The 276,142-nt window shown below is 42.2% G+C and overlaps 2 protein-coding genes across 2 annotated transcripts; one reads left to right on the top strand and one right to left on the bottom strand.

Moving 5' to 3' along the window:
- Positions 1–38,687: 38,687 nt before the first annotated feature.
- Positions 38,688–42,904, bottom strand: LOC135188510 (uncharacterized). The gene is made up of 2 exons (XM_064167965.1): positions 42,088–42,904; positions 38,688–38,810 (listed from the first exon to the last, which is right to left on the bottom strand). The coding sequence occupies exons 1-2, from the start codon at positions 42,902–42,904 to the stop codon at positions 38,695–38,697; spliced, it is 933 nt and encodes a 310-aa protein (XP_064024035.1). The 3' UTR covers positions 38,688–38,694.
- LHFPL6 (LHFPL tetraspan subfamily member 6) lies at positions 42,705–201,664 on the top strand. The gene is made up of 4 exons (XM_064173535.1): positions 42,705–42,792; positions 45,112–45,668; positions 186,217–186,315; positions 200,985–201,664. Exons 2-4 carry the CDS (start codon positions 45,284–45,286, stop codon positions 201,101–201,103), a joined length of 603 nt encoding a protein of 200 aa, XP_064029605.1. The 5' UTR covers positions 42,705–42,792; positions 45,112–45,283; the 3' UTR covers positions 201,104–201,664.
- The last annotated feature ends 74,478 nt before the right edge of the window (positions 201,665–276,142 follow it).

Genomic DNA, 276,142 nt, shown 5'->3' with positions numbered 1-276,142 from the left:
GACCCAGGGCCGTGGTGGGATGCGTGTCCTCTGCCACAGCAGGGGAGGGCTTCACTCCCCAGGACAGCCTGAACAGAGTCCTGCAGCACTACAGCTTTGGTGATAACGGGTCAAACGCATGCAGAGGCCAGTCTGTCCACCCTGCTTTGGTGCTGGATCCATGTCATGTCCCATGTTAAGGCTGAGGCGTGATGAAGAGATTTCTGTGGGCTTTGCCAAAGGACAAAAAGCAGGTACACAGGTGAAAGATGCCGTGGAGAGCATAGAATCACAGAATTGTTTTGGTTGGGAGAGAAATTTAAGATCAACTGTTAACCCAACACTGCTAGGTCACCACTATAGATGACTGTATTTTATATAGGCAAGGGTCCCATCAGGGCATTATCTCAGAAAATAACAGCACCTTGCATATGCAATTCAAAATGTGATTCCATTTGTCTGATGGTGTGTGGTATACAAAAGCAAAGTCTCAAGTGATATCATATCCCCTCAGGGAGTTGATAACTTCACATTGCTTCCCTGTGTGCTCTTCTTGAAAAGAGCCGCAAGTGAATTGAGTAGCCTTTGCTTTTATGTCCACAGTAGAGCACTGAACTTCTAGATTTGTGAATTAATTTCTTCATTTATATTAACTTGAGTCATTTATCTCAAGGGAAAAAAAAAACCAAACCTATATAAACAGTCCCAGTCCTGAAATTTTAGCATGAAGATGAAAATGATAGGATATTTTTTATTAAAGTTTTAAGTTATTAAAGTCTTTGCTCATTCACATGGATCCTCTGCATGAAAGGCCAGCTTTTCTGAACAGCCTGTGTAGTGCCTTGTTTCTGCTCTTGGATAGTTAGCAAGCAGGTTTTCAAGTATTTTCAGATACCTTGTTTCCTTTCTTAGTTTCCTTTCCTTTCAGTGTCGTTACCTCCTCCTAACCACCCTTCAGTTTTGACTAAGCTTCCAGGAGCCAGGATCTCCCTTCTCCATTTCAGAAGAGATAAAACATGCAATCATCATAGGTGTAAACAATTAGTATTTAACCATGTCACAAAAATCCTATTCTTAGAAAGATCCGCTCCCAACTATAAATTAAATATCATTAGCAGTTTTCAAATGCTGTAACCTACAGATGAATCAACAGAGTGAAGGCACACCTTGAAGTCAGAAAGATTTGAATGTCTGAACCACAAGTGTTGGATGAGTCAATAGCATTGTCATGTCTTGTCCAGCATGTTATATGACAGACAAGCAAGGAGCAACAAAGACTTTTCCCTATAAGTTGGCACATGCGATTTCCAGTTCTGCTTTCATATGCTGCTTAATGGGTGTGCACTTTTTTCAGGAATGTGTTTCATGAGCAGGAGGTGTCTAGCTAATGTAACACATTGAGCTGGCAGAAACCAATAAGATTTTGAAACTCTGTGCATTTATCTGTGAGTGTGTTATCCCAGGAAAATGAGAGGAAATAATAGAGCATGCATTTTTTAAAGTCACATAACTGAAAGAAATACTTGTAGGAGGGCATTAGGACTTATCTTCTGTTCTTTTTAGGCATATTAGATGAAGCCACATGCCCAAAAATCTATTTTTCTGATATGGATAGTATTTGCAGGTTATACTTTTCCTCAGAAGATTATTTTTTTAAGCAGAGATGCAAAGTCTAAACCACCTAAAACTCATCTGCGGTCCCATGGCTTTTGTATGTCACAAAGGTGAGTTTGACTTGACATTCTTACCAATTTGTCCACCAGCAAACACTGTCCTGCTAAGTCAACTAGATGTAAAATGTGGAATAAAATGATTTGGAGTTTGTGAGATGTAACTTCCAGAAGAGACTTTGATTCCAGATATGAGTTTCATTTTTACTGTATATAGTTGTAAATATATGTGTATATTGTATATATATGCTTGTAAATTGTGCCACGCTATAAATACTGCTTCATTCCTTAACTTCCAGCCAGCTGAGTTAGTCTGGTGTATTCATGGGGTGGTGGGAAATTCCCAAATTGCCACAGAAAGAAGGGAAGAAGGAAAGAAGGAAGGGAAGGAAGGGAAGGAGGGAAGGATGGAGAAAAGGACTAATGCAGAGCTTGCCTCAGTGTGAGGCACAGAGGGTATAAGAACAGGAAGAGTTATGAAGTGAGATCAGGGAGAGGAAAGGTCATATAACAAATGCCCATAATTAGTTTTGTTTTCTTACAATGTAATAGATACAAAGAATCTGACAATACTACTGTTATGTACAGTTTATAAGCTCTTATGCTTTCAGATGGAGTGAAGAAGAGCATCTGCAGGATGTAATTTACTGCTTAGCTCTGCCAACCCTGTGAGAGTGATGTTAGCCCTTTATGCTGCAGCCCCTGTAGAAGATAAGGTGAATTAAACTTGACTCAACCAGGCTCTGCACTACACACAACACACCCTAAAAGAAATCCATCACTGCCTTCAGTTCTTCACTAGTTGTCTGACATCAAATTATTCATCATCCTTCTTTAGCATTTTGACATTTTATGTTATGGCTAGAGAATCCATCTGATATGCAGAAACACAGGAAAATGTTTTGTTTCTTTAAGTTGATTAGAATTGGATATTTTTATGGTTTGTTTTCCAAAAGGTTAACATTGTAGATACTTTTCACCAGATCAAATCATCCCATTTCTTGAGCTAACAATTCAAAAGCTCCAACAGTTTTGACTCCATTCTTCAAATTAAGATATGACTCTGTGTGTGATTTGGCCAAAGGTCACCCTGACAGCAACCTGCAGTCATGTAGTGAAACCTGTCTGTGTCTCCGATGAAGCTCCAGAAGAATGTACAGCTCTGGTGTTTTCAGTTAGCTCATGATATCTCACCTGAGGATTTATTGTCATGCTTCACAGCCAGCAGCAGTGACTATGATACATGTGGTGCTGAATCAGCCACCTGGTTGACAAGCTGTGAAACTCCTGTTTGATGTAATTTGTTGAAAAGATAACAGTAGCAGTACAGCAAGCACTAATGCATACCAAACCCATGAAATCTTCATGTTCATCTCCTGTTAAAAAAAACTAGGCATTGATTTCAGGGGAAGTACCGTGTCAGCAAAACTAACAGGGTTCTCTAAGGAAATGGTAATCTAAATTATGTGGCCACATTTTCAGCAAGTTCAATAACATTGATCATGGCACTACCACTTATATTGGTGAAGGTCCAAATTTCATCTAGAAAAAAAAAAAAAAAGAAAGAAACAAATTACTTACATGGTGGAGCCAAGGGAGCTAATACCTGCTTTTGGCTGACTAGCTGCATCACCTTAGTGACACTGTGCCTTTGTGGTTGAGGTATAAAGTTTATCTTCCTCTGCACTGCTCATTAGTACAGATCTGTAATACAGGAAACTGTTGTTATCTTTACAATAGCAATGAAGAGGAATATTCTTATTAAAAAAAAAAAAAAAAGTTGAAGCAGGGCATGAGTAACACATGATTTGATGCCAGTGGTGTATGCTAGACCTGCTATCCTTTGTCTTCGAGCAATGAGTGCCTGTGTCCTGTTGGCAAAAGTTTCTGGAATGTGTTGTGGTTTACAGATTAATTAAAAGTCATCCAAGCAATTGAACAAAGATCATAACTATTTCCGATCAGACAAAGACACAGTAGCCTTCTCTATACCCTGGTTTCAGCTGGGGTCACTCTCTAGCAAATTAAATCTAGAGAGTGATACCTAAAGTATTGGACAGTGCCCTTGCATCCACTTGTCAATACAAGGCCATCAATGAGACCATGACATGGCCATGGCATGAGAAGCCAAAGGCAAATCTAATAAATCATGTGAACAGTTGCATTGGAGAAAATGCCTTTTGAGTAAGTTGTTATAGAGGGGTTTGAGTCTGAATTTGGGGTGAGATATGAGGCCGATTTGAAGGTGACTGAATAATTTATTAATATATACAAAGAGAATTTTCCCCCAAACTTATATACCCACACAGATTCTTTGTATATGCTTGGTGAAACTGTTTTACAGAATGTCTGTTTACAGCCAAATTAAGCAACTCGGTAGAGGTTTTAGAAATGTTCTGATCAGAGAGTCTTGCGGCATAAACAGCCACTGGTAAAGTTAATAAAATTCCTTAGCAACTTGAATCAAGAGAGTTCAAATACTCACTAATTGGAAGTCTCAGTATCTGTCCCAAAATACATATAGCGAAAGCCACGTGGTTGATTTCACATGGAGCTGATAATTCAAATCGAATTGGGGCACACGGAGGAGGTTCCATGGGCATTGTGTTCCCCGCCCCCCCACACTTTAGAAATCACCCACACTAGACTCAGCCAGCTCTGGAAATATGAATGAAGGTTATATTTACAGCTAGCACAATATACAAGCAGATACTTACAGTATATACAAATATATATGGAAATATACAAGGTAAAAGGTAATACAGAAACACAACTCCCCTCCTAGAAACCTGAGTCCCCAGGAGGGGCTCTCAACCACCCCTTCACCTTCCCCCTACCCCTCGCAACCTTACCCCAATCCCAAGGAAGAACAGAGGTTCGGCCAGAGGTTAGGAATCAAAGTGGGTTAGCCCAAAATGGAGGGTGAGGTTAGCAAGATGCAGCTCAGCCAGCAGCCCCAGCAAGAGTGTGTAGTGGAGGGGATTTCTCTGTTCCTCCTCTGTTGGGGGAGGCGAGAAATTAATTTGAGGTGGTTTTGATTTTTTAAAAAATTATTTATTAAAATTAATATTTACAAATTTGTACCACCCCCAACCACTATGAAATCAAGGTTCTTATGCAAAGTTATGAAAATAGCTTGGGATATATTTACAGGGATTGATTATTAAGTGGAAATATCAAATTATTGACAATTATGGACAGAGAGAAGGAATTTCTTAGGCTTAATGCCTCTTCACAACTCTAGTGTCTGCCCAGCAAGGGCTGAAACTGTGTGCTCTCTTCAGATAGAGATAACTTATATTACAAAAGAATTAAAGCTTGCTTAGGTGTTGCTCTTATGTATTAATCATGAATCACCCTCCCGGGATTCTGTCTCCACGTATGCCCAGTATCTGGGGCTTTGCAGCTGGAGTCTGTCCTGGCTTGCAGGGAATTAGAAGGTTTTCCCAGTCTCTGGGGTAACAGTATTTCTCTAACCTTCTCTCCTGGGGTGAAGTAGTCTCTGCCTTGGAGCTGTTACTTCTTCTGGATGCCGTGTCCAGGGATGATCAGCCAGCAGGAATTCCAGGTGCAGGAGAAGGATTTGTCCGTGTAGCTTCTGACACGGTCTCACAGCTAGCAGGCTGTGTTTGCAGGTTTGCAGACAGTCTGAGAGTCTGCTGGGCTCTGGGTCTTTCCAGAGTTACAGAATAACTGGCAAGTAGTATTTATGCCGGGCAAGCAGAGTCTATGCCGTGCTGCATGGAGACGAGCTCCGTAGATGAATCAAGATAGCTCTAGGCTTATATATGGTGTGCAGGCATGAATGTGCTCTGCTTCTCAAAGGATTCGCAGGTAGCTTGACTGCGCCTTGAGATCAATGCATGAGGTCTGAGCCTCTGTAATGCTTGCAAGTGAGTAAGGCCTGATCCTGTGTCTAGGCCATGCAAGCTGGTCAGCAGGGTGCTGCTGTGGATCAGAGCTGAGTCTAAATGCTCTAAGCTTCTGAATGGTTTGAACCTCTGGACAGTCTGACCACGTGGTGCTGCTGTGAACTCCTATTTATAGCCTCTGGGATGAGATTCGTGGCTCGTTGGACATCTAAAATGACCAATCAGGTTGGCCGTAAGCCAAACCTTACCCCAATAGGCAGTAGAGACATGCCTGGACCTCCCAATAGGAGATTACCTGGGCAGACCCCAGGGGCACATGGGCTGGGCGTGTGTGTGTTACACAATTTGTCTTCTGCCTCGTGAGTCCTGGCAGAAGAACATGTCCGGGCATGTAGAGGCATGGGTAAGCCTCAGTTTTGGGGCTGCTGCCCCTCCACCACAGAGTGATGCCAAGTGTGTTTATCTAATGTTTTTATTTCTTGTTCCTATACTTCTCAGCAAGACTGTGAGGGAAGTAGACATCACCATTGTTTTCTTTTTACAGCCTGTAATCTAGTTCTTCTCACCAAAACATTCTAGCCTGCTTCAAACTAGCACAATCCCCCCCTGCCTACTTCACTCAGAGTATTGCTGAGAACTATCTGATCTAATCTAAAACAATATTTACACTAATGAATATTCCAAGTTCAGTTCACACTTCATTCCGGCTATCTCAGATGTAGGTGATTCAAAAGCTCAGAACAGTTTGTCTCCTCACAGATGAGACAACAACAGGGACTCCCAGGTGACACTGGGTTCGTGCTCACACATTGTAGATTCTCTCATAGATTCTTTCACTGGATGCTGATGGTACCTACAACAGAAAACTCCCAACAGCTTCTATTATACACTCTGAATTTAAACTCTTTCAGCTAAAGTTAGATTTCTCTGTGGAATATGCTGGATTTCACCATTCTCCTGATCATTACCCAGTAGGTATGACCAGGACCTTCAGCAGACACCACCCCTCGGACAGGTTTCCCTTTGCCTGAAGGAGAAAGTACCCAAAAAGTTTTCCCTAACAGATCCTTTTCATGTACAACAGGAACTTTATCACCGTCTACTGTTTGGACCAAGTCTGACTGTGCAGGTCCTGCTCTGTTTACTGAACCTCTGCTATTTACCAACCAAGTAGCTTGTGCTACATGTTTGCCCCAGTTTTTCAGAGTTCCATCACCCATGGCTTTTAGGGTGGGTTTCAGCAAACCGTTCTAGCACTCAATCTTTCCTGAAGCTGGAGCATAGTAGGGTATGTGGTAGATCCACTGAATACCATGCTCTTTGGTCCAGTTTTTCACAAGATTGTTCTTGAAATGAGTACCATTGTCTGATTCAATTATCTCTGGAGTTCCATGTCTCCACATGATTTGTCTCTCCAAGCCAAGAATGGTGTTACGTGCAGTAGCATGTGGAACTGGATAGGTTTCCAGCCATCTGGTGCTGGCCTCTACCATCGTTAGCACATACTGCTTGCCAGAACGAGATCGAGGTAAACTGATGTAGTCAATCTGCCAGGCTTCACCATACTTGTACTTTGACCATCTCTCACCATACCATAAGGGCTTGAATCACTTAGCCTGCTTAAAAGCAGCACAAATGTCACAGTCATGGATGACTTGGGTGATAGCGTCCATGGACAAGTCAATTGACCTATCGCGTGCCCATCGGTATGTTGCATCTCTGCCTTGATGTCCAGATGAATCATGGGCCCACCAAGCTAAGAACAGTTCACCTCGATGTTTCCAATCACGGTCAACATCAGAGTTTGCATCAACTTGAGAAATCTTAGCAGCTTGGTCTGCCTGCTGGTTTGTCTTGGGTTCAAATGCAAGTTCCCAGAGACTCTTATAAATTTGGTAGACCCAATGACAATTTATAGAATTTATAGAGTTTATAGAGTGCCCTCCCCTCCTCCCCCTCCTTTCCCCAAAAGACAGGGAGAGAGATAAAAGGTAGGGACACCCCAATAAATCAATCTCACTCGATTTGGAAGTTAAAAAGGAAAAGTTTAACAATAACTTAGAAAAAGGGATTGGAGGTAGGGGAGTTTACAAAGGATAAGGAAGGGAAAACAGCAAAATACAAAACAGGGATGGATACAACCCGAGTAGTGTGATGGTGTCTCTGCCTCGTGGCTGGTATGCAGTATCAGTGTGTGTGTGTGATCATGAACGCAGGTAAAGGAGAAACGAGCAAGAGAGCGAGGAGCAGGAAGTGCTCCTCTTTTATACCGCAGGAAGTGGGGGGAGTGGGCTAACCATCACCTGGAGTGTGGCCCACCCCTGAGGAGGGGCCAAGACCCCTAGGGTCAGGTTCAGGGTCACTCCCCCAGGAGTGTTAACCCTATACATTCCACCCCTTGGTTAGACCACTTCCACCTTCCTAAGAACAGTCTTCTTCTCCAAAGATGGGAAAAAGTTGTCCATGGGTTAAGAGTTCTTAAAGTCCTTCTTGGTCCCCGGCTGTATCTCAAGGCGATGTGCTCCTCTGGTCCGGTGCAGGTTGCTGAGATGTGAGCAGGGCAGGAACGGAAGAAAAGTCAGTGAAGCAGGAACAGTTCTTGTTGGAACTCAGGAAAAGAGTCTTTTCCCTCTGTGAAGAAAACATCAGGAACAGTCTCTTCATGTCTGGCATCAGGGGAACAGGTGTGGATGAGATGGCTGTAGACATCCTCTGGAGGGAAATCAGGAACAGTCTCTCACTGCAGGGCATCAGTGACGAATCAGATGCAGGGTTCTGGTTGGACGCCGTGGTGTGATGTGATGTTGTAGGACTCTGGATAGCTGCTGCTGTGATGTAGGTTCTGTTGGACGCCGTGTAGTGGTGAGGGTATAACTACAAAAACAACTTGTAACCCCTTATGAACTATAATACAAGTATTGCACAACTATGATACAAGTATTGCACAACTATGATACAACTATTATACAAGATAACCTGAAAGTATCTGGAACACATGGAATCAACTCCGAGATTTCAAAACCTTTTCAGCTAAAGAGAGGTTTCTCTGAGGGACACACTCGATAACACCAGTTTCCATCATCACCCAGTATGTGTGACCAGGACCCTCTGCAGATACCACCCCTTTGATAGGTTTTCCCCCACCAGAGGCAGGAGCAACCCACACAGTCTTTCCCAGTAGATTCCTTTCACAGACTACAGGAACTCCATCTCCCTCAACTATGGGCAGTAGGGCAGACTGAGCAGGACCAGCTCTGTTAACTGATCCCCTGCTATTCACCAGCCAAGTGGCTTCTGCAAGGTGCTTCTCCCAGTTTCTGAGAGTTCCACCTCCCATAGCCTTCAGGGTGGTTTTCAGCAGACCATTGTGTCGCTCAATCTTTCCTGCAGCCTGTGGGTAGTATGGGATGTGGTAAACCCATTCTATCCCATGCTCTTTTGCCCAGTTGCTTACAAGGTGGTTCTTGAAATGGGTCCCATTGTCTGACTCAATTCTCTCTGGGGTACCGTGTCTCCACAGGATGTGGCTCTGCAGGCCCAGAATGGTGTTACGGGCAGTAGCATGAGGTACTGGGTAGGTTTCCAGCCACCCCGTGCTTCCCTCCACCATGGTTAACACATACTGCTTGCCACTACGAGACCGAGGCAGAGTGATGTAATCAATCTGCCAGGCCTCCCCATATCTGTACTTTGACCACCGTCCCCCGTACCACAAAGACTTCATGCGCTTAGCTTGCTTTATGGTGGCACAGATGTCACATTCATGGATAACCTGAGTTATGGCCTCCATGGATATGTCCACGGATCTGTCTCGGGCCCATTGGTATGTGGCATCTCTTCCTTGGTGACCAGAAGAGTCATGTGCCCACCGAGCTAAGAACAGTTCACCTTTGTGCTTCCAGTCCAGGTCAATCTGGCAGATGTGGGCAGCCTGGTCAGCTTGGTGGTTATGCTGCTGTTCTTCAGTGGCTCTACTCTTTGGGATGTGAGCACTGATGTGTCGGATTTTAACTGGCAGTTTGTCCAGGCGTGCAGAAATGTCTTGCCAGAGATCAGCAGCCCAAATAGGCTTCCCTTTTCTCTGCCAATCATTTCTCTTCCACTCCTTCAGCCACCCCCATAAGGCATTTGCTACCATCCATGAGTCGGTGTAGATGTATAGCATTGGCCACTGCTCTCGTTCTGCAATGTCCAGGGCCAGCTGGATGGCTTTCACCTCAGCATACTGGCTGGATTCGCCTTCTCCATCTCTTGCATCTGCAACCCTGCGTGTGGGGTTCCAGACGGCAGCCTTCCATCTTCGCTTGCTGCCTACCAGGCGGCAGGATCCATCTGTGAAGAGAGCATATGCCTTTTCCTCCTCAGGGAGGTCACTGTATGGGGGGGCTTCCTCGGCACGGGTCACTGCCTTCTCTTCTGCTGGCTTTCCAAAGTCAGTGCCCTCTGGCCAGTTGGTGATGACCTCTACAATGCTTGGACGCTCGAGAGTCCCCATCCTAGCCCTCTGAGTTATCAGAGCCATCCACTTACTCCAAGTGGCATCTGTGGCATGGTGCGGAGTCGAACCCTTCCCTTTAAACATCCAAGTCAGGACTGGAAGCCTTGGAGCTAAAAGGAGTGGTGACTCCGTCCCAATCACCTCAGAGGCAGCTCTGACTCCCTCATAGGCAGCTAGGATTTCTTTCTCTGTGGGGGTATACTTGGTCTCTGAGCCTTTGTACGCCTTGCTCCAGAACCCGAGTGGGCGGCCTCTTGTCTCATCAGGAGCTTTCTGCCATAGGCTCCAGCTAGGACCATTCTCACCGGCTGCTGTATAGAGAATGTTCTTAATCTCTGGGCCGGTTCGAACTGGTCCCAAGGCCATGGCATGGACCACCTCTCGTTTGATCTGGTCAAATGCCACCTGCTGCTCAGGTCCCCACCCAAAGTTATTTCTCTTTCTTGTAACGTCAAAGAGGGGTTTCACAATTTGACTGTACCCGGGAATGTGCATCTTCCAAAAGCCCACAAACCCCAGGAAGGATTGTGTCTCCTTCCGGTTAGTGGGTTCCACCATAGTGGCCACTTTATTCACCACATCCATAGGGATGTGGCGTCGGCCATCCTGCCATCGAACTCCCAGGAACTGGATCTCTCTGGCAGGCCCTTTCACTTTGCTTCTCTTAATGGCAAAACCTGCATCCAACAGGATATTAATGATCTTCTCACCCTTCTGGAAGACCTCCTCTGCTGTCTCACCCCATACAACGATGTCATCGATGTACTGCAGATGTTCAGGAGCTCCACCCTTCTCCAGTGCAGTCTGGATGATGCCATGGCAGATTGTAGGGCTGTGCTTCCACCCTTGAGGCAGTCTGTTCCAGTGGTACTGGACTCCTCTCCAGGTGAAGGCAAACTGCGGCCTACATTCTTCTGCAATGGGGATGGAGAAGAAAGCATTAGCAATGTCAATTGTGGCATACCATTTGGCCTCCTTTGTTTCCAGTTCATACTGCAGCTCCAACATATCAGGCACGGCTGCGCTGATTGGAGGAGTCACTTCATTCAGGCCTCGGAAATCCACCGTGAGTCTCCACTCCCCTGTCTCCTTTCGCACTGGCCATATCGGGCTGTTGAAGGGCGAGTGGCTCTTGCTGATGACAAGCTGCTGCTCCAGGCGGCGAATCAGCTGCTGTATGGGTAGCAGGGAGTCTCTGTTGGTGCGGTATTGCCTGCGATGAACTACACGAGAAGCAATAGGTAACTTGACATCTTCCACCTTGTGGGTACCAACCACGGAAGGGTCATCTGACAAGCCAGGCATGATAGACAGCTGCTCTTTGTCTGCAGTCTCTACAGCTGCTATGCCAAATGCCCACTTGTTCCCCTTCGGATCTTTAAAGTACCCTTCCCGGAGAAAGTCGATCCCCAGGATGCAAGGTGCATCAGGACCAGTTACTATGGAGTGCTTCTCCCACACATTCCCGGTGAGGCTTATCTCAGCCTGCAGCACAGTCAACTCCTGAGACCCCCCTGTGACTCCTGCAATTGTAACAGTTTCTGTCCCCCTGTGGCTGGAGGGGATCAGAGTGCATTGGGCACCGGTGTCTACCAACGCTCTGTACTTCTCGGCTTCAGAAGTGCCAGGCCATTTCACAAACACGTCCCAATATACTCTGTTATCCCTGGCCTCCGCCTGGCTGGAGACAGGGCACCTCTAATTCTGAGCAGTGTGACTGCATGAGGCACATGGACCTGAGTTACTGGCTTCACCACCCCTTGAGCGAGAGCGCTGCCTGCGGGACACTGGGGCAACCCCTCTTCTGGAGGAGTTATTCCCTGTGTTTGTCCCCTGCAGTTCCCTTACCCTGGCCCATAGAACTGAGGTGGGCTGGCCATGCCATCTATCCATGTTTTCCCCATGGTCACACAGTGCTCTCCAGAGTGACCCCCTGTGTGTACCCTGTCTGCTCTGGGCTGGTCTCCTGCGGGGAGGAGGAGGAGGAGCACGGCGTGTGTTCCTTACAGCTGAGACTTGCACCCATTCTGAAGGTGAAGAGCAGTCCTCCTCTGCCTTCTGCATTTCAGAGAAAGAGGCTTTTAGCTCGTTCATTTCTTGGGTGAGGGTCTCTACAGTGGCAATTAAGGTTTTCCTCGACAAACTGTCTTCAAACTGTCTTAGGTCATTCACAAACTCCCTGATTGTGGGAAGGTTGTTGGGGTCTCTGCCCAGCAGCAGTGCTCCCAATGTGGGGGCATATGTGGAAGGGGCACACTGAGTCAGTTTCTTTAAGAGGGCTGGCTTCATGCGGACATCATCAGGGTCCGAGGGCCTCTGGTCGGCTCCATAAATTATCTCTTGAACCGCCATTTGCCTCAGGTATGAGATCCCCTGTTCCATATCTGTCCATCTAAGGGGATGGAAAATCATGTCATCCTTAGTCGGGTACCTGTACCTCACAGCTATCAGAAGCCTGGCCCAAAGTGAGTGGGTACCATCGAGCCTTCCCAGCTCCTTATCCACACCTCCATCCCTCGACAAGGATCCCAGCTGCTTTGCCTCCCTCTGATCTAGGTCCACGGTTTCTGCTCCTGCATCCCAGCATTTCAAAAGCCAGGCTAAAAGGGACTGTCCGTTTGCCCTTGCGTACTCCTGCCTTATGTGCCTGATTTCCTTTCTGGGCGTGGAGCTGATAAGGATCACTCCATTATCAGGTCCATTTCCAGCTGGTTGCTGTTGCTGGGGGGTGCTGGTTCCCGAAGAGGTCCCTTGCCCTGGATCGGTATCTGCGGGAGGGTTTTGATTTGATCTTGCTGGCCGCGTCGTAATTGGCGCCAGGTGAAGGGGGCTGAGCTGAGGGGGCAGGGTCCGGGGGGCTGCCCTGGGCGGGACCGGAGGCGGAGTTCGGGGCGGAGCCGCGCTAGGGGCGGTGCCTGCGCTCGGGGCGGCCGGAACGGCCTGACCTGTCGCCCAACCCCCGCAGCTGCAGCTCAGGCAGTGAGGGCCACCCCTCCCCCTAAGCACCCTAATGGCGGCGCCCACCCGATATTTCCACGTGTCTAAGTTCACCGCTATCTTATTAATTCCCAAACCCAAATTTACACACAGTGAAATAACAGCTATCCAGTACCATTTCTCGCCCAAAATATCTGGAGCTTCTGTGCTCCAATGCATATACTCAGATTGATTCCATGTTCCAGAAACATTTCTAAACACAGTGATATTACTAACAGAATTCAGGAAATAGGCATAGACTCGGGCAGGCAAATGCTTAGAATATTCCCAGAGCATATCAATGACAATCCAGAAGACATGGTAACTTATAAACTTTAACAGCCAGCCCCACAACAGCCATGCAAAAGCATTAATGATTAAGACTTTCAGAATATCCATTTTTTAACTTCCAAATCTTCTCTGAAAGAATTCTTTCTACCTAGCCCCACGTTGAGACGCCAAATAAATTGTCTTGGGTTCAAATGCAAGTTCCCAGAGACTCTTATAAATTTGGTAGACCCAATGACAATTTATAGAATTTATAGAGTTTATAGAGTGCCCTCCCCTCCTCCCCCTCCTTTCCCCAAAAGACAGGGAGAGAGATAAAAGGTAGGGACACCCCAATAAATCAATCTCACTCGATTTGGAAGTTAAAAAGGAAAAGTTTAACAATAACTTAGAAAAAGGGATTGGAGGTAGGGGAGTTTACAAAGGATAAGGAAGGGAAAACAGCAAAATACAAAACAGGGATGGATACAACCCGAGTAGTGTGATGGTGTCTCTGCCTCGTGGCTGGTATGCAGTATCAGTGTGTGTGTGTGATCATGAACGCAGGTAAAGGAGAAACGAGCAAGAGAGCGAGGAGCAGGAAGTGCTCCTCTTTTATACCGCAGGAAGTGGGGGGAGTGGGCTAACCATCACCTGGAGTGTGGCCCACCCCTGAGGAGGGGCCAAGACCCCTAGGGTCAGGTTCAGGGTCACTCCCCCAGGAGTGTTAACCCTATACATGGTTGTGTTGGTGTTCCTCAGTAGCTCTGTTCTTAGGCATGTGTGCGTCTACGTGCCGCACCTTCACTGGAATTCTCTCCAGCCGTGCATCAAAGTCCTGCCATAGATCAGCACACCAAATAGGCTTTCCTTTCCTCTGCCAACCATTCTTTTTCCAGTCCTTTAGCCAACCTCATAGAGCATTGGCTACCATCCATGAATAGGTGTAGAGGTAAAGGATAGGCCAATTCTTATGTTCATCCACATCAAGAGCAAATTGAACAGCTTTTACCTCAGCAAACTGACTGGATTCTCCTTCTCCATCTCTCGCTTCTGTAACTCTCCTGGTAGGACTCCAGACTGCTGACTTCCATCTTCACTTGTTCCCAACAAGACAACAGGAGCCATCTGTGAACAAAGCATAGTTCTTTTCCTGATCAGAATCATAGAATCAACCAGGTTGGAAGAGATCTCCAAGATCATCCAGTCCAATGTATCCCCCAGCCCTAGCCACTCAACTGGACCATGGCACTAAGTGCCTCATCCAGTCTTTTCTTGAACACCTCCAGGGACGGTGCCTCCACCACCTCCCTGGGCAGCCCATTCCAATGGGAAATCACTCTCTCTGTGAAGAACTTCCTCCTAACATCCAGCCTATACCTACCCCAGCACAAGCTGAGACTGTGCCCCCTTGTTCTATTGCTGGTTGCCTGGGAGAAGAGGCCACCCCCCACCTGGCTACAATGCCCCTTCAGGTAGTTGTAGACAGCCCTGAGCCTCCTCTTCTCCAGGCTAAACAGTCCCAGCTCCCTCAACCTCTCCTCATAGGGTTTGTGTTCCAGGCCCTTCACCAGCTTCATTACCCTTCTCTGGACATGTTCCAGCACCTCAACATCTCTCTTGAATTGAGGGGCCCAGAACTGGACACAGTACTTAAGGTGTGGCCCAACCAGTGTTGAGTACAGGGGAAGAATAACCTCCCTTGTCCTACTGGCCACACTGTTTCTGATCCAGGCCAGGATGCCATTGGCTCTCTTGGCCACCTGGCCACACTGCTGCCTCATCTTCAGCCTACTATCTATCAGTAACCCCAGGACCCTTTCCTCCTGGCTGCTCTCCAGCCACTCTGTCCCCAACCCGTAGCGTTGCTTGGGGTTGTTGTGGCCAAAGTGCAGAACCCTGCACTTGGCCTTGTTAAATCTCATCCCGCTGGCCTCTGCCCACCTATCTAGCCTGTCTAGGTGCCTCTGCAGGGCTCTCCTATCTTCCAATAGATCAACACCTGCTCCTAGCTTGGAGTCATCTGCAAACTTACTGATGCTGGATTTAATCTCTTTGTCCAGGACTGGGCCCAGCACTGATCCTTGGGGAACACCACTAGTGACTGGCTGCCAACTGGATGTGGCACCATTCACCACCACTCTCTGGGGTCTGCTATCCAGCCAGTTCTTGATCCAGCACAGAGTGAATCTGTCCAAACCATGTGCTGCCAGCTTGGCTAGGAGCGTCTTGTACTCAACAAGATGACAGGAACCATCTGTGAACAATGCCTAGTTCTTTTCCTGATCAGAGAGATCACCATAGGGAGGAGTTTCTTCAGCACGGGTTATTTTCTCCTCTGGAGGTTTGTTACAGTCTGTGCCTTCTGGCCAGTTGGTGATCACCTCCACCAGACCACACCGATCAAGATTACCCATTCGTGCTCCTTGGGTTATCAAAGCCATCCATTTAGATCAGGTTGCATCTGTGGCATGATGCGGTGATGAACCTTTGCCTTTGAACATCCAGTTTAGAGCTGTCAATCTAGGAGCTAAAAGCAACTGTGACTCAGTTCAAATCACTTCATAAGCTGCTTTCACTCCTTCATAGGCTGCTACTATCTCTGTTGGGGTGTAATTGGCCTCTTAACCTCTGTGGCTACATCCCCAGAAACCAAGTGGATGACCACGTGTGTCATTTGTAGCTCTCTGCCAAAGACTTCAAGTTGGATCATTGTCACTGGCAGCCGTGTACAGAATGTTCTTAATGTCTGGACCAGATCACACAGGTCCCAAGCCCACTGCATGGACTACTTCTCGCTTGATCTGATCAAAGGCTGCTTGTTGTTCAAGTCCCCACTCAAAATTGTTTCTCTTACAAGTCATATCATGCAGAGGTTTGACAATTATACTGAATCCAGGAATGTGTAGTCTCTAAAATCCCACTGCACCCAAGAAAGATAGAGTGTCCTTCTTATTGGTGGGAACTGCCATGGTGGAGACTTTGTTGATCACATCCTGATAAACATCGACCATCCTGCCACCACTGGATTTCTTTGGCAGGTCCTTTGACCTTGTCTCTCTTAATGGCAAAACCTGCTTGCAACAGAATGTCAATGATTTTGTTACCTTTCTCGAAGACTTCCTCAGCAGTTTGGCCCCACACAATGATGTCATCAATGAATTCTATGTGCTCTGGAGCTTTACCTTTCTCCAGTGCATTGTGGATGACCACGTGACACATTGTTGAGCTGTGTTTCCACCCATGAGGCAAATGCTTGAACTGGTACTGGATTCCTCTCCAGGTGAATGCAAACTGATGTGAATAAAATTCTGAACAAGGATCTGCCTGACTTTTAGGTAAGATATGAGGGCTGTAGATAAACAGAAGTACTACTTCCATTTCCTGTAATATTACTGGGAAATACCTCTGTAACATTACTGGTAAAAGACTCAGTGGCATTAAACCCAATATAGCCAAGGATGAAATCCCCTCAACTCCAAAAAATGGATGTGAGTTTACCTTTGATGTTCTTAAAAATTATATTAAACAACAAATAACCAATATGGGCTTTGATCCAATTAGAAATAAGAAAACAGAAAAAAGGCCACAAAGTAGCCCCCACGAAGTAAAATAGATTCTTCATTAGATTCATTCTGATTCTCAGAGTTGATTAACAATCACTCACAATTAATTTGCCCTATGTTGGAATGCCAAATTAAAAGGTGTGATGGTTAGGGTGTTCCCCACACCCCACACTTTAGAAGTCACCCAGACTAGACTCAGCCAGCTCTGGAAATATGAATGAAGCTATTTATTTACAGCTAGCACAATATATACAAGCACATATTTAGAGTATATACAAATATATACAGAAATATACAAGGTAAAAGGTAATACAGAAACACAACAGCCCTCCCAGAAACCTGAGTCCTCAGGAGGGGCTCCCAACCGCCCCTTCACCTTCCCCCTACTCCTCTCAACCTTACCCCAGTCCCAAGGAAGAATGGAGGTTAGGAAGCAAAGTGGGTTAGTCCAAAATGGAGGGTGAGGTTAGAGAGATGCAGCTCAGCCAGCAGCCCCAGCGAGAGTGATGCCGAGTGTGTTTATCTAATGTTTTTATTTCTTGTTCCTATACTTCTCAGCAAGACTGTGAGGGACGCAGACATCACCATTGTTTTCTTTTTACAGCCTGTAATCTAGTTCTTCTCACCAAAACATTCTAGCCTGCTTCAAACTAGCACAGGCACGACTGGGCTGATACAGCAGGCTGGAGTGATGGCCAGTCAGGAAAGCCTCGTTCGATCATCCACTGTATCAGTGCGAAGTGTCCTGGAACAAAGGATCACATAAAGCGAACACAGGTAGTGGCCCCAGGCAACAGGCAGGCAGGGAGAGGTGAGCAGAGAGAGTGGCAAGAGCACTTTGTTTACCTGGATTGCCCTCTTTATCAGATGTGGGCCGAGATTGATGGTCCTTTGGCCACAGTATTGTCCAATAGGCTTCTGGCAGTCAGCCAAAACACACCAAATTAAGAAGGCTCCACAGGTCTAGTACCCCCAAATATGGGGATAGCATGGGCCTTACACCTGGTGGGCCATACACGAAGCGTGTGGGCTTACACAACCACCTACACAATGCGTTATACAACCTGGACCCTGGGCAGGCCAGACTTTGTGGCACCAGGCTTATTGTGCCCCTTTTGTCTGTTTAATGTGTCTACCTCTGGTTTGGGCAGGAAAACATGTTTGGGCAGAAAAACATGTCCAGGCAAGGCAAGGCATATGTAAGCTTATTTGGGCCTACATGGCCCTCCAATACATAAGTACATCAGCATCACAAGTTTTAACGCAGGCCATGACTGCTGCAAACTTGACTGAGTTCCCTTTTTTGACAGCTCCTTCAGCTGCTGTATTTTAATCCAGACCTGTGGGTCAGATATCCATTTCAGTTCAATCCTGTAGTTTTTATATTCTTCGACTTCTCTGATGTGTCTCCTGTGAATGCACTGTTCATTGCAATCCCTAAATGGAAATCCAGACCATTGCTTTAAGCTCCCATGGATAGAGATGGAACATGACTATTGTTTACTGGAATGCCTGCATAGTTCAAGCAATTCTTGTTATCTCCAGAACCCAACTGCTATGACTGCTTTATGTTTAGAGATGAAGTTCCAGAAGATGTGATAAATGCAGCACATATTGCTGACATTAAGTGTTAAAATTGAGCCACCAAAAACTTAGAGATAAGTTTAAGGAGTTTTTTTTTGGCAAGCAGGGAGCAGCGCTGGGCGCAGGGGAGTTTATCTCCACAGCTGCACACTGTACACACACGGTTGCAGGGTTTTTATTTCCTGCTCAGATACATATTCATAAAGCAGTGTAATACATATCTTATCATTTCCCGAAACGGTTGCAGTTTTTCCTGGAACTTTTGCACATGCGTGTTAATCCTCCTGGGGGTCTCTCTGGTGGTCGTGAGGCTGAAGTAACGAGTCTTCCTCAGGTGTCCTTATGACTCAGCTCTTTGAGTCTTCCTGTTCACGCGCTTTTTAGTTTCTTATCTACCATGCTCATAGTGATTTTCTGTTATCATTCGTCCCTGGCTTGGCTTCAGTTAGCCCTGGCACACCCCTGTTTTCTTCATTTCCCCCATTGACAGGTTGCTATCTCTTCACAGCACTTCTTGTTATCACTCATAGGTTCCAACGTCTCCAGCTTCGTTAGTTCTGACACAGCCCTGTTCCACAGTGTTTTGTGTTATCGCTCGTAGCTTTCAACATCTCCACCTTAGTTAGCTCCGACACACCCTGCTTTGCCATTCTCATATTGTCATATTTTTATTTTCTCGTATTTTTATATTCTATTCTGCCCTGTCTTATATTGACATGGGTACTTTATTTCACAGTCCCCCATTTCCTTTTTGATCATTTTTACCCATGTCAATGTTTCCATTCTTCCAAGTACTCTTTCCACTTGACTTTGACTCCCTTCTTTCTTTTTCCTGAGAACATACATCTTTACGCCTGACCCCCTTCTATCTCCATGAGGTATTGTCACCTGCATTTCTTGTACTGTTGACTGGATCAAGCGAATAAAGCAAGGGATCATGCATGGCAAGAATATCAATCCTCCAAATACACATAACAGAATAAACCCCACTCGTTTCCACCAAGCTCCCCCAAATAAGTTATTCCACCAGTCATCTTTTAAAAGAGAGTTCCATTTTTGAATCGGTACATGTGCTATCCATTTGATTTCTTCTGCTAATTTAGTAATCTCTTTCCCATTGTCATCTATTTCTAAGCAACATTTTGTCATGTTAAATTTTCCACAGAATCCTCCCTCCTCAGCTAATAGGTAATCTATGGCTACTCGATGTTGATATACAGCTGCTCTTGTTTGGGAGAGTTGTCTAGTCACTAATTTCAGAGCTTCTGTGGTTTGATTGGAAGTTATTTCTGCTACAGCTTGTAACCTAATTATTCAGTTTAACATATAGATAGGTGTTTTATAGCCATAGGTCCCATCGTGAGCCCATGTGGCTGGTCCATAATAGTCAATAATTCTTTCTGTGGGCCATTCATCATCTTTCCAGGTCTGTTATCTACCAATTTTAATTCTCTTTTCATCCTACCCAGTATCTCATATATTGGAATCCCCAATACCTGTCCCCCCCCCTGGCTTTTGGTAACAGAAAGAAGGCTGGTTGTATTCCAATAGTACAACCCCCCCTCCATTTTCTTGGCAATTCTGTATAGGCCCTTTTTCCACAAATCCAGAATAACCCATCTGGTGCTTGCCATGCAAAATCACTTCTTTGGGGGTTTTCCCAAAAATCTTTTAATCCATCTATCTCCATAAAAGGGCTACTGTTATTTTGCAAATGATAACACACAGTTTCATTAGTGCAATTCTTGCTCCAATATCCTTCAGGGCTATGTGGCCACCAATGTGAGGCAGAACTGCCATTAGTAGTTAACAGGTTCCTACAACCCAATTCTCCTACCCTTTTTTGGAATTCCTCTCCTTTCTGCTTAATACAGTAATGTCCAATTACCTCATTGTTTAAAATCCACCCCTCGGGTCGTATTATTCGCGTGACCTCGGTCCGGTTCCACTCGAGCAACTGGGCTGGGGTTAACGATTCTCCTTTCCATGGCCATTGCTCCGTCATTTGGGTACCCCCGCAGATCCAGCACGAGGTTACATTTAATTCTTTTGCTATTTCTTCCATTAAATTTATAAACAGATTAGCCCTGCCAGAATGGTCCTTGACCTCTCCTAAAATTTTCTTTACACTTTCATAGAGCCTATTTTGACCTGTTCTAGGGTTCGGTAGTTTCTTCAAAGTTTTAGTCCTATTTCTAGCTAATTCTTCTTTGTAGTGATCCTAGACTCCTCCTCCATCACTAAGACCCCACATTCCTTCCTTAGTAAAGCATAGTATTTTCTCCCCCCTGGGACAACTCTGACCATTACGTATGCCTCCTATTGCTAGGTTATGGCCTACCCAAAAGCTGCGTCCTCCTATAGTGCAAGTTTCTAATTGTTGCTTGTTATAACAAGCTGCATTAATATGGGTGTGGGAGGTAAAGGCTACAAGAGTTTGTCTTCCATGTTTCACCATTTGGTGACATTTTAAGCAGGGATCTGTAGTCCCGAACTTGAGGAGGCCAAGCATTAGTCCAACCATTCCCCATAATTTTACTCCTCTGTCTCCTCCGTCTACTCAGTTGCTTCGAGCAATAGGGTATATCATCTTCTTGACAGCAAGGGTATTCTTCAGGGGATTTAGAGGCTCTCCTCTCCTTGTGTCTTCTTCACTCTTAGTTTGCACAATACCTCCACACTCTTGCTCTTCTATCTGTAATTCTTCACTACCCTAGGTATCTAGATGATATTATTCTTATCTCTTCAAATTGTCCAGTGTGCTATCAGTTAATTCCTCTTTTTAATTTTACTTAAACTCCAGTACCCTTGTGGGAGGCAGTTATGCCTACAGTGGTGCCACCAATTTTCATTACAACCTACACATATATAGAGATCTTACATGTTTGGCATACATTAAAAAAAAAAACCAAACTAATTGCACCCCTTTTTCTGTACGTGGGATCAGCGAGTTGGGGATGTCTTTTTCCTCAGGAGGTTTGTGTCCACCTTTTCTCAGCCATCCAGATGATGATTTCTGTGATAGGTGAAACAAGAAATGGCTTCCCCAACATGGAGTTAAAGAAATTTTCAGCTTATTTTAAAGTTTCTCCTCTGCTCTTAAATTTCTCTAACTGCTTTTTATCCTTACAAACTCCTTCCTTCCTTCAGGAGTTTATCTTTAGGTTCCCATCAGTGTCTTACACACAATCTATACCATATATAGCACCATTCAAGCTCGTGTTCACTATGCTTACATAGTTTTTGTTCTATTTTAGATAAAAATCTGGTTTTAGGTTTTCTCCCCTCCTTAACCATCTTTGTGGATTTTGATAAACATCTTCAAGATCTTCCACACCCATGAATCCTTAATATTTTCCTCAGGAGAGGTTGAAGTTTTCTTGGCAGTCTTTCATAACTTATTCGGTCTTCCTCTTTAATTTAATGGTTGTCTCCCCCGGTGTCAAAGTTACCTGCCACCCATAACTAGATTTACTCTTTTTGACCCGGGAGATATGGGTCCATCCCTTTTCTGCAGTCCTTACTGCTGTGTCAGTGGTTAGCAAGACTTCAAATGGTCCTTCCTATTGTGTGACTAGTGGTTCAGTTTTCCAAGTTTTTATCAGCACCTTTTCTCCTGGTTTAATGTCGTGCACTGGGAAACCTAAGGGTGGTGTTTGATTTAAAACACCAATATCTCTGAGCTCCTTTATTCTTTCTGCCAAGGCTTTGACATATTTAGAGATATTGAAGTCTCCAACTAGATTTTCATTCATAGGCATCCCCTGAGTATATGGCATTCCAAACATCATCTCATATGCTGACAATCTCGTCTCACTTTGGGGTTGTGTTCGTACATTTAGTAATGCTAAGGGAAGGCACTTGACCCAAGAAAGCTGAGTTTCTATCATCAATTTGGTCAACTGCTGTTTCAGAGTTTGATTCATTCTTTCAACTTTGCCTGAACTCTGAGGATGCCAAGGTGTATGGTATTCCCACCGGATCCCCAGCGCATCACTTAGAAGTCTAATTACTCTGGAAGTAAAATGTGAACCTTGGTCTGAATCTATTACTTGTATTACTCCATATCTGGGAATCACTTGTTCCAGCAGGAACTTTGCTACCACTGCTGCAGTTGCCTGTGCTGATGGGAAGGCTTCTACCCATCCTGTCAGCTGGTCTACTATGACCAATAGATATTTGATTCTTCCTACCTTTGGTAATTCAGTAAAATCAACTTGAACCTTCTCAAAGGGTCGATAAGCGATCGTCCTTCCCCCTCTTGCCACCTGCCTAGAATGATTATGATTGATTTTCCTGCAGATTAGGCACCTGTCTGTGACTTGTCTTGCTATTTCAAAAATCCCCCCACACCCATATCATTTAAGTATGTGGTCTCCCAAGGCCTTTGCACCCCAATGTGTTTTTTCATGAATTCTCTCTAAAATCTGCCAGGCTAAGGCCTTTGGAATCACTTCTCGTCCATCTGGTATTTTCCATCTTCCTCCTTCTAAAGTACCAATAGTTTCTATCTTCTTTAACTCTTCTTTAGTAAATTTTAATTCTTCCGTGTTTCCTATCTCTGTTTCCAGTAGACTGATCATAGTGTGTGATTCTTCTAAGGAGGCCTGTTTTGCTGCCTCATCAGCCAAATTATTTCCTCAAATTTGGTAACTAGTTCCTTTTTGGTGTCCCTTAACATGGACCACAGCAATCTCTAAGGGTTTCCTTAAGGCTTTCAACACCCTCGTTACCAGTTCTTGATGGATTAGCCCTTTTCCTTGTGTGTTAACTAGTCCCCTTTCTTCCCAGATTTTTCCAAATGTATGTACTACTCCAAAGGCATATTTGGAGTCTGTGTATATTGTTCCCACTTTTCCTTCTAGAAGTTCCAATGCTCTACATAAAGCATATAATTCACAAGCCCTGAGCTGACCACCCAGGGCTCAGGGGTCCTGATTCCTTAATCTCTAAATTTATTCCCACAATTGCATACCCTGACTTTCATTGTCCTTCTATCACTCTTGAAGATCCATCTATAAATAATTTCTCCCCTTCTCTGAGCTCATAATCCTTTAAATCAGACCTCACCTTCACCTCCAGTTCTATCACTTTAAGACAATCATGCTCTAACTTTGAGCTGGGTTCCCTGAACAAAAACTGAGCTGGGTTTTGGGCCCCCGTAACTCCTAATTCTAATTGAGGGGAATCTCTGAGTATTGCCTCATATTTAAGCATCCTGCTATCTGTTAACCACTTTCCCACTTTTTGTTGTAGAATTCCCCTTACATTATGTGGGGTAAATACCTTGAGAGGAGAATTAAAAGTTATCTTTCTAGCCTCTTCTACTAATAAAGCTGTGGCCACTATGGATTGTACACAAGCAGGCCATCCTCTGCTGACAGGGTCTAATAATTTGGAACAGTATGCTACAGGTTTCTTCATTCCAGCCCAGTCCTGGACCAACACTCCATATGCTGTTTGTTCACTTACATTTACAAATAGGAGGAAAGGTTTCTCCAAATCTGGTAAACTAAGCACTGGTGCCTGGATTAGCAAAGCCTTAATTTTCTCAAGCCTTTGTTCATCTTCTTTCTTCCAAGTTACTTTTTCTCCCAGTAGCTTTTCATAGAGAAATTTAACTTTCTCCGAGTATCCTTCAATCCATTGGCTGCAATAACCCAACAAGCCAAGTAGTTGTCTTACTTCCTTCTTGGATCGAGGAGGTTTAAGACCCAGGATCCCTGCCACTCTTTCTGAGTCTAACCTCTTTTCTCCTTTTGTCAGCCAGTGTCCCAAGTATTTCACTTCCTGTTCTGCATACTGGAGTTTTCTTTTAGATACTTTGAGTCCATTTTGGGCCAAGAAGTTCAACAGTTTAAATGTGTTTTCTTTTCCTATTGATTCATATTTTCCAGCGAGCAACAAGTCACCCACATATTGCAATAATTTTACCTCTGGATGTAAATCTACCTTTTCTAATATCTTTTCCAGAGCTTGTCCAAATAAGTTAGGTGACTCTGTGAACCCTTGGGGTAGCATAGTCCACCTCAGCTGCTGCTTCCTCCCAGTCTCTGGATCCTCCCATTCAAAAGCAAAATAATCTCGGGATGCTTCGTCTAATGGGCAGGCCCAAAATGCATCCTTCAAATCTATAACAGTATACCACTGGTATTCCGGAGATAAGCGGCTCACCAGGGTATATGGATTAGGGACTACAGGGAACTTTGTCTGTGTTCTCTGGTTCACTGCTCTCAGATCCTGTACAAACCTGTGTGTTCCATCTGGCTTCTTCACAGGTAAAATGAGGGTATTATGGGGAGACATACAGGGTTCCAGTAAGCCGTGTTTCAGGAGCCGGTCTATCACTGGCTTTAATCCCTTCCTGCCTTCTAAAGATATGGGATACTGCTTCACACTAATCGGGTTTTGGAGGTCTGATAACTCCACCCGGATAGGCTCCATATCTATTTGACCTGCCTCCTCTTCTTTATGCCATACTAGTGGGTTTATCATTTCCTCGTCCTCCCTCGTGAGCACATAAATCTTAATGTCTCATTCTCCTTTCTTGGTTTTTATTTCTAACCCTAGTTTTGACAGTAAGTCCCTTCCCAAAAGGTTATATTCTATTTCAGGCAACCATAGCAGGTCATTCAATTCTATTATTTTATCAGTTTCAATTACTACATTTTCTAATATGGGAACCTTAAAGGGTTCCCCTTTTGCCCCTGTTACTGTTAAAGTTTTCTTTCCTTTCTCTATTCCCTTAGGAATGCTTTTTACAGTTGTTCTTTCTGCTCCAGTGTCAATTAAAAATTCCACTTCTTCTCTCTGGGAACCTACTAATAATTTTATCAAGGACACTCGATGTTCTGGGGTCTCCAGGAGGTAGAGCCCCTGACGCTCCTATTCCTGGAACATCTCCTCGTCCTGTTTCTTTTTTCTGCAATTCCTTTGGATGTGTCCCTTCTTGTTGCAGTAGTAGCACACAGGAGGTTCCTGCTTTCCTGTGTCTGTCCCGCCATCTTGTTGATGGCTTCTTAGGGGTTTCTCTTGTGTCCTTACACCTTTTTCTTGTTGGCTTTCTCTCATAGCAGCTACAAAAATTTTTGCCTTTGCCTTTTGTTTTTCTTCATCTCTTCTCACGTATACATTCTGTGCTTCTCTCAAAAGATCTTCCAGACCCCTATCTTGCCAATTTTCTAGTTTCTCTAATTTTCTGCTAATATCCCCCCAGGATTTGGCCACAAATTGTGTTCTTAAAAGGGCCACTCCAGCAGGTGAATTTGTATCTATGCCAGAGTACATCTGTAAACTTTTTCTCAATCTTTCTAGCCACTCTGTAGGAGATTCCTCTTTGCCTTGTTGTTCACTAAAGGCTTTATTTATATTCTGCCCCCTAGGTACCGCCTCTTTTATTCCCTGGATTAATAAAGTTCGTAAGTCTCTCATATTCTGCCGCCCCTGTACCTGCTGATGGTCCCAATGTGGATCAACATTTGGCCATTTTTGATCACCTGGGGGGCCTGCCTGGTTTTGTCTTTCCCATATTCTCATACCTGCTTGCCTAATCATTCCTCTCTCCTCTGTAGTAAAGAGGATCCCTAAGATTGACCGTATCTCTTCCCAGGTATAAGTATGGGGTCCTAAAAACTGATCTAACCTTTCAGCCACCCCCAGGGGATCCTCCAGGAGATTCCCCATTTCTCTTTTAAATCCTATGACATCCGAGGAGTTCAATGGAACTGCTACAAAGCCTATTCCCCCTTGGTTCCCTCCTAGGGGTACTTCTCGTAGGGGATACATCCCTGCTTCGATTTCTTCTTGAATCCGTCTTCGGGTCTGGTTTGCTATTGGCTGATCTTCTCCCAATCCTGGGGGTATCTGTGGCATCGGCGGTGCACTGGGGTTTGGTAACTGTTGTTGGTTGTGTTGCGGTCTGTATGGTGGGGGCTGATTGTCTAATGGGTCCCACTCTTTTTTCTTTTGTTTCTCTTCTCCTTTCCCCTGTTCTTTCAAGGCATAAACTTCTGTTGTTTCTTCTTTATTTTCTAGTAACCATAGGGCTGCATAATCACTTTCCTCCTGATTGAAAGGTTTCTTAGAGTTTACATGTATCATTAGAGCTTGACAAATCCAGTCCTCAGAGGAACCGAAGATTGGCCAGTATATGTTTGGCCTTAGGGGTTCTTTTGGCCACACTTCCATACAATAGTAGACTAACTTCTCCTTTGTTTTATCTTTTTGGGACCCTTTGTTATTCCAGTTTACAATCTTTGTCCCTAACAGACTCTCTGGGGGAATGTCTGGTAATCTCTTCCTTGAACTTTTGGGTCCCTTCCTATCCTCCCGCCCCTTGGAAGCAGTTTGTCCCATGGCTGTCCAATCGCGTTTGCACTCACTTCGGTGTTTCACTGGCCAAGCCTCTTGCGAGGAATTGGAACTGCAGTATTGAAAAACCTCCGCACTCGCTTCGGAACTGCGTTCCGTCTCACTCACGCACTTTCAGACAGCTGAATCCCACCCAACCGAACAGAATACGCCTTATACTCACACTCCAAGGCTTCGTTTGGATCTACGTGCAGAATTACAGGTCTTGATGTGTCTTCTTGCCGGTGAATTCGCAATGTGGTAAAATGTGGGAAGCTTTCTCCAGCAACGAGGTATGGAATGTAAACATCATGCCCTATGATGGGAAGTGTCCTTGGAGCCTTACAGGCTCCCAGGGGCCTGGGCTGAGAACCATGAGCAACCCACGCACAGCTGTCAGGGGGTGGAAACTGCTGGCCCCTGGGGCGGACACAGCCCCAGGGGAGCTGACCCCGGCCAGCCCCCCTGGGTGGGAGCCTCAGGGTGTTTACCGCAAGCTAACCTATCTCTGCCTTACACATAACTTGGGGCCAATCTGTACTGTCCACTTCTGCCAGCCCCAGGCTGGTTGTACACACCCCCTCTGGGGGCTATATAAGCCATTGTATTGCCTTAATAAATCGTACTGATGCACAGATGCCTAGAAGCTGCTGTCTCAAGTCGTCAGTACCCCGATCTCACCTCTCGCCAGCCTCTGTACCCCGACAGTAAAAATTTTTTTTTTCTTCCCTTGCTTGCCTTCCCGGGTCTAAAATATCACTGTCAGTTCACAGCCTAAGTGCGGTAGGAGGGTCCACCAAAAGTGGCAGCGGTGCACCTTTCCGTCCTAGGTACTTAGTCTGTGGAGTTCTGGTGATCCCGGACGAGCCCTCAAATTGTTAAAATTGAGCCACCAAAAACTTAGAGATAAGTTTAAGGAGTTTTATTTTGGCAAGCAGGGAGCAGCGCTGGGCACAGGGGAGTTTATCTCCACAGCTGCACACTGTACACACGTGGTTGCAGGGTTTTTATTTCCCACTCAGATACATATTCATAAAGCAGTGTATTACATATCATTTCCCGAAACGGTTGCAGTTTTTCCTGGAACTTTTGCACATGCGTGTTAATCCTCCTGGGGGATCTCTCTGGTGGTTGTGAGGCTGAAGTAACGAGTCTTCTTTGCTATTCTCATATTGTCATATTTTTATTTTCTCATATTTTTATATTCTATTCTGCCCTGTCTCATATTGACATGGGTACTATTTTTCACATTCAGGATTGATACAGGGTTCAGACAGGGAACTGCATCCTGGGCTGCATCAAGAGAAGTGTGGCCAGCAGGGTAAGGGAGGTGATTCTCCCCTTTTACTCTGCTCTTGTCAGACTCCACCTGGAGTACTATGTGCAGTTCTGGAGTCCTCAACACAAGAAGGACATCGAACTGTTGGAGTCCAGAGGACAGCCACGAAGATAATCAGAGTGCTAGAGCACCTCTGCTATGAGGAAAGGCTGCAAGAGCTGGGGGTCTTCAGCCTGGAGAAGAGAAGGCTTCAAGGAGACCTTATAGTAGCCTTCCAGTATCTGATGGCGGCCTACAGGAAGGCTGGGAGGAACTATTTACAAGGTCTTGTAATGACAGGATGAGGAGTAATGCATTTAAACTGGAAGAGGGGAGATTCAAAATAGATGTTAGGAAAGGGTTCTTTATGGTGAAGGTAGTGAGACACTGAAACAGGTTGCCCAGGAAGGTTGTGGATGTTCCCTCCCTGGAGATGTTCAAGGCCAGGTTGGATGAGGCCTTGAGTGACCTGTCCTAGTAGGAGGTGTCCCTGCCTATGGTGGGGGGTTGGAACTGGATGATCTTTGAGGTCCTGTCCAACCTAAACCATTCTATGATTCTATGATTCAAAGATAGTATTACTGCACTTGACTGGTCAAAAGATGCACAAATATAGATATAGTAATAAGAACTATAATGAAGTGCATGTTTGCAGCCTTTTCCATTTAATTTTCTGTGTTGTGTTGACTGGCTGATCTATTTTTTGAAGTCTATTTGTCTTTTCTGAAGCTCTTTTTTAAATTCCTCTTTTAAAACTGTTGCCTTCTCTCTATTTGGGAACGTCCAGGCAAGTGGCTTTTGCCTATTATGGTAAGGTTTGGCTGAGTGCCAACCTGATTGGTCATTTTAGTGGCCAAGGAGCCATTAATCTCAGCCCACATTCAATAAATAGGGCTACACAGGTAAACAACATGCTCAGACGCCCATGCTGGGACTCCATTGCATAGCTCAGACCCCGATGGCTCAGACCCTCATGCTCTGACCCACTTGCAGTGCAAACTCTCCCTGCATAGTTCAGACTCCCTGCAATTGATTGCCTGCCTGCGTACCTTACTTGCAGAGAGCTCACTTAAGCCTACCTATATATATATATATATATATATATATATATATATATATATATATGGAGCTCATATTCTCCTAGCCAGCTGTGCACATCTGCATACCACGGTGTTATCAGGACCAGATCCTGTATTGCCTGCCTTTACCTATGGAGCTCAGACTCCCAGCAGCGATGCACACTTTGCATGCCCGCTGCCTATCAGTGCCTAGTAAGCAATGTTGATGCTGAGATAACCAGGAAGCAGACTCTGAATTGTCTGCACACGCTATCAGCCTGCTAGCTGTGTGAGAACTGTGCTAGAGACTGCACGATATTCTCCGCCTGCACCTGAGGTCCTGCCTGCTAATAATCCCTGGAATGGCATCCAGAAGAAGCCAGCAGCACAAAGACAGAGATTGCATCTGTCACCAGAAGAGCCAGGTCAGAGACCACCACTTCCCCAGAAGCTGGGAAGAATCTTCTTTCCCCTCAAGCTGGGAGGATTCCAGCCTCAAAGTCCACAGGCAAAGCTCCCTTGAAGTTTGGACACTAGGCATAGGCTGTGGTGTAGCCCCAGAGGGTGACTATTGATTAATCATAATTGTGAGTAATTGTTTTGATGCCTCTGTAATAATCCATTGCCTCTGCCATAGAGCAGAACAAGTTTCCAGCCCGCTCTGCTGGGCAAATAGCATATAGACCCCAAATGGTATTTGCCACAGGGAAAACTCCTCTCTCTGTTTATAGTTTGAATGTTTGCTAGTTAATTAATAAATCACTGTACATATTTTATCCTAAATGTTTTCATAACCATGTAAGAATCCTTTTAATATTAATATATGATGGTTGGGGGTGGTGTGCTAGTTTGAAGCAGGCTAGAATGTTTTGGTGAAAAGAACTAGATAATTGGCTGAAAAGGGAAAACAATGGTTGTGTCTCCTTCCCTCATCAGTCTGGCTGAGAGCTCTGGGAACAAGAAGTAAACATTAGATAACATTCTTCATTTTGTCTCTCTCTTTGCTTTTGCCTTCAGACCAAGCCACATCTCCTTAACCTCACTGCCACTAACCTTCCTTCTTAACCTCTTGGCTGCACCTCTATTCTTTCTCAGGATTTGGGGTAAGGTTGAGAGGGGCAGGGGGAGGTGCTGGGGTGGTTTGAGAACCCCTCCTGGGGACTCAGGTTTCTGGGAGGGGAGTTGTGCATCTGTATTACTTATCCTTTGTATATTTCTGTATATAAATGCATATATTGTAAATATCTGCTTGTATATTGTGCTGCTGTAAATAAATAGCTTCATTTATATTCCTGGAGCCCGTCTGAGTTAGCTGGGGCAAATTCAAAAGTGTGGGGGGGCGGGTAACAGTCTTAACCACCGCAGGTGGCAAGAGTTCAGAATATATATTTTTATATAACATTATCTCGCCAAAATTAATTTCTCCACTCCGCCAAAACCGGTGTAGGTGGCAGAATACCCCTCCACGACACTCCCCCAACCCATGCAGTAGGGAAGTGCAGCTGACTTCTCTCAGCTCCAACTAATTTCATTACCATAGTTACTATGTGAAGTACAGTCCTTGTTAATAACAGCTATACTGGATCTGGTAGCTGTTCTGTGCAGATGGCAGATTTCTCACAATGCTAATCCAGAAAATCCTGTACAAATGTTTGCACTGGCACAGTAGGAATGAGAGTATATGGCCAGGGACAGCTAGAGTATAGGACTTCCCTTTTAAATGGCAGCTGACAGTTTTTAAAGGCAAAAGTGAATGTGGAACAATGCGGTCAAAAGGAACTTAAGAGGAGACGGTGTGACATAAGGGCAAAACTAGAGTGGCTTCACCACAAAAACCATCATCATGTGAAACTGCAGCTAAGGAATGCTGCTAGTACAACTCACACAAAAATACTGATAATTGTGGCAACTTTCATAGCAGCATTACAACATCAACCTAATTTTATGGGTATAAATATCATAAATATTTTTCCCCAGTGCCCATAACAATTCTTTTGGGGTGACTTTAATCGAATTTTATTGCTAAAGGAGGAAAAATAGAAGTTTCTGAAATGGCAGAAGTCACACTCTCTGACATCTGCAAATTCTCAGCAACTCCAAGGTGGAGCTACCTGGTGTATTTGGATTTGATTCTCTCTGTAAAGTTGTGCTAGTTTGAAGCTAGCTAGAATGTTTTGGTGAGAAGAACTAGATTACAGTCTGTGAAAGGAAAACAATGGTGATGGCTACTTCCCTCATAGTCCTGCTGAGATGTATAGGAACAAGAAATAAAAACATAGATAACCACTCTCACTTGGGCTGCTGGCTGAGCTGCATCTCTCTAACCTCACCCTCCATTTTGGGCTAACCCACTTTGTTTCCTAACCTCTGGCTGAACCTCTATTCTTCCTTGGGACTGGGGTAAGGTTGAGAGGGGTAGGGGGAAGGTGAAGGGGGTGGTTGAGAGCCCCTCCTGGGGACTCAGGTTTCTGGGAGGGGAGTTGTGTTTCTGTATTACCTTTTACCTTGTGTATTTCTGTATATATTTGTATATACTGTACATATCTGCTTGTATATTGTGCTAGCTGTAAATATAAGCTTCATTCATATTTCCAGAGCCAGGTAGGTCTAGTCTGGCTGAATTTTAAAGTTGGGGTGGAGGGGCAGGTGAACACCCAAACCATCACAAAAGTCGACTCAGAAGTGTTCTATGGTCTTGCCTCATCCATTCATCTCTGTGTGTTAGTTCATGCAACCCTTCCAAAGCCTTGGCCAGATGCCATCACCCTCAGAGATACTGGAGAGCTGCAGTGGATAAAAATAACTTACTACGTAATGGCTGACACTGGTCACAGTCACTGCAGATATGTCGCAAGCAATTTCTCTGCAAAGATCTGTTTACCTCCAGAAGAAATGTTTAAGCCTCCAGTTTGTAGCTAAAATTATCTACCATCCTTTGCTAGTGGTCATTTCTGCCTTATTACAGGACTGCCATTCCCATAACTGAGACAGTGGAAGACAAGAATTATGTGCCCAAGGGAAAACAAAGATCATAGGAAGCAAATTTGTTTCTAAACTTTGGTGTCTCTGGTGCATATTTCTTGCATTCTCAAATAGTGAGGCTGTAACAAGTCTGAGCAGCTCTGCCAAGAATGGGCAGAGCACTAGTGACCTAGCCCGTGCTGGGCCCCACTAGGTGGCTGCTGGGCAGCGGGCAGCAGTACAGTGATGGGCTAGGTGCTTTGGAAAGTAGAGAAACCTTTTCACCCTGTGTAACATGACTGTCAAGACAGCTGGAGAGTACTGATGTTGCTATGTGACTACAGGGAATTGTTGTGCATTTCGCTACTCAGATGAGTGTTTTGCCAACACAGGAGTTCTGTATTAGCATCTACTGCAGATGAGTAGGTTGGTTTGTCTGGTATATAGCACAGCATTAACAGCTTTGTGAAGCACCTGCATTCCCTGTCAGGAGCTCAAGGAGCATTTCCAGCAACCTTCAATTACAGTATTAATTACAAGAGACTATCAAGTTACCCATAATAGGCCCCAAGCTTCATTTTGCATGCAAACTAGCAAGGACTTTCTTGTCCATGCAGGTACAGCACTCTTTAGAATATCATCAGCCTGTTTATGCATCACCCATCACTGTCAACTTCCCTTAAACAACGACACCTTAAAAAACAGTCTTGTGCGCAGAGCACGTGCCTTTCAAAAAGCGAAAGTCATGGTGACTGAACTGCCAGTCTGGAGGTTTTGAAATGATATTGTAATGTTGATTTTGATGATTAGTGGCTTTCTAATTCTGTCCCATGCATAGCCTTTTATGTGATAAAGACTAGAGTCCTAATAATTAGGCACAGTAACTCTTTAAAGAAAAGCATCAGGTGCCTTAAGCAGATAGCAGATTGCAGCACTAAATGTCAGGAATTAGCAGTAATATTTGTGTCTCTCTGCAGAAAGCTTATGTCAAGAAATGCTCAGGCTGACATGGAGCTGGGGTTTACTCTCACTGGTTCAAAAGATTATTTTGCTGATTTACTAATGGTGTGTTTGCTGATCAGCTGCAGATATAAGGAACACTGAATATTAAGTGGCCTGAATATCTTCAACTTCAATACCTGAAGACAAAATTAAATATTTGTGGTGAGATACATCTCATCTGTCTTCTGCCATCTAAAAGTCAGAGATGAAGACCATAGCTGACTACCCTATTAGAGGAATGAAAGAAAGGCACTGTCAGAGGCAATTCACCCTAAAATTCCTACTTTGTCCTCTCCACCAGCTGCATAGAAAACTTGCATGATGGACTGACCATTCACTAGATGCTTTTTACAGTCTTTTGTACCCCTATTGGTCTCACTGTGGCTTTTGACTTCTTTGCAGATAATACTAAGTATGCCACAAATAAATAAATAAAATGCCTTGTTTTCACAATAAAATGAGCCACTTGGTGCCTGTAGACATGTGTCATATCATCCAGACGCACATCATTTTGGGATGACATATCAGGGATTTGCCAGTTACAAAGGCAGAACTGCCCAAGGGGTGGTTTATTTTTTGCACCTGAAATAGAAGAACCTTTGGATTTCCATTCATAAATCAATGGCAGAATCTATTTCATACCTGTTTCTTCTGTTTCCTCTTCTCCTGTGTCTCCTTTCTTCTTTTTTTTGTTGTCTTCTCTCAATTTCTCCATGCAAATCCATCTCTCAGAAATTTGTGTTTCACTGTATCAATCATGCCTATATTGAGATGCATTTCTCACCTTCTCAGATACCAATATTAATTGGGTTTTCTTTTAACATAGTGGGATTTGAACACAATTTCTACTATCAGTCGTGGAGATATTATGCCAGCACACCACCACTGAGATATTGGGTTGTATCTGATTCACTGAAATGAAAAGTTGTTTTATGAGAGACTTGAGTGGGAGCATGAATTTATGTGTTGGGCTCCATCCTCCAAAGTATTGGGCACTGGCCTGAAGATGTGTTTAAGTGTTTGGTAATTCATGGACAGAGTTTCTGTGGTGTACAAGGTTTAGCCAAAGTTTCTTTCTTTTGTTCAGTCACTTAAGTTAACAGAAGTACTCAGGGATAAGGAATGCATTATCGGTTGAAATCAACTGCAGAAACAATATGGTTGTGAAGAGGAAAGACAAATCTCACTGTGCCGATAAGAGAGGAAGGATGCATTGCCTTCTTGAATTTGGAAGAAAAGAATGAGAATTAATTCCCTCAACATCACAGCCTCAGCTCCGTTCTGCCTCATTTTCCTCCAGATTGTTAAAGGACCAAGCAATGGGCAGTTATTTAATATGCAGAACCACCACAGAGTCCTCTGTTCTTAAACATGAAAGTGGTTTAGCAAATACCTGGCTTCTGCAAGAACAGCTTATGGTGTATATTCGAGTGAAGTATTATTTTTTAAAAGAGTCAAGTCCTTGGTTTAATGGGCAATTTCCCTTGAAAATGGTAAACTGCAAATTAAATGGCAAAAAGCAATTAATTATTGAAATGATAATATCCTTGTAAAGGTTAAGAGGTAATATAAATTAATTTCCTGTGAGCATATTAATGGAATTACTGTCTTTCCCCTTATAAGTGGCAACTGTAACGACCTTGCTAATTAGCTTTTTCATCAGGAAAAGGAATATTGAAATATTTAGTTATATTGCAGAAGCACAATCTATTACTCAGTTTTTTTGCTACAGCATAATATAGAAAGAACCCTTTCACATGCAGCCAAAAGCTCTTCCCACAACATGGCAGATTCTGATGAAAACAGGAAATAGTGCATTTGAATGACATAGAAAGAACTGTTTATTATTTGAAAGGGTAGCACAAGCCAAAACCAAAGATTAACACTGACAGACCGACCAAGATACACCTCTGTTCAGCTTGCTGCAGCTGTTCAGCTTCCTTGTGAGCACAGGACATGGTCAGAACATGATTCAGTCCTCTGTGGCTGAATGGATGCCTATCACTTGCCATGCACAGTTTAGGGCATGTATTCTGGGTCCTACAGTCCACTCTGAGTCTCAGAAACTTGCTGTGTGGTAATTTTAATACCTGTAGGTGTAGGTATTTATGTAGAATGCACAAATACATACCCATGTAGGTATGTGAATGCCATATATATACTGAATTTCATATTAACAAGCATTTTACAGAGCCTTAAAATAATGAGCTTGCATCTTCCCCCACTGAGAACATGTTTTGCACAGTGACGTACGAAAAATTGGGTACTATTTGGGTTTCAAATGACAAGATTTGTCATTGCAATTTTCTGTGAATCAATCTGTATGGTATATCAGAGTTTCCAGCTTCATAGAGTGTCTTAGATCTGTACAAACTTCAGGGTATGATGGGGAGGAAATGAGTTACCACTTGTAAAATGAATTGGCCTTTGTCCCCAGCAAGAAGATATTCAGCTTTCCTTTCTAAAACCCACAGAAATCATTAGCCTCATCCTTGGGAATGTGATCTAATATGGTGACCTAGATGCAAATGATTGCTGTAGCTCAGGGGAAGGAGCAGCTCAGCTCCAATTTTGTGGCAAAAGCCTTGAGGGGAGAAACAGGCTGATGCCCTGCATCCTTTTCACAGATACACACAGTTTATGCAAACTAAAGTCTCTGTTGCATGATACCCAAACACAACTCATAAACCTCAAGACAGTGGCACAGGATGGTTAAGATCCACACAAATTTTCTGGAGAACAGAAACGAGTTCATCTCTCCGATCCTACTTTTCACTCTCAAGCCCTTCTGCATCGGCAGTCTGCATTATACGCCCTTCTCCATCTGCAGCCCTAATCAAACGCTTCGGAAAGGGAGCAAGGACTAAATCCGTACCCTTTCCTCGGCCCCTGGAGGTGTGAAATCTGCCTATGCTTGCAAGCCACGTTGTCTCTGTCTCTGCTTCCCGGCCGTCCAGCGAGTGTCACTGTCGAGCAGCGCAGAGCTCCAGCAAACCAGGGGCCGCAGCCACTGGGACAACCAGAGGACCAACTGGGACAACCAGAGGACCAACTTCCGGCACCGTTTCGAAAATGTCACTCTCAGCTGAAAGATGATCCTTAACTGGGGTTTTAAATTAAGAGGAAAAAGCTTCTTACAGTTACACGTGTAATTAATCTCATTTCTCCAAACATGCACACCACAAAGTGGAAGTGGACACCATGGAAAGTTATGCTGTTTGTACATTTCCCTCATCTTTCTTCGACAGCACCTAGGGAAGACAGATATGTTTCCCTGATAAATAAGACACTACGATTAAATTATTTTTATTGGGTCTATATGCACGGAAAACAGGCTAAGTGTTCCTTATTGGAAAATAACTTGTTCATCATCCATTTGTTATTTTTGAAGTCTACTTGTGAATATTGGAAATACAGGATTGAAATCATCCACGTTTTTTCTGAATTTGTTCAGGACTTAAGCCAGTTGGCCTGTTGAACGAGGACGGGTCTGGGACCTGTCATCCTGGAGCTCTGTCACCTTAGCAGCGATTGTGAGGACAGAGCAGGCATTCCTTCCTTCAACTATGGGGCTAGTGCACAGTCACCAGGCTTGTCAGCAACAGGACACAAAAGAGATAATCAGCAGCTTGATTTGCTGTAGCTGCTATTTTAGACCTGCAAAACAAGCCACCTGGTGGCTTTTGTATAACAGCCGAGTAATTGTCATGGAAGAGACCAAAGCCTTTTAGCAGGCCCCTGTTGTGAACACGACAGTGACTCACATTGAAGGCAAAAAACATCGCAAAATCCAAAACAGTATTCCTATCTGATGTTCCAGCAGACGTAGGGTCCTGAGAAGATTCCTCCTTCAGAGGGGCAGAGACATAACATCAGCTCTGTTTTGAATCAGGGACCTTGGTTCTCATAGTTAGCTGATCATCTGTTGGGGGCTGACCCCTGGGTGGTCCTGTAGGTTGTTTATGGTAAAGATTATCCAATTGTGTAAGTTGATTATAACTTTGTACCAGTCTGTAAAATTAACATAAAAATCGCCTGAAATGGATGAGCACACCCCTTTTGAACATTATAAAATAGTGTACTTGCCTTAATTGAGCACCTCTCTACATCCTCTCACCTTCTACTCACTCCTAAACCCTGCATCTCGATCTTAACCCTGGTCTCCTTCTGAATGATACCATGCCTGCACAAACATTGCAGCGATAAAAGCTACAAGCCGGCGTGGCACGAAACGGGACAGCGCCTGACCCCCGTCAGCTTCGCAAGCCGGCACCCGACTCAATCAGACCCGCAGAAGCTTAAACATCGCACCGCAATTCGTAAATGCTTTAAAACTCCTCAGAACTGCATTTGGACAGTGAGTAAATGATAAACTTTTTATTTAAAGACTGAATAATTTCTCAGGACTCAGAACTTTCTTAAAATCGTGGACTCTCTTTATTTCAGCCATTCTGCATTTTTAATTCTCAACCGTGAACAAAGAACTCACAAGGGATAACTATAAACAAGTTTGGGAAGGGGATTTTTAGTATCTTTAGTAATAAATTGCTTTAAACCTTTATAAATTGGCCTCGCATGTTATTCCCTGAACTTCCCTAAACTCAGTACCACGACAGTAATAACTTCAAAAATACGAAACCATGAAAGGAGGGTTTAAGGCAAATAATTAAGGATGCCTCCCCTTGTTTGTTTTACATTGACATATTGGTGCTGGTCTCCTCTCACAGGTAAATAGTGATATAACAAGAGGAAGTGGCCTCAAGCTGTGACTGGGTAGGTTTAGACTGGATATTAGGATTTTTTTTTTTCACAGAAAGCATGGTCAGGCAATAGAACAGGCTGCCTAGGGAGGTAGTTGAGTCACTGATGCTGGATGTATTTAAGAGTCATACAGTGGTTTAGGTTGGAAGGGACCTCAAAGATCATCCAGTTCCAACCCCCCACCATAGGCAGGGACACCTCTCTCTAGGACAGGTCACTCAAGGCCTCATCCAACCTGGCCTTTCACACCTCCAGGGAGGGGACATCCACAACCTCCCTGGGCAACCTGCTTCAGTGTCTCACTACCTTCACCATAAAGAACCCTTTCCTAACATCTAGTTTGAATCTCCCCTTTTCCAATTTAAATCCATTACCCCTCATCCTGTCATTACAAGACCTTGTAAATAGTTCCTCCCAGCCTTCCTGTAGGCTGCCTTCAGATACTGGAAGGCTACCATAAGGTCTCCTTGAAGCCTTCTCTTCTCCAGGCTGAAGACCCCCAGCTCTTGCAGCCTGTCCTCATAGCAGAGGTGCTCTAGCCCTCTGATCATCTTTCATTTGGATATGGTGCTTGGTGATATGGTTTAGGGTGAACGTTGTTGAGTAGGGTTATCAACTGGACTTGGTGATCTTGAGGGTCTTTTCTAGTTGGAATGTTTCTGTGATTCTGTGATTATCTGTGCATCCAGAGATGTTGTTAGCAACAACAGCATTATATATGGCAAGACAACCATCCTTCAGAAATGTGTTCACTTCAGGAATTGTCAGTATGTATGTATCAGTATGTATCACCATGAGAATCACCATAAAAATAAGTAAAAAATAAGTACTATTCATTTAACAGTAGTGGAATGGAAGTGGAGAAAGACTCTTCTATTTAGAGCTAAGTTTTTAGGCCGGGATTCAGGTTTAGATGTGTCAGCCCAACATCTCAGAAGTCTGATTCCACCTGCAGTAGAAAACATGAAATGTGTTTGATTTGGAAGAAACACCATATGGATATAATAGGCTGTTAGCTTCCTCTGAGAAATTTGCAGGTGTTGTACTATTGGGGTCATCTTTTTCTGTCTGTTTAGCTGATATTTTCCCCCAGCTGCTGTGCATTAGACATAATTTCAGGCAAATATATTCATTATGAGATGATTTCCCTAACAGTACTTGTCTGTTTGGTTTTTAGTGACCACATTTGAATAACTGAGCTGACTTTCTGTTGTTCCCAGTGCATAGCCTCGTGACTATTGTTGTGCCTACACCTTTCTTTTTAATTTAAAATCAAGTACAGACATGACCTGAAGATCCAGTTTTGTGAGATGCTCGGAACCAAGTTGGTGCAATCACTCTCCTGTGGACCACAAAAGAGAAAGCGGGATGGTGTCCTGCAGATAAAAATGTCTTGCTTCCTGTTGAAGACTGAAGAATGAGATGCAAGTTGGCTAGCTGCTTTGTTTTCCTCAGGGTTTGGGAATGTATGTACTTCTCTTTGGCATTTTGTATGGCAGTGGATTGTCTTACAGGATATGTAGCAATGAGTCTGTGGCTGAGCCTGTGATGTTTATATTAGCTGGGATTGATTTTGGTGCAGTGACAGGATTTTCTCTATTCTCCTGTGCTGATTAGCTTCATTGAGTCTGTAGGGCCCCAGCTGTAACAGCGGCTTAGTCAATGGATTGGAGAGAAGAGAAATGGTAAAATCTATAAGCACATTTCCCTGTCTCACTGCTGGGGTAGTTTTCGGACAGCATATTTGTGGGTGTTTGATTCAGTTTAACTTCCAGTGGTTCCAACAGTGGGGAATCTGCAGCTCAGGTTCCCTTGACCAACTGAGAAGCTTTCTTAGAAGCAGATTCTCTTAAATTTTGAAATATCAGGACCAATTTTAAAACCAGTTGCTATTTCAGTATAGACAGGACTCTGGGGACTAGGACTTTTGTTATCACTCTGCTCTGTGGAGGTCTCTGCTTTGTTGTTACAAGAAAGACTGCAGATCCTGAAGCACCATGTAATAACTCCCTTTTTCTTTTAGATAAGTCAGATGTGAGTTAAAATATTTTGGCTTTCCTGGTAAAATTAATTCTAAGCATGATGTTCCCTAAAAGGGGTAGCAAATGTTGATACAGTTTGAGCATGTTGAGATGTAAACATTAGAGGAAAAAATGGAATAAGAATCTGGATGTTAACTTAATGCAATGTGTTTAATTTGTTTCTAATCAAAATAGAACTCCTTCTCTGACAGAAAATAAATTGCAAAATAAAGCTTATTACTCTACAAGTGAATATGTCATGTAGCCAGCTTGCAGGGGCATTCAGAGACAGTTGGCAAGATAAGATGCTTCAGGAGGGATGCAGAATTCAGTGTATAGTTTCCACAAGGGAATGCAGAATGGCAGCAGCTCAGGGCATGAATATAAAGGCCATATAAGGCTAACAAAAGAACTGCTGTAGAGATGCCATTAGCAAAGGACTTAGGGACCTCGGCATATACCGTGGAAGAGATAAATTGCATAAATAAATGCATACGTGTTTGCTTCTCAGGTTTACAAAGATTGTTTTAACTGAGAAACTGTTTACATGCGAAACAGAAGGTTTTCCACAGTCATTTTAATGCCAAGTAAATTCTACCTTTGTTTAATCCCAATGCACGCCAATTTAGACACATTTATCATAGTTTCATTATAACAGAGACTGCTGGCAAAGGAAAGAATGTCAGACCAGATCTTTTAAACAATTGTGGATTTAGTAACAGTACTTGATCATTCTCTTTTTTTACACTTAGAATGCAGTTCAAATGTTACAGTGTTAGCTTAATATCCTTGTCACTCCAAGCATTGGTGAAATGAATATCAGGAGGTAAAACACCTGACTGAGCCAAGTGAAGGCATGAGAGTGCTAAATGAAGAGCATCCACACTAACCAAGAAGTGTGTAACTTCTTGCAGAAGTGGAGATCTGAAAGCTGGTGCGTTCTTGGAGGCAGAGGCTTGGCATCAGGCAGAAAGCTGATCCGAGGGCAGGATGCTAGAATGGTACACTGCAGAGAAGGTTTTCAGCCTTGAGAAAGTTAAATCAACTCCCTTTCTGTTTACCACCCTCCATGGGCACATCCACCACTTTTGTGTTTTGGTGTGGATCAAGGGCATGCTTTTGGAGCAAATCTCCTGATGATCCTTGTCACATTTTCGTTTACCCAGTAATGTTGAGTACACAAAGTGGATGCGAAAGACATTAAAACAGAAAACACTTCATGTGATGCATTCTGAGTGCTCACAGGGACCCAGGCTGGAATGAATCCGAAGAAAAACACATGGAAAAGCGTGAATATTGTTCTGGTCCTCAGCATCAACTGCTCAAATGAGATTCATTCACGTTACAGGCTAATATAGTTGGATACTATGTGGAGGTAGCCTAGAAGTAGTCATGGGAGGCATGGCTGATTTGGGCAATATGCCTTCATTGCCTTTCTTGTGAAACACATTACTACATAAATGTTAGCACTCAGCCTATATTTAACCTGCTTCTTTGATTTGAAGTCCTTTTCCTTAAATACACTTGAAATGTTTGGATGGAAAACTCGATCTTGCTAGATACTTTCCAATCCATTTTTTTATCCCTTGAGAAATACCTTTTCAGTGGTGTTCTAATTTGAAGACTTTGCATTATGAGGGGAAAATGGAAAGCCTTATTTTTAAAATCCAATACAGCTGCTCTGTAATTTAATTTTGGACATGACTGTTGTTACTATTAAATGGTGTAAACACAGACTGAGTGCAATAAACCTCACTTCCATTTAACATTAATAATATTAATGAACAGTACTTAAATCACATGCCGTGTTCCAGGAGTGTAAAAGAAACACTACCAAAGAGATTGTACATGTCTGGTGCTGACATAACTTAAACTTGGCATAAAATTGTCTTGTGTCTGAAGGAATTTATTCAAGCTGTAGGGCGGAGGGGAAGAAGCAAAAGAGGAAATCTCTTTTTCTCTCAGAGGCTCTGCATGCACCACCCTTCTTTGCCCCCAGAAGGCAGCCCCTCCCCAAAACTTTCCCACTTAATACATTCTGGGAAAGGACTGGAGCTCCTGTCTCTCCGCTTGATCTAACCCAGCCAGGATGAGCCGCTTAGTACTCTGGTCACATTTACTCTCTCTGTAGACCAGCTCCCGAACTGTTGCTGTCAAAATGCTGGATCAGCAGCTCGCATGAAGGCACACATACACACTTCTTACCACACGCACACCATCGGGAGATTAGCCCTTTTTTTCCCATGTAAGGGCTGCAGCCTTCCCCCTTTCCTTCCAATACGCCTTCCCTGACGGCTTTTTCATCTCTTGTCCTTTTCTCCCCTTCATCCCCGGCTGTACCGCTCAAGGCACCCGGAGCTACCGATGGAGCCGGAGCGAGTGGAACAGAGCTGGCATCCACCTCTTCAGCCCTCTGCAACCAGTACCCACACCCCAGCACCAGGAGGGCTCTGGGAAACGGGACCCACGCTCCGCCCCAACCCCTAGAAGCCAGGACTCCCGCTGCGTCCCGAGAGGACTTGGGGAGTCCCTCCCCTTCCCCCGTCAGCTCCTCTCCCCCCGCGCCGCCGCCGCCGCCCGGCCCCTCGTTTCTGGCCCCGTACACGGCCCCACAACTGAGTCGTCCACGGGGGGTCCCGCCCGGGGCGGCGGCCGAGTAAAGTGGAGGAGAGGTGGTGGAGTGTATTTTGCCTCCCGAGGAATCATACCCGAGAGGAAAGTGCGGAGGAAGGAGGAAAGGACGGGCCGGGCTGGGGAGGGTCCGGGTGTCAGTCCCGCCCGCCTCGGAGCGCCCGCGTTGCCTACGCGCTGGGACCGCGGGAGAGTCACTTGGGGCGACCGCCAGCCGCCGATCCTGCACCCATGTGTTCCCGGCAACTGCAGCGGGCAACCCTCGCGTACGGCGTACCAGTAAGTAGCTCTTCGCCGCCTCCCCGGCACCTTGTCCAGCTCTATCTTGGCAGCCCTGGCCCTCCCGCTGCTCCCAGATCCCAGCCCTCCCGCATTCCCTGCGCGGCTGCATCCCCTGCCCCTCCGGGTTACCCTGCACCCGCTTACTCTCCTGGACCTCTGCCCTTCCTCACTCCTTGTACGGGACTCCAGATCCCCGACCCACTCCTTTCCCAAGCCCCTACCCACCCTATACGGCCACATCCCCTTCATCCGCGGACCGTCTTCCTCTCCCGTATCGCACCGACATTCTGCCCAACCCATCGTTTACCCATTCCACAGGACTCTCCAGATTACCTTCTCCTTCTGGATCCCCACCCTTGCCATCCCTTTGCTTTCCCACATCCTACCCCTCCCGGGCCTCCGTCCTTCCTGGAGCTCCCTGGCACCCTAAACCGCTCTCCCTTCTCGGCCTCCACCCTGTTTTCCTGGCTGTCTATACTCCAGTTCTCTCGGATCCCCTGCTCTTCTAGCACCTCTGCCTTGCCAGCCCTTCCCCGCCTGCATCTTCCTTTCTTTTCCTTCCTCTCCCAGCCTGTTTCTCCCGGACCCCCTGTCCTCCCAGCCTCTGCCCCTCCTGTATGCCTTGCCCTCCCCGGTCCTCCCCGCACCCTCCCGGCCCCGCGGACGTGGTGTATCTCGCTCCGCAATCTTCCCCTCGCGTCCCCCCGACGAGTTTTCATTCCCTGCCGCCGCCTTCCCTCCGGGGCAGCCGGATCTCTCCGCCGCCCCCTCCTACCCCCGGAGGGAGAGGAGTGGGGTTTCGGGCCCGGAGGGGTCATCCCGCCTCCCCGGAGAGCGCCTGGGCTGTGGGGCTGGCAGTCTCCGGGGAAGCGAAACTACTGCGCGACCGGAGTTGGCGGGTTCCTACTCCTGGAAGTCTTCATGTCGTCCCCTTTTTCTAGCCGTACCTTTGTCCCCGATTCAAGTATGATCTCCCGCAAGTACCGTGACCCACTTTTGCCTTAGACATTTGTTGTCATGCCAAGACACAGACAGACTCTTCTCCAGAATATGCCTCTGGCAGGATGGAGGCACCCTAAGCCCCGAGTTTTTGTCCTCAGAGATATGGTCTCTTGCAGGTTGAAAGGGCATTTCTGTGGATGGGCTGGGAACAGATAGGTGTATGCTTCTTGAGTAGCCTCTTTTAGAACTATAGGAAAGACTTAACATTTTAAAAGTAAGCAAAACTTTTGTGTGGTGCACATGCTTAATTTCACTTGCAGACTCTACATTCCCTCCTTGTGTTAAAGTAGTATTAATTTTATTGGCTGTACATGAATTAAATTCACTGATTGGCATCTAATCATGCTTAGGAAAAAAAATCCCTGTAAATAGCTATTGGAATTTGGCAGCAACTGTCAGAAATGATGATAAATTTACAAATGCAGAGTAATGATCCAGCATTGATTTAACAAGAACTACCCCTTAATCTCTGTGAAGTGTCATGTATTTTTTTATGACAGTCAAACACACTGGGTCACACTAGTACTGAACTCAGAGGCTAGGAGCTGTCCAAGAGGGGTGCAAGAGGGGTTAAGGGTCCTGGATTTGGGCTGGGAAGAGCCAAAAAGAGAAGAGCTGAGCCGAATGCAAGAAGGAATATTAAGAGAGATCCCTGTGTTTTGGTCATTATACTGCTTGAGGTTGCATGAGGGTGACTCTAAAAGGTGTGACTATATCTTCACCTGCCAGGAACCCACCTGAGGTTGGTGTTCCTGGCACTTCTGGACCATTTGTACAGAGCTACCAATAAGGGAGGGGTGAAAAAAAAGTCATCTTCTTACACTTCTCTTGGGGATGAGTTAATATGGTTTACCTCTGCCACAAGGGTCTGATCTTGAAAAGCCTTATGCAGTTTTCCCTGAAGCTGTGGGGCCATGTAAAATGTGAAGTACACTCCCTGCAGCATCACAGGAGGAAGGCCTGACTAACTAAGGATAAATGAGACCCTACTTTTTTTCTCTATTGGTATGAGAAAGACCAATAAAAGTATTGGATAAATATAAGTAGGCAAGTTCACAGGGAGCCCCTGAAGGTGGCTGCAGAGCATTCCTGTATGTGCACAGCAGGCTGTGCCAGCCAGTTGCCTCCCACCACCATACCACTATCCCCAGCAGCCAGCATCAGTGACAGTGATTCTAGTGGCTGCTTGCAAGGATGAGACAGAGAAGTGAGATGTCTTAATTAGAAGTCCTGTAGGAAGGACCCTGGCAGATAAACATTTTTTCTAACATTATTTCTGAAATTACATTTTTTTTCCTTTTTTTTGTGGATTAGGAATCTTCGACTTCATGATGGGTGGTAACATCCCTGCAGCTGTTAGGATCCAGTCTTCTCCCAGTGTGAGAATTTGTCAAGGCTGAGAGACTCCGGATTATCTATAAACCTCTAAAATACACATCTGCCTTTCTGTTACCCTCTTAAGAGGGGTCTTGGAGCAGATACAAAGATGGCCTCCAGCCTCACCTGTGCTGGTATCATCTGGGCTTTCCTGTCCTTCCTCTGTGCTGCTGCCTCCTGTGTAGGCTTCTTCATGCCCTACTGGCTCTTGGGATCTCAGCTGGAGAAGTCAGTTTCCTTTGGCACTTTTCGGAGATGTTCCTACCCAGTGCGGGATGAGAGCCGTCAGACGACCGTGATGGTGGAACAGTGTGGCCGCTATGCCTCATTTCAGGCCATCCCAAGTGCTGAGTGGAGGATCTGCACGGTGGTGACGGGCCTGGGCTGTGGGCTGCTTCTTTTGGTGGCCCTGACTGCCCTCATGGGCTGCTGTGTGTCTGAGCTCATCTCCAGGACTGTGGGCAGGGTGGCAGGAGGCATCCAGTTCTTGGGGGGTAAGTGCCTGTGTGTGGAGGGAATGGAAGTGTCCAGGCTGTTGGTTTACATGGGTGGAGACTCCACATGTGCTTGGGATGGGGAGGGAGTGAGTCAAACTTCCTGCTAGTGTGAAAGTCCACTTGGTTTCCTCAATGATCGCACTGATTGCCTGCATGTCTGATTGTGGCTCAAAGACGCAGCCATGTGTTGTCACTTGTGCTTAAGTGCCTGTTTTGTTGTTCTGCAACCTTTGGAAGTTGCATGGTAAATCAGCTTCTGTGGACCAGCGTCTTCTCAGTGCTTCTGTGGGCTGTAGTTTCCAGCAGATTTGAGCCTGGATGGAGATATCTGGAGAAATGTGGGGCCTGCAGAGCCCTGTGGAGCATTGCAGGAAAAAACTGTCTTCTTTCTCTTTCCTACTCCCACCACTGGCACAGCTTCCTCCACTTCTGCTCTCTGCAGCTATGTAGATCTGGTAAGAAGTCTTTGGCCCATGTTTGAAGTGGGGATTGTTTATCCCTGGTGGAGGTGGCCCACCATCACCAAGGGGAAGCATGCTGGGCCATCTGACCTGTGCTGCCTGCCTGTGGTACCACAGATTTGTCCATGGACTAGACAGCATGTAGGAAAATTTCTTCTTCTTTTTTTTTTTTGGCTTGCAATTGTATAGAGCATTTGTAACTGTAGAATATTTGAAGGGTATGAGACAATAAACAGGATCCCCAAGTATGCTTTTTATAGGGCAGATTTCCCAGTAAATCATCACTCTCTTCTCAGGGGTGACACATGACTCAGTGGCACTCACTTTTGCCTGGTGCAAGCGTTCCACCACCCACATGTGCCTGCCCCTGGAGGGCATGTATTTCCCTGATCTTGGGTGCTGGGGCAGCTCAGGCACCAGTGTTTTTGATGCCCTGTAGTGTCTTGCCCCATCCAGGCACCCTGGCTCATGGATTGGAGGAGCAGACTGAATGAAACTCCTACCTCTCTCTTCTACAAACAGAAAACTAGCCTTCAAAGGCAGTCGGGATATATTGTAAATCTGCAGCACTAAGGAAGCACAAGACAAAAACTTCACTGCTGTCCTGCTCAGGATGGAGAACTGAGGCAAAGAATGTGGCCTTTGCCAAGCCTCCAGCCAGGTGATGCCAGCATAGCTCTCTCCCAGCTGTGGGGAGCCCTGGTTACTTTTTGAGTAGTTTCTGCACTTTAGCGCAAACTGATTGCATCACTTCACCCTTCCCTCAGCTTTATGACCCACAGACATTCCTTTGTTTAATCTGGATGACAATTTGAATGTGCAGCAGCTGCTGGAGAGTTAATTCTGTTGGGAGCTGTGGCTTCTTGAAGCCTGCTCCATTATGCAATTCCAGTCAGGCAGTGAGAGGGTGGAGGGATTTTCAGTTCTGTGACACTCTGCAAGCTTGCTCAGTCTGACTATATTCAGTCCATCTCAGGCTGCTTTGTCTCCTCTGGTTTTAATTTGTGTTTGGCCCCTTTCTTGTGGCTGTACTGTCCTGACTGCTCACAGAGTGGGGCCAGATGAGCTTGTGTCTGTTTACAGCCACCCCACAAACATGCCAGCTCCAGCAGGGTGGATGGCTGGCCAGGGGATGTAGAAGGAACCCCATGCCCCCATGACACTGATATGGGCTGAAGGTGTCCCTTCTTTTTCAATGTGGAATGGTGACTCCTGTGCAAGGAGGTGAGAAATCAGTTCAGACCACACTGTGGCCACCTCTGGAGCTTAACCCAGCTGACTGGGCAGCATGTCATCCTGTCTGAGTGTGAACAGGTAGTGCATGTCCTTGCTAGGTGACAATTCAAAGAAATGTGAACTTGTGATAGGAAACAAAAATTGCCAACAACTTTGCTTACAGTTCAGAAATTAGTTACACAGCGTGTCTAATTTTCCACTCTACTGGCTTTTATGGTTGCCTCTAATCTCACTTAGCACTGCTGGAGGTGTGTAAGAAATGAACGAAGTGAGAATCCATCATTTCTGCTTAAAACCCCATTTTGGGGACATGAGAGAGAGGTCAGATGGTGAAAGGCAATAATTTGGATGAACTAAAGTGACATACTAGGCTAAAGATCAAATCCTTACATCCTTGAGCGGGTCCTTAGCTGCTATGAATTAGTATAGCTTCATTGTTTAAATGACATGACTATATTTATTCAGATGTCTAACTTAGGTACTATGATTATTAGGTTATGTAAAGATAGCCACAAGCTGTTAATTTAATTTACTAACCAGGAATGCCAGTTCTTTGTTCCCTGTGCTGCAATTGTAGATCCAGTTATATACCACACGGTGTGTTTTGAATATGTCTCAGTGGCAGTACAGTGATTGTTATTTAAATTTGCCTTCACTTGGAGATCTAACCACATAAAACCCTCACAGATACTTTTTTTGACTGAGGAAAATAACTTTCTCTTTATATGAAGAAAAAAACCCTGGTGAAATAAGCAGCCCACTGAGTGATGCTAGTAATTCATCCTCTGTGCTAAGGAAAAGAGATGGCTCAGTGGTTTCACTTTCTTTTCATCTGAGTCACCTGAGCCAATACCCTCTTGTGGATTCTGCTCCAGTGCAGGAGGATGAGTGTTGGAATAAACCATATTCCTCATGGAGTTAGAAACCAGTATAAAGACACACTCAGCTTAGCCAGTTTGTGGCTTTGGTAGTGTTCCATTAGTCTAGAATTCAAGTAGTTCGCTTAATGTGATTTCAAGATGTGGATTTGAAGAGCTAAGCAATAGAGTCATCCCCCAAAAGTGGGTGAGATGTACAAGCCCCTGAAGCTGTGGTGAGTCGAAGTACTAAGGCTGCTAAAATTAACCTACTGCAACACTGGAAGCATTTTTACTGTTGTGATGAGGTGGCAGAGAGGGTTGTTTACCAGAGGTGGTAATAAACAGCTTTATCCTTTTCTTCTGGCAATGCAAAGGAGGAGTAACTCCAAGTAGGTCAGTGGAATAACACCTGTATAAAAGTAGTGCAGCTTGCACTAGCTAAATGGTGCCAAGCTTTTACTGCTGGGATTTCCCCAAGTTCTATGTGGCAACTAATAGGAGTGAATTATTCATGAGTGCTTATACCATAATCTGCTGTTCTCATAAAAAGTGAATGGCAGAACCTGCAAGAAACTGCAGATCCATGCAGAGTTGAAAGGGTTCTGCCTATATTTGTGGATCATACATACTTAGGCTGTATTTGCTATTTCAGATGATCCTGGCTGCAGAGCATACATCTGTTTTGAGATGACAGGGATAATACATGCTGCTTCTGTTCCTAGTAGGAGGACCATGTCATAGACTTTTCCTTCCATTTGCAATTATGGGAACCACTTCCTTTCCCATGTACAATCATGTGGCAGGATCAAAGCCATTAAAGCAATCAGTTACAAGAAAAACAACACTATTTTTAGCTTTTTCTAAGGCACTTTGGTGGTGAGTGACAAGAAGTAGCCAACACTCTAAGGCCAACCTTTTATGCAGTGGCTGTCAGTGGTCTGCAGTCCATGGCTGTTGAACTGCTGCTATGTGTCTTAGAACATGCTTCATGAACCTTTCTGCTTGATTGCTTTGAACAACTGACAAACGAGGTGAAAGTTATGCTGTCTGTAACCTCTTGAGGGCACAGTTATGTAGATGGACACAGTCTTCACTTATAACAGTAAGTGCAGTGTTTCCAGATGGTTTCCTTTTTGAGGGTGTAGAAGACTTAGGAATATGTAATGTAGCTAGAACAGATTGCAAGGATTTATCTTTGACCATAACTATTGAGGACATTGACAGCTGAAAGTGAAGCTTAACAAATCTATGGCAAATTGGAGCCTGTATTATTGATCTTCTTTTCATTGTGCCATGGCAAGTCAATTCCACTTAAATGGGGAGACTAGAAATTTGCAGGTAGGTAACTCAGATATGACATACTAATTTGGTGAGTAGTTTCACTCTCTGAATGCAGAGCAATTAATTTAAGAACACAGGAATAATTTTAAGAACATAATGAACTTAAGAGTTACCCAGTTTTATGAGAGGCAGTGGATCAAAAGACACAAGTATTGCAAAGATGGTCAATTTAAAGAGCGTTATGTTGGCAAGCTGAAGCTTTTCATTAAAATGGACAGCATGCAGGAATTACAGATGAAATCTGTGTTATCTCAAAACTGCCTTTGACTCCATAGGACAGCTAAACCAAGATCAGAGGGGTATGAATCCAAGAGAAAGAAGTATGAAAGAGCCTGCTAATGTAGACATCTCTCAGAACCTGACATTTTGTCCCTGTTTCTGAGTGACATGTGAGAGGTGAGCCCTTTCCATGATAACAGAGTAACTGTGTAGTTTCTACTGTCATCTATAGTAAAAATTGCTCATTGATTGTACTCAAATGAAGCACAAGTTTTGCTACTCTTTTCAGTAAATAAGGGACGTTTTCAGTAGCACCTTTTCTTATTTTTCTGTCTTGTTTCCCTTATGTCTCATGGGAATGCTGAAACTCCTAAAACTACGGTTCTTTAATCCCTGGTTAGAAAATCTGGAGAACTCTTGAAGCAGAAGTTGATGAGAGGATTATTTGGTCATTTGAGAAAAAGGGGACTCAGATCCTAACAAGTTCTGTTTTAGTCTCAGTTAAAAAAGTAAAAGGAGGCTCTTGGAGAAAAATATTTACTGAACCTAAGTCATATTTGAAGAAATGTAGCTGGTAGTCAAAGACAACCTGTGGGTCAAGGAGAAAGAAAACAGTTTAAATTCTGAGACTGACTGATATAAAGGGACTTTGGTGAGAGTAGCTCCAATTGACTACAGGGACTAGAAACTCCTACAAAAGGTTGATGTGGAGCTGGAGGAAAAGAACTGCAGACATTGACTAGTAACCTTTATTTTGTCTGACAGCTGAAGTGAAACACTCTGCTTTCTGCCTGGAAGACTAAGGTCAGGATTATTTTCTGCCCATAGGGAGAAAATGTAACTGAGAAGAGCCTTTCTGGGGACAGGGAAGATCTGAGATGATCAAGAGACTTCCAGGAAGCAAATGGTTACCCCAGACTCTTTTGCTGTTCCCCCATGCCTGTCATCCATTTGCCCATCTATTCATATTTTTCCCAACTCCTTCTGAAACTTATACCTGAAAAAAACCCAGACATACAAACATTCATGATGTTTTACTTCTTTAAACTTCCTTAACCTAAAAATATTTTTCAAAAGGTTAGTATTTTGGAAGAGACTGGGGAGAAGCGTGAGCTTCTGTCCAACACCAATCTGTCTTCACCACCTACAAGTTAGCTGCTCTGAGCTGTGTTGCCACATCTTTCTTTCTCTTTCTTCATGTTAGATGGAAAGCGTCAGTGACTTCGTTGTGCTCATATGACACATGATGGGGCAATTTTCATTCTTGACATAGGCAGGCTGCAGAGTATCAATTTAGTGTGTGCATGCACATGTAGACACCACAAGAGGGACATATGAAAGGAGCAAATGCCTCACCCGAGGTAACAAAAGAAGAGCAAACAGGGAACAGCGTGCTATTAAATGTTTCTAGTGAGTGTCCTAGGTTTGCAAATTCAGCAAAACCAAGGTCAGCAGGACTACTGATGTGCTGTAGCATGGGTCATAGGACAGCCTTCATAAAATTTTGGTTTGAAAAAAAAAAATGTATCTGTGAGGAAAAAACCTTCTAGTCTGTATTGAATTTGATAAAAGCAGGATCTTCATATTTTTTTTCCAGTGGTGAATTACCCTGACTGCTTTTCTTCCAGATAATTAATGCAAATATTAAAAGGTAGCACCAAGAATAGATAATTGCAAAATTCTATTTTCTTAAGGATCATTATATTATTATTTAAGATACAATGGTTAGTCTGCTTTTCATCCATTTAATCCATGCTCTGTTGTGATTTCTTTATCAGAACAACCTCTATAGAAAGTGCTTCATAACTGCTGTGTTTCACGGCAGTTACCTCTCTGGTTTTTGATAGACATCCACTAAAAGATTAAGTATCATATATAGTTTTGCAGCTTCATCTCTTTTCAGATTCACTTTGATTTGGTAAACTGCATCCTGTGACCGCTAGTGCTATGTTCAGTATTTGCTTCCAAAGGCTACAAGATCAGTTCTCCTGTTGTAGAGCAGAGAGTCAAATTCTTAGATTTGGAACAAGAGACTTTAAACAGTGGTGTTACCTTCATAGAATTTGTAGCATATGTTTTATTGAAGATTAGCCATGTCTCTGTGCTGTATTCAGACAGGAATTAAAATATAAGACAAATCAGGACTGAATCTGAACTGATGCAATATATGTTCTTGGTCATTCCCAGTTTATGAACAACATTGTTTAGCTTCCTGCTCTAGCCTATATTGCTTAAATTGCATGGGCCGCTGAATCTGAGTGGAAGGGAATGAAAGTTAGCAGGTGCTTATCTGCAATAACTAAAGAAGAGGTGCAGACTTAGATTCTGTATATTTTTAAGAGAGGATCCCATTTCCCATTGTTGCCTTCTCCTTGTTCAGAAGTTTGTGCTGTGTCCTTGCTAAAGGCTGCTGACCCAGCATATCTAACAACAGTACAGCTTTTGGTGAGATTTTTTCCTAAGGAGTCGTGCAGAAGAAGATTTGAATTAGCACAGATTTCCCATTTAAGCTAACACCAACCACTTTAACAAAGCAGGTTCAAAAGGAATAATTGGTAATGAGTGACTAATTGGTCATAAAGTGCAGAACTGGTATCTCTGAGTAGGCCATCTCTGCCAGCAAAGTCATGAGCAGCGCAGAGCAAGCAGGGAGATGTAATACTGTTGAAATAGTGGAGATGCAACTGGAAGAAGACAAATGATGTGGAGAGTAGCCTTCACATTTAGCAGCCTTTGTTATTTTCTTTCTGACTCCAGCCACTTCAGACATATCAACCCTTAGTGCTTCAGTATCTTACTGAAAAAAACAGCAAGGCCCTTATGGGCTGCAAATTTTTGCATGTCCTTTGAAGTCAGTGATGGTTAGTACAAATGACATCTGGATTTCTATCCTAGAATTGAGATGATTTGATTGTGACACTAGCCTCAAAAGGGTGTTGTTCTGGGACTGTTTCTTCTTGAAGAGCTACCCCAGTGAATTAGCTTGTTTATACAGTATTGCAATTTGCTATTCATTTTGGTGGGGCTTTTTGTTTGGTTTTGTTTGTCTGTTTGGGTTTTTTTGTTTGTTATATTTCAAGTCTGTTTTCTCCTAACACAAATTTTGGCTAAATACAAGGGGTGGGGAGGAAATATGCAGAGTTTCAGCCTGAAGCAAGTTCTGCAAGTTAGATTTTAGGTGCTTTAGAAGCACAGTTACAATGGAAATGCTGATGTAGTAAGAGAAAAAAAATATTGCTGCAAAAATACAGGGAAGAATCTCTTTATTTCTCTTTCTTTTCCTGTTGATGTTGAATATAAAAGTGATGTTTTGAATATTGTTGCAGCTGTGTTGGGTTTAAGCAGAATTTTGCATTGAGAGCAGAAGTTTTGATCTAGAGAAGACCCAGAGTGCTGTTTTATTTTATCTGTAGAAGGAAGTTCAGACTTCTTTCTTATTTTCCCCTTCTTTATTATAAAGGAACAATGATACTCAGCACTTCCTTGACACTTTTAGTTTCAGAAGGCTTTGCTTCCATAACCTAATGAAACTTCAGAAAATGTGAGGCAAGGGAGCAAATAATGTATTTTGCTGGTGCAGAGTCAAAGTAAATACAGAGTTACTTCACTTCATATCCTTTGCATTTGTGTTGAATAGAGCAGAATCTGGTGTGGAATTAACAATTTTGTTTCTGCATTGGAGTGCCTGGCTTGTTTTGCTCCATGAGATGTTTGAGTATCACTGAGAACTTCATTTAGGCATCAATACCCTTCGATATTTTCCAATGCAGATGAGGAGAGGATTATTTTTAGTGATGTGTTTTCCCGAATTTTTACTGGTTTAGTATTAAATGTCTATGTAATGTGCCTTTGTTGTTGTTATTGTGTTTGTTTTTTAATTTTTCTCAGGAAACTAAGTTTACTAAGCATTCTACTTGGAATTGTTCACAGTACTCAAATTTTCTATTCTTTGCTCACGTTTTTACTTTTTAAGGTCTTTGACCATATAAAGTACAGTAGGACAGCTTTCAATCTCCTTCCTCATTTCAGCGAAGTCAGGTATAGAACTTGAGGGCAACTAATGTATACTTTCCTTACAGTGAGCGGTTAGAAAGGAGAATGGGGTGATTAAAAAAACAACAAAGTGATGTATTTGTGCAACCAAAACTTCACCCACAGCTGCATGCCTTGTGTAGCCATCATGTTGGCTTGCTCCCTGTTTGCAAATTTTCCTTGACTCTGTGGAATACCTTTGTTGACTTCAGTGATGCTAAGGTTTTTATGTTGCCAAAATGCAATGTCCTTAAGTCACAGAGGACCAAGAAAGACATCCTCTCTTTGGTTTTGAAATGACTCTGCCACCACAAGTCAGAGAGGCAACGTTGCATTTGACAAATCCCTTCTAGTAGCTGTCCTGTATCTTTTCAGGCATGAAAAATTGTGCATGGTCAATGCACCCTGACAATGCTGGTGATAAGGCTGATTCACTAGGCTTGATTAGATCTCATTTACCTTGTTTATTCCACTGTCAGTCCCCTGATGTCACAGGTACATCTGAGAACAGAGACAGACTTTTCTTCCTTCCTGTCTGTTTTTTGCCTTAGAGCCTGACCTGCTGCAATCAACAGCAGTTTTCCTCCTTGGGGCCTAGGGGAGGGCAGAATGTGGAGCTCAGCTCCGTTGCTCCTCATTGTGACTAGGGGGATTTGGAAGAGGTTGGTGCTGTGTAGCCATGCAGAGACCTTCACAAGATGCCAGACCCTACCTAGTTTATCACTACAGAATATTAATAGCAGCAGGACAAAACGCTTTCTTTAGAAGTTGCCATGCCATGAGCTGAGTTTGTGTTTTTCTTCATAATCCTCATGAACTTGTCTTTGATGGAGTCCATTCTGAATTGATTTGCAGGTACAATTCTTTACTGGGCTAAGACACTTTTCAGTAAACTTGGCAGTAGTTTGTGGGAATATAAAGAAAATGTTAATGAAGAAAAGCCTAAGTAATTATCTATTAGCAATCATTGTTATTTTTATCTTGTAACATGATCCAAAAGGCTCTAGAGAGAATGTAGCAGAAAACGCAGAGCTCTGATAAACACTGTATCAATTATGTAGCACTGTTAAACTGACCCTTTTCAATCTGACAGTTCAGTTGTCTTGTATTATCTCTCAGTAAAGATGCTTTTGTAGTATGAAATGGTATTGTTGATTTGAAAAGAATGGCTTTCTAATAAATGCAAAGTGATATGGAGATTGTCCCTTGTATGAAGAAAAGATTTGAGATAAACTCATTAATTGATCAATCTGGAATAACAAAAGCTGCTTCTGAAATACAGCCCCCTGTGCAAGACTATGAAACCCACTGGCATAGTTAGAGTGTAAGAAATAGCCTTAGGGCTTCTGAGTAGTGTGACTTCTTCACAAAGTCAGCCTTTTGTCTGCATCTGCAGCTAAGTGAAAGCCTATTTATGCGCACACACACACACACACACACACACACACATACATATATATAAATCAGAATAAACATGATATTCAAAACACCACAAGCAATTAAGGTCAGGCACAATACATCTGAATGCCAGTTACTGGGAAGGCTTACTAGAACATGCTAAAACAAAAACAAAACAAAACTGGGATAGTGTGATGGTGAGTATGCGTGTGAGGAAATTTCTTTGTACTTTCAAACTTGTCTCTGACTCAGCTCAGGCGCTGCTGCATGGTTACAGCCTTTAAATGCTACCTGGAGATTATTACATCTGCCTGGCAAATTTCTACAAGCATCCCCAGTTTGCAGTGTTGCTTCTGTTATGGTTGTTGTTATGGTGTAGAGAAGTCGAGAAACTTGTTATGTTGGGGAAAGAAACAGAGACAGTTGCTTCTCTAAAGAGATACTAACTGAAACAGTCGGACTAGCAAATTGACGGTGCTTTGAGTATACTGATACAGAACTGATGCTGACTAATTTCTTGTGCACTTTGTAGAGGAGTAAATAAAAGGAAATCTCTAAATGTTGGCTTAGTAGCAAATGACAAATGTATTACTTTTATTTGTGAGTAGTTTCCTTTTCAGTAACCTGCATCTTCTAGAGGCCAGAGTTATGGTAGGCAATGCCAGCCAAGGAGAGGGTGGTGCTGTGTGGGGAAGGAAGCAGGGGGAGAGGGACAGGAGAGAGCTGCAATGGGAGAAGACTTTCGCCTTCTTGATAAAGCTACATTTTCCATACCTACAGACAAAAGTATCTTCTGCTGCTACTGATCTTCAGAAGATATTTCAGATATTGTACAGGCTACGCACAGGGAAACACAAGACTTCTGTGTTGTAGCATGTTTTAGATTTCAATGAATTCTGTTAATTTTCAAGTCTTTTTTTTCTGGCACAGCAGTAGGACCATGATGAATGGCACTAAATACTGACATAAATCTCTTAACAGCCAAGACAAACCCCCAAACCATTACGGGTGCATTCTGCAGAATCAAGAGGCTGTTAGAAAAGTCAGGACATTTTTAACAGAAGTTATTTAAAACAAAACAAAACAAAAACAAAAACAAACAACAACAACATCAAAAACAACTAACAAAACCAAAACAAAGAACCTGATGGCTGGCTTTGGAGAGCTTTGTTCAGTACTGGAAATCTCCTTTTTAACTAGAAACTTTTTCTCTGGAAAATACTCCAGGGCTGTGGGCAGACCAGTGAGAGCAGAATGTGTCCATTTGGGACAGAGTGCAAGTTTGAGCAGACTGCAATGAGAAAACTCATCAGGGATGAAAAGGTGCAGGCCCTGAGCCTCTGTGTGGCCTGGTGCCAAGGCCACAATGTTCCATTCCCATCTATGCTCTAAACTACTGCTAACTCCCCAAGCCACTGAAATAACTAATGTAGCTGAAGCTATATCCAACAAGGATGGGCTGCACATCTTATTTCTCAGTTGCTCTTAACCAGAGGGATTACTCTCATAGATGAAGTGAGATCAGGCTTTTCTTAATGTTATTTCAGAATATCACTCCTATAATAATTAAGAAGAAAAAAAAATTTTTTTAAACTGTCTGAAATGATGCTTTAGAAACTGTGCTTCTTGTAAGCACTGGGCTATCTGTTGAATGGAATCCACTGCTTCCTTATTCTCCTACATTAGCGTTATCTTCTATTTCCTATTCTCCTCCATTGGCTTTAGTTAATTCCCCAGGCTATGAAAGGGGACACCATGGCTACAGATAGTTTATACTAAGCCATTCACAACTCTGTTTAGCTTGTTCCTCTTTTCCATGACAATCTGCAATAAAAACTGTGTCAGGAAAGAGCTCAGTGACCTACAAAGGCTGGGACAAGCCATGCACTGGAGATGGCAAATTACATTTCAGGCCACTAAGCCAGAGATCCGGTGCTAAGAACACAGGAAGCTGGGAGAACAAATACTGTAACTTTTCATCTCATGCATAAGAATTGCAGTCTATTTTGATCTAGTGATAGAGAAAAGTCATTCTGCTTATCTCATCTAACATAGTGGCTAGTCTGATTACAAGCTTCCCTGCTTGGCATCTTTTTAAATTCAATTTGGCTGCCTGTGCCCTTGGCACACAGAGGGTTTCATTAAATTTCACAGCAGTTAGTTTTCATTCCCTCTGACACCTTTTTATCAACATTTGTCTCTAGTGTAATTTCAAGCAATTGTGCTCTTTTTTTGTGAAGTGTATGAACCATAATAATTTGGTGGAGAAGGTGAGGGAAGAAGATTCAGGCTCTGTTGCAAATCTGTGTAGAAAGTTTAATATGTGGGAAGCCAGGTCATCTTGCAGGTGTGTTTTACATGTGATGATAACAAAAAGGAGCTGCATCTTTTCCTTCTCTGGTGGTATCATTGAGGACCATCAAAAGTGCAGTTAAAGAGCTTGCTGTAAGCAGAAAATTTTATTCCCTTCAACCTAATCACAGGTCTGTTTTAAAAACAGAGCTACTGGACTGCTGCTGGATTGACAAGTCAAGGTTGTGAGACAGGTGTTCTGCAACTTGATCTGCTTAGCAAGTCTGTGTGAGTTTTTCTTTCAAAATCAGATGAGAAAGCTGGTTTGTTGGGAAAGTGTGTGTGTGTGAGTGCAGGGATCCAGAGAAGAAGCATGGTTCTTTCCCTTTTAGTATCTAATATTCAGTTTTTGTTAGGTGGAATGTGGGAATGTGAGCACCCCAGCATGGACCTAGCATCTCTTGTTCACATCATTGCTACCTCCTCTGCAGTACAAAGCAGCATTTTCTCAGGCCTGTGTCTAAGGCAGATGCTGAGCATATTCGTGCAAGTGTTAAGTGGGTTTTGTAAGTACAAGTGGTTGTGAAGCACACTGTAAAAGACCTTTATTTGCAGAGTGCCAGCCCTTCTGAAATGCCTTCCCCTTTTCAGTCTGCTAAACCAAACATCCAGAAATAATGTGATACATTTTTTCAGTAAAATTTTAGAGTGCCTCATAAAAAAATAATTCAAAGTGAAGTTTAAAAGTTCTTAAAAGTGAGCTCCACATTCAGAGGTAACTCAGAAACTGACAGATCTGTGCCTTTCTGCAGGCCAACCTTAGGAGATCGTAAATGATTTTAAGAATGAAACTTCTGATTGCTGAAACTTCTCTTTATGTTGTTTAGAAGGTATTAGTTCAAGTCCTTTCAGTTTAACTAATGGACTATCTTGCTTTCCTTTCCCTAAGGCCTCTTAGTCCTCTTGTAGACAAAATATTTCCAAAGACTCACAGTCTTGAGCTTCCTTGAACACCTCAGGAAATAGGGAGGTTTTGGGTAGCTCCGTGCCTCATTTGCAGGAGGGACCTTTGTGCTCTCTAACTGCTTCAGGGAGAAGACCTGCTGAGTGTTTTCCTCAAGGACACCCTCTTGCTTGGAGATTTCTCATGGAATGGGACTGCTTAGCCCTGTGCATGCACATATTCAACATCTTTTTAGTAGATAAGCTGAGTATGGTTTATGTCTCAGGCAGTGGCTTGAGTATACTGAGAAGGAGAAGGCCTCATTGTATCAAGAGAGCAAAGGTGTCTTGCTAGCAGTATCTCCAAACATCCCTCATGTCTCCAGAGAGCAGTGGCTGCTACAGGTGCTGTGTACTCCAGGTGCCACTTCTGAATAGCAAACTGGGTATGTAGCCAGCGCAGATTGACATGGTGCCTCTGAAATCAGCCTTGACTTGGATCTGGCTGGGAAAGGTGGCCTTGCACTTTCTTCTGTGGATGGAAAACATCTTTCCAGAACACAGTTTCAGTACAGGGACTTTTGGCTACAGACTGAATCTTGCTTGTTTTTTCCAGGTTGGCTGAGTGCATGGGCTTATGGATGAAGGCATAACTAATAGTTTCTATAAATTTTTTTTTCCTCATTAGGTTGAAAGTAAGAATACAGATTGTTCTTTGTTTTAGTAGAGGGCATGAAATTTGGGATCTTTACTCAGTGTTTCCAGCACAAAATGCTACAGTGTAAGTAGCATACCTAATTTAGCAGACTGTTGAGCAATAAAATTACTCTGGGGATAATTTCTTCCTCTTTCACAAAATTAATGATTAGTTCACATCCTTAAGTCTGGAGGTGCCTGTGAATTATATACCTAGTGTAATGGTAAAGATCCAGGCCACAAAAATAATTTTATGCTTATAGTCTGATTATGCAGATATCTGATAGACAAGAATAATTTAGACATCAGTATTTGCAGAAACATTTTACCAGCGTGCCCAGTGGCAACTCTGAAAGAGTAAATAATCAAGAGTATTTGACAACACAAGTAAATATAAATCCTATGAGAGTTTTATCTTAATATTTTATATCTCAGATGACTTTAATACAAGACTGAATCCTTTTGTTTCAATATTGTATATTTCATGATCAGTGCTGATGTACACCTGATTTGGTGAGCCTTCAGGTGGAAGGAAACAAGACTGTTAATGCTATGTGGATCCTGACAGGCATCTCTGAGTATTTATGGGCCTCGATATATATGCAGTCTGTGGATATTTCAAAACTGATTAACATTTCTGAACCTGTCTTTAAGTTTGTACTTGACATTTCAATGGTATCATGGCAAAATTAATCAGAGCTCAAAAGATATGCAATTATACTGACATAGTAGTGATGGTGAAAATAGAAACTATTGAGGAAGGCCTCCTGAAATATAGAATCTAACCTGGATTTTGGAAGAGGATCTGCAGAACTGGCTTACTGCCATGGACAGACTCTGAGGTGGTATGCAGTGGAGTAGCTGGCATTTTCCTAGGTACCAGCTTAAACCATTCAAGGCTCTGCAGCGTTATATGTCCTCTACTAAATCACTTGGAGATCTTCTTACGTGTGAACCATGAACATACCAAATGCGCAAAGTAATCTCTCGAGACAGTTCATATAAATGGTGTTTTTAAGTGTGCCTATTCAAGGGTTTTTTTCAGCCAATGAAGCTCAGCAAGTAAATGCCTTCATTTCAGTGGCCCTCACAAGAACAGTAAAAATTTATACTTGGTTGTGATTTTGGGCTGTGTGTCTGTCTGTCTTTGTAGTAAAAATAAGAATGTGGAATGAATTTGTCATGCAAAGGTGTTTTTTTTTTTTTTTTTAATGTGTGTGTTTGTCTTTGGTTTAGTTTAGTGATAGCCTTTGTATGTTTCAAAAGACTATTGATTTAGCTTCTATGAAAGTTGCTAGCATCCAGTTTGAAAAGCACTTCATGGCTGCAGAGCCGATCGGAGCACAGCTGACATGGCTGCTTAACTCTGACTTTCTGCTCTGTTCTGCTGTTCCGCGGTTCCGGAGGACCTCCAGATACACAGGGGGGGGTTGGCAGGGCTGTTACCTCGTGGGATTGAGCGGGGCTGTGACGCGAGCTCGTGACGTCAGCCACGGGAAGTTTAAATCCCCGCCAGGTGCCAGGCGCGATGTCATTTTCGCTGCAGAGCCTGCCCGTGGATGGGATTTTTTTTTTCTCTTCCTGTTTCTGACTGTCAATACCACTGTGCACCATGCATGCCTGTCACTCGCACAATGAAGGGCAGAAAAAGCATGTGCATGCAGACAGATTTGACCCACCAACACACAGGAGTCCAGGCTACTGGCTGCAGGGAGTGCTGGAGCCTGTCTCTTGCCATAGGAGGAGAAGGGGTGAAAAATTGCACCAGGTGTGAGCAGGTGAACTTTCTCCTCACCTTGGTGGCAGAATTGAAAGATGAAGTGGCTGAGCTGAAGGATGAAGTATCCAGACTCAGGTCAGTAAGAGAGAATGAAAGGGAGCTGGATCTGCGGGAGTAGGCCCTGCAGATCGCCCCTGCTAAGGGAACTGCCCCTGGAAACAGGGAGGGATGGGTACAGATCCCTGTCAGAGGCCGTAAGGGAAGTCCACCCCGGCCCTCTCCTCCTCTTCCACTGCCCTTGCACAACAAGTATGAGGCACTGCATGCAGAGGACAGGGAGGATGAGAGGGCTGAGGAGCATCCAACTGGGATGATGCCTAGGGTGGAGCAGTCCCCACCAACTGTGGTGACTAGCTCCACAAAAAACAAGAAAAAGAGAAGGGTCATAGTTGTTGGCGACTTGGTCTTGAGGGGGACGGAAGGACCCATTTGTCATCCCAACCCATCTCACAGGGAGGTCTGCTCCCTTCCTAGTGCCCGGGTTAGGGACATTGCCAGGAGACTCCATAACCTAATCCAGCCCTCTGATTATTACCCTTTGCTGGTAACACAGGCTGGCAGGGATGAGATTGAGAAGAAGGGCACCAGGGCAATTAAAAAGGAATTCAAGGCCCTGGGGAAATTGATAGATGGGACAGGAGCACAGGTGGTGTTCTGCTCAGTTCCCTCTGTGGCAAGGGAGTTCACAGAGAGGAACAGCAGAATCTATGCCATCAACAACTGGCTCAAGGGATAGTGCGAGTGGCAACACTTTGGGTTCTTTGACCACGGGGGAACTTTTACTGAGCCAGACCTGCTTGATCGTGATGGGGTGCAGTGGTCTAGGAGGGGCAGGAGAGTCCTGGCACTGGAGTTGGCAGGGCTCACTAGGGGGGCTTTAAACTAGGTCTGAAGGGGGTGGGTGAGGCAATTACTCTCTCTGAGAAGGAGAGAGTGGGAAGGAAACTAGGGACAATTGAGGAATCGAGAACCCAGCTGAAGTGCATTTACACCAATGCACACAGCTTGGGTAACAAGCAGGAGGAATTGGAAGTCCTGGTCCACCAGGGTGACTATGATATAGTTGCCATTTCAGACACTTGGTGGGACGACAGGCATGGTTGGAGTGCTATACTGGGGGAATACAGCCTCTTCAGGAGAGATAGGCAAGGGAGAAGAGGAGGAGGGGTGGCCCTGTATATTAGGGAATCACTCCTTGCCACTGAGCTTGAAGTGAGGGACGAAGGGATTGAGAGCTTGTGGGTCAAAATCAGAGGGAGGACTAATAAATCTGACATCCTGGTTGGAGTCTGTTATAGACCACCCAACCAGGATGAGGAAACAGATGAGGTATTTAGAAACAATTGGAGGCTGTCTCAAGATCATCAGATCTTGTTCTTGTGGGTGAATTTAACCTGCCAGATATTTGCTAGGAACTTAATTCAGCAGAGAGGAGGCAGTCCAGAAGATTTCTAGAGCACATGGAGGACAGCTTCATGACCCAGCTGTTAAGTGAGCCTACTAGGGGTCAAGCTCAGCTTGACCTGCTGCTCTCCAACAGAGAAGAGCTAGTGGGAGATGTGACAGTCGGAGGCTGCCTGGGGTGTAGTGATCATGAGATAGTGGAGTTTTCATTATGCAGGGAGATAGGGAGGAACTATAACAGAACCCTCACTTTGGACTTCTTGAGGGCAAACTTCAGTTTGCTCAAGAAACTTATTTCCAAAGTCCCCTGGGCAGCAGTCCTTGAGAACAAAGGGGTCCAGGATGGTTGCACCTACTTTAAACAGGAGCTCTTGAAGGCACAGGAACTGGCAGTTCCCATGTGCCGAAAGATGAGCCGTTGGGGAAGGCGACCAGCCTGGATGAGCAAACAGCTCCTGAAGGAATTGGGGGAAAAAAAAGAGGCTGTATCACCTTTGGAAGGAGGGGAAGGCTTCTCCTGACGTGTTTAAGCATGTAGCCAGATTATGCAGGAGAAAAATTAGAGAGGCTAAGGCCCAGCTAGAACTTAGGCTGGCCACCTCTGTGAAGGAAAGGGTTGGACTTGATGATCTGTGAGGTCTCTTCCAACCTTGGTGATACTGTGATACTGTGGATAATAAAAAGCACTTTTATAAATTTATCAATGCTAAAAAGAAGGGCAAGAAGAGCCTCCACTCCTTACTGGACCAGGAGGGGAACACTATAACTGATGAAGAGGAAAAGGCTGAGGTCCTGAATGCCTTCTTTGCCTCAATTTTCAACAGTAAGGAGGGAGGAGTTCAAGGCAAGTGGACTCTTGAACTGGGGGATGGGGTCGGGGAGCAGTGTGTTCCCCTGGAAATTCATGAGGAATTAGTTCAGGACCTCCTGAGCCACCTGGACACCCACAAGTCCATGGGACCAGATGGGATCCATCCCAGGGTGCTGAGAGAGCTGGCAGCTGAGCTGGCCAAGCCACTCTCCATCATTTTCCAGCAGTCCTGGCTCACCGGAGAGGTCCCAGGAGACTGGAAACTGGCCAACGTGGTCCCCATCCACAAGAAGGGTCGGATGGAGGAACCCAGGAACTACAGACCTGTCAGCCTGACCTCAGTGCCAGGGAAACTGATGGAGCAGGTTATCTTGGGGGCAATAACTGCACACCTGAGGAACGGCCAAGGGCTCAGGTCCAGCCAACATGGATTTAGGAAGGGCAGATCCTGCCTCTCCAACCTGATCTCCTTCTATGATCAGGTGACCCGCTTGGTGGATGTGGGGAGGCCTGTGGATGTGGTCTATCTGGACTTGAGCAAGGCCTTTGGCACTGTCCCCCACAGCAAACTGCTGGCTAAGTTGTCAGCCCGCAGCTTGGATGGCAACACTCTGTGCTGGGTTAGGAACTGGCTGGAGAGCCCGACCCAGAGAGTGGTGGTGAATGGTGCCACATCCAGCTGGCGGCCAGTCACTAGTGGTGTCCCTCAGGGATCAGTGCTGGGCCCCATCCTCTTTAACATCTTCATAGATGATCTGGATGAGGGCATGGAGTCAGTCATCAGCAAGTTTGCAGATGACACTAAGCTGGGGGCAGATGTGACTGGGTTGGAGGGCAGAAGGGCTCTGCAGCGGGACCTTGACCACCTGGACAGATGGACAGAGTCCAATGGGATGGTGTTCAATAGCTCCAAGTGCTGTGTGCTGCCCTTTGGCCACAACAACCCCATGCAGAGATACAGGCTGGGGTCGGAGTGGCTGGAGAGCAGCCAGACAGAGAGGGATCTGGGGGTGCTGATTGATACCCGCCTGAACATGAGCCAGCAGTGTGCCCAGGTGGCCAAGAGAGCCAGTGGCATCCTGGCCTGCATCAGGAATGGTGTGGTCAGCAGGAGCAGGGAGGTCATTCTGCTCCTGTACTCTGCACTGGTTAGACCACACCTTGAGTACCGTGTTCAGTTCTGGGCCTCCCAGTTTAGGAGGGACATTGAGATGCTTGAGCGTGTCCAGAGAAGGGCGACGAGGCTGGTGAGAGGCCTTGAGCACAAGCCCTACGAGGAGAGGCTGAGGGAGCTGGGATTGTTTAGCCTGGAGAAGAAGAGGCTCAGGGGTGACCTTATTGCTGTCCACAACTACCTGAAGGGAGGTTGTGGCCAGGGGGAGGTTGCTCTCTTCTCTCAGGTGGCCAGCACCAGAACGAGAGGACACAGCCTCAAGCTATGCTAGGGGAAATTTAGCCTTGAGGTGAGGAGAAAGTTCGTCACTGAGAGAGTCATTGGCTACTGGAATGGGCTGCCCGGGGAGGTGGTGGAGTCGCCGTCCCTGGAGCTGTTCAAGGCAGGATTGGACGTGGCACTTGGTGCCATGGTCTAGCCTTGAGCTCTGTGGTGAGGGGTTGGACTTGATGATCTGTGAGGTCTCTTCCAACCTTGGTGATACTGTGATACTGTGACTAATATACTCTTTAAGAAATTATTCTTTTTATTTGTTTTGTAAGATAAAACCCTAAATGAGGGGCAAACAGTTTTGTTTGAATAGCACCTACTATTAGAAGGAGGAAGTGTTGGACTGTGTGTCTGTAGGTGAATCAGTGGGCAGTGCAGCCCTTTCGGATGTGGTGGAGGTGGACAGCATTTTTAGATGGAGAGGGGATATAAGCTAATTGTTAATTCAGTTTTGAAACTGCAAATCTTTTAAAATATTTCCAGTCTCAAAGGAACCATCCAGGAAACAGGGTGAAAGTAAATAACAAGTATCTGCAGAGAATTAGCTGCCACTCAAACACTAAAGCCAAGGTGGCTAGAGAACACTTAGGAGGGGATGAAGTTTGGGGTGGAAGAGGGATTGGACTACGGTAGTTTTTTCCCCTAACTTTTCCTGGTTTTCTTCTTGCCTGTTATGAAAGTTCTCTTACTTTAAGTTTGACAAGAGTGTAACAGCCTCCACTACTTCCATTTACCTCTGAAATGGGTACATTGTGACCTATATACTGATCCACTGACACAGCAACCTGAATTTGATCCTAAGTCTGGAAACCAGTCACATCTCTCCTGTGATACCACTTTGATTCTTTCTCATGTGTTTCCTTTTTCCTTGCAGGATGCTCTTTGAAGTACTCTTCCCAGTAAGCAATCCTTAGTTATCATGTTAGTGATTGTTCCTGTCTAAATCTGGATTGCTCTGATTCTCTTTAAAAGAGATTTTTCTTAAGCTGTAAGTACACAAGGACAATGGAGTATCTTCAGTCTTGCAAACAAATCGTGAGAGGTGATTCTTCCAGATCAGGAATGCAAGTTCACTTTGAAAATAGAGTGGAACTGCTCTAAACCAAAGGGAAGAGGCAGTGAGGTATTTAGTGATCTTGAACAGTACATAAACAAGAATGGAAAGCAAATGTTGACACATGCCTATGATCTCAACAGGTTTAAATGTGAATTCACAAGTTAAAATCAGATTTCTCATTACAGCAAATACAAGTAAAACTGAGAGGGCAGGTGCATTTTTAAACAAAGCTGATTAAACTTTGGAATGGATAATGAGGGCAAAACAGGATGGCAAAGAAAAGATTGAGAGAGATGAAAGCTGCATAATTGTTGGTTTTGTTTTGTTTTTTTTTTTTCTTTACTATTTGAGTACACAGTTTTATGTAATGTCTGGCAAAGTTGATTGACAGAATTCAATATTCTAAGTTATAAAAGTATACCTTTCTATGTAAAATCTTAATCTTCACAGTGTCTCCTAGGTAAGATGCAAGGAATACAACTACCTGAGGGGTGGTTGTTGCCAGGAGGAGGTTGCTCTCTTCTCTCAGGTGGCCAGCACCAGAACGAGAGGACACAGCCTCAAGCTACGTCAGGGGAAATTTAGGCTTGAGGTGAGGAGAAAGTTCAAGGGAAGACTGGACGTGGCACTTGGTGCCATGGTCTAGCCTTGAGCTCTGTGGTAAAGGGTTGAACTTGATGATCTATGAGGTCTCTTCCAACCTTGTTGATACTGTGATACTGTGAATATTATTTCCATTTTAAAGATAAGAGGCTAGGAATTTACTGAAGATTACATATAAAACTAATATGCAAAGAAGTGTTGTATAGAGGCCTTCCAAGTGTTAAGTCCTCTGAACAAGCTGCTAGCGCTACCAAAATATGCAGGTATAAGGATGTGCCTCTTCCTTACAGTAAGTTATGACTAGAGGATTATCTTCCTGGCATTTTTGGGGCAGATACAGCCTGTATACAGCCTGAGCTGATATTTGACTGGGTAGTGTTGATTCAATCTAACACTGTTTCTCAAGGCTATTTACCCCATTGTGCTCCTTGCTGCCATAATTAAATGGCTTTTTTTTAGCGTAGGTGCACCAAAGACATGTCATAAATGAAAGACACAGCTAATTTTCTTTTCTTTGTAAAGCTCTTATAATAGTAAATGGTATCCCGTGGTTCAAAAGAGGTCATGGCTTCTTTTATGTACAAAGATTATAATCTGTGTATGTGCTTGTTTAGGTAACTGTTTTTCAACCTTTCCTGACTGGCTAACTCTTTAGACTTCTGAAAGGCATGACTAAGTTTGATGGGCTTAGTTACCTTTTGTGGACTCCTCACAGACATCTGTGACAACTTCTACAGATTTTGGTCACAGACTGAAACTGACTGGAAGGCCATTGTAAATAAAGTACATCTTTGCATTGATAGATACATAGGTTAGAGCTACTTTGTTGTGTTTGATGAGTTTTAAGGACATTCTGTTCTTCCTCTGTACAGAGAGCAGTATCCTGTATTTTTCTGGCCAGAAAGGTAAGCAAGCTAGCAAACAATGAAACAAGTAGTGTATCTGCCACAGAGATCAGAAAGGGGATTTTTAGATTAAAGATCTCATGAAGTCATTATATGGTCGTCATTTGTATTTGTAAAATACATAATTCCAGCACTTTTAATCTGTTGTATGTGGATTATATTTTCATTCAAAAGAGTTAGTAGGGTGTTTTGCCACATTTTCTAAGTGTACCTTTTGTATGTGCAATTAATAGCTCTGCAGATTACATGGAACTGAACAAACAGTACTTTGCAGCAGGGTGCACAACATCATATTCACAAGAGAGGAAACATTTAAGACCAATGGTGGACTGAACATAATTCTTAAGTTGGCACTACACCCACTTCAAACCCTGCGTGTTCTTAGTTACTTTTGAGGTATACCTGTGTTGGGGGAACATAAATATGAAACATTGCACAGAATCTCTCACCACACTTGCTGTCTTCTTGCATTTTAATCTTCAAGCTGCAGGATTCTGAAGTTTTTCTTCCTTTCAGATCTTCTGATTTCAAAGCAGATGCTCAGTTGAATACCTCAGCCAAGGGTAAACAATCTCATTGAAATATCTCCCTGCCAGTGCAATGAGATTTTTTTTCTCTTTTGCAGGATTTTGGGGGGGGGGGGGGGGGGGGGGGGGGGCGGGGAGCAGGAAAATGCAGAGGCTTATGGCTTCTGTGCTACACAAGAGTTTCTTGTGTTATCAGCATGGCAGCACAAATGATTGCCATGGGTTGGTGTTTGCACCGGGGGCACCTGGTGGGTACAGCAGTGCTTGGATGTTGATGGAAATTGTACCATTTGTAGGAGTGGACTTTGCTGTACTGTGTGTCATGGTGACTTGGAGTCTATGTCTGACACTTGAGGAGGAATGAAAACTTTGATACACCTCACTGCAAAAAATGCAGGAAATCCTGTATGGCTGACTCTGCCAGGCAAGATCTGGCACAGCTTAAGTGACCCTCTGGCACATTCCAGTAATGGGATCTCAATGGAGATGTGCCCGTGAAGAACTGGGGCAGCTCGTTTATGTGCTGTGAAATAAGTGCCAAACAACAGAGTTTTGTGATAATGTGAATGCAATATTAATTAGCACTTAGAGTTAGCAGAGGACACAGGGAGAATCTGCATTTACATATGGGAAGAGTGAATCAGAATGACTTTCTACCTGTTGCCTATTATGCATGTGTCACGTATATTTCATATTTTTACCTTAATACTTCACGTTATTGTTTTTTCAATTTTCTGAGTTACCTCAGCATGAACACGTATCACAAGATAGGTGATTATATGTGTTCGTACTTTTTTTTTTTAATGTAACATGTTTACATTGCACTTCTGAAGTTACTTACCTAGCATTTTATTTATCTTATAATCATAATTATTCATTGCCTCCTCCATCTCCTTTTGTTTAATTATCACGACCATAAAGGTTCATCAGTTGCATGGTGCCTTCCATGCATTGTAGTAGGTTAGCTTGACACCTGGCAATTAAATAGAATAGACTTTTTTGTTGCTGTTCGTGAGGGCTGGTGCGATACTAGAAATTCAGTGATGTGGCTGGGTTCTCACATGTGTGGCAAACTCTCCCTGAGAGTATGAAAAGGATAGGTGAAATAAATTATAGAGTTGCCAGCTGCTTTAAACAATCGTGTTTAGCTTCATAACCCTGTCTTGTCATGTTTCTGAGATTTGATGTGTTTTTGTGTGAATGTCTTCTTTGGCCTTTTCAGCTGTTGCCAGGGAGAACCTCCTACTGAAGTCATTGCTGTTTAAAATTCAGGAGTGCTTTTAACTTCCTTTCTAAGGCAGGATTTTCTACAGAATAAAGGTATTCTTCATCATGCTACTGTATTTAATGCATTCCTTTAGATACCATAAGCAGCGGTGGAGTGACTAGTGTCTGTGTATGCTTGTCAGATAAAATTATGCTCTTATAAACCAGTTTACTGCTGTGACTATGCCACTGATTCCTGTGAGATTTTTCCGGATTCACTGCTCATGTAACTGAAATCTGGATATGCACCTGCTTGCTTTCTGGGGTGCATGGGCATAATCCCAATTCCCTATACAAGAAAAGGAATTTTACCCATGTAGGTATTTTTCCCTCCCTCAGGCTTGTGTGTATCTTAACTTTTCACATATGTGACGTAGAGTTACTAAGATCAGTGGAAATAGAATACTAAATTAAGAGTTTGTTGATAATTTTATTACAGAAAATATCTGTACTACATGTCCACAAAAACAAGAGTTTGCCTTTCCTTTTGTTTTTACTATTATACCAATGTACTTTAAATCAGTGTTAAGACTTTGAGCCACTAACCTTGTCCAGAAGTGTGTTTAGTTTGCCACTGCAAAATGCAAACATTTTCATTAATTTAGCAGTAAGCTACAATCTGTTTGTTTTGATCAAAACATTGGAAAAACCTCCTTGAACTTACCTTAAAACAGTAATGAACCAACTTTATTTCTCAGTGTTTTTTAATATGACTTTAACTTGCTCTGCCTTAATCCTCATCATACCACTTAGTTACCTACTGGGAAATATAAATGGCAGCTCCCAGAGGCAAAAAAATGCTTTCAAAACTTGCTTTTTATGAGTTAGAAGAAATTATAATTTTTTTTGAACATTGAAGCTTCTTTCTTCTTGGCCACATTCTCCTGGCGCTTTTGTTAACAAATCAACGCTGCCTCACTCATTGCAGTAACACTATTTCCAAGCAGACTGACAAGCAGCCATGCACACTGACCCCTGCCCAAAGAGCTTGTGCAAGATGCTTGGTGAAGGGGTGGCAGTGTTTTTTGCATCTTGGCAAATTTTTGCTACCTTTGAGTGTTGCTGTTGAGGGAGCTCTGTGCTGGTTCTTTGCTGGGCCCACGTGGCTTCATCTAGCAGCTATGACTTGTAGCTACCCTGTTTCTCAAAGTTTAATAACAAATCCACCTTTTTGAGAATACAGAAGGAGAAAACCATTGGCTTAGCAAAGGGATGATGGCTGGCTACAATAGAGTTGTGTGTGAGTCAAAAACTCACCTGCGGGACATCGTGTTTGAGTTCCTGACAGCCAAGCCATTAGCACTGCTCCACTGTGATCCTTCCTCAGGCAAAGGGTGGACAAGCCAGGCTGTAACATGAACCAGTTTCAAGACATGCAGAAAAATGCTGAAATGACTAATCCATGTGTATGAGGAATGTATGCCAGAGCATGACTTTGTGCTTCTTCTGTCTTAAAAGAAGAACACTAATAGGGAGGGAGATGAAGGGAACTGTTGGAAAGTAAATGAAATCTGGAGATCCTGATGATCAATCACAGAGTGTTTCTGTTGGCCAGAAGGCTCTTTGGGTCCATGGGGAAGAGATGTTTGATGCTGATTGCTTCAGTCTTTTGGGAGAAAAGAGTTGTTTCCATTCTGGGTGGGTTTTGTATGCCAGACTTGCACATCTCCTCAAGAGAAAAGCTTCATTGTGATTGTGAGGAGTAATGATTCCAGGAGGAATAATCTGAACAATTAGGCGTACAAGTAGTGAAAAGCATCCCAAAATGACATTTTGATATTCCTTTCGCATGAGATACAACATTGTTCTGTGAATGATCCCTATCCTGTTGAACTGCTTATCCTGATATTTTTGTCTTGCTCCTTTGGTTTTCTATCAAGTTTGTTTCACATTTCCACACTGCAGATAACTTTGTTCACCCAGACAGCTGTCCTCTTCTTGAGCCAGTGGATCACTTTACAGTACTGTAACATCCTCCTACTAAAGACAAAAAAAATTTCAGAACATGTTGATAGATTTTTGGCCATCTTTTAACATTACTTAGCAACTGGCAGCAGGAATGAATGCCACGACTCGTAATATAAAATATGTCCTCTGTTACCAAAGTGTTTGTAGTATCCCAGGAATGCTGCAGACCCATTGATATCTGAGGAGCTCAGTGGTTTCTTTATTGCTCAAGACTGACTCTGAGGTACTTCCTTTAATGCTCACCTATCTCTTCAGATGTCTCTTTCTGCACTATTTGTACTTGGGTTCATAGGACAGAGTGAGATACCAGTTGATACTTGAGCCTAGTTCCACCAAGCTTGTGGGAGACATTTAGCCTGGAAGTGCTGGCAGCATTCTATTTGCCAAATCCTCACCTCCCACCATCACTGGAACATTTTCCAATACCTACAATGCTTACTGTTGCCTTGCTCACTTTGCCATGTTTCTACTTTCTCTGTCCCTTAAACCCTGGCTGTTCAGCTTTTGCTGTTTCTCCTCCATCTTTCCCAGAGTGGTTAAAGGCAACTTCTGTTTGACACAATTTCTATCCCTTTCCTTGCACTTACAGCTATGTCATCTGCATTTTTTTTGTACTCACATAGATTCAGAGAATTCATAGAATGGTTTGGGTTGGAAGGATGTTAAAAATCATCCAGTTCCAACTGCCTTGCCATGAGCAGGGACAGCTCCCACTACACCAGGTTGCTCAAGGGCTGGATTATAGCATATACTATAGCATATACTTCATTAGTTTCTGTTTTCCTTAAGAGGTAAACACCTCACACAATGCCTGTGTTTCCTAGTATGCTTTGTGATGCTTCAGAAAATTATTACAAGCATGTAAAATTCCTCCTTATGTTTTGTTTTGTTATTCAAGTAATTTTTTTTTTCTTGAAGGACCAGCACAATAAATTGCAAGCTTGAGCATTTAGTCTAGTAATGAGCGGTTGTGTCAGGATGTCTATGTTCTTGGCAAGGGAGAGAAACCATAGGTATCACCAAGTCATGGTGGAGCACTGTAAAATGTAGCAAAGTCCATGCTCTAGATCTTACATGTTAAGTTGCTACTTATCCCCTCTGTTCCCTAAACGAGACTTGATGCTGGAGGTAGCTTTGATCTGTGAAAGCATTGGAGGTACATGCATCAGGCCTAAAGACTTCTGTGTTCTGAGTGTGGTTAATAACTGTATTTTGGCTGGAGCAAAACACAAAAGAGCCCCTGGAGATAAGGCTTGACAGCCATGATAGTATTCTCATGACAGTGACAGTCTTGTACCTTACATTTCAGTCAGCTTAAGCCAGCATAAGTAGGTGCTGATGTGCCAGTAAAGCATCCTGATCTCCCAGTCCTACCTTCTGGCCATGTTGCCCATGAGTTTTCCACCACCCTGCCCTATCAAAACCAACTCTGCCTGAAATTTCACTTTGGGAAAAAATCCAGCAAACCCCAAAACTTATTTTTAGCTGGATCAATTTCCCTATTTGATTTCCAGCACAACTGCGCAAATGTTTGTGCAGTGTTACAGAGGAGTAATTCTCAGTACCTACGCCTGTTTTGATGTAGGGGAGAAATAATTGGGGCAAGATAATTTTATACAAAAATATATATTTATTAATCTCAATATTCTGAACTCTCGCAACCCCCAACCACTGTGTATTAATATTAATATTCGATACACAGTTATGGAAACAATCTAGGATAAAATATGTACAGGAATTTGTTATTTAGCTAGCAAACAGTCAAACTATAAACAGAGAGAGGAGTTTTCCCCACGGCTTAATGCCATTTGGGGTCTCTAATGCTATTTGCCCAGCAGAGCAGGCTGAAACTCTTTCTGCTCCATGGCAGAGGCAACAGATATTTACAGAGGTATTAAAGCTTTTACTCACAAGTCTTATTAATTATTAATTACCCTCCGGGGCTGCATCACAGCCTATACGAATGTCCAGTTCTCCAGGGTCTCTGCATGTGGACTCTGAGGCTGGAATCCTCCCGGCTTGAGGGGAAAGGATAGATCTTCCCAGTTTCTGGGGAAATAGGTTTCTGACCTTTTTCTCCTGGCGAAGAGGCGATCTGTGCCTTTGGTGCTGCTGGCTCCTTTGGATGCTTCTGTCCAGGAATTCTCAGCTGGCAGGATCTCAAGAGCAGGAGGAGAATATGATACTATGATAATATCGTGCTGTCTCTGTCATGGTTCTTCACGGCTAGCAGGTCGTGTGTGTGCAGACAATTCAAAGCCTGCTTCCTGGTTATCTCAGCGGCAGTGGCTTTTACCAGGCAATGATAGGCAGCGGGCATGCAAAGTGTGCATGGCTGCTGGGAGTCTGAGCTCCGTAGGTAAATGCAAGCAATGAAGGATCTGGTCCTGATAACGCAGTAGCATGCAGATGTGCATAGCTGGCTTAGGAGACTATAGGCTCCACATATATATATGTGGCCAGCTCCAGAACAAGAGGACACAGCCTCAGGCTGCGCCAGGGGAAATTTCGGCTCGAGGTGAGGAGAAAGTTCTTCACTGAGAGAGTCATTGGGCACTGGAATGGGCTGCCTGGGGAGGTGGTGGAGTCGTCGTCCCTGGGGCAGTTCAAGGCAAGGTTGGATGTGGCACTTGGTGCCATGGTCTAGCCTTGGGCACTGTGGTAAAGGGTTGGACTTGATGATCTGTGAGGTCTCTTCCAACCTTGGTGATACTGTGATACTGTATATATATATATATATGTAAAGGCAGGCTTACATGAGCTCTGCATCTAAGGTGAGCTGCGAGTGAGGCTCAGAGCATGAGGTCTGGGCCTCTGAGTGTCTGAGTGGCTGAGCTATGCAGGGTCGATGCCTGAGGGTCTGAGCTGAACACTTTGTTTACCTGTGCACCCCTATTTATTGAATGTGGGCCTAGATTAATGGCCAGTTTGGCCACTAGAATGACCAATCAGGTTGGCAGTTAGCCAAACCTTACCATAATAGGCAGAAGCTGCTTGCCTGGACTTTCCCAAATATGGAGATCACATGGGCTTACCCCAGGGAGACATGAGCTGGGTGTGTGGGGGCTTACACAACCTGTTTACAACCAGAGGTCCTGGCAGAAAAACATGTTCAGGCAGGACATAGGCATAAATAAGCCTCTTTTCAGGCCTACATGCCCTCCATGACATGCTGGCACAAGTGAAAGCGTGCTGTGGAAATGGGAATAAGCAGTCAGAGATAAGAGGAGGAGGAAGCCAGAGACTGGATGCATCCCCAAAAAAGGGTCTGTGTGCTCATGGCCTGACTCCATCACTGAACTCGATGGGAGTATCTGTTGAGTCCTAAAAAGACTGATATTTAAGAGTAATAGATATAATTGTAGGTGTTGATGAATCTGGAAAGAGAGCCTTTTCATGTAATGATGCAGCTAGAAGAATGTGAGAAGCAGTTGCAAGAGTTGCAGAGCAAGAAGTTTTAACAGAGCTGTGGTGAACCTATGAGGGCTTTTTTTTCAAATGAGTGTAACAGTGTTGTTAAAAACCAGCAGATTTTTCTGAGTACATACTGTAAGTGAGATGTACATGTGATAAACAAGGTTGGATGCTTAATTGTGTTGAAAGGAAATAATTTCTATTACAATGCCTTTTTTTTTTTTTTTTTTTTTTTTTTTTTTTTTTTTTTTGCAATGGCAGCCTCTAGGTTCCCTGCCTTGCAGAATCTATGACCAAATCCTTAGTCACAGCTCAAGGCTGCAGAACATTGTCATTATTCAGAGGATAATGCAGAGATTTCAATAATCCTCAAGGGGTGGTGGAAAAAAAAAAAAAAGGAAGAAAGAAAGAAGCCTCCTGCTGATGAGATTTCCAAAGCCAGAGTTTATACACTGTATATTTAATGAGCATGAGTGAAGCAATTGTATTGTTTCTTTCCAGGGTGGTATGAGGCTTGTGCTCAGGAGTGCTTGTCAGTGGGATTCCTGTACCTAACATTTGAACAGTACTTTCTGGAGGGAAGAAAATAGCAATAAAATTTGGAGTGATGGATATTTCTAATACAGTTTTTCAGGCTCAATTTTGCATGTAATCATGATACAGTCTGACTTTCTCAGCAAGACCTAATACCACAATACATCACAGCACTTTTCTCTGAGAGGTGATTTTTACTGAATGCCTGCAAAGAGGTTGTGAAAATTTGAGGCTTTTTCTTTGCAAAGTGTACACATAAAAAAATGTTTTTCAGAGCTGCGTCAGCTGAAGTGTTTTTGTTATTATGCTTGGTTTCTTTATGATGCTCTTAGCATCCTCCTTACACACTATACTGAACGGATTCATGATGTCATGTTAGTAGCTTTGCAACTTAATCTGTTGTGCATGCGTTATCTTGCATTTTTAAACTTAAGACGTGGTCCTCCAAATGTAGCTGTTTTTCCTCTGTGGCTGTAAAACCCACATAGAACAAGTTCACTGAGGACCACAGTATGGAAGATCTTTTATTTACAAAAGGGAGAATGACAGAAGTGTCTGATTTCCCAGGGACATTGTTTCTCTTGAAATGTTCTTTTTCTAAATAGTGGAGCAGAAGGTGCCAGAGGCTCCAGAAATCTTAGCAAGCTACAAAGAACTGCATTGGTATCCCAGAGTGAAGTGAATACACTCAGTCTATGTTACTAAGCACCACTAATTAGGACCATGGCTCTCTGAGTGTCTGCAAACATGAGATCCCCTTCCAGAGAGCCAGCGGATTTCAAATCTCTCTCTTAGAGCACGTTTCAATGTGGTTTCTTTACACATTTCTCTCTTTGATCTGTGGTATATTTGCTTACTTGAAGTCCAGTCTCATGTTCGACAGTGCCAGGTTACTGTGCAATTTCCGAAAGAACACAAATATCAAAACCACAGTACCAAAATTACAGCTGAAGTTCACCGTGCTCTATTTTAGCCTTCTCTTCCCATCTCTAATTTGCAATGGACTGCTGAAGTTAGCTCCTACCGCATGGCTGCCCATTGTGAAGCCAGTGCTCATGATCACTTGCTTTTTCTATGGAACCAGTGAGGCAGGAGAGGAAGCTCGTGATCTCAGTGACAGCGACAACAATGCAGAATCTGGTGTGCAGGGAAGCTGGAGTTGAAATTTGGCAGCCAAACAAAGAGAGCCAGTTTTAAACCTCCATGCTAAATTATTCTAACACTTAGAATTAAATGTGGAGTTGTGTTTGACACGTGCACAATCTCTCACACTGGAGCAAGTAATTTCTTGGTTCAGAATAGTTTTCTGATATTTATGTATCCTGTATTTCAACAAGGGTTACACAAGCAGTTCTAATGCTTCGTGATAATTATCTTAAAGCATGCCATAAACACAGCAGAACAGCTTCTCTATGAGGAATGACATCCCAGAAATAAGAAATGTCACTATGGTGAAAGATTATTCTAGACCCTCAGCCCTTTGATGGTTGGAAGTCATCTTCTAATCTCCAGAATTAATTTATGTATTAATTCACTCAATCTTGAGCCAGCTGTTGTATTTACATGGACAGCAAACTCCACTCAGACTTAGCTTTGATTATATGTTTTCTTTTAATCTTGAATTGTTTTATCATATAAGACAGACATTGCAGTTGCTTGTCTTGCCTTGTTAGTCCTTGTCACAAACTTAGACAAGTTTGTTGCCCCTATTTTTAATTTTGGCAGCCATCAGTTCTTCAGGTGAATGGTTTGAGCCAGCTATCAAGGGTCTCCATGTTTAGTGAAAGGAGACAAAAGCTTCCAGTAGCAGCCTGATCCTGCCTGTGTTAGCTCCCACCTGTATCCCACTAGTTAATATATTAAGAGAAAATAAATAGGCTGGTTAGCATGGAGAGAGTCACAGAATCACAGAAACATTCCAGTTGGAAAAGACCCCCAGGATCATCAAGTCCAACCATTATCTCTACTGTACAAAGTTCACCCTTATACCTCAAGGACTACATGTGAACAACTTTTAAACACATCCAGGGTTGGTGACACAACCACCTCTCTCGGCAGCCCATTCCAATGCCTGGCCACTCTTTCTATGAAAAAAATGTTTTCTGATGTCCAGAACAGATGTCCAGAGCCTGGACAATTAGCTTATGTAAGATTCTTCACCATTAGATGGCTAAATTTTGGTGAGATGAATCCTGCCCTGCTGTGAACAGCCTTATTTGGTAGCAGTCAGAGTCTTGTAAGACTAGGAAATGATCTATGAGTACAGCCCTGCAATGTATTGGTATAGTTCTCCACTTTAAAGCTGTCTTCGTAGGGCAAGAAAGCACCTCACATTCTTTTTAAACACCAGTTCAATAACACCACGACATAATCCTTTATCATCTGTTATGCTATGCTGCACTGAGTACATCCCATAGGACAACTCTGGAAGGAAGTGGTTGCCTGCCATCTAAGAGGAAGGCCTGTTTCCCTGATTGATTATCCAGCTGCATTTCACACTTCAGATCATTCTGGCCTGAAAGAACTCTGCCTGATGAATGCTAACATTGGCAGTACAGGTTGTGCCTTACTTCACATCAGGGTTTACATTTCTAATTTTCTTACCTTAGTTTCAAGATCTTGACTGGGTGATGCCATGTCTGTATATTTAAATGAGGGGAGACACAGTGCTTGAGTGGGCAGTGGCAGCGGCAGCATGTTTTGTCCATTAATTAAGCTTCATAATTAAATGTGAAACTTGTGTCTCCACAGCAAACATCTCAGGCTACTGTGCAAGGTTGTAAGCATTAGATTCTGGATTAAGCAGATGGGTTATTTTAGGAGTCACTCCACAGGCATTAAGTTGTGCTATGAATGAAAGGATGTGCTTGAAAAAAGACTCAAGTGTGATGCCTTGCCAAGGTAGTTGCTAATGCCTGGAATAACTGTAGCTGGGTTTCAATTATTTATGATAATATCTTCTAGCCTGCCAATAAACATACTGTAATAGGTTTTTTAAAAGTAATGAATTCCTAGAAATATGAGATATTGCTACTAACATAAATTAAAGCTTTGCTGAGAAGTGGGATGTGTCCCCTTGGGGGTAAAGAGCTTGGTGAGTCCCTTAAATGTGAGGATTAGGAAAGTGAGAATTAATGAGCTGTTATTATTTTTAGAAGCAACATCTGATCAGTGTTTCCTTATAATTTATATTTCCTATAAACCAGGATTTACTTTGCTTCTCCTCAGATAGAGGCTTTGAACTCAGTAATATTTCTTCAACAGAGCTAAGATTCATCAGTATTTTAAATGGGGTCTCCATTCTGTGCTAGAATAATTATTCCTGTTTTATGTTCTATCTGTTTTGCATATAATGGCCCAAATTCCTGCTTTAAATTCATGTGGCCCCATTTGTGTGAAAGAGATTTGTAACAGTTCAGAAGCAGAACAAGGCGGCTGTAGAGATGCCTGAGACCATGACTCATATCAGAGATTTCCTTTGTGATCCTGACTGAGTCACTTGGGGTGGAATTTATCCACCTGTAGACAATATAACTGCCTTAACTATTCACCTGGACTCTCCCTCCATCAAAGGAGAAAGCAGTTCATAGATTGGAGGTTATTTACTCTAAAATGGTTGTCCTAGATGATGGAGGCTTGATCATTTTTCTGTGCTCTGCTATTTGATGATCCTGTTGCATGGTGCCCCTGCATGGATGTCAGGAACTCGCCCAGAAGCCACCCTTCTTGAGTGGTGATTCCCCACTGACAATCTCTTCTCAAATCTTAGAGCCATTGTAAAATCAATTATTTGTGTAAGTTGATGGTATTCATGTTGTGGTAACTCCTACCACAGCTGCAGTTGTGTCTTATCTGTAATGCTCTATCTGCATTGCTTATCTGTATTGCTGTCTCATGTAGAGGAACAATGAGCAGTAAATGCCAGTGGGGTTTGCACTGAGAAGAAGTGGAGGACTGTACACCATAACTTATGATTTGATGTGCAATGTCTGTCTGCAGCATCAGTGTTATCCCAGCATCTCTGATTGTGTTTCATACTGTACAGCCACAGAGTATCTGAATCACTGGGGTCCACTACTTAGGTGTCTCCCTTTTAATGCTAATTTGTAAGCTTAGTTTTTGTGATTATTTCTGATCCATAATCACTTTACTTAAACACTCTTGTATTGAAGAATTTGAGTCACTTATCATCCTGTAAATGAATTTGTTCCAGTCTCTTCTGAATGTGCTAGCTTTTGTCTTCTCATGGACAGAAACACCTTTGTGTCTTGTCTTACACTGCTGGCATTGCTTTTATTCCTACCCCTTCCCTGATCCTCCTGGTGCTCTCACAGCTCACAGATTGCTGCTGTTTCCTTAGGTGAAAACCGTCTTTGCTGGCTTGTTCCAAGTCCTGCTTTTGCTCTCTTTTTTTTTTTTCTCTTTAGTCTTAAGTATATTTTCTTTCTGTCTCCGGTATTTAGTGGTTTCCTTGATGGTTTCATTCTCTGTATGTATGCCATATTACAATAACCCTAACTCAGCTATGTAGATGTCTTTTCCTATTATTACCATTATTATGCCTGTCACTTTCATTATTTACTGGCAGCCACAAGCTTTGCATATTGAATATTTTCCCCTTGAATACCTTCTATTTCTCCTCTTTCATGTTTATTTTCCTCTCAGTGTATGGGACAAATTACATGCATAACTGCCGTTAATGGTAATGGGAACTCTGTGTGCATATCTCCCTTGCATTGAAAGGAGAACAGGCCTCCATATTTCTTGTCATCTTAGATGCCATCTCAGTGGGCTTTCTCAGTGCTTTACTTTCAGGCTTTCCCTTGTCCTCATTCCCTTGGTACAGAATATGCAACTTGTAGAGGGCAGATGTGGCGCAAGTCACAGTACATTAAGCAGATATCAAAATCCATACAGAAGGATGGGTAAACTTTGATGGGGAAGTGCAGATGCAGGGAGTCACTAAGACGGATAAATGCAATTTGTGCCTTGAATAATTAGGTGAAACATAAATAAGGCAGTGACATGATTTGTTTCCCCACTTATCTCATGAACAGGAGACACCAGCCCTGACTCTTCTTTATTGAGGGGAAGCACTGAGTTCAGTGGTGTTACTCCTGGTTTGCATTGATGAAAGTAAAGAAAAAATTGCTTTGAGAGATGATGTTGAGAGAGTTGTTGAAGAATAATGAAGTTATTTGACTGACTGTTTCATGTTTCCAATTACAGCCTTGTGTGTGTCAGGGCAGAACTTGCACTTACCCTGTATGATAAATTAGTATTTATCCTGGAACCGATACATATATATTATGGTATCAGTGTGTCTTATGAGTGAGATGGGAGACTGAACCATGACAGAAAGGAAACCACAAGGGAACCAAGCCATTTGGCATGGTAAAGAGTGCTGTATTGTGAAGGATAACAGATTTTAGTACAAGAAAAAAAGCGGTGCCACATGACAGCTTCGGTAGGGTGCTTAGCATATTGAACAAAGCTACCTAACTGAAACAAAAGCATCTGACATTAAGAGAGATCTTGAAGGGAGATATTATGTGTTTTCTAATTCAGAAGTCATAAACAAACCACACACTGAGTTTGCTTTTTGCATCTAATGGAAAGCTATAAGTTGCCCTGTTGGTTTCAGTAAAATGAGGTCGATTCATACAGACTGGCTTTTCATGCAGGTACCACTGTTATTATTCTTTATTAGTTTGTACAGCATTCAAACAGACACTTTGCAGTCAACCACAATAGGGTTTTTTTCCCTGAGGAACACAGAAGTGTAATTAATCATAACAATGATTTTAACAGAACATTTCAGACACTTAAAATCTAGAATCAGATCTAGAGAAGAGATAGGGGTCATTTCTGCAAAGCCGTGGCAACCTAAATTCCTTTCTTCTGTCAGCATCTTATGCACCCTATTGTCTGTTGAGCCATTGCATTTGGGCTCTGACATGTATGAAGTCTTGGAGATGTACAGCTGCAGTTATGCTCTCCAAAATGCTCCACTAATACATACACAAGAGTTAGAAGCACATGGTGGATCTGTTCCCACCTAGTGCTTATCTTGACAGAAATGCAGCTGTTGTGTAGGTGGTGTACTCACAGGTGGTCTCCATCCTCAGCTAAGCATAGGAGAAAACCACCTCATGCTACATCTAGACAGCAGAACACCATAAATTCATAAATAGTTGGAATATTTTCCAATGGGACAATGTAAGCTATTATTGTAATGTATGAATTATTTTTAATGGTGCTATGGTTTTGATTTTTATTTATTCAGGACCAATTCAATCCAGAATAAGTAAGAACAGCAACAAGGAAAAACTTAGGATCAGATATGAAGTAAGGCTCTAAAGATACACATCTGATGTCATTTGGCAGTGGGATGGGTGCTGGTATGTGAGAAGAGGGAATGACTCCGTTTTTGCACCCTTTTTTGGCTTTGTTATAATTCTTCTGGTGTCTGTGCTCATAGTTATATGTCCATGTAAGGATTTACATCTTCTTAAGTGAGGAGCCTAAGAAGTACCTTCTACATGTCAAGGGTTGTTTACAGCTAGTTCACCATTTTTATTTTACTTGAATCAAGCAGTTCTGAACACAGAATTATAGAAACGAAGGTTTTGCTCAACCTGTAATTAGTTTAACTGACTTCTTTTTGATTGTGAGTCTTTAAATTCTTCTAATTGAAAAAGCAACATTGAGACCCACTTTAAAATTGCAAGCAATAATCATAATAATGATATCCAGATTTTATGCAGCATTTGTATTTCTTATTAGTGGTAGTTTCCAGCTATGATGATGGTATGTGAAACAGTTTTAATGTGCTCATGTTCTTGCTATGAAAATGTAAGTCCAATCCATAGTCTTTGGTAGAGACTTTGTTATAAAGAGCCTGTATAAAAAAATGGTCACTTGGGAAGCAATTACTAATAATTACAGAATCCTTCATCACCGCTTTTGATCTTTCTTATGCATGGATCTAAACCCCTAATATTCACGTTGCTGACAGTACAGCACAGTTCAACAATAGCTTTGATGCCAATAAGAACAAAAGGCCTTTTAAAAAATTCAGCAATTACTGTCACAGCTCTACTCCTTGAATACATCTGTGCAGTTAATGAATTCATGCTACCTTATAAAATTTACAGTACTTTCTCCTGCTCTTACAGTTTTCAGATGTGAATGGTATTGATGGTGATATCCATCATCACTGGATTGTTTTCTTTGTGTGCTATGTGTACAGTTACTTTTGATCCATAGATGAGATAATAGTCAGGCCATTTCATGCCTTAGGCAGGGGACGTCTGCCAGGCATGCACTGTACTCTACCAATAGGTCTTCAATCTTTCTCATCCCCGTGAAATTAATTTTTCCTGGGGCTCTAGATCATTTGTCTTGTCTAATGGAAGTACAGTCATTTCACAAATAACAGACAAAACCATTGTGGGAACTTGGATTGTAGAAAATACTTGCTTTCTCTTTAAAATGCTAAGAGCTGGTTTCCTATATGAGAATAATTTTCTGTTTAATTTTCTTGGGAATTATGAGAAGATGAGTCAAATAGAATATTATGCTAAGGAAAAGGTATTTAGAATAGTTCTGGAATGCAAAATATATCCATGAAATACATAAGGCATATATCTATATGAGTCATGTCCTATGTATCTCATATCTCAAGTAAGGTGAAATACAGCCCACATAATTCATGCAGTGGTGAACTACAACCCATTGTTGTTTGTCATTTTAGACTGTGCTATCTTTGGGACAAGACACCATCCCACCATTTGGCATCTCAACAGCATCTCAGAGTGCTTCCAGCTGTCTTTGAGGTTGCTTCTGTCCAGTCACTGGAAGATCTGCAACCACATAGAAAAGAGTCACTCTGGGTCATACCACAGTGATGCAGCACTTGCCTACTTGATCATGAGACAGATCATGTGTTCAGCTGGGTTGTAGCTGGTGTGGACGCCATCTAGTAGAGCTTCTCAGAGCATGCATCTGGGCTTGATCACTTCTCCCTTGTCTGATGTTGAGGCCTCTTGGCATCTTTAAGCTCACCTGTACCTATCTAGCAAATGCTAGGGGAAATTAACTGTGGGGCCATGGAATAGGAGAAAAGTTGTTAGACTAGGACTCTTCAGCCTGGAAAAGTCGATGTAGGTGGGATATGCTAAAGGACTACAAAATCCTGGATAAGGAGAGGGCAGATAAGGGCTAAACATGCTCTGTTTTGTCCTGAGCAAGGGTGAGTATCTGTTATGTTAAACTATATAGGAGACAGGTTCAAAAGTAACACAAGGTGGTTCTCTGTGTAACAATCAATGAACCTGTGGAACTCTCTGCAAAAGTTCAAGGAAAGACTAGGTAAGTACCTGGAAGGGAGATATGCAAAGAGTTAGACAGACTTTAAGCCTGTTTATAAGCACATGAGGCTTAGAAAAGCTGCTCAGATGAGAATAGGCAAAGGCTGATATAGTGTGTGTGTGTGTGTGTGTGTGTGTGTAATATTTTTCACTGGACATAGGCTTATGGCCACTGCTGGAGGCTGGAACTGAGCTAGGTAGACACTTTGTTTGAAAGAAACCAGCACTCATATGCCTTCATGTAAAACAAAGTGCTTCATCCCCTGTAAAGTGACAGCCGTCTCTTAATGCTTGTTCTGGAAAGATGATGTGACTGGAAATCAACTGAAGTTATGCATGTCTGGGGCTTCTTGGAATGGGCCCTAAGATCTGTCTGGCTTGAGTGTCCTTCCATATCCTTTTAAAGCCTTGAAGTAATTTATTTCTAGAGGATTTTGAACGCTTGCTATGACATGCTGGAAGTTTGCTGTTGTTATTCTGCATCTATATCTCTGGGGATTTGCTGAATGTTTTGGTTGAGTCAATTCCACTTTAAATACACTTCAAATTTTAAATGGTGATCCCAGTGGCAAATCCAATCAGCAACAACTTAACCAAACTGTTCTTTTTCTTCTCTGCCTGAATTCCTATGCCACAACCGCTGATTGCTGTTCCCAGAGGATGAAGTGGCTGGAGAGTTTCAGTGACATGGCTTATCTCCTTCTGTCAACTGAAACAAGACAAAACTTGTTAATAAATCAAGTAATTGCAAGTTACAGAGAGAAAAGAGTCTGAAACCTGCTGGATTAGGGGGTTCTACCTATCATTTTCTTCCCTTGAAGCAAAGAAAAATCACCTTTGGCATTCACCCTGCTTCCTTGCCTCGTCTTCTGTCATTCCCATCCCTCAATGACTTTACAGTGGACTCATGGATTTCCTTCCACATTAATCAGTGCAGGTTTCATGCTCCAGTGAATCAGCTTTTTATTATGTATTGTTTCCATTACTGGGCTAACTGCTTTGCTTCTCTGTGGAAATAATTTGAAGAAAAGGTAGGATACTTAAAAATCCAGAAATTGTATCCTCAACTGTATCAGTTGCTTTAATAAAATATTTTGTTTCCTCCTGCAGAACTATATGTGCTCACATATATATGCTGAGAAATTGCCAGTGCAGCAGCAAGGCTATCAGTGGCTTATTGGGAAACCCTTCCATACACTCTTTTGATCTTAAAATGAGTTCCTATTTTTATGAACTTCGGTTCATTTGAAAAATAATTTTCAGTGGCCTCTACACTAAAAGACTAATGTCTCCATTTTGCATTTTCCTTCTTGTGCAGAATCCTGATAGTCTAATTCAAGCTCGTAACATACCTCATACTTTCTGAGCAAATGTGTGTAGTAGCAAAGATGATTACAGATCAAGCAATACCTACAAAATTCTTACTTTTAATTAATAGACATATTTCAGATCTGTGCTTTGTGGAAGGGAGCTCTGACTTCATAGAGATGCTAGGCCACATCTTGACTTGATGGTGGACTTAGTGTGAGACCGGGTGTTGCCACAGAATCTGCAAGGAGACAGTCAGTGCAGCCCTGAACAAGATCTCTGGTACAGAACAGCCTGGTTAGAGATTTCTTGGGCTGTGAAGACATGAGACTTCTTTTCCCTTACTCATCATACTAAAATGCTAGTATGTAATATCTGTCTGTCTTTATTACACTCATCATTGTACTGAGTGCTTACAGGAGTTACACTTGTCTTTTTTTTTTCCCCACAAACTCAGCAAAGAGTAGATTAATGTCATTTTCTGTTCCTCCTACTCATTCATTTGCTTCAGGCGGCAATAAACTCAGCAATTATAGCAGCAGCAGCAGCTGCCGCCGCCAGCTTCCAAACAACAAATCTGGCCAAGAAGAAAGGCATTCTTCAAACCTGTGCTCTATTGCCCAGCCCATAGTCAGAACAAAGTCTGCACCTCCCAACAGCAAGGAAGGCAAATGTGGTAAAACAGAGGTTTGCAAACACTCTTCCCTTCCTCCATTGCCAAAGGTAAACACTGCACTGGTTTTCAAACCTGTCTGAGGACAAGGAACCACTTTTCCCCATGCATTTAAAAAAAAAGTGCTTCCTCTTCCTCCGCCTGGCACAGCACCTCCAAATGGATAAATCTCCAATATACTGCATGAAGTGACATATCACTTTTTTATTCTCCTATGAGAGGGTTTTCAGTGGTGTATCTTTTATTACAATGGATGTACTCTTTGAATGGTTATTACTATTACCAGTCTGCAGTAAGTATAGGCAATGTTGAGTGTGGAACAAAGTCTGCTGGATGTCACCACTAGAGGCAAAAGGATCTTTGGTGGCCACCAGCCCTTATTCTTTTCCAAAGCTAGAAGGAAAATGGTTTTTTCCTTTCTCAGTAAATTATATGTCAGTTCAGGAACTGCCAAGATTTATAAGGAAAAATTTTGCCCTCTGTTGGCTTCAGTGGCAGCACTTCACATGCTTCAAAGTATAGTCCACCTTTCAATGAGTTTCCTTCCTTACATGTTAAAAAATAGTGATTTGAATTTAAACTGAAATTGCAAAGCCAGAATGAAGTCCTTAGTGAAAATTTCTTCTTGGTTTTGTTTCCCCTAATCAGGCCCAAATCAAATAAATATCACTCACACTAAAATATATTTATTCTTGTATCCTGGGTGTGAACTTGGGGAAACCTTTGCTCTGATGGCCATTCCTCTGTCTGAATTAGAATCTGAGTTTCTCCCCCAGCAGGTCTGTTCACTTACTATTGTATTTTTTGAAGGACTAGTTTGGGAAATCCCTGTTGGTACTCATTAACAGAGGTTGCCCTGTGGACTCTAGTTCTGTTATGCCTGCAAAAATGCTTCAGGACAGATGAGAGGTATTCCTTCTGTAGTTAAAAATAATTTTTAACTAATAATACTAAAATAACTAATAATACTAAAAATAGTATTGCCAATTCAGAAAGTCAGTGAGGCCTTTAACCTTTAGAATAAGCACTGCCAGAAATAAAATAAAGTGTCAAGATGTAAGAACGAAGTGTATTATTGAGTCTAGTGGGAAGAAAGCCAGCAGCTTAGGTGGAGGATGTTGGAGTCTCTTGTTAATTGTAAATGACACTGAAATGCAAATCATAAGCTGATGTTGCAGGCTATTCTGTTCACCTCCCCCTCTCCAGGGATCTCTCTGTGTTTACTTAAATTGGAAGAAGGAATCATGTCTCCCAGAGAAGAACGGCAGCCCAAACAGCCAAACCAGAGGGGAATAGGTGAAATCTCCTGTTGAGCAGCAGGGAGAGAGAATCTTGAGGAATCCACTACTTGAGGACTGTAGGGCACTGCTTTTTAAGGCAACTCTCTGTAGGCTGACAGAAGGGAAGCAGAATAAATTGAAAATGACTACATCAGGATGTTTTTTCTGACTTAACATTCTTCTCCTTCTGCCTTTCAGAAGACTTTGGAGGTGTTGCCTCTGCTCCATTCCTTGTATAGACAGGATGAAGGATTTGTTATTTTAAGAGCATGGACAAAGTTCAGCCACTGTCTAACTCCGCATTACATGGCGAGGATTAGCTATCTTTGTGTTTATACCAGGACATTAGCTAATGTATGCAACATTATTGTAATGCAACATTAGGTAATATATGCTCCCTTGCCATTCTAAGACTGCTAGCTAGTGTTCCAAGAGTACATGAAGAGCCAAATAGGATGTAAATCCCCTCTTTTTCATAAGCAAATGTACAAGATACTGTAACTCTTCTGTAGAAAAAAGTCTTCATTTCACCTATGTGTGACAGGTCTGTTAAAAAACTCACATGCTTAGAACTTCAGAAAGTAGTGTAGCATGATCTCTGCAGACAATTATATTACACTTTGAACAAATGAATTGCCAGCAGAATAGGAAGGAGAATACACATGAGGCCAAATGTCTCCATAAACCATTGTAATAACAAGGAGACTGATCTTCCTCCATTTGGGCTCTCTGCAGCTGCCCATTCTGCAGAGCTCATTATAAGCAGAAAAGCGACCCTGAATTTTACTTTTAAGCCACCAGCAACTGTTTTGCTATAAAACTGAGCCATTTATATTTTCTAAGCCTATCCTCACAGATAGGAGAACAATACTGTGAAGAATAAAAAGAGCAATTTCCATGGCTCTTCTTTGAGGGGGGGTGAGTATTAGCTACTTATTTGCCCCATCGGCTCAGTCACAGGATTCAGTGCTTGGACAGTCCTCTGATTTGCACAAAAGCATACGGCGAAGGCAGAGGCAGGAGCTGAGCTCTGGAATTCATGGCTTTCCAGACAAACCTCCTTCCACCCTGACCTTGAAAATTTAGAATTTCAAATCCCTCTCTTCATATGCATTATTTAATAATGAAAAACCTTTTCTTGAATATTCAAGAAGCCAGACACCTTGCATTTCTTCTCTGTTCTGCTCTCTGTGAGTCTCACTCAAGAGCTAAGCCTATTTAAATTTCCTATGATGATGCATATTGTAAAAGTTTATTACAACAGAATTTAATGGCTGGGAAGCAAAAGTCTGCAGGCTGACGCATTATATCAAAGGTAACCTTTCAATAGAAAATTTTGCAGACATGGTAAATTTAATCTGACTCAACTGTTTTGCTCCTCACAGTGTCTTTCTCATATCTCTCTGAGACAGAGAGAAAATAGGCCTGATTTTCCCCTTTCCTTGCATAATTATTTATGCTTCTGAAAAATAGGCATGAAGTTGCTCGAAATCCCAACAGCAGGATTTTCCATCCAATTGACAGATGAGCTGAGAAGTACAGAAGGAATCAAGAAGCAGAGAATTTGAGCTATGGCCCAGCCTCATCTCTCCCAGCTTCAGGCACCTATAAAATACAGCTTCTGCATGTGTCCTCTGAAATAAGTGATGAGAAATATGCCTCCTGCAATGGGAAATTCTTACCTAAAAATTGCAAGTAGCTTTGCCTAGCTCCAGCCTGAAAAGCTGCTGTCAGTGGCCTTGACACAGGTGTTTAGCATCATTTGAGAAGCCCAAAGGAATCTTACCTGGGCTCCAGCTGCCATTTCAGAATTGCATAGGTTTCCCATAGACCTTATATCATACATACTGGGTCTGTGCAGACATCTGAGATACTTCAGGGAGTCTCAGATGGCACCAAATGCTTATGCTGAGGCAATTAATTCAGACTTCAGTCAACTGGACTCCCAGATTCTGAATAGGGAAACCAGAATGAAAGAAATTTGAAGTTTCTTATAGAGAATCTGATTATAGCTTTTAGTTCTTGCACTGAGGAGCAATAAATGGGCATCACTTAGATGCTCTGATTGAATTATATGTGAGATCAGAGGAGGACAAGAACAGAGGCTCAAGCAAAATCTTCAAAAGCGTACTGCAGACTTACTTGCCTTACCTTACCTTGTCTTGCCTTGCCTTGCCTCCTGTTCACTATCATCTGTGTTGCTGGGTGATTGCAATACAAGCCCAAGAGTTGGAGAAAGGTTTGCCTGGAAATCACGGTTTCTTGTTTTTCTAATCCTGGATTTGCCTGGTCAGATCTTCTCACAACTGTGTACCTCAGCTCGTGTTAGGTTGACATTTGGACTCAATCTTAAAAGTCTTTTCAAACAAAAATGATTCTGTGATTCTATGATTCCTTTTCCATAGCTGAAGATCTTGACATTGACTTCCATTCTTGGGAACTTTGACAGATTATGGAAAAGATTATGTGATTGTTTGATTTTGGGGGGGTACTTGTCATCTCCCATATCCTGGAGGGGAGTGTGTTAATGGTACTGGGATATGAAAGACCTAGGTTGTGTATGTACTTTCCCAAATTCAGTACAACGCTGTGGGTGCATATCTTTTCCTCTAGCAAGAAAATACTGTGTTCTGTTATTCTGAGAAATTAATCGCAGCATCTGACTGTAAGTAAAAGCGGAAGAGAAACACTGAAATTCTCTGAGATATGATTCTGACAGGATCCTCATTGCAGTTGTCATAAAGCATGATCTGGCATATATAGTAATTTGACATTGATCTATCAAAATCCTTGCCCATCTTGAATAAGAATTTAATTTTCTCGGTTCCTTCTATTGTGATTCAATCCTTTACTACTTCTGTCTTCTCCTGATTACCTAGGAAACCTATAGTGTTTCTTCTGTTACTCAGAAATGCTTCCACTGAGAGCTGTCACGATCTATAGTGCACATCCTGAGCTCCAGGTGACAAATCACCTAAAGAGTGAGCCTAAGATTTCCCATGGCCAAGTGAATGCAGATTTTGTAGTCCCAGAGCAATGAGCTCCTCTATCAAAAAGGATATTTACCCCAACCACTGTCAGGAATACACACTATATTAGTGTAGAGCCAAGCTTAGTTTCCACACAACATTTGACCTTGCCACTTTGTGGAGATGTATATAACTTTTCAGAGAGATGAAGTTATCACTCTCCCAGGCTATCTAATAGGATTCTAAAAAAAAAATAAATTCCAGATTTGGGAACCTATTATGAAGAATTTAATACCCTTTTAAAAAGTAATCTGAACCATTTTGCATCATGCCATGCCATCAATCTCAGTGCAGGGAAATTATTCAGAAATCTCCTGGAAAATGTTGTTTTCTATTATGTTTTCCACATGTTTTTTAGTAAGTGGTTTAGGAAGTTTCATTAGTCCAGCTTCCCATTTTGTTTTTGTTTGTTTGTTTGTTTCCTTGCTTGTATTTTTCCTGGATGGAAATCCTCTGTTTAGTCCATTGAAACCTTTTGAAGTGTGATTCTCTCTGGACTCTTGGTTCTCCTGGTATGTTGATGTTAGCCTTCACAGCTAATTCTTTAAATGCAGAGGCAGCCATTTCCAGTCTAAAGGGTAGCTCCTAAATAGATGTTTAATTTGGCTTAATGACTTCAATTTCAATGATCAGTTTCAGGTACTTTTATTAATGTTCTTAATTGCTTCCTGTGAGTAGGAATCTTGCCTTTATATAGACTTATTTACATTTGATTCCAGAAAAAGTGTGCACAAAGCCTTGTTCAGACTTAATGGCACATATCTTTGTAGTGTGGGAGGTAAAAGAAGGACTGGATCATGTTAAATAGGTGGAGAGAAAGAAAATAATAGGGTGCATACACCAGTAAAATATGCATCAGAGTGTGTTCAGTTTGCATGCATTCATGCTCGAGGTTTGCACAGGACCTCAATTTCAAAGGTGTTACTAACATAGGTAATTGATCTCAGCATTGTGATGGAGGCTGTGAAGGAAATCTAAGAGCTTTTCTAGGTGAGAACTCGTTTATCAAAAAAGATATAAAATGTATCACTTTGTTATAGGGCACTCATTACACAGAATGATAGGAAATGGATTGATGGCCAGCACCTACAATGCTGTAATCTTTTGTCTTTATGATATATAGGCATGCCATTATCATAGCCTCTTGTAACAGAAGTGACATTCAGTGAGCAAACGGGGCTTAACAGAACTGCTGGAAAGCTTTGTTTGATGTGCAAATGAAAGGTCCTGTTCAATAGGGTACACATGTCCCAAATGTGTGTACATGGAACTCCACTTAATTTCTGTCTCAGCTTGTGAAGAACACAGTGTATCAGATAAAGACTGAAACCCCTTGAGGAACTGCTTATCTTAAAGTCACTAGCAGGGGCAAATTGAGTTTTAAGTTTGGAAAAGCTTTTTATTCAAAGTGAACAGATTGACATATGCTATAGCTCAGATTAGGGAGTGAACTGATGAACCAAAATTTGAAAATTTTCTTACCTAATCAGAAGGAGCAGGAAAAATCTGTCCAGTGTATACTAAATGCCTATCCTTGAGAACAAAGCTTTTAGCAAAAAAACCCCAAAATATTCCTTGATAATCTTTTCTTCGTAGAGGTACATTAAAAATATCTTTGCATCTTCCCAGCTTTGTGGAGGAAAGAGAAAGAAGTGAGATGATGTCCCACCAGAAGAAGGACAAATATCCTATATGTGTCTATTTCTTGCTGAATTGTGAAACTCAGAAAAGCTGCTGCTGTTTCCAGAGGGGCTTTTTACCTGCCAAAGAGCTGTTCTGAACATCCTAAAACTAAGTCAGGGTGGCAGACCTTGTTTCCAGCGTAGAACGTAACAGTTGAGATAATACATCTTTAACTTCAATATAACATAAACAGGCCTAAGTGAAATGGTTTAGTATAGTGGGAAGAATCAGATTATATCATTAGAAGGAACAGCTGTGTGTGAAGCCAAAATAATTCAGATCATGCATCATGCCTCTGTTTAAACCACATTAAAGACTAACAACCTGTGTTTGATTTTAAATGAGCTGCTTGGAAAATAAAGGAATACTCACTCTGAATGGAACTGAAGAAATCTGGCCCTACAACATGAAACCAAATAAAACCAATCTTTCTACCCTGAATATAGGAACTAAAATAATTTGTTCATTAAAAGAATCCACTTTCCCATACTCAGAGGCTACATTAAATGATTTCCTAGTGGGTGGTAGATTAAATTTCACCTATGTTAAGCAGTACTTGAAACAGTAGAAACATTTGAAGTGAAATATTCAAAGTTAGATCCAGAAGAGTAAGGAGTAATTTGCAAATCATGAAATGGCCCAAAGGCAACCTGCATATAAATGCCTGATTTTGTGCTTTAGTTTGTCATCATTATAAAAATTGATTCTTCCATGCTTTGTGGCTAATATTTATAGGCAAGACTTACTGATGGAATGGAGGGTTTAATAAAAGCTTTTGTCTGCACAAGTTTATAGTGCCCTCACTACTCTGCACTAACTCTATACAGAATCTCTTTACTGGTGAAATATATTGCACGTATAAAAGCACCTATCTTGCTTAAGCTGACTGATACAGACTCCCTTGACATCCAGCAAGGAGAAATGAGTGTCTCCATGATAGGAGAGAGGAGATAATTGCCCTGTGATGGCACACACCTTTCTCACTGCATAGCAGGGAGTCTACAAAGGGTTGTTTGGGCAAAATGTAGGATAAATTAATTTCACCATCTGGACAAGGCACTTCTACACAGCATCTTGAGAAAACTATTTCACACTAAAACATTTTCAGACATGCCCATACTAGGGGCTGCGTTTTATTTATTGGTGAATTATTTTAGATTTGCTTAGGAGTAACTGAAAAGAGATTTTTGGCTTATAATGGCCAAAGGTCACTTATTGTAGCAACAAATTTTTGGCATCTGCAGAGATATAGAACGTGCAGCCTGAAAATTAGAGCGTTAGATTTATATGAAAACCTCCAATAAAATAAAGGCTAAAATACAGAATAATTTACTAGGACAGTGACAGGGGGAAAAGAAGTAGTAAGAGTGGATAAAAGTGTGACATTCAAGAATCCTGGCAAAAGATGACTTTTATTTTATGGATGCAGCCACCTAACATGAATAAATCTGGTTTCCTAGGCAGAGGTCAGTCTTCATTCATCCCACTATCACAGAGGTGATGAAATGATTTCCCTAGGGAAGGCATTGCAAATGGCAGCAGAAAAACCATGAAAAATCGTTATAAAATGTGCAGCCACTGTGCTGTCTTATACTATGATTTAACCCATTCCTGTACACTTGACTATAAACCATACTGCTTTGAAGTATTCTTGGTCTCTTTTCTCTTTAAGGATACAGACCAAGACAAAAGCCAGAGATGTGGTGGGCCAAATGGCTTTTCTTTGAGCCACATCTCACAGCTTTTTGGTAAAATGTGAGGATTATGCAGAATATAAATGCTGCAGGGATTACTGCCCTTAGCTTCACTAATTTCTTCTTCCTCTTTTACCTCCATCAGTGCTGTGAGCAACAGTGGACAGGAGGCAAAAAGTAGGGCAGTGCAGAAGCATCCTGTTGTGCTAATTTTTCTGGAGACATGTATTATGTCTCTGGTGAGTATTGGAGCTTGCTGTTTCAAAGTCAGGCTTCTCTGTGGCATGCTGAGTGCTCTTATCCACTACCCAGGACATACCTCGAGTCCACTGGAATGCAAAATGTGCCTTTCAAGGGCTGCGACAAGGCTGTGTCAACACCACAGGGTTTATGATTTAGCTCTCCAGTTAATTTTATTTCATCAAAATTATCCAGTTCTTTTCCATAATGATTCGGTGGTGATTGATGGGAAAATGATTGTTTTCCATGTCAAGTGCTGCTTCTCCATGCTAAGCTAATAGCATGTGTTACAAAAGACAGATTCAAAACCCTTTCAGTTTGGCTTTTTGTTTTCCATTGGACTGTCTGGGTCTCTGAAAGGTGAAGGTGCTGTGATTTCATGTTTAGATTTCAAAAGATTTGCCTTCCTCTCCTTTCTATATATTACCTAGTCTCATAATAGAGATGGAGGGAGATAAGTGGCCAAAAAATTGTAGTCTCCCTCATTCCTTACTGGTGCATTTACAACCTGATTTGCATTCTAAACCCCCATGGTATTCAATTTACACAGCAAAAAAATTATCACATTGCAGATAATGTGTTTGGAATCTAACACTTAAGGTCTATATGCTTGTGGGATGATTCAGGAAAATACAAAGATCCTGTGACACCCTTTGCAATTAACAAGACCTTTGAGTACTTATTGCCTCTCTCAGGGGTTGATTTTTGTCCCCAACAGCAGCCATGGCTATATGCTTCTTGGGTAAACTTTTCCATGTTGGCTGCCCTCTCTATCCAGAGACATGGCCTGGATGGCTCCTGCCTTTAAAGTGCTGCTATTATGTGGGATCACCTTGCCTTAAGGTTATCTCTGTAACTACATGACCATAATGGCTCTTGTACTCCATTTTTTTAAGTTGCTGAGGGTGCGCTCAGTTCATTCTCACAAGTTGTTAGGTTATGGGACACATTCTCTCACGCTTTGCTAGCCCCTCTTTACACCTGTCAGATCTGAATGGTGATGTAGCATTTGGGAAAATGCTATTTGCAGAGCAGAAGTTATTGACCCATCAGTGAAATATTTGGCTTGTCTGAGGCAGTCTTTGATCTTTTATTCTGGCATTTTAAGAGTCACACATCCAGTCTTCAGCCGATTAGTAGTTTGTAAGTAATCTCTTTTAAAAAAGTCAAGTCCCTTTGGCCACTTCACAGTCTGAAGATTCCTCATTTATAAATGAGATGATTTTCTGGGAAGTGGATTCACTTTTTAATCTTTATTTGAGCATCCACCTTGTGAATCCATTTAAGCAGCTTGTATTATTTGGCACGGCTGCAGTACCCTAAAGTGCAAGTTAGCTTTTCCAAGGAAGATTTTCCCTCATGCAAATTTGGGTTTTGAATACTGCCAGCAAAAAAGCAGAACAAAGAAGAAAACTCAACCACCTAAACAAGGATTCCTCATTACACCTGGTTAGATTTGTTTTTCAGATTATGAATGAACCACTAAATGAGTGCACTTCCATACTTGTATAGTGAATATACTATAACTCATTTAGGAAAATGAAAATACTGGACAGCCGCAGGCAGCCAATTAAACATTTTCCCCAAGTTTAGATAATGCCTCAAGATCTATTTTTATACCTGCTGACAAATCATGCCTACACTTTGTTTTCTTTCTGAATGTAATTCTAGGACAGTTAAGCACAAAGTAACTTCCCATCGCCTCACTCTGATGTTTCACTATTTCATGAATTAAAATACTGTAATTCAGAAAGAAATGAACCATTGAAACGGGTAGCTGGGTAGGTGCATTATTCTTCTGTAGTCAGATGCCTCATGAATTGCTGCCCTTGTAACATTTTTTAATTAATATATCCTCTGTAAGTAGTTCAAAACAAAACACATGTTTCAGAGGGAGTTACTGACTGTGTGGACCTCTCACAAACAGCAATATGCATATGGAAGAAGAAAGAATTTTAGAGACATTACTTTAATAAGTGTTGTGTCACTAGAGCCGTCGCTTTCAAGGCTCCCTTTCTTCGCCTTCCGCAGCATTGCTAATTTACCTCGACAATTGACACTTGTCATGTTTCCCACAACAACATCTGTTGTAACACAGTGACTTAGTGTTTCTGTTATGGTTTAGCACAATGGCTAACCTGCTTGCTCCCCTAGAAAAGAAGTGAGGGGAAGAGTAACATACAAGACTCAAGGTTGAGATAAAGAGATAAGAACTTAATATAACATATCATAATTACAGTTTGTAATTACCTTAGCTAATAATCTAACTGATCTAATAATACAATAATACAATGCAAGATTACCTTAGTTTAGCCTGTTTGCAGAAGGAGCACAGTGAAATACACAGTGGAATAAAACCCATCATAAAACAAAACTCAAAACAGCAGCTAGCTGACTCTCATCCCTTCCACCACTATGCTTCCAGAGAGCTGGCCACACCCAAGAATCCTGAACCCAGAAGCAGCAACCAGAACAGAAATCTGAACTTCAAGCCCAATAATAGTGTGCTTCAGTTAGCACTTTCACTTTTTGGAGCTGCATGACTGTGGCATGATATGAATAGCAGCAGCAGGTTCAATTCAGTTCATGACACTAGGAGAGCAAAGGGACTTGCTGTGTGCATTGCTGTCTAACCCTCATTATGCATTGCATGTGTTCCGTCTGGCTGCTGCAAGAAGTGGTAATTCCTATCATGCCATCTGCTTGAAATTGTCGTAGTCCTTCAAAGCCATGGACATGCTTTGCATTATTCCATACAGTTTATGCATTTAGTTTGGATACTGGCAATCTTTTGGGTCCTGTGTCCTTACTGTAGGGTAGCAGGTAATGTGAAGAGTGTATGCAACTTCCCACCTGCCCTGGGGGCAGCTGGGTACCAAGTCCTTCTGATGTCTTTTGGATAAGAGAGAGGCTTTGGGTCTGCGCTACACACATGTGGGAGATATGCCGCTACTCATGGAGAAGCACAGAAGGACAGCATGTGTGGGAGTCCTGAAGGTAGCTGGTGTGACCTGACAACTCAGCAATGCCACCAGTCCTGTCCTACCACCTTTGCACTTTGTTTAATAAGCTGAGGGAAATGAACCCTGCCCTTTTATCTCTGCTCTGGGAACATGGTCCTGGGGCTTTGGCTGGAGGGTAGGGTGAGAGGAGAAATTTCTCTTCTTGAAAATCCAGCTTTAATTACTGCCTGTCTCTTGTGTGGCTTCCACCCCCACGACTGGCACAAGCTTCAAACAAGGACCTTGGGTGAAGCATCTGAAACTAAATCAACATTCATCCCCACCCTTGTGAACAAGAAGCCCTGGTGAGAACAGCTGCCATGCTGATGACAGCAGTGGGGTGTATGAGTTGGCAACCCATCTCTCCACTGCAGCTGCTGCCTTTGAAGCTCAGTGCTCCTAGACTGGCTCTTTGTGGGGAAGAACCACAGAGGAGGAGCCACCAGCAGACAGAAATATTTTTATTTTAGATCACCGTGAGAGAATCTCCTCTAGCACCAGATACCACCACAACAGGGCCAAGCTGTCAGCAGCTTGGCAGAGTGTATGTGCAGAGCAGGGAGCCCTGATCTACCTTAGATTGTCCTGGAAGAAATCCTGTTTGTGTTCTTTCTTGCCTGCTCCACCGCACAGGGTCTGTTCTTGCATGGCACTTGCTTCTTTGACAGTGTGTGGGTGTCTGGAGGCCACTGCTGCCTAAGTGAAGGGTGGGGAAAGGTGGTGCTGCAAAAAGTTATCATAAACCTTCGTCAACATTCTTTCTGTGTCAGAAAATCTCTGAGCTGCAAAATCATGTTACAGGAAAAGCAGATGTTTTTTGCACAGATATCTCTCTATATCTTCTCAAAAGTCATTCTAGTCTGTCAGCATTCTCCTTTGGCCCATCTGATAGAGTCCTGGGCTAGATGAACCTTCACTTTCCATCCATCTTGGCAAGGAGTAACAGTCTGCTCTTCACTTGGCATTTCTCAACAAAGCAAATAATGGCTAACAAGTTCACTACTGACATAAAATATTGCAAAAGGTATTAAAAATATTATATTTGTGTATAATTATATACATTATATATACAGGTGTAATTATATTTGAATGTAATTATATATTTTTAAATTATAATTATATTTTTTTGCTAAGGAAACAAACCTGTGAAAGCCGTTTACATGTAATACTTTGCACTGGAAACTGAGAGAATGAATTTGTAGGCTGCAGATTTGTAGACGAGTTTCAATTGCTTTTATCAGGTTACATGTGAGAGCTTTGACGTGGTCAAACACAGCCAAGCACATGTAAAATTTGTGAGAAAATTCTCTGTTGTCCAATAATTAACAAACTTATTAGATCACACATGTATAGCTGAATTACTACAATATACATTATAGTTTATATTAAATATCTTGTGTCACCGAATTAGGAAATGAACAATGGACACACAAAGTCATCCAGTTTTTCCTGATGAGGAATGGGTTGGAGACATCAGCCCCTGGTCCTCTCAAGGATGTGGGAATGAGGGGTGGTCTCCATGGGAGATCATCTCCCTGATGCCAGCACTGCCTGGTTTGCTGCCTCATGAACCATGGGGTGTGGAGAGATGCATGCATAGACCTCAGTGATACATACCAGCATGGACATCATGCTTCACAGCACAGCATGGCTGTTGCTGTTGCTCCTACCCAGCTGTCCAACTGAAATACCAGGAAGCTCTTCCTCTTCTCTCCAGGAATAATTAAGATTTTTCCTAAAGCAGGCCTAGTGAGGAGATGGGATTGCCACAGGTCATTTGGAACCATTTGCTAATGACCTCCTCAGTTCCAGAGCTGAATGCTAATTTACATTATGAATTTCACTTGACAGTTGTGCTTGCTGCCAGAAATGCTTACTCAATATGTGATGAGGTGAAGACACTGGAGCTAGTGAAAATATTTAATGAATCTGCACAGGCTGCACTAGTCAAAAAAGAAAAGGATAAAAATTCTAATTAAGTGACATCATGTAACTTAATGCAGTTTTTAAAAATGCTTTTAAGGATGCCATCAAGCTGAAGGGTCATATACTATCTGCATCTAAAACTTCATCTGTTAAAAAGCCCTTGCATATATTGTCTAGATATAATCTTACTCTGCCAACCAGCAAGTTTCCAGGAAAAGCAGTGAGGATCTCTAACAGCATTTAGTATAATGTGCAATTGATGCCAAGAGAAGAAAATGTAGAGTTAGCTGTACTAGCTTGGAAGGGCCCTAAACAAAGGGGGAATATGCATGAATAGCTGAAGATTCCCCAGATAACAGTAATGTCATAAATTCAGAACATTATAACAATTTTTGTAAAGAGAAATGATTTTATATTCCAAGCTGAGAACAAATATAAAGAGCTTTCCTAGGGCATGCTGTAGATTAATGAATTTCAAACAGGCACATCAAAGTAAATCTAACACTAACACTGCCACGAATAAAATAATAAGATGGGAACAAATTAAAATACAAAGACAAAGGGCCATTTTTTTGATGTCATTATCCTAGTGTAAATCCAGTATAACTTTGTTGATCTTTTCCTTGACCCCATGTCCAGAGGCAGGAGTGAAAAGGAACATAATTTTATCCGCACATACAATACAAATAGGGAGAGCATAGAGCTATGAACAAAAAATATTCGGGCTTTTAGGAGATGTGAGATCTTGAAAGCAGGGAGAGAAAAGCCCTAGAGGAAATACTTAGAGAAGCAGAGGGTTTTTTTGCTGTTATCCTGGCTGTAGGATGCCCATCTGGACGAATGCTGTTCCACAAAGTGCAGGAGGAGTTGCTCTGGAAATTCGGTGGATCAAAAGGGACCTGAAGAGAGGGACAATTCACAGAGATTTTTTAAATATATGGAGGTGGGTGAGAATGTTAAGGACAAATATGGCTTTGCTCTGACAGAAAGCAAGAGGAAGAGGAAGGACACCCAAGGCAACTTATTCTCTGGGTCATCTATGTGCATGCACCCCATGCCAGTGTGCAGAGCTGAATGCTGAGTGGGTTTGGGCTGGAAGTGTGGCAGCTGCGATGAGCAGTTCATCTGGTTAGGGCACCTCTAAGTTCATCTGGCTAAGGCACCTGACAAACCAGCAGGCCTACAGTGGGTGAGTGCAGACACCTTTAAAATAAGAGGCAGACCAGGAAGGTTACTAGAACCATTACAAAGCACCTGCATGTTTCTCCTACTGTTTCCAGTGTGGATCACTTTGAACCAGCCACAGCTTTGCCCTGAGATGGATGAGCATCTGATCATTCTCTGCTACAGTGCTGATTCAAGGGGGATCGTTGGGTTTTATGTTGCTCTTGCTGCCTCCAAGATGCCTGCATCTCTTTAGGGAGTGAAAAGGAAATGAAGAAGGTGGCTTTTGTATCCTCAGGGTCATCAGTTATGACACATTTCAGATGAAACAAATATGCAGATACATCTACTTACTGGAGTGACTTCAGTAAATGTGGAGATAGTAGGGGACTGAACCCTGTGCACAGTAAAAGCAACTAAATATTTTTGCTGGAAGCTGCTAAGTTGTTGCAGTCAGGGAAAGCACAATTAAGGCTGACGTGTCCTCTCCCTTCTGTTCACTTTGTTCTCCATTCTAGTGCCTCTGTCATAACAAGCTCATATTCACATACATGAAAAAGAAGGCCGGGTAATGATGGGACTTGGCACGACATGCTATTTGGGTTCTGCGGCAACCTACTGAAGCGCCACTTGCCATGTTGCTATTCGACCTGAAGGGATCAGGCAGTCAGCATATCACATAGCAAAGGATTGCTTAAAAATAGAGAGGACTTGTGTCAAACTCAGAGGAAGTATTGACTGAAGTGAGAAGAGGAGTTAGTGTTTCCTTCAGTATTTCTAATCTGTCTAAATGACCCACACAAAGAAACCGGCTGCAGACTTCTTAAGTTTGCTCTTACCTGCAAGTGCAGAACAGGCAGCAAAAAGAAATCAAAGAGATGTCAGATGTACTGTGAAACTGGGTCATTGCACAGGGAATGGAATTTAATGTGAAAATATAAGGAAAATGGTAGGTAAAAACATGAAATAAGTGAAGCTGATCAGAACAGCTCACAAAGAAAGCCTTTGGAATAGCAGTTGCCTGGTCTACTAAAAAGGCTGCGTATTTGAGAAATCATTTTCCAGGAATCAAAGCCTGAAAGGCTGGTGGGACCCCTGGCCACAGCAGTGGACTCTTCAGTGTGGGAGCATTGTTTTCATCGTACTTGCTATGGTCAGGGAGCAGAGAAGCAGGGTGTGGCACCTGCTCTGCTTTTCTCAGATTTCCTCATTTTCAGCTATTGCATCCAGTCTTCTTAAAATGTGAGGAAAACTGAATCTGGACCTTCTAGGGAGAGCTGCAGAAGCTTATTTCCATTAGGGCAAGAGGAAGAGGACTTTGGGAGGCCTTGAAAGAAACCCCATTACAATGTCCATGGGGAGTTTTAAAACACCCATTTTTAAAGTTCTTGTAATATCCAGTGTAGTGCTGGCTCAAACAAAGAACTCCTTGTTGAAAGCTGTTGGTTGCTCCAGAGGAGTGGGAGAAAGAAACAGGGCAGGTCCTAAGGAGGGAGATACGCTGTGGGGTGGTGGAGGGTGCTGCATGCACACCCTAATATGAACAGGCAGTTGTAGGTCAGGAAGCTTTGGGGGATTTGACAGAATAAGTTAGGAATGGAAGACCAGCAAAATTAATTTTAAATAGAAAATTCTGAAAACTTTTTTCTCCTTCCAGATCATGTCATTTAAATGCAGGATTAACATCAGGACACATCTATCAAGTGGGTGGGACACAGCATGCCAAGTTTCAGCAGTAATGTGGAATCTCAGAAGGGACACACCTACTCATTCCTCTCCTTTATTCCAGTGTCAAAGGATGTCTGAAGTGGGATGTAGTGTTGGGCCAGGGGATGGCCCAAGTGTAGTAAAAGTAGGAATCTGTATTATCTAAACTGAAGGCAACTCCCAGTAGGAACAGGGACAAATAGAGAATGGAAGAAGGGGTGGTTTGTACTGGGTGCCTTGACCGCAAAACTAGGCACATGCAGAGTAAATCACTTTCCAAGCTACAGCCATTGAGGTAGAAATGCACTGGTGTTATTTGGTAAATCATAAGCTGCCATCTTGGAGGAAATAGAGCGTTAAATAGAAAAGCTAAGTGAACATTGATGAACCAAATGGCCTCTGCTTGTTCAGTCATTTTTTATTAATTGCACCAGGTGGCTCACTCTAGGTCTTTAAGTTTATACCTGAGTGCTCTACTGTGTCTCAGAATTGTCACCTGGACTCTGATTCCTATAAGCCTAAAGTGACAGTGACAATATAACCTCCCCAGGTGGTCTCTGATAGAGACATTTGAAAGAAAAAATACCTCATGGATATGAAATATGCAAAAGCCCCCAGAGTGAGGTACAGATAAGGGCTCTGGAAGACACAGAAACTGAGTGAAGCTCTAATAAACCACTGTTGCTTTGCTCTTCTCTGTTGACTTTTTCCATAACGATTACTCCTAAGGGCAAGATGGCTTTCATGCAGATTTTCACCTGGGCATGAGGGTAAGTGGGGTGGGTGCAAGATAGCAAATGCCTTCTGCAGCAAGCCCAAGACCAGCACCTCCCTGCGTTTATTTAAGAGGCTTTTTTGGCAGCAATTTTAGATTAACAAGTTTTTCTTAATGCTTTCATCTTCTCTTTTGGTGTTACCTTGGGTGCCACTGAGCCACCACAGCAATGACAGTTTGTCCTTTAGATAGAGGATGTCAGTTGCCAATGTAGAGTATTGATTTCTGCTGATTGCTAATGAGTAGGTTGAACTGTAACTTTGTGTGGACAAATTTAGCTGATTCAGGCTATTGGAAGTGTCACTTGGACTGTTGGAAATTTCCTAGCTAGCATTAAGCTGCATGCAAAGGCAGTTCCCAAGAGAAAGCTTCTTGTCCTCTCTTTCCCTTGGTCTCTGAAGCAGGTTTTCATGAGACTTGGGCCTCACCCTAGCCTAGGGCAGTGAGTTCAGTCGAGTGGATCAGCCTTCGCATCAGAAAATAAAATGACTTGACATTAATGTTTTTTAAACAACTATTGCCAGTCTGTTGAAGTCCATCTGGCTTCATACTATTTAGCATGGATAATAGAGCACACCTCCAAGGATAGTCAATCATCCACCTCCCATTCCTCCTGGCTATGCAACAACTTAACCTTATTTTCATTGATATTTAATCTGTACCAACTCATAGCTTCAAGTCCCAGCTTCTAGTCTCTATGAAATAATTTCCAATGGCTGTTCACATTTTGTTGTAATAAGACTCAACTGTGAAAAGCAAACAAGCAAACAAAATGAACCAGAAAAAAACCCAACCCAAACCAAACCAAAAAGCCTCCTGGAACCAAATCCACCTAGGATTTAAAAGACTGTTTAATGCAAGCAGAACAAGGAATCCTTCTATATGAGTTATAGTGATGGATCTTCTGTCATCCCTTCAGATTGAGCTGAATTTTGATTTTTTGATGTAACTCCTCGCTTCTTTGATATATTTTTCTCCCTGTCAGTAAGTCACATCTTAAGCAGTAGCAAATTCTTTGCAATTAACTGCTATTTTGAAGAGTCATGGTTCCTTTCCGCCTCTTTCCCTCCAGTCTTCATCTAGTATTATTCTTGCAAAGTCAGTTGCAATTGGAAAATTAATCGTGTTAACCTCTCTATAATTCTGAATTTAATTTTCTAGGAAGGAAATTTACTTCATACTAAAGGCTGATATTTCAAAATTGCTCACTTTCCTTGAGCTATACTGCTTTGATATCCCTGGAATGGATGTTCTGTAAAACTTAAGACAGGTATTCATGTTAACAACATTAGTCAAAAATCATATTAGGATGTCAGTATAGTCATAGGGGATAAGACTAGGGTCAGGATCCATCTTCAACTGCCACAGCAGAGCTTTTCAACTGATTGACCTGTGTAACCATAATTTATTTCTTCTCTTCAACTTCATGCCAAAAATGAAGGGTAGTCTACCAATATATTGATCTTTCAGGTCCTTTCTGAAGGGGTGGACAGCTCAAAAAGGTGCCCTCTATTTAGTCTAGATGTTTTTGCACCCACCTAGCTATGTTTATTCTGTGCTTACATGGAAATAATTATTGAGTTACACAATTGTTATGATTAATTTAGAAATCATGGTCATTTTTTATAAAAGACCTTCTTTAATTTCATTTTGTGGCTTGTTTTACTAAGTTTTAAGGAGATCACATAACTTTGAGGTTTCAGCTTTGATGAATCTCTGGTTCCAATGAGTGTATGGGCATTGTGGATGCTAAAGTCTGTGAAAGAGCTCCTGAGATGCCTCTTCTGTGCTGAGAAGGCAGCCTATAGAAGAGCTGTCTCTGAACATACTGTGGTTTTGTACTTTGTTTTCTCCAAATACGAGAAGAATGGCATATATGTAGGCAAAGGGTGCATAATAACCTCATGTGTGTGAGATGGAGTCCTTTCGCAAAACATGATTCAGGGCTGATACCTCCTTGTCTGCAGCCTGGTATCTTCGGCAAGAGCAAAGGAATGCAATGTAGCTTGTAAATAAATTACATCATTTGGATGATATGAAAGCTGGCTGGAAGTGTTTTTGATTTCTTTCCTGGAGGCTCCTAGATGTGCAGAATAGCTGTTTAGAGCCCTTGTTTTTGTTGCTGCTGCAGGGCATTAAATTTGCTGATAACGTATGTTAAGTGCGACTTACAAGAAGATGCACCAAAAGGATTTGACAGCATGAAACTTTAATTAAGCCTCCACAGAATTTAAGCTTTTGGGGCATGTAAGTTAACACAGGGAAAACTAGGTGTGATTTCAATGGGAAAATATAAGTAATGAACAAAGAAGAACTTGCAATTAGTTTCTCAGGAACCTCTGTATTGTGGAGCTTCTTAGATTAATAAATCTGTTTTGAAATCAAGGATTCAACTACATGAGATAGGCTTCTCAGTTAGTAATGGTAATCAACATTCATGAATAAGGTGGCTTTGCTCTTGGACATCTTCCATACCTAAATGCCATTCGTTATGTGAGGGCAAAAAGAGGCCTAGATCATCCAGTCCAACCCTCCAATATCATAAGCAGATGTATGATGTAATGACACTGGCACCAGTGGAACCTCTTCTCTAAACATCTTTGTAGCATTCATTGGCAGTATTAGTTTCTCAGCACGGCACAAGAAGAGAAAGGACATGTAGTGCAGAAGGCATGTTGGGATGAAACCACTGCTTTCTAGGACCCTGCCACCCCCTCTGACCCACTTAGCCAGGTAATGAAGGAGTCTGAGACAAAGCCCTTGAGCATGGCAGTTTCTTACAGTTGGAGGAGGAAAAGTTTTATACTGCTTAATCACACCAACTGCTGCAATTTATGTGCAAGGGAGATGTGAGGAAAGAACTTGGTCCTGCCATCAGATATGCTATCCATCCATTACTGAATTTGCCTGTAATAACCTATGATCAACACTTTTTTTTCCCTCTGCTTCTGTATGGAGTGTGGCACAGGGAACCTATCTGATGTTAGTACACAAATAATCACCAAGCTAGTTAATCACAGCATTCAGATGGCTCTGAGCCTGCTTTTCTGCCTGGCAGAGGTAAATTATGGAACGAGAGTGTTATAAAATAGTATTTTAAAAGTATTAAAACCTAAGTCCACATTTCAAAAGTTATTCTGCCATTACAGTTCTGATAGAAGGTGGAAGTCTGGGGTTTTTTTGTTTGAATAGAATATGCTTGCATATGTCTATGAATAATTGATACTACTGTCAGTTTTCTATTAGTAAAGCTACTGTTTATCAATAAAAGTGATTAGTAGCTCCATTGCCACCAAATTATATAAGGTCATTAGGTGCAGTGCTTATAGCTCCTTCCTCTATATCTCTGGGAAGCAGAAACCTCTTAGCCTTTTCAGAAAAAGGTGAAGCACTTCAGGAAGATGCAGCTTGCTGGTGCCTTGGCACCTGAATCTGGAGGAGAGGTTGCAGCAGTTCTGGTGTCTGCAACTCTACCATTCATATATTTTCAAACATCCCTGCAAGTTTTCTGGGTAAAACCTCTGCCTATGTCTTCTGTATCTTGTGGGTGCAGTGGCAGAATTAAATGCTTGAGCTTGTAGAGAAGCTAGATGGAGTCTGAATTGCACTTTTCAAGGAAGACCTCTACAACTGGTTCAGCCTCCTTTGAAGCCCCTGCACAGCCCTTTGATAACTGGTTTGCACAGAGGATTTTGTGACAAAGGTCACAGAATGAGACCCTTTTCATGATCTTATTATATACTGATGTGTACTTTAGAAAAGAAATCCCCCTGAAGATTCTTCAAAAGCAACCATGCTAAATGTTGATATTTAGACATTCAGAAAAGGATCTGCAGCATTCAAGCCAGGGCAAAACCTCAAAGTATTCTCAAAGCTGTACACCCCTTGCTAGTACTTAATTCCAAACACATAGCCAAGACTCAGACAGACAGTAGGTCTTTAGTGCATTTAGAATCATAGAATGGTCTGGATTGGAAGGAACTTCTGAAGTCTTTTAGTCCAACCCCTCTGCAGTCAACAGAGGCATCCTCAACCAGATCAAGTTGCACAGAGCCCCGTCGAGCCTCACCTTGAATATCTCCAGGGATCAGCCCCCAACCTATTCCAGTGTTCTGCTACCACAATGGTAAAGAAACTGTTCCTAACATCCAATCTAAATCTACTCTTCTCTAGTTTGAAGGCATTGCCCCTCATCCTATCACTACAGGCCTTTGTAAAACAGTCTCTCCAGCCTTCTTGTAGGCCCCCTTCAGGCACTAGAAGGTTGCTATTAGGTCTCCCTGAAGCATTCTCTTCTCCAGGCTGAACAACCTCATCTCCCTCAGCCTGTCCATGTAGCAGAGGTGCTGCAACCCCCTGATCATTTTCATGGCCCTCCTCTGGACCTGCTCCATCAGCTCCATGTCCTTCCTGTATTGTATTGAGGGCTCCAGACATGGATGCAGTATGAGGAGGATGCAGACCTCCAGGTGAGGTCTTACCAAAGCGGAGTAAAGTGTCAGAATCATTTCTCTGGATCTGCTGGCAGTGCATCTTTTGATGCAGCCCAGGTTGTGCTTGACCCTGTGGGCTGCAAGCTTACACGGTCTGCTCATGTCCAGCTTCTTGTCCACCAGCACCCCCAAGTCCTGTTCCACAAGGTTGCTTTCTATCAGCTCATTCCCCAGTCTGTATTGATAGTGAGGATTGTTCCAGCCCAGGTACAGAACTCTGCACTTGCTCTTGTGGACCCTCATGAGGCTCACCTAGGCCCACCTATCCATATTTTCTAGATCCCTCTGGATGAGATCCCATCTCTCTGGCATATCAACAACACATAGAATCACAGAAACATTCTGGTTGGGAAAGACCTTCAGGATCGTTGAGTCCAATTGATATCCCTACTCTGCCAAGTTCACCCTTAAACCATATCCACAAGCACCACATCCAAATGACTTTTTAACACATCCAGGGTTGGTGACTCAACTGTCTCCCTGGACAGCCCATTCCAGTGCCTGATGACTCTGTTTCCTAATGTCCAGTCTAAACCTAACCAGTCACAGCTTGAGACCATTCCCCCTTGTTCTATCAGTAATTACTTGTGACAAGAGACCAGCACAAAGCTGTCCACAGCATCCTTTCCGGTAGCTGTAGACAGCAATGAGGTTTTCCCTCAGCCTCCTCTTTTTCAAACTAAACATCCCCAGCTCCTTCAGTCAGTCCTCATCACTCCTCATAAGATTTATTCTCTAGGCCCTTCACCAGCTTTGTTGCCCTTCTCTGCATTCACTCCATCACCTTCACATCCCTCTTGTAATGAGGTGCCCAAAACTGAACACAGTGCTGGAGGTGTGGCCTCACCAGAGCGGAGTACAAGGGGACAATCACCTCCCTGCTCCTGCTGGACACAGTGTTTCTAATACAAGTCAGGATGCCATTCACTGGCTTTCTTTGCCACCTAGACACACTGCTTGCTCATATTTAGTTGCTTGTCTATCAGAACCCCCAGACTCCTTTCTGCCAGGCAGCTTTCCAGCCACACTTCCCCAAGCCTGTAGCTTTGCTTGGGGTTGTTATGACTCAAGTGCAAGACCTAGCATTTGGCCTTGTTAAAGTTCATCCCATTGGCGTTGGCCCATCAATTCAAACTAAGTCACTCATTTGAGCCTCCCTACCCTCCTACAGATGAACACTGCCACCCAACTTGGTGTCATCTGCAAACTTACTGATAACAACTCTATGTCTTCATCAAGGCCATCAACAAATGTTAAACAGAAGTGGTCCGAACACTGAGCCATGGGAGACATACACCTGTGACTGGCCACCAGCTGGATTTAACTCCACTGACTACCTTTGGGCCCTTTTGTCTAGCCAGTGCTTTATCCATCAGAGCTGTGCTTGTCTAAGCCATGAGCAGCACCACTCAGCTTGGTGTCATCTGCAAACTTGCTGATGGTGCACTCAATCCTACTGTCTATTTCATTGATAAAAGTACTAAACAGCACAGGTCCCAGTACAGACCCCTCAGGGACACCACTTGTCAATGCTCTCCATCTGGATTTCAAGTCATTGAACACTACTCTCTGGATGCGACAATCCAGCCAATTCCTTTTCCTTTGAACAGTCCACCCATCAAATTAACATCTGTCCAACTTGGTGAGTAAGATGATATGGGGACTATGTCAAAGGCCTTACAGAAGTGTGGATATATCACATCCATAGGTCATCCCTTATCCACTGACATGGTCACTTTATTATAGAAAGCCACTAGATGAGTCAGGCAGGATTTGCCCCTAGTAAAGCCATTCTGGCTGTCTTGAATCACCTCCCTGTCCTCTATGTGCCTTGTCATATCATCTAGGAGGATCTGTTTTATGGTATTCTGAGGCACAGAGGTGAGGCTGACAGGAGTATGCTTTCTTTAACATTCCTTAGGCTTCAAGATGGTTTACTCTGGTCACATGAGTTGCCTGAAGAGTGTATAGGAATTGAGGGGATTCAACTGCCTATCTATGTTACTTGATTTTATCAGGCTGCTGGTACAAAAGCTACCGTATCAGCATACTAAATTATTTACTTTCATGATTTTCAAAACATTTGCTCTGAAAAGAGCTTATGTGTACCACTGGACTTGGTAGAAGACACTGTGGTCTAATCTCACTGGATGAAAGGATTTGCTTCATGCTTAACTAGGCAGCAAAGGGGACCTACCAGGGGAAAGCTTTGATGGGCTTTTGGATGATGCCTGGATGAATTAGCATTTACTTCTTGCAGCATACATCTTGTCATGCAGTTGTGAAGAGAACTGTGTATTTGAAAGGGCCACTAGCTTTGAAAGATGAAGCTTTTCTGAGCAGGAGCCAAAGACAGAGTCACTTTTGTAACAGTAACATCCAGCTTTCTAATCTCTATGGCTGGTCAGCCAGTTGGTCCCATTCTCATACTTGTGCTGGCTGACTTGTGTTTACTTCTGTACCTGACCATGACATTGAGGTGCCTTGTTTTGTATCCTGACGACCAAGATATTCTGGTGCACCTCAGTGCATTGCCATAGAAAGAAAAGCATGTGCAGAGCCAGCTAGAGCTACAGTGGCTTGGGATCTATAGTGGCTTGTTCCACACCCCAGGTAAGCATTATAAACCCTGAGCTATGCTCTTACTTTGGCAACCACCAGGCTTTTTTTTTTTTTTTTTTTTTTTTTTTTTTAACTGCAGCACTGAATAACAAAGCATTTAAAAATACTCAAGCATAAACTCATGACCTCTGAGAGTATTTTCAAACCAGCGTGCTTACTGTGTTGCAATTTTGGGAGATGGCCCAAAAGTCTCCCTGAGGACAGACTAGAATAGCATCAGTAGAAACGTGTGTGAGTTGGAAGGGATTTATACAGATTAAGGGATACTTATAGTACTCCTTAGTTAGATTCCAACTTGCAAACCCCAATTTTTAAAGTGAGTAATTTTAAAAGCTTAATGTTGCTTTCCAAACAACATCTCTCTAGTGCTGTTGTTAATTAGTGGATAATTTTCTATAAGGCTTTATGTTTGGGAACATCTCTCCAAGAGACCCCAAACCATAGTCCTTAATAGTTATAACAGCAGTTGTGTCACTGATGTCAGTTGGCTTTGGATCAGGCCCTAAATGTGTATAATATCAACGTATGTGGCAACAGTGCATTTTCCATTGGACTTGGCAACAACAATGTAGCCTCCCACTGTGCATTATCAAGAAAAGTGGGCTCCATAGAAAAGTGAAGAAAGGCCTCCCAAGAGCATTTGCACAATTGTTGGCTACCACTGCTGCTATTTCCACTACAGGAAATATTTCCTTAAAATTTCTGTGCTGCTGGTGACACCCATTCTCTGGCCACTGCCTGCTAATATTAGTAAGTCAGTGACAAAGTTGTATCAGAAAGTTCCAGCTTTGATTTTATTTACCCTTGGGGGCAGATACAATCTCGAGAGGAGCTTTGCATCCTATTTCGGCAAACCATGGCTGCAGTGGGAAGCTGATGAAATAGAGAAGCCCACAACTTCCTCATTTGAAAGTTTATTGATAATGTTCCTGAGGGTTTTCAGTTATTTTCTAGTTTTTGTAAAATGTAAGGCCACCTGCTATGTGTTCTGTTTAATATAAATGCTTTGCTTAGGATGTCCCTCATGGTGTGTAAGAGATTACTGTGAATGACTGGAAGAATTGCTTATTGCTGTCTGTGACCCAAACAAACCCTGTAATGTCCAGGTTCACAGACCAGAAATGCTGCAGATTTGCCACCTAAGGTCACCCCAAGATGTGACAGGAACAGACAGTGCTGACTGCTGCACTTTGACATGAGTGGAAGCTGCCTAAATCGAACTGCAACAAGGGATACTGAGGTTGTGGCAAGGCCACAGCAGACCACATTGGACAATGATGCTTTTGACAAACAGGCAACAATTCAGCCATTTTCAGAGGACAGCCCACACACAACTGGGTAATTAGATTTTTTCCTGAGCAGTCCCTACAAGAGATTTGCTTACTCAGGAAACAAAGATGCATAACAGGACTTTTAAATCTATAAATGAGACTATATCTTTCCTCCTCATATTTACAACATGGCTAGCTCTGTCTTCTTTGATAATAACACCAAAAGTGCTGTTTGCTCAGAAAACAAGCCCTCATTGTTCAGGAAATTACCATTTAAATTTATTTTGTTTTATTAAACCTCCACTATTTGGCTACCCACAGTGTGGGAGCACTGGAACATATACAAAGCAGCAAGACTACTCAAATCTAAATCAGACTTTAATAAGGGAATGTCATGTTTCATTTAAAAGCTTCTCTTCACCTTCCTGTTCTGTGCCGTCAAGTGAAAATAAAACTAGAGTTATAATTACATTGCTGCCTCCGCTCCACATTATCTGTGAGATCTCTCACATTTCTTTCCACACCTTTTCCACTCCTTTCTAGCTTTGCTGCTTACTTAACAGGTTGTCAGGATCCTAGTGCTCCCTCGAATAAGCAGATGACTAGCTGTGGTCCTTGTTCATTATGGGGTGTCAAGCTCAAGGAATAAATGCCTACAACATGGAAAGTTTCATGCCACAGGGTGTCAGCTTGACTTGATTGGGTGGAAAATGAGGTGGCCTGAGTTTCACTGCTCCCTCTGGAGCATGAAATTGGTCAGAGACTGAATCTGGCAGGTGCTTACTCCTTTTGGGATCTTACTGCTGCTGTCAGATCTATCCTGCCACATTGCTGCATTATGCTCTTACAAACTACTGTCAGGTATTGCTTCTCCATATAGTGCTTGACAAACATTTTGGTCCAGGTTCATTTTATTCTCCCTAAGCCTTATCTTTTAAGTCCTGTATCTTACACCTTTCCCCCTGCCTCTGCCTCTTTTGTATTTAAACAAAAAAGGCACGTATCAGACCTGCCATATGTAAAAGGGTGGAATCAAAATTCAGCCCACATGCTACCTGCCAATTCAAAATTTTCTGAAATTAGCCCAAATTATAATGACCCTACCTTGAAACAAGGACTGGATTGTATCTTTGGTCCCTTCCAACCCAGTGTTATTATTCTGTGGAAAAATATCATGGGGCAGATCAGAATTTCTCTATCAAAAAGGGTGAAAAGATAAAGCGATACCAGGAAATGGTGTCAACAGCAGAATGCAACATATAGGTAAAGCGAGTTTCTTTTTTATTGTCCTATATCTCCTGGTGGGATTTTTTTTTTGCTCTATAGTTCCTTCCTTTTTTGTGCTTCACGTAAACTATACTGATTTGCTGGTTTGTAGTTATGGCATTTTTATTACCCTTGATACCACCCAGTGAGTGTAGCTCACACAGGCAAAACTTTTCAAACAGACACAACTGTGGAAATTGAATAATGCCATGGACAAATACTTGCTGCTTCTTATTCTCATTTTTAAAGAAGCATGGCTATTGTGTGTCACTTTCACAGTTTGGGGTTTGTCTTTGTTGTTTATTTGATGTGTTCTGTGCAATGTCACCTTTTTTATTTCCAGGTAATTTCTGAGTTTTATACTTCTTAATTGCAAAGCACCCTGCATTTGTTGATTTCTTGTGGTCAATCAAATGGAAAGGCCAAAAGACATTCACCTGGCAATGCTAAGCACAAAACTCATCATTCCTGAATCTGGAGATAAAAAATGCTGCTGCCAATGCACTTGAGGCATGCAAACAAAGAAAATCAGTTTGTAAACATGCACTCAAAAGAACTGTGGCACATTTTGTACTTAGTGCCTCTGCTCATAGAATGAGCATCTCATATTGTTGTGTTTTTGTCCTCATCACACCCTTGAATAATGAATATGAGTTGTATTAGCATAAACTCTACTTGCTAGCTTTGGTGGTATAACAACAGCTTTCCTAATACACTGTCCATATGTTGACAGACCTCAGAGTGTTGAAAATCTGTTCTTTCATTTCAAAGCATTTGTTTTTGGGTTTGTTGTTTTTTTTTCCTGGGTGCTTTATGTTAGTGTTACAGTACTGTGCCTGTGGCTGCAAAAGGTGTTTTTGTTCCTGCCATGGAGTTGCTAGTGTTGGTGCTTACTCTGCTGTCTCCTATTTCTGGTGAAATCGATGGGTTTGGGTCCTCTTAGATCTGTGTTAATTACAGAGGGGCATGAAAGCAATGTTAATTGCTTAGCTTCTGACTCTAGTTCTTGTCCTTAGAATTACATTTCTCCTTCTATATTGACTTTGTGGATGCAAATACATGGGTTTTATCCACCTATGGTCCATACCCTTGCCATTTCTTTGTGACAGGACTTTGAGCAGCAGCTTGCTCTGCTCAATCATGTGCTGACCAGTGCAAAAGCAGGATTGTTGCCTCAGAATTGCTTCCTGTTGGGTGTGAAACCTAGGCAAATAATTCCTTTTCCTAAGAGAAAGGTTATATTGTTTTCTGGATGTTTATCCTCTACCGTGTAGGCATTAATCTCTCTGTTACAGATGATATTAATAATTGACAGAGGGCAGGAAATGCAAACAGTTTTAATCTGAGCTTCATACATTTATTTAACAACAATGTATTCATTTTTAATAGCATTATGGATTTTTAAGTAGGGAAAAAAGTGCATTCTCTCACTGCGGTGTGATTGAGGTCTTATATTCCTGCATGGGAGAAAAAGGTCAGCCCTAATCTTAAGGCACTTAAACACAATCTTAAATACTCATGATCATATTGAAACCTACTATTTCTTACAAAAATGTCTTCAAAGAAAAATGTGGTAGGGTGCAGTCACTGGAATGAATGTATTTATTATTGACATATGAATTGCTTTCTAAACCCATAATCAGGATGACTGCACCTCAGACAACCTTTATTAAGTACCCCGTTCTTTCAGGGTCAAGTCATACACTCTAGATTTAATGGCTTTTTGAGGCTTGTACTAACAAAATGGCTTTTGGGAGATTGTACTTATAAAAAAACTCAAGCCAGCTCCCAAAGCCAAACATGACACCAGAGTCTACTGCATTGTAGAGTCAGAAATAGCCTATCATCTGCCTCAAACATGTTTGAAAACACAGGCCATAGAAAGTTTCTCCTATCAGGCTTCATCCCCGTCTTGTGATAAAAGCTGTTTCATGTAAGTCTTTTTCACTGACATTGAGCAATCTCCATCCACAGCTCTTGGTGACCTCAGCCTTGTGCTGGTGCTAGTATTTGTGAAAATGCATAATCCAGAGAACTCCCTTGTCTGGGGAAAAAAGACAAGAAAATGGAGGAGGGAGACAATAAAGGTTACTGAATTTCATGCATTTGCTCTCTCTGTGGCAGACACAAGTCACTGGAGATGGAGAAGAGGATCTGCATATTGGCTTAAATGACATTGCTATAGGTTGTCTAATCCTAGCCTCAGGGTGAAGCCCTTAACTGATGGCACAGTTTCTGTTGGCCATGTCATAACATAAATTTCTGGATCTGGGCTTTCAAAAGTGGCTTTCAACAGAGGAGAGACCTAGTCAAACTGTGCTTGATGGCAAGTCAGATGGAGGTCACTGTCACACAATGCTCACCAGCAGCCACTGTCTCTAATAGGATGAAAAAGTCATGTATAGTATCTTTATAGCTGAGCTGATGTTGTGAAGGGGTTTTGTTTGGGTTTAGGGGATTAAATATGAGGCTGAATTTGAAAGGGTTTTAAATAATTTAATATTATATACAAAGAGAATTCCCCCCCCCCCCCCCCCCCCCACACACACTTATATACAGCTAACCTACACAAGTTCTTTGTATGTGCTTGTGAAATTACTTTACAGAATGTCTATTTACAGCAGGATTCAGGAATTTGGTAGAGGTTTGGAAAGGTTTCGGATAGAGTCTTGTGGCATAAAAGCGCCACAAGTAAAGTCCCTGAAAGTCAATGCTGCTCAAATCGAGATTGTTCAGTTACTCACTAGCTGGAGTCACAGTCTCGGCAGTCCCAAATATGTGTAGCGAAAACCACGTTGTTGACCCTTGTGGATCTGAATAGTTCAGTTTGGATATTATTGGGGCACGCTGTCTGAGGAGGCTCCATGGGCACGATTGGGCTGGGAACGACAGGCTGGAGCGGCGACTCGCTGGGAGCGCCTTGGTCAATTGCTCCCTGGGCTGATGCTGGAAACCATGCAGCGGTAGTGGCCCCAGACGGCAAAGAGGCTAGGAGCGGTGGGTGGAGGAGGGTGGCAGGAACACTGAATTGTCCTATTTATGAGATGTGGGCCGACATTGATGGTCCCTTTGGCCACAATGCTGTCCAATAAGCATCTGGCAGCAGGCCAAAACATGCCAAATAAGGTGGGGTCCACAGGTCCGATACCCCCAAATATGGAGGGGTCACAGGTGGGCCACACCCTAAGTGCGTGAGCTTATGCAACTTGTTTACCTCAACCTTGCAAGCAGGGCAGGCCAGACTTGAAGGCGCCAGGCTTGTTGTCCCCCCTTTGTCCACTTGATTTGTTTTCCCCTGGTTTAGATAGAAAAACACCTTTCAGAGGGAAAACATGTCCAGGCAAGTATAGACTTGTAAACAAGCCTATTTGGGCCTATGTGGCCCTCCACCACAGACGACTCTTTACCATTACCTTGCAAGATGACCCTGCAGAGCTTAAACCTAGCATCTTGTGATTAATTTGTAAAACAGATGTGAAAACACTTGCTACTACCATCATGACATGAGAGGCATAACAAGCAAAGGTGGCTGGTGAGGAAACACAAATGTGTTTCCTCAGAATCAGATGTGAGAAGCCCTGGCTTAGGTTTAAGCCATTTGTTGCAACCTTCCTAACCAAGACAGAAGCTCTAACCAAGCTGCCTGTACCAACTCTATAGAATCATGACTTTTTTTCAGTTGGAAAAGATCTCAAAGGTCATTGAATCCAATCATCCACATAACACCACCATGGCCTGCATTGCCATGTCTACAGATTTTTTGAACACCTCCAGGGATGGTGACTCCATCACCTCCCTGGACAACCTGTTCCAATGCCTGACCATTCTCTCTGTTCAGAAATGTGGACATGGGATTGTTGTGACCCAAGTGCAGAACCTGACATTTGGCCTTGTTGAATGTCATACAATTGACCTTGGTCCATTGATCCAATCTGTCCAGATCCCTCTTTAGAGCATTCCTAGCTTCAAGCCCAAAACCAGTACCACACAACTTGGTGTCATCTGCAAATTTATTAAGGATGCACTTAATCCTCTCATCCAGATTTTGATACACATATTGAACAAGACTGGCCCCAAACCTGAGCCCTGGAGAGCCCTCTAGGGAAAGAGTCTTTAAAGGTTCAGTGCTGGCATTTCATGATTTTTCAGAAAACAATTTGGAGATAATTCTAAAGGAGAATAGGAAGCATTTTGAAATCTCAGGAATTTTTGAGGATGGGAAAACAGGTTTCCAGATGGGCCTAATCTTGAGCAGGCAAAAGCCTGGGTAGGGATTGGAATTTTAGGTGCCATGAGGGATGTGAATGGTCATAAGTGGTAACATGCACATGCTGAATTTATTTTCATTCTCTGTGATTATCTTTGCCTTAGTGATATAACAAAAAAGCCTACTGCATACTTTGGAAATATTTTGATATATGTGGGCAGAAGCTGCAGTTGCCTACAGCTGATTATGGGTGGTAGCTTGTGTTTATTCTGTGGTTGTTTTAGACAAAGTCCTTTGGTGATCAGGGACTTTCCTAGCTGGAGATAGATTATCAGAGCCAAGGTAGGAATTATTCCATAGCAGCATGTGATAGAGATGCTGCCATCTCAGGTTTACAGAGCCTGTCTCTGCCAGGCTTTACTCCTACAATTCAGCCTTCCTTGGGCTATCTCTGGATAGGAAGAACATTTTCATGTAAGTCAGAGCAGGCTGAGGTGGGATCTTGTGCCTTCCCTTTGTTTTGGCCAGATGCAGAACAGCAACATGGCTTCAGGAACTGTAAACCTCCTCTAGTGCCAGGTACCTTCTTTCATAGCATATTAACTTAGACGCTTGCAAGAAGATTGAGCTTAAGCAGATTACTTCAGAATGTGGCTGTAAGGGCTTCCAGATCTGGGCAGACAGTAGTCTGCTCAGCTAGTAAGACAAGTAGTGGAGCTCAAGGATATGGCTAATTGTTAGATATGCACTTAAACATCTCTCACATTTGCAAGATTGGACAAGATTGCAGCTATCATCATTCATTGCCTTGGAAGATACGTGTCCCTGCAGTGACAAAATACTCTTACGCAGCCAGGTGAGATCCCACAGAGACTCTCCCAACACCCAACAGCAGAAATCCTATTCCCTTAAACTCCACCACTCCTCACCACAACTTTCTCTAGTTAAGCAGAGTCATTGGTATTATTTACAAACCAGGGTAAAGAACAATCTGAGGCACCTTCTGAATTAGTGGAGGCTTGACTAACAATAGAAAACTATCTCTAAAGTCCAGCCATTGCTCTTAATAAGGATGATTTTGTCCAATCCCAGTTTTGCTTAAGGATGGAGATCAAAGGAAGTAGTAAAAGAAAGAAGAGCTACTACAACTGTGAACACTTTCGTTTCTCTTCATCCAGGACACTGAAACCTATAAGGGTCTTGTGCATGTATCTGGCAGCAGAATTGATTCTCGTCATTTGTGGCTTCTTTTTTTGTGTGGGTTTGTTTGTTTGTTTGTTTGTTTTTTGTTTTGTTTTTCCATTTCAAATTCCTTCAGTCATTTCCAACTTCTGAATAGATGTGGTGACACAATGGTTTTCCCTGCCCCTTGTCACTACCATGATCCCTCCAATAATTTTGTCTCTGGAACCCCATTTGTACCCTCAGCTGAGAGTTTAAATAATACATTGACTGAAGCCCTTTCATCTGCATTTGGTAGGACTTTACTGCTTTAGAGTCATGTTAAAGCTGATATATAGCTCAATCTACACTGCCCACAAAAAGTAATTGTTCAATTTTATTTTTATAGTACTTCAATTTACAGCAGGTAGTTAGATTTTGTATAGGCTTATGCATTTCAGATGGCAAAGCCCTATCATTTTAGTGCAAAGGTTTCATGATAGCCACCTGCCAACTATATTTTTAAAAACCTGGCAATTTTTTGTTCTGGGACAACTTTGCTACACCTGTGTTTTAATATGATGTAGAATCAATCATGCCCTACAGGCAACTATGCAGCTTTTGTCTTTACCTCTGAAAGGAATGCTTTAGAGGTATCCAACCATATTAAAGAGGGAATACATTCTCTACATTATTACTTTTGCCATTTTTCAGCACTGAACTGGGCATTACTATATTGTGATGGTTCTGCAGCTCCATGAATTGCATGCAGATTTTTCCTTGTGGCATGCTCTTTCATTGGGGTAAAAACTCTAACAACTGCACTTGTCGTGTCCCAAGCATATTTTAAGCTTTGGAGACTAGCCCAGCCTATGAGCACCACCGCATACCACACTAATGTCCCTCAGAGCAAATAAATACTATGAGACACTAAAAGGAAAAGAAGATGTCAGTCTGTGTATTGGAAGACTTGGATGACAATCACTTGGATTAGATTACAAGATAGCAGAAGGCAAGCAGACTTCACAATGTGACTTAATTTAATGGTGCTCCATTAAATGAAAAAAATATCATAGAGTGAGAACCTATGGTATAGTTTATGCTGTCTTCTCATGCCAAAGTTTTAATGTCTTTGTCTAGTGGTCCACTTCATCATTGCAGGAACAAACCTGGTGTTGTAATGGCCAGTGCATCTGAAAACAGTTCTGGACACTCCGCATTGGTGCTAATGGGAAGATTACTTTAAAAACTCTTTTCATTTGGAAACGTGTCTGATATAGAATCACAGAATCACAGAGATCATTAAATTCAACCGCCCTGTCAAGGAAGGATCCCCTAGGATAGTTTGCACAGGAACACATCCAAGCATGTTTTGAAAATATCCAGAGAAGGGGACCCCACAACCTCTCTGGGCAGCCTATTCCAGTACTCTGTCACCCTCACTGTAAAGAAGTTTCTCCTCGTGTTCAGGTGAAAGTTTCTATGTTCCAGTTTGTAGCCATTGTTCCATGTCTTATTGCTGCAGACCACCAAAAAGAGATTGGCCCCATCCACTTGACACCTACCCCTCATCTATTTATAGACATACACAAAATCTGTTATGCTTTTCCTACTCATATCTTGGTTGCTGGTGAAAGGTTAAGCATAATTTTGTCAATGCTTCTGGTGCTCCTGGTGCTCTATCATTAATAAATTGAATAACCAACACCTCTGGCACAGAATTTGTGGGCATCCTGCTGTTAATCTTTTGCCACAGTAAAAGTAAACTATCTTTGATCTCAGCCTCTTAGCCATTTTCCAATGAATGAAGAAATGTTACCTCTCATCCTGACTACTCATTTTTCATAACTCTCTTTAGTGAGGGACTTGGTCAAATGCTTTTGCAATCTTAAATAAATGGCCTCTGGTGGTTGATAAGGTACAGGATACTCCTGCTCTCCCTGTGAAATGTTAGAGTATTTGAAGGCCAAGCATACTTACAAGCCAGATACAACTACGGGGGAGGATTAACCTCAGCTGGCTTCAGCTGTCTACATACCAGCTGCCTAATCTGAGTTAGATATCTAGACTGGTGTTTTATTCACTATAGAGGAAAAGAAGTGCCTCCAAAGGACAATTAATTCAATCCTAAAACGGTGTGTTTACAGGTTCATTTACTGAGATGCCAACTTCAATGGCAAATCTGTCTTAGGTAGCTTCGACTCCTGAATTTTTGATTTCCCTCCCCATGGGTGTGCTGGTACAGCCATTGCTAGCACCATGCTAGAAGAGGGGTATGGCAGATTTGTAACCTCACCAGAGACTCTTGTGGAAATTCAGGATCTGATTTCACAGGAAGCCGAGCTGATTTAATGGCTAATTAGCTCTGAAAGGTGAAGGTCTGGGTTATCTTTCTCCCTCTCTTCTGACAGGATGGCCTGGTCCTCCCTTACATGTCCAGCCATGTGTTTCCATCCTCTCTCTGTCAGCACAGTGCTCCTGTACCTGCATGATAAACTTCTCGGGGAAATTATCAAACAGAAAATGAACACTACCAAGCATAGCGATTTTTTTTTTTCTTTTTAAGCTACTGTGGCAGTTTGGGTGTTCCCCACCTCCCCACACTTTTAGAAATCACCCAGACTAGACTCAGTCGGCTCTGGAAATATGGATGAAGCTATTTATTTACAGCTAGCACAATATACAAGCAGATATTTACAATATATACAGTTATATACAGAAATATACAAGGGAAAAGGTAATACAGAAACACAACTCCCCTCCCAGAAACCTGAGTCCCCAGGAGGGGCTCTCAACCACCCCTTCACCTTCGCCCTGCCCCTCTCAACCTTACCCCAGTCCTAAGGAAGAATACAGGTTCGGCCAGAGGTTTAAGAAGCAAAGTGGGTCAGGCCAAATGGAAGGGTGTGTTAGAGAGATGCAGCTCAGTCACCAGCCCAACCAAGAGTGAGAGAAAATGGCGAGAGTGTTATCTAATGTTTTCATTTCTTGTTCCCATACTTCTTAGCAAGACTGTGAGGGAAGTAGACATCACCATTGTTTTCCTTTCACAGCCTGTAATCTAGTTCTTCTCCCCAAAACATTCTATCTAGCTTCAAACTAGCACAGCTACATTATGTCCTTGATTTTGCTTTTGTTGCACTTACCAGAATGGTAGCACTAGTGGCGAGGGAAGAGAGTGTGTTGGAGGTTGGGTCAGACCACTTGGTAGTAGTGTGTGTTTCCATAAACACAGAATGAGTCATGAAAGGTTATATCATACTTCAGACCAGGTTGCCCAAGGCTGTGTCCAGATATTCAGAACCTGATTGGACGTGGTCTTGGACAAAAAGTGGTCTAGTTCACCCCAATTGAACAGAGTGTTTGAACTAGATTGTCTCAAGAGGTCCTTTCCAACCTCAGTGGTAGAGTGATTCAATGATAAGGGACTATTTCCCACAATGGCTCTTTTAATAATCACTCTGCTCTTGTCAGACCACACCTGGAGTACTGTGCATTTCTGGAGCCCTCAACACAAGAAGGACATGGAACTGTAAGAGCAAGTCCAGAGGAGGGTCACAAAGATAATCAGATGGCTGGAGCAGCTCTGCTATGAGGACAGGCTACAAGAGTTGGGGCTCTTCAGCCTGGAGAGGTGAAGGCTTTGAGGAGATCTTATAGTAGCCTTCCAGTATCTGAAGGGAGCCTACAGGAAGGCTGAGGAGGAACTATTTCAGGGTCTTGTAATGACAGGACAAGGGGTAATGGGTTTAAACTGGAAGAGGGGAGATTCAAACTAGATGTTAGGAAAGAGTTCTTTACAGTGAGGATGGTGAAACACTGGCACAGGTTGCCCAGGGAGGCTGTGGATGCTCCCTCCCTGGAGGTGTTCAAGGCCAGGTTGGACGAGGCCTTGAGCAACCTGTTCTAGTGGGAGGTGTCCCTGCCTATGTCAGGGGGTTAGAACTGGATGTTCTTTGGGGTCTCTTCCAACCTAAACTATTCTATGATTCTATGATTCTAAATCAGTGGTAGGCTTTAAAGCCTAGTCCCACAAACAGCTGTAATGGCACAAGTGATAAGTGGCAGACTTGACCACAGGAGTGTGAAAGCTTGACTGAGGGTGGTAAGGAATGGAAATTTTATAAATAATTTTTGCTGTTGCAGTCAGCATCTTGTTAAGCAACCTTTATATAGTTTGGAGAAATTTTGTTCACTCCATTCACCTATTTCACTTTGCTGATTGAAGGGGGAGACTTCAAGAGTAGCTTAGATTAAATATCTTTCAGATGGCTGAAGTTTGGCAAGATGATTGTTAACTATAATCAATGTTACTTGAGGCCCAGAATACTCTCTAGCCTCAGAGAGCTCAGGAAAAGCCTTTCATAATATGATAAAAGAAGTTTACTCCTGAGCCTGGGTTGTTTTTTTTGTTGTTTTTTTTTAATGTTAGTGTTATTCTTGGAAACCTCAGGTGATCACTGCACTTTCCTGATTTCCTGTCTTGAGCTGATTTAAGTGGAGACTCCATTAGGACATCACAAATGATGTGGTAATTTGGTATGCTCAGAGCCTCTTCACTTATTTAAAGAGAATTAAGGCAATGGGTGAGTCATCCATTATTTATCCATAGCACTTAAGAAAGCACTGTGGTAGATGCTGTTGCAAATGGACATATCATGTGATTAAAAAAATCAAAGTCTGCAGATGACACTTTGTAAAGATTCTTTCAAAAGGTCTTTCAAAAAAGAAAGTTTCTGAGCTTTGACAGCTTTGACAGCCTTGAAAGGATTGCTTTGGAACTTCTTTTTATGTTGTATGAACAGCTATTTTCAGATGGCACCAAAAAGCCACATGAATTTCTCTACATCTTCAGATGCCTAGATGTTGTAAATACTTCTTACATCCTTAGGGATGAACTGTATCTAGGAGAGAATAAGAACTGAAGCTTAGCTTCTCCACACCACCTTCAGAATATTTCCAGAAAGGAAAACCTCCTTAGAGATTGCAGATGTGGTGAGTCACAGTAAAGGTGGGTTTCAAGAACATGTACCTTTCCCTTCTCTGTCTGTAGAGGCCTCAATCAATTTATCTGGCTTTTTTGCTCAACCAGTGTCATTGCTATCTAATGACATAAACCTGCTCACAAGTTTGGTTTTAAACTAAAATGGGGAGATTTCATCTGGATCTAAGGAAGAAATTTGTTACATTGCGGTGGTGAGACACTAGCCCAGGTTGTCCAGAGAGATGGTAGATACCCTGTTCCTGGAGACATCCCAAGTCAGGTTGACAGTATTCTGAGCAACTTGATATAGTTGAAGATGTCCCTGCTTACTGTGGTGGCAAGGTTGGGCTAGATGTCCCTTAAATGTCCCTTTAAACTCAAAGCATTTGATGGTTCTGTGATTCCTTTCTTGTATGCAATATCAGAGAGATGGAATATATAATATATTTGTGAAGTGGAGTTGAACTGTTAACCAATGTCCCTAGAAACAGTACCAGTAAGCTACAAAAATATGAGGCTGGAATATTAGGAGTGGGAGTCATCATCCCCGCTTTGAATGCTTGCAGCATATGTGTCTGAAATAGTTGTCCAGACATACCCTTTATACTCAAGGGGAAGATGTGGACTCTTCTGGGCTGTGCTTCATCTGGCTATCTTTCTTTGGTGCAGAAACTTCTCTTTCTCTTAGCTGACTATTAAGGAAGACTAAATGAGCAGGTCAAATGACACCTGTGTGGAGGTAGGTGTGTGTACCAATCACAGCACATATGTGTGTGCAGCTTACCTTTCTGCAAGTTATGTGAAAATTTGCTTCCACAGAAGCCAGGCTGCTGCAACCCAGCAAACATCATAAAAACTTGATTTCAGATGTTGTTCAGAAAATGAGAAAATCAGTGTGTGACTGGAGGAAGAACATAAAGGGTGAGACTTTAGTAGTTTAAAAGCACCAAGAAAAATATAACACTTCTGGCCTGTTCTTTAGATTCCTGGAAAATAGGTCCAGTCTGTTGTTCCTATGAGTATTTCACTAAAAAATGCATACCCCTTGCCAGGTGACATATTTGCTTTTAAGTTTCTGCACAATGTGGAGCCATCCAAGCTTATATTCCTCTCTGCTATTTTTATACATTGCAACACTCCACTTCTTCTAAGTATCTTACCAGGGTGCAGAAGGGTCAGTAGGTGCAGCCTTGGGCCAACTGAAGTTTCTTCACCTTGGAAACTGCAAAACTGCCATATCTCTGTACATAGTTACTTCAAGCACTGTGCCAAACTAACAGGACTACATATCTTCCAGATTATATCTGACTGGCTTGGAAAGCTGGAGAATCATCAGAAATGTAGGCATCTACTCTGCTGGACTGAGAAATTATTTTTTTCTCTCTTAACTGTTGTGTAAAATATCTAAATAAAAATCATCATTAGTGTGAGGCCTGTAACAGGTCATAGCTCACTGCTAAAGTCCTGTACTTACTCTTTAGAGATTTAAACTTTGCTGCTGTGTTCTTTTCTGCTGTAAATAACACTTGATCTATTCTGTACAGACAGCCTTCATTGTTATGCTGCATTGGTACCTGAGTAAAATTGAAAACTTGCAGTAAACAGGAAAACTGAAGAGATAAACCCAATGTACTTATTTACTTTCTGTGGAATTTTGAAGGACTGCTTCAAACTGTTAGATTTGGTTTGGGTTTTGATTTGTTTTCATACTAGTCTTTTGTGCTTTCAGAAAAACTGGATATTTTCAGGCAAGGCCAGATATTTCCTGCATTCAGCCACCCATAATAAAGACACAAATGTTTAGCTACTCTCCATTTTTTACTGTTTATGCTGTATTTCACCATTGTTGAATACTATTGACAGTATTTTACTGTTGATGCTGGAAGACTAGAAGGTTCTTATCTCTTGACATTTTCCAACAAATCCCCTTGCCCCTGCTATCTTGTACTGCTATGCAGGGCTCCTTGGAACTTTCTGAAGCTTTGTCCATGTGATAGATTTTAAAAATAACAAATTAGCAAATTCTGTAGAAAGGTTTGTGGCATTATCCTATCACCATTTTCTTTATGCTGAAATCACTGATAGTGTTTTCGTTTATACAAACAGAATGAAGGTTTCCTCCACGTTTGTGATCATAGAATCATAGAATCATAGAATAAACCAGGCTGGAAGAGACTTCCAAGGTCATCCAGTACAACCTATCACCCAGCCTTATCCAATCAACTAGACCATGGCACTAAGTGCCTCATCCAGGCTTTTCTTGAACACCTCCAGAGACAGTGACTCCATCACCTCACTGGGCAGCCCATTCCAATGGCAAATCACTCTCTCTGTGAAGAACTTCCTCCTAATATCCAGCCTATACCTCCCCTTGTGGAGAGGGGAGAAACTGGGACTGTGACCCCTTGTTCTGTTGCTGGTTGCCTGGGAGAAGAGACCAACCCCCACCTGGCTACAGCCTCCCTTCAGGTAGTTGTAGACAGCAATGAGGTCACCCCTGAGCCTCCTCTTCTCCAGGCTAAACACCCTCAGCTCCCTGAGCCTCTCCTCATAGGGCTTGTGTTCCAGACCCCTCACCAACTTTGTCACCCTTCTCTGGACACTTTCCAGTACCTCAACATCTCTTGAATTGAGTGCCCCAGAAATGGATGCAGTACTCAAGGTGTGGCCTGAGCAGTGCTGAGTACAGGGGAAGAATAACTTCTGTTGCCTTGCTGGTTACACTGTTCCTAATACAGGCCAGGATGCCATTGGTTCTCTTGGCCACCTGGGCACACTGCTGGCTCATGTTCAGCTACTATCTACCAGCACTCCCAGGTCCCTTTCTGCCTGGCTGCTCTCCAGCCATTTTGATGGTAAAATTGTACCTATGGTTTTGTTGTGTGCAAAATTTCTGTGAGAAACGTTATTGTGGAAAATCTAATTTTCTTCTCTGACCATTAGCCCATCCAGAAAAACAACCCATAAGCCCTGTGTTTTCAAAACAGTCCCAAGCCTTTCAGTACCTGCTAATACAATTTTGTTAATTTATGATTAAACATTAGGTCCCTGACAGGCTGCTTGTGCACATTTTCAGTGACCTCTTATGAAGTGTGGAAAGAAATGTAAACTGTTAGGAAGAAAAATAAGTAGGCTCTAATCCAGTATGTTCAGACTGCATCAGCCTCTTTGGAGCTGAAGGAATTGAGATTTCTGATGAATCACTGGTGGCATCTAATATTTTCATGGATAGATAGCAATATAGGCCAAGTGCTTCAGTTCATGGCTTGAGTGACAAATGATGCTAGAAACCCACCTGTTCAGAACAACCATCCAAGTGGCTAGGAAAGCCTTGGCTCCCATGGCTGCCACAGGAAAAGCTGGGGTTTATATCTGTCCTTTTCTTTATCAGGAGAGCCCTTACTGTGAGTCACAAAGCAGTGATCCAAAGTGTCTGGATGGGTGAGGCTCTCTGACAGGAGGGATGGGCTTTAGGTAAGTGAAGATCAAACATCTAAGCTAAATTTGTAATTTTTTTTCCAGTATTTCTCTTGGCAGTGGTGCTGCTTTGAAGCAGTTGCTGCTCTGTCTGCTCCTTTGTGCTCCTGTATTTATCCTTTTGATGGGTAAAAGAGAGAATGTTGCTCTTCATTTGGCTGTGCAGTGAAATACATCAATCTAATCCAAGGTTGAAGTGAAAAAAACATATAGAGCAACATTTTTATGTATATATATTCCCCTCCCCTTTTCAGCTGGACTAGTTCTGGCATCTTATTCACAGAATGTTTCTTAGAAAGCTGAGCCAACATCATTGAGGGGCAGTGAAGTATGAGGAGAAAAGGAGAGGGATGGGCATATGGTATGCTGCCATATGCAAAACTATAAACTGATGTTTAAGATAGCTATCTTGCAGCACGGGATGAATCACATGGCAGTGGTGCATATTTCTATCTGTTTACCACACATAAAGGCTTGTAACTAACTTAGATGAGGGAAGCTGTTCAGGTGCCAAAACATAAGTGCCTGTTATCCGTTGTGTGGTTTAGGGTATTCTTGGCCTCAGCTGACACTCTGGAGGGCTAGTCCTGTCTTGTAGCTGCCAGGACTCTGAAGGCACCTTGTCTCTGAAAAGATACCTAAAATAGCATTTGAAGTGTGTGTTTGGGCATCTGAATTGCTCTATTGTTCAGCTTTAGACAGTTACAGCTAGCTTCAATTAAGTGGCTATGTGAAAATGTCTTGTCAGCTAAGACCACACATGTGGACCCCCTGTACCTTCCTGTATCGCCTAGTTTGGAGCAGTGCACGTGGAGGGCTCGTTGTGTGTGTCTCCTTGTCAGTGATAGGGAGCAGATTCCAAAAAACAAATGTGAAACCAGTGCAGTCAGGTAACAACTGGTAACCCACCTCTATTTTTGCTTTAGTAGCTGGAAATGAAGGAAAATAGCTTAAATTATTCTTGAATGAAATGACATTTTTAGTGGCTGTGCAATGAAATAAAGGAAAAACTTCCAAGGGAGACATGAACTCCAAAAGACAATGCCAAGGAAGACTTTGAAGGTTTGAATCTCTTTTCTCTTTGATGCCTGCAGTATGGACATAATCTGTGGTGTTGTGACCGTAAGTCTGTGGATTCCAGCAGCATCTCCCAGAAAGGACAATTATTCCACTTGTACACCTGGGAAGCAATTTGCTGCTTTCCTGAACTAGCAGCAAAGTATCTCATGTTTCTAACCAGTAGGCTTGAAGGCTTCACCTGTTCAATTCTTGGCTGTCTACCAGCCCTATAAAGGGAGGGGATATCTTTTACTGTGTGTCTACATAAGACACAGGAAGGAAATCAGGAGGAGAGGAGTCCCTTATTCCCTTGCAAGAGTTTGTGGTCCAAGCTGTAGATTCAGCCTATGCATGTACATTTACATTAATTTGTAAAAGCTCATTTTTACTAATGAACTTCCTCAGAATTTTCACTCTTGCTTTGCAGTGTATCTATGGAAGACCCTTGTGGTTAAAAATGTTGGGCATGCCACAGAAGATGGGACTGACTTTAAATACTTTAAATATAATGTGTTGTTTGCTGACCACTAAATAAAGATGAAATAAATTGTCTCATTTTCTGTCTTTGAGGCTGGTTGTTTGAGCATATTATTCATCTGGGGAGAGTACACTGTATTGCAAGGATGGGAGCACACACATTTATCATTAGTTACAGCACAGGGATGAGTTGCTTTCCTGTAGCCTTGCTTTTTGTTTGTGAGATTAACTTGTTTTCAATATTGCAAATGCAATGTTATGGAACAATTCCATACTGAGTTGTTTGAGAGCTGAATAGGGTTTTCTTTCCTGTATAAGTGCAGTGTTTAGCTGTCTTGAGCAGTATGCTTTTGAGATTTTACAGCTATTACTTACTACTGGGATAGTTTATCAGGCTTTAAATATAGAGAAAGGGGTCTTTTCAATATGCAAGTAGACACATGCTTTCCTTTCTGTCTTTGAAAAAGAGGAGTCTGAAGGGAGACTTCATTGCTGCCTACAGCTGCCTGAAAGAACATTGTGGAGAGCTTTGTGTTGGTCTCTTCTCATGGGTAAATAGTGACAGAACAATAGGGAATGGCCTCAAGCTGTGTCTGGGTAGGTTTAGACTGGATACTAGGAAAAGTTTCTTCATGGCAAGAGTGGTCAGGCATTGGAATGGGCTGCCCAGGGAGGTGGTTGAGTCACCAATCCTGGATGTACTTTAAAGTCATTTGGATGTGATGCTTGTGGATATGGTTTAGGGTGAACCTTGTAGAGTAGGGTTATCAGTTGGACTTGGTGATCCTGAGGGTCTTTCCCAACCTGAATGTTTCTGTGATTCTGTGATTCTTCCACTGGATCTGTTTTCTTTACTGGTGAGAATATTTAATCTGTGGATTTTATGGTCCCAGGTACCTTTCATCCAAAATCTGATACTGCCTCAAACCCAGAATCAATACTGTTTAACTTTTAGAACTGTAGGGTCTCGTTCTTGCCCCTAATGCAATGCTAAATCTTTTCATTAGGGTGTCAAACACGATTTAAATACATGGTGCTTTTAACCGTTTGGTTTCTAATGGTGCTAGGTTTGTTGACTTCAATGACAGGATGCATATATAGGACAAGGAACTAATGCAAATGAAAGTGATTGTTTATTCTTCCCTGTCTGGTGTGATGCCATGATGGAAGCCTTGCTTTGTTTAGTGCTTAAAGAGAGGCTTCTTAAGAGCAAGGTGTGTATGGGTGCACATGAAAAGCAGGGAGAAAAGCTTCACTACTGTCTTTAGACATTTGGGTTGGAATCTGCTACCTAACTTTCAACTGGACCTCTTCCGGAAGCTGTGCTCCAAAGACATCAGTGTGTCTCTTCTGTGTTTCCTTACCGGCCATGACTCTGTGAATCCACAGCAGCAGAAGGTCATTTTTAGCCTCAGATCTCCAACAAGAGTCCTGGGGAGGATGCTGCCTTTCCCTCAGCTGATGCAAAGAAGAGGGATTCTAGCTTTTAGTTAATTGCTTGTACCTATCCATTATAGGGAAGCTTCACTCCTACAAATGTGTTAGTAAAAGGGCAGCAACTTTTCAGTCCTCTCAGGGAGCTTCCCAGCACCTCCTGGTTTCTCTGTGAAAGAGGAGAGAACAGCCCCTTTGAAGCAGGAATGATTTTATTCCCACTCTCACAGAGGACCGTGCAAATTGCCAGTCACGCAGGTGAGGAAACTTGTCTCCAAAGTGAGGGGGGAAGGCAGTGGCTGCCTCACATCTGAATGGCCACTGAATGATGAATATAACATTTATTCCCCTAAAGCAAAACATCCACATTCTTGTTAGGAAAAGGTTTGAGGCAGCTCCAGGGCACTGTATGAAAGGAAATAAAAAAAGCAGTTGTGAATCATTACAGCCCAATGGGAGGGGAAAGAAAGTAAAAGCAGCATGTTGTCTTTTATTACAATGCTAAATCAATGAAAAAGAAGATGGGTGATTTATCAAGGTGGAATTCATGTCACTTACAACACCCAAATTTGCTTCCATTAGAATGTCAGTTTTCTGAGGAAATTATTTTGCTTTCATTAATTAGCTTTTATGCAAATGCAGCCACCCAAAACAGTAGTTCCTTCCCACAAAAAAGTCTCTTCTGCATAGGATACCACTTGGTTGTGTAACTCTCCTTCTCAAGGAGAGTTAAATGTTAAATGTACAATGTACAATTAAATGTAAAAACCCTAGCAAACCCAAGGCCCCCAAATTTCTTTATGTAGCCATATCAATAGCTAATAATACTTAATGCTCTAATTGGCTTTTATCCCTGTTGTTGAAAGTCAGAACGGAGGCAAAAATAACCATAAATACCTGATCACAAACAACAGAATTGAACTACAGAAGTTGTGTTCAAAATTAGGTGATGGGAAATTCCAGTCATAGAAAGAAGAGAGTTTGAAAATATTTTAACCTCAGCTGTGTAATTGATGTTTCCTTTTCACATGCTGTGTATACTCTTGTACTGCATTCCATTTTCATTAATTCTTGGTTCTCCATAATGCCGTGGAACATCTTCAGCAGAAATTCACTCATTCATACTGAAATTTGCCTCAGCAAACAAGTTGGATTGAAGGCAAGATGGGGAACAATATGTGGGCAGCCATGGGAAGCTCTTTACATTTCAGTAGATTTTTCAGATGGGGAGAGGAGAGACTTCACAGAAATGATCACATTGTTGTTTGATAACGAAATACCCTGAAATGTAATATTGGTAGAATGGAATTTATTTGTAAGTGTTTGCAAAATGGGAGTTTAATTAAAAAATGTAACATTTTCTAAATGTTACAGAGTGGCTCCTGCATAAGGGCAACGTAGCTAAGACTGTTCAGCCAGGAAAATATGTTACTGAAAAGATTATGTGAAAGACTTCTAAAATAGTGAGTTATAAGGAAAAGTGAACGGTGGACTCTCCTATTAATTACAAAACCTGAAAATGTATGAAAGAAATAGCAGGCAGTCTGTTTACACCAAACAAAGGGAGGTGTTTCTTACCACAGGCAATGAGCAACAGCCATTGCAATTGCTGAAAATGCTGAACTACTTCTTTTATATGAATAATTAATAGCAGAAAAGTTCCTCAGGAGCTGCTCAGTATAAGGACATTGCCTCTGGCTGGCAAAGTTTTTGAGCTGCAAAGTCTGCAAACCTGAAGGAATGATTTCGAGAAGCACCTACACATGCTTACTTTGTTTTTCAGATGATCAGATAGGGGACTAGAAGGATGGGGTGGCCTTAAAACTTAGGAGGTGTTTCTGTTCCTCTGCAAATGTCTCAGAGGTCTGTCTGTAGGAAGGTCAGCTTGAAATTTTTAGAAAGATTTTCTTGTTCTTCCATATGCACGTTGTTGCTTGATGACTTAGCCATATGGGAGTGTGTTACTGTTGCTGCAGCCTGAGAGGTTAGTATGCTTGAATGAACAAAATCCTGTGCTTTTTCTTTTAAAGTATGTTTGGAGTGCTTTTTAAAGCATGTTTTTTTTTGGTGTTGTTTTCCCCCCCTAAGTATAAAAACACAGCTGTGCACTGATGATCTAAGTGTGTTGGGTTTAATTGTCTGTTTCCATGCCAGAGAAAGACATGGAAAGGTAAAGATAGCATAAGCTACTGTGGGGAATTCTTGAGTCTCTTGTTTTCCAGGGTGTATTGCAAGGTCAGCCAGTTCCTGATACGAAGATAGCTACCTCAGAGCTGCTTTAATTTATGCTTATCTTTCTACAGGCTTTGGGAAACAAGTAAGAGGAGAGCAGCACACTCTATTTATGCTCTTGATATGCCTTTTATCCTGGGGACTATAAGCGTGACAGCCTTTATTGTATCTGCTCCTTGTGTCTGCTCCTTGAGGAGGCACAGCAAAAGGGAGAGAGGGAGGAAGAGAGTCCCATGTAGTTAGCAGGAGGGTCATTTCTCCTGGTTTTATCTACCTTTGGAATTCTTTCTTCTTAGGTTTTCCTGTTTATGACAATGCAGCATCTTGCTGGTAAGCTGAGATCATTTTAGTTTGTCAAAGCAGGATGGAGAATCAAGCCTGTTAGGCTGCTGCAGGCAAATTGAACATTGGTTCCGAGATTTCCAGAGCTGCTTTGCCTCTGTCACTTGGAATTCCTCCACCCTTTTAATCATCAGCTCACCCTCTGCATCCCACATCCACATCCAAAATTCACATCAGCAGAATGAGCAAGACAAAGCATCCATCCTTCCAAAAATAAAATATAAACTGGGAACCCACTGGTGTGTGATTTCCCTCCTCACCGCCTTCTCTCTCAGAACTGTTTATGCTTTCACTCCTCCCTAGCCTGCCAGGAACAGCCACTAAGCCATTTGACTTTAAAGGATGAGTCTGCAGCTGGGGAGGGCAAGAGAGTGGTCTCCTAAGCATGGCTGGGAGTTACCATTCCAGGTTAATTACTAGGGAAATTTATGTAATGAGCATCCATCAAGGTTCAGGCACACCAGATTCTGCTGTATAAACTGGCCTGTGCCCAAACTGCATAAGATGACTTTTGTCTTAACATTATTACTGTATCTGTCAGCTGAATAAATAGCCCAAGTATATTCTGAAAATAAGAAACTCAGGGGAAAAAAAAACCACATCAAATATTCTAAGATTGTGAATGTCAGTTTGAACATCAATGGAATAAATGTGGGCTGCCTAGGCTGAGTTATAAATTATAGTAATTTGGCATTGTTAGGAAAAGGGCTAATAATGGATTATAACATGTTGCCCTTGTTTAGAGTTACTGAATTATGTGAAGGAATTATGGAATGAAGGAGAATATGCACGAGACAGTTTTTTCTGGTGGGATTGAGGCAATGCAGTACATGAGAGCACTGGCACTGATATCTCCTTCATCAAAACAGAGGTTATTTGAAACACTTGGGAACAACTGTTGTTTGAAACACTTGGGAACAACTGACTATTACTCACACTTGGGATTGACTTCTTGAGAAAGCAGCATTTGTCAAATAAAAGTGTTCAGGTGATCCATTGTAATAACTAGTGCTTTTAACTTTTCTGTACAGAATACAATAGAATCAGAGGGGAATGAAACCTCAAAAAATAAAATGTTTTGGAAAAAAATCATTTGCACCCTTAAAGTTGGTGCCCAGGGCAAAGATACAACCTGGCTTCATCCTCCCCCATCTTAATATGTTCCTTATCTCCCAGTTCACCATTAGAAGTGGTTTGCAGTTCCCCAACATTTTGTCTCAGGCCCCATGGAAACTATCTTTCTTGACACAAGCTTAGGAAAGGGGTAGAATGACAGTGAGATAGTCCTCACCCATCCTGGCTTCATATGGGTGAAAAAGGCATGTGAGATTCAATGCGAGCAGGACTTTCTCACCCATTTCTTGCAGTACCTGCCCAGGTGTGGTGGGTTTGAAAGGCTCATCCCCATTGAGGCCACCATAGAAGAAATACTGGGCCAGATGGGATTGCAGGTGAGTTTCATCCCTGAGTGCAAATTTTGGCTGAGAGAATGCCTTCGGAATGTGAAATTAAGTAAAATCAATTAAATTACAGCCAGAGGCTCTTTATGAAACTTAGTGATGATCAGGTTAATGGTTACAGTGACCAAATGCATTTTAAGAAAATATCTGAAGAAAATCACTGAGACTTAAAAAATATAGGAAAAATCACCCTTTATTTTGTTTAACCATGGTGTTTAAATGTGCTCCTGCACTTATCATAGAGTCATAACGCTGTTTCAGTTGGAAAAGACCTCTAGGATCATTGAGTCAAACCTTCAACCTGACACCACTATGGCCATTAAACCATGTCCTGAAGTGCTTTGTCCATCTGTTTCTTGAGCAGCTCCAGGGATGGTGACTCCACCACCTCTCTGGGCAACCTATTTCAATGCCTGACCACTCTTTATGTAAAGAAATATTTCCTAAAATCCAATCTAAACCTCCCCTGGAACAATTTCAGGTGGTTCACTCTTGTTCTATCAACTGATACTGGGGTAAAGAGCCTGAGCCCCACTTCACTACAGCTTCCTTTCTGGTAGTTGCAGGGAGCAAATAGGTCTCCTCGCAGCCTCCTCTTCTCTAGACTAAATAATCCCAGTTCCCTCAGGCACCTGTTGTAAGACTTGTTCTATAGACCCTTCACCAGCTTTGTTGACCTTCTGATTCCCCTGTCTCTGCTGTCTTACTTTCAATAGGAAGCAAAAGCCAAGATTATAAAGTGTTGTAAAAAAGACTCAGAGGCTTTTTGGGGGAGGTGGTTTGGGTTTTTTGTGTTTTTGTTTGGGTTGGTTTTTGGTGTTTGTTTTGTTTATTTATTTGTTTGTTTGTTTTTAATTATTATTTCCTTGGAGATTGTGAAGTGTTATAGGGAGAAGGAACTGGGACTTGTAACTTGGAAGAGGACCTGGCTTCCCAGAACTTTCCTATTTGGCACTTCTCCTTGTGAAAATTTTGGCTTTTGTGGTGAAAAGAAAAGTCTGGTTAAAGCCACAATTCATCAGTGAAGTAAGACAGTTTGGATGGATGTACCATGCAGAGATAGGCCAGAGGCAGTGTCTACCATTCCTCCTCAGAAAACCATTTTTTTCCAGGAGGGAAAAGAAGTGGTTATGTGGGCAGATATCAGAGAAAACTTCATTTCTTGAGTGGCAGCAGCTCTTCTGTGGAGGTTCAAAGTGGAATTGGAGGTTCAAAGCGTAGGCGTACTATGCTGTAAGGTTGAATTGTGCCCAGGTGGCCAAGAAGGCCAATGGCATCCTGGTCTGTATCAGGAATGGTGTGGCCAGCAGGACCAGGGAGGTCATTCTGCCCTTGTACTCAGCACTGGTTAGACCACACCTTGAATACTGTGTCCAGTTCTGGGCCCCTCAATTTAAGAAAGATGTTGAGCATAGCCCTAAGAGGAGCAGCTGAGGAAGCTGGGTTTGTTAAAAGGAGAATGGAAGAGGCAGTTAGTGCCATGGTTTAGTTAATTAGAAGGTGTTAGCTGATAGTTTGGACTCGAAGATCTCGAGGGTCTTTTTCAACCTGGTTTATTCTGTGATTCTGTGATTCCATTGTAGTGACATTGATAGCTATAAAATTTATGAGTGAAACCCTCCCCAGCACCCTCCAGTTTTACAGCAGAAGGATAAGTCACTTTGGCCTAGCTGAAGCAATGCAGAAGGAGCTCTGTGCATCAAGACTGGCATTCTCAAGTGGGCCATAATCTGCTCTCATAAATAAACAGCATGCAGCTGTCACAAAAGCTCTCATGGATTCAGGGCAGAAAAAAAAAGAGAGGTTAAAGAGATGTGGCAATTAAAATACTTAATATTCAAATGAGTCTGATGTCCTGTGGAGTAGACCCAGAGTGTTTTCGTGATAGAAAAAGTAAAGCCAGCCAACTGGAAGCTGGCCCTTCAAAAAAGTAAGAGGCTCTCTGTTGTCTCATGACTACCATGTTGAAGATGAATCAGGAACTGTTTACAGTGTCATTGTACCACAGAACTTCAAGCAGTGTCCTCAAGACCATGAATCTTATCATCTTATCACCCTATTATCTTACAGTCTTATCTAATTCCTTCTTGTTCTGCCTTCCTCTGTGATGCCCAGGCAAAAATTATGGTTTTTGTACTCTTCATGAAGTCTCTTGGTGGGCAAGAACATACTTCCAATTCAATGGTCAGCTTTCAAAATATTTTACAACTAGAATACAAAGAAATAATCTTAAATGGCTATTCTAAAGACAGATGAAGTGCTGAAGAATGCATTTATTTCAGGGATTTTGCCAGTTTACAGCTGCAATGGTAATTTGGTGGCTGTGGTTTTAGGGAGAACAAGTGTGGATACTGTGCTGGTTAACGTACAATACGATACTAATGTAATGCCAATTATAGATAAACATCTTAATTAAAAACTGAGGAAAGCATGCTTAGATATTTTCCAGAAACTAAGCTTGGAATTTAATCTGAATCTTTATGAATATAATGGGTAATAACAGATAATCTTGATGTTCTGATTCTTTTTACTAGGGAACATCATTTACTTTGAAAGAGCAAAGCCCTTCTGCACAGAAGTTGTCCTGTTTTCAGAAAATCTGTCTACCATGTTGACAAAAGAAATCAGTGTTTGTACTCAGACACAAGACATATGACTGTTTTGTATGTCTTGAAATGAAAAGCATGTTTTCTAACAAAAGCTAATAGGCTGGCCTGTGCAAACATTAAAAATTGAGACATTTTTGGCAAATGCTTTACTTGCAATAAGGCTGTTGTGGTTACACAGTCCCATTAGTTTTTTCTTGCCTTTGACAAATGCCTATTAATAAAGTGTGACGGCAAAATTCAGGCCTGATATAGGCAGAATCTCTAAGTTCCCTGATGCCCACTGGTTTAGGCAGGTAAAAGCAGAAGGATTCTGATGAAGTTCTGCTAAAGACAGTCGAGATCAAACAGCAATAGGTTGTAACGATTGGCAAGGTATTTCAAAAGCATCACTGGACACATCCCCAGGTGCTGCAAGCTCATGGGGCTTCACTGAGCTCTGTGGGCTGTGTTGGTTTTTCTTCAGGTGCCGCTTTTCTCACATTTTATAAAGTGGCTTTTTTGCATCAGAAGGTTGTGAATCAAACCTCTAAAGAGTTTGTAGGATGAATAGTACAATGAATTTAGGAACAGCTACCCAGGAAGTTAACTTAGTAATAAGAACTTGCTAATAAAGTGTTCAATGAGAAAAAGAACTGGTATTTGAGAGTAATTGGCCAACAATGGAGCTCAAAGGAAATTTTTGAGGCTCTCAGATGTCTCAGCTGATTTTTGATGCTGAAAAGATATCAGATAGTCAGAGGTAGCTGCACACTAGAGACTAGCACTAAACATACTGTGAAGTCTGTCTTCCAGCTGACAAAACAGCCAAGCCCTTACAAAGCAATTTGGATAGCATTATATCTTTTAATATATTTCCAGGCTTTAGTTTCTGAAATCCCCAGAGGATCGTGAGTCTCCAAGGTCATCAGGGTTTTGACCTTTCTTTTATTACCATAGCAACCAAAGCTGTCTCTAGTGTTTAAATTAGTTAATCTATTGCAGTCTTTGATTTATGCTCATTCGACGCAGCCATCCTTGAAAGCTATTTCTTGACTAATATGTGTTTTTATCACAGGAAGGTATGCCCACACCTCAGTTGAATAAGACCCTTTCATAGACATATTCACTTAATCATCTAAATTCACTACCTCATCTGAGGCCAGCTAGTAGGAATTACTATTACAGATTTTTTTTCCCCACTAGAATCATTTTAACTCTGGTTTGCAACCCCTTGAGAAGAAGACGGGGGGTCACTTAATTGGAAAAAGGCACAGGCTCTAATTGCTTCCATAAAAAAGGAGAATGCTCCACCTTTGAACTGTGTGTAAATGAAATTACAATGCACAAACAAATTAATCACTTCAAAGAACTCTCTTGAATGAGGACAAAATATGATCCACTTTCTGTCTAACTGACATATCCTAATAATCCCTGATTTTTCTGAGAAATAGCATGGAATAAAAGATTGAGGGCAAGGTTGCTGACTGAAATGCCGCAAGACCCAGGACTGTGAACTGATTTACTGCATGGCTTTGAGTACATTCGTCCAGCCCTCTGAAACTCAATACCCTGAATTATGAAGTGCAGCTAATGCCTACCTTGCTCCTGTGGAATCACAAAGATTAAATGTGAGTGTTGTCCTGTCCTTCTTCTCTTTCTTTTCTTCTGTTGAATAGACATACCTGCACAATTATGAGTGCTTGCAGCCAGTTTGGACTGTGCTCTAAGCTGATTTAAGAGAGTCACAAACTCAAGTGGATGGTAAGGGACTTCTGAAAGTCTATAGCCCAAGTCTCTTCTCAGCAAGATCCCTCAAGTTGTACAGGCTATGTCCAGGTGATTTTTTTAATACCTCCAAGAATGGAGATCCTACAACCTCTGTGGGCAGCCTATAGCTTGAGTTGACACTGCTTCATCTCTACAGAGATATATTTCTGAGAACTGCACTCTCTTAGCAATACGTATTCATATGGTGCCATATTTTAATATTTTTGCATTTAAACCCTCTTTGTTTCCTTGGACAGTTAGTGAAGCCAGGCTTTGACTGTCTCATGTCTGCACACATCCTAAGAAATTTCCAGCTCATGTTTACTACAGTATCTCTATACTAAAAGGGTTTTCCAAATATTAGTCAAGCTTTGATCTGTAAGTAAAGTTTTCTTTCTCTTCTAGTCATTGATAGCAGATTTAAGAATGCCAAGCTTGGAGGAAAGCTGGGAACTTCTTGATGGACTACTAGAAAACAAAAGTAATGTCTTCTTTGTTTTGAGATCTCTTCTCAGCTAGAGTCCTGCATCTCAAAACCAACCGCATTTAGTTGAATCAGAGTTATAGGCACTTCTTGTAATGCCTGTCAATACCTGTTTTTCACTGGCTTTTAGAGAAGAACATGGACTGTGCAATGTCCAGACAGCCTGTGTGATGCTGAATGGAGGAAGAGTGCTCTGTACCTTGTTCCCACTGCAGCATGCTGTCTGGAGAGTTAAAAAATAATTCCTGCAGTCCAGCACGGTGGTTCTTTCTTAAACCAGTGGTCCCTGGGAACATGTTTGCCTGTGCTGGCTTCTGAAACATGACTTCACCATTATGCTAAAACGATGTTCTTCCTGCCTCTATACAGATAGTCTTTCAGTCCAAAAGGAGCACACTGTTATTTCAAAGAGTGGCTGGTACTGAAGCAAATCGTTTTTCTCTTGACTAGTATTTTCAAAGGATAACCTTCGTAAATTTTCCACAGAGACTGCTGTAGATGCACAGCGCATCTGATTGAGTTTTAATTGTTTGGCAATTCTTGGCCCCAAAATGCTATTGTTCCTGAGACTTCTTGAAAGTTGTCACATGATGGCCAGTGGATATAGTGCCATTTCCTGATGTACATTCACTGTGTGCTAGGATTCATGTTTTACACGCTCTGTTTTCTGCCAAGAAGGCTGTTGTTGAGGTGAAGCGAAACCAAAGAAGAGGCATGCTTGTAAAGTGTAATGGCAGCATATCTATGAAAGATGTGGGACTGATTCCCCGCTCAGAGAATCAATAAAATTGGAGTAGTTTTCCTATGTTTACTTACAGTCTTGGACATATTTTCCCTGTAGCTCAATGAAGGCTTTAATTTGGATAAGTGTTGATGTAACTTTGATCACAAAGTTGGAGCTTTGCCACATGTATTGATTGAGTGCTATCAAATGAACTGACAAACACCATATTCCAGTTCCTCTGTAACAACACTGTCCATTTGCAGAAGGATTAATTATTTATGGTGCTCAGAGAAAGCATTTCAGCAGTAACTTAAGGAATTTATTACTTAATGTAAAATAAATGAAGTGGGAAAGGGGATGGAGATTAGGGTGCAGCTTGCTCTTTTATAATATTTAAGCTGATTGCAGGTCCTCAGAATAGTTCAAATGTCATTTTGGCACCAATCCTGAGCTTTTTAATTTGACATTATTTTCTGATGTGACTGCAGCTGAGAAGCACCCAGGTCCTTTATAAAGTTAACAAAACACGAATAGTGTTGATGCTACGCCAGACACCCATAGTAAGCAGTGGTTAGTGATCCCTGATGCTGCAAGCTGCACTGGGAGAAGTGACTGAATGTGTTCTCTTGGGTCAGGATTCCTTGGGGCCACTGGAGACTTTATAAAGTAACTGTAAGAACAAGAGACTGTGACAGTCTCTCCCTAAAGATGACCTAAACCAACAACATTTAGAAACACAAAGTCATGGTACCTCAGAAGAGATTTGTGTTGGGCTTTTGAACTCCTTGGCTTTTTGGTCTGACATGAACTGCATCTCCTGGAGCACCACTAAAGAGTGGTGAAATATATTCAGGCCTTGGTCATATAGAAAATCCTTTAAATTGTTTGGCACATCACTGTTTGTAGGAGTGAAACTTGTGTGTAAAAATTGCTTAAATAACAAAATTGCCTAAAAAGAAAGCAGTGTGAAAGGCACCTTACAAGAAAAAAAATGGGATTCTGTGGGTTCTTATTTCGTTTCAGGTAGTAATGAATGCATGTACATAGATATCATCTGAAGAGTCCAACTGAGGAAAAGTTACTGAATGAAGAAACCTTTGTTAACAAGCACATGCAAACTGCAAAAAGCAGAATATTCCTTTGATGTCCATGTTATCTGTAGGGAATGTTTTAATTGTGTACAGATCAGGAGCGACTGTCTTACACTGACTTCAAGTTGAATATCCTTTCATTCTCCATCAGGCCTGGCTCTCATTTTCTATTCATTTATGCTCTGTGCTTTGCCTTTCTGCTTTCTCTGCTTTTTTTCCCCAGTTGTTCTTTATTTAGGAACAAAAAACAAACACAAGGCAACAAAAAGCACCTACAGAAAGTTCCTATTTCTGTCTTACCATCTGGTTTCACTCCACAGTGGCTTTCCTGCTAGATTGCTGCCACTGGAACTGCATAGCAGGTATACGCCATTCCAGGGACATAAATTTTCCAGAAGCAGCTGTTAAAACACTGGGTTTTCTTGGAAAATGCAATTTCTAAGATGATTAACATGATAGTGGTTGGGACCCAGGATATTTAAAAGTAGGTCACAATTAAACCAAGATTTTATTTGTTTTAATGAAAGAAATCTGATTTTTATAGCTATTACTCCCTGCTGATTTTATGTACTAGAATTCTATCACATATTTTTCTCCTTTCCTTTTTAACATAGAAGCTCTAGTTTCCCTTCCAGACCATCTTTTCTTCCCTTCTGTTGCGGAGGGCAGGATTAATTCGTGGCCGAGAAGAAAATTTATCAAAAATAGATATTATTTTTACAAAACCCGCCCCCACAACTATATATACAAAGATTAATTTCGTTTGATAAACAGGTTCAGTTGCATGAGAATTCTACGAGGATACCATTAATAATCTGACTATATATATTTGGAAGTCAGTTTTTGGAAAAGGCCTCAGCTATTAATTAATAGCGGTTTCTTACTAAATTAAGCTAAGCCAAATAACTCACTCAGGCTGGCTCGTGCGGTCTGTCTTCCTCCTCCAGCGGCTGCAGGAGTCGTTAAGGGTCGTTAAGGGTCGTTAAGCAGACAAAGGTGTGTGCCTAACACCAAAGCAAGTCCTTAGTCTCTCTGCAGTCCAGGCACAGGAGAGTGAGCGAACTCGTCCAGGCACAGGCAAAATCCAAAGCGGGAACCCCAAAGGCGGGAAGACCCCCAATATTTATAACCTTGGCTAGACAAAGGGCAGAGTTACCACACTTTAGGCGCGAAAGCGCACGGCCAATCCCAGCCTGGCTCCAGCGCGGGAACTCACGGGGCAGTCCCCGCCCCCTTCACGGCTGCAGGGCAGGCGAGGGGGGGGGAAACCAGGCGGCTTTTCCCCTTTCCCCCCGAAGTCCGGGCAGGAGAGGAATTTAGGGGTACAGGACTCCAGGACACCTTCCCAACACATTGTTCATCACTGTGGTATCCAAGTATCTTCTTCCTCCATATGATTAATCACTGTCATGTGTTTTCATATTCATTCTCTCTGTAAGAGTAGTGGGATGTTCACTGACATCATTTTGCAAGTAATAGGAAGAGTTTCTGTTTGGGTTGTAGTTCTGTTTTTTCTTTATCCTGATTTTTTATTATTTCTTCCCCTCCATCTAGTGAGTACATTGATACTTTAATTTTTCTCTTTCTTTTTCAGTTTTCTCTAATAGTTTTCAATGTCTTCAGTAATTCATAGTGCCTGTCCACCTCACAAATATATCTGGATCTGAGATGATGAATTGTGGCATCACAGTTTAGTTTCTCTAAGGTATACGTAACTGAGTAAGATTTAATGGGCATCAAAGGACGAAGTCTCAAAGGACCAGCAAGACATTTAAATTCTTTGTTTGGAAGGAATTGTGAGGAAACAATAACAGTGATATAGATATTACAGTGAGAGCAGTGTGGAGAGAGGATTTACTTGTAAAAGACATTAGCAGTATCATCCTCTGCTGTCTGGCATCTGACAATGCAGGTTACTGCTGAAAGCCTGTCTTTAAAACTTACTCGAGCTTCACTGATCTCTTCATTCAGGACCATTCCTAGCAAGTGAAAGCTCATAGACTGACTTTTCCAAATTAACCAAGGATGGTATTTCCTTGTTGATTGCTGAAACCCTGGCAGTCAGGGAACCAAATGATGATAAAACCAGGCTCGTAAAATTCTCCCTCTGGTTCATGCAAGTCTCTGTGCTGAGCAGTGTTCCTCCTACTTCTTCCCCTTTGCCGAGTAGTTGAAAGCATGACTTTTAGTCATCCTGAAAATATCTGGGAGCTTGCCCTGAGATTGCCGAAGATGTTTTCAGAATGAGGGTCACCATGGGGGATGATAGGCAAGAGCTCTCTGAAAGGACTTGAGTGCTCAAACTAGGTGCTGCAATTGCTTCTGGTGGGGTACAAGCCTCTGTCCCCTGTGGAGACTAAACTGCTCCTGGGGGATGGGCTGGTTTTATTTCTGCTTATGGAGTCTATTTTATTAAGTATAAAGTACTTCAATAGCCATTGTACTAGGATGGAAAAGTAAGAGTTTCCCTCCCCAGGCAGACTACAGGCTCTTTGATTTTTTGTCTCACTTTCTAAGACCTAGAAGTTGGCTGGGCTGACCTTGATGTGGGGTGGGGAAGGTGGGGAGGGAATATAATCTGTGGCTGAGGTGCCCTGGGTGAGTGCATGAATTGATGGGCTGTTGGCACTGTCCGGGTGCAAATGTGCCCTTGCTGTTGTTCACAGTGCTGACACAGAAATTAACCAGTTTGAATTTTTTGTTTCATTGGCAAATAATTATAAAAAAAAAGGGAGGGAAAAAAACCTTTTAGTTTAATACTGTATTTTTTTACAAGCTAATGCTGTTTTCATTTTTGATTCAGAGGCAATCATGATATAACCCTGCTACAAATAATATTTGAGATTATTCAATAATGACAGCAAGGTCACTGCTAAATCTTGTGTACCACACTGTGGGTGCAGAAAGTAGAAGGCTGCACCTGTTGGGAGGATTGGACAGAACAGGTGACCCTGAACTGGCTAAAAAGCTATTCCATTTCATATACATCACCTTTGGTACAAAGCTGTGGGACACAAGGATTAACCTCTCCTCTTCAGTGGCTGACTTCCAAGAAAGATTCTACATGTTCCTGAATCCAGCTCCTGAATTTGGTTTGTATCTGACACTGAGTCTAGTTTGGAACTTTCGCAGTGCCTGTCCACAGCAGTGATGTAAGTGCGATCGGAGGAATAGGTTCAATATTAATTTTATGTATATTTGTATATATTTCATTTTATTGTTATTATTTTCATTAAAATAGTTTGTTTGCTTTTCCAATCCTTAAGACACTCTCCTTTATTTTCTTTCTTTTCCTCTTTGGAAAGGGAGAAGGTTAACAGAGATCATCTGTCATTTTTCTAGTGGACAGCCTGCTCCTAACCCCTGATACGTGTGTACAAGCACAATGTCTGGTGGAGGTCGGGAAGATGCAAGTGAATCATAGAATGATTTAGGTTGGAAGTGACCTCAAAGATCATCCAGTTCCAACCCCCCACCATAGGCAGGGGCACCTCCCACTAGAACAGGTCGCTCCAGGCCTCATCCAATCTGGCCTTGAACACCTCGAGGGAGGGAGCATCCACAACCTCCCTGAGCAACCTGTTCCAGTGTTTCCCCATCCTCCCTGTAAAGAACTTCTCCTAACATCCAGTTTAAATCTCCTCTTTTCCAGTTTAAGCCCATTACTCATCATCCTGTCATTACAAAACCTTGTAAACAGTCCTTCCCCAGCCCTCCTGTAGGTCCCTTTCTGATACTGGAAGGCTACTATAAGGTCTTCTTGAAGCCTTCCCTCTCCAGCCTGAAGGGCCCCAACTCTTGTAGCCTGTCCTCACAGCAGAGCTGCTCCAGCCCTTTGATCTTTGTGGCCCTCCTCTGGACTTGTTCCAACAGTCCTTCTTGTGTTGGCGGCTCCAGAACTGCACACAGTACTCCATGTGGGATCTGAAGAGAGCAGAGTTAAAGGGAAGAATCCCCTCCCTTGCCCTGCTGGCCACATTCCTCTTGATGCAATCCAGGACATGGTTGAGTTTTTCATCAACCCAGACCCCCAGGTCCTTTTCCTCAGGGCTGCCCTCCAGCCATTCACCACTCAGCCTATATTTGTGCTTGGGATTGTGCCAACCCAGGTGCAGGACCTTATATTTGGCCTTGTTGAATGCGATGAGGTTGGCCTGGGCCCACCTCTTCAGCCTGTCCAGGTCCCTTTGGATGGCTTCACTTCCCTCTAGCAAGTTGATTGTGACACACAGCTTGGTGTCATCTGCAAACTTGCTGAGGGTGCACTCAATTCCTCTGTCCATATTGCTGAGAGATGTTAAACAGCACTGGTCCCAGCACTGACCCCTGAGGGATGCCACTTGTCACTGGTCTCCAAGTGGACATTGTGCCATTGATCACAACTCTCCTGACAAACAGCCTTCATTTTATAGCTTAATGATGTTAAACAGTGCTATCATCTGTTTTCTCATTTTGTAACACTGTTTAGCTCTAATGATTCATGCAGATGATGTATACTCTGTATATTGGAAAATAAGTGCCATGGGATTTGCCTGGAGAATGGTAATGCAATATCTGAGAGCCCTGCTCCTCTGAGAAAGAAAGCTGTAATTGTTTCCATAATGCTCCTGCCTAGACTTTTGAGCTTCACAGTCTGTGGGATTGAGCTCTTTCTCTCCTGCTGCCATCCCACAGCAGGCTGTATTCAGCCATAAGAAAGGTCTGGAGCACAACCCTCCATCTCTAAAGAGGAGCACTGCTCAGCATGGCTAAGCAGCCATGCTGACCCAGCAGGTCCCTGGCTCTCTCTCTAGAGCAGCAACATTGCCTCAAATCCTGCAGTGGTTCATGCAGAGTAGTGAATGTCATTGGTTTGAGATGTTTTTCTCACATGGCTTTTTTCCAGTCTGGGGAAAGTCTTGTCCTAACTCTGTAGTCCCTTCTCTGCTACACCAAGTATCAGTAGCTGGAATTTAGTGGATGTGACTCAGCATCATGCTGTAGTCACAAGAGTACACTCCATCTATCCATCAAATACCTCAAGTGTGATTTGCTGAGATTCTGAGGCATGCTGTTTTAATCTTCCTGGCCTGCAATGGTTTAGATGAAGGAAGCACAAGTCAGAGTCACAATTCCTGAAATCCAGAGAGCATTATCCATGGCCAATCATTAAAAAAAAAAAAAAAACACCACCAAGTAACCAGTGATTACATTGCTTTGCCTCTGATGGGCATCTTCTTACAGAAGGCTGCATTTCAGAAGCTGACTGCTTAATACCAGGGACAGACTCAGCTGAAGTGCGTTAAGCTCCCCTCATTTCATTAGTGATGCTTGCTGCAGTGTGTGTTTCCGGACCTGCTCTGGGGCAAGAGCTCTGCTTGTCACCAGTTAGTTACCAGAGGAGAAATGAGGCCATCACTCTCTGGCCATTACTTCTGTATCTTTGCACTGCAAAATCACCTGGCTGTACCAGAAGGATCCAGGACAGGTACTAAGCCATGGTCATACTTCTGTTAGATTTGCCAAGGTTCACAGTGAGTTTTACACTGGCTCTTGAGTGACAGGTGACAAGTAGTCCAATTTGAAGTGAGAGTACTTCAGATCTTTGATATAAAGTTGTCCAGGAAAAAGTAATGTTTTCCAAATTTCTATCAAATTTGAGTAACTAGCAAATTCCTACCTATTCAGTACTTCATGTAGTGTGACCATTGCAGTTTTTGCACTGATACAAGAAATGCTAAAACTCAATAGGGAGTCTTCTGGACCCGTGCCCACATTTAATCCCACAAAATACTTCAAATTCTGAACATACAAGTTGTACCCTGTAATGACAGTTCACAGTCTTTGTTGAAAATTCCCTCCTGCTCTCCTCTCTCCCAACTTCCGTGGTTTTGTCATTTGCTAAACAGATTGTAGCTTCAGACAAATAGCTTTCCAATAGTAACTAGAGGTGGTTGCAGACGTGTCAAGGATATTATAAAATCCTGCTGTCTGTGCTGTTTTGCTTAATCTTGACAACACAGCCATGGGAACCAGGCACTGAACAGAAGGGTGTAAAGGCTCCTAATTCAGTAAAATGACAGAGCACACTTTGCCCTTTTGCAGCTCTTTCTGAATGGTTGAAGTTATGGCTAGGCTTAGATTAAGCAGCATTTCAACCAGAATACTGCATTCGGGTCTTTCAGACATTTGGTCATTTGAAAGGTGGGGGAACATTTAATCTTACGCCCACACAGACATCTTTATTTCCAAAACAGGATCTCTCCTGATGTTTAATGGCTCTCTAGCCTGTGCTGAAACTGAATGCTGAAAGGAAAATACAGCAGTCAGCAAGGGAATGCTAAAACTCTCACTGTAGTTATTCAAACATCATTGTCAGCATCTCTGGCTTTTGGGGTTTTATACAAGTTAAATGTTCTAAACAATACTCTTTATAGCCTGGAAGGTCTTTATTATGCATATTTCATGTAACAACTCCTCTTTTTTTCTTGAATCCCGCATTAATATTTCATTAGTCAGTTCTTCTTTACCTACCAGAATAAAATTCTCTTGGTTCTCCAGGAGCTGGTTCTCAGCCTTGCCTGGGTAACTGATTTCATTCATGTCTGATCCCTTTCGACAAGTCATTTGTGCCTCTTGAACTTGACTTGGACCAGCTGGAAATGGAATGAAAAATGGAAACTCTGGAAACTGCTTATTACTGTGTCTCCTTTGAGCCCTTCTCCGTAAATGGTGTTCATCTGTGTCATAGGTGAAATATCTGGTGATTCTAATATCTTTCCTGTTTTAATGGCAAACTTTTCTCAATTAGACTTTTTATAAATGATGGAGATTTTGTGTGAATGATGCAGTGTCACTCAGTCACTGTTAGGGCAGAACATTGTCAGCAAAGGGAAGGTTTTGGATGGACTCTAATTATACGTGATTTGGAGCCCAGTTAATTATATTACTTTAATGGACCAGACAGTTTCTGAAGATGTCAGTAGCCCTCATGAGTATCAGAATATCCTCAGAAGCATTCAGCAGTAACTGGGACTAGACTCTCCTGAAGCTGTCCCCAGATAATCAGTTGTGTTTAGCATGGCAGTAGACCGGGAAGATGAGAGCTACATAGAGTGGTAGAGAGGTGGTAGCTGTGGGGCAGAAACACATGGTGTGGGCTTGAGGTGTCTTCTTTGGAGTCCTACTTGAACATCCACCATCAGAGTGAGACATCTTACAAGGTTTTGCAATGTTTATTTACCTACCCTGGCAAGTCTGCTAATTCACCAGGAGGGCCAGTTCTCCACTTATGGCATAGATATTTGTTGATTTGGGATCCTCTGAGGTGAGTGAAGTTGGAGAGGCTGTAACCCAATCCTGAGAAGTTACCATGAAATCCATCCTTTCTGAAACCCGAAAAACCTATGCATGCAGCTGCTGGGTGGCTAAGCCCAGGTCACTCTTCTACTGCAAACCTCCCTCTAGGTGTCCTACTGTCACTGGGGAAAGTAACACAACTGTTTACTGCCAAATGAAATAACTTAGTAGTTCTCCACTGTCCTCTAATCATTATTTGTGTCTCACTGGGCCCTGGCAGAAAGAATTTAGCTTTTTCTGGAGGTAGAAATGACAACATGAAACCCAAAGCATTTTTTTTTTTCCTACAGCAGCTTATCTCTGCTATTATTTCTGAAAAGGGACATTTTATTTTTATTTTCTTTATCTTCATTTCCATCATGTGTGGGTTTTTTTTCCTTTTGCTCATGGAAAAAGAAAATCTGATGGGAATTTAGAGTAGAAGGTGAAATGCTAAATGTGATCTTTTTAGTAGCTGCAAGTGACTTTGAAATATGGTCCATAACATTAAGAGTATCCATGTGTATTGAAGAACAGTGAACAGTTTTGTCCTTTGTGCTCTTTGGCACCAACCCAATACAACTTCATTCAGAATGACTGTTTGGGAGAATGGCCTTGGTTCAGTCTACATAGGCATCTATGTTGTTCCAAGAGGTGCCGGTTCTTTATTACCCTGGTAATAGAGGCAATCAGATTCTGCAAGCATCACTTCAGATACCATTTGCTGGATCCAGCACTATAAAGGGAAAAGCAATAGCACAAGTAATCTTTTTGTCTTTGAGATTCTGGGCATGCTGAGTTGTGTGATGCAGTGTGGTGCTCCAGTCTGAGTGTAAAACTCCATGTGGTACCTGTCTCTGCAGTGGTTACCCCGCCTTGGTTGTTCAAGCCCTTAAAGGGTTTTCTTACAAGAAAACAACTCCATTTATCATTTCAGCTGTCAAACAGAGAGGATGTTCTCAAGACAACTTGTCACTGCAGCCTTGATAAAGGCAAGGCCATGCAGGTGTGTAATTGCTGGTACAGAGTGGAAGCTGCCTGCAGGCTCCTCTCTTACTGTCACCCATCTGTGTTGGGTTTGCACCAAGAGAGCTGCAGCAGGGCAGAAGCCTGAAATATATCTGCACTCCACATACATGGCTTTGTCAGACAGCTCTTATTCCAAGTAGGTGTCTTAATTGTGTTTCTGCAGAAACAGCACTCTCTGCACTATCATCTGTTGGCTAATGCCCCTGTTAAACTCAGTAGTGGTTGGCTGTAGTTTCTTCTGTTTTGGGAAGGGTGTATCTTTGTCAGTATGTTTAGTGCTCCTGTAAAAGTAAATCATTTAGTATGCAGAGGTAATCATTATCATCTGTGTCTTGAAGAAAAAACAGTGCTTGAAAATACTGTGGTAAACCAGTAAAAAATCCATTTTTAAAAAAATCCTATAACATCTGAGCACATTGAAATTCACAGATTTTGAATAGATTCAAATTCTGATAAATCAGTAACAAAAAGTATGAAACTTTTTACTAATACTCTTTTGTCATGGCAATTTCTTTTGTTCAGTTGCTTTTTGTGTGCAATTGCTTAGCAAAAATGATTATTTGAGAAATACTGGAGGGGGACATAGAGCTAGAGACAGTGTGAGAGAAGGTAGGGAGGAAAGAAGGAAATAAGAAGGAAAATTAATTAATTTTTTATGTGTTTTAGCCATAGATCTATTGCATTTCCTCTTGCTGGCATATGTTGCCCACTTTAATTTTCTTCAGATGAAAGAACAGCAGAAGAATTGCCATGCTGAAGCTGCAGACATGTCTTTCTGACTTTAATCATCTTCCACACATTCTGTCTGTAACTGTTTGTCCCTGCTGCTCAGTTCTTGCATTATTCAGATATGAACTTTACATCTGACTTTCCTTCTAAAGTTGGTCAAAAACTATTGAAGTCAGAATTTCAAGTATAAGTTTGTTTCTACTGAATCATCAGTTAAAAAGACTGGTGATCTTTCCAAGTTAAAATTTGAAGTGTGTCCAGGCATTTATTTTTTTTTTTAGCTGCATACAGGGCCAATGCAGAAAAAACCTCTCACCTCTTAAAGGTGTTTATAAGAGTGACAAGTCTCATTTTTCAACTGCTTCCACTTATTTATTTCCACATCTTTTCCTAACTGTTCAGGAATGTTTCCTTCAGATCTTTCACATATGGAATTTGCTTACCAGTCCACAGCTCACACCTCCGCCAGTGTCTCCTTAAAACACGCTTCTTTCATAGTGATCAAGGAGAGATAGCTCAGCAGAATAACATTCAGGTTGATAGTCTCCCTGTCTAAGTCGCAGTTAGGATGTCTGGCTTTCAGTTCAATTATTGAAATAGTTCAAGGCAGGAAAATTAAAGTTAGTGAACCAGAGGCTCGTTTTAGTCAGTGTTTGAATGCTGTTAATATTGGAGTTCAGGTTCTGTCTCTTTAAATCACAAAAGTGGAATGCTCAAAACCCAAGGATAAGTTCTCCTTTATACATATTTTATAAGACCATATAACCTCTTGACTTCTCTTCATTTTTTAATAAGATTAATTTTGATCTCCCAAAGAAGAAGTAAGGTGATCTGTCATTGGTATTTCTTGTGCCTGAAGCATCATCCATCATGACATACAAGCAAAACTGATTTGTCTTTTCTAAAAACTACTGGGTAGAATAGAAACCTGTGTGTGTCAGTTTATAGCAGGAGCTCTGTCAGGCTCCATGTAATTAGTGGAGGTGTAAAAAAAAAAGTTAATTCTAGATGGTCCAGTAATGTTTGAAGTAAGGTTAATTCTTTCCTAAAGTTATTCTTACTCTTGCTTTCACATTTTGAATTCTAGAAATTGTGGGTGGTGGGGAAGACAGGTCATTAAAAGCCTTCTTCAGTTTTGAAGCAATAAGACATCCTTCACCTGCACTTATTGTGATGCCAGTAGTAATTTTATATTTGGTGCAAAGACAGAGCTGTGGCAAAAATAGAGCTGTGGCCCAGACGTCAGAGTATGAGGAAAAGACAGGCTCTCTGCTTGCTCATTAAGAGTACGTTTTGCTTATCTACAAATATATGCAGATAAGATGCTAATTATGTGGATCCATCTGTTGTATTTAAAGTCTCATAAATGTAGATCCTAAGTCTGAAGCTGTTCATGGAAGCTTATTATACTTCAAGTTCTTTTGGAGTAGTAAAAGTAATATGTGCATCTGGAAGAATGCTTAAGAGGCTGGGAAGGCCTGAATCTTGCCTGTTGGATAATGGTAAGCCATATTTTCCCTCTCTTTTGGGAATATCTGTGACAAAGTATTTTACTCCCCGCAGTCAGAGACCTCACCATTTTTGTGACATATTCTCCCAGCACATAGACTATCCATCTATTAAACATCATCTGGGGTGGGGAGGAGGAGATGTTTTTCTTTTTTCATCCGTGACCTGTTAAACTGCTAGAGAAGAACCTTTATCTGAACATTTCTGCAAATGCATTTGTTATGTCTGATTTGCAGGTGTTTTGTGGCACTCTCTGGCATGAATGAAGCCTTGGAAAGGAGAGGCAAAAAGAAAGAAGCTTAATTTTAAGTAATGGGTGATCATGGGATATAACTGGGAACTCTTAGTGTGACTGGGTTGTCCTAATTATACTGTAACATTTCTTTGAGATGTGACAGCATAATCAGAATATAAAGAATCATGAAAAGATCCAGGCAATGCGTTGCTACCTCAGTGGAAAGTCTCATTTGTAGCACCATGTTTTTCTCTCCCAGTTCAAAGCAAACCCACGTACCTTATGGCTTTCTTAAGGAATTGAACTAAACATTCACACTTGTCTCCTGAGCATGCACTTGAAATTGGAGGCTGCTTGTATGACAGCTCTGACAAGAAGGCCCCTGAGGTAGCACAGTGGGTGTTCCCTTCTCCTTGCTCCATCTCCCAGAGGAGGTCCAGACCTTGACAAGCTTCTTGCATTCACTGTCCTTCTCAGATGTATCCTTGTAGAGCAGAGTGACAGAGGTCACATAGATTAGACATAGATGCCATAGGTTAGACATAAGTAGGAATTTCTTTACAATGAGAGTGGTGGAATACTGGAACAGAATCTCCCGGAGATGTGAGACATTCAGGGTCAAACTTGATGGGTGCCTGAGCATCCTGATCTAGTTACATGGAGGGTTGGACATAATGACCTTTGAGGGTCTCTTCCAAACCAGTGCATTCTGTGATTCTGTGACAAGGGATATTCACAGGTATGTATTTTCCTCCTGTGGTACAGCAAGGTGTATTCCTTTATGGAGATGACAAATGTATTACAACAGCTGATAAGAACTTTCATTAGATGATATTAGAAAACATTAGGCACCTTTCAAAGAAGGGAAGCAACCACTTTTCAAGCAAAGTAAGCAAATAGCAAATAAGGACAGAATAAATAAATCTGTGTGCATGTGGCTTCAGTCAGAAAAAGCAGGACGTAAGTACTGGAGCATTGCAGTAAAGCAGATCAGTGCCATCCTGCTCAACTGCTGTCTCTTGTAGAGACCTATTATGAGATTAGGGGAGTACAAACCATCAGTGAGCTAGTGTGCATATAACCACTTGGCATGTGAGGAGGCCATTTGATGTTAATGCTGAAGGGATCTCTGCATGGCTGTATTCTCAGTTCTACTGCAGATAAGTATTTGTGTCAGGACACAGACTGAGATCAGTAAGTATGAGTTGAGCTCTACTATCTCAGAGAGATGTTTCATTAACAACATGATGAATTCTACCTTCTTTTTTAGAGCAAAAAGTGTTAAGGGCAGTATTCACTGTATCTCATGCTGCATTCTTGCTTGTGCATAATAGCCCCTACTGGCACAAGCCAGAAAGATTGCTGAGGATGTCTTAGAAATGTATATGTAATAAAAAAGGAAAAACTAGTAAAATTTGGTTGGGAAATCAGCATAAACTTTCTTTTAATTTTCTCAGGCCAGTTGTAATGGCGCCACATTGGGTGCCAAAATTAATGTCCCGGGTTAGGGCAAATCTGTCCCCTGGGAAGAATAAACTCACCACAACACAGATTTTTTTTTGAAAGTCAGGGAAAGATGAAATTGTATTTCTTATAGTGTAAGTATAACAGTGTAAAGAGAGATAACAACAACAAAAAAAAAAAATAACCTTAAGGGAGATGGGGGAGGGGTCAAGCGGCAGTGAAGCAGCAGAAGCAGCAGCAGCCAAAACAGCAGCCAGGGAAGATAGGCAGGTGCAGCTCAAGCAGCAAAGCCAGCAGAAGAGAGAGAACAAACTGTGCTTCTAGACATTAAGCTCTTGATGCTCCAATGAAATTATATTAACTTATCTATTGTTGCCATTATATGGCCTATCCCTGGAGTGTTCATCTCTTCGCTATGTCTGAGCTAGAAAATCAGCTCAAATGGCCACAATAAGGCAATTCCCAACACATCAAAGTTCCCACTCCACAAGCATAATGCGACTGAGTTAAAGTTGAGTTCAGATTCAGAATCTGAGTGTTTGTGATGCACAAAGTTCAAAAAAATGAAGCCTCATCCAACACTGAGTCATCAACCATTAGAGGTCTAAGGAACATTCTGTGAATCTTTCATTGTTCTCAGTTATTGACGTTGTGTTGGGTACTATGTAATATTTGGTCACTGAGAAATATATCTTGTTGAAAGTTAGCCTGCAACAAAGGTAATGTGCTTTCTCACAAAGCCTGGTGGCTCCTGGAAGTGAAGCTGTACGAATAGCTTCACAGACAGGTTAAGAAAGATTTGACAGAAAATGGGTAATATCTGTTGAAAACATGTCCTGCTACATCATCCAAGCACTATCAATAATGCATAACCAAATCTGAATAGCTTCAGTCTGACAGGCAACAACTATTAAAGTTACAAAGAAATGTAATCAATTTATGTTTTGCATATAGACTGCCACTTTCCAAGATACACCTTCCTATGCTGATGCTGTCACAGAGCATATGCTATCAGCAGTAACACCTTTGGCTTCACTTCTCATGGATGGAGCACTGAAGGAGTAACTAATACAATCTGACACCCAGCCTGAGACACTCCAGGATCTGCAGCAAAAACTGGCTTGCATATTCTGAAAAGATTTAGCTGAGGTTCTCCCCCCACTCAGTGACTGGGGGTGTTATATGAAAGACTTTTTAATATTAAAGTATTTTCTTTTTTCTGTATGGTCTTTAAAATAAAACCTCTGGGGCTGTTAATATCTCTGATGTTGTTGCTTTGAGAACTGCATAAAATGATTTTAAAGGAGAAGCTTTTAAAGAAGTCGTCCATTTCTGACACTGGCAATCAATCTGACTTTGTAGTTCTGGATAGAAGTGGAAACTTTGATATAACAGAAGTTAAAGGAAAGAGATTTTACATGACAGTTTGAACAGATGCCTATTTCTAAGTGCTGAACTTTCATTTGTTAGGATTTCGCTTGGCAAAGGATGCTCTATAGAATTACAGCTATCTCATTGCATTTGACCGTAGACTGTTAAGTACAAAAGGTCTTTTTCTACCTTTTATCTAGCTAATTCAATAAAGAGAAAACTTAGCCTTTTCTCTCTAATAGCAAGGAATCCACAACAATTTTAGCCCCTATGTAAGCCTGGAAGGAAAACCTAGGCATGTTAAGCAATACCTTCTTTAGAAATCCCTGAACAAAATGTCTGATAAAAAATGTAAAGGGTGTTCAAATTGACTTCAGTCTTACATGTTCCTGTGTAGAAGAATTTAGGGGAAAAGCCTCTTGTTTTGCAACATGGTTTCCTCATTTACATCTCTGAGAATTCAAAATAATTCTTATACTTTGAACTATTTTTGCAAGGTTTTGCAAAACAGAAATACCCTGGGTTAAGTGAAAAGCACTTAAGTTACGAACACTGAGTAGTGGTGAAAGATTTTTTTGCAATGGAGATTAGAAAGATTGAATGATTCTAAAATGAGAGGAATGAGTCTCTTCAGAGTCCCTTAACATTCATCTCTGGGAAAGAAAATCTAAACTTCTGTTGTGAGATCCTGGGGTTCACATGTCCTGTTAATTTGCCACAGGGCATAATCCTGCAGAGAAAGGCTTTACACCCTCATTTTAGGGTACTGGTTCCATATTGAGTCTAAGAAACGTTTTAGAATGCAGAGAGGAAAAAAAATGTTTCTTCTTTGATAAATGACAAATTCAACTCTAAAATGATTTCATTCAATTTATTTTGTTCTACCATCTATAATTGAGTTCTATGTCTTGGTTGCTCCAAGGTGGCAGCAACAGTACCATGTCCATAGAAGGAATAGATGATGGATTTCTTATTTCCAGATCAATATAAATCTTCTGATATTGTTGAACTAATCTCAGTCCACTCTTCTAGATTCTTTTCTGTCCTTTTCTGTCCATCACTTCTTCAATCTTTTCCATATGTACTTTTCACCTAAGATGGTAACATTTAAGTATTGTTTTTCCTTAGAGGTATTTTGGAGAGTTTTGCACTTTCATTGTTTTAAAGGAAGAAATATCATGTTGACTGCATCTTTCCAAGTGTAAAGGACATTATCATTGAATTCCATATATCTACATCTTTACATCTACACAGATGTATAGCTATCACTGGGGACCTTGTTTCTTTTACGTCTGAAATTACTATTTTTGCATTGTGATACTGCATCTGTTTAAATTACTCATTCACTTCCATGTCTTTGAATCATATCTCCCATTTACATTTTGCCTTAGAAGTTTTCCTTTTTAGTTGACAAGAAACTTGTTATTTTCTGCATACCTTTGTAAGACCACGTAGGAGGAAGGCTATATACCTTTGCAATGTGAATTTTTTTTTTAAATGACTAAAAATATTTACTGGTTTCATGCCACAGATATAAGGCAGTTAGGTGTTGTGTCAAAGATTCAAGCTCATTGTTTATAGAGAAACAACATGAATATAGCATTTAGCTATATTTTGAAGCACTGTTCAACTCCTTGACAGCCTGATTTTAGGGAACAAATATTAATCTGGCTGATACTGTAACCAACGTCTTAGAAAGCAGCCTTCCTTAAAATGCAGTCTGTTGTAATTATGACATCTGCTCATATGTGATATTGATATTGCTTTGTATTTGTACAGTACAGAATGAGTCCCATACATCTATTACAGAAGCTCTGCTTTGCAGTCACTGCCAAAGAAGCAGTATTCAGCTTGCCAGGTCAAGTGTAGTGAGAGCACCTGAAAAGCTGAAGCTGCAGTCCCTGGTCTGAGTTTACATCTGGTCTAACTTAACAAGTCCAAACATCATTCATTCTGAAGTGCATACTGGATGTAAGACAGAATGATTGCCTTTGAGAAAGCGGTTGAATCTTTCTCCTTGCCAAGACACATGCCTTTGTGTGTTTGCAAATGTGATTGAGAAAACCTGAGAAAACAATAAAGGCCAGTGAAACATTAAAGCTATCCCCTTCATCTTGATCCCCCTTAGCCTCCCCAGTGCTTCCCAGTGCTTTGGAATTAGCCTCTCTGCTGAGCAGACCAACTGTGCTTCCAGTTTACTGTGAGGTCCCAGTCTCATAACTAACCCTCCCTGCTTGTGTCCGTTAGTTAGGTCAGGGGCTACTCGTGCCCATCCTCATCCCTGCATGTAGTCAAAGGACAACCAAAGTCACACACAGAGGAGCGGAAAGCTGGATGGTTCTTGCAATCCTGTGGTCAAAGTGTGAACTCACACATAGATGTGAATGGACTTACTAGGTTGTTTCAGCTGGTGATAGATGTGTCCTGGGACAAAAGACATGTATCCCAGGAGGTTCATTTACTTGAGATCAAAGAATGGGTTGGGTTGGAAAGGACCTTAAAGCCATCTAGTTTCAACCCCCCTGCCATGGTCAGGAACACTATCCACTAGTCTGGATTACTCAAGGCCTTGTCCAACCTCTTGAACACCACAACAGGGAGAGGGCATCCACAACATCTCTGGGCAACCTGTTCCAGTGTCTCACCACCCTTGCTGTAAATAACTTCTTTCTAGTATCCAGTCTAATTCTACCCTCCTCAAGCTTAATTTAATCTCATTCTATCACTACAAGCCCTTGCAAAAAGTCCCTCTCCAGCTTTCTTCTAGATTCCCTTCAGGAACTGGAAGGCTGCTATGAGGTCTTCCCAGAGCTTTCTGTTCTCTGAGCTGAACAGCCACCAACGCTTGCAGCTTGTCCCTGCAGTGGGGATAGCCTTCTGATCATCCCTGTGGCCCTCCTCTAGACCCACTTTAGAAGTTCAATGTCCTTCTTGTGCAGTAGCTACCAGAACTGGATGCAATACTCCAGGTGAGGTCTTAAGAGAGCAGAGTAGGAGGAGGCAATCACTCCCCTCATTGTGCACTGGTTGCACTTCTAACCCTAACCCCTTGGTAGGAGAGTTGGACTCGATGATATCTGGAGGTGCCTTCCAACCTCTAAACTTCTGTCATTTTATGATTCTTTTGATACAGCCAAGGATACAGTTGGCTTTCTGGGCTGCAAGCACACATAGGCAACTCACACTGAGTTTTTCATCAATTGTCATCCCCACATCTTTCTAAGACTGCTCTTGAGTCACTCTTCATCCAGCCTATTATCTGTGCTTGGGATTACCTTGACCCAAGTGTAAGACCTTGCCCTTGGACTTGTTGACCCTCATGTGGTTGACATGGACCCACCTCTCAAGACTGTCCAGGTCCCTGTGGATGGCATCTCTTCCCTCCAACATGTCAACCAGACCACCCAGCTTGGTGTCTTCTGCAAACTTGCTGAGGGTGCACTCAATGCCACTGTCCATATCACTGAGAAAGATGACCATTGGTCCCAGTACTGATCCTTGGGACATGCCACTTGCCAGTCTCTGGTCTCCATTTGGATATTGAGCAGTTGACTGCAACTCTCTGAGTGCAATACCCAGCAAATGGTCCACCCCTCAAGGCTATGCTTTTCCAGTTTGGTGACCAAGATGTCATGCAGGACAGTGTCAAACACTTTACAGAAGTGACAGGTTGATGACATTAGTTGCTCCTCTCCTCCCTTATCCATGGATGTTATTACTTCATTGTAAAAGCCACCAAGTCTGTCAGGCATAATTTACCCTTGGTGAAGCTACGTTTCTTACCAACACTCACCACTTCTGCATTTTCCATATGCCATAGCAAATCATGACATCTACTCCATGATCTTGCCAGAGACAGAGGTTAGACTTACTGGGCAGTTTGCAGTATCTTTCTTTGAAGAAGGGGATTACATTTGCCCTTTTCCACTTAGCAGGGACTTTAGCAGGCTATTGTGACTTTTCAAATATGATGGACAGTGGTTTGTCAACTTCATCTGCCAGTTCCCTCAGAACCTGTGAGTGGATTTCATTGGACCCCATGAACTTCACCTTCAGACTCCTTAGAAGGTCTCAAACTTGATCTTAGATTATAGTGGGCAGATCTTCCTTTCCCCAGTCCTTTGCTTTCTGGAGCTTGGGCAGTATGGCAAGAGCCCTTGCTGGTGAAGATTGAAGCAAAGTAGTCGTGAAGTACCTCAGCCTTGTCTGCATCCATTGTAATCAGGTCTCCATTTTCCTTTTAGAGAGGCCTCACATCTTCCCTTGCCCCTTTTTTGTCACTAAACACCAATCTAGTATCTCTTACATTGTGGAAGACCGAACAAGGCAGCTGAGACAAATTAGCAGGGCAGAGTAGGAAAGATTGCTGGCACATGTAGAGATGCTGAAATCATGTTTTTATGATGTTGATTAGCTTGATGGGCTCATAGGTCTTTGTTGTGGAGGGCCTGTAGGCCCAAAATTAGGCTTATTTATGCCTTGCCATGCCTGGACATGTTTTTCTGCCCAAACCAGAGGTAAACACATTAAATGGATAAAAGGGGCACAATAGGCCTGGTGCCACAAAGTCTGGCCTGCCAGGACCCCTGTTCATAAACATGTTGTGTAAGCCCCCACATGCCTAGCTCGTGCCTGCCTGGTGTAAGCCCATGTGATCCCCATAGTTGGGAAGTCCAGGCAAGTGGCTTTTGCCTATTATGGTAAGGTTTGGCTGACTGCCAACCTGATTGGTCATTCTAGTGGCCAACGGGCCATTAACCTCGGCCCACGTCTAATAAATAGGGATACACAGGTAAACAACGTGCTCAGACTCCCCAATTGCCTGCCTGCATACTCACTTGCAGAGCTCACTTAAGCCTGCCTATGTATATGTGGAGCCCATGGTCTCCCAGCAGCCATGCACACTTTGCACACCTGCTGCCTTATGATTGCCTGGTATGCACCATTGCTGCTGAGTTACCATGAAGCAGACTCTGATTGTCTGCACACGATTGGCCTGCTAGCCATGTGAGAACTGTGCTCAGACTGCACGACATCATACTCCTGCACCTGAGATCCTGCTAAGAATCCATGGACAGAGTGTCCAGAAGAAGCCAGGAGACAAGGGCAGAGATTGCATCCTTCGCCTGGAGAACAAGGTCAGAGACTATCGTTTCCCCAGAAGCCAGGAAGGTTCTCCTTTCACCTCAAGCTGGGAGGATTCCAGCCTCAAAGTCCACGGGCAAAGCGCCCCTGAAGTTTGGACACTAGGCATAGGCTGTGACATAGCTCTGGAGGGTGATTGATGATCAATAAGAGTTGTAAGTAAATGCTTTAATGCCTCTGTAATATCTGTTGCCTCTGCCATAGAGCAGGAAAGAGTTTTCAGCCCACTCTGCTGGGCGAATAGCATATAGACCCTGAGCAGCATTAAGCCGTGGGGAAGATCCTCTCTCTGTTTATAGTTTGAATGTTTGCTAGTTATTAATAAGTTATGGTGTGGTATTAATCCTAGAATGTTTTCATAACCGTGTAGAATGCTTTTAATATTAATATACAGTGGTTGAGAGTGGCAAGAGTTCAGAATATTGAGTTTAATAAATATATATGTTTATATAATATTATCTTGCACCAATTAATTTCTCCCCTCCGCCAAAATTGGCATAGGCGGCAGAATACCCCTCCACGATACTCTTGCACTGAATGAGCACAGTGAAGCAGGGAAGGGTTGTTCCTCCTTGTGATCCTTTTGCCTTCAGGAGCCAGCCGTTTTCTGGTGGCAGCTATTGGAGTATACATTTGATTCATGACATCCAACATGTCACCCAGGATTTATCTTATGTCGAGGGGGCTGTAATCCTCTGTTTAAAGTGTCTGTGGAGAAAGGCTTCACACAAGTCAGGCACTTTGTTGCATTAGTGAATGCAGTTTATTGCTGTTTTGATAGAGTACTTGCAGGTATCATAACTTTTGTCAGACCTGAGCTCCAAGCAGGGAGGCATAAATATCCAAAGAAAGGCTGCTCACATTGCACACACTCTCTTTAGTGACATTTTACTGTGCTGGTGAGCATTCCACCTCTTGGGAATTCTGGGATGACAAAAGAATGCAGAGAAAATTGCTAACAAACACAAGTGTTTATCTCAGCCCTTGGAAAGATGCAGGAAGGACAATGAAGAAAATGGAAAGACCTGCCCAGTTACAGAAGAAGCTTTAGACTGACGGAGATGTCAATTTAACCTTGTGATGTTGTTGCTTGCAATCTCTCCAGCTGCCCCAAATTCTGACTGTTCACCTAGGAAAAAACAATTTACAATCAGTATTGAAGAAGCCATACTTCAGAAATTAAGAAATGCCTCTTTTCTCACCTCTGTGTGTAATCAAGTCATATTAGACTGAGCAAGACAGCGGAAATAAGAAAATATAGCATGTCCCTCAGCGTTGAGTAATTCACATGATTAATTTAGCATCTTCTTTGCCAAGTGAGAAAATAACACATTATTAGCCTTTTCCTTCTGAAACACTGGTGCTTGCCCTGCTATCTCAAAGTAGCCGTTCAGGGTGCACCAAATGTATCAAGAACTATTTTACCACATGTTTTCATCTTAACATGAAACAGAGACCTGTTCTTTGTTTTCTTAATGTGCTGGCCTGTGCTCTGCTCTCTGAGGGGAGATTAGTCACTCACCCGTGGATGGAGCAGGGTTAATGTTCAGATGGAAATGAAAATAATTATGATTTGTGTCGATCAAATTTCTCAGAATATGAAATAATATACTGGGCAAAAGCTGTAATTCACACAGCACAGTCACCCACTAATGACATTTCTAGGTTGTTTGTGAGTGACTTCAAGACACTGCACCATGAAATCTGAATGCATTTTATTAGAAAAAGCATGTGTTTTATTTGTAATGATCAGCAAGCTCCAGGGCATGAATGAAGCAGTAAGGGGCTTCCTTAGAGTGGTTTTGTTGTATGATTTATTGTATGATTTATTCTTGTGCCTTAGAATTGTTTTTCAGAACTGACATCTGTGAATGATAAGTATTTTTTCTGCCTGATAATGTGGCTGGAAACAAAACCATGCAGAAATAAATGTACTTCTGTATTGTACAAGTGGAGTTAATACTCTTATTACAAGAAAAAGGCTTTTTAGATTTTTTTCTCATGTCACAATTGAGCAACTGCTCAATACACCAAGTGATCTTGCACAAAAGGACTCCTGTGATGAAGGTTTGGATTGTTCTTAAACAAAAAACTACAGCCTTACAGATTTTTTTAACAGGGTGATTCATGGCAGCTAAGCTGTCTAGATCTTTGAAGAAGCTCAGGGCCTGAATTTTACACGCATTAGAAATATTTTCCTCCATTTTGATGGATTTAAGGAGCAGCAAGGTAGGCAGTTAAAAGTACTCCTGAGAAGTTATTGGACCAGTTTCTGGACTGTGCAGAGTTGGTGCTAAGGGGAGCAACATGGCCTAGGGAGAAAGGTTTAAAGCTTTGAAGTGGTGAATGATGTGGGCATTCATCATGCAGTGCCCCTACATCCTAACATGGGGTTTATTAAACAACATGGTCAAGCCCCTGAATACTCTGATGGAACAACTGCATTTTACTCATGTCTGTGAGCAAAAAATATCCTTTGCTTTTTTACTTTCTTGACTCTTCATGAATCTACTCAATGGGCTCTTTGTTAGTGCTTGTCCCTTGTTCTCATGTACCCACAGCAAGTTCCCATATGAACTCTCCATCATTCCATGTCCTTGCTTGCTCACACATCTGTTATCTTTTGCTATTCAGCTCACACAAGTTGCATTTCCAAGTTAAGCATTTCAGCCATCCCTTTAGCTTTTATCCCCATTACTGCTTCTCAAACTGTATCTGTTTTTTGTGACTTTTGGTACATTTGGTTAAGGCTATTCTGAGGAAAGTTTTCTTAAAATTGCCCAGCAAAGCCATCTAGCTGATGGGCTGGCCTGACTTACCAGGCCCAGCAACCTGCAACCCTCAAGAGATGGCGAATGTAACATTAAACTCTCTGTCTATCAGCTACTGATCACAGTCTCAGATGGGCTTCATGGGTAATGTTAATACAGGCCCATATCTGGTACAAGCAGATTTGGTTCAGGACTGGATCCATCTGGTGATGTTTAAGTGTCTCTCTCTCTGTGCTATCTCAGAACACTATCTCTTTAGCTAAGTTATTTCTACTCAGTGTTTTTAAGTGCTGGAAGTGAAAAACATTGGTGTATCCCTGCATAAGGTGATCATACTGGTTCTGGACCACATAATAATTATTATTACTCTATGAACTTGATATTGCATAGGAATATCAGCTCTCTACCAAAATAAGCATAGTCTAGGACTTTAATAAAGCTGAATCTTCATAATCCATGTGCTGGTCATTGTGGAATATAAAATAATCTAATGAAACTGTGCTTTGCACTTTTCTGTTCTTTTGTGGTTTAGTCTCTCACTGAGCTCTGGATTAATTTGACTGTTTACATGCTATAAATCCCACAGTAGGTTTTGCCTTTGTGGGCCTTTGATGTTAATGCATAGGAACCGGTAAGTCCTGAAAAGTCAAGGCAGTTTAATTTTATTGAGATCCCACAACACTGAGGTGGTTAAACCAGTTATTTTACTTGGAAAACTTAGGAAAACTTGCAGCTGCAACATGGAGGCTCAAAGACTCTGGCTTTCATGACAGGCATGCAGATGTCTGTTATTTAAAACAGGAGATAATCATCACTGTCTGAACAAATTCAAACTGATATCAGCTTCTGTTCATTTTACTGTGCAATTCCCACTTACTCCATCTGTCACTCATATTACGAAAAGGAGATGTATTGATAAAATAGAATCATATAATTATAGAATCAACCAGGTTGGAAGAGACCTCCAAGATCATCCAGTCCAACCTATCACCCAGCCCTAACCAATCAACCAGACCAACTAGACCATGGCACTAAGTGCCTCATCCAGTCTTTTCTTGAAGACCCCCAGTGACGGTGCCTCCACCACTTCCCTGGGCAGCTCATTCCAATGGGAAATCACTCTCTCTGTGAAGAACTTCTTCCTAACATCCAGCCTTTACCTACCCTGGCACAACTTGAGACTGTGTCCCCTTGTTCTATTGCTGGTTGCCTGGGAGAAGAGGCCACCCCCCACCTGGCTACAATGCCCCTTCAGGTAGAGGATTTACATGCTTCCTGGAAAAAAACCCTCACTAACCAAACAGTAGCATCTGTTGACAGACATTGATAAGAACCGTTGTGATCTTTCATAATGCAGGCATGATCCAAAATGCGTTGAAATTTGACAAAGGCCTCTCCAACCTTGTTGACACCTTCGTTGACAGTGAAATATTGAAGCTATCACAGTGTAAAAGCTAGTCCCACGCTATGTCCCTCTGCCAGTTTTAATGTAACTGTATTTTGATCCTTCTGACTTCTATCCGAAAATCCAGATGCATTAGGCATGTAATGGAGGGTTTCATAGCAGGTACCTTCCACAGCATTTTTCACATCTGGGAAAGAAAATTAGGATCTGATTCAGACTTTCAATGTCTTTAGAAAAAATAAACTTAATTAATGAGATACTTCAGTGTCACCAAGGGTTTTTCTACTTCTTCCCCCTTTTTTTGATGCCAGTGTATCACCTAGACTGGGCTGCCTATGATAGAGAGGGCCTAGAAACTAAGGAACATCAATTAAACCCATTCAACCCAGTCTTCCTCCAAGTAATGTTTTAAGTCCTCTGATGATACCATCTAAATGGCTGAAAATCTCCAGCCTGTTTCTGTGCTGAAGAGCCCTGAAAAATACACAGACACCAGCAATGGCCAGCTCTGTGTCCTCATCCTGCTGGAATGTTGGAGGGGGGAATTATTTTCACTCACTGCTGGACTGGAGCATGGTCCGTGGGGATCCATGAGGCTAAGAGAGGAGGTTATAGTTCACTAATGGCCTGAGTGATAACGAGCCTGAGTGATAACGACAACTCAATTCTGTCATGGAAGTTCAAGACAGAAAAGGGGGAGGGGAAAGAAGGCAGAGACAGCAAGATATTGGGAGCAATTTGTTCACTAATAAATTTCAGGGGGAAGACAGGCAGGATTTGGTTGTGCTTTGGCATTCTGCTTCCAACCGAGTAAATGTCTTCCTCTTCCATTACAAAGATTTTAGGCTTACTGTTTAATGCAGTCATAAACATTGCATTAAAACAATTGGCTAAATAATGTATTTCTCCCAAGTGTTTAGGCAAAAATCTAACCCACCCCCACCAGCAGCATAACATCACCTAAAACTGGCCACATGAGTATTATTCCTCATCTGCACTGTTTTTTCATGCCTAGCTATGATGCAGTGATTTGACCTAATTTAGCTCTGTCCATCAAATGGCTACTCACTGTTTAACAAGGCAGAGAGCAGAGCTGCTCACCAAGCCTGCCCCATCCCTTACACTGTCTGTAGACTGCTGTCTTTTGGGAAAGGTGCTACTGTGCTCCACATCCATAAGAGGATCATGGTAATCTCCTTGACTATAAGGTTGATGCCAAGCATCAGAATTAACTTTTTTTTACTGGTGAGGTGAGGAAAGATCCATAAATACTCTTTGGTCTTTTTATTTTCTGACAGAGGCATTTTATTTGCTGACTGTAGAAAGTAATATTATTCCCAGGAACTGAAGTAGGATTTAGTGTACATTAATGTCTTATTTTTTCTACTCTTCATCCCTGGCTTCTTCAATCTGTATTACATCAGTCACACTGGCTGACCTGAAATGTGTAAACTAAAATCTTCTTGCACTGAAGTTCAGGAAAAACCTAGTCTTATTAAAAAAAATGACAGGTTAAGGCAAGAAACTTGGTGATAATTTTATTTTTCTTCTGTTGTGTGCAAAACTGTACCTTTTCATGAGTTAAGCACGTGTCTTAAGCTTTTAATTTCATGCTGACCAGTAGCAGCCACCAGTGCCCCATACCATCCCCCCTCATTCAAGGGCCGAGACACTTTGTTTCTGGATACCTTCACCTGGAGGTTTCATCTGGAAAATGCTGTTATATATAGATTATCCACTTTCCCATCTCCGCTTTAATAGCTGGGGAGGATGAGTGAAAACTGAGCAGGTACAAGGGGACAGATACTGCTTGTATTTTCCACAAGATCTGCATGTGGTCTCTCTTCCTCTAAGGACTCTGGAGGCTACAGAAGGAGCTCACTGGAAGTACCCATGAAATGCAGGAATCACATCAGCTGTTAAATATGCAAGGCTTTAAATGCCCCATGTCAACTGAGCTGTGGTAGTCCCATGGTGAGCACTTTGCCTGCCACAAATGCAAGGCAGTTTGACTTCACCTTGATCTGCTCTTGTTGTCTCACCCATTGGTATGAGACAGATTGTTCCTGCAGGCAGCTCACTCCTACTTTCTGATTCAAACTGATATTTTAGTAAAATACCATGCTATACTTCTCTATCTCCACTCCCATCAAAAAGTGTCAGTATTATGGCTCTATCTGTAAAGGCATCATCTGCCTGAGGAAAGAAAACTTGTTAGGGAATTTGCTCTAGGTAGTGGTAACAGAGCAAGGGGTGTCCTGATTTCAAATGCTGGAGGAAAAAAATGATTGCATAGCATTCATCAGAGCAAAAGGGCTTCTTAAAAAGGGCAAGCTACAAACTTAAGTCAATTCTAGCCTGAAGAGCTCTTCAGAAGAGAAGTCCCAGTTTCCCTGTCTGCACTTTTCATAGACCCTGCTGCCAAGAGAATTTTACTGACATTAATCTTCATCATTCATTCTCAGCATTCACCTTCTGCATTCAAGAGGCATTTTAACTGACAGAGAAAAGCAAAAAGAGACAGATGTACTCACTGGGGAAGGCTTATATATAATTGAACATGTAAACATTTGCAAGCCACTGTTATTTTTACAGTTATATGAATAACGTTATCTTGACTTGTGCTCATAGGCCTGTCAGGAGCTATGAAACTCCGGGTATGAAGCAGCTCCCGACTGATTCACTACACCACAGGCTCAGAGCTGGAAGTGAGTACTGGCATTGTGTAGTGCTTTGTGCATCCCTGCCTCAAGGCATCATGTCGCAATAAGCACTGGAAGGTGGGTGTGAAAGACACCCTTTACCATGGCTCTGCAGAGGAAAGACAAACTGTACCTACCACAGGGACCTTACATTGCAAACTGTCCACCCAAATCCTTTTTATGGTGACACAAATCAATAAAGTTGTTTATGTTCCTGTGCCCTTCTGCCTTTGGGAGTATCCAAAATCAGCTGAATTAGTGTCTGCTGAGTGGCAGGGTAATTATGGGGGTATCCTCAGAAGGTCCATCTTCTGACAGTTCATAAGGAATTAGAAAATGTTGATCTTGTTTAGCTTTGCAGAGGACTTTAAAAATGTATGATACAATAAATCTATTCAGTGATTATCAGCAGTGTATTTTCAGTGCTGCTGCTTGATGGGAGTTGAAGTTTGAAGGGATCCTCATTGAAATTTGAAGGGATCTTCACTTCCAGTCAGAGTAATGAGTTCTGAGTTTTGATAAATGCTCTTTGTGAGTACAGTGCCTGTGCTCAAAAGGAATATTGCAGGGAGAGCACCGTTCTCACCCTGTGAGTTAAGCTCTCTCTGGTGGTATACATCTCTTACCATGGCAATGGGAATTGAATTTTCCACTCCCTGAGCTCTCCTGGATACTTAAACCAGCCTCATGTAATACCATTGTGGCCAGTGTCATTGCACCACTGAAAACCAAATGAATGAATAAATTAGAGCTGTGGCATTTTGGATTACTGAATTGCATCCAAGTTTTTTATTGCAGTCATGAACTCCTTTTCTGATGACAGACAGAATGATGCTTATTAGGCAGTTAGGCAGATCGTTGTAACAAATGAAAGTGAGAAGTACAGTAGCAAGGCTGTATATCAGAGAACTGGGAAGGCATTATCTCTTAAGAAACCTATTTCCAACACCAATTGCCTTTTGACTGCAGGGCCCCTTGATATTACACAACAGTTTAGTCTCCCTTATTGATGCAAGTAATCTAAGTTTATGGCTTCTATCACAATCTTTTCCTCCTTGACCTTCTAACTGCCTTTAATGTAGAAGCTATTCCCATCTTGAAAGTTTGTGCTCCTTCAGCTTTCAGCTTTGATTCTGCTCTGATCTCACGTGTTTCTGAGTATTCCTCAATGTAACATTTGCAGCACTCAGTTTTCTTTACCTCATTTCTGTGCAGTTGTCTCCAATGATTGCTCTCAGCCATAGGCAGCTCTTCAAGTTCCCTTGGCTCTGCCCATCTCCCCAGGACTTGGTCAGTTGCCAGACCAGTTTTTGAATGCCCCTCTTTTCCTAGATGTATCTAAATTGGGTTTTGATGTATCTAAACTGGTTTCCTGACTGGTTTGGATTGCTGTATGGAGGGCTCAAACCAAACTGACTAGAGTTTGATAAATCACCCAAGCTGAATTACTGGCTACTTAGGAGGAGGTGTTCTTTGCTCTTGGCACGTCACTTATGTTACCCATCAGTATGTCAATCTGGAGAGTTAATGACAGCAGAATAGTATAAAAAAACAGTGTTTTTTAAAAAATCTTGCCAGTGTAGCTCTGGGATCTGGTTTATGTTAGCCTCAAACTGCCAGAGGAAAGGGACAAGAAGGAAGCAAGGAGATGTATCTGGGAATGTACAGATTGTCTGACTGTCTATTTCAGAGGTGATACAACAGTAGATCTGCCCAGCTGTGGTATGAAATTCACTCAAAAGACATATTTTGTGGCCTATAAGCCAGCATAAGAGCAGTTTGCCTTTGGGGAAAGTGGTTCTGTTAGATACCACTCATACTGCCACCTCTGCCTGTTAGTGAAGCTGATTGCATGCCATGTGTAATGAACTGAAGCACCTGAAAATCAGCCCAAGGGAAAGAGAAGCCTCACTGCTCAGATCTCCACGTGGCCATGATGAGTGGCACTGACCATTTCCCAAAATGCAATGACAAACTGTTTTGCTTCAGTGGAGGCTGCTGAGCGTAGGGATGATGTCAGTGTTTTGTGCTGCTAGTTCTCACAGTGTGGTGTTCAGTGAACACAAGGATGGCAGCAGGCTGAGTCTTTGTCACCTGAGTGGGATTGAAAGGTTAATGTGATGGGACAGAAGATTGTCATGTAGCCTTGGGAAGCAATGCTGTCTTCATCTATATATAAAATTGTTCTAGGGGAACTCTTAAGTGCAGATATATTTTCCTAGTGGGACATAGATATAAACCTCCATTTAACTGCTCCTCTGAAGTCAGATCAGAACAATTCATTTGGCTGTTGAACAGTTGCCCCAGGAAAGCCATAAACCTTTATTGCTTGGAGACCTTTGAAATTGGACTGGACACACCACAGTGTTCAGCATAGATGAAAGCAATGTGCTCCAGGGAGCAAAGCAACAACAGACTACTTCAGGGAACAAACCACCCCTTGTGAGTTGGGGACTGGATGCAAATTGCCCTTTTCCAACTCAGATTTGTGCAGCTCTGCTGGATCTATTAAGATTCAGAGACCTGGAATACAGTGATGTGCTTCAGGGTACAGTAGCACAATTTTTTCCAGTTTTTGATAACTTATGCTATCACTTGCCAGTGTCTCATTATGATGGTTTGGGTGTTACCCTGCCCCCCCACACTTTAGAAGGTATCCAGACTAGACTCAGCCAGCTCTGGGAATATAAATGAAGCTATTTATTTACAGCTAGCACAATATACAAGCAGATATTTACAGTATATACAGTTATATACAGAAATATACAAGGTAAAAGTAATACAGAAGCACAACTCCCCTCCCAGAAACCTGAGTCCCCAGGAGGGGCTCTCAACCACCCCTGCACCTTCCCCCTGCCCCTCTCAACCTTACCCCAGTCCTAAGGAAGAATAGAGGTTCAGCCAAGAGGTTAAGAAGCAAAGGTGAGTGGCAGGTGAGTTTAGGGAGATGCAGCTCAGTCAAAGTCCAGCCCAAGAGTGAGACAAAAATGGCGGAAGTGTTATCTAATGTTTACTTTCTTCTTCAGCGAGACTCTGAGGGAAGGAGACATCACCATTGTTTTCCTTTCACAGCCTGTAATCTACTTTTTCTCACCAAAACATTCTAGCCTGCTTCAAACTAGCACACTCATTCATGACTCTGTGTTGCCTCTTGTCCCGAGGAGGGAAAAAAATGCTTATTTTCTACTATACTGGTTCTTAGGCAGCCATGTAAATGCTTGTAACAATATTCTGCTGGAGCAGTTGAGGAAGAAACGATGGGAAGAGTTGTGAGCAGAAGGGAGCAAGTAGGGGAAAATAAGCATTTCAAATAGTCTGTCAGTGACAGCCAGGTGGGAAGATGACCATTTTCTGATTCCTGTGACTGACCTTGCTGAAGTTAGCTTGACACTGCTAACATATTTTAGGGAGTAGATTCAGACTCAGCCTGTAAGCACCAAAATCTTGCATTGGCCAATCCCTATGGATTCTGCAAGAGGAACTTTTACTGGTGTTTCAGCCTCTTCAGATCACAGCTTGGTCTGAAGATCAGCAGATCGCAGCTAGATTAAATCACAGAATCACATTAGAGGTTGGAAGGGACCTCCAGAGATCATTGAGTCCAACCCCCCTGCCAAGGCAGGATGAGCTAGGATAGTCTGAACATGAATGTGTCTAGGCAGGTTTTGAAAGTTTCAAGAGAAGGAGACTCCACAACCTCTATGGTCAGTGTGTTCCAGTGCTCCATCACTCTGTGAAGAAGTTTCTCCTCATGTTGAGGTGAAGTCTTCTGTGTTCAAGTTCTATGGCTAATTGAAGGTGAACGCTTCAGTTTACACCAGTCGAATTCCATAGTTAAAATGGCAGATAATTAATTTGTAGCTGCACACAAAGGCAGATATCTCTGATTCTTTTGCTTGTTGCCATCTCCAGAGCCATCTGTGAAGGGCTGCTGATTTAATTGTATAATCTGGCAGGACTTAATGGCAGGACTTCAACTTAACCATATCAATGGTATTTGCGTTATATAGCCAGTCTTCCTTCTGCCTTTTTAACATGCACTCGTTCCTCCTCTGCCTTAAGCCACACAGAGACACTGGAGAGACAATGGAGGTTTTAGCCAGGTGGAGGTTGATCTCTTCTCCCAGGCAACCAGCAACAGAACAAGGGGACCCAGTCTCAAGTTGTGCTGGGAGAAGTATAGGCTGGATGTTAGGAGGAAGTTCTTGACAGAGAGAGTGATTTGCCATTGGAATGGGCTGCCCAGGGAGGTGGTGAAGTCGCCATCCCTGGAAGTGTTGAAGAAAAGACTGGATGAGGCACTTAGTGCCATGGTCTAGTTGATTGGATAGGGCTGGGTGATAGGTTGAATTGGATGATCTTGGAATTCTCTTCCAACCTGCTTGATTCTATGATTCTATGAATCTATAATTCTGTGGAAGATGCTGCAGGCCCAGATGTCTGCTGTAACAGCAGGCTGTAGCCGTCTAGACACTAGTTGGAGAGATGTGTCATTTATTGAGTAGTGCTTAGTTTTGGTGCCATGGGTTCTATGTTCAGGCTCTGAAAGTAGCTGTGACCAGCACTGCAGGAGTAAGGCCTGTGGTAGGCTGTGCCCTTGGAAATTTTTGTCTTGTTTATTTGCTTGTTGGTTTGGGTTTTTAAGGTGTTTGTCTTCCTTGTTAAATAGAAGGATAAAAGGAAAGAAATTCAAATGAGTTTGAGTCTAGTCTAAGTCAAACAATAAAACTGCATAATTTACCCAGTTTGTTTGGTTTACTTTTATTATGGGTTACAATAATTCATGTATTAACACTTTCCTTCCTCCTACATTTTGCCCCTCAAGGTCTATGACCATTATAGAGAGGCAAGAAATTCCTGTAGCCTTCACAATTGCCCTGGTCTCTAGTGATCTTGGTAACATTTCTCAATTGTTATTGTTGTAGCTTTTTTGCTTTAAAAAGCAGCAGCATTTAAAGACAAAAATAAAGCTGAAATGCTAAATATGTGTATCAACCTCATGTCTTTCCTGAGTGCCTCTCTCTTCTCTTTGAGCCCTACCAGCTAAGGGACAGTTAGAACTATTTTGCTGTCCTCCAGAGTCTTGACCAGGTCACTAGTCTTGTCTGGAAGTTGCACTAGAAAGGCAGAGTAGGAAGAGTGAAACGTGCTCTTTGGGCCTTGGCCTTTTTTTGCTTCGTTACTGTGAGAAACCTAGAATTGAATATCAATTCATATGTATTCAACCTGTCTATTCTGCTTCTTGACCTCCTTTCTTGTCTACAGCTGACAGGATGTCATGAGGAAGTGACAGGTCAGTGACAGTTCGTGTGTCATGGTCCACTTCTACTTGAACTTGATTTTTATCTAGTAATGAATCAAGCCACAGGACTCCAGTCTGGGAAAAAAAAGAAAGTGTCATGTGGAAGCAAGCTGAAGCTAGAAATTTTTTCAGACCATTTGGAAGTAAGAATGCATTTCAGTGTGCTTTTCCCTCCATACCAGACCCCTGTATTCTCTTGAGGTAGACTGAGTATAAAAGGGGGTTTGCATTATTTATTAGTGTGCCTCTGTCACACATAATGAGGGCCATAAAGTATGTAAGAGTTTATAATTGGCTATCTGCAAGAAGTAATCCTAAGGGGGCTGTGTAAGGATCAAATAAATTATGCTTCATTGTAGTAGTTACGCCAAGGATATTAGAAAATTGGGTTTAATTGGAGGAAGAAAAAGAAGCAGAAAAAGGAAAAAAAAAATCATTACCTCCCAGACCCACTACTGTCAAAGCTTTTTTACAGTTTGAGGAAAGACTTCAGTCATCTTCTTTAAAATTCCTGATGTGTTCAAGATGCTAAGTAAGCAGTTGCCAAGGTACTTGTACAAATAATGCATAAATGAAGTTTATCTAAATTGTTTTATTAATAAACTTTACTGAACTCTCCCTTGCAGTTAAGAAGGAATCCCAGTTCCCTGCTATCCACCACTGGTACATCAGCTTTCAGAAATGAAACTTTTATCTCTTCTTCTCAAGGGGATATGAATGCCTGCCCCCCCTACCTTTCTCAAACCTAATTATTGTTCTGATAATTCAGAACAAAGACTCAGTGGCAGTAAAATACTAAGAGGAAAAAATAAAGATGAATAGCTGGTCCTGGACACTCTGATGATATAATTTTAAAGTGAATATTTACATTTCAGAAAAGCCAAGACAAAAGGGATCTCCATGTTTCTAATTTAGTTATAAGGCTCTTCTGATCCTTCTGGATATAATTTGTGCTACAGAGGAGGTGCCCCTGGAGTATATAAGTTAGACAAGGAAATGTTTTGTCATATCCAAGAGGGAGGAATATCCCTTCCCTTAAAGCAGTTACTGGGTATTATTCTAGTTTTAAATAGAAAGCCAATGAAGGACAGAGTTTCTTTCATAGTACAATATGCTTGTTTCTTAGGAACTTCAAGCAGTGGAAATTACCTGTAGAAACAGTAAGCAGTGTAAGGAGCCAGTGAGGAGCTGAATGTATCACAACAGTTAGATGGTTCTAAATGAATAATGCAAATGATGGGTAGTATATGAAAACAGTAGATAACAAGGAACATTTCCTCTTCCTTTTTAAAGAGCAAACTATTGTCTAAGTGCCATGATTAGCTGCTTCTACAGCTGTCTAACATTCATCTCATAGCCTTTTCACTTTCTGTTTGCCTCCCCTTTTTTCATATATTTTCTGTCAGTCTTTGCAGGAATTCCAACCAGTGCTACTGAGTGAGTAGCACTCACTACTCCAAGGTTCGAATAAGGATGGCTTCTTGTATCTAGTAGTTACGTGCTGCAGTCACCAAGTGCCGATCCATTAAGCCAATGATCTTGTAAATTGGAGCAGAACTACTAAATGCTGAGGATGGCTTCAAAGCACTGATAGACTTTAATCAAGGATGCTCTTTATAGCAAAGATGTGTTTGAATGGTCTTCCACTGCTCATAAGGCAGTGAAAATTTTTTTTGGAAGAGAGAACAGTAATGATCTCCAAGTCATGCAGTTCCTTTTAGGGTTTTGTTGGTTAGTGTTGCTGTCACCTTTAAGATCTTCCTTTAAACTTGATTTAACTCTCCTTTTTGTTTCTTTCAACTGAACACTGTGAGTTGGGTTCATTTTTCAGCTGCTCTGATAGTATTTTGGCACTGCTTTTTGTTTTCTGAAGGAAAAATTCCAACAGATTGTCAAAGCCAGCAACCACAGAAATCCTCTGGATAGAGAAGGCTGTTTGGAATGACCAATTTTAGCAGGAAAAAATTACTACATTGGGAAATTGGAGAGAGAGGTATGGCAAAGGGGGGAGAAAATAAACTACTCTCTCAGAACCTAGGTAGGGGCTTATCAAAGTCTGTGGTGTAAGGAGCGGACATACATTACAATAAGGAAGATATAGGTTAGACAACATGGAAAGCTTCTGTTGCAGACATAGAGCCACAAGAACAGATTATGTTGGAAGGAGGTGGGATCTCCACTGCAAGAGGCTTTTTAAGAACAGACTAAACAAATATTTCTCTTGGAAGGCACCAGTAGAACTTATCCTGAATTTGAGGATGAAGTATGGATAGGATGACTTCTTGATGTTGCCTTCCAACTTGAGTTTCCAAGATCTTTTTTGTGTGTGTGTGTCTGTGTTTTAAGTATGCTCTCTGCATAAAACAATTTACTAAATGATACAGGAAGAAGATGGAAATCGAAAGACTCTGAACATAATGAGCTAGGCAGTGCTAAGGTATTACTCCATTGCGTTGGGATAACTCACAGGTGGATGAGTAGAAGAGGATTTCAAAACGAGATCAAAGGTGGGCTCATGAGCTCATCACATGAGAAGCATACCCTTTTACTCAGTTCTTCCCTCTTATGTGCTGGTCTGCATTACTGGAAAGAGTTAAGTATGTTAGAGGTATTAGTACAGTTGTCCATAGGGATTTTCTCTGGAGAGGATAAGCAGCAGTGCCAAATGTTGCAGATGTGCAATATATTTGTAACAAACTGTGGCTTCTGTCCAAAAATCAAGATTTATCACATTTTGTAGCAAACTGAAATATGGGACCTATTTGAGGGAAACTGACTTGGAAGAGTATTTTTTCCCATCTAAATTGGGTCCCTTTCTTGGGTATGTCACATGAAGGAGACTTTAGAGCATGTGAAAATCATGCAAAAGAAAACACAGGCAGTCTGACAGTATGGAAACAGTATTTTGAGTGCTACACAGTTCTCTTTGAAGCTGCGCTGAACCTTAGGAACTCTCTCCTTCAAAACAAAGTCACTGAGAATGAGGTTATAGTTGTTTTTCATTTAACTGAGAAAGCCATATGAATGATTGATTCCATGTAGAGTCTATTATTGCTTAGATTTGACTCAATTATTTTCATTTTACACTAATTTGTCACAAAAGCAAGCTCCATTGAATATACCTTTGTTCATGGACAGATTAATTCCCATGCTTAGCTGCATGCTTTGCAAGTAGGCTTCTGGGTGCAGAGTATATTTAAAAAGCTGCTAAAAAGTGCTGCAGCAACAAGCAATAAATTGAAGTGACCTCTCCTTCATCAGTTCAGATGTATTTCACAACACGTAGCTGTCTGTGGCTTAGCCATCACTGTACAGAGAACGGTTTGATGGCTGCAGGTCTGTCTATCAACTAAGCTTGTGTGTATGTTTTTGCAGAGTAGAGGGAGGTTGAAACCTGTGAAAATAGTGAGAACCGCATAAAGGAAAAAGTCATTCTCTGCTGTTTGGTGACTGACACTGACTTATACAGCATTATAGCAGTTTCTCTTACTATATTTCCAAACTTACAGAATTACTATATATTATTCAAACTTGTTTGATTTGAGGGATATTACAGACTTTCCAGTAGAAATGCAGAGCCATTCGGGTTTTTTTTTCCAGGAATAGATTTCCTGTTAGTGTGTATGAACTTGCTTGGAAGTGCTCCTTGGTTTGTCAGAATTTGAAGATCTGCAGACCTTGCACTGAAAATGCTACAAAGATTTCAAAGTCTTCAGTGTGGCTGTAGTTTTAATGAGATGTGCAGTGGCTGTTCTTCCATTAATCCTTGGACAGCTCAAGTGAAATAAACCAAACTAAAACCAAACAAATAAACAAAACCCCAAAACAATCCCACCCTCCCCCAAACAATAAAAGCAACAACAACAATAAAAAAACCGACAGCAAAAGCCTGATATGCCATATTTCACCATTGGATATACAGTTTGCACCCCTTATAGTTCTTCTGTCACTTTGGGAATATGTCACTGAAGTATAGGAACTGACTGGACATTTTTGTGGCTTTATCCAGCATCTACAAACTATTGTTTTTCACAGATCAGTGAACTAACAGACACAGAATATCAATTATTTGGTAATTTAATTTGTGTTTGAGTATTTCCAAAGGCTGCATCAATCTAGAGGCAATATCACTGGAGCTGTGCTCAGGATTTGGGTTTCTATAGACTTTTCCTTAATGCTTATAACAACCTTGGTCTGCCCAGTTTGTATTAAAAAGATACGGCAATACCTATCAATTTATCCATTTTGATGCTTAGGCATCTCCTATTACACAGGATAGAATTGCCTCATTCTCTCTTCATGATGCTTCAAGAGATCAGTTCACATACTAGCAAATCCTTTGATCATAGAGCTTCTACAAAGGCTCTGTCAAGTTGTGTCTGGTCTCCAGCTGCTATTGAAATTTGTATTAATGTAAAGGAATAATACTTTACCTACTATGACTACATAGAAAATTTTGTATTTTGGGAAGTTACTTATTAAACCACTGTTTATTAATTACAGTAGGTACCCTTGTGTTTCTAATAGAGTGATTTCTGTTTAAATACATGATGTTGTATGCCATATGCTGCCCTGGACTCTTTGAATTGTCATGCATTTGATTTTGAGCCACAAAACAATGAGGTGAGCACACAGATAGGTTGTCACATAAAGAAGTCTGATGGCATGTGATAACGCTCAGGCGCTTATAATGTACAAGCAGTGATCATGGCTTGCCAAACAAAAAGTAGCTGACAGTCAAACTCCAGAGTCTTTTCTGGAGTTCTTCAAGCATTTCAGTTCCACTCTGCAGATTTACTCTGCCATTAACTGGACCATGTCCTTTCCTGAACAAATGGTGTCAATCATCTTGTTGTATGACAGACTCTGGGAGGAGTGACACAGACTCACCAAAGATAGTCCTGAGCTGTCTAGCTCTGTGGTAGCAGTTGAGACAAATCAAGGCCGTTTCAAAGCAACAGCTTGTTTCCTTAGAAATAACTTAGGTAGAGCAAGACACCTTTTCCTTTAATCTTGTCTTTTTCCCTAACATTCAAGTCATTTCCCACACAGGAAGGCAGAATTCATGACAGCACTTAAGACATTCACATCTTAAGGATGGAAGGATGGACAATACGGGATAAAAATAAAGTGTAGGTAATTTTGAACTGGATTCAATTACAGATTCATGCACTTTTTAAAGGTGTTTACAAAACAAATACTTTCCTTTGAGGTAGGTTTCTAAGCTCATATTGAGATCAATAGGTATCTAGAGTAAAATTCATTAGCTTAAATCTAGATACTTTTACACTCTTGGAGTTACCCTAGGGTCTGCAAGACCTTGCCATGGGTTGGCAGGTACAACACAGGACTTAAGAGAAATTTACACGACTCTAGAGAGGCAGGTGGGGGGAAAGCAAGATGCCAAAAAGCACTCAAAGTGACAGAAAATGACATATTTGAGTGGCTAAGTCCTACTCACCTAGCACTCATGTTGGGAGAAATAGACATGGTGAAAGCCTTCCTTGGTTCTGTGCCCCCCCCCCCCCAGCTTTTTTCTCCCTGATTTGATCTTTAGTTTCTCATCCCCTGAGATCTGTGCAGCTTCTGTTTGCAGGCTGTTCTACTTGGTATCAAATACTTGTATTATTATTGACTGAGAGAATGAAAATGTAACAGGGATCATATGATCTCATCTCCAGCATATTCTTTAATCAGTTGACATATCCTTTAGTTACCCTCCATGTTGACTTTATTGCCAGCCTTAGCCTCACTTAACCATAATCAGTAAGATATAAATTGCACAGGTTGGTGCCTCTTTGCTTGGATCTGTCTAAGTCCCAGGCAAGTGAATGATGCTTTACAATAAATAGAAATAAAGAAGATTTCAATGAAACATCCAGCTACAGACTCTAATTCAACTGCTTCAGAAAGATCATATTAGTCTGCCTACTACATATGCAAAACAGGATTAAACTCTTGACTCTCTTAATAACTAGTGTTAACCTGCACAGACTGTGGTGTCTGTTTACTGTTGCTTTATAAAATCTAATTACAAAAAGTAATTCCAGAGGTGATTTTCAATGGTTGGAATTGTTGAGAGCTGCAGCCTCCTGTTACTGCACCTATTTTGCAGGGCTTTGAACTTGGTGTTGGATCTTTTCTTTCCACAGCAGCAGCTGCCACTGCCCTATTATGGCTCTTACTAATTCACTTTCATTTAGTAGTAGCTCTGTGTTGGACTTCTCCACTCCTCCTACGTGTTTCAGGTTTCTTGCAGCCTCCAGCCCCATTTTCTAAAGCCGTTAGTATTGCTTTTAAAAATGAGCTTTTGGGTAGCAATATTGCATCTGTGGGTGGTTAGATTTCCTCCTCTGACCCTAAAGCACTTCTGTTGCAGTGAGAACACCACCTTTAATCAAAGAAAAATCAATCAATGTGATGCTTTGTCTGTCAGAAAACTACTATCTGAATCCTCCACTGCCCCATGCCCTCAGACAGGGACAAAGCAGGGACTGTGACTCTCCCATGACACAGCACTTTGTCATGCTGAATGCTGACAGGCATTTGTTCTGCCTTTTTAGGTTTCCTTTGCCACCAGTCCTGCTTTCTGAGAGCTCTGGGAAGTGGAAGCAAGCAGGTGGCCACTCTGCTGTGGCTGTTCACTGAAGTTCAGAGCAAAGCAGCTGCCAGACAGTGGATGCTCATGTTGTGGAGTAATCCAAAATAACAGAAAAAAGACTCATTTGAGGGATGGAACTTGGCCATCATAAGAAGAAGGGAAGCTGAGCAAAGCCAAATGAATTTAATTAAAACCTTTGGATCGTGCCCTTGGCTGAAAATCCATGAATACTACTTCCACACTTAAGACGAAACAGTGTTATGGGGGCAGAATTCGCAAAGCTGAAGGCTGTAGCAGTTTATTTCCTCTGGTGTTTTTTGGTGGGGTTTTTTTGTTTGTTTGGTTGGTTGGTTTTTTGTTGTTGTTGTTCTTACATTTCATTTTGATTTGCATCTATAGTCACTTTAATGTCTTGCGTAATCTGTGGCAGAAACACCTTGGCCTTGGGTGATGCCTTGAACTGATTTGCTGTCTCCCATGCCGTGACACTTTGACAAGAAGTGGGAGAAAATTTGGTGCAGCATAAATGTAATTTGTATCCGCATGTCCCTAGGGGTCCCTGCCTGGACAGTAAGGGTGTAAAGGAGTCCTTTACTGTGTTCATTCACTGTATAGGCAGTTGTACTGTTTCTTGAACAATACAGGCTCAATAAGGAACCAGTCAAATGCCCCATGTTCAGTGAGTGCTAACATGACAGAGAATTGTTACCCAAACTGCTGATCTCATGTTTAAGATTAATAAAAGCCTAGATCAGTTGCATGCCTGGGTATTAACAGCAATAAGAACCAGTGTGATGTTTGTCTTACTGAAGAACAACAGAGAATCAAATAACACAGTGATGATGTCAAGAGAAGCAGCAGGAATGTGACCTTAAGGGATGTTTCTAGGTGAAGAGCTGGGAGCTGTCAGTATAAAGACATCATGCCTCACTGACTGAGTTGTGGTTGGACTCCTGCAGGCATGGGAGCTGGGCTGCCTGTAGCTGACATGGTCTTGCTCTCTCCATTCCCCTCTTTACTCCATTTGGTCCTACTGCTTTGCCCAGACTCTGGAGTTTGACTGAATCTGTTCTGACCTGTTTCTGTCACTCTATAGCTGCTGCTTGGTTGCAGTTTCTGGCTAGTTGCTTGAACTTCAGAAGCTGTGTCTGCTGAAGTATTTTAAATCAAATTTTCTTTAACCCCATTATTAGTTTTCTAAAGTATGTCTGAAAGCAGCAAACAACTCCACATGCCAGCTCAATTTTACTTTCACACTGCAGACTTACTTCTAGAGCAGATAAATGTTATAAAATCATTACAGGGAGGAGAGTTTTTAAGTCAGAAGAACTGGAGAGTCAGTCTGTGCAACATCTAAAAATTGGTTTTGTTTTGCTTGTAGAGATTACTGTACCTTCAAGTGACAGATGGGATTGTGAAAACTTTATATCATTTTTGAAGATTCAGACTGGTTAACAGTGAAAAAAATGTGAAGGAAAGAATCATCATTAAAATGGTTTTGAAAGGGACAACTTCCAAATTATTCTGTCATCTTCTCCAGGTGGCCTGAACATCTGTCACATGAGCAGTATTCGTGAGAAATGCCAGGCAAAAAAAAATATGGCAAGGTTCTTTTTTTTGATCAGGTATGAAAAATATAAGGGAAAAATTACAAGATGAGGGTAAAAAAAGATGGAGATATTTTGAAGAACATATTTTTCTCTAAAAAGTAACTGTACAAAAGACAGCATTTGGTTCTGTATTTATTTTCACTCTGCAGCGCATATACCAAATCTGACCCATTCCTTTTATTTTGCTAGGTGGAGATACAAATTCGGCTTTCACAATGACAGTGGGCTTCCCTCCACCCTTAGAGTGATGCAAACCACTTCTAACTGCTCGCCGAGGAGGCCCTTTATGGTGCCCAAGTTGTCCCTTTCATTGCATTCATAGGGTATATCTGTGACCGGAGCTAAGGATATACAGAAATGGAATACAATTTCTAGTTCTGTCAGAGGCTTTTTAAAAGCCCATAAGGAAAGGCACCATTGGTTTGTTTCCCATTGAAACTGCATTTTCTAGCAGCAAGTCTCTGATGCTGATTCTAAGCTAAGTGCCTCATTTACTATCATCCACTACCTCTCTTTATTGATCAATGTGATGGTTTTCTCTGTCAGATTTATCTGAATCACCTGCTTAGGTTTACCCTTTGCAAGGAAGAAAGAAAAATACTGGGGAGGATTAGCTTTATTTAACAGTCCTTTGAGGATGCAATGATCAAATGGGCTGACAACAAAACAAAAATGAGCTGTATAGCAGTCAGGGACACACTGTGATCTCAACAAGTAAGAGGAAGTGCTGAGTCTGCAAAACAGGGCTTGTTAGCTATGAACTGTCAGGACAGTTACAGACAATTTATTGTGTGTTGTCAGTGGGCTGTTTAAGGCACCTCGGATACTTGAGTGGAGGCTCCCATTTAAGGCACAGCAGCAGTCTGAGGATTGCCCATCACAGGGCTTTGCATTTCCTTTTTTTGTGCCAATTGGTCTGGGTCTTTTTGAGTGCAGTCATTTTGTCCATGGCAAAGTCTGGTTAATGTCTCTTGGTTATTAATCCTTCTGTATTTATTGTTTAAGATTTTACTATATCCAGGCTCTTTGAAATATTAATAGTAGTTAATATTTTACATTTTAGAGTAAGATGATTGCTGCATGCCACAAGTCATTTCTTTATCACTTTTAGATGAGACCTAGATCTGTGCCAAGCCATTAATGTAATTATTGTCCCTTCCCTGCCACATCCACCTTATGCAGAATCTGTTCCATTCAATTATTTTCAATCACAAGTTCCTCTACAGCGAGACAAGATCACATTTCAAGTACCAAGTGTTAAGAATCACACATTGTACCTGCAGCAAGAGTACCTGGGTAGGAAGTCTGGAATGAACAAGGATTACTCTGGGCAGGCACTACTCTCTGACCCTCTGGTTTGCAGTTTTTCATCTTGTGGGTCTGAGCAGCTCCTCACATTGCACATAGGCTGTTTTTTAACACACTACTTAAAGGTATCCAACTCTCTTCAAGGACTATACAAAGAGCCTGGTGTCTAAATAGTATGTTGTTAAATATTGAAGCCAAGCACTTAATTTCAGCTCTGCACTGCCAAACCTGTCTGTGTTTAAGACAGCCCTGCGTCTCACTCCTGCATGCCTCACTAGCATGTTCAGCCAGCTACAGCACTTGCAACAGCAGTGTTTCCATTGATCAAGGAAAGAAGCCCATTTCATTCCTAAATGCAGAGCTACTCCAGAAGAGCTGTTCTCTGATGGTGCCAACTCCTCCACTGGTGCATGGCATGGCATCCAAAACAGCAGCCAAGTGCCACCAGACCCTCTGGTGCCAGCTGGCTCTGTCCTACTGACTTACTCCCTTGCATCTTGAAGCTGCAGCTTTTTTTTGTGAAGGTGCCATTTATGGAACTACATATTTCCTTTCCCTTTCTATTTCTTTCATTGACTGTCATGGATAATTGAAGATGACAGATGATGGTAATTACAGCATGGTGGTTTGTTTGTTGTTTTTTACTTTCTGAAGAAAAGTCATTCTAAACATCTATAAACATGGGTGTGGTGTACTGAGTAGCATAGTTGGCTAAATATAATAACTGTAGGGCAGGCTATGATGTGTCTCTTGAGCTAAGCAAGTAACTGCGCTCTGCTGAAGCTGCAAAACTAGCTTGAGCTTTTCTGTTGGGTTTGCAGTACTTGGATTTAGCTTAGGTCTTTCAGTGGAGGTTGCAGCTGTTCAGCAGAATCTACATTCTCTGAGATTAAATGGAAAGGCTGTGAACACGCATGAGTTATTAGTAGTATGCAGTATTTTTGCTTTTGCAGAGTCTGAACCACGCACTTAGTTGTTTTATAAACAAGGGTGGATTGATTAGAAGGTAAAGAAGATGAGGGGGGTTTGTCCAAATCCTATTAGCATCGTAGGCTTTGAGGCACACTCTGCCCTTTTAGCGTATAAAATAAGGGAGCTGAAATGCCACCAAATTTTCCCTTCCCATGCAGACTGAGGCAATATCAGTTCTGTTCAAGTTGTGAAGAATCCTGCTGAAAGCAGAGACATTGCACACTCACACAAGTATACATACCTCAGTGCATTAAAGCAAAACTTGTGATTTTTTTTTTTATTGACTAGCAGATTCTAAGTCTTCATGGGATTCTTACACTTAGGGTAGATTCCTGACTTTTGTCTATACTTGTCCTGCAAGAAGTACCAGGGAACATAACTGCTTTGTCAGTAGACCTAACCATGACAGACACATGTGCACCACTACAGGGAAATGGCAAATCAAAACCAGTATTACCAAAAGAGGTGTCAGAACAACAACTCTGAGTTGTGGCCAGTCGGTACCTTTGCAAATATTGGTACTTACAGGCATAAGCCTTTTAGCCAGATATGAAGATGGTCCTGGCAGAACCTTTGGTCTCTATCAAGTTTTGTATTCACTAAATGAAGTGTATGAACTTTTCTGTGGCTTTATACCTTGTTCTTTGCAAGTAAACACCCTGCCCTGCCACTCATGCTCTGGGGTCACGTGGTGGCACCAGCTTCAGGTGGCAGTTTCCCATTTGATCTCATTGTCACAGCACAAGTTGCAAGCAGAAGAGCACTGCAACTTGATGACTGGTACTCCATAAATGAAGCTCTGCATTGCTAAATTCCATATCCAACTAGAGAGCTAGCTGTTGCTGGGGTAGGGAGGCTTTCTGAAATAGTGCAGTAGTGTTCCCTTATTTGGTTTATTTATTTCTAGGAGGCACAGCTAATGGTGAGGCTTAGTGGTGGGTGCTGTGAGACGGTTATTAGTGTGAACTGCCTTTAAGGGCAAGCATTCATGTATGAGTGAGGCAGTGCTCCTTTGGAGTATTTTAACTTTACAGTATATTGCATCACTAATAATTTTTTGACTGAACCCCAGAATTTATTTTCACTGAAACTGGGCTTTAGACTTACGAAAATTGACATACAGAAATGGGAAAGAGGCTGTAACAGGGGGATGAAAAGGTCTTGCTGAGAAAGGAGATAAAATTACCAAAGCTTGTGACCACTATATCCAGTGTATCATCAGAGGCACAAAAAGTGAACAGGTACATGTTTAGAGAAGGGTGACCTGTGGTTGGAAGATGGCAGTGGGAAGTGCTGTGGGCAATAGTCATAGATTCATAGAATGGCTTAGGTTGGAAGGGACCTTGAGGCAAGGGCACCTTCCACTACACCAGATTGCCCAAGGCTTCATCCAACCTAACCTTGAACACTTCCAGGAAGGGCCATCCACAACCTCCCTGAGCAACCTGCTGCAGTGTCTCACCACCCTCACTGTAAATTTCTTTCTGATGTCTAAATCTTCCCTCCTGAAGCTAAAGCATTTGCCTCTCGTCCTATCACTACATGCCCTTGTAAAACATCATTCTCGGCTTGCTTGTAGGCCCCCTTCTGGTACTGGAAGACTGCTATAAGGGTCTCCCCTGAGCCTTCTTCAGACTGAACAGCCTGGAGAAACAGCCCAAATATTCGTGAGGAAAAAGGCCAAACAACAACCTGTTACTGCAACATAACCTAAAGAGAGCTGAAAACAAACAATCCCCTGGATGCAGTGGGCTCTAGACACTTGCCACCTCAGGAATGTACTTGGCCAGTGCTGAGTAACTGCTTGTTCCGAGTTTGGAAGGGCAGCATTGTTATGCTAATAGCCCTTTCACTTGTCTACAGTGCTGCTGTTGTGCCCTCCTGGAAGAATTGGGCTGGAGGCTTTCCCAGGACCTATTTGTGAGGGAGGGCTGTCTGGCCTTTCATCTGGTCCAATAGAGGCGGCTGTAAGCCTGCCTTTCTTCCTTCTGACTCCCTGCACTCATCTCCCTGCCCCTCACAATATTGCCCATTAAGCACTTGCGAGATCTCCCAGAATGTCTGTTCAAGGAAACAAATTGATGGAAAGCAGCCCAGTCAGAGTGGTTCACTTTTGGCCAGAGCAACTTTTGAGCTGTGTTCTTCTTGGACTGTCACGGGGCAGGTAATGAACATCACAACCAGTATCGGAATGTGTCAGAATCATGGCAAGACTGGCTAGGACAGCCACAGTTCACTGGTCTGTGGGGCATATAGGTGCTCTTCCTTCTCCAGCTGTTCTCATCCCCAGTGGTCACATTCTTCCTTGCCTAGTTTGGTCCTGCCCACTCCTAGAACATCAGCTGTAATATTAGCATTTTGCAAAAACCTTCTTGCTTTAACGAATCAAGTGAGAAATCAGTTAGAGGTTTTTTTTTCAGAGTCTTCATCTGTCTTTAACAAATGTAGAACTGGTTTTGGCTTAAGTTCTCTTGTCGGAGAAACATCTTTTCTGAGGATTTAATTAGAAGTGATTCTCATTTACATGGATTCTACCAGCTGCCAGTGACTCTGAAGCCCTGGGTATAGAAATCAGATGATACTGTTGAAAGCCATTAGCAAGGACGTTAGAATCAACCATATCCAGGTCAGACAAAGTTGTGAAAATACCTAGCACTCGTGTCCTTAATTGGTTTTCTCCCTTTACAGCTACTGACTAAATGCACCACTGTTGGAGAAATTCTTGCTAGCAGAGGACACAGAAATGATAAACATGAGCAACCCGTGCTGGGAGTGTCCTTGAGTCCATCTTGGGAGTTAGATACCAGGCACAGGGTAGCACCCCCCACATGCAGCTGCAGGGGGTGGAGTGCAGCTGCAGGTGGGCAGAGTTTAGCCAGCCCCAGAGGCTGACCCTCAGATTGTTATGGTATACCGACCTATCCATGCCTTAATGGTGTGGTCAGCAGGAGCAGGGAGGTCATTCTGCCCCTGTACTCTGCACTGGTTAGACCACACCTTGAGTACTGTGTTCAGTTCAGGGCCCCCCAGTTTAGGAGGGACATTGAGATGCTTGAGCGTGTCCAGAGAAGGGCGACGAGGCTGGTGAGAGACCTTGAGCACAAGCCCTATGAGGAGAGGCTGAAGGAGCTGGGATTGTTTAGCCTGGAGAAGAGGAGGCTCAGGGGAGACCTTATTGCTGTCTACAGCTACCTGAAGGGTGGTTGTGGCCAGGAGGAGGTTGCTCTGTTCTCTCAGGTGGCCAGCACCAGAACATGAGGACACAGCCTCAGGCTGCGCCAGGGAAAATTTAGGCTGGAGGTGAGGAGAAAGTTCTTCACTGAGAGGATCATTGGACACTGGAATGGGCTGCCCGGGGAGGTGGTGGAGTCACCGTCCCTGGAGCTGTTCAAGGCAAGATTGGACGTGGCACTGGGTGCCATGGTCTAGCCTTGAGCTCTGTGGTAAAGGGTTGGACTTGATGATCTATGAGGTCTCTTCCAACCCTGATGATACTGTGATACTGTGATGTGTAACCCTGTACCCTCTGTACCCAATCTTGGTGGAGCACGCCTCTTGCTAGAATGCATGTAAGTCTCTGCATCACGGAAATAAAGCAGATTATGACCATCTAACTATATTGGTGAACAAAGAGTCATTTTACCCAGGTGCTCCACCAGTTTATGCCAATACACCACCTAAGAGAGAGATGCCTCAGGGATTTCTTTTTCTGTTATGTGGTGTAGATATGGAGAGAAGCAGGCGATGACAGCTCTAAAAGGAAAGGCAGAAGCAAGAAGAAATTGGAACCTAGGGGAAAAATATCTAAGGAGCTAATATTTGGGCTAAATGGGGGCAGATGTACTTGAAGGACCAGCAAAGGAGTTGCTGAGCTACTTTGCTAACAGCTAAGATGTCTAAGTATTAAAGATCTTTTAGAGAAAGACGAGATACCGCTATAGTACATCAGTGTCTTGTTCAGATGTATCTTTGAGCAAGTCAAGAATATAGTAAGGTGCTTTCTGTATGTCTTTGGTTCTAATGCAATTTCCCAGAGACTCTAATAATTTTGATAGACCCAATAACATTTTGTAGAGTGTCCTCCCCTCTTCCCCTTCTTTCCCAAAGGAAGGGGATTAGATATAGGAGGAGAGAGAGAGAGGTAAACACACCTGAATAAATCAATCTCACTCGATTTGGAAGTTAAAAGGAAAAGTTTAACAATAACTTAGAAAGGTATTGGAGGTAGGGAAGTTTACAAAGGATAGGGAACGGAAAATAGCAAAATACAAATTGTATAAATACAACCCGAGCTTGTGATGGTGGCTTTGTCTGACTCGTGTCTGCCACGTGGTATGGTGGTATGCAGGCAGAGATGTGTAGAATGAGGTGTGTGGCCAGAGAGACAGAAGGAGAGGAACACGAAGGCCCTCTCCTTTATAGGACAGGAAGTGGAGGGGGGGAGGGGGGGTCGGGTGGGCTAACCATCACCTGGTGGTGTGACCCACCCCTGGGGAGGAGTCCAGACCCCTAGGGTCAGGTTCAGGGTTACTCCCCCTGGAGTGTTAACCCTATACACTGTATCTTAAAGGAGCATCAGAATGTGTGTCTGAGGCATTTGAGGATGGAGTTAGTAGAAGTGCACAGCTAGCTCCAGGCCTGCGTCAGAATCACTTTCAGGATGCATTAGACTGCTGTGATGCCTGCTGTACCTCTGTCACCACATTCAGGGCTTTTTCTGCATTAGGAGCACAGCAGTGGAAGTGCTTTTCCAGTGAGCACATTGTCCTCATTCTCAAGACAGGAAAAGCAAGATGAATCAAAGTCAGGGAGCTTGCCCAAAGTCAGTCAGTGACAGCTGTAGGACTTGAAGCCTTGTACCAGTCCTGTGCTCTGCATAACAAGTAAAAGGCACCACTGCAAACACACGGAGCAGACTTTTTGGAGGACTTGCTTGCCTTTACAGCCTGTAAAGCATCAGGCCATTAGTGATTTGTTTCCAATCTTATAAATAAAATCTGACACAAAAGAGGTAACATTTAAATGGTGCAGCATACACTGAACTGTCCTCTCTAGGCTGTTCATGTAAGAAGATTTGCCAGCTACACGCAGTTTTTGGCAGCTGCTGCAGTGACAGCTGAGAATGAAATATGATAAAAATGCCACTTCTGCAAAATAATCATGGCCCATTGGGTGTTTCCCAGCAAGACTTTGTGAAGGATAAGGCTTAGCCAAAACACATCTGTTTGGGACAGCATAAGGGCTGGAGAAAGCAAAGCATGTTGTGAATGTCAATCCAAGCACGATCACAGGTGAATGGCTCAAGCCTTCTGATGTTTCAGCTGAAATGGTTTGAGGAAACTTTGTGGAATGTGTACCTGTAGTATGAATTGATCGGGTGACATGAAACCATTCTTCCCTGGCTTTTGAAAGAGTGAAAAACAAAGGAAAATGACAGTGGATTAGCAGAACTGTCAGTTTACTTTTCCTGCTAGAACCTTGATAAAGTCTGGTTGATTGTTGTTTTAATTAATCAGAAGCAATCAGCCTGTAAATGCCATAATTAACAGAGCTTCTGTTTAACCCTATGCTGAGTTTTCCAAACAGAATATGTAGCATTTCTGCAGAAGAGAAGAGAAAGTCTAAAGGCTCTCAGGTAGAAGCACAAGAATCTGAAGATGGCTCTGGTGCTGACCTGCCAAAGCTGCCTCCAGCCCACAGTTCAGCTACAAAACAGTGTAGTGGAAATCAGTAGTAAAAGGCCAAGTGATTTTCTGTTGTTTTTTAGAATAAGCTGTTTTTTTATTCTGAGAATCCCCGAATAGTAGTTTGACACTTTTATTTCCAAGTGATAGTCTGTGTTTAAGCTGATGAAATCACTTATATAAACTTCTGTTTTCTTTTTGCTCCATAGGTTTGTTGATCGGCTCTGGTTGTGCCCTTTATCCTCTTGGATGGGACAGTGAAGAAGTCAGACAAACCTGTGGTAACCTTTCCAACCAATTTGAATTGGGTGAGTCATCACCAGAGCATCTGAGCCACATTAGACAGTTCTATATATTTTTCATAAACACAAAGAAAGACATGAGCACAGGCTCAGAGTAGCTTCCTGGTTGTGTGTGGTAGGGTATTCATATTGCATCATTCTGCCATGATGCCATAAGGCAGGTTATTGTAGATGGATTTTCTGGAAATAGAAACCAGAAAAAACGTGATAAAAGAAAATGAAGGAATGTATGTCTGTTTCTATGTATGCATGTATATATTTAAGACATCATATTTAATTGTCATGCAAATACAGAAGCTAACACTTCCTGGAGGTCTTGACAGAGTAGGCGGTCATGGTAATTCATAATGAGTGCAATTAGCTGTCTTTGAAGTCTGACATGTTTATGGCCTTTGAATGAAAGCCTAAAGAGTATGGTTTTGGCTACTCACATACTTGGGAAGCTAGTAAATACCACTTGCTGCCTGTTTCAGCCTTCTCCCAAGCAAGCCACTGCTCTTAGTGCTGATGACTGCACTGAGCACTGAACGAGAGACAGGGTTGTGGCCAAGCTGGGCTCGTATCCACGTGATATGGGGCAAGCTGCCTCTGGAGAGAACTTCAGGGAAAAAGGGCCCGGGAATAACCTAAGGGTTAAGCAATGTGAATAATCAGGATCAGATGTATGAATGCACATGCGGGTCCTTGTTTAGCTAGAAGGATCAATGCAGCTGCTGTTACCCTACTTTGTAAGCACTCTCTAACCCTGTGTCACTTGAGAATGCAGGGAATCTGCAATCCTAATGAAGGAGCAGGAAAGACTGAACATTCTGACCCTTTGCAAGCTTGAGAGCTCCTACTCTTAAGCACAGACACATGCAGCTCCCCATTTCCTCCCCCTGCAAGCTAAGTCTTACAGTTAGTGATAGAAATCCTTTCCATAGTTTCATGTGCAGGGTTTGTGGTAGACTGGCAATAGTCCCAGTGCAAAGTATGATGGGCAAAAATGATCTCCTAAGGTTAGATACAAACTTGCTGCATTATTTTTTAATTTTACAGTGATATTTCTGTCAGTCTTCAGGAGTAAGGAGTTTTGTTTCTGTCTCAGAAATTATTCTTGTCAAGCTATGCAAATAAATTGAGGTTGAAAGGTTTAACCTTTGCTTTGGCAAGATAGTCCAGATCACCCTCCCTTACTCTATTCCTGTGATGTTTTGGAGTGCATTTGATCTGGCAAGGGACCAGAAATTCTCAGCACTCATCTCTATTATTGCCACTGATGTGGCAATTAACAGTTTTGTCTAAGGGACGTGTAACATGCTCTATAAGCTCTACCTTTTTATCTGAACTCTGATATCCTTCTGTGCTATTGATACTAGTTTTCCTTTTCAGTGAAGTATAAAAAGTGCCTGAAACACTTTTATTCACCTAATAATTGGAAGATATGAACACAAAGGAGAGATAGGAATGAGAACGGAAATGTATAGTTAACTAGCAGGAAAAAAGCCCCAGAACTAAGATACCCAGCTCCATGAAAAGATAGCTTAAATGATTTAGTAGAAAGAATAGGCACAATACTGCAGTAACTGTTGCAAGAACAGTTGGGCTCATTGCTCGCTGCCCATGGGCAATCCTTGTGAAGCTGCCCAAAGTAGTTCTTAGCCCATTTAGCAGGGCCCTCGTTTGAAAGGCCAGCTGACACCTTGCAGGTGCATGCTGATGCCTGTCTTCCATGCCAATCATGTTAAGAGCTCTGCTCCTGTGATTCCTGCTTGTGTCTTCTCACAGCCCTCTTGTTCCGAGGATGCAGTTGCTGCTCTTCCGAGAGTACAGAAAATTGTTACCTTTGTAGGTAGTTTCTCTGCTAATTTGCAAGAAGGAGGGTGTTGTGCCAGTTTGAGTTCCTTGAAGACAATATATAGGCAGTTATAAATTGTGACTTTAAACACAGTCATGCGCACTATCAGAGCAGAGTCTCTGAGACCACCTTCACCATCCAGTGTTGACTCATGAGTAAGGTATTTGCATAAGTTGAATCACTCTTCCATTAAAGTCAGTGAGGAAACCCATGAGAAAATTTTAACTGACAGCTTTCATTAGATGTAAAGACCATGAGACATGTTACATTAACTGTGAAGGCAGGTACTTTTACTATACTTTCTGGACCTGGAGCATACAGGGTGGTTATGCATGCCTAAAGTTGATGGGAGTGCTGGTCTCACCAATCTTCTGCAATGGTACCTTAACACATTAATCAGAAGATTAAAAAGAGAGCTGAAATTTGCTGTAGTGATTTCTACTAGGCAGCTCTACTGCTAAAAATCTATTTTTTTCACATACACTGGCAATGAACTTTTTTTGCTTAATGTCAGTTCCTGATTGATGCTGTCTTAGCAAAGTCATCTGTAAGAGGTACTGACTGAGGACCATATAATAACAACACTGCTCATCACCTTTCATAAATACCACTTGGCTGGTGATAACCCAAACCCTCTATTCTTTTCTGAATCATTAGAGACTGACATTCATTATAGCCTACAGGCCAAAAATGAAGTTTCAAAGACTTACTTCATCTTACTAAGTTTCAAGACAAATTTAAGTAATTATCACTTTCATTTGAATATTGAGTTTGATTAAGCCACAATGATATGCTTTCTTTTCCTGAGTCTGTGAAATGAGTTGTCTCAAGAGCTACATATATACATTCTGTATTCAAAATCTGACCTCAGAAAAGCTGAGCTCCCTTGATCCCTGTACTGATTTGCTGATGGGAGAAATGGTGGTGGTGGGAGTAATGATCTTGCACATCCTGCTGTTGTGGATACTAGTGAAGATAAGCCTAATTCAGTGCATGTGATTATTCCCAAAGGAGAAGAAGTTCAAAGGGATGCTGATCAGCAGACAGCATTCAGCCTCCTCTTCAAAGATGGCAGAGCAGCTGCTGCAGCTTGGGCCACAGGCAATGCATGAATGCTGTTACAAAAAGAGGGTCAAAACACATCAGGTTTGACCACAGAGCCAATAAAGCACTGAGTGTTGGTTTTAACTTCCAAATGGTATGAGGGAAAAATGGTGAAGGCTGGAGGTAGGAAAAATAAGGCCAGGAGCTGCAATCTATGTTACAGGAGGATACGAAGGACAAGAGGCAGGTACAGAGGAGGGACTGCAAGAACTCTCCTGAGAAGCAGCTGAATTGTGCACCACAAAATGTACTGTCAACCAGAAATGTTTCAGAATTAGCGATTAAATGAAAACTTTTTCTGTAGCAAAACAAGACTAACCCCTACCTACTCTGGAACGTATAATTAGATAGAGCAAGTAAATAGCAATATTAAGAGCCAATAAAAAAGCCTAATCCTTAGTAGGTGTGCGAGGCAAGAGGTACTCTGAAAAGTGTCTTCAGGCACTTTAAAAAGACATTAGACTAATAGGCATCTCAGATAGTGCTGATATAGCTCATTTTGTGAAGAGGAAATTTACCTCACTCCACCCTCACCCAACACACACTTTTCTATGGACATTCCAAAGCAATTTTTGAAATGGCTGCAGGAAAAGTAACCATGTCTTTAATTTACTTGTAAGTGGATGCAAGTATTCTTTTCTAGAAAACCTGAGCTGACATTGTGAAATGTCCAGCAGTCTGCTGCTCTCTTTAAAATTCGATATTTATTTGTTTTTTATTAAGTGAACTGTGTCCAAAGGGTTCACTTAAACATTTATGCATTTAATTGGGCTATTTTTTTTTTTAATCAAATGAAAGTGGTTGTGCAGCTCCATCTCCACAAAGACAAGTCATTCTTTGACTGAAGATACTATGCCAAGAACAACCCCATTTGTTGATTAAATTGCGTTCAATAGATGAGCTATTTTGCTAATGAGAATGGAAAGTAACCTCCAATAATTGATAGAGAGACTGGTGCCCCTGTCAAGGGGCCTACTGTCTACTCTTCCCTAGCAATCTGGTTTTTCCATCATGAAAGAAAAAAACAAAAGAAAACCACTGATAGATTAAGGTTTTGAGAAACAACCAGCTCTGGCAAATCTTGTTGGGGAATTAAGGACATGACAGGCCTTTGTTGAGTTACATAGGAACATGTAGCTTGCAGTTCCCAGCTCCCTGGTGTGGTGGAGGGGCCGCAGCCCCAAAACTGAGGCTTCCCTATGTCTCTACATGCCTGGACATGTTTTTCTGCCAGGACCCACGGTAGTAAACAGGTTGTGTAACACATACACACAGAGTCTGTGTATCCCTGGGGTCTGCCCAGGTGATCCCCATATTTGGGAGGGTCCAGGCAAACAGCTCCTGCCTATTAAGGTAAGGTTTGGCTTACTGCCAACCTGATTGGTCACTTTAGATGGCCAAAAGAGCCACGAATATCGGCCCAGAGTCTATAAAGAGGGGTGCAAAGGTGCACCACGTGTTCAGAGGTTCAGACTTAGCTGTTCAGGCTCAGCTCTCTGATCCACATTGCAGCTCTGACCTGCTTGCAAGGCCTAGACTTAGGATCTGGCCCTCACTTACTTACTCACTGAGGCTCAGCCCTCTTGCCTTGATCTCAACTCGCAGTTAATCTGTCTGCAAATCTTTGGGAAGCAGAGCACATTCACGCCTGCACTTGATACATATATGGGGAGCTGATAGCCCCCTAAGCCAAGTCTCACAGCAGCCTGGCTCACACCCTGCATGCCCGTTGCTATAGCCTGAAGAATCAGGTCAGCAGACCTTCCAAATTGTCTGCAAACCCACAAATACAGCCTGCTACCTGTACAGAAGACCGTGCCAGAAGCTGCACGGACAAATCCTTCTCCTGCACCTGGAAACCTGCCAGCTGACCATCCCTGGACACGCAGCATCCACAAGAAGCAGCAGCATCAAGGCAGAGACCACTTCACACCAGGAGAGAAGGTTAGAGAAATCCTGTTTACCCCAGAGACTGGGAACACTTATCATTCCTCTCACAACACGGGAATATTTCAGCCTCACAAAGACCCGGACACACTGGGCACGCTGTGACAGAATCCCGAGAGGGTAATTAATAATTAAGGGCAACACATCTAAGTAAAGCTTTGATTCCTTTGTAAAATAAATTACTTCTGCCTTAGAGCATACACAGTTTCAGCCCCTACTGGGCAGACAGTATAGTTGTTAAGAGGCATTAGGCCTGAGGAAAATCTCTCTCTGTCTATAGTTGATAATTTGATTCAAATCCCTGTACATAAATATATCATATCCTAACTGTTTTCATAAATTTGCACTAGAACTTATTATTCAGTGGTTGGGGGTGGCACAAATTTGTAAATATTAATTTTAATAAATAATTTTTATAAAAAATTAATACCGCCTCAAATTAATTTCTCACCTCCCCCTAATAAGGGAGGCATAGAGAAATCCCCCTCCGCAACACCTGGCACTCCAGCCAGACCTATATAGAGGTCTTGGGACCCTGCTCTGTATCGTGGCATTCCAGCTCAAATCACAAAGTTCTCACAAAAACACTAGGCTATGAACTGGAGCTATCTGTTGCCACTTCATCTGGGGTGGTAATTTCTAGAAGTAGGGGAATACAGATTAATGAGAGCAAGAGTAAAGAGATGTTCTTGTTTTAAGCCAGTGCAGGTGTTTGCTTGTTGACTGAAAGTCCTTAGCCTAATGCCTAAGGTGGAGACTGGAGCTATAAAATGGCAATGCTCAAAGGGATTGCCTATCACTTTCACCAAATGTCTGAGAATGGATCAAAATCATCTTAATCTCCTGCCACCACACAAGCTGTTATTGTGCTGCATTATTTATACCCTGGAGCTGCCACTCAAGACAGCACTGATTCAACACAGTGGTGCAGAACAGCTGACTGAAGGGTGTGAAAACGAGTCAGATCTACACAATACCGTGGTCTGCAGGCTTTTTTAAAGGGCAATGAGTGTATTCATATGAACACATCAGGATTGGTTCTGAATGTCTAAAATCGATATGAGACTTCCTTTAATTCATCATATGTGCATGTGGAGGCTGCTCAATTGTTGCATTTTCATTTCTATTGTGATGGGTGCAGAGGCAGCTGAAACCCACAGAATGTCCTAAAGAGGCATGCTCTATTTAGCTCACAAAACTGAACTTCAGTTGGCACCTGGTCAAACAGCGCTATAAGACCAACACTTAAGAGCCTGAATAGCAAAAATATTATCTAGAGTAAGACTCATTTATCTAAGTGTAGATGACTCGTGCCATTCTAAGTGCCCTAGGAAGTTTCATCTGGCTTCCACCTGCCACTTCCCTACATTTACCTTGTTAATCTGAAAAATGAAGACACTAAATGTAACACAAACTCCAATTTTTAAATTGAACTACTCAGAAAAAAATGTGTCTTCCTTTGAGGAAATTCGGTGTGCCCAGACAGTCAGGACCGATAGCCTGGGTGATCTATGTTCCATAATTTTTTTTATGTCCTATCTCTTTTGTGAGACATTGCTTTTTATGCCATGCATTTCCTACCTAAGACCTACTTTTTCATTCTGATGGGTGATCATTTGTGCTAAGAAGCATTCTACAAACATAATGTGGTGTTTGTTGCATGCAACTGCCTCCAGAGCTCATCTTTGAGTTTCATTATGCTTTTCTTTGCTATTAAAGGCAGTGAAAATCACAAGTCTGGCAGCGAGTGCTCACATAGCTCAGGTGCGACTACTGGCATTCTGTGTCATGCTTACCCACCTGGCAGCTGCTGCCACAGCCTGCCCAAAATACATTCTGTGCCTGCTTACATCCCCACCATCCTTACAAGGCTAGGAACAGTTTCCTGCTCTGTTTCTTCTGCATGGCCTTTGAGAACCTCTTCATGTTCATGCTCTGACATGTGCTATCATTGCCTGTCGTGCACAAAGACATTCTAGGTCCAGGGGCCCAGCTGCAGCAGCAACCAAAGCAGATGGCTCCTAATGCACACCTTTGCTTGCCCTCTGTGAACTGCTGTGAAAGGACTTCTCCTGGCCAAAGCGGCTGTCTGGAGAGCAACTTAAAAGGCTGACTCCTATCATGAAATAAATGAGAGACTGAATTGCCCTCAAAAGCTCCCAGAAACTTCTCTGTTGAGGTGTATTTGTTTCCAAAGATCATTATTATTAAAGTTCCCCTTTGCCACTTTTAGAAGGCTTGAAATATCTTTGAGAGAACCATTGACTTGATAATTACTTTTATATTAAAGTAAATTATGTTTGAAACACTTTAAAAGCAAACAGTATAGTTACTAAAATAACAACCTAAAAACTCCACAGAAAGCAGTGAATATTTAAAAAAAAGCTTTGTCAACTTGTTTACCTGCCTTAGGTGGCATCATTGCAGAATCTGGCTGAGTGTTGACACACAGTGCAAAAACAATCAAGTATAGCATTTAGAAGGTAGAACAATTTATTAGACTCCTACGAAAGGCAAAGACTTCAAAGCTGTGTTTTTCTATGAGCAATCTCTCTGACAAAGCCGAGTTTTTTTGTTTGCAGGTCCTCTGCAAACAGCTCAGAAATTTTACTCATTCAATTTTTTGGCTAGTGCTGAGCACACTCTCTATGAGCATACCTGAGCTGCAGCTGCTGAGTTCTTAGATAAATGCATGAGTCAGCTTGTGTACTAGGAAAGAAAGTATTTCATCAAGCAACATTTCCTCATTAGTGCTACTTGGATAACTTCTGTTCTTAAATCTTTCTAAGACTTTAGCTGCTGTATCAAGGTCCACATATACTCAAAGCACTTAGATTTGTTGCCAGAACATGATAGTAATGCAACCACCCTCTGCAGTCAATAGAGGTAAGCAAGGGCATCCAGAAAGGGACTCAGACCACCTAAAAGCAAAGTACCTGGCACTCATTATTACTTGAAAAGGGCAGTTAAACTAGTTGTTAGAATTACTTTTTAGTAAAAAGGAGGGAAATAGGTGCTACTAGGGCACAGGCCACCTGCTATGCTTTAGCTGAAATACAACACACTTTTGTAAGTGACATTTTCTCCTGGCTGACTCCAGCATGAGTCTTGGAGACTTATTCAGTGTGAATATCTGCACTGCAGATGTCCAGAGAGAGATGAAATTAATTTCACTTCTTGCCTTAGGTGAATTTTTTGCTGATGTGTTCCAGAGGTTGGGAGGGCTCCTCAATTAGTGTGATGTAAGCTACTTGCTCTTGGGAATTTGAGTGTTGTAGTTGAAAGACTTATTTGTCTTTCATTGTCCCATTATAAATGCATACCTACATCAAATTTTGTTAATATAAGTGAGTATCTGTATACATCACAGAGTGTGTCATCAGGAAGTTCACAGATACACCAAATTGAGTGGCAGTGTTGACCTTCATGAGGGTAGGAAGGCTCTTACAGAGAGACTTGGATAGATTGGATTGATGTGGCAATGTTAATGGGATAAGCTCCAACAAGGCCAAATACCAGGTCCTGCACTCGGGTCACAACAACCCCAAGAGGTGCTACAGCTTTTGGGAAGTGTGGATTAAAGCTGTCTGGCAGAAAGTGACCTGGAGGTTCTAATAGACAAACAACTCAATATGGGCAAGCAGTGTGCTCAGGCGGCAAGGTTAGCCAATGGCATGATGGCTTGTATTAGAAGTGCTGTGTCCTGCAGGGATAGGAGGTGGTTGTCCCGTTGTATTTGGCCCTGGTGAAGCCACGCCTCAAGTATTGTGTTCAGTTTTGGGCACCTCATTACAAGAAGGATGTGGAGTGAGTGCAGAGGAGGGCTCTTCTCACAGATAAATAGTGATAGAACAAGAGAGAATGGCCTCAGGCTGTGACTGGGTAGGTTTAGACTGGATACTAGGAATTTTTTTCCCCCAGCAAGAGTGGTCAGGCATTGGAATGGGCTGCCCAGGGAGGTGGTTGAGTCACCAACCCGGGATGTGCTTAAAGGTCGTTTGGATGTGGTGCTTGTGGATCTGGTTTAAGGTGAACCTTGTGGAGCAGAGATGTCAGTTGGACTTGATGCTGAGGGTCTTTTCCAACCTGAATGTTTCTGTGATTCTGTGAATTGGATAATTAAAATTCACACTTGTTTGACTACTTTTTTACACTTCTGAACTTTAGGAGTGTTATGCATTTAATTACAGATCAAAATACCCATACAATTTCTTTGGCCAGTTATAAGTACCCAAACCAGGTTGATCTGTGAATGTGTAAGAAATATGATTTTTAGAAAGACAAATCAATTGAGACAGTCACATCCATGCAGACAGATAAATCAGCCTCACTACATTCGTTATTTTGTATCAAGCTGTTCCTTAGGCTGTAGTTTTACCTTATATAGCGTTCTTTGTTTCACATAACTACTTTAATCCTTTCTGGATGCATTCCAAGTTTTAACTTCCTCTCCTGCTTTTGTAGCTGATTTCACATGATGGGTTTTCGTTGTAACTGTGTCAAGAAAAAAAAAACAACTTCAGCCATTTAATTTATTTTGGCTTTGTTTCAAAGTGATTGTGCTGTCTTATTTATTAGCCGATTATCTTTTGCATTCATTTGTGGCTTTCATATCTCCAAATCCCTGCATATCCCTTAATACCATGTGCCTTACTTTGATTACTTTTCCAACACCCTGATTGATTACAGGACTTCACATTCCCTGTAGTACTGGACTCTCATGTGAAGCTGCTAATTAGAGTTCCTGCACAACTTCTTGCAAATAGGAATTGTAGTTTTTACTTTTGAAGGTATGTCATTTGTATTCTTCTGACTGTCTAGTTCTGTAACCTTTTATTCCTTTGTTTTGGAAAATAGGTTGCACTTAAGGTTAAGGGATTTACCAATACTCCAGGCTGCAAGCCCAGGATAGTCATAGCATTAACATATGTTTAAGATACTAAGTCTTCCAATTAGCAGATTTGTATCCAAGACACTTTCATATTCTGGATATTTTTTCATAAGTGTCAATTATTGGTTATTTTAGATTAAAATCATGTTATTTCCAGGACCTTAATAACTATATGTGATAATTAAGACAGCATGGGTAGAAATCCTGATAAAATTCTGTTTTGGCAATAGGATCCTGACACAGCTCCACAGTTGACCAAGTATCTGCAGATTTTCTCTTGCAAATTTCCACCACTCCTGAATTTGTCTTAATTTTTATTTGCCTTCTGTACTGAAGCATTAGTGGGGGAGCTAAGGGGCACATATCATGGCCTTGAACTGGAATGGGCTGCCCGGGGAGGTGGTGGAGTCGCCGTCCCTGGGGCTGTTCAAGGCAAGGTTGGACGTGGCACTTGGTGCCATGGTCTAGACTTGAGCTCTGTGGTAAAGGGTTGGACTTGATGATCTGTGAGGTCTCTTCCAACCCTGATGATACTGTGATACTGTGATCAGTAAGAGTCATGGAAGATTAAGCCTATCAATTGTGGTAAAACTACCCTTTAATTTCCCTCTGGATGAGGCACTCGGTGCCATGGTCTAGTTGACTGGATAGGGCTGGGGGATAGGTTGGACTGGATGATCTTGGTGGTCTCTTCCAACCTGGTTGATTCTATGATTCTATGATTCGTTCAGTTTGGTAAATATTGTCTGTTCTGCTGAATCGTCTTTTGATGCTGTCCTCACTCACCTTGCTTTTGTCCTTTATCCTGGGGAACTGCCATTTTTTTAAATCCTTTTACAGGAGAGAGGAATGTAGTATTTCCACTCTTACTTGTGTGGAAAATGACCATTCATCCTTATTGCTGAGAGATCTGTTATTCTATTATTTCAGTGCTCATCTTTACACTCCCTTGTGTCCAATCCTAGTAAAACAAATTTTTAAAAAAGAGAAAAGTTCTTAATGTCTGACTGCAAATTTACCTTGGACAGTCTTCCTTCACTGAGCAACCAAGAGCTCCAATTATTTGTGCTCTCCTGTAACAAAAAAACCCCAATCAAACAAAACAAAACAACACCCCCCCCAAAAAAAAACAAACCAACCAACCAAAAAAAACCACAAAAACCCCAAACCCTGAACAACCAGATCCAGAACTAACAAAATGCTGAAGCAGCTTCTTTCTCTACCAACCTGTCAGATAAAGACTGATTTGTTAAAAGTAGCACCATTTCTGTGCAGAGAAGGAAGCTGCTGTGATATATGTCATTTCTATCTGCTAGAAGAGTACTCCAGCTGCTGGGGAATTTACTTTGGCATGAAAACAGATCCAGCCCATCTCATGAGAAAGAACAGGTACACATTCTTGCACGCACTTCCACACTCTCAATAGACTGACAGGCTTCTACCTGTGTATATGTATTCCTATAAATCCTTAAGGAACACAACAGCTTTTGAGTCTTTGTATGTGTGTTATAATTTACATGATTTCAATAACTTTTATTTTTGCCAAGTTTTTATGTGTTCTTGCTCTTCATTTCAGAATTTTGACCTTGAAAATAAGGGAAATTGCAATGCAGCATTTCTGATCTTTAACATGATGGGACTGGTGAGGGCAAACTGCTTTACTTAATGGCTGAATTTAAGCAAAGCTCTTAACCATTTGCTTGCCTCCAAATATATGACTAGTCCCACTGATAAACATGAACATAACAAAGGCTCCTTTTCTGGTACCCATTATTAATGCTAGAAAGCAAAGTCTATCTTCTCTAACATATAACATTTCTATAGGAATATTTCTTTTTGCATGATTTTACATTCAGTTACTCATCAACTTTGCTTTATATAAAGCTTCCTGTTCCTTTTAGAATAAGTGTTTCATATTCAAAGTGAAGCAGAAATCATTTCACAATTTGAATTACTCTATTATTGAAAACCAACAATCTACCTTTAGAGTACAGTGAATTAAAACAGATTATATGTGTAGTAAAATGAGAACACAAGAGCAGAAATATTAACTCCAAAATAATTTTTCCCCTTATGCAATATAGTGTTATAAAAGGGGTAATATTTCATTTTGACACGTGGCTATGCAATGCAGGTACCTTCAAGATGGATTATCTCTGGCCTTATAGCTATGGACATAGGACTTACCTACACTTAAAGTGGAAAGTATAGATAAGTTCTGTACCCTCAGCCACTTTTCCTGCTGCAAGCTGTTCTTCAGTACAATAGCATGAAACACGGTTCTGCGCAGCAGCATCCAAGTGCAGATCAAGCTGCTCTGTCTGAGGCCTCCTAGTGTGCCTGACACAGACTGGAAATAATGGCCAGGTTTATTGCTGTGTTATTATTGCTCTAAGGTCAGACTCCCAGATCTTTCATCCTTTCTCCTGCACTCTTTTATTCTTTCATTTGTTTATCTTGACCCAGCTCACACTTGTGAACTACATTGCATTTGTTAGATCAAGAGGCTGCCTGCCATGTCTCAGAGCATTAAGTAGGATAGTGGTCCTTAGGGTAAATGGAGCACAGTATGGTGAAACAAATGTCATTCTCTTCAACCAAGACTGAATGTTTGTGGGTTTTATCTGTTGAGCACATCTCTGACACTGTTTTAAGAGTTCTTTTTTCTCAATCTGTATCACATAGACTCCTTCCCTCTCCCGCTGCCGAGGCACAAAAATTGAAATTGCGGCATGCAAAAGTTCAAATTTACTTTAGTCTATCCCACTTAGGTCAGTGCTACCAGATGAATCTTTAAACTATTTTTAAAGCAGTAGTTTAATATCTTTTTTTTTTTTTTTTTAACCTGTAAGCATCATAATGAGAAAGACTTACTTTTTCAAGCTGCAATTGCAATTCTCTAATTTTAGGAATACTTGGCAATTTTAAAAGACCTGTCAAATGGAGTCCATTTTATCATAACAAATACTTTAGCATGTTCTACACTGACATGATAATTTTCCAAGCAGTCCCATGGATTTAGACATCTGGTGTATGCTTAAGTCTGTTTTTGACATTTCCAGTAGAAGCTACAATGTGTGTATGCAGGCAAGACAATAGATGTTTCAGAGACACCTCTTTCCAGGAACGCCTGTGCAATTGGGCAAGGATCAGCATCAGTGACACTGTCAGGTGCTTGGTGGCTCTCTGTGGTTTCTGATGGTCTTCCCTTTAGGAAGTCAGACTCTCTGTGTGGTCTTTTATATGGAAGCCAAGAGTGGTGTTGATTGATAGATTGTAACCAGATTACAAAACTAAGTAAATCTCTCTGTCTGCTCCAGTATATGAAAGAGAGAGGCTAGTGAACTCAAGACAAGGTCATAGATCCTCAGAGTCTTATCAGGATCTTTGTTTTGCTAGACTTCTTAAAAAATAAAACATTTTGAGGGTTACAAAGGAAAAAATGAAGCAAATACACTTTGTGTCAACTTGAAGTTTTCAGAGTGTCTAAGAGCATAAGTGTTGCCTCCTCTATTTTCAAAGCTGGCCTGACAATATCCTGCAGACAGTCAATGGGCATATTGGCTGCCTTGAGGCAAGTTAATGTTCTGGACATGTCAAGAGGTACAGACATCTTGTGTGTCTTGTGCCTAAGTGAGGAGCAGCTGATCCGCTAACTGCCTGAACCCAAAGCTTGGCCCTTGAGGATGCCACTTGAATGGACATGCCACTTGTTTCAACTCTTACTTTCTAGATGGAAACTCTGTTGTTAGCTTCTGTTCTCTGGAGGGAATAATGGTTTCTGCTACTTTTTTCCAGAGTGTTGAAATGAAAGCACTGTATTGCTGCTTGTGCTTTACTGAGAGCACTCGGTGCTCAAAGTAGCAAAATGTTACCCAACATGGCAACAACAGGGAGAACCTCAGCTGTAATGAGTCCCAAATAAAATGAGCAAGATGATGCAGTTCAAGCGAAAATCACTTTTGAGATTGGCTGAACTCCTGAGGAATAACATCAGACATCCCCATGCTTTTGGAGATTTCTGTGAGAAGGCTTTCTCCCTCCTTCTCCTGATCTCCTCCCCTACTGCAGGCACACAATGAGATTCCACAGCACTGTTTGCTGGTGATGAGCTTGGCTGTATGAAGATACTTGAGGGCACTAAAAATACTTGAGACCATAGTGTGATGCCGTTAAATACATGAGACAAAAAATAAGTGACGTTTTCAGCAATGAATTGTGACTTTGGATGAGGATAGGGACATTTTTCTATTTTTCTGTTTCTGGACTCAATTACATGCAAGTGGTCCCCTGGGACCATGCTCCTGTGTATGGTCAGGATTGATTACTGTGTGAGGGGAATGTGAGTAGGTTCCCCACAGCCACGTCCTGTGTTATTGACACCCAGCAGCTTGTATCTGGGTCTGGTTTTAAGCCCCAATGCTTCAGTGGTGGAGCTGGACCCACTCAGCTATTTCTAAAGAGAGAAGGCCCTGGTCCAGTTTACCTTTAGACTCTCAGTATCTCATTCAAAACTAAGCTAAATATCCTCAAAAGCTATCTGGGCGAAGAGAAGAAAGAGAAATGTGGGGTAAATGTGAGCTGCTTGTGGACAGTGGTGCCATGGGCACTCGTTAGGCTGAACGGGCAGAAGGATGCCGGCCACATGGCTGGCATGCTCACGGAAAACAGCAACTGGCCAAGCAAATGAGCTCAGAACCAGTCTGCTGAACTGGCATAGAAAATTAAACAGCCTGGCTTTTGTAGTTGCTTGAATTACATGTGGTGGTCCTTGTCTGAGGTGGATGTGTAAGTGGCCAGAAACCTTGAAAAGTGCTTTGTCCTGGATGGGCAGAAAGGAGTCTGGCAGTGGGATTTCCTTCCCCAGCTAATCCTGTGTCGCTCTTTCCCTTGCAGGGACCTGCCACATCGGCTGGGCCTACTACTGCACAGGTGGGGGTGCGGCGGCAGCCATGCTGGTGTGCACTTGGCTGGCCTGCTTCTCGGGCAAGAAGCAGAAGCAGTACCCCTACTGAGGCAGCCCCAGGCTACGGGTGCTGCCAGACGCCCGAGGGGCTTGCCGACCTCTTCTGGGTAACAACGATAAACACGACGTTTTTAAGTGCTTTCTCTATGGAGCAGGTGTGGGGAGGGACAGTGGGTGGCTGCTGGGAGGGCAGGAAGATGAACAGTGGCTGGGCTGGACAGAGTCTGGCTTCCTTACCCAAGCCTGCTCATGGTCTGCTCTGCAGAAATACAAGCAAGGAAAACTCCACTTTGGTAGAGGGTGAAATTCTGTGTGCACTGAGTTGACAGTGCCAAAGGGCTGGGATAGTACCGAGCAGCCCCTCAGCACGGTGCTCCCGAAAGCACACATGCACACACAAATGTTGACCATGGCACAAAATGAGAGGAAACTTTTTTTGGTGCGATTCTTCTTTACTTGTCTTCTTCTTCTTCTTCTTCTTCTTCTTCTTCTTCTTCTTCTTCTTCTTCTTCTTCTTCTTCTTCTTCTTCTTCTTCTTCTTCTTCTTCTTCTTCTTCTTCTTCTTCTTCTTCTTCTTCTTCTTCTTCTTCTTCTTCTTCTTCTTCTTCTTCTTCTTCTTCTTCTTCTTTCTTCTTCTTTCTTCTTCTTTCTTCTTCTTTCTTTTTTTTTTTTTTAAACTTCTTTCTGGTGGTTTAAAATTCAGTGTTGCAACACTTTTTAATCTATATATTAAACTTAATAAAAGGACCAATAAGCCACTTTATCAGTATTTCTTATATTCTCTGCACATGTCTCTTCCCAAAACATTTAGCCACTGCTTACTCAGCCCTATGTAACTTTTATTAAACCTCTGTGTTTTCAGCATTATTACAAAAACGCAATATAATTACTTGGCATATGTAGCCTTTCCCTATAGTACTTTTATGAATTGCAGTAAATGGGCATTTTTCTGTCCTTTGGGAATTCTGCTCACGGTACTGTAGGGCTCTGTTGGTTCTGTACAACTAACAGAAAACTTCTTCCAGACATAGATTTCTGTTGCTGTTATGTTTAGCTCATTGATGTTGTATTGTGCGGTACCATGTTTATTATTTCAATATTCATTTTTGTAAAAATATATATATAATATGTGCCATTTTATGTTTGTATTTGAAAAATCTCTGTAAATAAATTTTTCCTTGATCAATACTTGCACTGTGTAGTCACGTCGACAGATGATAAAGTTCCTTCCCACATCCCCACTGCTAAAGTTCTTAGAAATGATCATGACTTTTATAATGATGATGTATCCTTTTTCTCCGTAAAACATATACATTTAGTGTTCTGTTACATTGCCTGAGGATAGCCATCTATTGTCACCAGAGGCATTCTGGCATATCCCACATTTTTTTCTGATACTGTCATGTATCTTGTAAGACTTCAGTGAGATCTTCCCCCTTTTGTCCAGGCTTCTGCGGATTCAGCTTTTCACACAGCACTGCATATCCTTCTTCAGGTGACTGAAACAAACTCTTTCTTAATGGCGTTGACACTAGTGACATATCTACCAGATGGTATTCCCTATCCATGACACTGACCCTGTACATACAAAATGCAAACTCAGTCTTTTATTTTCTATAAGAGAAGCAATGTGAACTTAGAACATGGGAACTTTTAAGGGGCTTTCAGTCATTTAACTAACTTTCCCTTTCAGATTTGTTTTGCTGCTCCTTCTTCCCCAGTATGACTTCTTTCCTGTATTTCTAACTGTCCTGGAGCCCTGTATACCCCTAAATTCCTCTCCCTTTGTGGTTTGAATGGGAGAGGAAAAGGCGCAAAAAGACCTGTTCCCCCCCCTGCCCTGCAGGCATGAAGGGGGTGAGCAAAGGGCCCTTCCGGCACGAGGGGTGCCCCGTGCAGTGCCCGCGTTGGAATCGGGCTGGGGATTGGCTGTGGTCTTAGAGTTCTCCCTTGCCTGGGAGATCGTGCCCACCTGAAACTTCTCCGCCACCCGGATAGATTCTACAGAAGGAGCCCCTGGCACTCTGCTCCAAAGGATGGCTTCCACCCATTAGCACCTTTGGTGCAGGCTCAAATAGGCCCTAACGACTCTCCGACTGCATCTGAAAGAAAGCGAGGGGAGAAGCAGCTGGACCACCCTTCCTTTCAACCTGTGAGTAATCTGTCTCAGCTTTATTATTAAGTGGGAAGTGCTAATATTTAATAGCTCAACAAGCCTTTTCCAACTTCTGACTTCCAAAATAGTCAAATTATCTATGGTATCCTTGTAGATCTTCTCAAACAAACTGAATCCGGCAATTAAAACTAAATTAATTTCCGTATATATTTTTTTGGGGGCAGGTTTTCAGGAAAATAAAATAACACTATTTTTATAAAAATACCTGACTCGGCCACATTAATTCCCTGCCTCCACAACACTAACTTACTGTCTATATTCTAGTTGTGGTTCTGCTGGTTAAAAATACTTGTAGAGATTGCAACTCTGAAATCATGCAGTTGCCCTGTACATTACACTGAACAGCTTTTTTGGGGGTGTGTGGAAATAGCAATGTCATCTATCAACCCTGATACTGCTGAACTGAATTTTGTCAAGTTTCATTATAAGCTAAACACTATTTATTCACTTCATTGTGCTGTGCACTGATAACAAAGTTGTACCCTACCCCTCATAGGTTAGCCCATAATAGGCCTATTACACCTGTTTGTATTTCTGCTGAGAAACACACCAGCCATGCCATGAGCTCTTGCTTTTCCACATGCTTTTCCAGTGGCACTTGCAGCAGTGAGACATGCAGCTCTTCCCACCTGTTTCAGGTCTCACCCCTTCTCCCAAGTGCTCAGGACCATACTCCAAATCTACTGCAGGAGGTCAGTGGCATTCCATATACCATTACAGTAAGTATGTATATGCCTGTTAATATTGTGGATGGCTTTTTTTTTTTTTTTTAATTAAACCAAGGGAAATATAAAGACAACTTTGGCTTTAGTTCCTCTAGCTGCAGTAAGATCTTTGATGGGTATCTCAAAAAGAAAAATATTCCCTTGGTACAATGTGCTACTGTGCAAACATATCTTTCTTTCCACTAGAACTGCAATTTGCTATGCAAAGTTTCAGTGACCTGACTATGAAAATATAAGTATTATTATTCTACATTTGACCCTCTCAGCATTGTTACCTGGACCATGTATCATGGAGAACATTCTGAATTTTAGTTCTTCTTTTGCTTAATTTCGAGCTTGTTTTATCATGACAAACTGGTACTATGCAATTGCTTCATAAATAAAACCAGAGTTTTGTTATGATGCAATACTATTATAGCATGACTGACTTCCTCTGAATTTGTGTACAATCTCTTTTGTTTGTTTGTTTGTTTGTTTTACATTTGTGATTGAATAAAATGCCAATTTTTAATAATCAAGCTGATTATATTTATGCACCTGCTTCACAGCTGTTTATCATGCAGCTTTCAGCTGTTGTGATAGGAATAAGCCAATCACAGCTTAACTAATTTTTTTGTTCCATATTTGGGTATTTTTGTTCTTGGATATAAATACCATTTATTATCACAGTTATCAAGCCTCACAGCTACAAACTCTAATAATACTGAACTGGGCAAAAGATTGCTTTTAATTTTACTGTATGAAGTGTCAATGAAATATTTACAACATTTGCTATGATTAATTTTCCATTTAGTTATTCTTGAAGATGAGGAGCTTGGCTTTGCATTTGTCAAAACAAAAGACGTAAGCTTCCCCAGGCTCCTGAAAGTCACTGAATTCTGTTCTTGCTATTGCTGTTCATAAATTTATCAAGCTGTATTTTAAAATTATTTAAGCAGTGTGTATACTAAGAGTGGCTGGAGAGCAGCCAGTAAGAAAGGGACCTGGGGGTACTGGTAGACAGTAGGGTGAACATAAGCCAGCAGTGTACTCAGATGGCCAAGAGAGCCAATGACATCCTGGTCTGTATCAGGAACAGTGTGGCCAGTAGGACATGAGAGGTTGTTCTTCCCCTGAACTCAACTGGAATGTGTCCAGAGAAGGGTGACAAAGCTGGTGAGAGGCCTGGAACACAAACCCTTTGAGAAGAGGCTGAGGGAGCTGGTGTTGTTTAGCCTGGAGAAGATGAGGCTCAGGGGTGACCTCGTTGCTGTCTACAACTACCAGGAGGGAGATTGTAGCCAGGTGGGGGTTGGCCTCTTCTCCCAGGCAACCAGCAATAGAACAAAGGGACACAGTCTCAGGTTGTGCCAGAGGAGGTCTAGGCTGGATGTTAGGAGGAAGTTCTTGCCAGAGGGAGTGATTTGCCATTGGAATGGGCTGCCCAGGGAGGTGGTGGAGTCGTCGTCCCTGGAGGTGTTCAAGAAAAGCCTGGATGAGGCACTTAGTGCCACAGTCTAGTTGATTGGCTAGGGCTGGGTGATAGATTAGACTGGATGATCTTGGAGGTCTCTTCCAACCTGATTGATTCTATGATTCAGTTTTCCCCAAACAACTGTATTGGGAAATTTATTCCAAATTTTCATTTTTTGAGTGATTAGATACTTAAGTGCCAAACCACCCTGTGTTCTGGAGCTCACTGTCGATATAGATGCCACAGTCTACTTCCAGTAAATATTTTGGGAGTAGCAACTTTCATCCATTGCTTCTAATACAAGAGTTACAAAGAAACAAATCCTATGGCTACAGACCACTGTTCATTATAAGAAGCTGTCTTATGATCACAGGATAATTCAAGTGGGAGGGCATCTCAGGAAGTCTGAACTCAAGCCTTCTGCCCAAGGCAGAGTCTGTTGCTCATGTGTTTATCTGATCTGATCTTGAAAACCGCCAAGGTTGGAAATACACAACATCTCTAGTCAGCCTGTGACCCTGTGACATTGCCTAACTGTGGAGAAACAGTTTTCCTTATAGTTGATCTCTTCTTTCAACTAATGACCTCAAATGTATCTCATCTTCCTACTAAGAATCACTGGGAAGAGCTCATCGCCAGCTTCTATCAGTTCTGAGTGACTGCTGTTGGGTTATCATTCCCACTTCTACAAGCCATCATTTCATCAAGCTGAGTAAGCCCCAACTCTTGGCCCTGCTGCACAACAGGAACACTGTAGCCTCCATGTCCTTTCCACAGAACTGTTTCCTGGCCAGGCAGCCACTGGACTACACCAATGCAGGAGCTTCTTCTTCTCTATGTCTGAATGACAGCCCTACGCCTCAGTATGCTGACTGGTCCCTTCAAGATGGTATCATCAGGAAACTCGATGACAGCATGCTCCTTCCGCTTTTCTAGGTCACTGATAATACTGGCAAACAAGACAAGTTCTGTGACAGACCTGCAATACCTCATTCACTACAGGCATCCAGGTAAAGTCTGGCCAGAAGTCATAACCCTCTGAGCCTCATCATCCAAACCTGGTTGCCTGCCCATCCAGGTCATAATGTCCCAACCTGGGGACAAAAGCCATGTGAGAACTTCTGTTAAAAGCCTTCATAAAATCCACACAACTGACTTCCGTCAATCAAAAATCCAGTTGTTTTACCGTGGAAAGCCACAGGGTTGGTCAGGTGCAGTTTGTTTTTAATAAATGCATGCTGACTGCTCCCAGTCACTGAAGTAAGATTGCATGAGTTACATGTGTGTGCGCTAGTTTGAGGCTAATTGGAATATTTTAATGAGAAAAAAATAGATTATAGGCTGTGAAAGGGAAATAATGGCGATGTCTACTTCACTCACAAGTTTGCTGAGATGTATAAAAGCAAGGATGCAAACATAGCTAAGACAGTGTGAGAGTCACTATCTGTCAGAGTCGGTGCCTGTGCTTTTCTCTCTGGGCTTTTGCTGTGCAACCTAATTCTGCTTTTAACCTCTTTGCCAATCCTCCAAACTCACCTTGCATGTAAGGCATACTCTATGATAAGGTAGAAGGGTGGAAAGAAGGTGGAAGGATGGTTGGGAGCCCCTCCTGGGGACTCTGATTTCTGGGAGGAGTGTTGTGTTTCTGTATTATTTTTAACTTTTATATTTCCATGTATAGCTGTGCATATTTGTAATATATGGTAAATATCTGCTTGTATATTGTGCTAATCTGTGAATATAAAGTCTCCTTCCTTAACTTCCAGATGACTGAGTCTAGTCTGGGTGATTTCATAAGAGTGGGGAAGCAGGAAACTCCCATATATCACAATGTGGAAATAGCATGTTGGGATTCTGCTGATTTTGTTTGCTTAACTTTTTGCTTTGCATGGTCAAATACAGGAAAAAAAACTAATCAATCAAACGCAAACAAAACAAAAAAGCAGTTGCCAAAAAAATCTCAAAATACAAAGGGTAGAAAAAACATTGAGCTCTGGAAGCTGGAAATTTGCTTCATATCTAAATTTGAGTGAAGCAAGTAGAGGTGGAAAAACTTGATGCAACACTTTATTTACTTAAGTTTGGACTTCATGAATGACTCCAGGAGAACACATCTTGAGTAGAAAGTTCTACCCAAACATCAGAGAAATGGGAACCTTCTTTGCCTATGCAGCATAGTGTAGCTGTGCCTGGGCTTTTATCCTGAGGAGTAATACAGTATTTCCTGAGAGGGAAAATGCAAATTCTGTCTTTGAAGGAGAAGCTTTTTCTGCATTAGCATGTGAGGATCCTGTCTGTAGATCGAGAATGTGTTATTCTCTTCTATGAAAAAAATAACCAACAAAAAGCTTAAAATATTTTTAAATGAGAACTACATAGCTTCTGCAGTGCTTTAACCCCTATATTTTTTCCTTGATAGAAAATTCAGAAATCAGTTAAAAACACAATTATCTGTCATGCTAGAGTTCAAAAAAGTCTATGAAAAATACCATACTGAATGACAAGACAGGTGAGCTGTAAATCAACATAAGCATTAATTCTACTTAACCTTTCAAAGAGACAATGATGAAATTGGATATGTCTTTCTATTAGAAGTGATATTTTAATGTATTCCTTTAAGTAAACAGGATTTTAAATATATGCTTTTGAGTAAATAATAAGTGGGGGTTTTTAAATGATGGATCAGAGAAAATTAGGAAAATTCTGAAAGAGTTTCCATTTCAGTTCTCTTAGTTACAGAAAGTTAAGTTATTAAATAAAATATAAAAAGGTGGACTTTTTTTCATGCTCCAGACTAAGAAACAGAATGTTCTTTGAAATTTATATTGATATTTTAGCTGAGTAAAGATTGACTCCTTTGTTGGACAATTTTGTAACTTCTTCATCTATTAGAATATCTGCTAAGAGTATCAGTATGTTAGGAGTATTCTATGTTATGACAAACATATTAAATTAATCCATCACAAGTCAAATTACATAGAACAACTTCACAAAATCATAGAACATCAGAGGCTGGAAGGGACCTCAAAAGATCATCTGGTCCAGTCCCCCTGCCAGATCAGGATTACCTATACCAGATCACACAGGAACACATCCAGACAGTTCTTGAATATCTCCAGAGAGAGAGAGGATCCACAACCTCCTCAGACACCTGGTTCCAGTGTTCTGTCACCCTCACAGGGAAAAAAGTCTTCCTCAGGTTCACATGGAACTTCCTATGACTCAACTTCCACCCATTTGCCCCTTGTGCTGTCACTGGGCATCACTGAGATGAGGCTGGCTCCACCCTCCTGGCACTCACCCCTTACAAATTTATAAACATGAATCAGGTCACTCTTTAGTCTCCTCCTCTCCAAGCTAGTCCCCCCACCCCACCCCCCCAGCGCTCTCTGCCTCTTCTCATAAGGAAGATGTTCAACTTCCTTAATAATTTTTGTGACTCTGCACTGGACTCTCTCAAGCATCTTCTTAATTATACGTCCCTGCTTTGCCAAGGCCTGTAGCGTTGTTACCTGCTTTCCTGGGTGCCTAAGAGCAAATAAACTATATGCTACTCTAGTTTAAGCATCCACCATCAAATAGGGATACCTTGTGGTCCTCAAAATATCTTCTTGACAGGCATTGTGGACCATACTGAGCATCCCTAGAAGTATTATCATCTCCAAATATGCCTCAAGTATGATTGTCACCCCAGTGGATATAAATCAATTTGTCTTAGAGTCATAGAATCACAGAATCATTACAGATGGCAAAAACATCTTAAGATGTCATCTTAAGATCATTGAATCCAACCCTCAACCTAATGCCACCATGATCATTAAACAATGTCTCAAAGTGTCACATCTACACTTTTTTTTTTTTTTTTAAAACACCTCCAAGGGCAATGACTCCACCACCTCCCTAAGCAGCTTATCCCTGAGTGGAATATATCAGAGTTTCAGCGTGGGAATAGGAGAGAAATGATAGAGCACAGAAAAGACATCTCTCACCTGAAGCAGATCTACATCAGCAGGTAGAAAGCTGTTGCCTCATGCTACCCATGGGGATAGGGGGAAAAGTTTTCTCTCACTGTGGAAAGCAGCTGTTAGCTCCTAGCAAGACTCAGAGAGCCCAAGGAGTGATTCCGTGAGTCTGTAATCACTCAGGTAACCTTCCAGACATTTTTTCATACAGGACACACATAGAGGCCACTGCCTGAGTACCCAAGAATGCACATTAATGACAAAGAGTGTCCCAAACATACTCCTCCTCCTTAGATGCAGGTCTGTCTGAGGAAGAGGGAAAAAATGCTAATACATGGCTCCTTCAGTAGCCCCAGTATGTGACTGCTGCACCAGGACTGGAGAGTAGACAATGGCAGTGCTTGAGGTGCTCTAGGTGCTTTTGAAGACTCCTCTGTGTACGTGACTGCCTTCATCTTCTTTTCATTTTCTAGGAGCTATAGGTAACTGACTCTCTTCACACCAGCCAGCAAAATCAATATTTAAGGATACTCAATAAGTAAAAATCGCTGAGCTATATAGACAGAGTCATGCTGCAAAACAATTTTGCTCCAACTTGTCACAAAAGGGAGTGCTTTGTCAAGTAGTGGTTGGCAGCCTCCTACAACAGGACTCCTGAATGGATGGCTTGCTCCACATTCCTCTGCCTCTCAGCCCAGTCATTCTTTTTTGTTCCCTAAATCTTTGCCAATGTGACCACTTTTCAAAACCTTGGGCAGTGAAGGTGTGCTAGCTTCTAAGGGGAAACAAAGTATTTCAGATGAATATTTTGCATTCTGTTAAGAATTCCAGTTATTTCAATGATCTTGAAACAAACTCCATGTCCCTAATTCAAAGCTCTAAAAGGCAGATAGTCCACTTACTTAATTCAGGCACAAATTTGATAAGCAAAATGCCAAAGTACACACACATGCACACACGCATTCTAAGCAAAAAAAAAAAAAAAAATCCCTCTGTCTTTCTTGGGTTTGTACTTAGCTAAATGTTGCTTCCCAACTGAGAATTACCTAGAATAAGATCATACAAATGCAAAAGCTACACATCATGTAATATTGGCAGTTGGTATTAATTTAGGAGTTATGTCTTCAGAAACTTTTTTAAAAGATAATATTTTGTATTGATTTTTCAGACAAACAAGCTGCTGGATTTGGATGATAAACACATTTTTTTGCAAGGCAAACCATCTCTGTGTCCTTATCTTGCCTGTTCTAGAGGAACCCACTGGAGTGGGTACAGAGCAGGGCAACGAGGCTGGTGAGAGGTCTGGAAAACATGACCTATGAGGAGCAGCTGAGGGAACTGAGGTTGTTTAGTGTGGAGAAGAGGAGGCTGAGAGGGGACCTTATTGCCCTCTAGAACTACCTAAAAGGAGGTTGTAGTGAGGCTGGTCTCTTCTCTTGAATTACTAATTATAGGACAAGAGGAAATTGCTTCAAGTTGCATCAGGGGACATTTAGGTTGGATGTTTGGAGGAAGTTCTTTACAGAGTGGATGGTCAGGTACTGGAACAGGCTGCCCAGGGAGGTGGTGGAGTTGCCATCCCTGGAGGTGTTTTTAAAAAGAGTGGATGTAGTGCTTGAGGGTATGGTCTGGTGATTAAGGATGCTGGGATGATCCTGGCGGTCCTTTACAAGCATAGCGATTCATAGTGATTAGATGTTGTGCTGAGGGATTTGGTTTAGTCAAGGACTTGTTTGTTTGAAAATAATGATTGGACTTGATGATCTTGAAGGTCTTTTCCAATCTAAGAAATTCTGTGATTCTGTGAAAAGTGGACTAACACAACAAATGTTTCAAAGTATATAAAGTAAAACCTGTTATATGATGTAAGGCTGCAGTTCTTAGCTGTGTGGGTCCAAAGGGTGTCTTTCTACTGCCATATGGAAAGGACAAACAACAGAAAGTAGAAAAGTTGCCATATATTGGTGGATCCCACTGCAAGGTGATAATAGGTGCTTGGAAGCTGTCATTCACTGTGGCTCAGCAACTCTCCATGTGAAGCATTTGGGTTATTCTCCTCCATGTTACTTCGAAAGTATCAGTAACCTTTCTATTTGTACCACACTTAGGGCAAATATTTCATAAGCTATCTATAGGGACCCTGGGTCCAATCCTAAATTAAAGTAACTACACTTCATAGAAAGAGTAAAGATTTCATAAAGGACTTTCTTCTACTGAATGGTAATTAGGGTTTTTTGGTAGGTAAACAAAGGAAATCTCAGGTAAAACACAAACTGTAATTAGGACAATGCATTTGAAGTGTTGAAATACTTCTTGCCTGGAGCTCCATGGCTCCATGGCCATGTTAAGAATTACAGTGTGAGATATTTGTTTGCAAATAGCTGTCAACATACAATTTGTTGTTTACACTTCTGGAAGTAATATGTAATTATGGTACACACAGGAATTAAAATGACTGAGTGCATTACTAAACCTACCTCCATAAAACCAGAACTCCCTTTCAAAGAAATTGCTTCACTGTGCTCTTGCATGTTCACAGAGTCACAGAATGGTCTAGGCAGGAAGAGAACTCCAAAGATCATCCAGTTCAACTTCCCACTCCCTCCACAGTCATCAGTGACATCCTCAACTAGACCACGTTGCTCAGAGCCCTGTCAAGTCTCACCTTGAATATCTCCAGGGAAGGGGCCTCAACCATCTGCCTGAGCTACCTGTTCCTGTGTTTCACCACCCTCATAGTGAAGAACTTGTTCGTAACATTGAATCTAAACCTGCTCCTCTCTAGTTTGCAGCCATTGCCCTTTGTCCTATCACTATAGGCCTTTGTAAACAATCTCTCTCCATCCTGCATGTAGGTCCCTTTCAGATACTGGAAGGTCGCTATTAGGTCTCCCTGGAGCCTCCTCTTCTTCAGGCTGAACAACCCCAGCTCCCTCAGCCTGTCTTTTTAGCAGAGGTACTGCAACCTCCTGATCATTTTCATGACCCAATCCATCAGGTCCCTGTCCTTCCTATATTGAGGGCTCTAGAGATGGACACAGTGCTCCAGGTGAGGTCTTGCCTGAGCAGAGTGAAGTGGCAGAATCACCTCTCTAGATCTGCTGGCAGTGCATCTTTTGGTGCAGCCCAGGACATGACTTCAGCCACTCCAGGAAGTGCCTGATCCTTCCTATTCTGGAAAGTCTGCTGTGAGCAGGATGTTGTTGTCCACATGACTCTTCCAGCCCTTTGCTAAAACCTGCTGGTATAGAGCATGTCTCTCACTTGTGGAAGGTTTCAAGCTGTTTCTCTCTAACCAATCAGAGTGCCTTGTTTCAGGGTAATCCATTACCAAAACATGCTGCAGTGACCTGCAGCAAACTGTTTAATTTTCAAAATTGTTGCTACATCCCTTTCTGTTGGAGACCATTCAACAACATAATGTAGTAGCAGTCATCACTAATAGCTTTCCCCTCTGTTTTTTTTTTCTTTTTTGGGGCATCCTGGGGGCAACAGTAGCAGAAGTCACACCTCAGCTGAAAGACTCATTTGTGGTAAGAGAGTAGAAGTTAACTTTTACCAAGTCATCAGCATGTAGAAAACAAAGTTAGTCATGTCCAGATGTGCAGTGACATTTCAAAGAGGAAGCCATAAAATGTTTAGATCTGCAATGTAATCAGCAAGCTTGCAGATGACACCAAGCTGGGGGCAGATATGGCTGGGTTGGAGGGCAGAAGGGCACTGCAGCGGGACCTTGACTGCCTGGACAGATGGGCAGAGTCCAAGGGAATGACGTTCAATAGCTCCAAGTGCCAGGTGCTGCCCTTTGGCCACAACAACCCCATGCAGAGATACAGGCTGGGGTCGGAGTGGCTGGAGAGCAGCCAAACAGAAAGGGATCTGGGGGTGCTGATTGATACCCACCTGAACATGAGCCAGCAGTGTGCCCAGGTGGCCAAGAGGGACAATGGCATACTGGCCTGCATCAGAAATAGTGTAGTCAGCAGGAGCAGGGAGGTCATTCTGCTCCTGTACTCTCCACTGGTTAGACCACACCTTGAGTACTGTGTTCAGTTCTGGGCCCCCCAGTTTAGGAGGGACATTGAGATGCTTGAGCGTGTCCAGAGAAGGGCGATGAGGCTGGTGAGAGGCCTTGAGCACAAGCTCTACGAGGAGAGGCTGAGGGAGCTGGGATTGTTTAGCCTGGAGAAGAGGAGGCTCAGGGGAGACCTTATTGCAGTCTACAATTACCTGAGGGGAGGTTGTAGCCAGGAGGAGGTTGCTCTCTTCTCTCAGGTGGCCAGCACCAGAACGAGAGGCCACAGCCTCAAGCTACACCAGGGGAAATGTAGACTCGAGGTGAGGAGAAAGTTCTTCACTGAGAGAGTCATTGGACACTGGAATGGGCTGCCCAGGGAAGTGGTGGAGTCGCCGTCCCTGGAGCTGTTCAAGGCAGGATTGGACGTGGCACTTGGTGCCATGGTCTAGCCTTGAGCTCTGTGGTAAAGAGTTGGACTCGATGATCTATGAGGTCTCTTCCAACCTTGGTGATATTGTGATAATGTGATATTGATCAATCTGCATTTATGTCAGCATGTAGAAAAGGTATTCACCTCTCTATGAAGAGTGGCTCTGGTTTCATCGTGTACTGATGAGCAGTTTCATGGCTTCTCAGTCTGTAAGTTGCTATGCCTGTGCATACTGTCAAAACGAAGGAATCTGAATTATTGGGCAACCTTCTATACTGGCTCATCTCTCAAGGAGGTACTGAAAAAGATTTTGCCTAATGATGTCAGATCACTGAAACATACTCTTCAGGACCTGATTTTGTGTGACCTGTGGCCTGCAGTGTAGCTATGCTTAACTTGCAGATATCTAACAAGCAGCCAGAGAGACCTAACAGATGACTACACAGAAACTGCTGAAAAAAAAATGATAGGAGTGCACAAATAAGATAAGCTGAAAACTTGTGGTTAAGCAATATTGATAATGCACTTGAAAGAAAATAATTGGTATTGAAATTCCTAACACTACATCAGAAGACTCCTGTACATTAGCAGAAGATGGTTGCTGATCATTTTTCTTTTTAAACTTCTGTTCCAGATAATGGAGCTGTTTTTTGCCTCCAGCTTGTATGACATTAACAAGACTGAGGTCTAATTAAATGTGTATTAAGCCTCACACTTCTCCTTCTTCCCACCTCCCGAAATAATCATGCTCATACAAGACACAGGTCTTTGTGGTGGAAGCCATCACATTCACTGGTATAAATATTCTTGCTGCATATGAGGACATTTTAAGACTGGTTTTGAAACATAGGACTGTATTTTTTAAACAGGTAAATGATTTTCACTAAAGACTCAGCAGTCTAGTTCTAATGCAGTATCCTTTGGGAGCCACAGTAAAAGTGTGAAGGCAGCAGTAAATGTAGAGTACTTCACTGGCCTGCATAATTAGGAAGCATTGTTTCCTGAGCCTCATCCAGACAGACGATTTCACCAGTGAAGAAGCAAATGTACTTAGCAACAAAGCAGGCTGTTCCTTTTTCACTGCCACTAAGACAGCAGGACCACTCAGAGCTGCCTTCAGCACAATTCTAAAATGTTCTGAACTGCTTGAAGCCATTTCAGTCAAGCTGAACATTACTTTTTTTTTCCTTTCATAGCAGTGCAGAGTGAAGGTGCTGACAGTCCTTAAGTGCACTGCTGACGATATACAGCAGTTTGCAGCCCAGATTCTAGGGTAGGTGGTTTTAAACTGACCAGTTTTCATGTAGCACAAGTACTGCTCCTTTGTGCTGACCTTATGATGTGCTTTAACAACACCCCGGATGGGGAGAGATCTCAGTAACAGTGGTAACTTACAGATCTTCTTCTCCTTTACATTATGGACTTAAAGAGAGGCCAAATACCTGACACCTGATGACCATAAGCCATTAAACCATAAGCAAATAAAAAGAAGTGATTAAGAATATTTTCTCACATCTTGAACAGTGTTTCTGATAGTACTAGCAGCTAAGTTGCTAAGACAATAGGCTTGGACCCCGACTGCCACCCTAACTGCCTTAACTGCCAGGTGATCTTCAGGACTTGGCATAAATAGGTCATCCTCCAACATTTTCTATATTAGCATATTTTTTTCCCCAGCCTATTTACATCTATCTTTGTATCTGTTTGCTTATCAATCTTTACTAATTAAGTTGTCTGCATTCACACCAGTATCTGTAGCCACTTCTGTTTTCTTAATGTTTTAACAAAGAAAAAGAACTGTGTTGCTCAGTATATTCTATGAAATTAGACATATTTGCATAAAAAAAATTCCTGAAAAAATCTAGTGAGGCTGACAAATGTCCTGGAGATGTTTTTAGTGTCTGCGAGACATTCATTGTGGAACCTGTTTACTGTATCCTAACTAATGGAGTCTATGATAAGCAATTTGTTTTGTAAGAAAACAATGTCACCTCAAGTTACTGAAGGATATTGTGAGTGATTTTCCCCCATCTCTTGGCTTCTTAGTGCTCAGCTGTATTGAAAATTAATAAAAGGGAAACAGGAAATTATCATAAACGTATCAAACATGCTGCTGCATTTCAAGGATGTTGCAGGTTACTTTACCAATACCACTTTTTTACTTTACTTTACCACTTTTTGCACAGAATACAGAACCTGGCTTTGGGATGATGGGTCACATTCCTCCTTAGGTGTTGTGCTAGTTTGAAGCAAGCTAGAATGTTTTGGTAAAAGAACTAGATAACGGGCAGTGAAGTGAAAAACAATTGATGTCAACTTCTCTCACAGTCTCGCTGAGAGCTCTGGGAAGAAGAAGTAAACTTTCTCCATTTTGTCTCTCACTCTTGCTTTTGCCTTCAGACCTGGTCATATCTCATTAACTTTGCTCCTACTAACCTTGCTCCCTAACCTCTTGGCCACACCTCTCTTCTTCCTGAGAACTGGGGTAAGGTTGAGAGGGCTGGGGGAGGTGTTGGGGTGGTTTGAAAGCCCCTCCTGGGGACTCAGGTTTCTGGGAGGGGAGTTGTGCTTTTGTATTGTTTATCCTTTGTATATTTCTGTATATAATTGTATATAACTGTATATATTGCAAATAGCTGCTTGTAAATTCTGCTAGCTGTAAATAAATTGCTTCATCTATATTCCCAGGGTCCGTCTGAGTTAGCTGGGGCAAATTCAAAAGTGGGGGGGGGCGGGTAAGAGCCCAAACTATCACAGTTGTGAGGATGTTTCTTTTCTGGGACATGACAGAACTTTAGGCTTCTTAAGGAAACTTTGGATTACAGACACAGCATGGGATCCCTCTTGTGAGCCATACCTAATGAAAAAAATCAAGGGATTCCCATCTGTCTTCTGTTCAAGGCTAAACCTCTGAAAATCATAACACTGGGAGACTCCATAGCTTTGTTTGATTTGTGGATCAACTCCCTGTGGAGAAGAGGCATCTAAAATTAACTGAACATGATGAATCATAGAATCATAGACTGTCAGGGGCTGGAAAGGACCTTGAAAGATATCTGGTCCAGCTCCCCCTGCCAGATCAGGATTACCTATACCAGATCACACAGGAACACATCCAGACAGTTCTTGAATATCTCCAGAGAGAGAGAGGATCCACAACCTCCTCAGACACCTGGTTCCAGTGTTCTGTCACCCTCACAGGGAAAAAAGTCTTCCTCAGGTTCACATGGAACTTCCTATGACTCAACTTCCACCCATTTGCCCCTTGTGCTGTCACTGGGCATCACTGAGATGAGGCTGGCTCCACCCTCCTGGCACTCACCCCTTACATATTTATAAACATGAATCAGGTCACTCTTTAGTCTCCTCCTCTCCAAGCTAAAGAGCCCCAGCTCTCTCTGCCTCTTCTCATAAGGAAGATATTCAACTTCCTTAGTCATTTTTGTGGCTCTGCACTGGACTCAGCTGAACATGATAAAGAGAGAAACCAGGGAGATTTAGCAATGGAAGAGTGACCTGGGAGAAGCAAGAAGAAAACTGGACTGCCTTCCACAGTGTTACTGTTGATGACAAAGTACTCACTTATTCTTAGCATTCTACAGTTCAACACAATGACAACATTTCTGTTCTCAATGTGAAGGGGCTGAACTTTAAGGGAAGCAACTACATTTCTTAAGAGTATCTTACACACTCAGCTATGCTAAATTGAAGGCACAAAATGAACAGCACTAAGACATCTCTGAACAGTGATTAATGGCTCCAGGCATGTGCACTTTGAGAAGTGGAACAAACTATCCTGAACATAGTGCTATTTAAATATGTATTTCTATTTGGTATTGTAAGAGGGTCAGAGCATGCAAATTGAAAGTGTGCACAGGTTGTTAGAACCCACAGTGATTCAAGATCTGCACACCACTACAAGCATGGCCAGGGTAGTGTGTAAAACTGTGGGACCTTGCATGGCTGGAGGTAGAGAGGCGTCCTGATTTCTAGCTAGTTTTGTTCCCAGGATATCCAGGCATGTCCACTGGTGGGCACAGTGCCAGCATCTCTTGCCATAAGCAAAGCCTTGCTATGGTGTGTGTCACCAGAGCCATCCATTTCCTGCCCTGCTCCCATGCAGGGCACGACAGTCTGGTGGATTTGGTGCAGATGGGTGCTGGGAAGTGATATCCAACTTATGGTTTTCTTTCTGTCTCTCTTAGATCAGGCAGTCCATGCTAAATACAGTTCTACTGGGATTCTTGAAATTTCCTGTGCTTTTAAACAGAGAATGTGCAGCAATTCAACCTACTTTGCAGTCACCGCTGAGCAGCTCTTATTGCCTTGATGGAGGATCCATACAAAAGCCATCTCACAAAGACAGCAGAGGAATTCATTATGTGTCTGGGTATGCATCTTCTAGAAAACTAGAAGTCATTAATGAAGCTTGGGCATCTTTCCTGGGGGTTGTGTTATCATATACTGCATTCTATCACTGACAGGTGTCAATGGAGTTTGCAAAGGTGGTAAAGGATTCTCCACATTTGAAAGAGGAAAAACGAGACAGACATTCATGTAGTCTTGCCAAGAGCTGACTTTGACTGCTGGAAGTCAAAGGCAGAACCAGGCCTACGAGCCAGGTCTTTGTTTCAAATCATTGCCCTTTCCAAGAAGTACTAGCACCTTCTGTTAGCAACTTTGCCTGTATCCTCCAGGTTTTATGAATGTGTCTCAGCCAATAGATTCCAAAGTTTTTCTTCTATAACAATATTCCTCTGAGCAGAGAAATTTCATTTCATGTGATACCTGGCTTGACACCAGTTTTCAGCCTCGAGGTGGTTACTATGACAGCTGCTCCTAGTTCAGCAAATCCTTATCCTGTCAATCCTCTGCAAACACAACTGCATATCTTGTATTCTATGGGAAACCAAAATACACTTTTGTTTTTAGTCTTTTAATCTTCTCATGTCTGTGTCTCCTTTTGTTTGAAATCTGCAATGTTAAAGCAGCCTTGTGCTGCCAATATTTTAACACCAGATTTTTCAGAAAAAATATCACCACCTCAGTTTATGACAGATTTGGAGTGCTGTATCCCTTGCTTGGCCTGCTGAGAAGAGAGACTAAGGAATCTATTTCTATGGCTTGCTTTGGAAAAAAAAAACCAACAACAAAACAAAACAAAACCCAAAAAAACCCACAAAAACAAACAAACAAACAAAAAAAAAAAAAAAAACAAACAACAAACCCGACCAAAGCTCTTTCACCTAAAAATCAGGAGTCAACACTACTTGGCAAATAAATGCAGCTTAAGTGCTCCTAATGAGAAATACAATAAAATTTCCCCCTAAAATTCCCTGCTAGGTAATTTTCTAATTATGTGAACTGGAGTGCTATATGGACTCAATATTGGAATCATATGCCTCAGTAGGCACCTCGAAAGTGTTGAGAAAAGTCATTTTGGCGAAAAGTCATTTTGGCACAAAGTCATTTTGTCAAACGGTGTAGCCCACAGGGATATAAATTCTTTCACTCTCCCTTGTTGTCATTTTGAAGCACACAAACACAAATAACACTCACACAGACATCATCTCTTAAAATTCTTGTCAGATGTGGTCCACACATCTCCACTCTGTTAAATGAATTAAATGTAGGTTCCCTTTGCCCCTTGACTTATCTGTATTGATTGGCATGTTAATAACTTTTCTTTCCTCAGTCATTTTATTCTACCTTCCTCTTGATTTGCTCTCTGTAGTAAATTTGACAAAATGTCTTGTCCTTAACTCACAGTAAAGGGATAAACAATGCAAAGTGGATGCAGGGGCACGGGGAGTCCATCTCAGTGACTCCTGTGACTACTTGCTTTCATTACCATTTTTGGAGGGAAAGCCATGCTGAAAAAAAATTACTCTCATGCTTTGGATGCCCATCAGGGTGCACTGGGCACTGCTCTACTTCCCTTCCCAGGTGTTCAAGAAATGTATGGACATGGCACTTTGGGACATGGTTTAATCACAGTATCACAGTATCAGCAAGGTTGGAAGAGACCTCATAGATCATCAAGTCCAACCCTTTACCACAGAGCTCAAGGCTAGATCATGGCACCAAGTGCCACGTCCAATCCCGCCTTGAACAGCCCCAGGGACAGCGACTCCACCACCTCCCCGGGCAGCCCATTCCAGTGTCCAATGACTCTCTCAGTGAAGAACTTTCTCCTCACCTCGAGCCTAAATTTCCCCTGGCGCAGCCTGAGGCTGTGTCCTCTTGTTCTGGTGCTGGCCACCTGAGAGAAGAGAGCAACCTCCTCCTGGCTACAACCACCCCTCAGGTAGCTGTAGACAGCAATAAGGTCACCCCAGAGCCTCTTCTTCTCAAGGCTAAACAATCCCAGCTCCCTCAGCCTCTCCTCGTAGGGCTTGTGCTCGAGGCCTCTCACCAGCCTCGTCACCCTTCTCTGGACACGCTCAAGCATCTCAATGTCCCTCCTAAACTGGGGGGCCCAGAACTGAACACAATATTCAAGGTGTGGTCTAACCAGTGCAGAGTACAGGAGCAGAATGACCTCCCTGCTCCTGCTGACCACACCATTTCTGATGCAGGCCAGGATGCCACTGGCTCTCTTGGCCACCTGGGCACACTGCTGGCTCATGTTCAGGTGGGTATCAATCAGCACCCCCAGATCCCTTTCTGCCTTCATTCAGATCATCTATGAAGATGTTAAAGAGGATGGGGCCCAGCACTGATCCCTGAGGGACACCACTAGTGACTGGCCGCCAGCTGGATGTGGCACCATTCACCACCACTCTCTGGGCTTGGCCCTCTAGCCAGTTCCTAACCCAGCACAGAATGTTGCCATCCAAGCCATGGGCTGACAGCTTAGCCAGCAGTTTGCTGTGGGGGACAGTGTCAAAGGCCTTGCTGAAGTCCAGATAGACCACATCTACATGGCCACTGTGGTCTTAGGCTGATGGTTGGGCTCAATGATCTTAGAAGCCTTTTCCAACCAAACCAATTCTATGATCTCTGGTTTTGGAGATCTGACTCAGATACATTCCCTGCTCATTTATGTTTAGCTCATCTCTGAACTCTCAAGTCTCCCCTAGTTCTGTAACTTTCCCCTCCCCATTCTCAGTAAGTGTAGGCCTCAGCCTGTTTTTACTGAAGAAGACAGTTGAGATAGTAGGTCATTAGTGGACACAGTCATTCACCCCCTTCTATCCCTTCCAGAAGCCGTAATCGGCCCCTCTAGACCAGCAGTGTTGCCCTACAAGCAGCCAGGGTAAGCTGTGCAAGGATCACTCTGACTAACAATTGGCAACTTAGAATGATGGTCTAAGCCTCAGAAAAAAAAAAAATCTCTCCTCTGACACTCTGATTTTTGTTCTCTGACCTTGTCGTTGTTTCACAGTGAGCAGAGCTCCTCATAGGAAGAACCTTTCTAGTGCCAGGGAAGAGAGGCGTAGCTGCCCACTATGGCTCTCAGCAAATTCCGTGAGCAACAAGTGGCTATTGATCCATGGAGTTCCGTCCCTCGAGTCTCTGCACACTGCTACATTGGCTCAGTGCATGTGTAAGGGGAAGCCACTGCTGTTGTCATACAGTTTCCATTGACTTCTCTCAGTTTCCTGGTTGACTTCCAAAGACCATGAGGCTTAAATTTCCACCTTTGAGTTTCTCTCTCCCTCAGGATCTTCCCATCTGCTGCATTTCATCTTGCCCAGGTAAAGCTATGCTTGCCAGCCTTCCCCTTCCCAAACTACTGCAGTGTTTGTTTTGGTTCCTCCAGATTGTGTTGGCTCTAACTCCACGTGCTGTGACTACTGACTCGTGGTCCCACTGATCACCTCTTTCTGATTCCAAAATTTCACCTCATAATACTTGGCAACCTGTTAATGTGTCCAATACAGAGATGTGCTTTTGCATTTAGTAACATCACTCATCAGTGCAGACTCTTCCAGTAAAGGAAGTCTAAAAAAAAGATTGTCTGCTGTTTCTATTTTTTTCTCTGCATAGACTGCAGAGAAAAAAAAATTCTACCGAGGTTTCATAAGCAAGGGAACTGAACGACATGTTTTTTTTTAATTTGATTTTTCAGACTCAGATTTAAAAACTATTTGACATATACTGTGATATGTTACTTGCTGAGTGATTTTAAATGAGCCTGGAATTGTGCACAGTGGAACAGAGAACTTGAACACAGCACAGAGTGGAATTAGCTCTTTTCTCAGGCTGCTTTGCAGGGTGTAAAAGAAAGCCAAGTCTCATAGTAGCTGCATTGTCCTCATGTCTTCTTGAGAGTCCTTAACCCTGTAAAAGGCTAAGGTAGCTGACAGAACCTTAGTGGACTACCTATATCTGACCATCTGAAAAAAAAGACACTGATCAATCTCATGTTAGTACAACCCAGTGCTATCCCAGTTTAGGGCAAGCACAGCTTCAGCTCTAACTTCAAACTTCCTCTGTTGGTGTGCAGTGAGGACCAAGCCTGTTGATCCCAGCAGCTGGGACGGATGGGCTGACAACTTGTTCCATGTGCATAGCACCCATTGAAATCCTTGCAGTCTGTTTCCCACCAGAGGATCAAAGCCCATAGAATAAAACAAAAGTCCCATATTAAACCCCCTTCCCCTAGATGGTTGCCAGTTCCCATTCTTCTCTTCCATTTCCATTACCTTCAGGCTGGCCTTTTTGCATATGTTCGTTGTTTAGCCCCTCTTCCCCCAGCCTTTGAAGCAGATAGTGGGACTTAGCAGCCACCTGGGCCAGAGCTGACCCACCCCTTCCTCTGCCTGCTCCATGGCCCCTGTACCATATCCACATCTTGGTGCTGACTTCACTCTCTCTGTGCAGGACAGGATGGCAGTCATGTGGTCTCATCCTCCTGCTCTCCTGCCTCTAGTTACAGATCCCTTGGGCACCTGCCTATCAACTCTACCTAAACACAGATTGAACGCGGCAGGCGCCAGAACTTTTGGTAATTACGCCCCAAGGCTATGAAATCTCTGACAGGAAATCACCCTGCCAAACACAGGCTGCAGCATTTCTCCCTGCTGAAGCACGTCAGGCAGCACAGTGGGCGACTGTGCCCTTTGGAATCTGTGTCAGCCTAGGAGGAGGAAAGCTGTTTTATGAAGACGTCTGCTGCCTTTTTACTTGCCAGCAAACAGAAGGATTTGGATTCTTTGCCCTTCTCTCCATCTCCTTCTTGGATCACAATTTTGCTCAAAATTCACTGCAGTTCAGGTGTCACTGACAACTATTTCTCATGTCTGGTCTAACCAGGTTTCAAACAGAGCAACACTTCATTGCTGAATGTTATGGATTTGTTTATAGTGATGCGGGAGAAAAAAAGAGAGTTTAAGAAACAGGTATGTGGCATACTCCTGACTCCTCATGACTGGCTTCCAAGTGAAGACATTTTTTTCTGATCAACCTTCAGCTGATACACTAGTTTGTTTCATCCTTGTTGATAGCTTCTTTGCCTTTGGGTCTGGTAAGGATCAGAGCCAACATATCATCTTTTTGAAGAGCGAATGCTACACCTCTAGTGTGACCCAGATTGCCACCACTGGATTTGTTGCTGTTTTCCTGAATATTTTCTGTGTCAATGGTTGAGATAAGTACTTCCAGGTCAGTAGTTTTATTGTCAGGATGAATTTCTCACTATTTCTTCCATGTCAGCAACTATCTGGGTGTCCAGTATAGAGGGATACTGGAAGGTGCCTGGTGAGGAGAAGGAAATACAGAGGTGAACTGAGGACCTGAAAAGAACATGGAGATATAGCTACAGAGAGCCTTTGATTTCTACACTGCATATAGGGTCACAGAATCACAGAATGCATCAGGTTGGAAGGGACATCTTCAACTAAATGCAGTGAGTAGGGACATCTTCAACTAGATAAAGTCACTCAGGGGCCCACCAAGTTTGGTCTTGAAAGTCTCCAAGGATGGGGTCTCAACCACACATCTAGGCAACCTTTTTCAGTATTTCACTATTCTCACTGTAAAGAACTTCCTTTTTATGCCTCACCTAAATCTGCCCTGCTCTGGTTTAAAATCATTGTCCCTCATCCTATCATTACAAGCCTTTCTAAACAGTCATTCCCCAGCCTTCCCGTTGGTCCCAGTCAGATACTGAAATGCAGTTATAAGGCTTTCCTGGAGCCTTCTGTTTCCCACACTGAATATTCCCAACTGTCTCAACCTGTTGTTGTAGGATAAGTGCTCCAGCCCTACGATCATCTTTGTTGCCCTCCTCAGGAACCACTCCAGCAGGTCCATGTCTTTCTCATGCCGGGGGCCCCAGAGCTTGACAGAGTACGCCGGGTGAGGTCATACCAGTGCAGAGTAGAGTGGCAGAATCATTTCTTTTGACACAGACCAAGAGACTGAAAAATGAAACATCTTTAATAATAGTTGGAGTAGGCTTAAGGCTTTTTTTTTTTTCCCCTTTTTTTCCCACAGGCAGTAATTCAGACAGTGACAGCATTGCCAAGGCCTCACGAAGAAACCAAAAGGACATAACAGTGATGTCTGTCAAACATTTCCAATATACCAGCTGGACACTGGGCTGTGCTCTAAATATTTCCTTTGCATTTGTTGGGAAACATGTCTGCATCTTCACCTTCAACATGAATTTGCTGAAGCTATGTGAGTAGCACATCAAAAAACTCCTAAGAACAACTCTTGCTGGGACCTCTTCTGCAATCCTTTGAGCAAATATGCACTGTGAAAAGTGTCCCACTTCATGCAAACTCTAATGTATTGCACCAACAGTAATCTAGTATGCAGATTTTATGAATCATTTATACAAATTACAGTGAACCTCAGTCCTGACTGTGGTTTAAAATAGGTGCAGGAATAACAATACAGCAATAAGAGCAACAGCAATCATAATGAATTGTTAAAAGAATATATCTATTAATTTTCTCTGCAAGTACTTGATAATAAGAAGGTATTTTTAGCCTGCACATTATTTAAGGTAATATTATCTTTATTCTTTATGACTTCAGATATATCAGTAGTGTTTGCAGAGTCCTATGTTATTTTAAGACAGAAAAATCCCATTTTCCTCTGAGCTGTCAGATTGCTCTTACATGGAAAGATGTAATGAGATTTGTGTTTTTCATTTTGTTGAAGATTATGCACATTAATGCATCATCCAGAAAAGGAAAACATATATTTATTTAAATAATGCAGTGTATTAGAGGTCTCATAGGAGGAAATTCTTGGCACAGATGTTTCACTGGCAACGTAAGCAACCTATGGAAGTACATACCCATGTTGTGGTTAGGACTCTCCTTTTTCTGAATAAGCTGAATCTCCTGGGGAGTTGTGTTTTACTGATCCATGCTCAAAACAAGACACCAAATGTTGTTTATCAAACATCTTTAACCAATACTACTAAAAAGCTTGTGCAAATCATACAATCATAGAATTGTAGAATCAACCAGGTTGGAAGAGACCTGAAGATTGTCCTTTCCAACCTATCACCCAGTCCTATCCAATCAACCGGAATCATTGCATTTGAAAAGTGTTCCACCTGTATTGGCTCTAAGCTGGCAGATTTCTGTCTTTCTTCTGCCATTCCCCAGTGAAATATTAAAAAAAAAAACAAAAAAAAAACCTCTTTCCCCAGTCTTGTTTCTTCTCTGCTCCTCTCTCACAGGACAAGTGGCAACATTCTGTGAACAGTCGCAAGTGAACACCCTCCCAAATCCAAGTAAATGGCTTTTTCAGAGGACGTTAAAAATGCAGTGCCACTATCACTCTTTCCAACTGTTACCACTCTATTCTTAGGGGCCACATGTAGCAAGAGGCATACAAGGATGATTTCCTGCCTCTTCCCAGAGTATGTAATTAACCCTCCCCCCAAGATTATTCACTTTTTCCACTTAAAAACAAACTAAAAAAAAAAACCACCATCACCAACAAAACGTTAGACTCACTCCTAATTGGACCTGAAATGAGAATATGAAATACCATTTTTGGCCAAATGTGAAAAATGGAGTCACCACTGACCACATACGTACATTTCGTTTTTATCTGGTTCTTTTGGAAAATCAGCTCAGTGTTTATTAGGTTGGCAAAGACATCCCAGTGCTTTGAAATCATTCTTAAATATTGTAAAGATTTTCCTCCCAAAGAACTGACAGTTTCGAATTGTCACCAAGCAAAGATGGATGGGTTCATTTGGAAGAACCAACAAGTGCTTGAATGAGGGAGGTCAGGTTAAATAGAGTGGATGCTTTCACTTAGAGGCAGGAGTAGGAAGACTGGCAATCCAATACTAGTGACAATGTAAATCTCTAAAACAAGGGCACATATTAGAGGTAGAGATGCCAACAATAATGTGGTTGCCATAGCATGTAGAGCAAACATGATCTGGTAGTTGCTGATGGTATGTCTGCAGATCCTCTGCTTTTTGTTGCTTGATGTGCTTTCCTATAGCTGAAGTACAATAAAGACACCTGTTTTAAGTGTTAGACTTGATTAATAACCCCTTTTCTCTGCAAGACTGTTGTTAACCACATGCACTAACTAATCTTTATTATGATTAAGTGTTGCAGAAGGATTGTATTGTTTGTAACTATGACTGCAAGTATGTAAACGGAGGAAACAATGCATGTGCATAGTGATCAGCGTTGGAACCAGCTCTGGAAGTTACAAGCTCTTGATTCATACAGTCAGTTTCAGATGCCTCATAATAAGATTCACATACTTAATAGTAAGTGCCTGAGTTATAGCTGTTTACTCCTTAGCATCTCTTTGATGTGAGTAAAAAAAAAAAGCATTTCAAGAGCTTGATCTTAATTTAGGTTCTTACCTAAATGATCCCTGATCTATGTTCTTTGGGGATGCATATTTCTGAAAAAGATTGACTGCATTTATCAGATTATCTCTGTATCTGGTCACAGGCCCTCCATATCCACACATGAAAAACCCTACGCCAGGCCATGTCACCATGTCACTGATGTGTGGTTGCTAGATTCTCTCAGGAGTTCTAGCATCAGAAAATTCCCTGGGCAGTTTCTCAGATGTACAAAGAAGATTTTAATTTCTTACCTTTTTCTTACCTTCCCCCCCCTCCCCCCACCTTGAGTTCATCATTGTGAGTCAATAGGAATAGAAGCTGTGGCACCATCTAATAAATCTTTTATCCAGTGCTGGGACATGATTTTGGGGTCAACAGGAGCTGCAGACCATGATCTGCTGCTGTGTTTTGCATTGCCAGTGAGGATTGTGCTTTATGCACTTCTGTGTTTCATGATCATCTTGTCCAAATTGCCACATCTAAAGTATTAGTTGTAGTTCCTTTGGTTGCTTTTGAAATAAAACTTAAAATGTCTGCAAATGTCTACTGCTTTCCAGTCCTCTGAAAAAGTGGCTGCTCCTTTAGTGACAAATGTAGTCCATCAGTTCAGAGTAGGAAGGGTCTAAGAGGTAGATCACCTGGGCCTCATGGGATGTAAGTAGAGTTTGTTGCAACACATATTCTTCTGTCTCCTCCAGGAGCATCTCATTATGACTGTAAGGGAGGTGAGACAGTGAATAGCTTGCTGCTCTGGTGGTGAAAACTGAGACAGATAACCATTCTGATTCTCACTGATATCTTCTGTTAGATTTGTTGTGCCTCTCTAGTTACTAGATTCACAGAATCTACATGGGCATCTTGCTTTATACTTTCCTATTGATTTAATGTTGATGTTACTCTTTGCTGTTGCAAGGTGTTTATGCCTTAAACACCACCTTGGATCACACAGTAATTTATTGTTCTGTTTGCTGGCTTTATTTGGATTAGATTTGCACAATTTCAAGGACTTCTGTTGGGCTTGTGTTGCAGCTACAGTCTTCATGTGGCAACAATTTCACATCCTCCAGGATGAAAAGTGCTGTGCAAAATGAAGTGTGGTAAGCAAGGATGTCAATTAAACAATCTACTGAGGTTTTGGTGTTACAAGAACATGCTCCTCTAAACATTTTCAAGTGTTCTTTGCTTCCATGCCTGTGCTAATGGTGCACTGTTAACAACACTAGGAAACACTAGGGAACACAAATTTGGTATTCACTTCTTAAGCTACATACATATTTTTCACAACTCCCATTACACAGCAAGAGATTCCTCATACGTTACTCTGTAGCACATGATTTGCACTGCCATCATGTAGCTAATTAGCTGTTGACATATTCAGAGTCCACATCTACAGCTATATTACCAGAATGAAAGCCACATGAATTTTTTTTTTTTTTTTTTTGGTGTCTGTTGTTTGTTGGTTGGTTTTCTTCTAATAAAAGACCTTTGGAGCTGCCAGATGTTCTTTTAGTTCACAGCTCTATGTGAGCAGTTATTGCCTGATGGCTGGAAAGTTCAAATGTATACCACCTGCTAGGGAATCCATTAGTCATCACTGTTTCTTTGTCACAAGTTCATTGGTCCTAAGTGACTGCAGCAAAAGTAAATTGAAAATGTAACTGGATAAGTAGAACACACTGTAGCAATTTTTTTGTTTAATTTTTTTTTTTTTCCTGGACTTTACTCTGCCAGCAGTCATGCCACATCATGGCATTTTGTTCTTGTCTTTTGTTTTGTTGGCTTACCAGTCCCAATGTTATGAAGGACTTTAACCCAAACATCCACATTTCAGCTGGTTATGAAGGCTTTCAGTTGCTTTCAGTCTAGTGCACACAACAAACTCCCTGGCACAAAGAAAGAAAGAAATAAGCATATTTCAGTGAAGTGTTTTACACTGGCATGTTTCCAAAGAATAGTGCTCCTTGCTATTTCATCTGTGCTAGAAGACCACATACAAAGCTGTATCATGATCCATTCCTTTGCTTCTACCCTATGAGATTATTCCAGATATAACACTTGATCTTATGCAAACTCAAGAGAGAAGGAAAACTCTGTGCCATCCTGAAACTGATGTCAAAGTGCCTGCTGATGCCAAAAGGGTCAGGATTTCACCCAGAAATATTTGGCACCACCTTCAGTAGGGAGGCATCAACATGGACATCTCTCATAGCATTCTTATTTTGTCAGTGCCAAAGCATCCATCCACTCTGTCCAAACAGGAGAAAGCCCCAGATGGTGCCACATCGCATTGCCACCTAGATCCACTTCAAAAGAGTTTGAGAGCCAAATATGATCAATATATTTAAAACATTTAACTTTAAATTTTCTGTAATACTCAATCGGGCAGTTCCTAGGATAGATGCCATAGCTAACAGGATATGCATAAGGATTAACCTCAGGTGAAGCAATTGGCTGAGGGCTTGGTAGGATCCATCACTTCCACCCCTCCCTTCCCTGAGTGGCAGTCACCAAAAATAAGTGGAAATGGAAAGACTAGTGTCTCTATCTGTGAAAGGAAATCTTCCCCTCTTCTTTCCATCACCTTGCATGATTCAAGAGTGTAGTCTGTAAGTGTCTGCTTTTCTGTTCTTGAAAAAGCCAGAGCCTGCCTGAGCTTCTCCCTGGGCAGAAGAAGAAAGAAGAGCTTAGAGAAGGCACTGGCTGGCAAAAAGGTACATCCTTTATCTTCTTCAAACAAGGCCTAAAAGTGGACCCAGCGGATTTTAATCAGAAGCTTAATGCAGAGAAATTCTAGAACTGCAGAGACACAGATTTGGCTTTCTCCCATTGTACTTGTCTCTGGAGGAAAACGGATATTGACCTGAGTAGAAGAATAAATCTGAAGAGCTTTTTGCAGCATTGTTGCTTTTGCTTTGTTGCTTAATGAAATCTAAAAAGCAATTACAATTAAATTAAAACTGATTGAAGTTGAACATGCAATTCTAAAACATACAAATGAACAGCCTTTATATTAAGATCTATAGTTCCTAATGAAAACTTATCACTTTTTTTTTTTTAAATCTCATATAATGTTATAATGAAATAGAAGAAAATGCAGAGATATTAATGAAGCCTAATTTTAACTTGTATTACTGACCATAAAGAATTTCATGGACCATACACTGCTTTAACTGAATCTGGGGAAAATTCAAAGCAATTCCATTTCTTCTGATATACTCCTCTAAAAGGAGAACAGACCCTGACCTTCCAGCACCGGTGTTTCAACTGCATGCAGTCAAAGCAAATTCAAAATATCCACTGGAAACTTTACTGTTATTGGAATTTTTCCATATCTTTTATTGTCTCTGCACAAAATAGAATGCTGTGTTCCCAACAGTTAATATTTTTTTGTTGTATAAGAATGCTCTGCACATAGTTAAATACTTTAATCACTTTTTGAAAGCGAACCATATTATTTACTGTTAAGATATGATGTGCTGTTCATGTTTCTATCTTTAATCTGTTATAACCGTGCTGCTCTTAGAACCACCCTCGACATCTTTTTCTAGAATTCACAGCTATTTGGATCTTGGCCAAAGACTATGCATCCTTGTGATTAATACATTAGCTGCATATTTAAAAGGCAGAACATTTCCCTTGTGCTGAGCTTGTGCTCTTGCTGACATTAATATATTCATTCTCTTATTATTGATTATGTTTTTTCATTTCTCTGTCACAAAATTGAGAAGAAAAATGCTTAGACATATAACCACATATTTAATACAGCCAGAAGACATATCTCCACATACTTAATACAGTTAAATTATTATAAATAGGGAGGTAGGCCTGATATTTTATCACACTATGGAAAAACAGAAGCCCTGTTATACTCGAGAGAGGCATTTCACTTACAGCTTTGAAGTAAGTTTTTCAGAAACAAGCAACACTTTTTCCATGTTTTATCTATCAGGTTTTCACTAATAAGCAAAAAAAAAAAAAAAAATCCTACTCCTGCAAAGTCGAATATTTGACACAAAAGGAAGTGAGAGAACTGAAATCATCATTGCAGATATCTGGCCTGATTTCCCATATGCCTGCTTTTATCCTTTTTTATTAGTAACATACACTTCTATCTGCAACTAAGCATGTAGCATGTAGTACCATGCAATTTTTACCAGTAGCCTCAGTTACCTCCAGACTTGAACCTGACCTTGCTTTACTGCTATCTGCAGATGCTCCATGGACAGAAGTGTTACCTACATATAAACTGGAATCAAGTTGGAAGAGACCTCCAAGATCATCCAGTCAAACCTATTACCCAGCCCTGTCCAATCAACTAGACCATGGCACTAAATGCCTCATTCAGTCTTTTCTTGATTCTCATGTATTTGGTAGGGAGAAGGCTTGATATCTTTGGGACACTAGGTCATTTTAGAATAAGCTTAACATTGTGCAGAGTTCCTTGCCTTGGTGAAATATAGAATAGTATCTATTATGGATTGAACTTCTGAAGAGATCTTTTTTTTTTCATAATTGTGATTTTTCTATGTTTTGGAAACAAGCTATCAGAAATACTCCTTTCTCATTTTTTAATTTGTGATTTCTTGGGTTGGAGTTGTATTACCTACCTTCACATGCAAACATACATATTTGAACTAGTTTTCTACAGTTAGTGTACGATCTGTAGGGAGAAACGGCTACACCAAGACCTGGTCACAAAATGTCTATTCCTCTTTAACTACCAAAGCAATGCTTATGGACCAGCATATAGGTAATCATCTACATTATACCTCTGCAGCTTGGTGAGATAGCTCTCACATAGAATCATAGAATCATAGAATCAACCAGATTGGAAGAGACCTCCAAGATCATACAGTCCACCTTATCACCCAGCCCTATCCAATCAATTAGACCATGGCACTAAGTGCCTCATCCAGTCTTTTTTTGAACACATGTCACCTTCTCTCCATTTTTACTCTTGTTGGTCTTTGCGATGGTTTGGGTGTTACCTTCCCCCTCACACTTTAGAAGGTACCCAGACTAGACTCAGCCAGCTCTGGGAATATAAATGAAGCTATTTATTTACAGCTAGCACAATATACAAGCAGATATTTACAGTATATACAATTACATACAGAAATATACAAGGTAAAAGTAATACAGAAACACAACTCCCCTCCCAGAAACCTGAGTCCCCAGGAGGGGCTCTCAACCACCCCTGCACCTTCCCCCTGCCCCTCTCAACCTTACCCCAGTCCTAAGGAAGAATAGAGGTTCAGCCAAGAGGTTAAGAAGCAAAGGTGAGTGGCAGGTGAGGTTAGGGAGATGCAGCTCAGTCAGAGCCCAGCCAGAAAGTGCGACAAAATGGCAGAAGTGTTATCTAATGTTTACATTCTTCTTCAGCAAGACTCTGAGGGAAGGAGACATCACCATTGTTTTCCTTTCACAGCCTATCATCTAGGTTTTCTCACCAAAACATTATAGCCTGCTTCAAACAGGCTCAAGGGATGGTGTGAGAGGAGGCACTTTGGCTTCTTCGACCTTGGGGGAACTTTTACTGATCCAGACCTGCTTGATCATGATGGGGTGCAGTTATCTAAGAAGGGCAGGAGAGTCCTGGCAATGGAGTTGGCAGGGCTCATTAGGCGGGCATTAAACTAGATATGAAGGGGGTGGGTGAGGCAATTACTCTCTCTGAGAAAGAGAGAGTGGGAAGGAAACTAGGGACAATTGAGGAATCGAGAGCCCAGCTGAAGTGCATCTACACCAATGCACGCAACTTGGGTAACAAGCAGGAGGAATTGGAAGTCCTGGTCCACCAGGGTGACTATGATATAGTCGCCATTTCAGACACTTGGTGGGATGACAGACATGACTGGGCTGCTATACTGGGGGGATATAACCTCTTCAGGAGAGATAGGCAAGGGAGAAGAGGAGGAGGGGTGGCCCTGTATATTAGGGAATCACTCCTTGCCACTGAGCTCGAGGTGAGGGACAAAGGGGTTGAGAGCTTGTGGGTTAAAATCAGAGGGAGGACTAATAAATCTGACATCCTGTTTGGAGTCTGTTATAGACCACCCAACCAGGATGAGGAAACAGATGAGGTATTTTACAAACAATTGGAGGCTGTCTCAAGATCATCAGATCTTGTTCTTGTGGGTGACTTCAACTTGCCAGATATCTGCTGGGAACTTAATTCAGCAGAGAGGAGGCAGTCCAGGAGATTTCTAGAGTGCATGGAGGACAGCTTTGTGACCTAGCTGTTAAGTGAGCCTACTAGGGGTCAAGCTCAGCTTGACCTGCTGCTCTCCAACAGAGAAGGGCTGGTAGGAGATGTGACAGTGGGAGGCTGCCTGGGGTGTAGTGATCATGAGATAGTGGAGTTTTCAATATGCAGGGAGGTAGGGAGGCACTACAACAAAACCCACACCTTGGACTTCTGGAGGGCAAACTTTAATTTGCTTAAGAAACTTATTTCAAAGTCACCTGGGCAGCAGTCCTTAAAAACAAGGGGGTCCAGGATGGTTGGACATACTTTAAACAGGAGCTTTTGAAGGCACAGGAGCTGGCAGTTCCCATGTGCCGAAAGATGAGCCAGTGGGGAAGGCGACCAGTCTGGATGAACAAACAGCTCCTGAAGGAATTGGGGGAAAAAAGAGGCTGTATCACCTCTGGAAGGAGGGGAAGGCTTCTCCTGACGTGTTTAAGGAGGTAGCCAGATTATGCAGGAGAAAAATTAGAGAGGCTAAGGCCCAGCTAGAACTTAGGCTGGCCACTTCTGTGAAGGATAATAAAAAGCACTTTTATAAATTTATCAATGCTAAAAAGAAGGGCAAGAAGAGCCTCCACTCCTTACTGGACCAGGAGGGGAACACTATAACTGATGACAAAGAAAAGGCTGAGGTCCTGAATGCCTTCTTCGCCTCAGTTTTCAACAGCAAGGAGGGAGGAGGAGGCAAGTGGCCTCTTGAACTGGGGGATGGGGTCGGGGAGCGGTGTGTTCCCCTGGAAATTCATGAAGAATTAGTTCAGGACCTGCTGAGCCATCTGGACACCCACAAGTCCATGGGACCAGATGGGATCCATCCCAGGGTGCTGAGAGAGTTGGCAGCTGAGCTGGCCAAGCCGCTCTCCATCATTTTCCAGCAGTCCTGGCTCACCGGAGAGGTCCCAGGAGACTGGAAAATGGCCAACGTGGTCCCCATCCACAAGAAGGGTCGGATGGAGGAACCTGGGAACTACAGACCTGTCAGCCTGACCTCAGTGCCAGGGAAACTGATGGAGCAGGTTATCTTGGGGGTGATAAGAGCGCACCTGAGGGATGGCAAAGAGCTCAGGTCCAGCCAGCATGGGTTTAGGAAGGGCAGATCCTGCCTCTCCAACCTGATCTCCTTCTATGATCAGGTGACCCGCTTGGTGGATGTGGGGAGGCCTGTGGATGTGGTCTATCTGGACTTCAGCAAGGCCTTTGACACTGTCCCCCACAGCAAACTGCTGGCTAAGCTGTCAGCCCGCAGCTTGGATGGTAACACTCTGTGCTGGGTTAGGAACTGGCTGGAGGGCCGGACCCAGAGAGTGGTGGTGAATGGTGCCACATCCAGCTGGCGGCCAGTCACTAGTGGTGTCCCTCAGGGATCAGTGCTGGGCCCCATCCTCTTTAACATCTTCATAGATGATCTGGATGAGGGCATGGAGTCAGTCATCAGCAAGTTTGCAGATGACACTAAGCTGGGGGAAGATGTGGCTGGGTTGGAGGGCAGAAGGGCTCTGCAGCGGGACCTTGACCACCTGGACAGATGGGCAGAGTCCAAGGGAATGACGTTCAATAGCTCCAAGTGCTGGTGCTGCACTTTGGCCACAACAACCCCATGCAGAGATACAGGCTGGGGTCGGAGTGGCTGGAGAGCAGCCAAACAGAAAGGCATCTGGGGGTGCTGATCGATGCCTGCCTGAACATGAACCAGCAGTGTGCCCAGGTGGCCAAGAGAGCCAGTGGCATCCTGGCCTGCATCAGGAATGGTGTGGTCAGCAGGAGCAGGGAGGTCATTCTGCCCCTGTACTCTGCACTGGTTAGACCACACCTTGAGTACTGTGTTCAGTTCTGGGCCCCCCAGTTTAGGAGGGACATTGAGATGCTTGAGCGTGTCCAGAGAAGGGCGACGAGGCTGGTGAGAGGCCTTGAGCACAAGCCCTACGAGGAGAGGCTGAGGGAGCTGGGATTGTTTAGCCTGGAGAAGAGGAGGCTCAGGGGTGACCTTATTGCTGTCTACAATTACCTGAGGGGAGGTTGTGGCCAGGGGGAGGTTGCTTTCTTCTCTCAGGTGGCCAGCACCAGAACAAGAGGACACAGCCGCAAGCTACGCCAGGGGAGATTTAGGCTCGATGTGAGGAGAAAGTTCTTCACTGAGAGAGTCATTGGACACTGGAATGGGCTGCCTGGGGAGGTGGTGGAGTCGCTGTCCCTGGGGCTGTTCAAGGCAGGATTGGATGTGGCACTTGGTGCCATGGTCTAGCCTTGAGCTCTGTGGTAAAGGGTTGGACTTGATGATCTGTGAGGTCTCTTCCAATCCTAATAATACTGTGATACTGTGATACTGTGAAACTCGCAGTCTTTTATACCAGTGATTTTTTTACTGGATAGCTATGCAGAAATCAGTGTCCAGCTCTGGCTTCAGTTATGACTTCAGTATCAGTTAACATGCCAAGATTATGTGCACATGGACATCCATGCTGTTAATGTATGTCAGGTTCCTGTCCCATCTTTGGCCCTACCAAACTATGGAAACCTCAGGAAACAGCATAGGCCAAGGATTGTTCACAACAGGTGCAGTGGATGACTATGTTGTTGTTGTGAATACTAAGTCTGTCATCTCCTTTGTCACCAGGACTATGTCTTCCCAGCCTATTTTATTTCCTAGCATAGATGTAGCCCACATGTCTCATCCTGTAAGTATTTATGTATAGATGTTTTGTTCACTGTAGCTGTTTATCCACGACATTTCATCTAGCTAAATGCTTCTTTTCCTCACTTGTTTTTCCATTTTCATATGTAAAATGTTTTGGACTAGGAATATATTAGCTGGCATCTCTGTAGGAGGTGGTAAATTGTTGACATTAAATATCAAGACAATTATTTTTGCTTGTGGAACACTCCATAATGTCTGTTGCAACAGAGCAGCAATATTTTTCTGTAGGAGTATTGTCACTTTGGATAAACACCCTAGTGGCTTATTTTTCAGTATGACATCTGTCTCTTTTCTTTCTTCCACTGAGTTTATATAACAGAATGATTCATGTATCTTCTATATTTTGAGGGAAAGCAAGTGTTGGAATGTCCTTTTTCTTACTTAGTTTTTACCTCCACCTTTCTCAAAATTTACTCACTTGTATAAGGGAATTCTTTAGCATCTCACTTTTTATTGGTTGGCATTTATCCTCTTTTGCCCCATGTATTGTGATATAAGCCAGGAATGGAAAAGCAGATTGGAAGACTGTAAGTAGATTTGCTATCTATCAGTATTTAAAAATCCTAGATCTAGACCACTGTATAATTTTCCCCAAAATCTCAGAAGCTCCTTCCAGGCCTTGAAGATGAACTGAATGTCTGAATGACAGAGGATCAGAGAAATACTGAACTGAAACAAATCCTTGTCAAATTATGTGGGTCTATGCTAGATCTGGGTCACATTAACGATATTTGAAAAGCTAGACATGCTCTGAATAATTAATTTCCCAGCTATTTTAGTCCATCAAACCAGTCACTATCTTGGGTACAAGATCCAGTGCTAGTGCTTCATATTTGATTCCTCGACTCCAACAAGGACAGTCCCAAGCTCTCAGTAATGTCTCAGTACAAAACTTGTGCTGTAATTGTGGGCTCCCATTTCTTGGTACACATCCTGACCTTCAGGATAGCTGGGTATCCTCCACATTTCTCTCTCTCTGCTCATTAAAGTTATTTAATAAAATGCTGCAAGCAATACCTGGATATACAGTTAAATAGGTCAGCTCTGAAAAAGCTGCTGAGTTCTCTAGTGGCTGGTAGGGATAATCTCTATGCATGAGCCTTGCACTATCACTCAAAGGCCTTGTTTAGATCAGACAGGTCTATCATGCCTGTTACTCTACAAGGGCATGAAAAGCACCTCTCCCAAAGACTCTGCAACCAGAATTTAGGGTAGGCAAAGTAATGGAAGAAGCAGGGGAAAGACAGGGAGAAGGCAACAGTGAGTAGCTTTAGACACCACTATTGCCTCTTATCACTTTTCATGATGTAATTTGTGAAACAAATTGTGCAGGTAGAATCCACCTTTTGTAGACTGCGGTACCTGGAAAATAGTCATTACTGTATGATTTCTCTACCTAGATGGGCACTGGGCTTTCCTAATGCTGGTTTATACGGCTCTGAGCAGCTTGGCCTAGTTGAAGGTGTCCCTGCTCACTGCATGCCTGTTGGACAAGATGACCTCTAAAGGTCCATTCCACTCCAGTGCAATTTGTGAATCTGTGATTTTATGACTCTACCCTGTAGGCATGACAGCTAAATCTTCCCAGGTGGAGCAACCTCACAGTCTCAGGTTCTGGTAAGGTTTTCTGCTGCAGAGGAGAGCTGCATTTGAGAAGAAGGAGTCCAATCTGTACTGATAGTGTGCATAAGTGCCCATGTTATTCAGGGTGATGATGCTATGCAGAACATATTCTCTCATTTTCAGTGGGCCAAAAGGATGAGTAAGGAACAGGACAGCAAGTTCTTTTTTGAGAGTGATAGCTGTGCTAAAGAAGCAGGTTTCATTCTCAATTTATGAGAGGATGATGACTTAAAGAATGTTTTTGTACATTCATGAAAACTAATCTATGCAGCACATATTTTGGGACATATAAGGTATTTATGTGACACATCTGATCCCATTCTGAGTCGTGCCATTCTATACTGGAGTAATTCCAGACTTCATTTTTGAAGAGAATGATTGTGTTTCTACATTTTGAGTCCCAAGTCCATGCAAAGCAATGAGTACAAATCATGTATGCTGCAGCCTAGTTGCTGACCCCTCCCAGAAACACAGAATCATTATCAAAAGCAATTTTCCAGTACATATTTGATACATCTTGCCATGAGCCCTCTGCTAGTAATACCCAGTTTATGAGGAAAGTGATGTAAATGTCTGCTAACAACTATAAAGATGAAGCACTATGTCAATGAAGGCCAGAACCGTGGAACAAACCAGCTGAGAACAGCCCACACAGGAAGCAGAGGTCATCTCTTCTCATTCATGAAATTATGCTGTAAATCACAGATAGAGAGTGGGAGAGAAGTCCAGTGGAAGATGTTTGCAGGTACACTGAGGGGAGTATCTTAAAACTGGGAGAAATAAAATTGAGAGAACAGTGTTTTGAGGCAAATGAAAGCATTTAGAGTTCCTATAAACTCATTAATTGAACTGAGTTGTGGCTGGTAGGTAGGGGATAAATATTGCCTTGATTTAAGAATTTTGTGTTTGCTTTCTTGATGGTATTCCCTGAAGTAATTAAATTAAATAGTTTAGCTTTCACAGGAGAGGAAAGCTGAGTCATGTTCATTCTCTCTGTACAGATGATGCTCTCCACTAGTACTCATATCAGTTTGGAGCTCTTACTGCTGATATTCCTCTCTTCAGAGTATCTCACGTTCAGGTGATGAAGCCCTGCAGAACAGCTGTGAGACATGAGAGACTATGTCATTACCCACATTTCTCTGACAATGAGTGAGACAGATAGAGGTAAAGACTTTATCATGGCCACAGGATCAGAAAAAAAAAAAAAGGAAAAAACAAACCAACAAACAAAATAAACCCAACAAAAAACAACCCCAAAAAAACTCTGCCAAACAAAACAAAAAGCAAGCAAACAACCTCCCTCAAGAACAAAACCCCAAAACCACCGGGATGTCAGAGCTCTCTCTTCTCAACCCTAAAAGACCTTTAAGATAACTGAGTCCAGCCTATGTCTAACTCTTCCAAGTCTAATGCTAAACCATGGCCCTAAGCACCACATCTATTCATCTTTTAAACACCTCCAGAGATGGTGGTTCAGCTACCTTCCTGAAGAGCCTTTGCCAGAGTTTCTGCTGTCCTGTCCCTGGTGCTGTTTCCTCTCGACCTATCACATATCCAGCAGGCCAAGGGGAGATTCTCCTCCCTGCTATACCCTGCCCTGGTGAGACCTCATCTGGAGTATTGTGTGCAGTTCTGGGCTCTCCAGGTAAAGAGAGACAGGGACATACTAGAGAGATTTCAGCAGCGGGCTAAGAGGGTGATTAAGGGACTGGAACGTCTGTCCCGTGAGGAAACACTGAAACACCTGAGGCTGTTTAGTCTGGAGAAGAGCAAAAGAGTATCTTATTAATGTTTACAAATACCCTAAGGGTGGGTGTCTACAAGAATGTGATAGCATCTGATTTTCAGTGGTACCCTGTGACAGGACAAAGGTCAAGAGGCACAAACTGCAACACAGGAAGTTCCACCTCACCATGAGGAAAAACTTCCTTACTGTGAGGTTGATGGAGCACTGGAACAAGCTGCCCAGAGTGATTGCGGAGTCACCTTCTCCAGAGACTTTTAAGACTCATCTGGATGCATTCCTGTGTGGCCTGCCCTAGATGATCCTGCTTTGAGAGTGAGCTTAGACATGACAATCTCTGGAGGTCACTCCCAACCCCTACCATTCTATGAGTCTATTAGTAGGGAGAAGAAACCAACACCCACCTTGCTTCAACCTCCTTTTAGGTAGTTGTAGAGAGTGAGAAGGTCTGGCTTGAGCCTGCTGTTTTTCAGACCTTTCACTAGCTTTGTTGCCTTTCTCTGGACCAGCTCCATGACCTCAGTGTCTTTCTTGTAGTGAGGGCTCCAAAACTGAACACAGTACTCAAAGTATGGATTCATCAGTGCTGAGTACAGTGGGAAAATCATTTCCTTGCTCCTGGTGGTCACACTATTCCTGATGCAGTCCAGGATGCTGTTTGTCTCCTTGGCCACCTGAGCACGTTGCTGGCTCACATTCAGACAGCTGTTGATCGACATTCTTGGGTCTTACTCTACTGTGCATTTTTGCAGACACTCTTCCTCAAGCCTGGGGTTGTTGTGACCTGGATGCAGAACCCAGTGTTTGGTCTTGTTTAATCTCATTTGGCCTTGGCTCATCAACCCTGCCTGTACAGATCTCCGTATAGCTTTCTTATCTTCAAGAAATTCAACATTCTCTCCCAGTTTAGTGTAATCTGAAAGTTTATTGAGGCTCCCCCATCTAATAATTAAAAAAGGTATTAGAGGGAACTGGCCCCAGTACAGAGCCCTGGGGAACTAGAAAATCGCCCTACAGGCTGGGAGTAAAACATTGCAATTAGCTGTGGACAGTATTTTTAGTGGCTCACTGTCAAGGAAGAAGATGAGGACTCTGCAGTGAAGCAGCTCAGGATCTGTTCACAGATTGCATTGGTGACCTGTATAATGAACTATAAACCAGGAGTGTAAGATTTTGTAGATGAACTGAGAAGGGCTGCAAAATTTTGGGGAGAGAATAGTAACATTTGAAAAATTTTGACAAAAAAATTAAAATTTGCTTTTCCTGTCCAAACAGATAAAACAAATCTAATGGAGAGATTGCAATTATCACCCAAGCAATAAAAGAGGCAAATCCTGGAATAAGAACAGCAGATAGCTGTCCTTGCAGAAGAATCTAAGAGTCCTAGAGAAATTAAGCTGAACCTCAATCAAAACCAGGATGGCTACTAAACCCAAACCAATAATAATAATAAAATCCACAACTTTAGGAGCTCCAAAGTAGAGAGTGGCCTTGCAGCCAGATGGAAAGGAAATACAACTAGAATTCAATTAAAAAATATTATTATTAGAGTACTGAAACTTACCTTTCTCCAGACATGTGGCCTAAAACACAGTCAGGATCATGTTAAGGAAAGATTAGTTGTCTCTTCTTGTCTCTTCTGTGGGTGAAGCATGGGAGAGCTTTAGATCTGATGTCTGATGTAAGAGCAGCCCTCCAGACTTGTATTTGCATGTGCCACATCTCATCCTGTCAAGCTAACCCCCAGTTTTAATTTTTATTTGCTGCATAAGAAGTTTCTGTTTGTTTATTTTTCAGTCCTCTAGAATAATAGTTTTCTTCAAAAGACCTTTCCTGGAATTTAGTACTGAATGGAATTAGATTCCATTGACATTCCAATGATCAGCAGTCCATTCCATGACTGATTGAAATTTTTTTTTTGTTACAATACCCAGCTCTACAGTAAGCCCCATTCTGCAGGACACACATAAAACTGAACACCCATTTTGATGGACTCTTCTCTGTCATGCTACCAGAACAGAGGAGATATTCAAAATGGCATGTCACGAGTTTTTTCCAAATTACAGAATCACAGAAACATTCCAGTTGGAAAAGACCCCCAAGATCAATTCCAACCAATATCCCGACTCTAGGAAGTTCACCCTTAAATCATACCCTCAAGTACCACATCCAAATGACTTTTAAACACATCCAGAATTGGTGATTCAACCACCTCCCTGGACAGCTTATTCCAATGCCTGACCACTCTTGCTGGGAAAAATATGTTTCCTAATGTTCAGTCTAAACCTACGCAGTCATGGCTTGAGGCCATTCCCTCTTGTTCTATCACTATTACCTGTGAGAAGAGACCAGCACCAACCTCTCCGCAACTTCCTTTCAGGTAGCTGTAGACAGCAATGAGGTCTCCCTCAGCCTCCTCTTCTTTAAACTAAACAGCCCTAGCTCCTTCAGTCACTCCTCACAAGATTTATTCTCCAGGCCTTTCACCAGCTTCATTGCCTTCCTCTGCATGAAACCAAGATTTCAGTCTATACCAGGTAAAAGTTCCTAGCAAGGTGACAGCCGCTGGGCTGAGACTTTGCAATTTAAACCACGAGAGTTGTGTCTTCTCAGAGATCTTCAACTTGATACACTGTAGTGCAAGGTAATTAAAGCACTTGTTGGGTATGGGGGGGATGTGTGATTTTTGCTAGCTGGCACATGACTAGAAATGTAGTTCTGTTCCGAAAGCTACTGTAGATCCACCTGAATACTTATCTTGTATTGCCTGAAGTGCTCACATTTCTTGTGGTTATTTCTGACTTATGTATGGTTAAAGCATAAAAAAATGTGAGAAGTATGTGGCAGAACTGGCAAAACCTTCCTTTCCAGGCATCCACTGGGCTTCCTGCCTGCAGCCAAATGAAGAAGAATACACCATATTAGAACTAGCCTCAAGAAACTAAAGTTTATTTAATGGCTTTTCTCCATGCTTGAAACAGGTTACAGCCTAGGGTAGTATAGGGAAGACATAAGATCAAGTATGGATTCATAAGGCACAAAAAGTAGACTCATTTTCCTCCAGTTTAGCACTGCTAAACCTTGAGTCAAACCTGTTTATGAGGATGTGACGGTGACAAGAGACCCAGTTCTGATATTCGGCGAAGCAAAGCAGTCTCCTGCCTATATCTTGAACACCACATATGTGAATTGTCAAAAAACTATTTTGAGAGAAAACAATTCCCTGGCTTTCACACTTTCTGGCTTCACTGGATGGAGAAAGTTGCTGGAGTTGCCAGCTCCAATCTGTCAAAGTTAAACAACTTTGCATCAGAGTGAGGAAATCTGACAGCATGCATTTTCAATGCATGTATATATATATAGGAAAGCTTAAGAGAAATTCTTGTTTTCAAAAATGAATTACTGAAGCTTCTTTAGTGGTAATTCCTTTCAATAATGTGCTGGGTTCTGCTTTCAGGAACTTTTGGTCTTTGTTTTTATTATTTATGCCTGTCTACCAAAGCACTTGTTAAGTCAAACGAATCTTAGAATCATAGAATCAGCCAGATTGGAAGAGACATCCAAGATCACTCAGTCCAACCTATCACCCAGCCCTGCCCAATCAGCTAGACCATGACTCTAAGTGTCTCATCCAGTCTTTTCTTGAACACCTCCAGAGATGGTGACTCCACCACCTCCCTGGGCAGCCCATTCCAATGGCAAATCACTCTCTCTGTGAAGAACTTCCTCCTAACATCCAGCCCATACTTCCCCTGGCACAACTTGAGACTGTGCCCCTTTGTTCTGTTGCTGGTTGTCTGGCAGAAGAGACAAACTCCCACCTGGCTACAGCCTCCCTTCAGGTAGTTGTAGACAGCAGTGTGATAAGACTACTGGAATCTGAAAGAGCAGTACAGAGCTACTGACTTTTTATATTCTTTGTATATGACTGGCAAGTCATTTCCAAAATTTCCTGAAGTCAAGAGACAAATTTTAGTGGCACTGAATTGCAGTGCAGGTACTTTTATATATTGATGTCCTCAGCCCCCAATTCTTGGCTTAGCATGCAAAGGGCAGTTGATTGTAAAATGCCAGACAGTTCTCTGAAAGTAACCATCTTCTTTTAGTCTTTTCAAATTCATTTTCAGGGAGCTAAAATTGATATCATAGGGCTAGAAAAAAAGAGCTCATTCATTTCAAAACTGGGACTGAGAGAAGACTTTGGCTGTCTGGATGGATTGGTGACCAGAATACAGCATCTTACAGCATAAAGTATTTGTCTTGAAGACAAAAGATGAATATTACAATGAAATAGCTGCATGTATGTGACTGAACTTGTCATTAGCTAATGTGACTCTGCTCTTCTGTAACAGTCAGTTTAAAAAATGCAGTAAGTGGAAAAGCAGAGCTTCTGTGCTGTGTAATTTTGCACAAAACTTCTGTAGAGTTGGAAAAGTTTTCACAAGGGAAGTCCCAAAATTCTGAGGCAGAAACCACAGCAAGTATGCTTCACTGTTGAACACAACCAGTATAGATTGCCAAGAATGATCTCTGTTGCTTTACTCATTTTGGAGACTTACTTCTTCATGCTGGTTGTGATTTCATTTCCTGTGAACATGTGGTAGCAAAAGTAAACTGACCCCATAGTGCAGTGAACAAGAACAAAATAAATATACGAAGATTATGGCTTGGTTTTTTTTTTAAGTTGGGTGCTATTCATCATGCTGAAACCAACAAATAAATAAACATAAGCCCCTACTCGGTGAAATACATTTTCAGTCTGAAATATTGCTCTTATTGCTCAGGTGTAAAATCTGCAAAGAAGCCACCAGTATTGTGGAGTTTCTGTAACGACTAAGTAGACCTGCAGGGTTTACACAGCTGTCAAGAATGACTAATGTGAAGGAAATCTGCCCATATTTCTATTTTTCTGTCACATGGATGCCTTGTATATTTTCTTACTGTTCTCAAAGCTATGCTTCCAGCTTGAGTTTTCCTCTGGAGTGCTCTGAAATCTTCTGTGGTCTGCGTACAGCCTCAGTGTGCTCCCTCGTGCACAGGACTCAGGTACAGCCAGTCTTTACAGAGTTTCAAAAACACCCTTATCAAATGTTCAGATTTGTAAAAAACACTTTTTGAGGTATGTGGGACTTTCCCCCACAGACTGGGAAGAGGATTTCCCATCTCAGCTGTCTCTCTTCACCTGAAGTTTGTGACACAGCCTTTTCCTAACCAATAGTTCTCTGAAATCAGCTTTCCATCATAATCTACTATCTCACTTCTGCCTGTTCTTCTGAGGAATGACTAACATTGAAAGTACATGCTGGCAATGCCAAGCAGATGCAGCTTCACTACTCTATATTACCTGATGCAGCTCATCAGAAACTTTTCATTTCCATCTGAAGATACTCCCTACTCCCCCATAGCTCAGCAGGCTCAGAAGAAATCTTGAATTTGTCAGGAAAAAAAAAAAACAACAACCACCCAGCAACCTCCTCAGAGCTAGAGAATGTATCTGCAAATGGAAACAGTTGAATTGAAGCAGCTGCACACCACCTGGAACATTTTCATTACAGTAATTTGTAGCAGAGGAGAAAATTGTATTTTTAAATATCTCTCTTCAAAAGAGCACTATAATAGTCCCAGCAGCTGAATTCAGGGATCTGTAGCAATACCTCTCCAAAGTCTTTGGGGTTTTGATGTGGGCTGTTGTTTTGTTTTTTTCCATGAGGCCATGATAAGATCCAGAAGAAGTGGGCTGAGGAGAATCTCTTGAGATTCAACAAGGCAAAGTGCAAAATCCTGTACCTACGTGAAGGCAATCCTGTTGCAGAGGGGTATTCTGCCGCCTACGCCGATTGTGGCAGAGGGGAGAAATTAATTGGTGCGAGATAATATTCTATAAAAATATATATTTATTAATTTCAATATTCTGAACTCTTGCCACCCCCAACCACCGTATATTAATATTAAAAGGATTCTACACTGTCATGAAAACATTCTAGGATCAATATCTACAGTAACTTATTAATAACTAGCAAACAGTTCAAACTATAAACAGAGAGAGAAGTTTCCCCGTGGCAAATACCGTTTGGGGTCTATATACTATTCTCCCAGTAGAGTGGGCTTGAAACTGTTTCTACTCTATGGCAGAGGCAACAGATATTACAGAGGCATTAAAGTATTTACTTACAAATCTTATTGATTATCAATCACCGTCTGGCGGTACGTCACAGTCTATGCCAGTGTTCAAACTTCAGGGGATCTTTGCCCATGGACTTTGAGGCTGGAATCCTCCAGCTTCTGGGGAAATAGTCTCTGATCTTGTGCTATTGATTTCTTCTGGATGCTCTGTTCAGAGATTCTTAGGCATGATCTCAGGTGCAGAGGCAGGATGTCATGCTGTCTCAGCATGATGTAACGCTGGCTAGCAGGCCGAAAACAATCCCCCCCCCCCCCCATCCCCCCCCCCCCCCCGATCATCCATCTGCTTGGGAGCTGACTATGGCCGTTACAGGCTGTGAGAAGATTTCTCCCCCAGAGGGGCATAATCTGTAAACATAGGCCATTGTTTTGAGAAAGGGACCTTGGTTCTCAGACATTGTGAGCACTCTACGCACTCCTGCTGGGGGCTGACCCCTAGGGTGGTGCCACAGGTTGTTTTGGTAAAGAACAGCCTATGTATGCTTTACTCGTAACTTTGAACCAATCTATATTGTTCACGTATGTTCACCTGAGTTTGGCTAGATACACCTCTTCTGGACATTATAAAAGATGCTGCATTTGCTTTAATTGAGCACCTTTTGCTTGGGTACTCTCGCTCACACACACACTTGCACGGCACAGCCCAGCACTCGCACGGCATTCTCATCTGCACTGCAGCATCGAAGCTACAGTTGATTCGGCAGCGCTCTGATCCTCGCCAGCCTCCGGAAGGAAGCCAACGCCCAGCTTGGCCCGGACCCACAGAGACTCAGACAGCGCGCTCCAATCCACGATATTTAGAACTTTCAGAATTGAATTTGGACTGTGAGTAACTGAGAAAACTTGATCTAAAGACAGAACAATGTCTCAAAGCCTTCCAGTGAAACTCTCTCAAGTTACAGACTCTCTTCCTTAAAATTCTTTCAAGCTGTTACTAAATTCCTGATTTATTATATATATAGTCATTCTGTAATTTAATTCGCAACCGCATACAAAGAACTTACGTGGGATAGTTATAAATAAGTTTGGGGAAGGGGATTCCTAGTGTTTGTAATAATAAATCTTTTTAAATTCTTTCAAATTTGGCCTCGCATTTCATTCCCCCTGACCCAAACAAACTCCTCTCCACAAGAGGTGCGCAAGTGTGCACAGCTGGCTGGGAGACTATGGGCTCCACATACATATAGGCAGGCTTAAGTAAGCTCTGCAAGTGAGTACGCAGGCAGACAAGCAACAGGGGGAGTCCGAGCCATCGGAAGAGTCCGAGCTATGCAGGGGAGTCTGAGCATGTTGTTTACCTGTCTACCCCCATTTATTAAATGTGGGCCGAGATTAATGGCCCCTTGGCCACTAGAATGACCAATCAGGTTTGACAGTCAGCCAAACAATACCATAATAGGCAAAAGCCACTTGCCTGGACTTTCCAAATATGGTAATCACATGGGCCTAGCACTAGGCAGGCACGAGCTGGGTGTGTGGGGCTTACACAACGTGTTTACAAACAGGGGTCCTGGCAGGCCAGACTTTATGGCACGAGGCCTCTTGTGCCCTGTTTCTTCTCACAAGTAATTAGCAGTAGGACAAGAGGGAAGGATTTAAACTGCAAGAGGCTAGTTTAGACTGGACATTAGAATTTTTTTTTTTTTTTTGCAGAATGAGTAGTCAGACATTGGAATGGGCTACCCATGGAAGTGATTGAGTCACCATCCCTGGATGTGTTTAAAGGTTGTTTAGATGTGGTGCTTGGGAATACGGTTTAGGGGTGAATATTGCAGAGCAGGGTTAATGTCTGGACTTGATCCCAGGGGTCTTTTCCAACCTGAGCAATTATATGATTCTGTGATTCTATAGTAAATAAAGGCTGGGAAATGATGAAATTGAGAGCAGCCCTGCTGGACATGAGCCAGCAATGTGCACTTGCAGCTTGGAAGGCATATTGCATCCTGGACTGCATCAAAAAAGGGAGTTCAACATATCAACAGAAGTGATTTTGCCATTTTACTCTGTTCTGGTGAGATCTCTGTGGCCGTTTGAGCTGATTTTCTAGCTCAGACATAGGGGAAAGATGAACACTCCAGGAATAGGACATATAATGGCAACAATAGATACATTAATATAATTTCTTTGGAGCATCAAGACCTTAATGTCTAGAAGCACAGCTTGTTCTTCTCCCGCTGGCTTCTGCTGCTTCAGCTGCGCCTATCTTCCCCAGCTGCTGCTTTGGCTGCTGCTGTTTCTGCTGCTTCGCTGCTGCTTGACCCCTCCCCCATCACCCTTAAGGTTATTGTATTGGTTTTTTTTTCCTTCCTTCTCTAGTTGTTATCTCTCTTTACACTGTTATACTTACACTATAAGAAATACAATTTCATCTTTCCCTGACTTTCAAAAAATTCTGTGTTGTGGTGAGTTTATTTCTCCCCAGGGGAGGGATCTGCCCTAACCCAGGACATTAATGTTGGCACTTCTCCAAATGTGGGTCACGATCTTGGTTTGGGTTTTTTTTTTTTTTTTTTTTTTTTTTTTTTTTTTTTTTTTTTTTTTTTGTTTCCCTTTTGATTGATAATCAGAATAAGAACGTCAGGGGAAAATGAATTTGTTTGATATATTCTGGCCTATTATTGCCTCAATTCTGACTCTATCAGTTCAGCAGTGTTTTACAGCTATGGTGCACTATCAAGTGTGTTCATTCTTCGCTAAGATGGTCTGGGACTCGGTAAAAGCTGTGCTAACGAAGGTTGGAGATGTTGCTAGGAATGTTTTAGGGTTTAGGAATGTCGTTGAGGGTGTGCCGTATGTTACATTGGTGTCAGAGGCTAGGAGTTATTTGGAAGAGATGAGCTACCCAGTAGCATGCCTAATATATGTGAACTTGATGGTTTTGGCTGCTATTGTAGGTCTGGTTGTAGTTTGGAGACGAGAGAGATGCAGGAACAAACAGGCTATAAGTGAGGTTTTTACCTTTTCCGGAGGCAACAGTAGGGAGCTGAGGGTTAAAGAAACAGTCTGCAACCGAAGCGGGGGAGGGAGGGCCACGGCACCGGGCAGACGGACTGCTCGCAGAGCAGCGAAACGTCCTGCCTCGGAACCTTTGAGAGGAGGAAAAATTGTTGGACATGGCCCATACCCCACTGACCCGGAAGCATGGAGGCAGGAAACAATCTGGTTCCCATTCGTACCTAATAGAATGGAGGAAAGTAAAGGGAGGAGCGATGGAACCCCTGCAGAAGTGCAGTCACAAAGGGCTGCTGCGGCGGCACCGGATCTGGCTGCAGACGGTGTGGGCTATGGAAAAGTCCCTCGGACAGATAAAGTTGAGGTTTGTGGAAAATGCGGCTCAAACGTTTGGATCTGTAGGAGGGTTGCTGACACCAGAGCCTCTGCCAATAGGCTACTGAGGCAAAGGTTCTTTCGCCTGCAACCAGGGGACCAGAAGAGGTACCGGGGGATGCGGCGAGGTCCTCGGAGGGCGAGCCCACTAATGCCATCGAGCCTGCTAATGCCGCTGCTAATTCCATTGCTCCTGCCTTAGCCCCGCTTGTCTCTGCCGAGCCGGCTGCTGTTGCTGCTGTGGGGAAAGGTCCTTCTGCCTCAGTTTCAGCTCCACTACCACGTGAGGAACAGAGCCAGGCAGACAAACAAAATTCAGATGATTCCGTGAAAGGCACCTCCCAGAGTAAGACACAGTTTACTTTAGATAAGGTCTCCCTTGCTCCAATTAAAACGAGGAGAAAAATGGCAGCTAGCCTTGGGGGTCGTGATAGCTCAAATGACAATGGGGATAAACCAGAGCAGGGTAACCCTTTTGCTGTGGATGAGGAGCTTCAGAAGTCTGCCTAACTCATGAAGCAAAGGGAAGAGGATCCAGGAGAAGGTACATCGACTGGTGTGATGGCCAGTACCCTTGTGGGCACAAGGAGTGGAAAGGCTAGGGCTAAGGGAAAATACACTCAGGAGACAGATGATAGTGATGATGAGGAGAAAGTCCCGTTGCCAAGGAAGGAGGTCAGGCATATTAGGCAAGACTATGCCCGGAAAGAGCGAGAACTGCTGATGAGTTGGCTGAACAGATGCTGGCATGGAGGCATGGACACCATAAAAATAAACCCTCCGACAGTAGGGCAGTTGGGAGTTTTCTCGAGAGACAATGGCATAGATAAGCACTTAGGACATCTCGGTGGCAACTCTAACCTCTGGTCGCGCATATTGACAGCTGTGGTACTGCGGTACCCTAACAGGGATGATTTACCCTGGAGACCCTTACGCTGGAATACAATTGAACAGGGGGTTCAGTGCTTGCGAGAGATGGCCATAAGAGAGCTAATCTATGGAGATTATGCAACAGAGAACCCTGAGGAGATACCTATGAGCTGAGCTCTCCTAAAGAAACTTATTCAGCTCGCCCCCTCTAATTATGCCCATACATTGGAAAGTAAAATGGTGGGGAAAGATGATGCAACAACTTCTTTGACTGTGGGTGAATTTGCTGATCAAATGAGGCAAATGGAGGATAGCCTTACGGTTAATGCTATGGTGTCAGCCATAAATACTATGACTGAAGAGATTAAAGATAGCATGAAACAACTCAAGGAGGAAATTAAAACCTCCTTATCCCAGTTGGAGAAGGACAGTGAACTTTCTTCTTCACCATCAGAGTGGGTACATGTCTCGGCCATCAGAGATAGGCGTCCTCCTAGAAGACCAATTCAACCTAAGTCACAAAAAAATAGACAACAGTCACGTGGGTCTCTTTGGGTAATCTTACGTGACCAGTTTGGTGAAAACATGGATAAATGGGATGGAAAACCTACCTCACTTCTCCTAAAAAGAGTGAGAGAGTTACAGAGTGAGAAGACTAAAAGAGTAGTTGCCTCAGTTTCCCCACATGACTCAGTTCTGGCAATGATTCAACTAATACCATTAAACACTGTGCCAATTGCACTTGTAATGGCCAACATTAGGGGGGGCCTGCCTCTTACCAGGTGGAGGCCAGGGACCAGGAAGATAATAGGATATACTGGAATGTATATATTAAATGGCCTGGTACCTTGAAAATTCAGAAATACAAGGCTGTAGTGGACACGGGTGCACAATGCACATTGATGTCTTCAAACTGTAAAGGAATGGAGTCTATTACTATTTCTGGAATTACAGGAGGCTCTCAAGAATTGACAAGGTTAGAGGCAGAGATGAGTTTGACTGGGACTGATTGGTGAAGGCATGCCATTGTAACGGGTCCAAATGCAATTGCATCTTGGGAATTGACTTTCTGAGAGAAGGGCGCTTTAAGGATCCCAAGGGTTTTAAATGGACCTTTGAAATAGCAACTGTAAAAGCTGTTGGAGATAAACTGAAGTTGTCTGCTAGGCCTGAGCTCTCAGATGAGTCTGCAGTTGCTGGACAGTATAATGTAGAGGATGTGAAGTTGCCAGTTGCCACTCAAATTGTATACCACAGGCAATATAGAACAAACCATGACTCTTTGGTGCCCATACATGATCTGATTCGTTGTCTGGAGGGCCAGGACATCATTAAAAAAAAACACTCACCTTTCAACAGTCCAGTATGGCCTGCGTCAAAGGCAAATGGAGAATGGCGACTGACAGTTGACTTCTGCAGCCTGAATGAAGTGACTCCACCCATGAGTTCTGCTATGCCAGACATGTTAGAACTCCAGTATGAGCTGGAATCCAAGGAGGCCAAGTGGTATGCAACCATAGATGTTGCTAATGCTTTCTTTTCTGTTCCAGTAGCAGAGGAATGCAAGCCTCAATTTGCTTTCACTTGGAGGGGAATTCAGTATACATTTAACTGTTTGCCCCAGGGGTGGAAGCACAGCTCAACGATCTGTCATGCAGTGATCCATGATGCATTGGAGAAAGGTGGAGCTCCAGAGCATCTGCAGTTCATTGATGACATTATTGTCTGGGGGAACACAGCACAAGAAGTTTTTGATAAAGGCAACAAAATAATTGACATTCTGCTGAAGGCAGGTTTTGCCATAAAGCGAGACAAGGTGAAAGAACCTGCTAGAGAGATTCAGTTCCTGGGAATTTGTTGGCAAGATGGTCACCGTCACATTCCAATGGATGTGATAAATAAAGTTTCTGCCATGGCAAATCCCACAAATAAGAAGGACACATTGTCTTTCTTGGAAACAGTTGGATTTTGGAGGCTGCACATCCCTGGATACAGTCAAATTGTAAAACCTTTATATGATGTAACTCGAAAGAGGAACAACTTTCAGTGGGGACCTGAACAACAAGCAGCCTTTGAGCAGATAAAACAGGAAGTAGTTCATGCAATGGGTTTGGGGCCTGTTCGAACTGGTCCAGACATTAAGAACATTCTGTATACATCTGCAAGTGATAATGGTCTAACCTGGTGCCTATGGCAAAGAGCCCCAGGAGAAACACGTGGTCGACCACTTGGTTTCTGGAGTAGAGGATATAGAGGGTCAGAAGCAAACTATCCTTGCTGCTTATGAAGGTGTAAAAGCTGCTTCAGAAGTAATTGGAACAGACTCGCAACTTCTTTTGGCTCCCAGATTACCAGTTTTGAACTGGATGTTTAAGGGAAAGGGGTCATCGCCACATCACGTAACCGATGTTACCTGGTCTAAGTGGATGGCTCTCATAACACAGCGAGCATGCATGGGGAGTTTTGAATGACCTGGCATAGTGGAGATGATCACCAACTGGCCAGAAGGCATAAACCGTATAAATCCTCCAGAGGAGTGAATAAATCGGGCTGAGGATGCTCCTCCTTACAGTGATTTGTCTAAAGAAGAAAGGAACTATGCTCTATTTACTGGTGGTTCCTATCACCTTGTTGGAAACAAGCGAAAATGGAGAGCTGCAGTTTGGAGCCCTATATGAGCAGTGGCTGAAGGAAAAGCTGGAAAGGTGAGTCGATCCAGTTTGCAGAGGTAAAAGCTATCCAACTTGCTCTTGACGTGGCTGAACATGAGAACTGGCCCATGCTTTACCTCTATACTGATTCATGGATGGTGGCTAATGCCTTATGGGGTTGGCTAAAGGACTGGAAAAGAAATAATTGGCAACGGAAAGGAAAGCCAATTTGGGCTGCTGACTTATGGCAGGACATTGCTACCCATCTAGAGAAAATCCCTGTAAGAGTACGATGCATAGACGCTCACATGCCCAAAAGTAAAGCTACTGAGGAACATCAGCACAACCATCAGGCAGATTTAGCTGCCAAGGTGTTTCAAACCGATGTGAATTGTGATTTGGATTTAGATTGGGAACACCGAGGTGAACTGTTCTTAACCTGATGGGCCCATGATTCCTCAGGACATCAAGGCAGGGGTTCTACCTACCAATGGGCACGGGATAGAGCAATCAACATATCCATGTACGCTATAACACAAGTTATACATGACTGTGTTATTTGTGCTGCTATTAAACAAGCCAAGCGTCTGAAGCCCTTGCGGTATGGTGAGCGATGGGCAAAGTACAAATATGGTGAAGCATGGCAGATTGATTACATCACTCTACCTCGTTCTCGGACTGGAAAGCAATACGTGCTGACCATGGTAGAAGCAAGCACTGGTTGGCTGGAAACGTATCCAGTTTCCCATGCGACTGCACGTAACACCATTTTGGGCTTGGAAAGACAAATCCTGTGGCGACCTGGCACTCCAGAGAGAATTGAATCGGATAATGGCACCCACCTTAAAAATAATCTCATAAAAACTTGGGCCAAAGAGCATGGCATTGAGTGCATTTATCACATCCCCTCTTATGCACCTGCCTCAGGCAAAATTGAACACTACAATGGCTTGCTGAAAACAACTTTGAAGGCAATGGGGGGAGGAACCTTAAAGAACTGGGAGAAACATCTAGCCCAAGCCACTTGGGTAGTGAATAGTAGAGCTTCCACCAACTGAGCTGGCCCAGCTCATTCAGAGGTCTTACAAAAGGTAGAAGGTGACAGGGTTCCTGTCATTCATGAAAAGAATTTGTTGGGCAAGTCTGTTTGGATATTCTCCCCTTCGGGGGAGGCTACACCTGTCCGAGGGGTGGTTTCTGCTGAAGGACCTGGTCATATATACTGGGTTATGCAAAAGAATGGTGAAATACAATGTGTTCCACAAAAGAATTTGACATTGGCAGAAAGAAATGTAGAGATGTTGTTATGAGTTCTTTTGCAGATGATTGTGGTGCCCAAAAACCATGAAGAGCCCACTCTCCGTGAGCATGAACCCTGTGAGTACCAAGAGTCCTGCTCTATTCCATTCATCGAAGAAAACATCTGACTGTTCTAGAAAACCATTGAGCTAGCCAATGCCTGAGACAGAGGGAAATGAGAAGATGAATGATGGGAAATTGAAGAAAGATGCTTGAAACCTGGACAACAGTCAGCTACGATACTGATGTTATCCTTAGTTACATAGAATGACTTGATGCTGCAATGGTGAATTATATTAAAGGAGTGGATTGTGGCCATTTGAGCTGATTCTCTAGCTCAGACGTAGGGGAATGATGAACACTCCAGGGATAGGCCATATAATGGCAACAATAGATAAATTAATATAATTTCATTGGAGCACCAAGAGCTTAATGTCTAGAAGCACAGCTTGTTCTCCCCCTTCTTCTGCTGGCTTCTGCTGCCTCAGCTGTGCCTGCCTATCTTCCCTGGCTGCTGTTTTGGCTGCTGCTGCTTCTGCTGCTTCGCCGCCGCTTGACCCCTCCCCCATCTCCCTTAAGGTTATTGTATTAGTTTTTCTTTTCTTCCTTCTCTAGTTGTTATCTTTCTTTACACTGCTATACTTATACTATAAGAAATACAATTTCATCATTCCCTGACTTTCAAAAAAAAAAAAAATTCTGTGTTGTGGTGAGTTTATTTCTCCCCAGGGGAGGGATCTGCCCTAACCTGGGACAACCTCACCTGGGGTACTGTGTTCAGCTCTGAGGCCACCAACATGAGAGAGACATGGACTGCTGGATTGGGTCCATTGGAGGGCTACAAAGATGATGGATCACCTCTTCTATGAAGACAGGCTGAGAGAATTAGGGCTGCTCAGTATGGAGGAGACAAGTCTCTGGGGACACCTTATAGCTTCATTTTAAGAAGGCTGGAGAGGAACTGTTTAGAACAATGATTTTCAACTGGATTGTGTTGGGCATAAGGAAGAACTCTACAGTGAGGAATGCTAAAATACTGGAACAGGTTGTCCAGATATGTTTTTGAGGTCCCATCCTTGAAGACAATCAAGGTGTGGCTCTAAGAAGCCTGATCTAGTTGCAGGTGTCCCTGCTCACTGCAAGGGGCTTGGGCAAGATGACCTTTGAGAGTCTTTCCAAACCAAATCTGTGAACCTGTGAAACTGTGGTAGAGAGCCTGTACTGTCCAGTTACTCATGAGCAACAGGTGTCTGGGGGAATCCAGTCAGATCTAATTAGGATGACTGGGGGAACCATCATAGTATAACTACAGTTTTCTAAACCCATCTGGATCTTTTTAATTTACATATTCAAAATAAATTCTTTACCCAAACACAGAAAGACTACTCCAGTCTCAGACTACAGTTGGTTACACATTGAGGTGTTCAAACAGAAAAAGCAAAGACCAGCCTTCCTGTCTGTATCCTGCTTCACTTCCAGAGGGCTTTCCTTCTTTGTAGAACTCTCATCGGTGACATTAGGATGTCTAGGAATCAAGAGATGTTGATATCGTGGTTCCCTTGGAAAGTTACATGGCTTTTTCTTTCCAAATTAGGATGCTTAGCAAGGCCAGGACAGAGAAACTAGAACTGCACCCATTGGCACTGCAGATGTTGTAAATACAAATGAATAGTCAAAGGCTGTTAATTCTTATGTGCATAAAATGCACACACAGGAAAAGAATATAAACCAAATATAAAACAGATGCATGGTTTCCTCTCTGCTCATAATATGCCAAATGCTGTGAAGTTGTCTCCTCCACTCCCTCCTCCCTCTTATTTATTTATCTGCTTTCTAAATTTTTGTGCATAAATTCAGCTCTCATTAAAATTATTGGTTGAAAGCAGTGGCTGCAACAAGCTCTTGAAGAAGCTGGCTCTGCAAAAGCTTTACTCTTGACATCTTTTGCAATGCATCTTTATTCAGGTTTGAGACATTATTTCAGTTCCAAAGGGACTGAATGCATACATTCTCCTTTGAAAACAAAGAAAGCAACTAATTCCTTCTTTTTTCTGAGGAACAATTCAGTGTCTCATTTCTTTCTCGAAGGGGGGCATCAGAAAATTCTATGTAATTCTGAATATTGTGTATTTCCTACTGAAGTTATTTTTCTAATGCTCTTTCAGTAAATTAAATAATTTCCTGAGGAAGTCTGGCTTTCCTTGCTATCACCCTGATGCCTTCCTAATTTTCCTCTGATAAAAATATGTCCTGGGTACATTGGATTTAATCAAAATTCATTATACTCAAAGATAAAACTCTGCAATCCACTGAAATGTTTTAATGTGATCAGTTTGAGGTTAAAACATGACATAAATCTTTTTAACTGAGCTCTGTGGTTCATTCTAGTGCATAAGGATCTCATGACCTGCCAAGTAGCCTCATCCAAGGGAAGAATGAGAATCTCTGGCATTGTAATTGCAGTTGTAATGTGTGCTATGGATCCTTGGGCAGATGCACTTCAATATCAACTAAATTTTAGATAAAACTTTTTGATCTGGGAGTGGTAGAATATTTCTGATATATGAAAAGACAACTAAACAAATGAAACAAAGAACCTAACAAAAACATGCCCCCAAAACCAACCAATGAGAAAAAAACACACAAAAAAACTGAAATACAAACAAATCCCAAACCAAAAGAACCTGCAGAGGGTTTTCAGGCTTGTTTTTACAGCTTGTTCCATTCTTAGAGATGTGGACTCAATTAAAAAGGGTTAGAAATGGTGGAAAAGAAATTTCATTTTTTTGTTCAAGCCCTAGTTCAGTGTCTGCTGTGCAGTGCCATTGCTCACCAACATCACTGTCTTTATCCTATTGTTTGCACAGCTGTTTGGGGTCTGAAGCAAAGCCTGTAGAACTTTGACTACGTGAGAGTGGATAAAAATGTTATATAAAATCCCACTAACGTGCTATGTTGGACTGCCACTGTGTCGTAGACAAGGCAGCAAACTTACACCGGGAATGAAAAAACTCTTGAAATTCCCTGCAGGTGACTTTCTGAAAAGCAGTCACTAGCTGAAGTGTGATCTTTAGTGCTCAATACTATTCACCTCATCTCTTTTTTCAGAAGAATAATTCTTTCTACTGTCAGAGTAAAGAAGGCAAACCTGTGCGCTGCAGATCTGTGCTGTTGGATAGGCTGCAAAGATGTTTTTGTTTAGTTTCTGTATACCTACAGATGAAATTTCAGTAGCTAACCCAGTCAGGTATTAGTGAGCAGAACTCAAAGATTTCAAAATGAAAGGGCTAGAGGGTCCAGTCTGGTCTTTAATGCATAGATTAATTACAGAGTGAGTACCATAACAGAAGAGGACAGCTGGTAAACTAGCTTATTACTGAATGTAAGAGTATAATAATGAGGCATGCGCTTACTTGTCTTTTGTACTACGCACTACTAGCGACATAACCTGCAATATTAAATTTTCACTTAGGCAAGGTACATTTAATAATCTTGAGGGTACATAACACCCATTTAAAAGAAAATAAAGTCTGCACAATTCTTAACACCTCTGTTTTCATACTTGACTAAAATCTTGAGGTGTTCTCTTTACTGCAAAGAATATAAATTAATATGAAAATCGGAACCTGTGTTTTGTGTATCAGGAAAGTCTACTACATTTTGCATGTGGCCCATTTTTAGTAATTTCTCATGGATTTCTCATATGGATTTCAGCAGAAATTCCTTCTGAATTACACTAATAACATTTGACTGAGTTTGTCATGGTTTGCCTTGCAGTATCACAAGCAAGTTTTGTTTCTTCGATTGTATGTGGAAGTTTATAATAACATGGAGGGAAGAGAGTCTTGGAAAGCAGCACAGAGGAGGAACCCAGGTCATCTGACAGTACATGATGGTGCTTTGGGTGTGCTTCTCAGCATTTTCCATGACCATAAGCTTTCACATTTTCCTCAAGGTTGCTGCCATTATAAAGCTTATGCATGTGAATTACTGTTTTCACAGATAGCCAGGCAGATCAGCCCAGTCACCCACATTAGCATCTGTCATATATACCAAGAATTATATTCAAAATATCTGTCTCCATTGACTATAGATAACACCAATTGCCCAACTCTTAAGCTGCTGAAGCTGAGTGAGACGAACCTGATTGTTAATTCAAAGGTGAGGAGTATGGTGAGTTTATGTAACCTAGAATAAGGGGCATAAAAACACAGCTAAGGGCTTCCTGGAGTTAGTCCTTGTTTTAAGTAAAAAAAACCAAACAAACAAACAAACAAACAAAATAACCCCAACCAACCAAAAAACCACAAAATCAAAACCAAACCCAAACAATAACAATAATAAAAGATCAACACTGGATTCCTCCTCTGCCCTCCCCAACTAGGACTTGATTTAAAATGCCAGTAGTGAAGAACTGATCATTACCCTTGATAAATCATAGAATCACAGAATATATCTAGTTGGAAGAGACCTGAGAGATCATCCAGTCCAACTCTCGACCCAGCACTTAACAGTCAACACTAAACCATATACCTAAGCACCAGGGCCACACACCTCTAGAACGCCCCCAGGGACTGCTGTTCTGGGCAGTCCATTCCAATGTTTGATAACCTTTTCAGTGAAGAAATATTTCCTAATTTCCAGCCTAAGCCTACCCTGGCACAGCTTGTAACCATTTCCTCTTATCCTGTTCCTTGTCATCAAGGAGAAGTGGCTGGCCTCCTCACTCCTTCTGGTAATATAGAGCCATTCCATTTCTCAGTTATTTACAATTGAAAACTATACCTGAGATTCACTCTCCAGCCATTATGTGCTTGCCAGACAAGCTGAAGCAAATATAATCAGAAGTTACAGCCCCTGAGAGCCCACATAAACCATAACTGCATCACTCTCTGATTTCTTTTCAATAGACTATGTAGATAGAATTCCTGGGGCCTTCCCTTACAAGTTAAAAACAAACCCATTCTTTAAATTCTGTGTGGAATTAATGTCATTTAATTCAAGTTATCTATTAAGTCACCAGCTCATCTAGCTCAGCACTAAGACTTTGAAAGCCAATGAAAAATAGGTGTCAGCTTGGGTGAAAAGAGTTGTCCTTTTAGAGACAGTGACAGTCACTAGTGACACAGCTACATGTCGAGCTTACACTAGATATCTAATTACAATTAGGTGAAACCAAGTTTATATGGCATATAAAACTCCACAAAATCACTCCCTAACAGATGACTTAACAGTTATGGGGTGATTTCTCAGTCCTCTTTCATATTAAGCAACTGAGAAAAAGGTCACAGATATTTAACAAATTAACACCCAAATGTGCCTGAGGGTTTAGAGAAAAACATGTGAAAATTCTTCTTCAGAAAATTACAATCATAATAATAATAATAAAACCCCTGTATAATCCAAGTCTCAGCCATAATGAGCATCTCCACTGTGGTACAGTGATGTTGAATATCCCATTTCCAGATTTGGAGTTAAGTGAATTATTTATTTACTGGATAAAATCATAGAATCAGCCAGGTTGGAAGAGACCTCCAAGATCACCCAATCCAACCTAGCACCCAGCCCTGTCTGATCAGCTAGACCATGGCACTAAGTGCCTCAGCCAGGCTTTTCTTGAACACCTCCAGAGATGGTGACTCCACCACCTCCCTGGGCAGCCCATTCCAATGGCAAATCACTCTCTCTGTGAAGAACTTCCTCCTAACATCCAGCCTATACCTCCCCAAGCACAACTTGAGACTGTGTACCCTTGTTCTGTTGCTATTAGGGTGCTGCTAACTAAGTTTATTGGTGGATATAAAATCTCTGTATTGTAGTTAATTTTCTTTTAATGTTACAAATAATAATAATAAAAGACAGAATACTTCATAAATCATCAAGATTCTTCCCTCTCATTTCCCTGTAAGAAAAAAGCAAATAACAATAAAAATGATAATGTCATGCCAGCTAGACTTCCACTGGAAGGGGCATCTTTCATGGTGAGATAAAAGTGCCATTTTAGTCACTGAAAAAGCTTTTGCTGTGGTCTCTACAAAAGAACCTCTTATCTTATCACTGAACACAGCTGTAAGCTTTATAAATGTATGCTGCAGCTGCCCAACTCTTGCTCCTATTGTAAAAGCTATTGGTAGAAAATTTATATGCAAATGTCTTTGCAGTTTTTTTTTTTTGTCCTTGGGCTAAGTATGGCAGCTTATCAGGATTTTAGTGGTACTCGGAGATTACTTGCCAAGAAGTTCTTCATAACATGGGTGATGGGAACTCACATGCCCTATCCCAGTTCTTGAATGTTGAGTGTAAGACTTAAGCAGAGTAATGTAGAAAATTTTGATTAGAAAGATCATAGTGATAAACATGAACCCATAGCTTAAAGTTTCTATACAGAATCTTCCTGTGCTTCCTAGATTGTCCTGAAGTTACGTGCCAAAGGATTGTATGAATTTTGTTTTCTATCAGTTTTGAAGATTGCTGCTGTTTGCATTCTATGACTGTGCTTCTTGTTTGAATTCTCTGCTGTCCAGGAGAAAGTCTATTGGAGATATGGCTTGTACCTCTTGCTTGTGGAAGTATGATGAATATTGTCTTTGCAAGAAAACCCATACAGATGATGTCTTTTTCCTGTCCCTTTCATTCTCATTTCTCTCCTAGCACCTAAACATACCCATGTTTCCTCCATGCTGGACTCCAGCATATCCACAAATACAGTTTGTTCTCAGCTTCCAAGATTCAAAGGAACACCCATTCATGGAATTATAAATCACAGAATATCTCAGGTTGTAAGGGACCCACAAGTATCATTGAGTACAACACTCTGCTCCTGGCAGGACTACATAGAAGTAAACCGTATGAGTAAGAACACTGTCCAGATGCTTCTTGAACTCAGACAGGCTTGGTACAACAATTGATTTCTTGGAAAGCCTGTTCCAGGGACCGATCCTCCTCTCAGTGAAGAATCCTTTCCTGATGTCCAATCTGAACTTCCTTTGCTGCAGCTCCACACCGTTTCCTCATGTCTTACCACTGGTCATCAAAGACCAGTGCCTCCCCTTCTACTTCACACATTCAGGAGGTTGTAGACTTCGATGAGGTGAGTCCTCAACCTTCTCTTCTCCAAGCTCAACCAACTAAGTGACTTCAGTTGTTCTTTGTAAGTCCATCCTTTGATATCTTTCATTGTTTTGAATGCATTCTACTACTTACACTAAGTTGCCCCAAAATACATATAGTATGTGGTTGGACATACAGTATATGCTGTGCTTTGATGCACCCCAGAACGTAGTTGACTCTTTTGGCTGTCAAAGTACTCTCTTAACTCATGCTCAACTTTCCATAAACCTAAAATCCCATATCCTTTTCCATGGGTCTGCTCCTCAGCCTCTCTTCCTCGAATTTGTAGGCACAACAAGGATTATTCTGTCCCAGATGGAGAATCGGGCACTTGTTAAATTTCATACACTTGGTGATTGCCCAGCTCTATCGTCTATCCAGATCTCTCTAAAAAGCCTCTCTATCCTTGATGGAGTCCACAGCTCCTCCCAGTTTACTATCATTGGCAAAATTACTTAATTTACACTCAATTCTTGCATCCAGAGCATTTATAAAAAGATTAAAGAGCACTGGTTCTAAAGCTGTTTAGCTTCTTTTCAGAAAAGAAAGTACTCCTCTCTTGATAATGTCTGCATCATTTTAAGTCCAAGGCGTAACAATGTACAATGTACAATGATACCCACATTGCACAATGTACAATTGTACATAAATGTACAATGATACCCACATTTCTGTAATGATTTGTAAGGAAACAGGAATTCCTGTATGGAAAATATGCCTTCCACAATCTGAATGCTACATAATCTTACCCTGAATATTCAGCCAGCTGCCAACCTAATTTGAATTGCATAACAGAGCTGTGTTTTAGGGAGATTCAGCTCATTTAACTTCAGCCTTGGAAAAGTTGTGCATCTGATCCATGGTACTTGCCTGGGAGTTTTATCTGTGTGATGTAGAGAAATAGATATAGGCTACTTTCAGATGTCTGGGCAGCTCATTAACTCAAAGACACCTAGCCTGCCTGCTCAGTGATTATACATTTGTGTATTATGAGAGAGTCTCTGTTACTCATAGGGGTTGTTGCCCTATTTCCAGTGGGGGAAAGAATTCCACATTGCCTAAATTTATGTACCTAACTATAAAGTCTAGAAGTCTAGACTGCAATTCTCTGGGTGCTGGTAGTGCAGAATTTCAATCTCTTCGGAACTGCCCTCTGAAGAAACCATCTTTTTACTTGATAATATAGAAAAAAAATTACCTAGACACACAACATCATATGTTTGGTGTCTTAAGTGTCTTGAATGGTAGCCATGACACTGTGTCATTTCCCAGACTATATGGTTGAAAACTTATTACAGTGGCAACTGGAGACCCAGGCGATGCTCAGAGTTCAACTACATGTTTTGTTCTTTGACTTTGTTATAAGATGGGACTAATTTCTCCCACATTTAGGAGATTGCTGTAGATCCTCTGGTATGGATAATTAGGTACAACAGAGAACAACCAGACCAAGTAACCTTCCATGCTGCATTATGAGGCTAACAGTTTGAAAAATCATGATGTAAAACCATGTGCCTAAATTGAATCCTACAGGCAGAGATTGTATGACTCTATATTACCACAGTCTTCAATAAGACCCCGCAAACCTGTCATTTTCAGCAGGAAGTGTTTTCATAGACTTTTGTCTGAGAGGAAGAAGTTTTCTATGAGCATAATTTGCCATTTCTTCCTTCTGAGAGTAAAACTTCCATGACTAAATACCATCAAGGTAGCACTTGTATTTTTTTCAAGTCAGAAGGATTCACTGCCAACTTTGTCCTCTTACTCTCAAGATAGAATTGGACAGTTGACATGAGTTAGGAACTTCCCCCCCCCATCATACTGAAATTTATGGGACTAGCCCAGATGGCTTGGAAGATATATTTACAGCAAATCAAAATTTATATTATATTTACAAGTATTTATAATTACACACAAATAAGTAACAATAAGGAAATCCAAACTCCCTCACAGACAAAGAAACTGCCAAGAAAGGACTCAAAGCTACCCCCCTCTTTCTCCCCCTACTTTCGCAGATAAACAACACAACCAGCAAAGCTTATATTGTTTTCTGTTAGCCAAGATTAGTGGAAAAGAGATTAGAGCGGAGAGAAGAGAAAGTGAATAGATCCCATGTCACAAACCAGAGTGGGACAAATTGTTGACATTTTGGCTTTTTGTTTCTCTCAGCCAACCAATGAATGATACAGACTTCATCATTACTTTTTTTTCACAACCAATGATCTAATTTCTCTGATTAAAATATTCCAGTGAGCCTTGAACCAGCACAGCAGTCAAGTCCTGCAGTCCTCTGGTAGGAGCTCCATACTCACAAACTTAGATTGCACACTTTTGCCTCAATACTACATGTTGCAATTAATACATACAAAGTGAAGAGAAGACTGCTTTAATGTGGTATTTAGTGATTACATTCCAGTGGCAATAACAATAAACATAAAGTCTGTAGTAGACTAGGGAGGTCTGAAGCAAGTTGCAGTATTTCAAACTGTTCAGGTAGTCATGTTTACCTTTTATTTCAGCTTAAAGTGTTAGGAGATGGAAAGAGAAAACAAACTGTGAAGAATATTCTTTTTACATGTGTTTAACTCACCATTTCTACAGGAACTATTATATCTAAAATAAGATCTTTCCATATTCTAGGTTCAGAAAGTGGCTGGTTTTATAAGCATCTGTGAGCTTCAACAGATATTAAACATCAGCCACATTGCAAGGAATGTGGAAAGCAGATTTCATACCTCATTAATATGTTCCTGGTTTGGATTTTTCCCCATCCTGCAAAGGTTCTCCTGATGTGTTTTGGACTTATTTCACTTTGCATAACCAATTAAATATTCACTGACATAAGGACTCTTCCCTCAAACCATATGTGTGCCCCAGCCTGTCTAGAGACAGTTACTTTCTAACCTAGTAAACAGTACTTATTTCTTTACTTGTGGAAAGTGAAACTGCTTCAGGTGGAGAGGAAGAAAATAACATCAGATATGAATGGCTGTTTTTGAAGAGGAAATATTTTACTAAATAATTTCTGCCTATGCTTGTTCCACTTCAAACTATACACCTGAAGTTATGTGTGTAGGAAAACCACACATAGGACACACATGTGTAAGAAAATACGTTTTTCATAAAATGAATTGCCATCAAATTCTAGTAGACAGAATATATGTGCTAGCTTGATATAACATTTAATCTGGATTTTATGGTAGATGGAAGCAGATTGATCTAAATAGAATAGTAAGAAAAAATATGAAAAGGCAGGAAGCTGCCCCTTCATGACTGAATTCCCTCTTTAAATGCTGCCATCACCTTTGGATTAAGATTTAACTCCAGATTTTGCTTTTAGCTGAAAATACTCTGTGAGTACACAAACCAGATAAAGAGGGTTGAGAGCAAACTGTCCAGGTCTGTTGTTCTCTTATCTGCTATGAAGATTTCTTGCACCATCTGCTGAAATATTGTATACAAGCATCATATACCATCCTGAGTCCTGTTTGAGACGTCGGCTGGTTCTACATGATAATTCTAAACTGCCTACAGGGAGTAAATGATGTGAAACAAATGGTTATATGCTACAAAATTGCTGGTGGAGCACCTGGGTAAAATCATAGAATAGAATCATAGAATCATAGAATCAACCAGGTTGGAAGAGACCTCCAAGATCATCCAGTCCAACCTATCACCCTGCCCTATCCAATCAACTAGACCATGGCACTAAGTGCCTCAGCCAGGCTTTTCTTGAAGACCCCCAGGGACGATGACTCCACCACCTCCCTGGGCAGCCCATTCCAATGGGAAATCACTCTCTCTGGGAAGAACTTCTTCCTAATATCCAGCCTATACCTACCCTGGCACAACTTGAGACTGTGTCCCCTTGTTCTATTGCTGGTTGCCTGGGAGAAGAGGCCACCCCCCACCTGGCTACAATGCCCTTTCAGGTAGTTGTAGACAATAATAAGATCACCCCTGAGCCTCCTCTTCTCCAGGCTAAACAGGCCCAGCTCCCTCAACCTCTCCTCATAGGATTTGTGCTCCAGGCCCCTCACCAGCTTCGTTGCCCTTCTCTGGACATGTTCCAGCACCTCAACATTCTGTTCACCAATATGGTTAGATGGTAATTTTCTGCCTTTATTTCCATGTTGCAGCAAGTTATATGCTTTCTTGCAAGAGGTGTGCACAACTAACTTAGTTTAGGATTGGTACGTGTAAATAGCTCTGGTTAGTCCAGGGTTACAAGCATGGCATGGGTAGGGTGATATACAATAATATTCTGAAGGTTAGCCCCTAGGCTGGCTAACCCAGTCCCCTTGGTCTGGCTAACTCTGCCCACATGCAGCTGGCACTCCACCCCCTGCAGGTGCATGTGGGAGATGCTACCCAACGCCCGGTATATTAAGTCCCAAGATGGACTCAAGGACACTTCCCAGAACGAGTTGCTCATGTTTATCATTTCATGTCCTGTTAGCAAAAATCTCTCCACAGAAAATATCCATATGGTATCAAATGCCATTTAGACTTGGAATCCAAGTTTTACTACATATAATATTTTTTTTCCCAGGCCAGGGTGTTAGAGGGCAGCAATGAAGCAAATACAGACTTATTAAGACCAAAGCTTTTCCAGACTGGAAATTCCCACATTGGTGATTGTCCTCCTTGTTGTGAGGAGCAGCAAGGGAGGTGTCTGCCTTTAACATTTATAATCAAGATTATTTGTTGTATGTACACACCTTCTGGTGTCCTGCAGCAGTGTAAGGGACAGTTGTGTGGTTCATAGCCATGAGAAACTTAACCAGAGACGAGTAAGATCCTGTGGCAACTATACATTTCCTTTGGACTTGACCCAGGAATGACTATAGAAGCTGAAAGTTGGAAGTAGTTGACTCTCCTCCAGTTGCCTTTGAAGAGAAGAGAAAAAAAAAAAAAAACCAGAATTGGTAACATATCAGACTGCCTTCAGAAGCAGAGAAATCAGTAACTCAGATCATACTGGGGAGATGGGATTGTCCTTGTTTGTCTCAACTTTTCATTTCTCAGGACTTTTTGAAGGCAGAGCAAAATATGTGTCTTCTCTGACGTACATTTAAGTATCAGCCAAAGATATGTTTAAGTAACCAGTACAAATGCAAATGTTGCAGCTTAGACAACAATAGTGTTTCTTAAATTTCCGGTGAAACTTCTGGGGTTTTTTCTATGGCTTTACTTGCACTAAAAATATACTACTAAACACAACTAAACTCTACAGAATCTCTCCTTTGAAGGCATGAAAAAGGAGAAAGCCATCTTGACTAATTCTTTCACAACTCCTTTGCAGGAGTAGTGGTATGTATGTGATTGCCTCTCTGTTTTCAAGTGGCCTGTCTCAGCCTTTGAATACTCTCTATACGCGCCTTAAACCCATGCAGCTGTGGAGCAATACAGTTACTCTGCTCTGTGGACTGCATCACACTGAATGAAACTGTGAGCATTTGGTGTTACAAACCCCCCTATTTTACTCCCATGTTCTGATGTTTCAAGAAGCTAATGCAATAGAATTAATATAGAGCAAATGTGACCTTTTTGTTTGTTTGTTTTAACTTGAGAGTAAATATCGATACAAATAAATAAATATAACTGTCCAAAGACTGTCTTCCTGGTTTTCTGCAGTTTTTATGACTGTGGGGTCATGTAATGTAGAAGTCATGTAACTGTACACCTGATCAACAGTCTGAACTACATTTATTTTGTATTTCCTGGGAAGTCTCTTAGTTCTAAGAAACAAGGCTTTTTAGAGCTGCTCTACTTAGTTATGCCAGGTTATTTCATGCCCAAAACACTATTCTGAAACACTAGAGCAACTCTTACAATTCACTTACAATCTATCATATCAATACAGCTATCAAAAATTTACTTTTGACTGATTGCCTACAGGAAAGATGAAAAAAAGTTTCTGCACATCTATGAGCTAAACCAAATACCTGCTGTTGCAGGTACATATTCATGCCTCTGACTACTATTCACTATTGTTTATGCAGGTTAGTGGTGATAAGGTTGCAGAGAGAAGACCAAAAGTGATCAAAAGTGACTTCAGGGCACTGGAGCGATTTCTTGAAGGATCAGAAGCACAAGCATTTTTCTCAATTCCTTCAGTGGCAGGAAAGAGTACTGAAAGGAAAAGGAAAACACACCTGATGAGGCCACAGCTCAGATGTTGGTGCCTTTGGTGGAATTTTGGTTTGTTTGATCATGGAGATGTTTACACAGCAGTGGACCTGCTGGCAGCAGACAGAGTCCAGCTAGCTCCAAGAGGGAGAAGTATTCTCTCCCATGAGTTGTCAGAGTTTATTGAGAGAACTTTAAACTAGCTTTGATGGGGGAAATTAATAAAGCCAGCCTCACTAGAGATGAGCCTATGGGTGGCATGTCAGCTTTGGGGGTGGAATCAATAGCCTACTTTGAGGGTGATGGAGCACTAGAATGGGCTGCCCAGAGAAGTTGTGGATGCACTCCTGTGCGACTTGATGTAGGCATAACTATGCTAGCAGGGAGTTTGGATTGATAATCTCTGGAGGTCCCTTTCAACCCCTATCATTCTGTGATTAGGAACTATTGTCTGTTATGTCCTGTTAACTGACCTCTACTTCTGCAAACGTCCTCAAGAGATTTCCAAAACGCTTTGACAATTACATGGATCAGATCAGCATAAGCATGTGAACTCTAAGGGGACATCTGCTTCAGACACTTAGCTTTTCAAAGCCTAAACATTTGGCATTTGAACGTTGTGCTATAGAGGTATCTTTAAGTTTCAAGAAGGCTTTGAACAGAGGCTATGGTGTCATGCAGAGAAGAAAAATACCACACAAGAATGAGGAAACAAAAGTACAGGCTCCAGAACACTGCTAGGATTTCTTGTACTCTCATTGCTTCTAGTAAGGTGTACAATGCCCTGTGTTGTGTGCCACCCTCCATGAAGGTGGGGTTACAAAAGAAGACTATGAGGGGAAAAACATCAGAAAAGATCAAGAGTGAATGAAAAAAAGATTGCTGAATTGAATCAAGTTGTTAAGTCAAAGAGTAGAGGACAGAGGAACAGGAACAGCCTGCACCATTATTAGTAGAAGTAAAGAGTACTCAGCTATTAGCTAGATTAACTGCCAGGAAAAGGGTATCTATGGATACCCTTAAGTGAAGAAAGAATCAGATAACATCCATTCTGATGATTTCATAACTATATTGACAGACTTGTAAATATCTTCTGGAATAGTTGCTCCTATACATGCACATGTAGAATCTTTCCGTTCTTTTAGGATCTTCCAGTTCTTACAATACATATTCTCATCTGTCTGGAGAAAGATCTTGGTTACAGTCTTGTCTTTCACTTTTAAAGTGAAAAATTGCAAGTCATCAGAGCTCTGGACCTTGAAAAATTCTGGGAAATATATAGAGGGAAAGAAGGCTGAACAGAGTGAATATTTTGGTCACTGCAACAAAGCCATTTTAGTTATTGAATTATTTTTTAAACCAAGATAAAATTGCCAAGGAATACAAAAGGAATTATTTTTGAAATGAAAAAGACAAACCACAGAACAAACCCACCAAACATTTTATAAGTGCTAGAAGACCTGTACTAGCCATTTCCATGTCTGGTTTTGAAAGTTTCATGTTAAAGATCTTTGTCTGAAGTTTCAAGTGCAATGTACGTGTGTCTAAGTAAGTTTTACTACCAAGAGCTTCTCTTTTTTTCAGTGTTTGGCTTTCTTCATTGTGCCACAGTGTAGGGGAGGTGTTGTTTATTTTTTTAGAGGTGTGGAAGGTTTTGAATGTTTTGGAATTCTTTGGTTTTGGGATTATTTTGGGATTATATTTGGGGTTAAATGTCTAGAGTATTAATTGCAAAAAGGAGCATCCCCAATAGGAATTACTGAGAATGCCTTGCTTTTCAATAAGGATCTGGGCCATTTTCAAATAATTAGGATATACGCAATCCTTGCTCTCAGGTAATTAGCAAAACAATTAAAATAGAGCTCAAGTAAGCATATTGAAGAGAAGGCTTTGAATGGAAGCAAAGTGACAAGGGTTGCTACATCAATACTGCCAAATAAAACAAGACTGGGAAATGAGCCTAGACCACAAACATCCACAATGCTAAATGTCTATCTTGCTCCCTGGGTTTCATTTTTCTAATGGCCTCTCTCCAAGACTAATATGTTTCAGAAAAGGCTAACCCTAAATAGTGTGGACTGAAGCCAGTTGGTAACCCTAGACTTCAGTGATAAGGACCAGTTCTGGCCCATTCCTCTTCATCACTATTGGCAATTGCTGTGACCTCCTCACTTGTTTAATGCATAATAGCTAAATTGCTTTTGAATTAAGTACTTTCCTTTTCTATTTGAAAGGTGAACGTGAACAAAAGTCAACTTCCAAAAAGTAGCTCAAATTTTCAAATCTATCTCCTCAGGTTGGTTTGGCATAGTATTTCAGACTCTTTTTTTAATATACATACTTATCTGTAGATGTACATACACTTATTTTTAATGCAATTGTTAAAATAATAAGTGAAAATAAAGCAATCACTGATTTGCACAGCCTCCTTTTTAAAAAAAACAAACAGACCTTTCCTTCAAGAACCTGTGGCAGTCTATTTGTTCAAGTGTAGAGTCTATGTCTTCAAAACACACTACCTACCTTTTTCCTCAAAGTACTTAAAGTTTAAATCGATATCAGAATTTGCTTACACGTGGGCTACCCTGGGCTTCTCTAAGCTCACCTCTGACAAGTGCAAGTGGCTTGTAGAGCCTGTAGTGTCTGTGCTCCACAGGGTGTGATGCTTTACAAACCCTTCAGCTGACACCACAATAATTATCTTTGATACAGATAACTATTTCCATATCTAGACTGCCTGGTTTAAGTATCCACTAAGCTCTTTATAGTTAACTGATATCTCTGCATCAGAGTGAAACTATCCCTGTAACCCACTGCTGTTTCGTGTTTCAGGTTCTCCGACACCTATCTTGGACAACCCTTCTTTGTCCACCTCAAAACTCTCCAGTTTTATGGTAATTTCTGTTGTAATTTTCCTAGCCTTGGGAGGAAAAACACCTTCTAGGCTGACTGAGACTAGTTGGGTGGATGAATAGTTTCTTCCTTGAAGTAGAGATGGGAAAAAGATGATAAAATGTTTCTCAAGACTATGCTATTAATACTGCCTTATCTGCATAATAAATCACTTGTCCTTAGCTGTTTAGTTATTTTAAAATCAGCTTATAGTGTCTTTTTATTTAACTCTTTGCATTTAGACAAGGAATTCAAAGCCAGGCAGAGAAACCAAGCCATCTCTAATACTGCTGTTGAATAACCTCTACATTTTCCTTGCTGATCACAGCACTGCCACATCATGTGAAATTACAGTTTGCCTGTCTCTTTTTTAATTGCCTGGTCTTCCTGTGTACTGATGCTGCAAATACCTATTAACCTCAGATCTTGTCCTATTTTTATGAGACTGAAAACTGTTCCTGAAATAGAAACTCAGTCCCATCTCTTTCAAGTCAAAGCTAGGACCTTAAACTGGTACTAATGCTTTCCAAAGGAAACTGCATGCATCTCTATGAAACATCCCAGGTGGGAAACTGAGAAGATGAATAAATGAGAAAATAAGGAAGAAGTTGAAATATTCATTAATGGTAACCTGGAAAAGGAAAGGAAAAAATATGGTTCCTCAGGGAACTTTTCATTTGGGAAAAAGGTAAGCAGAGCTACATACTTTTCCAGCAACATCTTCTTTATTAGTACACTCTCTGAGATTGCTTTCAAGTCAGCTGCTTCCCACAAACTAATCATTGAGTCCGTATCCCCTTGATGTACTGGGATATTTTGAGAGGTGTGGGCACTGTTGGAGGAGTCAGGCAGGACCTTTTTGCCAGCCAGGACCGTGTCCTGCAACTGCCAGCTCCAAAGAGAGAGAGCTAACTGTGCAAGCGACCTTCATCAGGCTGTGGACACTGAAGGGCACTTAGTGAACACTTGCCCCCCAAAACCATCACCTTGGTATCTCCGGTACCTTGAAACTCAAGACCCTTTAATTTATTGACAAAGGGTGATGGGATGATTCAACATGTCAGTTTGTACACTTTTTCTGATCACAAGTGTGTTAGATGAAATCTACAGTGGACTGTGGACCCGTGATGGTAACGCACTTTGGCAGGTGTGTTAATACGCAGTAACAATGTTCTTGCAAATCTCGGGCACCAAAGGAAGAAAAAGAATCTATGCGACAGAGCATCTTTCAGAGGCTTCTTATGAAAACAGGCCATCTGGCTTTGCCACAGTGCATTTGTTAACTCTCCAGCCTACTACTGTTTCCCTGCTGGGTGACACATGCTGAATCTGTCACACATCTAGAACAAAATTATAAATAAACAATGGTATATTCAAATAAAACAGAACTTTCCCGCAGTAGGCTTATAGGGAGCAAAAAGGAAACAGAGAAACAAATTCTTGTTCTTTTGTATGCTGGAAAGTAGGTCTCTTGTTCAGTACTGGAAAGGAGGTTTTGATCTGCCTGGGAAAGATGCCCTTTGCTGAGTGATGCTTCTCATAAGTATTGCAGATGCAGACCTAGCTAGCAATGATTCGGGCTGATTGGTATCTCAACCACAGTCATGGCCTTATTTTGTGCTTCGTTGGCATGTGATGAGAACAGCTGGTAGTACTCCAGGTTTCAAGACAAACATGGGCAGTGGGGAACAAGAGAGGTGAAGAACAATAACAAGGTGGTAGGAAGAACAGTGAAGAGACTGAGTTTCCAGTAAAAAATCTGGAGTGTGTTTATGAGGATTTTGTATGTTGTGTCAGATACCAAGCAGCTCTTTTCTATTAAATGAATAGAGATCTCCTCTAGCACAGAGAGACTTTTTGATTGAAGAAACCCATCTGAACTGCAAATCCATGTAAGCCAAGATGCAAGAAAAATATGTTCTTTGAGCATCAGAAAGAAAGCTGGAAAAAAATTACATGCCAGATCCCTGGCAGTGAGTTTCACCCATAAGCCAGGCCTCGCATGCCTGTGAACTGTATGGCAGTAAACTGATACTTTATAGTGACACCTCCTGGGAAAGACAGAAGAAGCTTTCCACAGACTCACAAGTTAAAAGGTCATGTTAACACTGGCTGCAAGCCATCATTCTCTGTAGGCAATAGCTTTCTCTAGACTGAGAAGACAACAGGCAGTGCTAACTGCACCTTTTCCCACCCTTTTATTCTGTCTTTCCAAACACCCCCTACCCTCCTCCAGATCCGTATTGTTCAATACCTGAATAAACACATTGAGAAACAGTGCAAAATTGTTGCAAGTTAGATTTCCTGGTGGAGGCACTGCATTTGCACAGGCTGCAGTGCTCAAAGGCCAAAATGTGGGTTGTTGAGAGATTAAAGAGACAATCAGACAATCTTCACAAAGAAAACACACTCTGGGTCTGGCTTTGCCCAGTTCAACTTTTTGCAGCTTGTCTGAAGTTACAGTAGATGAGTGGCATTGCTTCAAATTTGTGTTCTTGGGAGCAAGAGATAAGCTGCTCTCACAAGGGTGAAGGGATGCATCCTGAAGCATAATTAGGGTCAGGGATGTCTGTACATTTGTGTGTGTGTGTGTGTTCACAAGTGTACAGTTAGAATCCCTGGTTTAAACACATGCACTCCCACAAATAGATGCACACACACAAAAATATTATAGTGGTGATTTAAAAATAGAAAATAAACAGTTTAAAGCAGTAGAAGCTATTGAGACTTCAATGCCATTCCATGGAATGATTAAGATGCTTTTGGCGCAGTCTGCCATCAAAAGAGGTGGCCTGCCACTCTGCCTAGCTACTGGCCTCTGGGTTTCTCCTCACCCTCCCTGGTGCTGGGAATTGCAGCAGCTCACTAAAAGCTAATCACAAGTGGCAACAGAAGAGCTGCGATTGTACAAGCAGTTCTGGGAAAGTCAGCACAGAGAGGCAGAAGTGACACTGCTGGCAGCAGGAGGGTCTTTGGTTGGCGTAATAAGGCTCTGTAAGATTCCACTCTCCTTTTCACCTCCTTTACATCCATTTGTTTCAGGAGAAATCACCCCAGAGCCACGGGCATTTCATCAATGAAACATTCATCTGAGGTCCTCAGACCACCCAAAGCCATGCTAGGTTAACCACAGCACACCCATGCCCAAGTTTCAGATGAACATGTTTTAATACTAGCCACTATTTTCAACATTAGATTCAGACTTGGAAATGTTACAAGCTCCCTCCACAGATGAAAATCTCCAAAGACCATAAAAAGAAGCTGGCAAGAAGTATAAATTTCCTCATTGACAATATGAGGATTTAAAGATCTCTTTAAAGGCAATGTAGGGCACTCACTTATTGAGGGTGAAGCATGGTAGAGCCAGAAAATTAAAATAATATCAAATAAGTGACTGGAGGAACAGGCATCTCTAGGCTTGCCCCAAGACATCTCCATTGATATGACGATGTTGCTGCCCACTGTGGATGTGGGAGGCTTGTGCCTGAGGCCATTTCCAGCCTGTGGATATTTATCAGCTTTCACAGGATGGGAAAAGATTCAGATGTGCAGGCAAGGAGGCACACTGACAAGGAACAAGTTGCTTGTCTCCAGGAAACAGGAGGCAAAGGAGAGTCTGGGCAGGAGCAGAACTGGAGCACCAGACCTGACACCACAGGGCAATAAATACATTTTGCTTTTGACTAGGTAATTATTCCATTTTGCTCCACACTAAGCACATGGAAGAGCCTTGCAAACTAAGAGTTTCTTCCAAAATGTGTCTGTCAATGCTCCAAGCTGCACTTGGGTACCTCCACAAGCTGCATTATGTAGTAGACAAGTAGCAGTGTGAACTACTCTTTGTAAACCTCTATGCTCATATCCTAAAAATATGGAGGTTTGTTTGTTTATTTGTTTTAATATGGTCCTTTGAAGTATCATTTGCTTGTTGGTTGGGTGAATGAGAGGATTTACCCCCCTAAACCCTTGAAACTGCCAGGAAGGCCTGAGATGTGAACTTCCCATGAACTGTTATGCTCCTGCTCTTGCCTCCCTCTCACATACCAGACAAACCAGGCAGCAGCTCTTGTCAGGACTGAAGTTTTATATCTTTACCACACCAGAGTCTCCCCATGTGCAGTGTGGCTGCTGAAAGCAGAGACTGCTTTCTATTATTCAGGTCAGAGTTTGCTCTCTACTCTGTAGGGAGTCAGACTCCAGGATCAAATGCTTATTTCTGTTTGGTATTACTCCAACAGATGTGCAAGGGAGTTTTGATTGTGTAGATACAGATTTGTCCCCAGGTTCCCCCAGGGAGAGTTGTATAGCATGCTCTGGAAACCATGAGCAATGAATAGTCTTGGAGTGAGTTACATTTGCCAGATTTATTTATACAAATAAGAAACATATTCATCCATTTCCTACTATATATTGTTTATAAAATCAGTGGTGCAGCATCTCCAGAGAGTCATGAACCAACTGCTGCACATGACTCGAGCTGGGATTTCAAGCTGTAACAGGAAACTCAGCTTGGAACAAGAATTCTCTCTTAAATTAACTTTTGAAACTGGATCTGCATTGTGAATATTTTGATATTGAACAATGGAAGAATGTGGAACATAAACACTAGCAACTGCTTCCTCTGAGCATCAGGAAGCTTCAGCAAGCAGACGGTGGTACTGAGCACACAAGGAGGCTGATCAGTGTTTCAGAGGGGGTTCTCTGTACCTATGCCTATTTGGCGGAGGTGAGAAATTAATTTGAGGTGATATAAATTTTATATAAAAATATAATTTATTAAATTCAATATTTTTGAACTCTTGCCACCCCCAACCACTGTATATTAATATTCAGTTCAGTGCACGATTATGAAAACAATTTAGGGTAAAATATGTACAGGGAATTTGTTATTTAACTAGCAAACATTCAAACTATAAACAGAGAGAGGAATTTTCCCTGAGGCTCAATGCCGCTTGGGATCCTTACGCTATTTGCCCAGCAGAGTGGGCTGAAACTCTTTCTGTTCTATGGCAGAGGCAACTTATATTACAGAGGTATCAAAGCTTTACTCACAAGTGTTTATCAATTATTAATCACCCTCTGGGGCTGTGTCGCAGCCTGTGCCTAGTGTCCAGACTTCAGGGGATCTCTGCCCATGGACTTGGATGCTGGAATCTTCCCAGCTTGAGGGGAGATGATAAATCTGGGGTCTTAGGGTTTTCTCTAACCTTTTCTCCTGGTGAGGGATGATCTCTGCCTGTGCTGCTGTCTTCTGGATGCTGTGTCCAGGGACATCAGCTTGGCAGGATTTCAGGAGCAGGAGAAGAATATCCGTGCTGTCTCTGGCATGGTTCTTCACGGGTTCAGGCCGTGTGTGTGTGCAGACAATCCAGAGTCCGTGTCCTGATTATCTCAGCGGCAGTGGCCTTTACCAGGCAATAAGCAGTGGGCATGCAAAGTGTGTGCAGCTGCTGGGAGTCTGAGCTCCGTAGGTAAATTAATGCAGGATCTGGTCCTGATAGCAATATAGCTTGCAGATGTGCACAGCTGGCTTAGGAGGCTATAGGCTCCTTATATATATGTTATGTGTGTGCAGGCTGAAATGAGCTCTGCATCTAAGGTACGCAGGCAGGTAAGCTGCAAATAAATCAAAGCATGAGGTCTGAGCCTCTGAGTGCTGCAAGTGAGGGTCAGCGCTGTGTCTGATCCTTGCAGGTGAGTCAGAGCAGCAGGGTGCTGCAGTGTGGTCCGAGCTGAGCTTCAGGAGGGTCAGAGAGAGCTGAGCTGTGGATAGGGTCAGAGAGTGCGTGTTTGCCTGTGCACCCCTATTTATTGAATGTGGACAGAGATTAATGGCCTCTTTGGCCACTAGAATGACCAATCAGGTTGGCAGTAAGCCAAACCTTACCATAATAGGCAGAAGCTACTTGCCTGGACTTTCCCAAATATGGGGATCACATGGATTTGCCCCAGGGAGACATGAGCTGGGTGTGTGTGGCTTACACAACTTGTTTACAACCAGGGGTCCTGGCAGAAAGACATGTCCAGGCATGCATAGGCATAAACAAGCCTCTTTTCGGGCCTACAGGCCCTCCACGACAGTCAGAAAACAAGTCTTCCAGGGCTGCATTTATAATATATGGATTAAATTTCACTAGTTGCCTCTAGCTAGCTATTACTCTTAGAGAGTGAAGCATTTCTAACTGAAAAAATATAATAAGGCATTTTGCCTCTCAAGTCTCTTTGACAGTCCTCTGTTTCCTGCCTGAGATTTCACTAGGAAATGGTATATGATTGTTCAGTGGATAGATTTCTGTCATCCCCTACATCCTGAATGTTCTGCCTAGAGAAATATAATTTAATCAGGGATTACGTGGACATCCAGCTGAGTCCCACTAGGATTTGACTTGCAGGCAAAGAAAAGAGGGTGTGCTCTTTATTGGTTTTAACTCAGTAATATGCCGAAGCTGTAGGAAGTCAGCTCAAACCCCAACAAAATACATTGCTGCTTCTGCAAAGCAAGCAGAAGGACACATTGCCATTCTGGAAACACTTCTGAGCCAGCAGGTCGACAATAAAGAAAACAATTTTTATTTTTTAAATAATGTTCAAAACCTTTTATTTGGCTAATGATGCAGATTTTTTAATTATGCAGTTTATACCTATTAGCAGTAATTTTGGTCAAGCAAAGCCTCAAGCAAGAGCAGGACACAGCATGGCTTGGAAGAGGAGCCTGAGAAAGAAGTTTTTTCTTCTGGCTCACTGCCAGAGCT

This window comes from Pogoniulus pusillus, chromosome 3, assembly GCF_015220805.1.
Source record: "Pogoniulus pusillus isolate bPogPus1 chromosome 3, bPogPus1.pri, whole genome shotgun sequence".
Taxonomy (NCBI): domain Eukaryota; kingdom Metazoa; phylum Chordata; class Aves; order Piciformes; family Lybiidae; genus Pogoniulus; species Pogoniulus pusillus.
Note: the sequence above shows the minus strand (reverse complement) of the source record. Positions and strands in the feature narration are given on the sequence as shown.

What these genes read in the sequence shown, in the direction of transcription:
- LHFPL6 (XM_064173535.1), top strand. Translation starts at nt 45,284, where the DNA reads ATGGCCTCCAGCCTCACCTGTGCTGGTATCATCTGGGCTTTCCTGTCC. An exon ending in AGGCATCCAGTTCTTGGGGG is followed by an intron (nt 45,669 to 186,216) that starts GTAAGTGCCTGT and finishes TTTGCTCCATAG; the next exon opens with GTTTGTTGATCGGCTCTGGT. An exon ending in TTCCAACCAATTTGAATTGG is followed by an intron (nt 186,316 to 200,984) that starts GTGAGTCATCAC and finishes TTTCCCTTGCAG; the next exon opens with GGACCTGCCACATCGGCTGG.
- LOC135188510 (XM_064167965.1), bottom strand. Translation starts at nt 42,904, where the DNA reads ATGCAGCCGCGCAGGGAATGCGGGAGGGCTGGGATCTGGGAGCAGCGG. An exon ending in CTCCCGATGGTGTGCGTGTG is followed by an intron (nt 38,811 to 42,087) that starts GTAAGAAGTGTG and finishes TTTCTACTGCAG; the next exon opens with GTGGAATCAGACTTCTGAGA.